We start from the raw sequence: 273,292 nt of genomic DNA, 5'->3' as shown, positions 1-273,292 counted from the left end.
TTTCTTTATAACTAACTTTTTCAAAAATGTGGGAGGGGGGGGGGCGAGCCCTGCCGTAGCGCGTGCCCTGATAAGTATATCATTGAACGAGCAATGCTCTTATCAGATTTAGATTATCAGATCAGACACACACATATGAATAGAAGATACAAAAAGAATACGTTTCAAGTTTTCACAGAAGGCTCAATATTCCATCTTACTGTATATCCATAGAACAGGTCGCTTCAAATAAAATAAAAAATGAGAGGCCTTTAATATTGTAAGTATGCCTACAAGAAATGTGAAATAGGCCTAACGTATTTTTTTTTCACTTAAAAAAAAAAAAAATATATATATAGACCTATAAGTCGCTGATTTGCCACAGAATGGAAAGAAGGATATAATTATAGATGGGCGAGTAAATTCTGTACACTGATGTCAGTGATGCTTCTTTGTCGAATAGTTTAGTCGCCCCTCAAACATAAATGTTGAAGTAAATAAATAGAACAATATAGATGACGATGCCTCTTTTCTCATTTTAGACCCACCGCTAACATGGGCACCTGAACACCCACCTTGCAACTAGAAACATTCAATCTTTTACTCGATGAATCTTCAAATGCTCACCGACCTCATCAAAATACATCAAGGAGTCAAGTAACCATGGCAACGGATGATACAGAGGTACGTTTCGGTAGAGGATCGTTAGTATGTTTGACACTTATCGTGCCCACACAAGGTGACCTTTGACCTTGGTATTTATTATCACCCCCAACCCCTCGTCTCCCCCACATGTTGACCCCATTTCGTCTCATCCGACTGCCACTGTTTGTTATCTTTTCGTGCGATGATCAAAAATAATCTTTAGCATCTTCATATTCTCGAAACATTTGAAATCAGACAACAAATAAAAGGCCCTTCACAAAGATATATATATATATATATATATATATTTGCACAAGCAGGGCGAGGACTCTCTGGCTAGGGCGTTCCTCTAAAAGTTTGTGAAAAATTGCAAAAAATAAAGACAAACATTATTTTATATCGCGAAGAATCCCTGTCACATGTTACTAAATAATAATAATACATAAGATTTATAAGGCGCCAAATCCACTTGACAGTCAAATGCTTAAAGGTAATACAAAGTTTTGGGATGTATTATAAGCACTAGAAAATTTAGCCCCTAAAACACTTCTGCTTTCGAGATAAATTGAATATAAAAATTTACCGGTGCTCCCAGTAAATTTTGAAGAATTTCAAAAAGCGCCTACAGCCGTACAAAATGGTAGCTACGACCATGAAAATCTCAGAATATGTAGTTGTGTTATATAATTACCAAACGGGAATAAGCTAATCGGTCGATTTTAATCGAGAAACATTGTTTTATTAATATCTTGACCTTGAGAGGGATCTATACAACATAAAGAGTTTATTATATTATTTTCATAACTTTAGACTCGATTTCAACCGCGACAACGATCACTGAATATTGTAGGATCGCATATGCTTCCAATATGTTCATTTGAACCAAATTCATGACTTCATACCAAAACTTTGTAATACCTTTAAGGCGCAGCTTGTGCAAAAGATGGAATACATGATACATATATACAAAGTGCAATAGGAAAGGTACAGACATGAAAGGTGATGATTAAAAAAAAAACCTCAATTTAAAAATGTTCATGGCCTAGAATTATATACTCGTCCCAATCCTTCCTTAGTCGAGAAAAGGGAGAGAGAGAGAGAGAGAGAGAGAGAGAGAGAGAGGGGGAGAGATTGGGGGGGGGGGGGGGTAGAGTCACTGTGAATTCTCGATTATGTGGTAAATACGCTTTATATCTTTAAAGGTAAAGACCAGTTATGGTCATGCGATTGCATTGTGAAAGAAACGTTGTGGAATCGATCAGAAAAGGTTGATCATCTAGCATCTAGCATCTGCAAGGTTCTGGAATCATCAAAATGATAAGAAATTTGGCCCATTCTTCGTAAAGTTACAAGCACTATACACAGAAAGATGTATATGGGACTACCCTATATCTCTCACAGACCATGAGAGAAACAAGTTTACCAAATATATGAATTAGTAGGCGGTTTCCCGGCAAATTTTTTATCATCATGTATTAGTCAAAACATATTCTTTCACATGATTGGTAATGAGAGCTTCCATTTCATTTTTTGAAATTGGGGCGTTTCCAATACTGGTCTTTACCTTTAAACATGATTAATATCACTTGATGAATTAGCAATTTCTTCTAAATTCTAAGCTGCAGGCAAAACTTTATTCCTAATAAAAAAATGAATAATAAATAAATCAAAGAGGAAAAATTATTACAAAAATGGATTATCAAGTAAACAAGACTCGGGATTTAAGTATTACACTCTAAAAACTGAAATGTTAAATCACCATTTAAAAGGGCCGAGGAGTGACCACTCTTTCAAAATGGTAGATTAACACTTTGAACATGCTGGATCCAACATTATAAAGGTTGAATCCACCATGTTAAAAGTATCAATCTGACATTTTGAAAGAGTGGTCACTCATCGGCCCTTTTAAATGGTGATTTAACATTTCAGTTTTTAGGGTGTACCTTTTAATTTTTGATTTTGAATAAAAAAAAAAAAATCACTTCTGTAATTTCTTTTATTCAATGGATTTCAAATATTTCTACATGTGATCATTATTTTGGACCCTGTTATATACAAAAGCAAAAGTGATATTCTTATCATTTATACTTTAGAATGTCTGTATATGACCTTTAAAAATCCCAGTCCCAGACAAGTGACGATAACTGTTGAGGTCACGTTCGGGGTCACCTCGATGTCCCCCTTCCATCCCCGGACGATATCAGAAATTGGAACAATTACAGGCGATGATGACAAGTGCAGGTGAGGTGATTAAGAAACAACGGGCTTCTTGTCATATCTGGTCGGAGCGAGGAAAAAGAAGACATGATTTTCAGAACATACTGCCTCTCTCTATAAATCGTCTCCGTGACATGGTTGGATTTGACAGAAGGCTGCGACTCCTGCGAGCATTCGAATAATAAAAATCCTTTGAATATCACACATGTCCTATCTACATGTTTTGCTTTCAATACTTTTCTCTTGGTAACAAAATGGAAGTTTGTCGATGGACATGGCTAATATTATTTTATCTAGATGTACCTAGCATGATGAAATAAATCAAAATAAGTTATTTGAAGAGATAAAATCATGAACTCCAATGCCTCATTAGAATTTTCTAATTTAATTTATTTGTTGTTGTTTTTTTGAAAGATTTTTGTTTTAAAATCGTCATACAAACAATGAATTCGACATAATTATAAAATGTTATGATGATACAAAACGAAAACTAAAGTTTAACAATAATTTTTATTTTCATAAGGATTTTCAAAGAGTTGAAAGACAACGTGTTGTGAACCTGTGAACATGATGGATATATCATTAATACATTCGAAGGGGGTATGTACCGCATTCATGAAAAATCAACATTAAAGGGAATGTTAGAAGAATATTGGACAACATAATTATTTGTACGCGATTCTCTCTATCTATACCTTTCTAGCCAGGGGATGTTTCATACGGGTTTCATAAAGCTGTTCGTAAAGTTACGCATGACTTTACGAACGACTTGTATATGAAAAGCCAAATGGGATGCTCAATCATTATTGATTATTATTTATTAAGTTGAACTGTGCAGATGTAGATTAGCATTCTTATTATAACAAACATTTTTAATGCAAAGTATATTTTTTGCCATAATTTAATTGAGGTTATTGAAAATTTCAGAAAAAAACTTTGGGCATCCTATCATATACAAGTCGTTCATAAAGTCATGCGTAACTTTACGAACTCTTTATGAAACACCCCCGGCCTTAATTGATCTCTCCTATTTTATGTATCATCTCTCTCTTACTTTTATTCCTCTTCTCCGCCCTGTCCCTACATTCTCGAAGCAGTCTCTTATCCGTTTATTTCCTTATTATATCTGATAAAAATAGTGTTGTATTCCAGTTTTTTGATCGATTATTATATTATCACTATGGTAACGGCATTTGAAGATGACCAAGCTCGAAATTATAATGAGTGGGAGACGATGCTTGTTGATGTCAATCAATTATTGTCATTAGACTGCGGTATACGACAAACAGTAATGCAATAATTGTTTTGAAAAAGTGCAGTCGAACCCTTGGGAATAATATAATAATAAAGAAACAAAAAGAGAATAAGAAGGGGGAAGTGAAGAGGAATAGGTCGAGGGAGATGAGAGAGAGAGAGAGAGAGAGAGAGAGAGAGAGAGAGAGAGAGAGGGGGGGGGTGGGGGAGAAGTATAGAGAAACTAAAATAAAATAGTGAGCAAAGAGATAGAGAGAAAGAGAGAGAGAGAGAGAGAGAGAGAGGGGTGGGGGAGACGTATAGAGAAACTAAAAAATAAAATAGTGAGCAAAGAGAGAGAGAGAGAGAGAGAGAGAGAGGGGGTGGGGGAGAAGTATAGAGAAACTAAAATAAAATAGTGAGCAAAGAGAGAGAGAAAGAGAGAGAGAGAGAGAGAGAGAGAGAGAGAGAGAGAGAGAGAGCGAGAGAGGGGGTGGGGGAGACGTATAGAGAAACTAAAAAATAAAATAGTGAGCAAAAAGAGAGAGAGAGAGAGAGAGAGAGAGAGAGGGGGGGTGGGAACGTATAGAGAAACAGAAATTAAAGGAAACCTCACCCCAAAAAATAAATTTATTTATTCTGATATATTTTAGTATTTTTAAATGAATTAGTTACAGTTGTTCCCCATTAATTGATTTAAAAAGTCTTTTCAATTAAAGCTTGGTGCATGGCACATGCACAACTTCAACTGGTACGTCACATTTTCAAGAAAATGGCTGCGCTCATGTCATGCTATATAAAAAGGCATCACGTCATGCCAAGAATATCTTCATTTATATAGATTTTGTACAATTTCGTACAGATATCAAAGGGCAGGAATACATCTAAATTATTTTACGTTCACTTATTATTTGGGATGAGCAGAGAGACAGAATGAGAGAAAGAGGGAATAAATGGGGTGGGGTGGATGAAGAAAGAGATTTCGGAGAAGAGACAAGGGAGACATAGACGCAGACAGAATGACTGAAATAAAATGAAGAGTGGGGAGAGAAGGGGTTGGGGGGGGGGGAGAGAACATTGAGACGACAGGTAAAACAGAAAGGGAAAGGGAAAGGGGGAGTGCGGGAGGGGGAGAAGGGGCAGCCAGTAGGTGACCGTGGATGTGAGGGGGTTTAAAGTGAGGCTTTACTACTTCAGCAAGAAGGGATTAGACCACCCAGTGAGCCATCGAGGTCACTGTGACAGGTGGCTATCTCATTAACTCAGCTCTCATTTAACATAAGAAAAAGAGGATCATGGGGGACCAACAGGCACCGATTTGGGAAGTTTTCTATATAGAGGGAGCAAGTAGCTACAAGTAGGACAGTGTGCCTTTAAGTCGAAGCTGAAAAAATAGCTCGGTATTCAGTAATAATGGTTTCATTTTATACAAAACGGGATGAAGAACTAAAAGATTATTTATAAAATTGACCTAAACGCATGCTGCAACAACCTAAAATCTATATTGAAAGAAACAAAAATCGGGCCGAATCTCTTTACGCAGTCACCTATCACTGTCATACATGAATGGGGGCAGATTGTACCCTGCCCGTGGGGAGCGAAAAACGAGTCATCTTGTCACCAACACGCGCCCCACCCTCCAAATACCTCCAAGGTATTTATGCAGGGAAATCTGATACACGATCGGTCATACTACAAGTAATTCGGACAGGTCAACCCCGAAAAAAAATATGAAAATTGGACAAGAAAACGTGTGTCAATGAAAGTATATATTTTATGGGGATGATGATCATTAAAAGGTTTGAATTTAAGGAATTCAAAAACTTGTGCCATGTTCTGCTTGAAAATACAGGCATGTTGTTGTATTGATATCCCTCTTTCTGCCCTTCTTCCCCCTTCTCTTTTCTTTATCCCATACAGCAGAATATATTGACACCACAAAACATAAATTGAATTATTTTGTCTGCATACACTTTAAAAAAATATATATATATTCACATGTTTCTATTTCTTATGATTTATTTTGCTCAAAAAAGAGGCTAGCCTAAACATTTCTGCATAAGTAGATTGAATGATTAGCGCACCGTGTATTGTCAAATATCATCCAATAGTCTATTTTTATTATTGTTATTATCATTTTTTTCTTCGGTTTCCTCCCTTCACATGTAAATGTTCCAAATTATGTCTTTGTATATCACGCAAATCACCAATCTTGTTTGTGAACGCACGCCCTCTATTTATTTTGTTTATACAGTAATAGCATGGACCTACTACAAATGGACACTGAACGGTACCATAATATATTCATGCACCTGACTCTGTCAAAAGTATCATAATGACATCCCGAACATACTTCCAAGCTTTGATCTCATCACGACCGCCGCCAGTCAGCCATAAAAAAGACAGAACTGTGACTTGAAGAATCTACAAAACCCCTGCGCAAAAGAAACTGAATCGCTTAAAATCAAGGAAATGCATGTGCAGTTGTGGCATAAATATGAATATTAACGTATATGAAGTTTTTAACAGAAAATTAGAAGTAGTTTACAAGTGAAACCTGTAAATTTGGCTATAACACAATGATTTTAAACTTCTTTTTAAAACTAATCCTATCAGTTTCCAAGGAATAGAAGGTGATAGGACAGTACAGAATATGTTTGTTTCAAAGTTTGGCAGGTCCAGATGTATGTCCACCAGTGTCCTCTTCTTTAATAATCAATCTAAAATCACACAAATTGTCATATTTTGGGGTTCACTGCTCCCCTAACTGGTCTTAAATTACGATACTTTTCCTGAAAACTACCCTCTGGGCCCTGGCCCAGCGAAAATAATCTGAAGAAATGTAAAAGGTCCCTTTGTCTGTGATGATGCGTGATTACATAATCAACATAGTCGCGTCAAATGAATGTCCTAATCAACATACACATTTTCAGGTGGCGGTGGTCATGATGTGATCAAAGTAAGACTCTTATTATTAGTCCATTCTGTAGTAGGGTCCATGGTAATAGCGAAGACCCATGTCGTTTTTAAAGTCCTCTATAAACAGTTCACAGTTCTGTGTGTCCAAATCGTATCCCAAGAAATATTATCTACAGAATGCGGAAACACAATTAAAGGCTTACAAAACACGTACAAGTAAAGAGCCTATGTCTGTGCAAGAAGTAACTTCTCGGTCTGTGTAATACATTTCTTTTGGAATAAGATAAATAATTTGGCAGCCAATTGAAATGTATACACCTCATAAATTATTTGAATGACACATCTGGCAAAATAATAACAATTTTACCTGTACTTTCATACATTCACATGTGTAATGCATTTTCAATATGCTCTCGCCTTGTGAATGTCAAATAATCAATAATTAATGAATAAATCAATGATGATAGGTCAAAAAAAGAAGCAACACGAACATTTGCTTTTCATTTTTTTTCTTCAGGACTCTAAAATTATCATGAAATTGTGAACTTACAGGCAACGGGTGTTCGATAATAAAAATAAAAATCGAACAATTAGATACATCTGTCAATTGTATGTTCCGTAAAACTCGAATCAATATTTCAATATTTCTTTGTCCGTCATCACCACAACGACTGGTATTCAAACATCATGCACAGCAAAAATCTAAGTCACACGCACTTTGACAATTTGAAATACATGAGGAAATTCAGTAGACATGATGGAACATGCGCGACATTTTTCTCCTTTCTTCCTCCTTCCGGCCATCATTCCGCAATTTTTTGCTCTCTCTTCCTCATTGTTTTGAATAAAATATCAATTTCTTGTTATAATTAATGAAAAATGCAGATGCATACATTTTTCACATGATTCGCCATAGACGTACATCTATATCGTTATTATATCCGATTGCATGCAGGTATCAATGTTACATTCATAATTCTGTGATAATAGTATTAATTATCGCTTCGAGGATACCTTCGTGTCGCAAATTTGCTTCTTTCTGTGATCCAAGTGAGCAAATTGATTAAATCTCCGTGAAATTTTGGTTAATTAGCCTTGAAATCAGAACGAGCATGCGTGAAACTGGAGCGGTACATGCTAATAATGGAAGATTCTCGGTACCGTTTTTCGTGTAAGATGTCATGTCGAATCTGTTTGCAAGGCATCAGTTATGAATTTGACGTCATAAATCAAGATTCTGATTTAATATTGCGGTGGTGGGGGTGGGGGGGGGGGGGAGGTTTGACTTGTATGATTACATTTACAACATCATGGAATACTTTAACATGCAGGATAACTCATGTTTTGTTGATAATCAGCTGTTTTTCAATGTTGCTTGGTTAGCAATATATTTATTAAAGTGCAATTATTGATGCATGCCCAAGAAACTGAAAATAGTATCAAAATATATAAGCCGTATTTTTAATGAGCTGTTGAAATGTATGCAGTGTTAACAGTTTACTCATTATAGTCCGTGCAAGGAATTAGTCATGTTAATAATTGAATATGCACCTCTTAATGTCAATCTCTCTTAGCCTACCTTCTAGGGCTATAGCTATTATTAAAGATTAGGGCTATATTCTATCCCTTTAAAGATAAGTATGAGTTCTGGTTAAAAAAGAAAGAAAACGAATTCTCACAGAATCAAACGAAATTTACACTGAATATTCAAGATTACAAATAAATGTAATTTGCCAAACAATTTTGGTAGAAAATGTAAACTGGCTGAGTAATGGGCATAGAAAGATTAGGAAATCAAGGTTAGTAGCCCCGACACCATTTGTGTAGTCCCATATACATCTTTCTATGTACAGTGCTTGTTACTTTACCAAGACTGAACCGAATTTAATATGATGTTGATGACTCAAGAACTTTGCAGTACACACCAATACTTACATGCTACATGATCAACTTTTTCTGATCCATTCCACAACGTTTCTTTCACAATGCAATCGGATGACCAGAATTCACCTTTATCTTTAACCTATCTCTTCCTCCGGATCCCCCTCTTTCACCTACAACCATGCACACCTTATCTGTTCCGTTCATGCTCATAATTATGCTATACTCGGATTTTCCCTTTCCTTTTTCTTTGACCCTTCTATCTAAAATCATTGATAAAAACCATCCTGGTCTTTCCAATCCCCCTCTCTCTCCGTCTCCCTCTCTCCTCCTCTCTCCATCTACCTTTCTCTCGCTATTTCTCTTGTTCCCATGGTATTTTGCCTTTCTCCCCTTTACCTTCATGAGACTTATTTTGTTCCCTCTTTCTTTCGCCATTTTATCTATTCTTTTCAACTCAATCTTCTAAGATATTTTTCTCACATCTAAGCCTGTCTGTTTCCTCTCTCTCTCTCTCTCTCTCTCTCTCTCTCTCTCTCTCTCTTTCTCTCTCTCTTTCCCTATCTCCTATAATATATTCGCAATCCTACTCCTACTCTCTCTTTCCCTCTTTATCCTTCTATCTCTCTTTCTATCCTAGACCTATTGAATATCCTTTTGTTTCTTCTTTTTCTCCCTTTCCCGTCTCTCCACCTATCTCAGCTCATTCCATCACATGCTATTTATACGAGGTACTTTTAACATTTAGGGGAATGAAAAATCACATCATACTCCGCGTTTAGATGCGATTACGAATACAGAATGGATCAACCAGGCTTTGCATGTGAAATACGTGGGTGGGCAGTACAGGGAAATATACGTGTATTCTGCGAACAATTATCTTTTTTTTATTCTGAGAAAATTATGAATGAAACAGAAAACACAATAATGCTCACGCGGTATATAGCTTACACTGGGTAATTACAAATATCGTTTTTTTAATGTTTTTGTCGGGCAAGTATGCAAATTTGAAGCTGACAAATTTTCCGAAAACTACACAAATTATTTTCACTTTATCTGTTATGTTTTTTGTGACGCATAGGGCATATTCATTGAAGGATTAACGTGAATGAGAATGACATCTTCGATAAAATTATTTTCACTAAACAAACTTAAATCATATTTTTTGTGTGTTGGCGTATATAGCCCACACTATATTTTCGATACAGAATTTTGAGTTCTTTTAATAGTTGCATCAAAGAAAAGTAGTTGAAAGTCATTTTCAAATTGTTTATCATTGCTTGCATAAGTTTGAACCAGTAGACTTACGACACCTTGACAGTACTACTACCAACACATATATTTATTGTACAGTCACATATAATGCAGAGTTATGTTATTTTTGTATGGACAAGGACCACAGCTATTATTTTCCTAATCCTTCTATGCTCACTGATACTTCGCCGTTTCACGTGCAGATTCAACACAAATTTCACAGCTATTTCACTTATTTAGCATTAGTTCATTTTTTCTTCTTCGGGATTCCGTGATGTTTGTATCGGGAGCCTTGATTGAATCGATGGAACGAGAGTCGTAAATACGAACGGCAGGTACGTTAAAAAAGAACACATTTTGTTATTTTAAATTCAATTCAATGTAATAAAAAAAAATCTTCCTATTTTTTCCCCCACAGGGATTTTATTGATTTTCATTTGAAACAAATTGACAAATATCTATTCAAGGTTATATACATGTGTATAACATAAATAAAATTGGCTTCTAAAGATACAAGTATAATTGAACTGTTGAGTTAAAATGCTCTTCAACAAAATTAAGGCGCAATGACTCAGCAGTATACCAAAAGTCTTCAAATCGAGAGTCCTGCAGCTCCGAAACCAATGCACAATCTGATTAGCTCTTCGGATAGGATGGAAAGTTGAAGGTGTGTAGATAAAAAATACCTACATATACATGTTCATGATGGTATGTCACATTATTCCCTGTTTGTTTTAACTACTGTAAACGTCAAAATCCTCTACCTATTGGAAGTGGGTGGTACCTGTGTTATAAGCCGAGGTCAATTTGGGAAGCCAACGGGTTTTAAATGATAAATGAGTTTGAGCAAACTGATCTATAGATTAAATAAAATATATCAGGTTAGACCTTCCCTATGGATATGGACTGATAAAGATAAAGATGACAGGTATACATGTCTAATAATAGCGGACATTAATCAACAGTATACGCCCATTAATGTTATCAACACATTATAATTTGGACTGCCTGGAAGCGTTAATCACGACTCATTAATGTCGTTTCCCGATTCGTTACGTAATTCATGATTTCTTTTGACATTGGCAATAATTGAGTTTGAATACGTATCCGGTGATCGCTTTGTTTGTTAGAGAGATAGATAGAGAGAGAGATAGAGAGAGAGAGAGAGAGAGAGAGAGAGAGATAAAGAGAGAGAGAGAGAGACATCGTAGACAATACCACTATACAAAATTGAGTTGAATATTACAACTTCGCAGGATTCGATTAGTTCGAATAGTGTCATCATCATCATTATCAACGCCTTTCTGGGGGTCATACCTGTCACATATTGTCATAAGACAAAAAACAAAAGTTATATTATGGGGGGGGGGGGGGGGGTGAAAATTCATAAGCGCATCTACCGTGGGGCGAGGAGGGGGTAGTCGCCCTAAAATGTGTTAATTAGCTGTGTATCCTTAGTAGAGGGTGTTTTATTAACTTAATGCATTGTCCATCATCATATGGATTAGACATCCCTACTACAATATGAATATAAATACACTGTGAATTTATCATGCTTTGTACATTCACTGCGTTGAAAGACGGTGATTTGTTTTACCGCTATTCTACTCGTCTCTGCGGTATATCATCATCATATTTTTAGAAAGACGGACAAACTTTAAAGGTGTTTGTGGTTTCTGCTTATCAAATGTGGCGAGAACAGTAGAAAATGATCATAAACCCTTTTTCATTTGATTCCTTTTAGTTTTACTTGTTTAAAGTTTACTTCAATATCGTGTGATATAATATTTGTGTATAGGCCTACTTAGAGCGCAGGCGCGGATCCACGGGCCGATTCTACCGGCCCGGCCCCCCTAGCCTCCCAAACCGGTAAAAAAATAGATAGTAACGTAAATTTTACCTTAAAAAAAACAACCAACCCCCCCCCCCCCTGACCTGCCAGTGACATAAATGCAGCATCAAAATATTTGTGCTTCTCTGACCGTAATTAAATGCCTAAAACCCCTGAGCTTGCTGGGGCTCCGCCCCCTGAAACCCCCCCCCCCACTTGGATAAACGTTCCGCGGGGCCTGTGTATATAATATATTCGCATACAACACTGATCTTTATGATGTCTTTAACGTGACTCCCTTGCAAACGAGAAAGAAAACAAGGTCATTAAAAGGGACTAAGCGACAAATAATAATTGATGTGAATATTTGTTTGGATAAGCACTGCTATTCACCAGAATCTTCTTTGGAAAAAACAACTTTTACAAATCTCAGCCATGCTTACTGAGTTGAGACGTTCCATTCAATTTAAAATACTCATTAAAGAATACACTTCTCCTAATCTGAAAATGATCTTACAACACAGTGGCAGAATTGCATGGCTGAGATTTGTAAAAGCCGTTTTTACAAAGAAGATTCTGGTGAAAAGCATTGCTTATTCAAAAAAATCCTTACATCAATTTGAATCACAATGATCATTTTGTCTCATGATCCTTTTATTAAATAACCTTGTTTTCTTTTTTATTTGCAGGGGGAGAAGAAGCTATGCCACGTTAAGAAATCATAAAGATCAGTTGTATTATGCGTATATACATATAATAACAGAACAAAATGTTGATTATCAGAATGTCATTTTGGAATACCTCTATACAAATACCCGATCTTACTGTGCCGATACCACATTGTCTTTAGCCCGTATCAGTATTAGTCTGAGCCAATATAAAGTTATTATTCTTTATTCAGTTCAGTATATATAATGCTTTTCCTCAAAAATAGTTTCGCTATTCTTTTAGGGTTGAGACGCTAAGAAATGGTTTCAAATTACACAAACCCTGAACCATTGCATAATGATGATGGTTCTCTCTCTCTCTCTCTCTCTCCCTCTGTATTATCAACTACATATCAAGCAGCAACAAAATATTTAGGGTTATCTGGGATAGGTGAAAGTGAGAGTTAAAAAGAAAGTCATGCTAAAACGGCGCTCACCTCCCCCCACCCCCTCGAAAAAAAAGAAGAAGAAATTAGTGGTCCTCCTCTCCAGCATCCCCCCGCTTTAACCCTAAAAAGGCCGGGCTATTTGAGGTCTTAGTACGGTCTTAGTACCTCCAAACAAAAGGAGGTTTGAGCTCAAACCTTGGTCTGAGCTCAAACCTTGCTTTGTGAATTCGGGCCAGAGTGTATATTACACCAAAATATGGTTACAAACGACATGATGCAGTGAAATGCAATTCATAACGAAATAAATTGTAAAGATAGCACGTATATTATATTCATGATCATCATTGATTCATGTTAACCGGAATGCAAATAAGAAATGTTAATGCTTATAGGAGAGCAACCAGGGGACCTACGGCTTGTATTAAACTCAGACTTGGTGCTTGCCAAAGACAAGACCTTTGGAATAATAAATTAAGAGGGGGCGAGAGAATGAATACAATAATTTCTAAAGGTCAATTAATTATGTCCAGATTTCTGTTGTTATAGATAGTATAGGCCTTTCGTGACGTTTCTACGTGCGTCATATTCATCTTGCTTTGAATTTAGCAACATAATATCTTTCAGCTAAACAACGGCACGCACACCTTATAAAAAATGGAAGAGTCGACGCAACTTTTCAGCGCATGCGCAACTCACGTCAAATCACGCACTACATTGAAAACCCACCCTTCTATATTTTGTCCACCCTTGTCCCTCTCCATCAAATTTAAATCTATTTATATTTAAATATATAATATTAAATGTATTTGACGTAACGACTTATTCTAGAAGGCATATGCTTAGAAACTGTCTGTGAGGGTTTTACTTAGGCTTTATACACCAAAGCTCAGTTAAAAATATATCAAGGAGTTCTTGGTTATACACAGAACCAGACGGGCGAACGGACGTTTGGCATCGCATGCACGCACCGCAACTCACTCGCAGACCGAAGGCGTGCGGCAACGAGAGAAGTCAGACAGGAATTTGTACCGCATTTCCCTCGCTTTGTTTTCGAAGTGTCCAGAGCGCAAGGACGCACAACTGTCACCATTTTCACCGCAACTTCCAGCCCATCATTATATCACCTCTCTTTAGAGTGTGAAAAGAAATCATTCATTTCCCTCAAAATATTTATCTCGCAACGGACCTCTTTTTATGTCACCTACATAGTTGCTAAGGACAATCTAAGATTGGAGTTTGTCTCTTGCAGCGCGCTGCGAAATCGTTCGAACTCGAACTTGGCCAAGTAAAATAAATTTTCTTCGCTGTGAAATCAACTTGAAACAGGTGCAACACGCCGGGCTACGCTGACACACAGTATTCGCTCATTTGTCACTGTCCGATCAACTTGTCGGCTTTCTTTACTGGATAACTCAAAAACTTTTTGTCTTGTCTTCGTTTGGACAACAGCAAATCAGAAGTCAGAGTAAATTTTAGGGAGTTTTTTTCACTTCAGGAGCTGAGCTGAGAAGCCTATGCAAGTCAACATGCAGATTATACTATGTATCGCCGTGTTTGTCGCCGTCATCTCTACCGTGGCGAGCAGGTAAGACACGTTCAATTTTGCTTCACATTTTGGAAATGATAGATATATTTTTTCGTTTGATACAAGTAATGTAATACGACGCGTTTGTCTGATCGCGTCAAGTTCGGATTTATTACGAAGCATTCACCCTGTACCTGAACGAGTATGTGAAAAAGAAATGGAAAATAAATTCGCTCTGTATTCGCTCTGTATAGGCCGATGATTTTTACGAGATCCGAAAGTATATTTATCTTTTGATTTTGGGCGATGCAATGGTTTATAACAAAGGAGAATATAGGGACCTATCTGGTGGCATTCGTTTTCCACTTGATAAGTGATTAAAGACACAAACCGCTTGAAATCGTTTATGTAACAATCGATATTCCATCGGTCGAGTCTTCCAGTCTACATAAGTAGGCTTACTGCTCCCATATAATTATGCAGTGATCTGTTATTTCACTTTGAATGTTGCACCAAACAAGACATTGATTTGAAAACATTTCAATGATTATGAACTTTTTAAGAATGCCCACTTTAAATGCTTAAATTAAGCAACAATAAATCGTTCACCAACATAATTACAAAGACCCCGTGAGATTTAGAGGGCGAAAAGGTTTGTAAGATATCTCTCTCCGTCTCTAAATAAAGACCCAGGGAATCGCGGAAGGTCATTCACAAAAAAAGTGCAACTAGACTTTGGCGACCTGAGTGCTTTTTCAAATTCGATTCCCTGAAAAATACAGTCGTTGAAATATTAATGTCCAGCTTCCTTGTTTTTCAGCTTTCCATTAAAGTAAGATAAGGAGAGGGAAAAAGGTAACTGGCAGATTTTCATCAGGTTAATTTTGTACTACAAGGGACTTGTTCAAACATCAATCGTGTATGCAGCTTTGCTAATGAAATATCACACGCTCAAATAGACGCATAACCGTCGTAATATGGTCATCGTCGTAGGAAAACTTGTTTAGAGACCGAGGGCAGTTTTACCAAGTAGTTATTAACTCCTCCGTCTCACGGCGTATTATACAGCTGCAAGCTGCGTGTCGTGTTTTTCGTACATATGTACGTGCCTTTCTTGACATCTTGTTATCTTGTAAACCACCATCATCAAAGGTGTGCTTTTTTCTTGACGGAAAAGACGGGAACTTAATAATAATCGGGGAAAACTTTTGTAATTGGGTAAGGAGCGTCATTTACTCTTTCAAAAGGGAAAAGGGCTATCAGACTTTTCAATTTGGCGATGCCGAATTTGAATTAAGTGGGTGTGGTGTATGTGTGTATTTGCGTGTGCGTGTGTGTGTGTGTGTGTGTAGACTAAATAATTATGGGAGGGGGGGGGGTCGGGGGATTAAGGCAAGTACACATTTAAATCGTGATTATCATCAACTAGTAACCGAGTTCAATTGGTCAAATAACCCAAAGGTACAAAGATGCAAAAAGAACGTTACATTTTTACCACCTTAAAATGTTTATTACTCTGCACCTGTTCCCAGTGTTACAGAACAACAGGCAGTGTTAGGAGAGAACTAATTGTGCTGAAAAGCCCAAACGGAGCTCCGCGTATCAGCTTCAAATGAGTAATGATATGCTGATCTCATCGTGAAGATCGAGGTACGGGAGTAACCGAATGTAGCAACAAATCCTTTTGTTAATTCTTCATGAAATTCATGGAGGAGACGTGTTGTGGGCGACTGAGTCACACCGCGAATCAAACGAGTTAACACGCGTTTATTACCATGATCTAGATTCAGACAACTTCTTTTTTTCGAGGACACAGTAACAAGAGTTGACGGGCAAACCTCAGTAGAGTGAGAGAGAGCCAATCCATACTGCGTTATGAGCCACATTAGTCTCACCTATTGATAATGTCGCGCAATGTCATGCACCGTAAACATGAGGTAAATCCGCGTCCCAAAGGGAACGATTGTCTTACGTCTCAAGAGGAATAAAACCACTTGGTTCAGGCGGTCCTTAAACGCAGAAGGTTGCTCTCCAGCATGTCTGTGGATGGGTGTTTCTAAGGAGGAGACGCTAGAGGATTTAAAAAGGGCATTGGATCAAGTGAGCTTGATTTTATACAAAGTTTAAAGAGATGGGACGGTATGTTGTTTTGAAGGGGGCAAACGAATAGGGCCTATTGTGATGTAGGACGCAAAACGAAACAATAGACCTAGGCTAGATCTTCAGAAGATGTTGAAGGATTGAAAGGATTATGGAAAAGGACATGCTTTCATAACACGTCATATGGGTGACGTTAGCTATGCAAAATGAAATACAAAAATGTATATGAAGGAGGAGGGGGGGGGGGGGGGGGCGGTTAAATGGTAAGTCATGTGGATTTTCAGTTTTTAAGATGGAGAGGCAAAGGGGTTATGGCATTTGACCCACTCGTTTAAGGTATACACTTCTAGGGAGCTAGGTTTTTGACATCTCCCTGGTTGTTCTTTGTTACATTTGGAATGGTTGCATTAAGCTTTTCAACAATTGTGTTAAAATTCTTTCTGTCATGTATGCACGCAGTTTCAAGGGAATATATGGGAATATGATTTGAGCTTTACGGGACATTTTTGGAAGTTTCTACCATCTATTACCAGTCTCCCAGCTTTGCACTGTATCGAAACACCGGTCGATTCGTGAACCGAGCTTGGCTTACGTTATCAATCATTTGAGAGGTCTCCAGAATTGTGGGTACGGTGTGATGGTGATGATGATGATGATGATGAATGAAATATGTGGCTATTCGTGGACTTCCCTCGCGACAAACCGCGCCTTGTCTTACGGGGTCATGTCAGCCCAAGGGTTGACTCGCTGCAGGCGGCGACCCTATTCTCTGAGATTAAAGGGAGTATGTCTACTGAAGATGAAGATGGGGACCGCTCTATTATACTCAAAAAGGAAAAAGAAAAACACCACCGGTATATACCGTGTCCGTACACCACATTTACACACGTGCTAAAGGGATACATCTACGTAAGATTGAAATGCTGAGGCGCTGCTGTATAAACACCGGTTACACATAAATAAACCAATGTTAAAATCTCGAATCGAACGTTTTCGCGAATTGTAATAATTTAAGGAATACGTCTACTGAATATTAATGGCAATCGCGGTTGCACAAACATCACAAACCCCACAAAAGTACATCAGTGTAGTCAAACCCATTTTCCCCTTAAATTGAAAGGATGTGTCTACTGAAGGTTAAAGCTGTGATCTTTTCTGTACAAACATTGGACTCACCACAGTCACCCCAATGTTTATAGTTAAACAAAGGGTTTGTTTCTATTTAAGATCATCAGTAAGATGGTACATGACCTCCAACACAGCTATAAGATGCCTGATAGTTCAGTGGTCTCGTGACCGGCAGGTTCTAGGTTCGAAACAAAGTTGTTTCGCCAATGTCCTTTGGCATGGCATTAATACTCAATTACTGAGCCCCTAGAGTAGGACATAAATAAATATTCTTTGTTGCGTATCTATTAGCAGTTACTTACTTCACAGGTCAACTGAATAAAGATGTAGATACTGACCTGTTTTCATTGGTTTCAGTTTTCAGACACTGGTTATATCAGTTATGCCAGTGTCTAGATTACACACCACACACCGGTATTCCACCTGTAATACTCCGGAAGTAAACCCATCTGATTACGATTAAACCTATAGCATGTATCCTGAAGATGCCTTACAAACAACGGACGCTATCAAGGGACGTAGACGAATGGCTATTCCCAAGCAACGCTGTGGCAAAGACTTTCGAAAAGTGAATCTAGGGTTGTTCTCAGTAGCCTTTTGCGTCTCCCTTGGGGATGTAGGAACGTGACAATGGCATATTACATAATCTGGCCCTAATTCATATAGATACAACACAATAGGATAATGAAATTACAGTTAGGTTGCTACTAAACTTGTGTGCTTGTTGTTTCCCTTTAAGTTCGAGGGAGAGGCACAGGAGTAAAGTGGACTGCAGGGGGAGGGCAATTTACGGAACCAGCGAGGGGGCATTTTCAAGAATTACAGCAAAAGGATGTGACTGGTTCATGGGAAATGTGTGGGGGTGACCTCCGAAAGTGGGGCTGAAGTAAAGGAAGAAAAACTGCTAACGCCACGGAATCTCGAATTGTCTCATATGATTATTGTATGAAAGAGTGCCGTAACTATGGTGGCACGGGATAGATTCACACACATGATATACTATAGGGATCATATTGTTTGCACGAATGTTTGGTTTGAGTATGAAGTACCTTTACACGTGCTGTCAGTCACCATTTAGACTCCTGAAAGTCAGTCATGAGAACCAAACTCTTACTTATCACATTTTATATCCTGAATCTTGAAATATTCATTTTCATTAGAGACGCGGGGTGAAACGATATGACTTGGAAATATAATATACGTATTAAAAGGTAATTCTCTGCCATCAATTGAGGACTGTATACTCTCCGTCTCTTTCACACATCTAAATTACAAAATAGCTAATTATAGCTAACATATTCTTTTCTTTGAGATCAATTTGATTCTAGCTTAGATGTCAAAGAACTGATAATACTGGAAAATTGGTAATTGATCTCGAACTAGAACATGATGAAATGAAATGCACCCAAACGATCAAAAGTAGATTGTTACAGTGAATATAGTGACAGAACAATAGAACACACCAAATACACCTGTACCGTGCTCAAGTAATAACTAGTTATGAACACAAAATGTGTTTTCACTTTCTCCTAAAGTAGGTTGACCATGACCCTACGTTGAAGTGAGAGTTATAAGCTCATGCAATTATTGTGGTCCTTAATTTTGTTTCTTTTTTAATTGGATGAAATGTCAGTAATTTACCTCTATTCGAGATGCTGTTTTGCTGAACATATTTAGAAATACGACCTGTAATTACAGAAAATCGTCTTCCAAATGATTCTAAAACAGTTCCGTTTCTTTTGCCATGGTTTTACCAATGGAGCATGGGTATAAGGGTGCTTACGGGTCCATGATAGTTTTATTAACGGACCCTTGCTGAGCTTTTCACCGTGCCAAATCTGACAGGCGAGACCCCATCGGCCCTGTCTTAAGTATTGCTTGGGGACTTCCCGTCGCTATTAGCACCCTTAATACGTCCCCGGAGACAGATAGGATTAAGGAGTGGCCCTTAGCAACTGTTCCGTGTTAAAGTCTCAACTTCCGTGCTAAAAACTTAACTCGGGAAAGAACAAGAGAAGGGGGGGGGGGGGGGGGGAGTAACATTATCATACATCATCCAATATTAGTTGGCAACACATGGGCCATGGTCATTTATGACAATGTGCGTGCATGACGAAGAATGATACGTTCACCTGTTGGGAATAATCTAATTGCGCGCGGAAGAAGGGGTAAAACAAGGAATACACACGCAACTCAAAATCATAAAAGATGAAATTCATTCTCCCACCACTTCGAGAAAAAAACACATCTATATTGAAAACATGACGTTAGTCACGAAGAAACATCGCTAGTCATAAAATATGCATGTCTTTCGTTTGGTCAGTTACTTATTTGAATTGAATTGTATTGGTATTTATTCAAGGAATTTCACATGGCAGCCTAGGGGCTGCATTACATGTATTTTACAAGCCTACATTTGTCAAACATTTCTTGTCACTTAAGGTAAAGTGACAAAAGACAACATGTTTTACAAATGTATACATATATACCAAAGTATTACAATAACATGATTACATGAAGTAGAGAAATAGAGAGAGGGAGAGAGAGAGAGAGATAAAAAAAAAGAGAGGAATTGAGAGATGAGACCATGAGAGAACGTGATACAATGATATAGAGACACAAGTATGGTAATCTCGAGGAAGAGATTAGAAATAACATAATAATTGAGAACATTGATTAACTAAATAATCATGTTAATTTGTACCTTCAAATCGTCGGCTGCCTGCAAGAAGGCTTTTCCTCCCATTGACACTTCATATAGCTATTATGACCTTCTTGCTGGCAGTCGACTCTATTGTCTATTCAGAGCGACACGAGTACAGTGAAGATGGGAAACGGTAATAACAGTTCATAATATGGAATAATCACCATGCAGCACGTTTCTATACCTCAACCTACCCCAACCCGTTTCTATTAAGCCAGGAGTCATCTTGAAATAACACAATTTCCATTCGACCTTACTCCATCCCAGTAGAGACTTCTCGTAACGAAGCAAACGACATGTGTTATCCACCTGAAATAATCTGACATATCCTTGTGAAAAAGGGCATTAACCCATAGAGGCTGGATACAGAGCCATGACTGTTCCTTGTTGTTTCCTCAACCGAACGCTCTTTCCTTGACTTTGAAGGCTAAATAGGACTTCAGGAAAACAATGAGTACTGACCTTGGAATTGTATTGTGAAAGAAACCATCTACAAGTTGTTCTGAATGCTTAATTGATCAGTAAATATAGGGATGTTTTTGTTTTGTGAGATTTTTGAAGTTTTTGAAACATCAAAATAATGACAAATTTATTAAAACCTGCTTAGAATCAACAACCATGTAGAGCAATACAATTTTGGTTTCCATGGTGAAGCTACAAGATGCTCAATTCCAAAAGATTCAAAAAATTCCATTAGAATGAGATATGTTGTTGTTTTGAATCAGGTGTCGGAGGAGAACTGAAGTCAAGGAATAAGCCACTTTCTGGCCTCTCGTCGCTCATCTGTATGGATGACTACATATACTTATTAGGCCTAATACATTGGTATACATTGAATATTGGGGCATTCAAACACGAATCCCTCTCATATGACATTGCTAATATATTGTTCCTACTCAGAATGAGAAAGCGCAAACATAATTGTTCTTTTTTTACCAGTACTCAAACTTAATCCTGAAGTGCGTTGGAGGGCACTAACCCACATACGCCTGGTATCGCTACTACTACTACTTTTACCCGAACGATCTGTTATTCGAAACATGAATAAGGCTCAACTGATTTTCTGCATACTAAAAGCGTAAACCACCATGTCCTGTCCTTTTGGTAACGTTCCCACTGCACAGCAAATTTTGGAATCTTGACAATTATGCAGTGAGTTGAGTCTACTCAGTGATCTGATTCTGAGCTTCGTTTTCCTTTGAAACCAAAGAAATTCTTCTTAATCAAGGAAGAACAAACACCTTGGAATACACACGCGTTTTCGATTTACCTTCCTTTATATATTTGTATATGTCACATGTCTTTTATTTTAACCGTAACTACAAATCGGCAGTGGGAACTCTTCATAGACCCGTCCGGAATTAGAAATCATATTTGTTTTTCTTCAATAATCTGGCGTGTTCCTTCTCGGATTATAACGAACTGCTGCTTGAACTCATTTTTCGTCTCTTTCCTGCCTGAGACTTCTGTCTGGTTCCTGATTCCAGAGCTTAGCTTCGTCTAGGTTCCACACTCACTTAGTCTGTGTTTGCGGATGCCAGACATTGCCCCACAAACTCTAAGCCTGGCTCTCAATCTAGAACTCCCAAACTAATCCTTATTTGCATTTGCATTTTTATGAAATAAAATGTCGTTATTTTTATGTTTGTCACTATTAATATATCGATGTTTTTATCAAGGAAAAGGAAATGGAATAAGCAATGTATGAATTCCTTACAATTAGTGTGTCATAATTTCTATCTTTGTTAAATTTATTTTAGTTTGAATGTCAAGAAAATGAAAATGAACAAAAACTCATCATGTCTTAAAAATTGACAATTCGGTTATTGAAGGGGCGGCTATGGTTTATTTTTAGCCATATAGGAAGAAGAAAAAGAAAAATACAGTGGAGGAGGCATAATTTTCATATTATTTTGTCCATCATCCTTGAATCAGGTAATTAGGAATACAATTATTCGCTATAGCAGGCTGTCCCAATTATATGTCGACTATCATTATGTCTATGACACATGCCTATGCAGCACCATCATGAAAATATAGATTTGGGAAAACGGGGTGTGGTAAAGGTTATATTAAACACCAATACAAGTAAAGGTACAAATTAGTAAACATTTTATAATTCACATCGGAATTCCTCTAGGCCTTTGTTAAAAAAGAGACTCAACACTGAATAAAAAAACTCCGTTGACAACGTTTGTATTGTGTTATTCAGGGCTTTATTGTGCAAACAATAATGTATAAAATAGAATAAAATCAATCAACCAATCCATCTAGGGAATATTATCGTGTCTCAATACCTCTATGTAATTTTTTTTCAAATTTCAATTCAGAGCCGAAAAACAAATTTAAAGCAAATCATATACTACTGTTATTCGGTAGCTTTGTCTTGAAATGGAATTCATCAGTATCAGTGGTAAGTTGAGGATATTATTATTCCATGATCTTTCACCTCTGCACTCCAAAAGCGTTCTAAATCTCAATTTTACTTTTTTAGAAAACGGTGAGCTACCATTTCTTGAACAAAGCACCTGTTGCCAGGGCTGTCTGTTCTCAATTAGAAGAAGTTCACCCCCTTTAGATACCAGAACAAAGAGATTATGATGAGTAAGCGTGTCTTAGCACCCATCCCCATGATCAAGTCTCATGCATACTTCACGCAGATGAATCAGTAATGAGATTAACAACATTTTCTCTGATGCATTGTCATGAAATTAAAAGAGGTCTCGACCGCAGACACAATGTTGCGCTGTTAAAAAAAGAAGTCTTACCAAAGTGCAACTCAAGTTCACATACCTGCGAACGGGTGGAATATAATCAATATTAATTTAAGAGGTATTGTTCTAATTTAATGGCAATCAGGTTTACCGTTAATATGTATGACCAAATACCATTAATCTGAGATATATAATATAATTAATATTAATTAAAGGGTAAAATTTAAATCAAAGGCTTAACGTTAATATTTAGGACCAAATATCATTAATCCGAGGTATATAATATAACCAATATTAATTAAAGGGGTAAAATCTAAATCAAAGGCTTAACGTTAATATTTAGGACCAACGATTATTAATCTGAGGTATATAATTTGAACGTTCTGGTGACTTGATGTTGCGGCTAATAATGGCAATACATTACACTTTGCTCTTGATTTACACTGATACAAGAAAAGTGTTTGGCATTTCAAAATATTTCTTCTATTTCAGTGAACATTCAGTCTGACTTTCAAGAGACAAAGGATATCTATATCCCACAATAATTGAAATGTATTATTGTGTTATTTGTTTGTATTGGGAGTCAAGAGGGATGACAGACGAAATAATATGTGAAGTTATAGGACAGACTACCAAAGCGAGTGCATTATGCGCTTCGATTACTTTATAACTGCACCCACATGCCACGATTGTCTAAAATACAACATTCTAAGTTTGAGCTTACAGCTAAATGAGATTAACATAATCAATGACAACTGAAAAAACACTTAATTTATCTATCACTTTTTGTTAGAATTGTTTTGCAAAAAATTGTTACAGATACTGATTGGATTCCGGTCATGTGATTACATTGTGAAATAAATTGTCTTGATGCAATGGGGAGAGGGTGAGGGTCTTTGGAGAGAAATGAGATTCCTTTATTGATACCATGATGTTCTTTCAAACTGACGTAGATAGAATAAGAAACCTTACAAATTGTTTTTTCAATTTGACCCGAACCCAACTTTTTATCTATATGCAGCAATCATCCCAGATTATCTGCAAATTAAAACCACCATGATCGTGCGAAAAACGATTATTATCTGTCATAATTTGGAGGCACAGATTTCTGACCTTCACTTTTTGTGTTGAAATTAGTGATGTTTAATACCTCGAATAACCGGTTGAAATTTACTTGAATCCCCTTATGCAATGCGAGCTCATTTATGTAAGACTTTGATTTTGAGCAGTCGAATTATACAAACAAACACGACATTGAGATCATTTCTTTGAAGTTCATATTTTGTCATCTTCAAATACCGTCTCTATGACCACGGCGTATGTATTTTCCGGAGGAATAGAGTGATTTTCGAACAGAATGAGGCTGCTTTCACCAGTGGCCATCTCTTGAACTTCCTACACCTCATTGGTTGGTGGTAGAGGGCTCTTGATAGAGATGGCGTCCATGGACTTTTCTGAGTGAGAGACGACGAATGTCATTTTAAGATGTTAAAGATAAACTTGAGTTCTGATAATGCGATTGCATTGTGAAAGAAAAGGTGTGGAATGGGTCAGAAAAGTTGATCATATAGCATGTAAGTAATGGTGTGTAATGCAAGGTTCTGGAGTCATCAAAATCATCATAAATTTGGCAGAGTCTTGGTAAAGTAACAATCACTTACACGGAAAGATGTATATGGGACAACACACATGATGTCGGGGCTAGTACTACCCTGATTTCCTTATTTTTCTATGCTCATTACTCAGCCAGTATACATTTTCTTCCAAAATTGTTTGGCACATGACATTTATTTGTAATCTTGAACATTCAGTGTAAGTTTTGTTAGATTCTGTGAGAATTCATTTTTTTTTTCTTTAAACGCTACAAGGTAAAGGGCAGCCACGTAATGACACATAACTAATCCTGAGCTACAATCTAGGCAGGAGACGTCTAATTACCGGGGAAAAATACCTCCCGCAAACAAAACGTGAGCAAATAAGTTGAGGCAGGATATAGAAAGATCTCAACCGTGCCAACCGTTATAATCCCACCAGACAAACATGTAACACTGGTCCAGGTTTGTTCTTATTAATGATATAGCCAAAATAAACTTCCCTTTAGATTTTCTTGATAAACCACTAATAAAGCATCAAAACAGAACCCAGCGAGCTATCAAGGCAATCCACCTTGGGTGTCATCTAGTTACCTTGGAATTACATGTAGTAGGAAACTGATAAATACCGCCCCCTTCTTGCGGATGCTTTTGCCAGGTATTCTTTGCATCCGTTAAAGATTCTTCTTATAAAATAATTTTGTTGGCTCATTGTGGACATTAAAATCCAATTCACAAACAGAATAAAGGAGACGTGACAAATATCAAATTATCAATAAACGACGTCCAATGGCATACACGTTCGCTCGTGAATTAAAGATGAGTTTAGGTCCATAGCAAGTTCATGTTAAGATACATGTAGTTTACTATAGTAAAACATGTGTCAGCCATGACATATGTTCATTCTCTTTTAACTGTCACCTTTTAACAGACACGTTTTGTGTGGGCGCTCATGGGTGCGTGCGTTTGCGTGTGTGCGTGTATGTGAAAAGATTGAGAGAGTGCGTGTGTGACAAAGAATGTGCGATGCGCTGGAGAGAGAGGCGTATAATTGAACATGCTCAATGATTTATATGTTTGATTATTTCACTATGTTGATATCCAGAGTAGATTCATTGTTCCAGTGTCTAAATAAAAGGTATTGACGTCATGAGTTTGGTTGGCATGCAGGGTGGCTACGGTTACCAGTCATCGAACACAACAAAAAGGAGTTGTCTCTTTGTTGTGCCCGATGTTATCTTTTGTTTCATGATGAGCTCGTTAGTCACAACCATGTGATCAGTTTAATTCATTTACACGAAGTGCACCGCGCCAAGGATGTAGCCACTAATTGAGTATTGTCACAGATGAGAGTCACCATTCACATGAAATTCAGCCGGCATAGACTAATAAGGGATAATCAACATTCGCCGAATGTGCATTCGAAGTACATTCTGGGCATTTCAACGTCTAAAAACGTATTTCAGGCGCGATTTTGACTTTTCTCTCTCACAGACGAGAATGCTGATTATATAAACCCCATTGACAAGCTAAAGGGAATGGGATAAGACGAATTGAAGTCGAAGGCGAGAAATGAGAGAAGAAGAAAAGGGAAAATAATGGCAAGCAATCACGCCAACCAAAACTCTGCAAAAGTTCATTCCAAGTCCGAGCATCATGTTTTAGGCGAGATTTTTTACATCTTGTATATGAAAAGAGAGAATGCCAAATGTTTGAGAAGCCCCCATTCACAAGATATGTTAGAGAGGGCAAGAAGAGTAGTTGATGGAGCCAAGAAGTAAATAATCATGTCCTTTTTCCCCTCGCGCTGACATGCCGAATTGGTTCCCCTATCAAATTTGGGGTGTCTGCGGGGGTGAAGATGTGCTTTTAATAGAAAAATGACAGCACTACTTAGTACCCTCGTCAGCGACCGACCACCTCCTTCAAATCAGAAATATAAAACTGTGTTGAAGGAATGAACTTTCTTTGAGATAGCGCTGGCAGAGCTTTTCAAAAACTCTTGTGCATTTAGTCGCGGGCCCCCTCATTCATGATACTTTGAAGTTCAGGGAAATTGCTGGGACTAATCGTGTATGGGTGGGGGAAGGAAATGATGTGCGCGGAGGTGGGTTTCGATGCATTCCCCACAACAGACAATTATCGTCGATCTGATCACGAATAAAAAGAATCATATCATCAAGAAAGATACATGTAGGTCGGAGATAGGTGTGTCGAAAGTCGAAACTGATGAAAGTAATTACAACAATCAGCGTGGGTTTTGTTTGTGGTATGTCAACTTATTCGAAAATCAATCCAATGAAAGCCATTAAGCATCTACCTTTGGGCATATTATTTGATGCTAAAGTCTCATTATTTGTAGAAATTGATACGTTTAGCCATATACAACATGTAGCTGTCCTCTTCATCGATTGTTTGGCCTCTCATAGTAACCCCTCCCAATCATCTCTCTCTCTCTTTCTCTTTCACCCCCTCTCTCTCACTATCTTGCTCTGTATTACTCTATGTGCATTCTCTCTCCTCTCTCTCCATCTCAATCTCCTCCTTTGCTCCCTTTCTATCCACCTATCTCACTACTTGTTCTTTCCCCCTCTCTCCACTCATTCTATCTTCTCTTTAATCCCCTCTCTCCCTTTTGTTAACGTTTAAATTTCAAATCTGAACAGATCGTTTCCACTCATGTTTGCTAGGATTGGGATCGAATCGATTGGATTCAATCGCCCAAAATCGTTTCGAGTTAACCGCTCGTTTGATTCAATTGAAGACACGTGTTTGGAAGTGAGTATGGAGTCCCCCGAGTCTGTAAACCAAGATCAAGAATGGCTAAACACAATCGGAAATTATATTGGCCTTGACAGAGTAGTAGGGCGTTGGAAGAGAAGAACTTTTGATTTTTAAAAAGGGCAAAAAGGAGGTGTTTTTCTCACTATAAATGAGATGCAATCCATGGATCCTCATTAAATCCATAGCAAATTATTTAAAAGGCAGAAATTGAAATTCGTTCGTGCTTAAAAACAAAGAAGAAGATCCGGACGTTTATATTCCAATTTGAATATCTCTTCGAAACCAAAGTCTTGAAGACGCATTTCAAGATGGACATTTTGCCATTGTATTTATTTATTTATTTATTTATGTATTTACTTGTTTATTAATGTACTATTCATTCGGCAACAATTTATAATATTAAACATAGGTACTTAAAGAATTCCAACCACAAATTTTTTTGTGTGCCAAATTTGATCTCATGGAGCGATGCCAATTTAATGTGTATCGAAAAATTGATATGTTGGCATTTTTATTTCCTTTTTCCTTATTCATCACATCATGGTAATTTCTCAGTGAGTAAACGTCTTTGAAACTGGGAAACTAGATTCTTGTAATAATGAGCAAATCTGTCTTAAATAGTAGACAGTGGTGATTGGATTATCAGTTTCCTGTTCCTTCTTTCGTCTAATAATACACAACTGCAAAACTATAAATACTCCCGATTTTCATTTAACTCAAACTCTGTAGTGAGTGGGAAAACATTCATTACTATTCATTTGACACCGTTTTCTCACATCAAGCCTTTTGCTTCGGGACAAATACCTAAATGTTATACGAAAAAAGGGGTTTTGAGATAAATCTTTATTTCCTGCAGTTCCTGAAACTCAGGATTGGGACTAAATCTATTTTTGTGGTAGCGCTGACATTTTGTTTTCAAGTAAGCTACTCTCCGGGTAAGAGAAATTGCTGATTATTTGATGGGAAACTGAGTTTCTCTCTCTTCCCCTCTCCCTCTCTCTAACTTTTCTGAAAGTGCGTATTCATATTTGGGGATAAAAATGGGAACCGGGAGCTTACCAGGGTTTAAGTGAGTCTTAAGTGTGTTTCTCCTAGCCGCAAGTCCAAGTTCTAGGGATTTTTCGCCGGGATCCAGATTTATCTCTAGTTCCTTGACTGTTCCCTGAGAAAACTAATTGACGTACATCCTCTCGGGTGGCTTCAGATTGTGTCACGTGATGATGGCTGCGCGCGCATCCACATGCCTGTGGATCTGTTTTGAAACTGTAAATTGAAGGATTTCGAGACTTTAAACTAACATTCTCGAGTATTTTTTCCACCATAAATTTAAAGGTTTCGTAGAACGGATAGAAATAGGGCGTAAGCCAAATTTGAAAAAGAAAGACCCTTCAATGTAAATCATATAGGCCTATGCTTAATATGCCTATTCGTTATGTATTCTTGGGTGTCGTTTTATTACACGTTATAATTATAGATTACTAATGGGAAATACCCTTCCTTAATGTTGGCATAGCTCATCAGTCTACGGAAATCTACCTTGTATATTATTTTATGATTCTAATCTACTAGCTTTTGAAACACTATAGTTTGTGCCATCTAAATAGTATCACTGATTAAGATATTTTAAAGACTAAAAGTAATCGCAAGAACAGAATGGATTATGACAGGTTACATATACCTGTCAGGAAATAGGTTAATCTTCTCCACCTTTAGTCATCAACACACAACTTGGATTATAGTCAATAATTAAACCTCTTAAACGTAAATACAAAAAGATTCATTTCCTGAGATATCTATCAGCTCCCTGGGGGTACTGATGAAGTCCACCTTGGCAGCATAACAGGTGCAGGGTGGGAGTATAACAACCACTGCCCACTGACCCCTGGGTCATGGTCTGTGTCATCGTAAAATTGTGCCTTGGTCAAGTCCAACAGAAAACTTCGGCGAAATTTGAGAGCGCGAGACAATCTCTGATTGTAAGTGGCGCAATTTTGCTCAGACGTGTCTTGCTGAGAAGGTTCAGACGTCTCGCGGAAAATGGTTGGTCCGACGAAATGGAACAATGGGATCTCTATTGAGCTCGTTAAGGCGAGCCATATGTGCAGTTAAATTGAAATGAAAATATACAGGACTATTTGAAAAGATGGAATATATACAAAGGCATAGTGTATCCATCGTATAGTGCAGAGACATATTCGTGTATAGACGAATATGTTAATGTTGATATAAAGGAGAGAAATTCAAAACCGTTTAAAAGACTTAACCATAAGATTGACGTTTTTCTGCAAATGAATGTTAAGATGTAAACCGTCGTTGGATATGAGATCGACGCACACTTCAACCTTATTTTTGTTTCAATCGAGAATATTAAATAGTACTTTTATAGGTTCACAGACTCATGTATCTCAAATCTGTTCAATTATAATGTATAAGCAAGGGGCAATGACCGATGTGAGCAGTAGTTTCAATTGAATCCGTCGACAACTATCTAATATATAATAATAATAATAATATTATCTTGGATATTGGATATTTATATAGCGAACATATCCACCATGCATGGTGCTCAAGGCGCTCCAGTCGGCCAGGTGCTCTAGTCCTGCATCTCTGACAAATCAGGATATAACGTGCAACAGTTACGAAACAATAGCATTATACATGCAGGGCATGTCCTCCCTGATACATGTATGATATGCCACATCGCACCATGCAAATAAGAGGGACGTAGTAATATAGGCATATACATTTTATAAAGTGACTTTTTATGAGATACAAAGCGCAGTGTGCTCAGCTACAATCCACGACTCACAAATGGACAGGTATAGATAGTGCTGCCCTAGGCATATACATGTATATTCAGCTAACGCACATCTTATTGAAATACGACAGCTATTGGGCGACGCAAAGTGCAATGACAAGCACGAACCTTGTTGGAGTTAATGTGCAGTCACACCAACATGACGGACGCCAGACCGTATAAAGATCGAACAACAACAACGACAACAATAACAACCATAACAGAAACAAACTACTTGTACATTAAAGGTATTACAAAGTTTTGGTAAATTTTGAAAATTGGCTGGATAGTGATTCTTTACAATTTTGATATATTTGGATGCCTCTATGGATGTATTATAAGCACTAAAAAATTTAGCCCCTAAAACTCTTCTGCTTTCGAGAAAAATTGAATATAAAAATTTACCGGTGCTCCCGGTAAATTTTGATAAATTTGAAATAGGGCCTACGGCCAGACGATGGTAGCTGCGACCATACAAATATCAAAATATGCAGATCTGATTAGATATTCCAAACGTTAATAGCAAATCGGTCGATTTTAGTCAAATAACATTGTTTTATAGCTAAATTAATATCTTGACCTTGAGAGGGCGCTTTACAATATAAAGAGTATATTATTTACAATTTCATCACTTTAGACTCGATTTCAACCGCGACAACGATCACTAAATATTGTAGGATTGCATATGCTTCCAATATGTTCATTTGAACCAAATTCATTACCCCATACCAAAACTTTGTATTACCTTTAAACCCAAATGGTTATAGATAGGTCGGTTTGCAGTCGGTGTGGGGTTGATGATGAAACCTCAGGCACACCGCTGAGACCGACACCGGAACGATTACAAACCGAATAATCAAGTACATAGTCCACACTAGCTAAATATCTATCGGTTAGGAGTCGGTCTGGAGTCCGTTTTGCCTTTGTCATTGAAACCTCAGTTACACCGATGAGACCGACATCAACCCGAACAAACAATATTGTATTACCCCGAATTGCCAATGATCGGTCGGTTTGGAGTCGGTGTGAAGTCAGTTTTGCCTGTGATTGAGGTATTATAAAGAGCTACTAGTACTACTTGCCTGACTGCACAGACTTGAAGTCCAGTGACAACGTCAAACACAAGGGCATAATGATATTGAATAAGAAAGTACAAGTTCATTCACTGTGTTTCCTGTGGCTGCATCTCAAGCCTTGTATGTCAAATTTGTGTCAGGATTTTTACGATCTTTTTACGATATTTGGTGCAAACACTTCGGCTATTTTTCATCATTTTATTTCGAAACTATGGGAACTTGATGAGAAATCCTCTTCCACTTTGATATCCTATCAAAATGCTATATACAGAACGCGAAAGCTTACAAATAATTTTTTCCCCTCTACCAGAACGAACTCAATTTTTTTAGGGGCTGTAATATCGCTAGCTTCAATGTTTGTCTCATGATTCCCCTACTCCCCCTGGTATACCTTCATGTTTCGAAGTGTGTGAGTAATCCACCAATACCGGATTCGGGGACTTCCGCTCGAAAGGAGACAACCTTTCTTGAGATACATTGCCAGCAGTGAAGAAGAGCCAACAATGATACATGGCAGAGTAACAGGAGGGATGGAGCGGTAGGCTTTGAAGAAAGAAAAAACGAAACAGAGATGTAGACAGACGGAGACAGACACAGATAGAGAGAGGGAGAGAGAAAGATCTGTCGATTCCATGATTACTCTTTCCTAGAAGGAAAACTCTTTCTTGAGATACGGAGGCAGGAGTGAAGACGAGACGGGATAGAGAGAGAACGAAGAAAGAGAGAGAGAGAGAGAGAGAGAGAGAATGAGTTTTGTAACAAAGAGTTGTAGATAGAAACAGAGAGGGTGGGAGGGAGAAAGATCTGTCGATTCCATCGTTACCTTCTTGATGTTTCACCCTCAGTTACTCATCTGATCACCTTCGCAGATCGGTTAAGCCCAAGACGGAAAAGAGGCGGAGAGACAGGGGAGGGATGTGGATGGGTAGATGAACAAAGCGACGATATAATGAGCTCCAGAAAGTGTGTTAATGAATCTATACAATGTAATGCCCTTCTGCCCCTCAGCTTACAAATAAGATGAAGCTGGAGATAAGATGATGAAAATGTTTATGACGATGATGCGGCTGCTGATGAAGATGATTGTGTGAAGAAGAGGAGAAAGAGAAAGAGGGGGAAAGAGAGAGGGATCTGAAAACGAAGTTGCTTTGGCGATCTTATATTTCTATAAATATTTAATAGGAATACATGTAATCGTGGGCAATTTTGCATTATATTGAAAAGGGAATATGACAAAACTTTCTTAACCATTAGTATTTACAATGTGCTTCCCTTTAGTTTCATAGTTTGTCACCTTATCCTTTTCCGACAAAGAATCGTCGAAAATGATTTACGAAAACATAATGAAAATATAAATACGTGCGATTGCTTAACTTGACTGCAAAAATAATTGTATTTCCTCAAGCTCCTTCAATCTGCTAAAGTAGTTTTTCAGAAAAAAGAAAATGCATGCCCGCGTGCTTCGCTGTCACAAAAGTATCACAAATTTGATGTGCACGAAAATAGGCGTCAGTATGAGACACGCACTATTATTCGAGATGAAAACTGTCTCATCCGGTAAAAATGGCAGACATAAGTATAGAAGCAGACGGAAATCCAATTTCCTAAATAAGTCATCGTTAAATCGTAATTTGTCTCTTTCGAGGAAACTCTTCAACCATACTCATTATGGAATTTTATAGATTTACCAGAATTAACACGAATGAGAGACACAGGGTTGCAACGTGTAGCAAATATAGTATCAGTTTTTTTCTCACCGGTATGAGAAAACAAAAACAATTGTGTGAAAGAAAAGCGAAATCATTGTTAAATATTTTATTTTATTTGACGCGTCCTTGAAACAAGAATATTTTTGATTTTATAAATACTGGTGGCTGATGCATCATACCCCTGTGACACTAATACACACTGGAAATAACGCCATGAAGAAAAGTTAGTTTTGTCTCATCTATATGCGCCTATGTCGACACCTCAATCCATGCAGTCAAGATATGCCACACACATGAAACTTGTGTATCCAAACTATACATTGTATTTGGTACTCTTCGTTTACTCTTCACAACCGCACCGTTGAAACTTCACAAGTTTCTCAGAAGTTTCAAAAATAAGATCGTTAAAACATCACACTTTTATCGAGGCGTTTGTTTTCGTTCACTCCCAAGAACATCGATTTGGACGTGTAGTTTTGTCACCGGTTGTCATTTTGCTGTCAAGAACTTCCCCACTGCTGCAACGACTGTCCCACATTGTGAGCCCCAAATGTCCATGTCGTGCGCACTCTTAACAAAGAGTGGCGCAATGGCCAATTTTGTGCTTAAATTTGGTTACCCCAAACTTAAGTAACCCTAAAGTGTGGCTGAACACTCCTTTGGTTGTGTGGATACCAATTGTGGTTTTCTCTATCTGTGGCGGGCCGGAGACATATTGCGTGCATGTTCAAGGTCATTTCTTCGTCTGTGAACACGCAAAACACGCTAACATAACTGTCCATTCATGACGTGCGAAAGTAAATGGCGGAACCAGGTTTCCTTTGTATGAAAAAAAAGAAAAATCTATGAATTAGGCGAATTCCTTATACCCTTATAAGTGAAGGTTTGTATACGGTCGTGTCCTACTTAATGTTACCACGTAAAGTGCTATAGGCCATGTGCTGTACGTTTAGGGCCATTCAAAATCTTACAACATGTATGTCCGGCCTGTATCATTATATAAACACCTTATGGGCAGGAGAGGAGGAAAAAAAATAATTTGACCTATTTTGTTCTTAAAATGTGTTTTAATTCTTACTACAGTGTAATTTGAAATGTGGTATTCAGTAGTCATTATTTTTACCAACTAGTTCTCTGCGATATTCGATCGCTTTCAAACGCCATCGTCTGTGACTGTATACTAGATTTTCATAGTTTCATACATATATTGAGCTTTCTTTAATATACAATCCTACTAATCTTTAACAAATAATGAGTTTTTAATCATATATTCCTTTTTACCAAAATGTACTAAAAAGTGTAGCGTTAGCAGAAATGTACGATTATATAATGTAGGATGAAAAGGGGGCATCTGCCTCTTTTAACATTTCAGTTAGCCAGCGGAAACGTTTCCCACTTCCCGTCTATGTTCCCATGTCCGGATTAGTACTTGTAGTTATAAATCTTACTTTAATTAGATTTAATCTCCTTACTGTCCACGCTGCCCTATTTTTACGTTGTCAAAAATGTTGGATTGAATATGCTTACCTGTCTAGAAAGAAATCATGCGAGCATTCGGGTTTTGTCTTTTTAAAAAGAGAGTTGAGAACATAATTTGCCAGTTTTGGCAGCTATATTTTTGTTTAAATATGGAAGGACACCATTATAATTGTAGAAATGAAACATTAAAGGGATTGCTGTCAAAATGCTGCCATAATATAGAAATGTGTAATTTCTTTTGTTCAAGATAATTAGTGAAGTCCCATTGGTTCATATCTGTGATCAGTTACCTATCAGCATTTAAAAAATCTCTTTATTTAGTTGATATTTAAATAAAAAACATTAATTTGTGATAATTCGGAAATGTCTCAATTATACAAAAAAAAATATTATTGGATACAGTTTGTTCGTGAGATAAGCATGAGATAAGTTATTTCAAAGATAAATTATATCGCCAGTCCTTCACACATCCTTTAACCTGCTAAATGTGACGTCATCACATTTAATGAGTTTGTGTTGCTTGGGTACGAACAGATGAAGACCGGGGAATACATCTTCTCTACACTGGAATGTTATTACAGTTACTATTTATCGTTTGAAATGACACGACGCGAGTCCAGAACGTCAAGCATGGACATATTGAAAGAAAACAAAAACGGAGTGAAGTGTTTCGCCAAGATATGACATTTGAGATCATAACCACGCCAAAACAGGTGTTTGCTACGTGCGTTTGGTGATGCAAAGAAGCAAGTAAAGTGTAACAGAAGTAGGGAATGTCCTTTTTCGACATGGAATGTCAATGATCATCTTTACTGCTTTGAGTTTGCAAATGGTTTTTTTAAATTGGATTTTTAGCACTAGCAGTTCCAAACCCAGAGAAAGATCTTGCGGGCTGCCAGGAGTCTAACAATGATGATCTAATAGTTTTGTCAATGTCACACACACAAAATAAACCCACACACGCAAGCGCGCTGACACGCACACAAATACGCACCCACAAGATTTCTCAGAGTGTTCAACGGAATTTATATTTAACTCCTTGTATTTTACAATTCAGGACGATTTTCATACTGTTAAAAAGTTCCCCAAATGTCAATGTCCTTTATAACTCGACACTTGTCCTTGAGGTTTCTGGTCAGTCAGAGGCCAAGAACTCATCTTCTTTGAGGACAGGTGACTTCAAGAACATTATTTTCTTGGAGTAAAAAAAACAAACTAAAACCCCAAAACAATGTCCCTTTTCTTTCTTTTTGATAGGGCAGTTGAAACGAACAGCCTTTTCTTGGATTACATACAGATTAAAAATCAAAGTACCCGTCTCTCTTTAATGACAGGTAACTTCCATGAACACATTTATCGTAGTCAGCACCAATCAAAACAATTTATACCTCTCTGTGGGAGCATGTGACTTAAGAAACATCTTTTCTTGGATAAAACACAGACCAAAGCAATCTCCACATCTTATGTGAAAAAACGGATAATTTGTGAAAACAACTATTAAATGACAAGTAATGAAATGATCTGTGTCAGGAATAGTGCATTCAAGGGATTTAAATTTTCTAATTTAATATGTAATTGGTGTGTAGGGTTAATTTTCTTTTACATTGGAAGACCCTGTTCTCCGAAAGCTTTGCCATGGTTTTTAAAATTGTCAGTGATGTTGCAGATATTTCATCTTGTCTCATACTGGCAGTCTGGAATTTAGGTATTTTAGGATTAGGGTGTCTTGACCACCGATCCGTTAAAATAGAATCGGAAATTTGGTCTTCCTCCTTTTGCATCATGATCCTGTCTTGTAATGTCTGACACCGGGTGTTTGTTTTTACAAGTGCTTGTTACCATGAGTCGATAAATGGGCTAAGGGTGATGTCAGACAGATTCCGCACTTAAGTGTGAAGGTTATTGCAATTAAAGTACTCTACTTCACTTAATATGAGAAGCATTTTTGAGAGACAAACAAATTATCGATAAAACTGAAAGTTTCACAAATTATCGATAAAACTGAAAGTTTCACGTCTAATCGACGTATCATTAATCAGCATGGTTAGAACTAAGTACGAAAGTACCGAGAAAGTAATCTATGCAGAAGCGGGCAAACGAAAAGACACGCATGAATATAATCAAGAATATGCAGTGAGGTATGAACGGAATCTGAGTCGGGGTTGACTCTGTAGAGATGTATCTATTGCCCAAACAAATTTCATATGTTTACGAGAAAGTCATGAATTTCAAATCAGTGACAGACGCCGACATGTGCAAGAAGCCATTATGTACGTGCTTTGGTTGATCACGGTAAAAGAGAAATATTGTACATCAGGCTCCTTTCTGCGTATAAACACGACTTTACCAAGAGTACATTCCAATCTTTGTTTGAAGTTAACACCGTCTCCTGGGGGGTGTTTCACAAAGATCCTAAGTAGAACTTAACTCTAAGTTGGACTTAAAAATTATGGACAGCCATTGGAGTCTTTAAATGAAATATATTCAAAAGCAGAAATTCAAGTATTTTAGACTTTTTATTAATTCCACATCCAGAACATGAAATCTCCTTGATGATAGAAAATATGAATGATTTCAATAAACAATGAATGCCTTTCAAAATAACTTTTACAAAATATTTTCAAAGATGCTAATGGCTTTCCATATTTTTTAAGTCCAACTTAGTGTTAAGTTCAACTTAGGATCTTAGTGAAACACCCCCTGGTCTTTTTTAAGTTCTTGATGGATTCGTGTTTTTATCGTAGCACGTAGGTGAACAATAATCTGATGACTTCGAACAGTCATAACTGTATCAGTTCATATTTCGTCATCAACATGCCGAAGTTTGGTGTCTGTTGAAAAAGTCACCATTGCATAGGTTGAAACAAAGGACACTGCAGGGGACTTTTAGTATGACATAAGAAATTGGGGCACCCCAGTGAGTCCAATGGCAGGAAAACCAAATATTGACGAGCAACCTGTCAACATTGTCTGGCAAAAGATAGGACGTCGCATCTCCTCAGCCAACAAACAGAATAGAGCGGAAATGAAGGACTTCCTATTGTTGTTTGAATCATTACAAAGGTCATCCCAAGGTCCGGTCTTATTAAACAGAGAGTGTTTCTTGTTTCCTAATTATCACGCTTTTTTAACATCTTTTAGATAATGCAAACAAAGCTAGTTTACTTTTACCATCCAAGTGTGATACCAAAATACGTTTCTGTACAGGTGGATTTCCTCTTCACCATGGACACTCCTAGATCTGTGCTTCCAGATATCAGGGGCTGTCCGTTGGCAGTATGAAACCACTCACCCCAGAGAAGTCTTCATTGATATCACCCCCTAGGAAATGTCTATAGAGGCCCCTACACCGGGAACTGGTTGTCTCTCTGACAATTAAGTTACTCACAAAATTCAATGCCGGACAGATGCCCAAACAAACAAATCCTGAAGACTCTTGTTACTCCTGGGCGGGCACCTAGACTTTGGAAATTTACCCTTGGACAGTTATCTGAAGAGAATTTTTTTAAAATCCCAGACAACAAACTATATGTCCCGGCCAAAATGAAAAGTACTCATGGACAACAACGTGTGGAAAACACGGACTCCTTCTTCCCAGATAATTACTAACTTTCTATACTTTCTCGAATAGCATCGTATTTTAATAGACGCGCGGATGAAAATACACTAAACGACATGAAGCAAATAATAAAAAGAATATACTAGGCAAGCAATTTCTCTATAGGATTTTAGGAAATGAGTATGCCATCAAATTCTTTGGCATCCAACACAGTACAAATCATTTTAAAGCAAGTTCTTTTGAAAGAAAATATTATAAATTTGATTCAAGAAAAAATGGGGGCAAATGGAGCCTTGGGGGAAGCCTTGGGGAAGATTTGTCATAAAAGTCAAGGTTCAGTCATTATGTTCCGTGCATAAACAGATGTACCTACGTGAGCAGTCCTGAAAATGGATATTTGACATGAATCTCGGACCTGATTCGTGACAGGTGAGGCAAGTTTAGGGTATTCTGTAAGCTTGGGATTGTAGGTTCGAACTTAGATACTTAAGATAAATCCTTCATAGATATCTCTGAATCTTAGCCTCATATTGGCGAATGTGGTCTTTGACCATGATGAGGTGAGGTATACCTGAACGGTCAAGTTCCTTAAGGGGACTTTGTTTGAATACTGGTCTTAATAATACAAACATGCATTAAAGTATAGTGCAAATGAAATTACAATCAGACCTAACTTTAAAAGTCATCCAAGGGAAACAGAAACAATGGTCAATGTAGACAAATTGTCTTTCAAGAGAGGTTGGTCTTTATAGACAGGTGGCCATCATGGCAGGTTTGGCAGTTCCATCACTCATATCGAATCGGTTAACCTTAGTTCTAGCGTACAAAGTTGACATGAAAGACCTTTTTGAAAATATTGAAGACGATGTAATCGAAAAAGTGTCAATGTCACTCTTGTTATTGATTGGGTAATTGTTTTCAGTCATTCAGAAGCATAGAAAACATCGATTGCCCTTTAACGGTCTCATTAATGTTAATCCTCATATCCGGATATGTCTTCAGCACCTGATACATTCTCAGCACATGTTCTCATCGTGTAAATGTGAAAAACAAAATGATTTTGACATTTTGGTTTCTTGTTTCTATAAAAAAACCAAGATGGTTACATGAATACAAGGAGCCTATTTTAATCCAACCTTGCATTTTGATATTTTATGACACGGTTATTCTTAGATGTACAACTCTCCGTCTCTGTATCTTCAAGGTGATGATTTCCTGCTGGCATTACAAAGTTTATCAATTTATTTTTTGCCGGTAAGTTACGGGTTTTAACCCTCTCCTAATTTGGGCCGTCTGGTCTCTGGCGTTTTTTTAAAAAATATTCTTGTTGTCTACTGACGTCGCAAGGTAAAACTGTCTGGAAAACCGCCTTGGTCAGTGACATTGTCGGCTTGAAGGTTGCAAGAACAGATGTTGATGGATTTTTATTGCTCATCGTAAAATGTTTTGATATAATTTTTTGAGTTTTTACAATAGTCTGTCGGTTCGAGTGCGCGTCTTGCCCGATTTATGTAAAACCTTTCTATAAAGGTTAGCCAAATGAAACAGCAACATTTGCCACTGTAGATAGTTGGGATTTCCAGATAGGTTCCAGACACATTTTCCTTGATGATAGACAGACGGATGACCTTTTAAGTTAGGTATACACTTTCTCGAGGTATAAATTCAGGGGATCTAAGAATTTAATTTCTTCCAGAGGGACTTGTACCATCTTCGCGTTGTATTTGGAAGTAAACTAGTATAGTAATAACAATATATTAAGCTACACTTCTGAACTGCAACACCTGCTTTTGATCGTGCGGGGGCAGGGTTAACACCCATGTGACACCTACACAAACATTAATACGATCAGGGTGTAGTCAGGAAAATGTTTTTCTTTTTCCATTCTTTGATACGCATATACATCAAGAAACCTGTTTAAATTGGGATGCGTTTTGTCAATCAAACAATCACGAAGTTTGGACAAGTTGATACGGGGTGGCATATTAATATCCAGACAGTACGAAAAATCAGCTCTGATGATGGTCATGTACTGTGGCGTAGCGTAAAAAGGACCCTGGTGTGAAGGGGAAGGGGGGCACCGGTCCTACTTGATGGATGTCATGCGAGAGAATCGAGTGAGGGAAAAGGGTTGACTGTTGATAAGGATACACGATTATTATTAGGCCTACATCTTTCCTTGTTGCCTCTTCCCTCTTTATCGTTCTCTCTTTCACTCATGATATTTCCCCATTCGATGGAGGGTGGGGGGGGGGGGGGGGGTGCCCCTATGGCCTGTATCGTCGCCATTGAACTTTGATGGTAAAATGTTATACTTGTCATCTTCCTTTTTTCTAAAGCACGTCGCACCATCCTGAGAGAAGAGACTTTCAAAGAAAAGGTAACATGATACAATTTCGATAGACATTGGCGAAGATTGTGACAGACGGCGGCTTTTTAGTGATTTGAGGGAAATGACTTCTTTCATAGGGTTAAACTGTGTTCCACCTTATTCTACATTTGAATACTGGAATTGAAAATATAACAACAGGTTCTCTTGCCTGAATTCTTCATAAATATTATCCTAAGGGAATCTGACACATAGTGCTGTGGAAGGACTCCGTTACCGTGAATTTAGGACATGATGAAAATGTCACATCTGATTTTCAAGTACATGTATGTATCCATTTTTGTGCAGTTTTTAGTCTGTGAGGGCACAGCATCCGAGGAAACATGTATGAATCATGCTAATCAAATCTGGCGGGGTTTCCTGAAACAAAACATGAATTCTCTTCCTACGACTCTATCTTCAAATCTTTCTTGTCAGAATCAGATTGATCAAGTTTTCCTTCTCCGTTATTTTCCGTGACGGTCCTTTTCGGGGGTGGGATAGAGTGATGTGGCACTTTGCATTACCAGGGATCAGATAGGTATTCGAAGTCGCGACCTTCGCACTGACACTATACAATAGAAGTTGTACTCTCCCCGATACATTTGTCTCATTCCATTTAGCATTATACCCGGCATTTTGACGTTGAGGTGTTTTTAAAAGCTTCCCATAAAGTGGTTCATATACTGAGCATGCACATGATGCATATTGTTCGAACTTTTGTAACAAACATTGGTGCTAGGAGTAATTATTCTACATAACTGTTCTTTTCAATTTCTATATCGGTTGGGTGAGGGGTGTCACTTGCCGCACCCCCATACATCTAATAAAGTTTAACTTTCAATTGGAATCGAGGAATGTATGATCATCTTGGAATCGAATGCATTCCTCCTATCATTGGAAGTTAATGTAAATTTAAACAAAAAGGAGTAATAATATCTAAAAGGCAAATTTCACGTCTAATGGCTGGGAGAAGGGACCCGGCGATGTCTATTATCGTCACCCACGCGCTCCGTCGCTGACGATCGCCCGCTAAGCGTGCGAAGCGGACGAGCTAGACGACGCGAGAAATCGCCTCTAATATTTCTACCTGACATCGTGACATGTCTGGCTTGTCACTCACTCCATGAGGAACATTAGAATACTCACTGTCTCACCATCCATTGTTGTCTGAGGGTATAGTAAGAGCGTACCTGGATAGACTAAGTGGCTCCCAGCGTGTTCCTTTCCGCCTTTCAAGCGTCTTGGAATTCGAAACGGGGGAAAATGCTCTCTTTTTGACAGTTGCTTGTCTTATCTGTATGTCAGTCTAGAATAAAACGTCTTCTTTTTTCTTGATACATGTATCTATGTCTGTTTTTCTTCTCGGAGACAGAGTGTTAGCCGAGGAGGGAAGGGAGGGGGGGGGGGGGGGTTTGGATAGTTCACCTTCGACGGAAAGAATGACTAACATTTTCTAATTTTACCGTTTCATTTCTTTTCCTTTTTTGCCATCCTCTTATAAATAAATATTTTTACCACCCTAGTTTCTTTCCCGGCCTTTTTTTCTTTCTCCATGTCATGATATCTTTAGAAAATTTCAGCCATGTCTAACAATTTTTGTCATACCCTTGACCCGCACTTTCTCCGTCCAGTTTCTAGTATTGTCTTTTGATCCATTCATAAAATTGGTTTGGCAGTTCTCGCGCCAGTAGAGCATAGAGCTTACTTGCACTTTTCTTCTCCCCTTTTTTTTCATCCTGGGTTTCGTTTATTTCTATTTTCAACTTTAATATATACGTCTCTATTTTGCTCTCTCCCTCTCCCGATCCTTCGTCCTTCCCCTTTACACTGCTCTACCTTTGTTTCGTATCCTCCCGCTTTCCGGGTATGTATAGGGAGAAGATACTGTCTCTCATTGTTTTCCTCTCTCATCCACTCATTCATAACTTTTTATCGCTCTTTGCCTACTTCACCGTTCCGCTTGAAATGTATACCTGCCTTCACCTTTTCTCTCAATGTCACATTTACTAGATCTAGTTTTCTGTTCGATTCATTATCGTTGGTCTACTTATTCTAATGTCGATTTCAAGAAGAGCTTTAAGAAGTCAATTACAATCAACGTTGCCTTGGGATAAAGTAATATTTGCTCTTATCATCGACCTTTCCCCATCAGCCATGCATATATCTGCTGAAATACCATAGCAGATTGATAGCTTACCTGCCAGCGTCAGAGCATTACCTAAGTATTTTTGCCTGACATCGTTAATCGTGTTGCTTTGGTTGTGATGAGATAATTACAAGGCTGCTGCACACGATGCGTCCTTTTCCTGACGTATGGCTACGTCAATAATAATCATTGTCTTCGACGCGTCATTTTGCACCCGTGGCGTTATTTTACGGACGTATGCGTGCGTCAATAAAAATAGTGATTTGACGCGCAATATGAGAAGTGAGAAAGATATCTTACACAAAGTGAATGCAACATGAACTAATTGCTTCCATAGACAAGATTAGCATCGGTACTGACGCAATCGAATTAACGTCTCGTGTGCAACAGGCTTCAGAAAAAAATTGAAATTTATTTTACGTCGCGGAGCCGAAGGTCTTTGCAATCAGTAATTATATAGATAATAGATATTCACAACAGCATTGCCCACCTATATTAATCGAATCATATCTCTGACTAACGTGACCCAAATTTGCCCATTGTCCTTAGCAGACGTGTTCCAAATCTATTTTCGTGTAACCTTGAAACATCTTTACCGACACGATTTGCTCCATTTATTCGTGAGATCAAGCAGAACACATTTAAAGTGCAAATTGGATATAAATTAGAATCGATAGCTGCATCATCGGGTTGAAGAAGAGGTTTATCTCTGGGTCTAGATGCAATTACAATGATTTATTTTCCATCAGGTTCATTTCAATGACAGATAGTAAAGTAAAAGATAATGAAAGATTGATCTGTTTTTCTTAATATTTGATTATATTTCTGCTTCTTGCTTTTGACAAACTTCCCTTATGGTCCAAATTTAATTAAAGCACAAAGCATTTTGTTGAAAATTCTGTTTTTCTGTAATTTCAGGAGGGTACCGTTGTTTTTTCGTTAACTTTTCTGCTTGAACTGACTCGGCAAAGAACTTCTAGACATCACACACACCCATACGCACACGCGTACATGCACACGCACACGCGCACACTCTCCGAGGGAAGTGCGCCTAGACCGTCACAAAGCATTCCAATAATCTTTTCAAATATTTGGATAAAGCCAACCCGATGATAGCTGTTCTTCGGTTAAAGCACGATGGAGCAAAACAAAAAATCATTGCCCCATCGCTGCCCAGGAACCTTTTAGCGGACTTCATCCACCGAAAGCCCACCATAGCCTCCTAAATATGTATTTCTTCTGCGTGGACGGACATACATGCAACTGATTCAGCCTACCACGTTCCAATCAATATATACTTCAATGTTTTTCAAAATATTACATAGGCAAATGACTTTGAAACGGAAATCAAAATTAATGCACGTCATAATTACGTTTCGGTTGAGAACCTTATCGGAATGGGAAAGGACTGAATAATGCTCGGTCAGCTGCCGGTCAGCCAAGTTGAGAGTACTTTGGAAAACAGGTGCATTTCTATCAGAAAGAAAGGAAATGAAAACTTTCTTCCATGGTAGATAATTAGTACTGTCTTTGTTGATGGTCATCACTAAAAAAAAAATTGTCTTTAAAAAGGTTAAAATGGTAACAAATGGTGGCCAGGAAGGAAGGTAATGTAGTTCTATCAAATTTGGCTATCTATTGCCCAACTGGCTAATACTTGGTGAATTGTCCATGTTTTGGGAATACTTATTGAAATAAGAATTGGACACAAAATGTCAAATATATTTTGTTTACAACAGGACACTTTCCAATAATGTTATACCGAACACTGCTAGGAATGTATTGGTATTTTCGTTTTTAAAGGAACATCAACGTCTGAACTTGATCGAGCATCAATTCACGGATGATGACGTAATCAACCTCGTGACTCCTGGTTACAATTAGGAACTGTTACGATTCGGGAAGAAGCAAGACAAGGATTGTTTTTAGTGAAAGCAATGAACAAATTAAACGCACTCCGATCGGACAAGAGAATAGATCTTACTCATTCACAGAAGCGCAATCAATGGAAATGATTTAAAAACAGTAGATTTTCAACAAAAAGCCCTTCGGATTTGAAACTGTTTACATGAAGTACTCTATCAGTCAAGTAAGAGTTCAGGAATAGAATTGAAACGGCAGGAAAATAACTAAAAACATTCTGTTCGGTGTTTCCTGCTTTGCTTTTTCTGTTGATCGACAGGACCGAGAAACCATGTTTGCTTTTATATGGGAGCCTAGCCCGTTTGATAACAAACACAAATTTCGCGAAAAAATCATGCTCTGCTCTGTTCTTTCAAGTATCATGAGATCATGAAATTGCCGACATGATCCAAATTATCCGGCCATGTCACGGAAGAAGAAGCAAAATTAAGAGACATAAAATTGATCAAAGCATACATTTTGACCGAAAAACTTGCCCACTTGGCAGGCGGTGTATTTGCCCAATAATTATACGCGATCGATTTGACGAAGTCATTGGGGCTACATAAACTGAGGGCCCTTTCAATGTTAATAGAGCGTTCGACGTCTAATTCTTGGTGCAAATTTATGTACACTTTTAAGCTTCCTCCTATCCATTTTGGCGCGGAAACATGAACAAAATGGCGGGGTATCTTGAGACAGCACGCGCCCCCATAGATATCTGTCTTTGGTGTGTAAATTTACTCATCCTGCCGTGAGAGGTTGTAATGATGTTAGCAAAAACCGTAAATAGTAGCGGCACATCCCATTCCTGATATTTCTTGCGCGACTGCCAGGCTGGGAGAAGAGCGAGAGTCAGAGGGATGACTGATGGGGTATGTCATCGTTTTGTCTGGGTTTAGGTGATGCGGAGGGAGAGGGGATTGGGGGGGGGGGGTGGATGAGAAGAGCCAGACATCAAACGAGAGAGAAAAAGAGAAAGGTTGACAGAGATCTTGGGAGAGTGAAAAAATTGGGTTACAGGAAGAAACAGAGAGATAGAGAGAGAGACAAAAATACAGAAAACAGTGATATATGAGAGAGAGAGAGAGAGAGAGAGAGAGAGAGAGAGAGAGACGACAGGGGGGGGGGGGTTGGGTTGAGGAGAGGGATGATAAGGAGAAATATGTTATCATGGTGCGATATGATATCACAGTCTATCATTATTTAGGTGATAGCTGTGACCTGTAAACACCCCGAAGCGAGGAGTCTTGGTGAGTGATATATCATGACAGGCCCTACATGGCCATAATGCGATATGTCTAATATCAGAAAAAAAAATCCAAAGGTCCATATTATGCTTTATGCAATGCACTACAGATACCAAGAAGCATCTCCAGCACATCCGTTATTAAATTTAAATAGATTCTTCCGAACTTGCATTAGTCTGATATAGGGCAGTATAAAAACTACCAACTTAGTATTTTATATGGGTTACAACTGTAGACTGTGTTCATGATAATGTGGAAAGGCCAGTTCATTTTATTGCTTTGAGTGATCTCAAATTCTTCATAGAGAAATATAGAAAATATTTATGCAGACTGAGAGAGAGAGAGAGAGAGAGAGAGAGAGAGAGGGAAAGAAAGAAAGATCAGGGGGTGTAAAACTGTAAATTACACCGTATCTCTGAAACAGGATGAAATAATATTCATATTTGGTAAAGATCCGATTAATAAGCACGGTAATAGCCATGAGCTTTAAATGATGTGTGGATATACCTATCCAGTTCTATTCCCCAAGAGTTTGTATGAGTCATGCATATTAAGTTTTTTCCATGAGCTCAAAAGCATGCAAACTAAAATTGATAGTATCTCATTTGAGACCGGTTAAAGTACCAATTTCGAAGAAGATTGCACTTGATCCAATGTCTTCAAGTCATTATGTGTGGTGGTATTATTTCATCAATTTTTGTTTATATCTTGAATGATATGAATGGCTTTGATATGGAATTTTAAGCATGATTCAATGAAAGGGATATCAGAAATGACGTCATAGTGTGATGAACCCAACGATCTCTACCATTGTTACGTATTCACTGAGAACGTTGCGTCACAGCTATCGTCTTATTACAAAACGAGAGAAATGTAAATTGGACAGCAATAGAAGATTCGGGGAAAGAAGATGATCTGGCTCGGTATCGAAGTATTATTTATTGATGAGAAGAATAGATGAACTTTCCAATTCTTTGGAAATGATGATGACAAATGGTGAGGTCGGGGAGGTCGGGGAGGGAGGGGGAGGGGTAGACGTGAATGTATACTGTACCTCTTTTAATTTTTAAGCAATATTAAACAACAACAGTCACTAAATCCACTGGAATAGAATGTATGGGGGGGGGGGGCATTACGAGAACAAATTAAAGGCATTCTGAATAAAGGTCATACAAACCTCAGCTACACAGCAAAAGATTGCGGAGAAATGCAACAATTTTCCTTCACATGAAAGATCCATCGAAGAGGAAAGAAACGAGAAGAAATCCACGAGAGTAAATAAAAGCATGGATGAGCAGTCAAGAGTGAGTTTTGTAGACTTGATACAGAAATTGACATTTGAAGCAAACGGCTGAATTTTGATTTGGATTGTGTTAAACGTCTTGGGGATGATTGAGCATAGCTAATAGACATTAACTGCAATTTGGAATGGGTACTTACGGTATCTTGCAAGCGCTAATAATTATTACTCAAGGTGAAGTAAGGTGCCTAAAGTGTATTTTGGGGAATTTACTGATTTTAAATTGGTGCCTTGCATTTAAATATTTAAATGGACTTGTAATAAGAGTTCGACGAGATACAGTACTGAAAACATTTTCTTGTTATCATCTCTAATCCATGATAATGTAGATTTTCTATTTGCTTTTAAACTATGAATGATACAGGGTAACACGAATCAAATGTAAACTCGACTGAACTTGGAATGGAGTACTTTTGTTTAAATTTTGTCTATAAACAAATATATCAATGACAAATATGAGTAGCAAGATGACCGAAAATAACAACCACTGAGAAGTACAGTCTATAAGTAGATTTTTGATATGTTTCCTCAAAACACAATGTATTGAGGATGATAAAAAACCAAATTAACCACGGATGCCCACAGGGAATATCGGGGAAGACCCAACGTCATCAAAATGATCTTTTCTTCATCATCCACTCATTTAGATATTCAATAGAGAGAGAGAGAGAGAACGAGAGAGAGTAAGAGCTGAATCGAAGTGGACACGTTCCTTGAACCCAACCTTCTGATATGGCAAGGATTCACGTCAAAAAAAATCTTGTCAGTAGATAGAATTGACTTATAAACAGAAATGATGTTTTGTTTGTAATTTTGTACTGTCCATTCAATTTTTCCTCGTAGCCTATCTCCCTTACCGTGGACGTTACGTTGACTAAATGATCAGATCTGCCGTCATTTCTTGTTACCGGACGAGAAGAGTAAGGAGATTATGGCATTTAATGTTTTTTTTCCATGAATTATAGGGCAATTTCTGGCCATGCCAAGAGCAGATTACAGACTGATGAATGGCGAGTGTAGGAGGAATGTCTCGTTGTAGGGGAGGAAGAAATAGAATGAAGCCGTAGAAAGTGCGGCGGCCTCAAATTATCGTAGAGGAGTTTGGTTTGTAAATGGTCTTCATCCTAGAACAATTTTTCTTACTCATTCTTAAAGAGTTTGTTTATCAAAATTCAGCAACAGGTTATTATGAGAAATGCATGCTTGAATATCAAATGCAATCTGGGAAGCCTTAACCATTCACAATCGCTTTCTGTAAAGACCAGTGACCTAGTCGTTGGAAATAATGATAATCAGGGCCGGATGTGAACTTATCAGCTCATCCAGGCGTTGCCTTCCCGATACTGGCCCTGATGTGAACCGTCTGTATCTAACTTTCAATGATCATACATGTACATGACTTATTGCACAAGATCGGGGTATGGTATTCTGCCCATTACCCATGAAGTGTCATTGTGCTGACGTAGTTCTGCGTCAACGACTGACACAGCGTTTGACGCACCATGCCAGAGTGACACTCGAAGGGAATGCAAAATGAATAGTGTAAACAGTGACGCAGTGTCAATGAAAGATTTACGGATGTCAATATACAACTCTACCTTCATTATGCTCGATTGGCGTGCATAATAACGCAATGAGATTGACGCTATGTGTAATTTTAGTGCCAGTGACGCAGTGTCAATGAAAAAGTTACGGATGTTAAGATATGATTGATTGATTGATTTTATTCGTCAAGTATAGTACATTGAATGCTTACATACAGCAAAATGAAACGAGAAGATACATTGACAGGATGACCCATGAAAGCCGGAAAAGGCTTATTTCCAACGGGGTCCTAAAAAGTACGTGTACAGTACGGCATGAGAATAAAATATCACAACTAATAACTACTACGAATATTACGAATAAATAATATAACATAAACAACAACAAAAATTTCTAGAACTTATAGCAAACAATGATCTACGGTATATTATGCAAGATTAAACTTAAAAACATGCGCTACACATAATGAACTGTGATTTAAGATAACTGATATTACTGTTCTTGAAGGGATTCATGCTTTAGGTATTGTTTTAATACACTTTTAAAGTGTGAAAAATTCTGAACTATTTTGAAGATACAACTTACGAATGAGTAGGGGCTCATTTCTGCCTTCCGGTTTATGTTCTATAATTATGTTTTATAAGAAACAATAGTATTTGAAATGTCCTTCCGTACGCTAACCGATGGTTACATTTGCCTCAAGATTAGATGCATTTTATATATTCACAATTCTTAACACATTACTTTCACTCCAAAAATATGAAAGGGTTTCTTTGAATATAGCGTTTAGGGGCGTGTGGTAATTCTTTTGATTTTTCCTTGGACAAGGTACGTGTTAAGGTAAACTTAATTTACTCTTATTATGCAGAATGGCTTTAGCCATTTATTTTGTTTGATTGTAAATTTATTTTCAAACGTGTGTTTCAACACATTGATGTGTGGTAGAATCATTTTTCTTTAATTGAGAAAAATTGTTACATGCCTAGACCATAAATATATTTGTTCTGTGTTTTTATTATCAAGCCTTGTGCATTATTTTGTGGTAATGAAATATTTAAACATCAGTAGATTCTAATGAACCGGCTCTAAATTTTCCATTATAAATCTATTTCTACAATAAATCATTGAAGCTCAATCGAATGGCATGCAGACGGTGTCTTCGAAACGACAAAGATCTCATGAAATTGATTATTGGCATTTCTCTAACGTACCCACTGACTGGAAGTAATATGGTAAAAGGGCATTGTGACGTCATACGGGAACTAATCATGAAGATGATGTGTTCTTTTTCCTCTTTGCACCACTAAGGACACTGTTTTGTTTATATGGGAAATGGGATTTGATTGATATGACAGTTTGTGCTTGTTCCTTTGCGCAACCATGCATGTATAACGATATTGATAAACGAGAGAGCGAGATAGAGGAAGAGAGAAAGGGGGAGGGATAGAGAGAGAGAGAGAGAGAGAAAGAGAGAGAGAGAGAGAGAGAGAGAGAGAAAGAAGGGGGGATAATGAAGAAACAAATAAGGGTAAAATGGAGCCTTACACAAGTTTTCTACAAAATATGGGAGGCATAATTATTGAAATGCGTACAAGATGGAGTAATTTTGTGCGACGGTGTGTGTGTGTGTGTGTGTGTTTCAAAGCGGCTATATCCACCTCTATAGTGTAGTTGAATGATGGCAGAGGGGTGGAGTGGAGGGGATGGGACGAGGGAAAGGGTACGCCAACAACATCGTATCTTTTTTACCCTATGCAGCTTACGAAAGTGCATTTTATCAGCAAGTACGTATATTTTATGAGCGTAATTTGTTGTATTTGTATGTGATGTGACTTAGCAGTGTGTCCTTCAACTTCGGCAGCGTCGGCAGGTATCTAGCCAACACGAAAATTGTGTTTATTGGTGAAGATGTCTCTCCCATCACCGAAATTATGTTCGATTCGAGTCAGAATTTGACGATGAGAAGAAGCGCTCTTTTCTGTTATTTCCCTTTTCGTTACAAATATTAAGGTTATTTTGATACAAATGTTAATGTTATTGTTAAAACATTCTGCTGTCCAATTATAAATTTGCCTGATATTTTCCGATAATGACCATGATAATGTAAAATACTTTGAGATAAATAGACAAATAGGTACAAACATATGGTTTTCAATTGAAAACTGTTTTATCATATTCGGCTAATTAAAAATTAGGGATATGAACCTACATTGTACTTTTTTCGTTATTATGAAACCAGTGATTGTTAAAAAGAAAGTTTAACAATCACATGAAATTAAAGACACAACATGTTTATACATTTATACATTTATGCAACAATCTAAAAGGAAGAGGAAAACATATTTTTGCCAATGACATTAACAGGATCACGGGGAACTGTACTGGGCCGGCGAAACCTTTTGTCTCTTTTCCACCGGTATCCATTTTCATTTGAAATATTAATGTACAAAACGTAGGCCTACTGATGCTAGATGGCATTTTTATTTTTCGTCGAAAGAGCTTTTATTTTGAGCGATCGTATGCGTGTTGTTTTGAAAGGACTTTAGCCAACGTTCAGGAATTCTAAATATAATTCTGTTATTGTACAAGCACGTCTCGTGATCAATTATTTAGTTGTAACTTGTTTTCAATGATTCATTGTTTAATGACTTTTAAAATGGTCGGCTGTGAAGGAAGTAGTTGCGAAGGATAGTGAGTTTAGGCATGAACGAAATGATTCACATAAATCGAGACTATGTGCCTCCCGACGACCAAATGTGTTCTAAATGTATTAATTGAATTACGAGTAGTAATTTGATTAAAATCGGTAAGAGATATTTCTGAATACGAGCCAGAATCATTGTGCGGGAAGACGAGGGAAGCATGGTGATTATTTATTCTATCTCTTCCTCATGATAATCATGTTCCCTCTTTGACCTTGTCGTTTTAAGGACACTATACTTCTGATGCCTCTAATTGCTCACGTAATGGATTCAGAGCCAAGATGCAAAGGAACCTCGATAGATCACCTCGTTTTCCCCCTTACATTGAAGTCATTAATGCCTAATCCTAAATGCTGATTGGCTGTGAGAAGTTCCTAAGTTTGAGGAAAGACTGTGTGGGCTACATATAGGCAACAACAAAAGCTACATAAATCGGTTTGTAACATTGCGATACCTCATCGCGCGTTATTAGAACTCAGTATTCTCGATATAGATATCTTACTTGGAGATGCATTTTTGGAATATGGAAGCACCCCATTTGGCAATCTTCCCACCAAAACGCCGCTAATTAGTCTCCTTCCGTCTAATACAAATAAGGAAAACAATTTTCTCTTGGTGTTGCTGTTTCTTGTTAATATTTGGCAAGTAGTCAGATTATTTTGAATTAATCTACATGTATGTCGCCCCCGTCTTAAGCTTGGCCTTTTTCTTCAGGTTATACATCTCGGTGCTGCGGTAGGCTTGTAAAAAGAAGATATTGCAAGTCAGGGCCCCGTTTCATACAACTTGTTATCAATAACAAGTTACAATAACAGTGTTATACGCTACTGAAATCGCGGCATTCGATTGGCTGAGAGCAAATATGGCATAGAAAATTAGATTTAATTTTGTTAAATGTTGTTAAATGTTAATATTGATAACAAGTTTTATGAAACGGGCCAAGAGATACGGAAAAACTGCGACGCCATATAATCATGAGGTCTAAACCCATTTGGACGATCATTTAATGATGTAGATAACACCGAACAGAATAATAGATGAGGCAACATCTTTGACCAAACGTGATCACACCTGTTGTGGAACGTGGTCATTTGCCATCTTTGATATAAAGAAGGTTTAACTAACTTTACTTGACCACTCCCTAAATACAAATGTAGGTTAAAGCATGGACCTAGGTCCATGGTTAAAGATAAGCCTGTGTTCTGGTAATGATAGAAAATAAATTCTCACAGAATCCAATAAAACGTACACTGAATGGTCAGGTTCACAAATAAATGACATTTGCCAAGCGATTTCGGTAGAATATATATATAAGGGCTGAGTAATGATCATAGCAAGATAAGGAAACCAATGTAAGTAGGCCCGACAACCTGTGCTTAACACATGTAACTATGTGCAAATGAAAGTTTTGGTTTGTATTGACAATGATTTTCAGCAAGTTTTTGTGAGTTTTTTTTCTTCATTTTACTGGTTCACCCAATCAATCTACACTACTTTTGGATAAACAAATTCAGAATAAATCATAGCAATTTCTCTAAAAATTCGATTCCCACACCAGAGCTCAAAATTGGCTTATTTTATGCCATTTAAATGCAAGGGGTGCATTTGAAGAAGCCGCCAAAACGCTTATACAGATCTTTAGCCGTAGATCCACTCTGATGAGTACGACGGAAATGATCTGATTAAGATAATATACCAAATATTCAAGGACAAGAGATGACTTTAAACGGTCCATTAACCTGCCAAAGGAAGGGAGTGTTGTCCTTCCAACTCTCCCACATACACACGCACCAGCGCACGCACACATACACACACACACGCACGCTGCTACCATTAATCAGTAGCGACCCTTATCTTGACTGTTCGGTGATCCTTGTCTCTCAAGTTCAACTTGAACGCTTGATTGGCGTGAAGCTTCCTCTTGAGGGTCGGAACAACCTCCCACATGACACACATGTTCACCACCAGTGACAAGTAGAGATCTGGTTGAACTCACGAAAGCTTCGTGACGTGTTATCGGGGCTAACACATGTGTGGCTCAGTTTGACTCTACATCAATTCTGAAAACCCCAGTCACATCTGGAAAAGTATCCGACACAGCCGATTACAGACAAAACCTTGGCTATTCGGGATAATTCTCTTTTTCTGTTCTGTCTACTGTCGACCTGGTGTCGGTCCTACCGGTGCGACTGGGCCATGTGCGTGCTCGGGACTCCATGAACTTGTCTTGGAAACAGTTTTGTTTAGTCTTGCAGTGAAACTATTACGTTTCAATTGTGTAGTGCCCTTGCCCTTCAACATGGCTCCCATTTCCATTCATTTTGCCATGGGTAGTTTTTAAGGCAAAGACAAACCTAAAAGACGTATCATAACCCTCTAGTACCGGCCAATTGGATGAAGGGCAACCACCTCAAGGAACTTTCCCGAAGAGAACTCCGGGTCCTACTTTGAACTTCAGAGATTGATACGTAACCACCTTGCTATTTTCAGGGTGACTCTCGCAATAACAATGAACAAACGATCCCGAGGATCGTTCACAGAGTAAAGAAACAGAACAGCATGAATCAGGTGCCACAAAATAAAAATAGTTTTGACTATTCGTCAGTGTCGTAAAAAATTTGGACATCTTTGCATCTGATGGAATAGTATTTCAAATGTATATTTGGGTTGAGGTGACACATGTCAGATAAAATCTGGCATTTACGAGGAGATAGTTTAAACATTTTAGATAGCTTAAAATCTGAAAGCACAACATAAAATAGTGAGAAGCTAAGATTTATTGGTTAAAGCGTATCACTGCATTGTATCCATGGTGACGATTTTGATGGATTCGATAGTTCGGTCAAATAGGCATGACCTACCTTTTATTATTCATGTCATCATATTTTAGTGATACATGTTCTTCCATTCCATTTCATGAGTAAACTAAAAACCTAAAGAATGCAGTCTTTGAGACTCATCTCGAATCTTGTCTGCAACTGTCCATTGCCCTCTATTTTCCCGTATATACATATCTTCATTATTCGTGTATCTTCCGATTCTTGGATACCCACTCATGATGTGTATTCCTATTTAATTAATATCGGGGGGGGGGGGGGCAGAAGAACTGCAGCTCAATGGATTACTACTAGTTTGCATATACTGTCCACCTACACATATAGGCTACATTTTGCAAAGGCACAATACGCTATCATGCCCAAACGGATGAAGTGTTGACTCTAGCTAGTATCATAAATCACAAATAGTTCCCAAAATGTGTACAAAAGGGAGTGTGAATTCTCGCTGACTCGCGCAACAAGAACGGTATCCAGGAAACCGCTTAAATCTGTAGAGGTTTTCCTAAGTGAAGCCCTTGGAAATCCCTATCCTGTAGGGTGTGGCAACAGGACCTGACTTAATCAGAAGCCCTGTCCACCCTTTCCCGTTCTCTTTCGAATAGCAAACATGAAACCACAAACATGACTGGATGGCAACCTGAAGCCTATAATACCGCACTGTACGCGGTCCGACTACGATCCGATTTTGAAAGAAAATGCAATAGTATTTGATACAAAAATTCAACCATGTAAAATCCTTATGACCGAGGATCTGAATTGTCAAATGATTAATAACAAAATACAAATTTCAAGGGATTTCATGTTTCCTTGGAAGAAGAAAAGCCAAATCAGCTCAGGATAGTAGTGATCCGTCTGACTTGAATTCGATTGTCGATGATTTGAAGCTGACTCGGAATTTATTCCGACTAGAAGAGTTCAATGCACTCGAATCCAGTTCTTAGTACTCTTACCAATATTTAGAAGCTAAATCAGGAAGAGAGTGTTGATCTGAATTCCATTTCTAACACGATTGTTATTTCTTTGAAAATGGGACCGCAGGATGATCTTGTAGAGTAGCCCGAAATTGGTAGCTCAACATGCCTAATACTTGTGTCACGTCAGTGAGTGTTAAATGAGTTTAACTGATTTTTTGAGCTCATGCGAAATTAAAAGTCAGTGTTCGTTTTTATCAAAAGCAACACAGTTTGCAATGGTGAAATGATTATGAAAGCTTTTGCGATAATACTTGGAAGAACATTAACTGCATGATCGTCATGTTTACAAGAATGGACAGCTGATATGTGTGACGATTCCCCCACAAAAATACGTTATTATCCACACCTTTAATTCTACATCTACATTTACAATTACACTGTCCTAATAATCTCTCTCACTCGTATACACAAGCACATAGGCCTGCACAGTCTCTCTTTCTCTACCACGTGTCCCAATGTTGGCCTACATTACTTTTTGTTTATACAAGAAAAAAATACAGCTGGTGATGCACATCAACTTTGTCCTTTATTTTTCAAGTTCATCCCTTACAAATGACAGGCTTATCAAAACAGTCCCTGGGGAAAATAAGCGGGTTTTGACCGTTTCATTAGCAAGAAAGGTAATCCTTTAGCGTGGTCGATATCTATGAAAAAGCTGAATTAAAATCGCAATACTTTTGTCATTCAATGTTATGTATGCACATCTCCACTCTAGTGAGTACTACCATCGAAGAGAATGATGTGCATCAGAACTTGTTTTAATCACGTATTAAAATATCATAGAATTAGACTATTTTGTTAATGTTATTTTTACTGGTTAGAATTCTTTACCGCCTTAATATTTCAGTTCTTTTGGTCCGATAAAGTCACTCATATGACTCATATGAATAATGAACATATTAATTAACCGGGAGTTATACTTTTCTGTCTTCATTGGCAAAACCCACGGCGTGAGAGCTCCATATGCCTTCTTGACCGGAATTAAAAAAAGCCTCGCTGAATTAATTTGGATAGGATTGTACTTTTCCCAGAGACTTTAGATAATAGAGATTCTTGTTTGAGCTCTTGTTTGTTATCTTTATTGTGTCGGAGTACTATTTCTACCTTAATGGTCAAGCTTGAAAGTTAATGCATTTGCTCTCTTGTCTCGTCCTAAAGTCAGGAAGAATGGTTGAGTGTTGTTTCGGTTGACTCTCTCTCAGGTTTAATGATTTAAAGATAACCGTTCATGCAGGGCCTGAAAGCTCTACCGGTTGTGCTTTTTAAGAATAACTGCATGTCGTGTTTGATAAGCTACGTAGTTTTGTATGTTGCTGTGTACATTTGCATTTTGATTTCCTTCCTTCCTGTAATAAATAAAGCCCCCCCCCCCCAAAAAAAAAAAGATGAAAAAAGGAGGAGACTAAGAGAGAGAGAGAGTGCGAGAGAGAGAATATCTTACCATATCATATCAAATACAGTGAACAGATAGATGAGAGGCCGGAGAAACGAGACGAAAGACTGACAGAGCAGAATTGTGAGATTATTTGTTCATGTTTGTATTAAAAAGAAAAGAAACGTACTCAAGACATTTGCTGTTACAGGAGAAAGGTTTCACTTCACAACATCTTTGGAGTGAGTTTGGACCTTCGCAGTTGTCTAATAAAGCACCATGTTCTATAACATACATCACCTCAATAGGGCATGACCCACTTTAATAATAACAACATCACTGTTATTCGTCTGAGGTGCGTGCTATATTAGGACGAGGTGAAAACATCAGATTATATTTGGGTCGCCAGTAGTGATTACTCGCTTATTGCATGTATGCTTTGGGATGACTGCATATCTAGGCCCTTTGCGCTCAAAGTGGCAATGCGTAGAATATATGGGCGTGGGGGTTATTTCTACCCCCCTTAGGGAGCACACGCCCTTCCTGAACCCTGAGGTACACCAAGAAAGAAACAAGTAATAGTCATAGGCTGAGACACGGCAGCGTTAATTGGTTAAAAAGCTCACCATTTAGAGCGAGTCGTTGAAAAACGGAACATAGTCCAAAGGTTTCTTGTAATTCAGCTGAGTTTTGAAGTTAGCCCTCCTGTATCGTTCTCATTTTGTTTCTTTGACAAGACCAAGGTTCACGGTGTAACGGTATTCATTTTCGAATACAATGTTTTCATTACTTGAGGGAATGCTAATCCCCCGCGGATAGAAAATCGTGCCTTTTCTCTGTTTTATGTACGTGCTATTAACAACACACGCGTTCATGCGCCTCTGCCATAGTAATTACAAAAGCCTAATCATGTTGATGGATTTTAAAACATTTGTAATAATATAAGGAATGGAAAGAAGACAAAGGGAAGCAAAGCTTTCCATCACACTATAGCACGTCAAAAGGTCAGAAGGAAATTGTATGTTGCTGTAATGAGTGACCATTGTATTTTGAGATTGATTCGCTTTTGATCGAACATTTCTTATCGGTTTCACTGGTAGTCGACGGGAAAAGCGTTGCATCATTGATGATGTAACCTGAACAATTTGTATAAATCGAAACAATAAAAGGAAATTAGAAAATTTGATTGAGTCGCAAAAGAGGATTTGTCGTTTCCCTTCTTCTCAATTTATAATCCACCATGTCCTTAAAGGTTGATTATAAGATCTAATAAATTTAAGTGTTTTTGTTTGTGCAGAATTTGAAGCCATATCAATCCGAGCCTTCCATAATATCCGAAACTTTCCCTCAAAGTTTTTCTTCAGCTTTGAAACATTTGATCTTCAGAGCCTTCCTCAAGCTTTAAACAAAATGTTCGCAAAGCTTTCCTAAAGCTTTGAAACGAAATGTTCCCAAAGCCTTTTTTGAACTTCAGAGGAACCCTTCCTCAAGTTGAACAATGAGGCTTTATTCTAACATAATGGCCCAAACTTTAGAAAAGGCAGATCCAGCATGCCAGATTGTCAGCCAACAATGTCTCAATCAAACCAAACGAAGGCACGTCCACCAACTATTACTGGATAATTCAAATCCAATTGGATTTCAAACGATAACACAAGACACCGCGATTGAGTGGATTCGTGTTATATATCAAGGCAAAGAATACACTGACTGTCATACGATTGGTATGTCCGTAATGTTCCTGACTGAATCCGATTTACCTCTATTGCCAATTTTCCGAAGAATCCATCGGTGGCATATACAGCAAAGGAATTTGCAGGGGGTACGCCCCTACGGTTGCGTCAGGCCTATCTTCTTTCGTGTCCATCTTCGTTCGTGTTCCTTATCTGAGCTCAAATATTCCTTCAGGCTCTTGCGCACTGAAGAGCCTTCTCATTGGCTGCCACTAGGTCTTCCAGGCAGCATTGGTCATCTAGGAGTGGGCATCTTAATAGACGTGACATTATACTCCACGGATGTTCCACACTCACAGTTAAGCCTATAGATGTATACTTCCAAACTAAAAACTAATAACTAAGAACAAGAAAGGTTTAGTAGGAGTATATTATGTCGGACAGTTACATTGGATTTGCAGAAATGACAACAATATTCCAGTATTGTCTTTCGAAGAAGGCAGCCCAGATACGTACCCCTCTTTTTATTATTTCTTTCTGAATACGCCTCTGCCGATTCCTCTCACTCCGTTCCGATGAACTTAGTTCGTATCTAGTTCATGGTGGACATATCATTCTGTAAAACACTTTGAAGATATTCACATCCAGAGAAGATTCGATTTACATTCTTTCAATCTGATCATTGGCATGTTTGAGGAAGAGGTTACAGAATCTCCGTCTTGTAAAGATTTGAGCTGTTATTGAGAGAGCAAAGTACATGCTTTCTACTTCAGGGCCCTGTTTCATAAAACTTGTTATCAATACCAACTGCTAAAATACTGTGACAAATATCCTCTCAGCCAATCAAATGTCACTATTTCAGTAGCTTATAACAGTGATTGTAACTTTTTGTTGATAACATGTTTCGTGAAACAGGGCCAAGGTTCATTGTATTCACAGTGTTAACGTATGAATGAAATAGAAATGATCTGGACAAAATATGACACAAAATACACCCAGGCTGCAAAAGGAAGTTAATTTGGACAAAAGGAGCTCTTTTATTAAATCATATTCGCCCCTCCAATGCGAAAGTTAAATTTGTAACTGTAGAAATCACCACAATGTAGACGGCTTGGAGAAAAATTCCCCTCCGTCATGCATATGTATCTGGTGAACTAATTTGATCGCCTTCATTCAAAAATGCATGAAGACGCTGTGAATATTTAAGAAATGTGAATGCATACCGTGAGTGAGATGGAGAGAAAAAAGTTAATTGCTAAACAGGCCTTTAGCAGTCTTTGTTTCCATTCATTACAGATATAGATCAGTCCTGCCTCTTCAACTGATCTTTCCCCCAGGTTTATTAATCAGAGAAGTTATTTTTCAATTCCTCATCTTCATACGCATGCAGTCATTAAAAGGACATTTCTGCTTTTGTTGCGAAGCCTCGAAGAACGCTTGAAGCGTATGGGGTGCGTTCGGTGTCATTGTCAGTTTCGGCGTAAGGAAGCAACCATGATTCATTTTAAAGTTCGATGGTGTTGACATCGATCTTGTTCCATGCAAATGATGTCATAAAAGTGCGATGAAATGAAGAAATATTGATCATTTTGAAGTTTGATGGTAAAAACACCGATTGTTTTTCCATTGATACGTTCGTTAACTAATCAAAGCACGATATTCACATTATCGTCCATTTAAATACTCGTTTAATATGGATGGATACATTGAATGCCGAATTTCATGTTCTAATTGGTCAACAAAAACATGGGCAACTGTACTTCCATCAAAACTCAATGCCACTAAACGCATGTAAAAGATAGATGTTTTTTTTATTATGGAACTCCGAAAAGGATCAATCTTTCTTGAGCCTTAATGACAGCAACTGCTAGCCATACATAGGAGGAGCGTTGTAGTCGTCATCAATGGAAGATGACACACAGCGACCCTGGTTAATTAGCCGGCATCCGGTATGTTGCCAAGAAATTTATGGTTTGCGGATCGCGTGCCATGTTCAGCCTACTTTTGGACAAGCGATGTCTCTCCACACGCGCGTTCACATCGCCATACCAAAACGTTTTCTTTTCGCATGACGGTATTCTTCCTTTGTTAATGTGACTTTCAGTTCCTTGTGTGAAGAAACCTCATTCAGGTTTCAATTTCTGATTCGGTAACGGCAAGTGAAATTAAATATTCGTTCTTACATCGGCCAAATCACCCCCGACATACCGATCCCGGTAACATTGCAATAAATATTCGTGGAAGACAGGTCCGATTCTAATTGAAAAATCAGATTTAATTGAATATCTATTCGTGACAGATAATGACTAAGAGAGAGAGAGAGAGAGAGAGAGAGAGGGAAATAATTTGGGATAAGGAAAGATAAGACATCGCTATCGGATTAAAGATTGGAAGTTAGGTCAAGTATCTGTTACCCTCTGACAACATAAACTAATGTAAGAGAACTGTTGCTATGTAAAACACGTATTCTCTTATATCTATCTTATCGAATATTTGTTGATAATACATAATGTAACTCTTAATATGTAATAATTCTTCTTAATCATGTACTTGTATGGTTATCGCTCCTTTTAAAGTATACCTTGAATCCTCTTAATTGTATTGCTCCGGTAGTTATGTAACAACCAGCACCGCTCGCTTTTTTTTTTACCGCTGACATCTTCGACATCTACCTAAGATCATTGTCTTTCTTTAACATGTTTAATGAGACAGTTCCATTATAATGGATACTCAAGCATTGTATTTTTCTTGAGCTGATATATTCGATGCAAATGTCTTTGTTAATCCTTTAAAAAAAAACTATATAAATGCATTTACCCATTTACTCGTACACGATAAATAACCGAGCTGTAATCTTGTTGATTTTCTTGGTATGAAACAGAACGTTTTTGATGATTGATACATTTTAAAGATCAAAAAGACGATACGTGATCTTATTCACATCAAAATAAAGTTCAGAAACCTCCAAATAAAGCAATATTTTTACTTGCTTATTACCACGTTAGCTGAACTTGGATATGGGTCAATGGTATTATTAAAGCTAGTCCAGTCACTAGAGTGTCATGGAGAGGAAAATGTTAAAACCATGAAAATTGTAGAAAATAGTGTTCACATTTGCTACGATCGTTAACCAGACGAACGTACACAACAGAGAAAAGAGAGAGTGCATCTTCTTCAGAATAAATCAAAATTCTTATCTTCAATCTTCAAATGCATTTCTTAAAATACTTGAAAATATATCTAAGCCACTTTCGACCTTTAATCTTTCACCCGAAAATATTGAACAGAACCTTTAAATCCCATCATTGCTATGATTTCCTGGTGTGGTGACTTGTTGGTCTCTCCATGATTTATAGTACTGATAAACTCGTCGCGTTAGAACGCGTCCTTTCCAATTTAGGTTGAAGTGCGCCTGGCGAAATATAGTTCGACAGGTTCACCGTATCTTTCGCGTGAGGGCACGGTTTTTATATGCCCTCTGATTTCCTCGCCAACGAATCGGCGATCGTTTCACGAGCAGATTACATATTATCACAGTCGACTCAGATTTACGATCTGTTATTCTTGATAGAAAAATTGAATCGCGTGGATGGAATAGCTATGTAGCTAATATGTCTCAATCTTAAAGCGAAGCATCAAGCAGAGTTTAAGAGTACCCTTTGAGATGGAATTCATTTCATGTTTCATAGAGCACTACAATTACCCAGTGGGTTTAGTAAGTTTCTGTTAACATGTTGAGAAGTTAAAGTATTTTTGTTATGAATCTGCTTTGTAAAAGAATTTTAAATCAGAATAAACCAGTTTTATACATCAAAGGGAAATACTTGTGCCACAAGGATTGCATTATTGTAACAATTTAGATTTAAGCTTGATTTAATTGTGGAATTGTGATCCTGAAATCGAGAAACTCCTACGAATGAAAATTCGTGAATCACACTAAAAGAACAGCGAGATTGGAAGTTTCTGAATCGAAAACAAAAAAATCCTCAATATTTCATAAGTATGATTACGTATTTAAAGGCTGAATTACAGTGCGACGTTTTTTATGACCCGGCGAATCCATCAATGTCTAAATTCGTCTGTTCATAAAATCGCGATGAACTTCTAAACTTTGATAAAGCTTTCCTGACAAGAATCATATTGCATGAAGATGCTTTAACTCATGTATATACATCCATTACAATCCGTGAAGATACTCACTGAAAGAGAGTGCAACAGATACACTGTATTGGATAAGCTGAACCAGATATTAAACGAATAAACCTTTCATTCGGCATCGCTATTGCATATTTTCCCCTGATGTACTTCACTAGGGGTTCCAATCGAAGCTGATAAGTAATCTCAACAACGTAATAATTATTGTTAATGGGTAACCTATTGCGATTTGCATGTTGATAGACTGGTGTATTATTATGTAATACATCTTGCAACTAGAATTTAATGTGTGCGTTTTAAATATGTAAAAAGTGTATTACAATGCTGCGGCTACTCCTTGATTTGAGAAATGTTATATATTGGCGATAAAAAAAAACACTAGCTACAAGACGAGGCAAGGACGTCTTTTATGGGATTGAAAATATTATCATTACCATGGTTTCCACGTTTCCTAATGCGATTAAGAGTTTAATGTGAAATGAAAGCATATTTATGATTATGATTTCAAACGGGAAGGTCGTGGGCTGATATTTGCACTAATAGCCACCATCCTCATTCTTCACAAGATGCAACTGTAAACAATGATACACGGTTCATTTCCCGGTTAATAGTAGGAGGAAAGAACATGAAAGAGAAAGAAAGATAAAGAGGGAGAGGGGAAGAGAGACAGAGAGCGACAGAGAGTCGGCCAGAGTTAGAAAGATAGAGATAGAGAGAGAGAGAGAGAGAGATAGAGAGAGGAAGGGGTTAGTGAGGAGAAAATACTAATATTTTATTTATCTAGGGTATACCGTAAACAATAACTACACCTTGCATTTTAAGAGTATACAAATGCAATATATATCGCCTCAAGAATGAAAAAGATCCAAAAATTATATACTCAATTCGCGCTCCATGCATGATTATAAGAATGATGGTGATGCTGCCGCTGCTGATAATAATACTAATATAGATTTTCTTTTTAAAGTATAACTGTACTTTGTACTTTTGTTTGTGTATGGTTTCAAATTATCCATATGGCATTGATTAGTAATGAGTCTAACCATGTATGAAATTGTGCGTTTCAGCAAAAACAGTCGGTTAAAAACCACATTACTGTAATAAAAGACATGTGATGATCATAAAAATACATTGGTTTCCGTAGTATCACGCCCACAATCGTTTTGCGTGAACAGCAGACTTCAGTTTCCATATTGTCTTATCGAAATCCTGTTTTGAACGAATTTAGGAGAATTCAGGCAATTTCAAGGCTATTATCAGTGATTTTGAGGCCAAATATAAAAATTCGAGTTTTAATGACTGACGCATGTTCTGTTTCGTCTCGTGTTTGCAGGACATTGTGATTTTTTAAAGGTTGGACGTTCTCTACTTCATTCTCGAATGTTATGCTCAGTTGTTACAGCCCCCGATGTTGGTGTTTATTATGGTAGCCTTCGATATGGTTGTAACAACATAATGCATGTGCCAACGATAGCTTTATCCAATGAAATGTTTTAACTTCGATTCTTCATGCTGTAACACTACAAAGTTGATTTCATTCTGTTATTTAGGGCTAATTCCATTAAAAAAATATAACAAGTGTTTAGGTGTGTAAGGTGCATATTGGTATATTTTTCGAACAGCACACCGTCACTTGATCTTTACTAACCTCAAAGAATCAGTAAGTCCAACAAAAGGTATCGTTAGACAGAATATTAGTTAATTTTTAACATTAAATATAATCCAATGTCACAAAGGTTATTACTTTTAAAAAGAAATCTGCCACAATTGAGGTATATTTTTCTTGATACGCACAGTAGAAGCAATGCCTCCGGGGGTAACAAAAAATGACATTGACTAATGATGGTTAAACAAGGGTTAATCGTGCTCTCGGTGAACAACGGTGAAAGATGAGTGACAACGTTGTAAAGATACGGGTGACCCTTACACCCCTGAGGAACACCCCTGCACCCAAGAGGCGCACCACTAAATTCACCCTAAGATCAAGACAGGCAGGCTGGGCAGGCAGTTACCGTGCCTCATAGCCTCTTGTCGATGCCCTCGCGCTGTTGGAGTCTCTAAATTCTGACGAGCGAAGCGAGTCAGAGAAACCGAGGCGCTTGCGCGGAGGGCCTCTTGACAAGTGATCTGAATTTCTTATGTTTTACTTTGTTTGGCGAATATTCCGACCCAGCAGAGTTCGGTGAAAGTCATCCAATCAGAGAGAGCTACTATGACGTAATATCTACCGCTCTGTGCGAATTCCTTCCGTGAGAGCGAGACTGGCCGCCTAGTTGTAGTCTGCAAGCACAAACCCTGGTCAGTCGTAAAAGAGAGTGTGCACTATAAGACTACCATATGCCACGTACTATAGCTGCTCCTGACCTATATTGGTACAACCAGTAGGTACCAGTAGATAGCTGGGCTAGGCTTCTCTCAAGGCACAATGATTTTTTGTTAAAGTGTCAAATTAGGGTCTGTGCTTGCAGACTAGCCTAGTTGGGCAATCCCGAACACACACGTACACACACACAATCGCTGCGGTCTAGACATGCATAATTCAGTAGGAAATCGGGTCTCATGAATATATAATTCAGATCACTTGTCAAGAGGCCCTCCGCGCAAGCGCCTCGGTTTCTCTGACTCGCTTCGCTCGTCAGAATTTAGAGACTCCAACAGCGCGAGGGCATCGACAAGAGGCTACGTGCCTCATGACTAATGGGCCACGGAGGAGACATTCCTGCGAGTCTGTAGTCGTGTCTACACAGATATTTTTGTCACTTTATAAGACCCCATTGCCCCCCCCCCCAACAGAATTACGGACGTCGTTCGTATGGACAGCGGAATGCCGTCTGGTTTTGAGTTGATCGTGTGAGAGAAGAGTCCGATGATTTGAATTTGGAATGATTTTTGTAGAGAAAAAAATAGGAATATGGACATTTTAAAGAGTGAGGGACACATGGGAGAGGAATTAGGGAAGAGAAGGGTGAGGTGGGGTAGGAGAATGGTAAGAACCAATAATGTACATACATGTACACCTTTAACTAGAATGGAACAAGCTTCATCTTATTTACCTTTCACTGACCATGGACCCTACTACGAAGTAGGGTCCATGCACTGACCAAACGGTTTATACCGCGTTTACGCCGATGTTTAAAACCAGTGACTAACAGAAAATTAAACTGACACTTTGCTGTCCATACGATGTAAGATATCTCGGATTCCTATGACCAGTGACTTAGGATCCGACATATTCGTAGCAAAGGCACAGCATCCAAGGGGCATAAAACCTGTCTGTATAAACACGGTCCAAATAATGACGATGAATGACGACAGATTCGTGTGTGAATTGGGTCGGATTGGCCATCTATTTCGATTGATACCACAAATCTTGGCTCTGATGAGGATGGTGAATGAGTACGATCGGTATCAATGAGTAGGGAGGGGTCTCCTGCGTTAAAGCCTAACGAGCTGCTTCCCCCTCTCGCTAACGGCTGCCTGACATGGAGGTTATCCATGGTGACGCCATCTTAGAGGCTGCAACAGATTTCTTAACGACCCGCACTCACAACCAATCTCCGTCGTTCAGCAAACGTGTTGTAGGGCACCCCCTCTAGCCGCTAAACACAAAAACGGTTCATAATAAAATAAGGGCCTCTGAAGGGTGTAATAGCAACAACCTTGTTCTCTTGGATCCGAATTGCCCATCTCACCCTCTGTATGATAAAAAGTATTTCTTGTAGCCTGTACTGTGAGTCACTGTCACAAATAATGTATTGGCTATACATGAAGTCGTGTGATACATTAAGTCGTGTGATTCCGACAGATTGTTTTTGTTGTGTTTACCATGTTTATAAGGTTTACGAATCCATCTTTATCGTTGTGATTATCATTATATTTTGACAAACATTTCCTTATCTTTTCTCTTTCTGACATCACAGAAGCGCAGTGCACTCATCGCCTCGTTACGGTGGTGCTTTCTTCTCGAGACCACGGAACAATGCCATTTCAGCCATGCGGCCATCGGGGGGACGAAACAGCATCTGCACGTATGGAGCCTTCAAGAGGGACTGCTGCTACGGATGGAAGAGGAACGAACGTGGAATTTGCCAACGTAAGTAGAATGCAATTTGAGTAACCAGGGCCCCGTCGGACACAGAGCTCCAATTGGTCGGAATTAATCGCCGTTTAACTTGAGATATGTATAATTATAAAATCCCCGGCTAAAATCGCAACTCTGTACAAAGAAGATTGCAAGGAGGTAGTATGTTCACTAGATCATACTTTTGATCAGATCGATTAGATCTACTCTCTTTATTAAATAAAGGGTAAATGGGGTTCCTATGAAATGCCAGGTTGTGGCTTCGACTCCCTGAATCAGTACTTGTCCCATGCGTCTTGATTTTACCCTTTGTGACCTTCAATACATGAGTACTGTAACACTCAGGCAATTAACAGCATTAGGGCTTATGTTCTGGGACATAGCAAGTCTATGTGCGTATAGCGAAATGTCACTTTCCATCTAGCAAGGCGTTCCCGCCAACTTCTAAAGAGTCTTTGGCAAACTGAAACATCTCAAAGACAACCATGAAAGTCATGGAATTAGATGTTCCCTTCAAACATTCGCCATGTGTTTTCGATCAAGGAAGACACAGGCATCTGGAACTTCCGGAGTGGGAGGCACTCCAGGCACTCACTCCAGGTATACTTCTGCATGTACTCGACTCAAGGTGTGCACAAACAGCCTTGGTAAATCGTGATTGTCGAAGAGATCTTTTTGTAGGTGAGGATTTCACAGCTTCCTCCCTGCGAGTTTCCATTGATCTGGTTCTACTCTGAGTAATGGGCAGTCGTGCAAATAAAACAATAAAACAATAATTTCATGTTGAAGTATATACAAAGTATTATAAATTCTCTAATTACATACATATGGTTACACTTCGACCTCTTTTCTTCGTTACAAATAACGCCCATTAGTTGGTTTCGATTTCTTTAGGAAATTATGACTTTATGGTCTAGTAATATTTAGACCTCCCCAAATAGATGGACAGAACTTGCTTACAACTTTTAAAGGTCTTTAACCTTCTCCAGGATTATGTGTATACACCTTGGTCGAAATCTTATATAATGTTAATACTATAATAACTTGAAAGACACAATATGGCATGTAAAGACCGGTTCCTTTTTAGTATACCCCTGGATTTTTCTGATTGGTCTTGACCTATAAAATGGACTACTAGTATTCAATGAGCATAAAGCACAACACCCCTCTCCTTCCTACGATGCAAGCCCTCTACAATAACCCTCGTGGCTCTTTATATCTGAAACAAGCATTCATAATTGTATACCTGCCTCTAAATTGCAAATTGTGAGTGATCATGGTGAAAGGTGGAACAGTCGGAAAACGATACATAAGTTACACTTTCACGAAAAAGAGGTCGATCTCCTGTTGTACGTATCTTCCAAGCACTAGGCCTATGGTCACAACGGGAACCTGTCTACCAGTTTTGTCAGTAAAAGAAATCAGTTTTCTGAATATTTTGGCGATTTTTTTTCCCCACCTGCTGTGGAATGGGGAGACCTCTCAATGTATCTCATCGGCCGGCGCGTCTGATTTAATTTGGACAAATTTTCGATGTCGAGACTTTGCCATTATTCGTGCCAAGTTCGCCACGTGGCACGGGGAACCAGACAAGATTAAACGCGTGTACGACAGGTATGCTGCCGTCTGAGGAATGGCGGGATAAAGAAGAAAAAATAGGACGCACTTTGACTGTTCGCCTTTTTTTGTTGTATTATTTCTTGTCTTCCAAACTGTCGCAACAAATCCAGATGAAGGTGAAATCAGTATGGAATGAAAACATGTAGTTTTTGTTAAGTCATCCTGAGATATCAAATTTCAGACAATGAATTTGGAAGAGTGTCTCGTACAACTCAAATGGCTCACAGCTTGAAGATATGGGTAAAGTCGTTCTGGTCTTGGTCTTTGATATTCGTTAGAGAGGACACCATGGACCCCCTTCATATTGTAGATCTTCTTTTGTATTATACACGTTTTGTCGCGTATTAAATGCAAACTCTACATTGTTGTTTTGAAATCCATTGCAAATTGATTTTACTTTTGCATGTGTATTATGTGTGACACAGGGATTGGTCGGATAGGGACGGGTATATGAATGAGTGGGTGGGGGGGGGGGGGGGGTTAGTTATCCTGAAAGCTAATATTCATTTGACCCATTTGTGTCAGGTCATTGAATAATTTCAGTGCTCAACAGGTTGGAGAGATGGTTATAACGAATAGAGAAATGCAATTTTCGAATAGAAAAATTTAGGGACTCAGTTTTTTTCTTCTTCGTAAACAATATTTAGAGTACTTCCGGGCCTCATGGAACTGATTCCTCACTGTGCGTTAAGTATGTATTCCAGCATCTTTTAATATGAGCGAAAAATATTTCGTTTAAGATTTCGCCTTTAAAATGGACTGCGAGGGAAACTGCCATTATGCCGAATGTATGATTTTACACAAAATAGGGTATTCAAAGGTAGATCAACGACAGATGAGTCTTTCGCCTGTTTGACTTTCCACGAATGCAGTCTTCGATTAATGTTCATAATTTTTTCATAAATGTTATCAACACCTCAGGAGAGGACAGAAGATTTAATGAAAAGCCGTTTCCTTTGCGTATAATTCCTTAATCTATAATTCATATTCATATACCAAACCATTAATGAGCCGATCGTTTCTACGTATATTTGTCGTCTCAGGTGGAAGTGGCAATCGCTCTATGAATTAATCATCCGTAATCGTGAATAAATCATTTTAAAACCGTGTGGTGTACGTCAGCCTTGAATCGACATACCTGGTCACAAATAATAGCCGTCCACAAGGTGCCAATTACTAATTAGAATTTGGACCGCTCCTTTCTTCCTCATATGTGTCACTTTTCATTTACCTGTCTATAGCATGTAGCACGCAGTACAAGTTTGTACTGCCGGTTTATCATGATATCATTGTCGAATATAATGTTCGACTCAATACCCTACAGATTGTTGATGAAAGTTACTTTTGAAATTATATTAGTTGTTACCATCTTATTCGAGTATAATATCCTATTTTAGATTAAGAGTCACGAAGTTGTAAGGACATTGGGCCACAATACCGAGAAACTAGTGGCGCAACTTTTCGGAGAGATTACCAAAGTTATCCAATACCTGAGTTTTGCATTCGTAGAGTCGATATGCCCTCTCAGTCACCTAAATTTACTTAAAACGATGGATAGGGGGAGAGACGAGTAACAATATTTTCCCTATAACAACCTTCCGGTGTATCTTCATTTTGCACATTTTGAGCACATTACCACCCCTTCTCAAGCAGACGATCAGAAGTCAATGAACGATCGAGTGTATACCGCCAAGGGTATCGATAGCAATTTCGCAGTACTTATTAAAGTACCCCTTCTAGATGTCAAATATTTTTATTTGCGTGTTTTATCACGTTTCATCTGTATTTGTTTCCCGCTCAATTTACACAATATTCCACCCAGCTAAAGGCATGATATGAAGGGTATATTCGGCGGAATATGTTTCTTTTCTCTAATGAACCGTGTGGGCTATAGGTTAATCATAAACTATTGCACCTGACACGGAGAGAATGAGAGAGAGAGAGAGAGAGAGAGAGAGAGAGAGAGAGAGAGAGAGAGAGAGATAAAGAGTGTCACTACTGAAAAACCTACCAGCATTATGGTGCTTCGACTTCTGCTTTGGCGTCAATTGATCCGGGCTTATTCATAGATATAAAAACAGAATTAGGAGTGTAACTAGGCTTTAGGTTAGGTTTAAGATTAATTTTAGTGTTAGATAGGGCTAGATAGCGAATTATATTCTAAGATGAATACTTCATTAGAGTAGAGGATTGGCCGGAGAGCAATTATTGTCGACGGAGCATGTGTGTCGTTAATTCCAATTTGTAGCAGTTGAAACATTATTATTTTTAACCACCCCCGCCCTTTCGCACACTCACGCACACTCGATCACACTCATGCACACTCCCGCACACTCCCGCACGCTCCCACTCACTGTCGCACACACGCCCGCACACCCTGCACACATGTCGAACGCTAAAAGGGATCCTTGACTCCCTTTAATTTCAAGGGAAATTTGCTGATAGGAGGAAACTCAAATTTTGATTTAGTGTCAGTGTCCGATAAGAGAGATAGATCGGGGGAGAAGTCGATGACATTTCAGATGCAACGTTTCTTTCGGTGATTGATAAACACGGTTGTAATCTTAATTAGGAAGGATGTCGATTCGGAAATGTTGAATACAGGGTTGGAATATACTGGTGAGGGCAATTTATTTCGGGAGTGAAAGATTTTAAAGCTATTCTCAATTGTTATTTATCCATGTATTGACCATAGTAATTATGCCAGTAGATCTTGGACGTAATTATGCCAGTAGAGCTTGGACGTAATTATGCCAGTAGATCTTATACGTAATTATGCCAGTAGATCGTGTACGTAATTATGCCAGTAGCACTTGCCCCAGTAAGGAAATTATTTTTCATTCCAGTCTAACTTCTTACAATAACAACAGCAACAACAACAAAAACAGAAATAAGAAAAGTGATTAAATGAAGTAAAATAAGAAAGAGAAGATATACTTGCTTGCAGTTGATTAATTCATTTGGTAACGTGCTGTGGTCAATAATTGAGGATCATGAAGCGTATTAATTTAGCATATATTCGAATTGGAAGATTCGTAATAGAATCAAAATAAGCAAGGGCGAGGGTATCATATGACGTACACGTGCTCTAATCGATGTATGAAACATCACAGAATATACATTGTAGTCCTGCTGGTTGAAAAAAAAAGTTATTTTATTGCTGACCATTCGAGTTTAATTTCAACTGGTAAATTATGTATTTCCTCCTGTCTATTTACATGCATTTACCATTCTCTAAATTATCTTTAGAGCAAAATATTTATCATTGCTAACATGGTTAACAAATGTTGAAGAAATTGCCCATCTTCTTTTGGTCCAAAAAGGGCATCCAAGACATGGAGCTTTTAACGATTATGTAGTCCGTTATTTCACGTACTACAATATAAATACTCAAATTTCTTATCATTTTGAGGATTCCATAACCTTGCAATGCACACCAATACTTATATGCTAGATGATCAATCTTTTCTGATCGATTCCACAACGTTTCATTCATAATGCAATCACATGACCAGAACTCATCTTTATCTTTACTTTTGTAGTTTGCATATTCCTGTATGACTGCATATGATTGTGAATAACACACATACCTTTTTATATCCAAGATGAAAACATAACACAGGTGTACACATACAAAATTGAGAACTCATACAGGTCTTACCCGCTCCTAGGCTAGCACAGGAAATATTTAATCAGTGTTTCGGGTCCAGGAATAGATTCCTTTTCCCGGGACGGCGGAAGTTTCTGGATTAGATCTCTTCGATGAACTCATGGGTTTGATAACTTTCGCGCTTGTTTAGACCTTCAAAGCTACCATATCTTTGAGATCAGACGTTTATGACTTTTGACACGACAGGAACAAATTGTAACAAGGCCTTCCCCGGTATCTACCGCCTTTGATGATATCAACATTTATGGATTTGAACTCAATATCTTTATGACATTAAAGTAGAGAATCAAAATAAGGTCACGAACTTTGGGTTTGTAAAATAGCTTTTAACCATACATCGACAAAATGAGAATGCAATTTCGTTGCGATAAAAAGTTTTATTCAGAATCAAAGGGAAATCGAACTTCTCAAACAAATTACTTCGTTAAAAACGACCCCCAAAAGGAACACTTAGGAAAGACAAACTGACAAAACAAACAAAATATGGGACGAAAAATGACGAATTTTGGCCGTTAACCATTTTAGTATTGTGACAAATTATTTTCATATTGCAATCAGATATGTTTTCATCGGCATTGCTACAAAACTCAATGATTTGGTATAAATATTTTCACCAAAACAAATCAATAACGCCTAACAGTTTATGGCAATCATCCTTAGTATTTTCCGCGTTGACTGTTAATCGTATGAAATTGAAGTAGCCGGCGTGTACATGTGTGCATCGTGGGGGGCTAATTGCGTCACAATCGGACAAGAAGCACACCAACAATCATTGCCCAGGGGGGTAAGCCCTGTCACGCCCTTTTCACCCCAGCAACCGTGCATTCGACCAGCTGGCTGATTGAGGCGCCAAACCCGACGCCGTCAAGCAAGATTTTTGTATCGGAATTCTACTGAATTTCACCCAAGAATAGGGGTTTTTGCTCATTGACTTGACATATTAATCATTAGCATCGTGACAGCCATGACTTCAGATGATGAAAGAAACATGAGAAAAGCATGCGTGAAAAGTATTAAAATATGTATTTCTCAGAAAAGGCGTCATTGAAAATACCCCAAAACAAGGACAACAAGTTTCAAATTTCTTTTTGTCATTGTATATGGGTCTGTCGGAAATTGAATAATATTGTCCAATACATAGAATGTTCAATAATGCTTACAGAAAAGGAAGAGAATTCAATTTGAGAGGAGACCATAAAACTTACTGGACGAACAAAAATATATGAAGGCGTCTCTTTTTTCAAAACCATCTTCTTAACTCATATTCGCTCTCATAAATAAAAGAGTATCTATAAAACGCATATATATATATATATATATATATACATATACATTAATGAAAACGAAATGAACGACAGTTTTATACCCTTTCCGAATTGGAGACACAGGAATGTAGTTAGAAGGCGATCATACTTAACAGTGGAGAAAATGTTTAATGGCCTACGACATGCACAGTACTTGTACGTTGCAATTTTGAGACGATATATTATTATTATATTATCATGATTTTATGACAAATTTCCAGACTCTCATTTCCTCGTTAATGGCTGGAAATTTACCAAACCAACTTCCTTACTCAAGACATGGAGATCTGATCGAAATAACCGTGGAAGGAAACGGTAAATTTGATTTATGAGGAAGAGAAGCAATATATTTCTAAGTAAATAGAAACAAAAAAATGGGGATATTTGTTGGAAGGCAACACGTACTTTGGTGCTTCGTGACGCGTAATATAGCGAGGGTGGGTGAACTGTGAATCTTTACGCTTTGATGGGAAAGAGCTTGTAGCATCTGTTACTAAGACAAACTTAACTTGCTTGAGGCCATGATAATTAATCGAAAGGACAAACACATGAGTAAAATTGATGAAGTGTTATGGGTTTGTGAGACAAAAGAGACGCTTGAGTTTGCCCATGGTGTGTGATACCGCCCTTTTTTTCTTTGCGAGCGCCGAATCAATTACGCGCTCCGTTTGTTTCCAGTGACCTGGTAGAAGTGTACGGACGTTTTGCAACTACAAGTTCGCCACAAATTGGTTAACTAATCACGTCATGATCGAGTAAATAGAAGGTCATCAGACACCCACGTGGACTCGATGACACAAAAAAAATAAGGAGAGAAAAACACCATATATGGATGACATTTTAGTCTCCAATGGCTACTGGGCGTTAGTAATAAAGTGTTGAAGATATTAACAGAGATGGGAGAGAGAGGGAGAGAGAGAGAGAAAGAAAGAGAGAGAGAGAGAGAGAGAGAAAGAAGAGGGAACTATTACAGGAGGTAAAGAGTAATACAAGAAGAAGATAGTGTGTAAGAGAGAGAGAGAGAGAGAGGAGAGGGGGGGGGGGTGGGGGACTGCCAGTCAGACCCGAATACAGAAAGAAAAACAGATAGCGACAACGAAAAGAAAAGTGAGGGAGGTGTAGAGAAAAAAACACACACACGAATAGTTGGAAATCCACGCTAAATATATTCCCCACCTCAAACTGCTCGATTAAACATTTATACATGAGTAAGGGACAAGATGGCTCCCTTAATTCTCAACGTTTCGTCATCTGAGGTTTCACGGGGATCGCTTGCCGGGTCAAAATAAGATCATTTACAAGACACTTAAGAGTCTGTTTAGGATATAACCATCAATCTTAAATGACCTACCTGGAAACCGCTCGTTATTGGAATGAATTTATTAAATGCATGTTCTCCAACAACAACAAAACGTACACGCAGATACAAGATGTACAAAGTGGTCTCTAAAAGGAAATGGTGCATTCCAGATAAACACGTTAAACGCACTCGTAGTTTGGAAATTATCTTATGCCCGTTGCCCACAATGCACCATTTGCCTAACGCAGGAGTGCGACAGCGATTGGCGCAGCTTCTGACACATGTGAAAATGAACTTTAGTACCTTGAACTACTGGCGTATGCGCTAATCGCCTCCGTAGGCTTTATTAGGGCACGTAATGACGCAATCGAAATGACACCTTGTGTACAACGGGCATGGCAGACGACAATCCCCTTGATGACTTCTTAAAAGATAAAGTTGAGTTCTGGTCATGCGATTGCATTGTGCAAGAAACGTTGTGGAATCTATCAGAAAAGGTTGATCATCTAGCATATTGGTGTGTACTGCAAGGTTCTGGAATCATCAAGATGATGAAAAATTTAGCCCAGTCTTGGTAAAGATACAAGCACTGTACACAGAAAGTTGTATATGGGACTACACAAACATAAATATATGGCATAAAAATCTGTCCCGATGTTTTATGATGTTACATGTCATATTTAGAATATTAAGGAATTTGAAGAGCCATGCTTTTCAGGGAAAATTTGTTATCCAATGTTTTTCCACACTTGCATAACACAATGATAACGCTCACAAATTATTGTTCGCCTCTTCCCAGAACTCAACCTTCTCTTTAAGTATGAAATACACCTGTAGTGAAGCCCGCATTCACCATTTAAATATATTTTTCATTATGTATGATATATCCGGCTCCTGGCTTTATTCCAATTTTTTATATATATTTTGGAAGTGGTAAATAAGTGAAATTTAATCTTGTAATCATTGTTTGTGGCGCCGAAAGAAACCTTCAACCACAGCCGTCGCGACAGCCGGGAACTTCCAGTTCCTTCAAATTGTGTTTTGTTGTTGTGAATAAACATCTCGCCAAGAACCAGAAAAGAAAGGACGACCTATGGAAGGGAATTGTTAGGGGAATTAAAAATCGATGCAAGGGAAACGTCATTCATTTAGTTTAAATGTCAAATCATGTTTCCAATAACAGCATACAACCGCAAGCGAGGACAAGACTGAACAGCGACTGTGAACAAAACAAAAATGAAAAGACGGTGGGAAAGGAGAGGACAGAAAGTCAACGTTTTTACCACATTCCCTGAAGACTGGAAGTGATTATTTGATTCTAATGACTATGATCATATCATGTCGTGCTCATCAACAAATAGAGCACCAGTCTAACACTCCCTCGCGAAACGGTAATTATTATTTCCAAGTAGACTAGAAAGATATATCCCCTAGTTTGTAAAAGAGTAAAGGAAAACATCTGTGTTAGTAATCATAAGGACGATTATTTCGGTCATCGAAAGAGAACTCGACTGTACTTTCACCATGCGAAGTTAAAGTGGAGGCTTGGAGATTTTTTACACTCACGACCGACCGATTCTCTACTTAACCAGCCAATCAGATTCGGGCGTTATCACTTCCAATCTCTTCTTTGATACAAAAGAACTTCGTTTGATATTCATGACACTTTGTAGTTGTTAACAGAGATTAGAAGGAATGTTTTGATGATTAAGTTTATTCTTATTTTTTTTAACGTGGGCAGGGTGGGGAAGAGATTTCAGAGCAGCTTGGTTTCCTTCGGTTATCATTTCAGTTTTCCTTTATTCGACTTTATCGCTCCTTCTTTCTAATTTATCTGTCCTGCTCCTCATTCTGAAGAATGCCATACGTGGGATCATCTTTTCCCCCTCAAAATCTAGTATGTAAACCTTGGTACTTAAAAAAAAAACGCATTGTTATCATTGGATGCTACACTTTTCACTCAATAAGAGCCAAATTGTCCAAGAAACATTTTGACTTTATAGGAAGTTAATCTTTCTGCATACACATGCAATCAAAAGGATATCGACGCTCGATATTTTTACGTATCGAGGGCGGCCCCAAGATAGATGAGTAATTACATCAAATTCTGACTTTTTATTGACCGTGTTAACTATCATGAGAAGAGAACGGTTTTGAGTGTTTTTGTTTAATTCTACAAAAAATTGCATCGGATGATACGATATACGACAGCTGCATTATTTTTGCTACGTTTTAAATATCAATGATAATATAATAGATATGCGTAGGAGAACACAGTAATTGACAGCGATGGCAACCAAAAAACAAATAACCTCTTTTTTAGTGTATATTAAATATAATTATTAAATTCGTGAGCACTTGCAATTATTTCGGTCATTGCACTTGACAGAAATAGATAATATAACAAAATCGTGTCTTTACTATTGTTATTGAGTATGTACGATATTTTTTCGTGATGCAATGCATTCATAATTACAACCGACACGTTTGTTTGATACTTTATTATTAAACTATTATCTGTAATTTTCATTCTTTTGTCCGCTCTGCCAGAATAGGTGACATTTCTGTTTTTACAGCGGTAGGCCGTATCAAAACACGTTTCGTAAATTGTATCGTACATATATCCCATCCGTTTTCATCAGATTCGCGGATATTAAAATCAGTTTACAAAAATCTGATTAATAATAGCATGTAGGCGTTGTACAATCACGTTGGGTTGGATTCAGACACGCATTAGATTCGCAAAAGGGGAGGAAATGAAAAATGAAGGGTAATGTTTTATCAGCCGATCTCCCGGCCCCCACGTCAAAGCGTACTTGTAGTAGAATCAAATGAAACAATCTCATACCCGCTTCAGCGCGATGGGAGAAAACGAGAGGAACTCTTGTTCAGATAATGACCCCAGTCCCACAGCTTCACCAACTCTCAACCTACCAATAACCGATAAAATATAGGCCAATCAGGGTGACATAACCTTTTATTCGGTCTCTCATCGGTCGGGCGTTGTTCTCGTTATGTGTGACGGGGGTATAAGCAATAATATTTCAATCAAGAGGCGGTATAAATAGCAACTGGTCCATTGTGGGGATCATTTACATCAAAATGGAATCGGGTCCACCAGATGTAAAATATAAGAGATTGGCAAGGGATAGAAATATTGTCAGATGTATAAATGTATAAATATATATAGAAGACGTTATGTATGGTCATAAAAAAGCCAAATATAGAAGAGGTATTATCATGAAACATTCCCAAATATAAAAGAGGTATGATCATAAATACTGCCAAATATAGAACGAATGTGATCATACTTGCTAAGAAATTCGGGTGTAGCGTTTTACCATTCACTAGGCCCACACTTTTTCACATTTTAAAAGAACAGATTGATCGTACAATGGACCATTGTCGTACTCTGCAGAGGAAATTTGATAGAATGAAAGAAAGTAAAAGAGATAGAGGTAGATAGATAGAGAGAGAAATGCGAACGAGAGATAAACTACATTCACCATGATATCTTAGGAGATTATAGGGTGTAATGTTGGAACATTTACTACTTTTAACATTATGTTAGAACAGATCGGTGGTAATTTCCAGAGGAGATTTGTGTGAAATCTATAAGGTATTCTAATTTAACTCCCAAAGGACAAGACACAAAGCAACACAAAAAAGATATAGGAATCTCCGTTATATTAATCAGAATAAACAAATGTTGTTAATGAGCAATTCAAATTCTACTACTTTGACATTACACATAAGTTATTCATACTTCCCTGAAGTAAAGGCGCAAAAATCTATGTCAAGTGCATGTGTACTCGTCGCATTACTCGTTTTAACGACGCACGTATCTGTCCCTCTGCTCCTCTCCTAAATTCGATCTGATTAAGAAGCATCCTCTTTGTTATCCCATCGGTCTGCTCTGCCGGATCCCAGGTTACATTAATGTCATTCATCACCGTCTTTCTGGTGTCATTACGGTAGAGGAACATTTTCAAAAATATATTTTGTCGGTTGATTGCGAGAGGAAAAAGACGTTTATACTCCAGCCACACCAACGAGACCGACAGTTGGACCCGTTTCACAAAGCCCCTTTTCTGTGACAAAAGACAAAAACATTGACAAATCTGCTGATAACCAATCAGAAGCAAGGATTTTAGTAGCTTATAACAAAAATTGTCATTTATCACTGATGACAAGTTTTGTGAAACGTCCCGAATGAAAATTACATTATCGCCTATGGGGTTTAGGAGAGGTAGAGGTGTTGGGGTCTAGTGGTTACGTCTCTGGACTGTGAACTACAAGGGACGAGGTTCGAATCCCTACCGCAACAACAAGACCTTGATTACTGTCAGAGTAAAATGGGAAATTTGTTCTTATTTTATTTGTTTTCCTATTTTCAAGGTCATCTAGACATTAGAGGGCGTTAGTGATAGAAAATATTTCGCTTGTCTGAATATATGCAAATTAGGGTGTGGTGCCGAGAATGCTTAAAGGTGTGTACGTGTGGACTTAAATCAGTGCAGTTGACTAGAAGACGAGGTTGGAGCTGGACGTGTGAGAGGTCTTGAACATGTACCCTTATGTGTGTTGTGGAAGTTGCTACCAGAGCCTTGATTTTGTATTCGGCGCAAGCAGTCCTTTTCCTCAGGCGACACCGGTACGAGAGGTATCCTCCATGTAGCCCAGAACCTCGATTTTCCTGCCATTGGCACAATTTTGTCAACATAACTGTAAGTAGCTTTCTATACATAACGTATGTGTGATAATGAGATTCAGATAATTTACATATTTACAGTGTGCAAGAAGCACCACGTTAGAGCAAATTAGCTCGTATGTGTATCAAAAGTAATTATTCACGAACACGTGACGAAAGAGCCGGTCATGAACTATCGTTCTCCTGAGCGTCGTTCGATAGGGATAATTATATACGTTTATTGATATAAATGCTTTAACGCTTCATGCATACATTTTGAAATTATATGTAAAAGAACATTTTATTTTGTGTTAATGAATTAACGCAGTACAACCTAGTAGTAATGATGAGAAACAAGTTATTATTGAAATTATTGTGCTAGAAATGACTCAATTTCTCTAACGAATTTTTATTGACATAACGAAATTCTTATAATGATTGATTAAGTTTGTGGGTCATCATCCTTCCGACACAAGTCTCCAGGGATCTATTCCTCGTAGAAACCATGTCGGTTTTGGATCTTCTGATATAGCAATTAAATCTATTTTTGCCCGGGTCAGTTAGATTGGTGACCCTAGTTAATAATGAAATGAAAGTGTAGTGGAAGGAAACCATGTTGGTTTTGTTATAACCGGATAAAGAAAGTCTGGTGAAATAACCTTTATTATTTCATCGTTTGCTTTATTCGAAAATGAGTATTAGAAATAAGTGTTGAAACCGTAGAAATTAAATATCATGTATTTTGAAGGATATATTGATAATTTCATTTATAGCCGTAAGAGCGGACAAGAACGTTCTTCACTACTAACTAGTAGCACGCTGAGCGTCATCGAAATAGCATCCAAGCATCGAATCGTCGAATTAGCATCCAAGCATCGAATCGTCGAATTAGCATCCGAGAATCGCCGAGTCAGTATATCCGGGATCTTGAAGCACGTGACCGATTGCCGTAACAAGCGATTACGGGACAGCAACCTTCACAAGTCTTCAAGCATCGAATCTTCGTAGGAACCATGTCGGTATTTGATCTTTTGATATAGCAAATACCAAGCAAAAGGCTTTCGCCTTATTTCGGACAATTGTCTTAATTTCGGACACTTTAAAAACTGGGAAGTTAACTTGTACGAATTACACTTTTGGGTATTGGAGTAATTAAATGACCGTACGTATATGTAATATTTCTGTAACAGCAGATGTCTATGAATTTAGATGTTGGTGTAGTTGTCAAATAAAAGTCTGTAAAACTCATTTATGAGAGTCGTTGTGGCTATTTTGTATATCTTGACAATAATTGGCGACCTTGCCAGGACTGGCGAAAAAAAATTAAAATTGTTAGGATTACAATAGGGTTGTTATTATAGCTGGGATTTCTAATATTTGAACGACTATAGGATATTTCTGGAACTTGCATTTAATATTTATAGTGTGCATATGTTTATGTATAATATTTTCTTTGTATGTTACCTACTGTATAAAACAGGTTAGAGTTAATCAACTGGAGGTACATGCAGGATACCTGGTGACTGGTGCACGTTCGCCTTCCACATCGTCGCTCTCCACGCGCTGCTAAATTGTTTCTGGCTCTGGTGGTAAGTTCTCATTTGAATGACTGTGAGTGTTTGACATGGATGTCGAAAAGTTAGTAACAATTGGGGAATCTTTGGGTCTCACAGGTTTAGAATTAAGGGATTTCTTAAAGGTAGAACAGGACAGAGAGAGGGATAAGAGAGCAGAAGAGCGTGAGCGATTGAAGGAGGAAAAAGAATTGGCAGAAATTAGGTTGAAAATAGAAAGTGTAAAGCTTGAGCAACGAGGTAACCAGGATAGTAGTAACAGTACTCATAATATTCGTCCCCCTAAACTTCCCTCATTTGTTTGTGGTAAAGACAAATTAGATGTTTATTTACTTAGATTTGAACGTTATGCGGTTGCGCAAAAGTGGCCGTCAAATGTTTGGGCTGTAAATTTAAGTGCTCTGTTAACGGGAAAAGCCTTGGACACTTACTCCCGGTTGAGTGAAGACGATGCTCAAGATTATAATGTAGTGAAGACAGCGATATTGCAGCGGTACTCGCTTACTAGTGACGGTTTCAGAAAGAAATTTCGGAGTTCGAAACCTGATTCGGGTGAGACAGCCGAGCAATTCATCATCAGGCTCAGGAGTTATGTTGATAAATGGATTGAGATGTCGGGACGCCAGAAGACGTTCACCGATGTGGTGGAGCTGTTCCTTATAGAGCAGTTTTACACTACCTGCTCGAAAGATATGGAGACTTTCATAAAGGAACGAAAGCCGAAGGGACTCAAGGAAGTCATAGAGATTGCCGACTGCTTTGTAGAAGCAAGATCGGGATGGCAGGGTGGGACTGGTAGGTCACACACCAATAAACCCACTTCTCCTCCTCTGCATGCAGGTTCGAAACCAGCAGGCTCGAAACCATCAGACAGGTCGCAAAGCCGTCCTGGTGGTTGTTATATCTGTGGGAAACTAGGGCATCAGGCAAGGCATTGCACGCAACGGAAGAGGAAAGAGGTTGCAGCTGCGGGAGCTGAGATTCAGAGTGAATCGGACAGGACATCGAGCATGCCAAAGCAACCTCAGAGAGAGGTCCATGACAGAGATACAGATTCACTCCCGGAGTCGACTGGTCGGGATAAAAGAAGGGTGAATCGTCATGAGTCGGAAATGTACGATGTTAATGCATGTTTGGTAATAATGTCTTGTTTCTCATGTACAGATGTAGAAGGAGAAGTCACTGAGATACAATCGGAGTTGGCATTGCCGATAGTTAGTGTTGCTGCTGGAGCTAAACCCCTCCAGCTTATGCCAGTCAAAGAAGGGATCATCAACGGCACGCGTGTCAAAGTCTTGAGGGATAGCGGATGTTCCACAACATTTGTGAAGATGGGACTAATCAAGCCAGACCAATTCGCTGGGGAAGAAAGGAGGTGCCTCATGATAGATCGTACTATGAGGACGTTCCCCGTTGCTAAGGTAACGCTTGACTCACCCTTCTTCATTGGTGAGGTGGAAGCATTGTGTGTGGATAATCCTATCTATGATGTAGTGCTTGGGAATATTCCAGGTGTTCGAGAACCGAAGGATCCGGACGAAGACTGGAATGGTGATACATGTCTAGCTGTAGAGACAAGAAATCAGCGGAAGAAAGAAAGCAAACCTATCCAAAAGTTGAAGGTACCAAAGCAGACTGACGTTGCTACCGCTGAAGAATTCCGGAAAGAGCAAGCTAATGACGCAACGTTGGGGCGTATACGAGAGCAAGCCGAATCGGGAGTAGTCAAGACGACTAGAAATGGGAACCGGTCACTCTTTCGAAGAAAACAAGGATTGTTATATCGCGAGTTCCAATCCGCATCAGGTGATGTCACCCATCAGCTAGTTGTTCCTTGTAAATTCAGAGGACAGATTCTGCGGCTTGCACATGAGTGTCTATTGGGTGGGCACCTAGGATCACATAAAACCGCAGAAAGAATCTTACAGAATTTCTTCTGGGGTGGTGTAAGAGCGGACACATCTCGATTTTGTAGGTCGTGTGATGTGTGCCAGCGCTCAGTGTACAAGGGTACGGTAAGGAAAGTACCATTGGGGGTTACTCCCTTAATTGATGAGCCATTTCACCGTGTAGCTGTTGACATTGTTGGCCCTATCGCTCCTATGACGTCACGAGGTTGTCGGTATATACTGACGCTCATGGACTACGCGACAAGGTATCCTGAAGCTGTTCCACTTAAGAACATAGATACAGTGTCCGTAGCGGAAGCTCTTTTCAGCATCTTCACTAGAGTTGGATTTCCCCGTGAGATGTTAACCGACCGTGGGACACAGTTCGTGTCAGATGTGATGCAAGAAGTGAATAGGTTAATGTCAGTACGCCACCTTACTACAACTCCCTATCATCCGGCCTGTAATGGTCTCGTTGAGAAGTTTAACGGGACGCTTAAACAGATGCTTAAGAAGATGGCGGAGGAGAGACCCACTGACTGGGATCGATATATAGATGCACTCCTCTTCGCATATCGCGAAGCACCTCACGACAGCACAGGATTCTCTCCATTCGAGCTTCTCTATGGACGAGAGGTGAGGGGCCCCTTGATGATCCTGCGGGAACTTTGGGCAAATGATGAAAGCACGGATGCTGAGACAAAAACCACATACCAGTATGTGATGGACCTGCGTGAGAAGTTGGAAAATACAGTCCAGCTGGTGAAAGAGCAACTGACGAAATCGCAGTCTGCATATCGAGCGCAGTACAACAAGAAAGCCAAGGCTAGGTCTTTCAAGGTTGGAGATGAGGTGTTACTACTACTTCCTACAGACAGGAATAAGTTACTGATGCACTGGAAAGGCCCTTTCAAGGTAGTAGGTAGAGTTGGTAAACTCGACTACAGAGTTGACCTTGGGTCAAGGATAACTACTTTCCATGCGAATCTTCTCAAGACTTATTATCGTCGAGACGATAATAATTCAGATGCTGGAATACAATATCCAGCAGTAGCAGGTGTATCTGTCATTGAAGAAATTGACGAGGTCAATGATGACGAAGATGCACAGACGACAACCAAGATGAGGGTAAACGAGCAACTCATCGAAGTTCCCAGCCTGAGACAGACTCAGACAGTTGCTGATGTCTGCATTGGAGACACACTTTCTGAGGAGCAGAATAATCAGCTGAGGCGACTTATCGGTAATTATTCGGACGTTTTTACAGATGTTCCTAGCGTGACCAGTTTGGGTCACCACGACATCAAGTTGACAGATCCTCGACCGGTAAAGTCCAAGCCCTATCCTCTTCCTCACGCTCTCCGACAGGTGGTTGGTGACGAAGTCAAAGAGATGCTCGAGCTTGGGGTGATTGAGCCATCATCATCCCCATATGCCTCTCCGGTGGTTTTAGTCAAGAAGCCGGACGGGTCTAACCGATTTTGCTGTGATTACCGTAAGCTGAATATGAACACAGTATCAGACGCAGAGCCCATACCTGACCAAGAGGAAATCTTCACTGCGTTAGCGAAGGATCACTACTTCAGCAAACTGGATCTCACTAAAGGATACTGGCAAATTCCCCTTACTGAGAATGCCAAACCCCGTACAGCCTTTATCACCCCTAATGGCCTTTTCCAATTCAAGACAATGCCATTTGGTTTGATTAATGCCCCGGCCACCTTTAGTAGAGTTATGCGAACTCTACTTCGTGATCTGGATGGAGTTCATAACTTCATTGATGATATCTTGGTACACACAGTTTCTTGGGAGAAACATCTTGAGGTTCTGAAAGAACTCCTAAGTCGCTTACGCACAGCCAATATGAAGGCAAAGCCGAGTAAGTGTAGTCTTGCTCAAGAGTCTCTAGATTTCTTGGGACATAGGGTTGGTGGTGGAAAGCTCCAACCGATGACGAATAAGATTCAGGCGGTACAAGAAGCACCAAGGCCCGAAACGAAACGACAGCTGAGGTCATTTCTCGGCCTAGCGAGTTACTATCGGAAGTTCGTACCTTGTTTCGCAGAAATAGCCGTACCCCTGACGAATCTGACAAAGAAAGGCAAATCAAACACCGTAGAGTGGGGAGAGACTGAAGAGAGAGCTTTTCGATGTCTCAAGAGCAAGATCTCAAATGCTCCAATCTTGCATCTGCCCGATGTCGACCGCCCATTCATACTTCGAACTGACGCCTCCGAGACTGGTATAGGTGCAGTCTTATTACAGGAGTTCGACGATGAAAAGTTTCCGGTGGCGTTTGCAAGTAGAAAGTTGTTGGATCGAGAAACGAGATACTCTACTATCGAGCGAGAGTGTCTTGCTGTAGTCTGGGCAGTACAAAAATTCGAAGCCTATCTCTACGGTAGGGAATTCGTACTCGAGGTTGACCACGAACCTCTTCGCGCTCTTCGTCGAGGGAAGCTCGCGAACGGACGTGTGCTCAGATGGGCGCTTGCCTTACAGTCTTACAGATATCGCGTACAAGCGATAAAGGGTAAAGAAAACGTAGGAGCAGATTATATGAGTCGTATTTGCTGAATATAAAGGGAATGTAGAAGTACACATTTTGAGTTGGTTAATGTTAGAGTCCCAAAATATTTTCTGAAAAGGGGGGTAAATTGTCAGAGTAAAATGGGAAATTTGTTCTTATTTTATTTGTTTTCCTATTTTCAAGGTCATCTAGACATTAGAGGGCGTTAGTGATAGAAAATATTTCGCTTGTCTGAATATATGCAAATTAGGGTGTGGTGCCGAGAATGCTTAAAGGTGTGTACGTGTGGACTTAAATCAGTGCAGTTGACTAGAAGACGAGGTTGGAGCTGGACGTGTGAGAGGTCTTGAACATGTACCCTTATGTGTGTTGTGGAAGTTGCTACCAGAGCCTTGATTTTGTATTCGGCGCAAGCAGTCCTTTTCCTCAGGCGACACCGGTACGAGAGGTATCCTCCATGTAGCCCAGAACCTCGATTTTCCTGCCATTGGCACAATTTTGTCAACATAACTGTAAGTAGCTTTCTATACATAACGTATGTGTGATAATGAGATTCAGATAATTTACATATTTACAGTGTGCAAGAAGCACCACGTTAGAGCAAATTAGCTCGTATGTGTATCAAAAGTAATTATTCACGAACACGTGACGAAAGAGCCGGTCATGAACTATCGTTCTCCTGAGCGTCGTTCGATAGGGATAATTATATACGTTTATTGATATAAATGCTTTAACGCTTCATGCATACATTTTGAAATTATATGTAAAAGAACATTTTATTTTGTGTTAATGAATTAACGCAGTACAACCTAGTAGTAATGATGAGAAACAAGTTATTATTGAAATTATTGTGCTAGAAATGACTCAATTTCTCTAACGAATTTTTATTGACATAACGAAATTCTTATAATGATTGATTAAGTTTGTGGGTCATCATCCTTCCGACACAAGTCTCCAGGGATCTATTCCTCGTAGAAACCATGTCGGTTTTGGATCTTCTGATATAGCAATTAAATCTATTTTTGCCCGGGTCAGTTAGATTGGTGACCCTAGTTAATAATGAAATGAAAGTGTAGTGGAAGGAAACCATGTTGGTTTTGTTATAACCGGATAAAGAAAGTCTGGTGAAATAACCTTTATTATTTCATCGTTTGCTTTATTCGAAAATGAGTATTAGAAATAAGTGTTGAAACCGTAGAAATTAAATATCATGTATTTTGAAGGATATATTGATAATTTCATTTATAGCCGTAAGAGCGGACAAGAACGTTCTTCACTACTAACTAGTAGCACGCTGAGCGTCATCGAAATAGCATCCAAGCATCGAATCGTCGAATTAGCATCCAAGCATCGAATCGTCGAATTAGCATCCGAGAATCGCCGAGTCAGTATATCCGGGATCTTGAAGCACGTGACCGATTGCCGTAACAAGCGATTACGGGACAGCAACCTTCACAAGTCTTCAAGCATCGAATCTTCGTAGGAACCATGTCGGTATTTGATCTTTTGATATAGCAAATACCAAGCAAAAGGCTTTCGCCTTATTTCGGACAATTGTCTTAATTTCGGACACTTTAAAAACTGGGAAGTTAACTTGTACGAATTACACTTTTGGGTATTGGAGTAATTAAATGACCGTACGTATATGTAATATTTCTGTAACAGCAGATGTCTATGAATTTAGATGTTGGTGTAGTTGTCAAATAAAAGTCTGTAAAACTCATTTATGAGAGTCGTTGTGGCTATTTTGTATATCTTGACAATTACTCGATCCAGGTGTAGTAGTCTGTGGGTACCTGGTATGATTTATTGCTGGAGCTAAAGCCAGGGAAATACTTTCCGAAGTCGTTTGGAAACGCATAGAGACATTATGCGCTGAACAAGAATGGCATATTTACTATCATTTATGGCAAACGAATCGGTCGGTTTTGAGTCGGTTTAGAGTCGGTTGGCGGTGTGACTGAGGTACGACTATGTCCCCCCTTACCCCGATAGCATCATCTCGGGATATCCGTGTAGATGAAATTATCCTATTTTATAGACTAGCCTCCGGCGCCAGCTGTAAGGAGTCAAGAGGTTTCTCTCAAAGAACATCATCACTGGTTTAAAGGCATTCTTGAGTAATGGTCGTTGCTGGTAATAAGTGTCACGGTTTCAAATGAAATTCACAGCGAATGTTCAGAACTTCAATGGAACTACATCTGACAAACGAAATTATTAACAATCTTCTTTTTATGATAGATGAGTAACGAGCACAAGATAGGAAAAGCGAGCTAGTTGTCCCGGCCGGTTGGTGTCAGTACAACATCTAGTTTCGAACAAGGTCTTGGTAAATAATTGTTCACATTTTGCAGATCCGAATAGCCGATCTATGCATTCAGAAACCTGAAAGGTTAATGATCCAAACTTTTCAGCTTTTCACGTTGTATTTCGAATTATTACGAGGGTATTTGAAGATCAATTCTTAGCATATGGGACATTCTTTCAAACTGATATAATTATTCAGAATGACATCAGTGCCGCGGTGGGACTCGAACCGCGAACCATTGTGATCCAAAGTCCGGTGAGGTAGACCATACATTAATTAAAAACTCAACCATCTCTTTATGAAGCCTGTTTCGCGCGAATTGCAGTTCCATTTTCAAAACCAAGGATGAAATTCAAATCTTGAACAAGGAAACAAGTTCTATAAGCATAATGAAAACGTTTCTCTTGTTAACTTAACCAAAGAAAGATGAAATGCCTTAACAAGCAAGAAGTCTAATTTTACAAATTCTTAAGGGGAAAATAAATTTTGGCAAACATTTCACCTCATTTATTTTGGCGCGATGTTTTTTTCGTCAGAGCAAAACCGAGGTTTTAAGCTGCACACGTTAGTGGATAAACATTACTAACAAGGAACACTCGTGGTCGTAAAAGAGTAGGAGGCGGCGGCCAAATTTAAAATCACTTTGCTAGTAACGACATGACTTCCTTCTTCCTTTTCTATATACTGCACATTGCATTTGTTTTATGGGTAGAGATCTACATTGGTGTCAAGACAACTTACCGGGAGGACTATGGCTGCGTTCATGCTTAAATTTTGAAGGCAGAATGAGCGATCTGAAACGCTCATCGTAAACGCTCATCGTGATCGCAGTTCCACGATGCACTGTTCATGCTTACTTCTCTGGCTCCCCCAGGCAATTCTCAGTGTGTGGCCTTAATTGGTCTTCCAGCTGGATTCGCAAACCTTCACTGTGCATGCTACGTAGACCCACTAGAGGTCAGTGCGTTGACCCCATTTAAACGCGTTTACAAATTGTAAACGCATCTTTTTGTGAGTTTACGATCGGCGATCGTGATCGCCGTTTTTCGGTGATTCTACAAAAGTGAGCTAAGACGCAACCGTGTTTTAAACTAAACGCGTAACAGATGCCTGATTCTGGCCGTCAAAATCAAGCATGAACGCGCCCTATGTGTACTCAACATTGGGCGTGTTTATGCTTTATTTTTGAAGGCACTGTGTACTGTTTATGCTCACTTCTCAGGCTCCTCCAGGCAATTCTCCCTGTGTGGCCTTAATTGGTCTTCCAGCTGGATTCGCAAACCTTCACTGTGCATGCTACGTAGACCCACTAGAGGTCAGTGCGTTGACCCCATTGAAACGCGTTTACAAATTGTAAACGCATCTTTTTGTGATTTTACGATCGGCGATCGTGATCGCCGTTTTTCGGTGATTCTACAAAAGTGAGCATGGACGCAACCGTGTTTTAAACTAACCGCGTAACAGATGCCTGATTCTGGCCAGAAAAAGTGATGCATAAACACGCCCTATGTCTATTAGGATGTTTAGAACCTTGAGCCACGAAAATGTCTGTAGAAGAAAACATGTCATGGTATAAACTTGATACGCGATTACACAACATGCCGACGCTTCCGCATCCTCTACCAACATTTACATTTCTCAATAATATTTTTTGTTGAAGTCTGCATACGACACTAAACGAATGTCTATGTGTTCGTGACAAATCGTCACTGTCATTGATAATCTCATGCAAGTATCTTGTATGCGATTTATATTAGTGGGAATCTGTAAAAGAGGTCACGCTTGACACCCGATTTCAGCCTGTTATTATGACAAAAGCTCGTTTACCATGTTAACTTAATTTTTCAATTTAGTAGCGACACATAGTCCACAGATGAATATTCATGCCCCGCTGGGTGGGGGCTGGCAAAATAAGGACACCACCTTTCGATGTCGGAGTTAAAGCAGTGTGGAGTATACACGGCGTTAAGGGGAGGGGGGGGGGGGGGGGGGGGGTATTACCTCCCCTATTGTTTACTAAACATGCCCTCCTAAAAGTAATGGCCTTTTATTGCAGATATTTTAAAGTCATTCAAGAAAGGCATTAAACACATGGGAGAGAACTTTCTTTTTAAAACATGTCAGCATTTGTAAACATCCCCCCTTTCCGAACAAATACTCACACTGGCTCCTTCCCAACGGAGGAGGGCCAACTCTGGCTCTCTTCTTAAGGTCAGCTTTAATCATGACGTTTATTTGTTCACTGGGGAACTTCTTACAGTGGTTAGTAAAATGTTGATCTTTAGAACCATGACACGCCTCTCAACCTCGGTAAAAAAAGTGATGACTTCCCTCTGATAATGTCACTGCCAAAAACTATAATTCTCCCGAGGCTACTGTCCCATGTCAATATCCCTTTACTTTGTAGATCTGTACCGTAAGATACTGAGTCTCAAATTGGTTACAACCTACTAGCAGTGCTACTGCAACGCAAAAATAAGTGATATGAATACAAAATGAAAGACGATTGCTCAATTGCTCAATTATTACCTCTACAGTAGATATGAAGTAAGCCTAACTAAAAAACCAAGACAACAACGAATTACAACAAAGACAAAATCCCAAGATATTATCTATATATTCACGAAAATGAAGACAAAAAGAGAAATATTTTAATCGTCATGCAAATTTTGTTGAGAAAAACAAACAACGTTTGATGAAACACCTCACTATCAAATTAGGCTTTTATATGAAATGTTTTCGAAAAGGGGTTAATGTCAACTTTTTTCTTCAACTTTTTCTGTCAAATATATAATATTGATTTACCTATTTCTTTATAGATATATTCCCAAGAAATCATGCAAGTATTGTGGAAGCGCAATTAAAATGATCTGATTTTGTAAAGTGTGATTTCAAATTTGAAATATTGGTTTTGAATAATTCCTGGCGTTCAAAATATATTTAGTAAAGAACATATGAAACAAAGAAGACCCCGGGCTTATTCCAATGTTCATTGTAGTCGGAGGCTTTCTGTAGATGGTTCAAACTTTCACCGAACACCTAAAAAGTACTCTCTTACTGTATTTTGCTTAAAGTAAGAAATAAAATTGATCGTGCATGAATCTAAAATACTGCTAAAGGCTTCAGGAACAGAGACTGTCGTTAACTATCAAAATACATACATTTTTCTGTGTTTCTTCATTTTCGGAATAACGAGAAGAGAGAAAAGTGCGAAAATTCTCATATAACATTCCAGTAGTGAGATATTTTTCCAGGTATGTGTTTTGCATTCGTAATCTCGATGTACCAAACGTTTACAATCGTCATCAGAGCCTCTGAATATTAAATATTCCCTTTAAATGTGGCTCGGTTCATAATATGCGAGAGGAACTCGCCCATTTAATAGCCTGAAGACTGACAGACAGGCGGAAGAAAAGCAATTTAGACGGTATCTGTTACACCACCTCCTCGGGGCGCAATTCGAGCGATTTCCAACGCTTACGACAAGCAAAGCAGAATGGTATTTAACGCCTCGACGGAGACTAGCATATTCTACGCACATGTCATTTTCAAGACGATTGGAAGTCGTGTGGTTTGTTCGTTGTTTTTCCTTCATTGCTCTTTAATTCCGCCTGTGAAAGTTTGTGACGCCGAAAAAGCCAATGAACGGCGAATGTCTTCACAGGGGGAGAGAGAGAGGGAGAGAGAGAGAGAGAGAGAGAGAGAGAGAGAGAGAATGAAAGAGGGAAAGAAAAGAGTACTCTGTGCTTTTGAACTCCTCCATTTGCACACCTGAAAGAAGAAAGCTGCTGGTTTGTTCTCTTGTTTGCATTTAAATCCTCGATTCCGAATGAAATTGGCATGAAAGTGGTATAAAACAATTACCAGTCAAGCGGGAGCACACGTTTAACAGTACATTAAAAGTCAAAAGAGCATTGCCGCTGGTCAGGTGATTTGTAGTGAATAAAATGCACTTATACCTTAGGGGTACAGAAGTTTGTATCTTTGAAAACGTAATGTGTTCAACCTTTGAATGAGTAGAACGTGTACATCTGAGTAAAAACAAACGAACAGACAACCAAATGATAGAGACAAAAACAAAACAATCAAACAAAACAAAACAAAAAGCAAAACAGGTTACCAATCAACAAATAGCTAACAACTATACAACTAAAAGCAAATCGGGGCAATTTACAGCCAATAACTCGACTAATATTATTCTTGGCCTTTGGCTTTTCAAAAGATATCGTACAATCATTATAGCTTTTCTCTATGCTGTTCTTCTGATCAACCTACTTTTAAAGATCAATGGTCTAACCCAAATTGCTAATCCTGCATAATGAATCCAATATTCTCGAAATAATTAGAAAAACCAACACGTACATGTAGCTAAATATATATGCTGCGGGCTACAGAATATTACCAGAAACTATGTTTCGTTTCAACAAGATTGTGTGACACTATTCCCATTCTGTATCCCAATGTCACACCCTATCGTCGCTTGATTTAGTTCTTGATAGCTCAAAGTTATGATTTATGAATCGTTTTAATTGCGCCCTAAGGCGTGCCAATATTGAGTTGTTCAATCGGAACAACTTTTGACGCGTAATACGGGGGCTCTGTTTTGCGTCTTTTCTGGAGAGTATAACGGTCGCAAAATGAATGTCGAGGTTCAAGTTGGTATGTGCTCGGATTAAGAAGATAATTCTTTGTAATTCTCACGGTCTTTGAAAAAAAAAATCATCCACTGGCGTTTAAAGCTGTAGTAACCTGGTAATCACACCCGTTGAAATGCGGATAAAGAACTGTAGTACGATTATGTTCAATTGGTATTGCCGGAAGCCAGTTACAAGCTATTTGCCCAATTTAGGCTCTGACGTCTCTCTGTTTTAGATTTGTCCAGGTCTTGTACATGGCGTCATCCAGGGTTACAAGTAACATTTCTGGGTTTCTTTTGTAGGTAAATCAAGCAAAAAAAAAAGACTTTCATCGATGTAACTAATTGCCTGCTCTTGTTCCCCCTTTCCTATTCTACTTTGATTTAATGTATTTCTGTATTTCAGAAAGATGAATGACTAGACTCATGTAATCATTGACGATTTCAAAAAGTAAATTCATGATTGAAGTTGTGACATACCCGAAGATAATATAATATTTATTAAGTAAATAGGAAGCTTTTCGTAGCAAGTTTCTCTTAAACCACTTTTAAGGTTTAAGGAAGAATCCGCCCAAGATGTCTTTTTCTGTGTTAAGACCATTTTGCCTCCCATCAATTTCTTTCGTGTTTCATTTCTATCTAGCAGGTGAATATTGCGCGGTTAAGCTAAACCAGATCATCCCATTTTCTATTTTAATAATGTGTAATCACCACCAAATAAGACTTGTATTCCAGGTTTCTAACAGGTTAAACATGGAAGACAAATTATGTATTTTCCCAAGACAAGTCCACGGGGCACAGGGGCAAGTGGTCCCCCTCCCGGGAAAATAATTGGACCTACAATTTTGTGTGTCCTCACTAAAATTAATGTAAAATATTCTTATCATAACGAAGTTCCTTTTTTAAATATAAAGTTTGAACAATCTTTAGCAGCAATACATGTATGTCATGTTTACCTACCTTGACTGAGTTAGAGAATTTGGACGAAATGTTTGTACACAAATAATAATTATTTGTTTGTTTGTTGTTATTCCTTACAGCTATATGTGAGAGATCTTGCGGAAAACATGGAACTTGTGTATCATATAACCGCTGTAAATGTCATCCAGGATGGTTAGGAGAATATTGTGAAGCAGGTAAGCACCCACCATTTTCTTTCATTTCATTTTCCATTTTTTAAAAATTTATGACAAGATCACAAAGGTTTTCGAGAAATGGACGTAAGAAACTTTCAATTGCCATTCGAAATCATGTTCTAATTATGTCATGTGTACATGTAATTGGCATGTTCGCACATTTTTCAAGTCTTTTTACGACTCAAGAGTTGATTCTAATTGCCCGTTGTTGATTTTCCCAGAAGTCTTTATGATCGTGCTTTCTGTTTAATTTCTTCAGAATTTTCATTAGATTTCTATATTATCTATTATATTCAATAGGCCAGTGAGACCCGTTGTCACTACATTTGCCCTGTTTCTAAATCATCATAATTATCTTCATTAAATTACGTCATAATTCATTTTTTAATCGTTTTAATTTGTTTTCTTTCATTCGTTAAAACCGCCCACCTCCAAAACAGTGTCCGTATTATCTGTTTTTTCAGGTGGGAATTATATTTTGATCGCTAAATCACTATAATTTAACTGAAAACATTGAATATCTGTGTATGCTTTGAGATACACAATTTGTCAACACTAGTTTAGCATGTATATCAGTTTAATCTCAACTAAACACTGTACTTGTAAGACCCAATTCGCTCAATGATCACCAAAACATTTTTTGTAAAGGAAATCTATTTACAACATCGGGTGCTAAGTAAAATGTCCGCCTCATCTGTAACCAATATTCCTGTAACCACGGTAACTACCAAGAGAAGAAGAAGTGGCAGTTTGAATATCTGGATGTTTTATCGTAACGAGGGAAACATACATTTCCTGAGCCTGCCATCTCAATCTGTGATCTCTTCTGATTTGACGAAATAATTTATTAGTCACGATTCTCTCTCATCCCTATGAGATTTTGATGACCTCTATTAACGTGTTCAGACTACAGAATATGTATACGAACTCGTATACAGAAAGGGGTGTAAACGTCGTATAAAGAATCATCGTATACCGAAAGGGATGTAAACGTCGTATAACGAAGAAAAAAAGGGCTCGAACAACATTTGAAGAAGGAACATCGTATAAAGAATCATATACCGAAAGGAGTTTAAACGTCGTTTAAACAATTATTGCATAACGAAAAAAACGGCGAACAACATCGTATAAGGGAACGTCGTATAAAGAAGAACCGTATACGAAAAGAGGTGTAAACGTCGTATAAAGAATAATTGTATACGAGAAAAAAAGGAGGGAGGGGCAACAACATCGTATATAATATAGGATCGTCGTTTAAAGAAACAAGTTTTGAAGAAGTCATGAGTGCGAGCTCATGACCAGTCACGTCCAGTTATACAGTTTTGGTATACGTATACGGCGTTCAAACGAGAAGAGGAAGAGGACCCTGATTCTTTCTCGAGCTTTCTTTCGAAATGATGCTTTTCGCCATAATACACGTTCTGCTATACGACATTCATACCATAGAAAAAAGGCAATTACTTACGTACAGCGATGCGATGAATTTGAGTAGTCTAAGTGGGGGTCAGGATCATCATCGAGTTGTCACTGTAGAAGGACAACGTGATTCCCGATAGAACATTCAGTCATTAAGAAGGTATCCTCTTCCTGGGAGACGTTAAAGATAAACTTGAGTTATGGTAACAAAAAGAAAATGAATTCTCACAGAATCTAACGAAACTTACACTGAATGTTCAAGATTACAAATAAATGTCATGTGTCAAATAATTTTGGAAGAAAATGTATACTGGCTGAGTAATGAGCATAGAAAGATAAGGAAATCAGGGTAGTACTAGCCCCGACACCACGTGTGTTGTCCCATATACATCTATCTGTGTAAGTGATTGTTACTTTACCAAGACTCTGCCAAATTTATGATGATTTTGATGACTCTAGAACCTTGCATTACACACCATTACTTACATGCTATATGATCAACTTTTCTGATCCATTCCACACCTTTTCTTTCACAATGCAATCGCATTACCAGAACTCAAGTTTATCTTTAAAGATGAGGGCAGAAATGTGGACTGGTAGATGTGATAGGTGATTTTGAGTCCAGGGAATGACAGTGGATGTTTCAAAGATTGTTATAACACATTGGCGATGTATATAGGAACACATTCGTCGTGAATTTTAGAGAGCTGTGTGAACGGTGCTAAATGTCAACACCTTTCAAACAGTAGGAAAAACTTATTCAAGTTTTACATGGACACCTTAACAAAAATTTATTTAAATACATGTAGTAAGAAAGAACATTATAAACATGGTATCACAATATGGTTAAACGGAGTTCCAGTTTACTATACAATTAAGAAAAATTAGAGCTGTTTCACATTAATATTGGGGTGGGGGTGCTAAGACATGCTCACACCTATCTACATGTAGCAACGAGACCTAGGAACCCGATATCACACCGGGAAGAAGAGTGTTTATTACATCCATTTAGCATTAGGTCTCTTAGTCTAGACCAGGACTAAGATGAATACAAATATTTAAAAAAAAAATAGGAACTGGCCTGGCTACATTACGAATGAATATATACATCGAACAAAAAAACATTTTGGAGATGGAAATGCTGCAAAGGTCGTTACTTTAGAGGAATACCATACATCTATATACGTGTTCCTCACTGTAATGAAGTCTCGGTCCAGTACTAGTCCAAGATCGAGACATCGAAAACGCGAGACCGTGAATCCTCTCGCTACATCATATCAATAATAGAAGTGTACATCAAAAACATACAGCCCAAGGAGAGACCACTTAACTAAGGTTCGTAAGTTCAGAGGAATACCTAATTCTTGTAATGCTTGTCCCCCACTTTCGAGGTTTGAGATGAGATCAAATTGGCCCAGTATGATTTCCTCGTGAATGAAAGATGTAAGCTCAGCACGGAAATCAGTGTGTATCCTAAAACAAGATGCCCAGCAGGCTTGCTGTCAAGACTGTAAGGACCGAATCATCGGTTATGTACAGGAGCTTAAAGGACAAAATCGGCATTTATAAAGATAAATATCTGAATATTTATACACTCATTTTTCAATATAGTGACGAGAAAAGCTTGAGTTTTCATTTTGTAAACAAAGGACGGGGTTGGTGTAACGCTTAAACGATAAAAGAGAAAAAACTATTTTGGATTCTTAACAGAAAAAAAGAAATGATATGGAGAAAAAATATCGTCAAAAAAGCACAATGTAATCATTGATCAACATAAACCATAAGCTATCAGATAAAGGAGCGAGTTTCATGAAATCCCAAACGAATCGCAATAATTGATAACTCACAAAATCGCTTTCGATAAGACCTGAATTTGAGGGTTCTTTTTTGTCCTTCGTATCCAATTTCAAACCCCCGATGTGTTGACCCTAGTTTGGTTGTACAGGTATATCACGTCTGACAATAACTCTGTCACCTGGACACCAGATGGCGCAACTTAAACGATTCCCTGTCCCCGAAAATTTACCCAGAATCTAGCTTTGGTTATATCCAAGAAAGGATTCCGTTCAGCCAGAAAAATCATTGTTCTGGTAACAAAGGTAGATTTCGTGAGCATTAACGGGACGCCGGCAATTAATTAGCTTTTAAGAAAGAAAACATGTTTTACATTCGACTACGCCGGAGGGCATTTAGACCAAGCAACAACAAAAATCACATGTAAGAACATATAAGAACATAATCATTTCCGTAACGTCAGATCACATGAATCGGAATTGATTGACGTTTGGTACAATGCAGTTCATGTTCTGCCATATTTATTGTTAACAATTATAATTATATTTAGCCGTTGCCACTGCCACTGGTTAACAGGTAATCTCTTCCTCGACACTCTCATAAATTAAAGATCAAACTTCAAACGGCAAGCTCTGATTTAATATTTCTATTAATCTTTAAATAAAAATAAAAAAATCAGTAGGGAAACACGCATGCGTTCTGTCCCAGAATGACGCGAAGACTTTTTAAGGTGACCAAGTTGCATCGTTTACAAGCTCATTTGCATATTCATGAGTAGCTCTTATTGAGCTGTATGAAACTTCATGTAACTTGACGTGATTGTATATGTCAGGAATGCACCTATGATGGATATTGAATCTATGGTAAAGGCCGTGCTTGTCAATTGGTGGTAATTGTTGTTTGCGGATATACTAAAAATTCTTTGGATTCGAGACAGCGCTTAATGATTTCCGGAGACATCTACGTATACATTTAAAACCCATCTTCATCACGTGTCCTTGGTATACAAACATCATCATCATGCCATTCCAAAGTATTTATAGTCTGGCGTGATGCAGAATAAATTGATGATCGGTTGGTACTGACACCTGCACGAACAGAGGTATGTCAAGACTGTCTTCTTCTTCAACTGATGAAGAACGCAGTTATGTATTCTCAAGAGGGAAACAGGGGAGGGGGGGGGGAAAGGAGGGTGGCTTCGCATAAGCATTGCCCGATTGAGAAGACACGCAAGGGTTGAAATTGTGCCCCCCCCCCACTACCCCCACAACTCATACTTTATTGCGATGTTTGTATGTCGGCACAATAAAAGACTCGGTTGGGCTAATGTTAAATGGTTGGGTAAATTTATCTTGACTCTCGCTTATAATGACTGTTTCGGCACCCAAGGAGGCGGGCAAGGAGGATAACGATTAGCTGTATAAACGATATTTGAAAATCAATTTGGTTTTATATTATTAACTACCCTATTAAAAAGGTATCCCCCGACCAGTTGACCTGATGGTATCGCCAATGACATTGATGCGGACTCCCCAAAGCAATGTTCCTTGACCGGAGACATCATCTGTCCAACCATCTAGATAGATGCCTCATCAACAAATTGGACATGTGCGTAGCTTTGTAGGGGCTGGGAGGAGGGGCAAGGGTTCGAAAACAGATTTATCTTCCTCTAAAACAGCTTCCAGAAATACCACGTGCATTTATATGGTGGCATCATCAGTCCGCTTCCGACCATCATCCACTGTATAGAACTTGACATCCTAGCGTCTTTGGTATCCGAGGAATGTCTCCCGTTGTCACACCGGTAGCCGGCCGGTGCCATGCTGGCTCCTTCACTCATCAAGATGCCTAGCAACAACTACTGACAAGTTGCATCACAAAAGTGAGAGGACGCAAACAAGGCATATTTTTATTTCTAGGAAGTCTGTTATCCCATTTAAATAAATTATGGTTACCTGTGAAATATGAGGATTTGGAATCATCATGCCACAAATAGACTAACAAATTTGCCCAAATTTGCAATAAATGAAAAACACTAGAGAGTCGAGTATATGAAACTGCACAAGCGCGTGGAATCTGAATTTGGTCCGAACTTTAAAAAAAAAAAACGTTTTTCGTCATATTCGCAATTTCTGGACATGTCCGAAATAAGAGCACTCCACAATACTTATTTTTGAGTGACTTTGCTACTAAGATACACGTTTTTACAAAAGGTCATACATTATTGACTTTACCAGGACTCAAAGGGGGCAGCTGACATATTTACAAAGGAAAACACCCCTCAGTGGGCATCAATTTCCGAAGCCGAACCTAGGAAGCAGGCACTCTGATGAATATGATTTCCTATATAAGACATCAAATGGGGGTCCATGTACCATTTGGGAGCCATGGCGAAACTGCTGTTCAAAGTGTATACAACCGAGAACAGCAAAAGCTTATATCTCTGTGGACAACAAAAACTATTAAAAAAAATAAAAAAAAATAAACAAAACAAAACAAAGCAAACAAACAGAAACCCTGAGCGCAATAAAAATAAAAACGCAAATCAGCCTAAGGCTCTCCCAAAAGCCTTGTGCTTTTCCATTTGAAACATTCGATCAGTAACATTATAATCAGGACGTGATTCTAAATGCAAAACAATAGTTCATTTCACGAAAGTCTTTATGAACCTGTTAAAAGTAGATTTCTACTTTAACATGTAAACAGATTCCATTCCACACCCAAAACAATCCACTCTATTCTCCATCTAACCATGTCGGGCAGAAATCATCATAGCGCCTCTCACAAAATCTAGAATTCAAAGAACTCGACACAATATTTATCGGGCACTATCCATGTGATGAGGGCAGGGGGAAAACGGCTCGGTAATCAGCCTCCCGATTTGATATTTCCCTTGCTCCCTGAACAGCGCCAGAAATAGCACATGCATCCGATCCCCCACCTGTATTTTCTTGGGGAAGTGGAACCCATGTGTGGAAGGCGCCATCCGATGTATATTGAAACCAGGGGATGTATGTGCATAGTACATTTTGTATCTATACAAGGGGGAAGGAAGAGGTTCAACCCCCTTTAGGGGTACGTGGCAGCACCCCTCCAGCCCCTGTTTGCATTCAATGAGGAGCGCATGCAGGTTAAGAATGTCAAGGGTAAATCTAATTATATTTCCTTCCTTAAATAAGTGTTATCAGCAGCTCTTTCGATGAAAATTGATCAATATCAACAGAGAATGGGTAGTGACAAAATGCATGCACGTGAGTTTCACACCGACAATCGGTTAAGAATACAATACGTACAGAAACACTAAATGAAAACAAAAAACGAAGTACTTGTTAGAATGCATACTGAGAGTAAACTAAGATTCACAAATGGAACATGAACAAGCTCACATTTCCATATCAAATATGATATAATATTCTTTATATCAACGAAAACACTGAACAGCTCACCAAAGCTTTGTCTCATCCCTCTCTTCCTTAGCCTCAGTATTACATGTATTCATCTCAATAATATAAACACTTTCTTGTCTAATGTTGTCTCCACGACAGAATAATCGCATCACGCATCTATCATACCTCGTAATTTGCATTACCAGACAGCATAATGTTTACAAAATCTCGGTTATATGTTTCTTCCCAATTGCTGTATTATGTGTCTACAAATCTGTCCTAGATTGTTTTAGTTTAACCATTTTTACTACACAAAAATGAAATTAATATGTTCGATTTCTGTCAAAAAGATTGACCACATTGACCCGGTTGGAGGGAAGTATCTGTGGAACGCCTTTCTTATAACTCAAGATGTTTGATTTTAATCTATGAAATATGATTATTTTAGCACTTCTTCTTCGTCGAAGATTGAGTACGGTTGTAATTTCGAAACTTCTTACAAGCGCCGCGGCTGCCGGAGAGTGAACGTTTAATATGTTTGAATACAGTCCATCCTGCTACATTCACGGACTAATAAACCCCGTAATAAACTAGGCATAAGTTTAGTTCATAAGTCCATGCTACTTTGATCTCCTGCATAATCATCAAGACTACCAGTCCAATTAAAGTATTTTGAGGTTATCTCCAACAGTGTTTTCAAACAAGACTGTACATGATAGAAAAACCAACTGCCATAAAGATCTTTCATTAGTTTGCAATCCTCATGAAAAATAACTCCATTAGAACCTTGCACACAAGACCCCTGCGCTTATTCTTCTGATTAACTTATCATCACCGTTTACAAATGGAGTCTTAAATCGGAAAATGAACTTTTGAATGAAGAATTGTTATTTAATGTGAACGATTTTGTTTGTTTTTCCTACAGATATGAACGAGTGTGCTGTACACCCCTGTGAGCATCGCTGTATGAACACTGACGGTTCTTATAAATGCTATTGCGAACACGGATACATCATCATGGCCGACGGACGGTCGTGCAGTCGTGAGTATTATACAAAATGAACCATAAAAACAAGATATATTGAATGTGTTGTCCCACGTATTCATAATCAAGTGATCCATCAGTCGCAATAGAAAATGCTAATTAATAATATGTGCGCTGTTGAGTGCAATTTCAAGGGGGTTAAGTAATTAAAAAGTCTGTCCGGGGAATACAAACGCTCTTGGGTTGGGGCATTACTAATCGTTTAGGAACATTTGGGGCATCTTGAGAACGATAAGTGTTTGTTGGGTTTCCTTGATCCATTGATCTGTTTTTTTTGCAAGGAAAAATTATAAATAATCTGCGCTCTTGTGTATTTCAACCCTTCTACTACTACTTCTACTACTACTTCTACTACTACTACTACTACTACTACTACTACTACTACTACTACTACTACTACTACTACATGTATACTACTACTACTGCTGCTGCTGCTGCTACTACTACTTCTACTACTACTACTACTACTACTACTACTACTACTACTACTACTACCATCATTACTACTACTACTATTATTACTAGTGCTACTACTATTATCAGTACTACTACTACTACTACTACTACTACTACTACTATTACTACTACTTGTATTAATACTACCATCCGTAATACTAATACTACTACTGCTACTACTACTTAGACTTCTACCCCTACCACCACAACTACTACTACTGCTACTAACAACTAACACCACCACCGCTACCACCACCACTTCTTCTTATGACAATAATGCGAATGATAATTATACGAATAGACTTGACTCGAGCTTTAGCGACATGTTATGATACAAACAAAGTGACGTCTCGTGTGTATCACTTGTTGTTGTATCAAGACAACGGCAAGGTACGTGCTGTATGTGCTTGATGATGTCTCCTGGAGTTACCTGGGGGTCCAGGTTCCTGGGATCGCTAAGATTAGATGTAGGCGTGATTGCATGTGAAGTTAAGAGACAAGTAGGTGGACAGATAAACCTGTTGCATTTGTCAACCAAAACAAAAAAGTATAACAGAATTATCTGCTGAACTCGCAGTTTTTTCTCAATCTCCCCTCTTACTCACAAATCACACACGCATATTATGTGTGCCCGTATGCAGCCGACGATAAGGCAGACATAATTTCATGTCGAAATTGAATTGAATATTTTGGCCAAGATCTATCGGATTTAACAATTTCTAGAATAAACATGCATCTAATTGCCCGTAGGCGTGAGAAGTGGGGGATGTGTTTTCGGAAAAAATATTAAAACGTGATGTACATTGCCAGAGGGAGTTTAATCAGATCTTTCCATTCTCCTGGCAAGTATGTAACATGTTACAGAAGCTTTTGAAGCCATTTACATTTCCTGATCTGTTTTTTCATATTTTTAGTTTTGTCTTTAAACTAGGTTTAGAGCCTGCCTTTAGCATGGAATATTTAATGTTTAGGTCTAATACCCCGATGTGAGCGAAGCAGAATAGGGGTTGATAGGTATTTTGAAAACGTATATCCTTCCGATCTATGTGTTTCATTCAGTAACTAGCCTTCAACCCACCTTAAGCATGGAACACTTAGATGTAACTAAAATAGAATAAAGGTTAATTGGTATAACTTGAAAACTTTCCTGATTTTTGTATTTATTTTCTGATTACATTTTACATCCCGCCTTTAAGCAGCATGGAATACTTAATATTTAGGTACGTTACTTTGGTGTAAGAAAGGTTTGATACGTTTTTATAGAATGGTGTTGCGGAATCGTGCAGATTAGGAGGAACGTTTGACAGTTGGTTTGTTTTTATTTCCATGACAATAATGAAACCAAAATTAAAATATACATGTTAATTCATGAATATGTATGGATGCGGGTAGTCCATTTCAGCAATGCAACTGTTCTTCCATGGGGTTTATCGACTACTCAAGGTACATGAAGTAACACAAATAAAAAGGAATGTTCCAGCATCCGTTCAATTCACTTTGGCCACTATTACATGTTACACCAATAGAAAACAAATTTCTGTATTTTATATGAACAATAAAATCTTGAATCTTGAATCTTGATTATGTCAAAAGAATTTCATCATGCCCTTGATACGATCGCAAAGACTTCCAATACATCAAATAGAGGGCGATTCCACTTTCGTATTGTTTACCCCATGAAAGTCATGCTCGAATTACGTAATACGTAACGGTTATGTTCAGAAATTTTAGGAGGTGACAGGCAAGGCTACTGACATTTTCTAACGTTGATTTTTCGAGAGTCTTTTCCATTGTGGTTATTGGTGACATATAAATTGAAAATATTGAATATTAATGTTTCCTTTCTCCGTTTTTTCTTCAATTACCAGGTGACGACAGGTGTTATTCCTCACGGTGCCAGTTTGGCTGCATCCAGTACAACGATGGCTTCAACTGTTTCTGTCCAGAAGGTCTCAAGCTCACAGAAGATGGCCTTGGATGTGAAGGTAATATCAATGTTATTGACCATGCAGCTAGGGCCCTCCTCTTGCATAAAGAGTTGCGTTGAAATATAAACAAAATAACTAAACACAAGTCCGATATACGCGATTCCGATTGGTTAAAAATCAAGTTGCGTTTTTTATTTTAGTTGAGTTTGAATACGACCTGTTTTATGCGTTAACACCTGGGTGGAGAGTGGCAAACGTAGATCAATGTCTTGCCAAGGTCATTAGTGCCGCGGTGGGACTTGAACCGCAGACCTTGTGATCCACTCGACCACGACTAGCTTCATGAATAGCTTTTGTTTCCCGTTTGAAGAACAAAAATACAACCACCTGTATTTCATGAAATGTATTGCTGGTGCAAACAAAAACAAGGATTAGTTACCTTTGAGATGCAAGTATCTATTGGTCTGTTTTAATGGGTTTCACAATTTGCTACAAATGAGCTTTATCCCCTCAAGGCCTCAACTACAGACTACTAGTATCTTACTGGTATGATCGAGGCCAAGATTTAAACGTATAGCCTGAGTGCAGCACGACATGTTTACATAATATCATTATGACGTACGAAATACATGACTTATTTAATATCAGCTGTAAAGTACCCGTGTAATGCATCTAGCAAATCTATTCGGATGCACTTATTACCATTGTCTTCGCTCAAGCAGTGGTGCCATAATGTATGTTCAGTTCAATAATTCAAGGTATTCATCAGTCATACTCTTGCGTGTGTTGAAAGAGGAAACATGAGATACCATGTGTCTTTGGGCCCCTAGCTTTGCATCCATTAAGGAACAATGGCAAATACGCAAAAACAAATGATTCATCAGGTTAACTTCACGAGATGTGATAACTGTATCATTACTGACTTGTGAAATCTGATTAAACACGTCAGGTGTTTAACAATCGTCTTGCGTCATATGGAATCATCTAGTTAGTTGGGAGCGACAGGTGAACAAATTATTGCAAGGATACATTCTTTGTCACATGTGATGTACTTCAATGATTCAAGGCAGGTTCATTCTGGAGGAAACAAGTGACGTTCGGGGAGGGCGCCCTATTCAAATTCCTTGTCACTTAATTGCGATTTGGTTACCTATAGGTTTTTGTCGGTAATCTATTAAATTGATCGTCCTTATAGAGTACGTAAAATGATAAGTGCCTGCATAGTGCACGTCCCCTCCATCATCAAGTAGTTCAAAACGATCAGTTTATTTCCTGCTTTCATTCATATCCATTTCGTTTTTTTAAAGACCCATTTTTAGAAAGGATGCCCTCCTAATGATGCACGTAATCAATGATAAAAATAACGCTTTAAAAGTTGGTGAAGGAAGTGGCGTTTTGAGTGATACGTATCTTTGGGAGGTCAGGGCCACCTCAGTCATGTCAATGGGTGTCTTCTACTACGGAGTGGCGTGGCGCGGAAGCCAGTGGGTGGGGGCTAAAAGGGGCCGCCGATCGAATGCCAAGAAAAGACGAAGAAAATGGAACAGAAAGATTGAAATCATAAATAACTTAAAGATCAGCGGCCCTGTAACTAACAAATCTTTGTCGTATTTCGTCTCATGAATTGCGCACTATCAAATACTAGACCCACATCCATACGCCATTGCATGTAATAGTTCAGAATAATTATTATTTGGTGTGGATTTGTCAAGATACGTGGGGAAAAAATAACACTATAATGCTATAATTCACAGCACTCATAACGAACCTTCTTCGCTCGTTATCTGAGTGAGGAATATCATAAAGGGGATTTTAGTTTGGATAGCACATGAACTAGTAAGTCGGCAACACAGTGAATCCAGTTATTCAAAGTAGAAATAAAAACATGTCACTATTGCACAAGGATGTTTCCTATTTGTCTCGTAACAAATCGAATCCTCAAATAAACAACTTTTTACGAACATCGAGCTGACTAATGAGCACGTTCATCGATCCATTCTTTATACGGTTGTACTTTCGGAAAAGGCATCATGCCTATTTCGAAACACATCCGAACCATGTTTGTGATCAACAGCCTAATGAGTTTTGAACTGTGTTTAAAACCGATTAGGCATGCTCACTTCTTTCCACCACAAACCATGCGAGCTAAACTTAACTTCTTGGTTTGGCGGACATGGAAGTCCCTCAGGTGAGGTCGGGAAATGTTCATAGTAACTCTAGGACTGAACTTTCAAAGACCCTCTCCCTGGTTCAAGTCTAGCGGCACATTTCGTCGAGTCGCCTTGCCCGGAAGGATGCGATTAAAGAAGTTGGGCGGAACGGGTATTTTAGGGGTTGGCGGGTCCTGTACTTGAGGCAGTCAGTCTGCGGGTCTGTCTGTTACTTGAACTCTGAGGGTCTCTCAAAGACCTCACCAATTCCCCAGGTCCGTTCGGTTTGTTACACGGAAGTGCGTCGAGGAGATTTGTCTGGTGGTGGGTGTATCGAGTTGCGGCCAAGCAGTTACCCGAGGACTCGCCAACGTGATGACAGCCAGCAGCTTCCCAGACAATCCCCTAGAAGCAACAACCCTAAACCGCTGGGAATCCATAGAAGCATTAGAACAGAATAGAGCAGACGTTCTGTGATGATGGTTGGAAATAACGGATCATTGTTTTCAGTCTCATGACGTTATAAGTCGTGAACATTCGTGTCAGTGACATGATTCATCATCCTAGAACAGGGACGGTTTCAAAACTGGGAGAGGTGGGGGGGGGGCGGGGATAGAAGAAGATTTGTTGTAATGGGTGTATGAGATCTGATGCACAAGCACGATCTGGATTCCATATGTCTCTGGATTAAAGAGTGGTTACTAAATCCGTATTTGTGTATTGAAACAAAAAATACCTTTATGAGAGCTATACAAAAATATTTGAAAAGGATAATGTTTATCATTGTGATATATGCGTACCTACGTGTATTTACATTCCACATCGCATAGGGATCAATTGTTAAAAGCCGATACTACCGTTTTAGTTACTTCTGAAAGATTAACGGAGATTCATGGCAGAAAGTTCCAGCTGTCCCATCTTGTATCTATTAAAAATCTATACTTATTATTTACATTTTTAATCACATAGATCATAATGTAAAATGGGGTTCTTTGAAATATCACAATAGTGCCTCCCTTGCAAGCCCCCCCCCCCACCATTGAATGCTTAATAAAAAATTGACTGACTTTAAAAACTTGAGTAATAACGTTAATGTATTCATCATCATAGAAACAAAGATGGGCTGCTATATTTTCATGTGCTTGGAAAAAAATCAAATCATTAGCACTACACCCCTCACATCTATACCACGTACCAACATTATAATTATCTTGTGATTTCATTTCCCATTTCATGTGACATCTCGTGACAACTCGAGAGAGAGGAAATGTTTGAGTCATGGCATTAAAAACATGATGTACAGAAACAGAGCCACATTCAATCATTATGTTGCACAAACAAGATAGCTCGGAAGGCTGTTGATAGATGTCAATGAGATATATGGTTGAACTCTTTACATAAAATGCACTTTTCAATTCCTGTTTATAAAAAGATAAACATGTACTGTAGCGTTATTTTCTTGAAATAATTAGCCCTCTTTTATGGCAAAAATTTGAATGTTATTCCCTGATTTATGTTGCAACTACATTGACCATTATAAAATGAACACTTACTAGCTATAAAATATTAATATAATGATAGGTTATAATGGCTGGTATTTCATTTCAAATCTAGAGGCATCGTGGTCTATGATCACCGGACTGTTGATCACAATGTACGGAGTTCAAATCCCTGTTACAAACTATCATGACTCTCCATTCGCCACTCTCCAGTAGTTTACGCACAAGTCGCACATAGATCATATAGATGGGGCCAATATACGTGCTTGACGTATGTCTATGATTACTCATCATTATGTAATTCATCTAGTTATCTTTTATATATATATATATATATATATATATATATATATCTAAATCTTTTGTTTATCTCTTTCTTCTTCTCCAAAGATGTTAACGAATGCGAGGAAGGTTTAGCGAAATGCCCACGCGGTCGCCGATGCGCCAACACATACGGAAACTACCTTTGCCTGTGCCCCGAAGGATATAAATATCAATATGTCAGTGGAAAACTAACGTGTGTAGGTGAGTAACTATCAGACCCTTTTATTCTTAAACGTTTCAAATGGGAATCAGAACATTTTGCATCTTTCGGCTTTTGGAAGGGTATTTCCCTTTGCGAAAGATCGACCCAGGTGTGAGTGGTAAGTAGGATAGAGGCTTGCATGCTGTTGGGACATGGAGCGGTAACCGTGGACCGAGTGTGGTAATTGTTTGAATGGCTGTACTCTTGTGTTTTGCTATCTTGCTGTCCATATTATATGAGGTCTCACCCTCCATATCTTGGCTCGATGAAATATCGGGCATCGTTTCGAGAGCAAAAATCGCATCTCCGTACCTTGTCCTAAACGGTCGTAATATCCCGGAGTGCTGCGAAATATTACATGATAGAGAATTAATACCGTATGGACAGAAGAAATATGTCAGTACAAATCTGGTGCAAAATCAACGGCATCGACATATTTTATATACGGAGAGAACGTAATAGAGAGAAAGAGAGAGAGAGAGAGAGAGAGAGAGAGAGAGAGAAAGGTGAGAGAGGATGATGCTGTAGTGGTTGCAACAGTTTTGATTAAGGAAGGGGGAAACCTGAATATATCCCAAGGAGAACTGGAGGGAGGTAACCATTTTTAAGTGATGGATCCCCTAATCCTTGCACTGAGTGAGATTGTTGAGAAAGTTTTCATGCATTTTCCAATGTCTGTGGTTCCCCTCGATGGTCTTGACATGTCACTGTCACAAACATGAGACCGAAAATATTTTCATCCATTTACATCAATACTATTCACATCTACCTTGTTTTTGCGGGTGTTGTTGTACCGATATATGGGCAACAGTATCAGACTATTTCGCTGTTTTGTGTGTGATTGTTTTACGTAAGTGTGGTGGGTGTGTCGAAAACTTGTCGAAATAGTTGAAGACCGTGTGGTAATGGATTCATATTGGGTGCTAGAGTGAAAGAGTGATGTTCATGCATTCTGCTGTGCCTTGCTCAGCATACATGTAGGTGCAGTTCTCCAAGTGATAGTTTTTTTGTTCACTTTCCATATTACCTTGATATGGAATCGACACCTTCAACATTGCATTATTTGACCAGAAGAATCTCAATTATTGCATATTTCACAATTGTATATGTCTTTTTTCATTACTTTCTCTTAATGCCATCACCTGATTTTGGATAAACCAGTCGGTCAAAGTGAAAACGAGGCTGACTACGACGGTAGGTCCGATATTGATGTTGAACTAATAGCAGCAGCTACTGGCGAACGCCGTTGATCTAAACTTGAATTAGCACGCTTTGAAATAACAGCTATAATTATTATGACCCTCCAGCTTTTGACCGAAACCATGGATAATGAAACAAGAACTGTAGTTAAATAAAAATAGATTGCAATCTTGTCAACTTATGATTTAAAGTTTAAATTTGACTAAGCGATATGCTCCTGTTCTTTTGTTTTGAAAAAAGAATGTCGATTTAATTCTTTATATTTTTTCTTGTTTCAACCTGTCTTTGTATCAACATTTTCACGATGATTTCAACGATTTATACAAAGGGTAGATTTGGGGAGAATTTAATATTTGCACCAAATCTACAGATTTGGAATTGTTGTTCAATTAATTTGATTTTTATAATTGATTGTAAATATATAGAAATACAATATTGTATAATCTATTAACCAACTTACCATGAAATAACAGTGCATGTCGTAGGTTTTGTAGTCGGTTTATGCGTGTCAAACAGTAACTAATGTCAAGATCTTTGCATATATTTGTTGCAGTGATTTATCTTATTATTTCCAATAATATATGTGGCTCTATATGACCCTATTTATTTTAGGTATAGGGCTATTATTAGTCCATATTCCAGCTTTATAGGCTTCTTCAAATACTCCTATTAACGCCAGATTCTTAAACAAAAAATCTTTAAAAAAAATAAATATTTAAACAGAAATGTATATATTCTCTTTATTTTGCTGCTGTAATTAAAAACACTGCTTTAGATGTACTCCATAGCCAGGCTGAAATGAATTTTATGAATCGAAAACATAGCGAAGTAGTTTATAACCCTTTTTGTGACTCGCAGGCATTTTAACTTAATTTTGAGATGTTGCCGGTATGATGAATGCTCATCGCATTTTATTTTCAATATTGGAAGCTCCAGCATATATTACTCTTTAAAATCTAAATAGCTTCTTTCTAAAGGACTGAACAAAAATCAGCAAGCTGGTTACAGGAGGCGCAATCATTGACAAGGCAGTTTTTTTCAATAATTCTAATGACCCCTGATCAGGAGGCGACATTTTGATTGCGTTTTCAACTGCGCTAATCAACCCGCGCGAGCGGTTCAACGCAACGGTTGCATTGTGTACTTTGGTTCAAATGTTGTATGGAATCACACTCGCTTGGGGCGTCAAATACCGAGCAAGTTGTTGACGCAGTCTTCCGTCAACCAATATGACGTCTCACGTGCAACGGGCACAGCTAGACACACTGGATTCGAAAACATCTGCGTTTGACGCACGTGGGTGAATCCATTGCGTCAATACTATCTTGAATCCATTGCGTCAGTAACAGTAATGCGACTCGGAATTAGTATATTCATCGAGGTCAGGCCGGAAGTTAACTATCAACATCTATCAAACATTTAACCTTCTATTCGTCAATATTTGTGATATTCACGTGGATCTCGTATTTCTTGCAACTGTTTTCCTCTCTCAATCCCCTTTGTTTGTTTTTGTTCAATATGCTTTATGCATGATGCATATATCCCTTTAAAAAAAAACTAGTTATTTCGTAACCATTCGATGTTCTGTACATCCACATACTCTTTTTTGTGTTCGTATTGTTGCTGGTCTGCACAAACTTACAAACTACAATTTTTCTGATCAATTTGACGTCCATTAAATTTACCATTCTCTTTGTTAATTAATTTTGTTAAGCGTGAGTGTACGGTATTTGTACGTTCTAATGTAGTCCAATTTCAGATTCGAGTCGATGATATTCTTAACCTTAGTTTTGGTGTATGACAAAAGAAAAAAGAAAGACACAAATGGAGCAAATATGGGTTTAGAGGCAAACGAGGGTAGTTTTCCTCAATGCATATGTATTTCATTCTTTAAACAATACCAAGCTTCATATCAGTTGTTATTTACTTTGCTGTCGATGTAGTGAATTATAATTTTTTTATTTCGTGACGTTTAAAAAAGGGTATTGGGCATCAAACTAATGTTGCATATTATGTTGGGGAATGGAGTTAAACCGAATCAGATGTCCACGGATCTCGAATTTTACCATCATTTTAACATAACCTTTTACTTTAAAAGTTGGTTTGGGCTGTTTAAAAACAATTCAACGCTTCGTGTATATTTCCCTTTCTGGCGGGTAAAGAAAATCCGAAAGCAGATCTAGTGTAGGCCTACGACAAAACAGCCGCTTTCGGATTTCAACTTCCTTCATAATTATGTAAGAGAGCAGAGAAGTAGAAAATGATTGCTCATGAGAACAACCGTTCGTGGTTTCCTGAAATCCCGGTAATAGAGTTTGAAGTACTCCTGCTGCTGTATGAAGTATGTTCAATTTATTTTCTTGTTCAATTTATACATTCATGTATATCCAGCCATCTAGGTGCTGAAAATAGCTACTTTTCTGCTCAAATCTCACGATGCTCTTACTAGAATGTATCTAGAGCTGGGTCAATTTGCAAATCGAAATTCAAAATTGGTTGCAGGCTCTGTGTCGTTTCGAATTCTTAACTATTTAAGCTATCCCATTTTCTAAATTTGCACTGCCCTTGTACGTACAATGTATATTGTTCATTTGACGAAATTCCCTGCCTTAAACCAAGGCCTCGTTGCACAAAACTTACCATTGATGGTAACTTTGCCATCAATGGTAAATACCATGGCAACCTTGATTTCGATTGGCTGTTGAGCCCTGTTACCATAGTAGTTGCCATTGATGGAAAATTTACCAGTGGTAAGTTTTATGCAACGGGCCCAAAAGGTCTAATTTTCGAGCAACTGACTTTGCTTTATCATACAATGCTGAGTGAATACATTTACGTTTGTTGTAAACATTGTATAATACCACATAATTGTACTTGGAATAGAAAATGCTGTAGTGTATATTGATATGTGTAGTGCACACTGTATGATATCAATGAGTATTTAAGGTACATAATTAAAGGCAACTTTGCCGAGAACTATATTTGCTTACAAATTCGTTCTGCTTTGGCATTTGTTCAAGTTTATTGATGCTTGAAATGTCTTACTCGGTTGAATTCTCTTTAATACGCTGATGAAATAAGTAAACGTAAATATATCTTTTATTTGAATTGTAACAAGTTCTTCCCTCTTTTCTCTTAAATAAATTTGTAGAAATAGTTCTCTCATGAAAACGTATTGAGCAATTAAAATAAAAACAATACGAGTTTGATGTGTTGATGTACATGTATACACTTAATGCGATCATGTATAGAGTGAATACATATGCATGTGTTCATATTTGACATATGTTATTATGGACACAATTAAACTATAGAGATTAAAAAAGTAAACAGCTAAATAACAAAACAAATAAACAAACAGAAGTGTTCGACTGAAACTTTATGCACTGTAAGTTACGGCACGGCTTAAACCGTTTAAGAAACACATATTCATGGATGGGTATGTTAGGCAAAATCCAACGAATTATATTCAAGCTATAGACGCTTAATTAAACAATAGGGTGGTATATAACACAGAGTCGTTTACCTCAACCTTGTCATGTACTTCGTGCCAGGCAGGAAAAGAACAATAACCGCAACATCATACAATGACGTCATCATCCAGGTAAGCCATGGAGCAAAAAAAGAAAAAAAGAAGAACTTGTAACGATTTTCTTTTTTCGTAACAACTTCTCTTCCTATCCCCCGCCCTTACGTCCAGACGTTGGAAAAACAAACGCAGACAGGCTTGAAACGATCACGACGGTAAGCAATCAAGCCCGAATAACAAGTGCTCAAAACTTGGGCCTGCTTTCAAACATTCGGCATGAAAGTTTTTTTTTTTTTTAATTTGACTGAGAAAAACGAATATGAAGGAGTTTTAATTGTGCATTTGTGCAAAAATCTGCTTGTTTTAATAGAAACATTATGTTACTAGATGTTAAAGTAGACTCGTTTTCTTTTACTTTCTTGATGTTAATAACGAAATTTTCTAAAAATGTCATATTGGAGAAATATTTCACTCGGCAGCTCCGTGTTTTGTAACATTCATGAATGAAAACAACTTAGCCAAAAATCATTTCAATATTATCCCAAAGTGAGTGACTATTTACTTTAAAAAATAATTGCTACGAAATAATTATTATTAGAACGATTTAAGCAAAATAGTAATCATCTTGTCTGTACTGAAGCCAGGTAGTAGAATTGGAGATAACAAGAGAGAGAGAGAGAGAGAGAGAGAGAGAGAGAAAGAGACGGGGGGGGGGGGGGGTATAGAGACCACTTCCCCGAATTTTCTGCAGTTAATTTTCTGCATGATTTGCACATCGATTTTCGTGATAGTTTGAAGAAAAAACTTTGAACATTCAGCAACTGTCCTTGATACACTTATAAATACCGTTCATTGTGGAATTATCAATCAAGACAACTGCTGAGGTTTCTCCCGATACATGCCAAACAAGCGGTGACCTTGGCTCTGTGATAATAAGACACAAGGCTCACCTGTTAGGTTCGAAAGAGAGTTCTGCCTCTCTGTTGTCAAATTCCCGTTAAAAGCCTTTCTGTCTAAAATAGGTATGTGTTAAAATGTAAAAGAACTAACGAGAAACACCAACCGCCCCAAACAACAGTTGTTTGGTGTAGAAAATTGGGTAACCTGTAACGGAAAACTCAAAACAATAGTTTTTTCCCTTCTTCCTTATCGGACACCCCACTTCAAAATGTCCAATCGACATTCCTCCAATTCTAAACAGTGTACTCGAGATTATGTCTTGATGAATATGCATTTTTCGTTTCCGGGATACACCCAAGGAGAGAAATACAGTATAAATAAAGTCCCTATAAGATATCACACTCACTACATTCAAGAAAATGGTTATGCTACTTATAGAAAAACTCGAAATTGGTCATTCTCTTTCTATAGTTAATAATGAAGAAAGTATGCGGGTGCTTTCTTTTATGAAAGAAACGTATCACAAAATTCAATATGATAGAGGCCTTTTGGGTTTCCATTCTTTTCCACAATTACCAAATCTTCATCTTCGGGTGTCAGATTACACGTTTTCCATTCCGTTAAAGGTGTTATGACAATTGGATACCCTGGAGCGATTTATTCGCTTGGAAAGAAATGGCGTTAGCGATACTCCTCCAAATTGCAACCTTGTCTTACGTCATAGTAAAATCGTGATCAATATTTCATTTAAGCCACTTTCCCTTGTCCATTCCACATACTAAAATCATGTAAATAGTGCGTATTTATTTCTTCGCGAGCCTGCTGAATATTTTGACGCCCCTTGTAAAAGCATCGGTTGTGTATTTCTGTGGTTGTGCGGTGCAGATAAATATTGACGCCATGTCTACATTTTAGATACGGTAAACAAGGATGGATTTAAAAATTGGACAGGATGATAATATCAATAAATTAGTGACGAGTACAGATTTGATGGCTTATGGGTATGTAGTGGTATACCATGGCGAATGTAACTTCTATTCACGTCATTTGTAGGATCTAAGAAAAGGAAACCAATCAAAAGAAAATAAGGGTGTATGTGTAAAACGAGAGAGGAAAAGTAAATGGATGAGAGAAAAAGAGTAAGAGAAAGAGGGAAGATAGAAAAACCGAAACGAAAGAGGAAAGGAAAGCGGAGGAAATGAAAGCGGATATATAGAGAGTGTATGTGTGTATGTGTGGGTGTGAGGATGGATGGAGAGAGAGAAGAGAGAGAGAGAGAGAGAGAGAGAGAGAGAGAGAGAGAGAGAGAGAGAGAGATTAAAGAGAGAAAGTAAAATAAGAGAAGAAAATCGACATGACATATGAGTAGAAAACAAAGCGTAGGGTATAAAATGGAAATGACTTATTCATAAACCAAACTTCTAAATGTCTCTCGGTAATAATGCATCGGCCTTTTATCAAATGCTGATAATGAACAGTATTGTCATGATCATGATAATTGTTAATGTCACTTAATTATACTGCATCAGAGTGAATTTGTGCTCCTTTTTCTTCTTTTGGTTTACCACAATCTTTGAATAGATTGTTTTTGAAGGTCAAGGATGAAATTGCGGAGAGCTATACAGTAATTAAAATCGCGTTGTCTGTTTTTTGTCGCTATTGACGAACAGAGAGAGAAGGAGGGAGAGAGGGAGAGGGAGAGAGAGAGAGAGAGAAAGAGAGAGATAGGGAGAGAGAGAGAGAGAGAGAGAGAGAGAGAGAATTACTTAGTGTAGTTTTTGCTTTTAAACAATTTCATTTGTAAATGATTATTTGAAAGTTTTTTTTTTTTTGAGAAAAATAAATAAATCAGAATTTGATTTCATGGCGGAATCAAGAATGATGCTGAAATTGGCAAACGTCCAAACAAAAGAAAACAGAAAACATGTTGGCGTTATTGTGTGGGTGTGCGTGCTTGTGTGCGTGCATGTTAAGTATTTTGTGTTTGTGTGTGTATGTTGTGTTTGAAATTACAGTATGTATTACCGTATGCTGACATTGATCAAAACAGTGACTAAGTAAGATATATGCATGCAGTTTCTTTTCCCAATTCACAAGCTTACACGGAGCTCCCTTATAACAGGTATGTATACATACAACATCGAATGTGCCAATTCTCGGTATCCACCCCAAACAAATCTTGCGACATTCGATAATTTACTTTTAATAATGTCCATCAATCTTTCGGGCATAATATGATACCATATGATGGAATTGTATTTTTTTTCTACGAATTTTTTTCTGGCGGTTGATGCGTATTACCCGAAAGCTTATTACTTAATTATCTTTTCTGTCTGGAAAAAAAGCCTTTCAAAAATTACGTTAGTACCATTCTTATTTCTTAAAAGACCGCACCTAATTTATATGACGTAACCGGAATATTCTTTTATAGAGTACTGTCTATAGAAACATCTCTAATTAATTAATTTTCTAATGTAAGACCGGCCTTCCATATGAATTACGTAATTGTGATTTTTTATCTCTATGATTTAGTTATGATTAATTTTCTCCTGCATTTTCCTTCCATTAATTTCCAAAATTAAAATATTTGAATCCCATGTTTAAATCCAGATTCTTTATCCCAGAATAACAGAAAACTTAAGACCAATGGTTTTTTTTCTCCAGAAACAAACTGTTAAAGATGTTGTTGAATGACGTGAACATGGTTCATTTAATTGGTTATAACGAAAATTAATAAATCAATTGATAACTTCTACGACCGTCTGTGACACAATTTTGTGATTATGATCCCCAGATGATAATGAGTGCCAATCGAACAGGGATAGGTGCAATGTCAACGCTAGATGTGAGAATCAACCGGGCGGCTTCGCGTGTGTCTGTAATGCTGGCTACATAGGAACGGGAGAGCAGTGTCTCACGCTTGGTAAGTCTACTTGATGGCGTAGCCCAACTTTTTCTTGGTTGGGGGGGGGGGGGGGCAAGGCAGGGGGTGGGGGATGGGCAGCCCAAGTAAATGTGCCGATATATTTACAATACTGATTTATCTATTTTTTGCCAACAAAGTTTGCATGTTTTTTAGAAAATAAATCTAGTATATTCATTTTTTGGGGGGATGGGGGCGATATTATCCTCAGCGCCCCCATATTTGTGTACCTTAATGTGCTTTCTGACATAACATCGTTCTTACTACGAGCGCAAATTGGAGCTTATGGCCCATATACAATATGAATCTCCCAAAGTCCCCCTCCAACAGATTTGATTAGATTCCTTTGATTGTTAAACAACAACATTATGGGCCCCATCTTACAAAGAGTTGCGATTGATCCAAATCAATCGCAAGCCCTCCAATCAATCGCAGGGTTGCAGTCTTATGTACATAGTTGCGATTGATATCAACACTTTATAAGACGGGGTCCTGGTAATTATTTTCTACAGTATTATGTGAAAGAGAAGATGAAAAAAAATGTGCATTCTTTGAAACGTTTCGTTACTGTTCTTGTTCATTTATGTTCGGTCAGGTCGTGACACCTGTGCGCAGAACCCCTGTTTCGAAGGCGTCAGGTGCAACGACCTCAGGATCAATGTAAACACGCTTGACTACACCAGCCAGGAGGAGGCCAAGAGGTATGAATGCGGTCCCTGTCCGCCAGGACATGTCGGTGATGGCGTCACCTGCGTAGGTAAGGCTTCCAATCCACCTGTTCAATTACTACACATTAAACTGCACTGCCTCCCTCAGTATTATCTTATTCTTCTCATGCAACATACTTAAAATTGTGATGATTGATGATTGTTAAATGTTTTGTAAAAATGTGATTATTCTGTATAGGAATTCTGTATGTAATTATATATCTATTAACATGTATGCACCTTCAAATGTCCGAAAAAAATATTTATGTAGTTTTTACATGACAATAAATTATCTTGAACCTTGAATATGTAGCTTAAAGCTTTTTAATTGCAGTTGTCACTTGAAGAAAGTACACAAATACGTGTTAATCTTATTCACAATTGACAAATAGTTACATAATTACAATTCAGTAACGAAATCAATACTATTGTGAAATAATTTGTTTAAGATTTAACATTTTTAGTAAGTTTATTTTCTATTTTCAGATAACGTCCCCCTCATAATATACAGTGCAATACATAAAGCTAGAAACATCATGAATTTACCAAAAAGATGTGTACATATAATTATCTGAGCAACTGTGACATGATGAATTAATAACTAAATTGAAAATGAGAAAAAGAAAACTTTAAAAATGCTAAATAAAAATAACAGTTATAGTAATGTGAATATTATTATTCGGTGTAATCGCTATCATTATCACCATTGGTCTAATTGTTTTTGTCATGATTTTATCACCTCATTAATCTCTCTCTCACTCTCTCTCTCTCTCACTCTCTCTCTCTCTCTCACTCTCTCTTTCTCACTCTCTCTCTCTCTCTTCAGCTTCGAACGTTGACGTCACGATCCTTGTCCTGGAACAGATGGGGGGCACACCCGTGGCCGACGTCAAGGTCCGATCCCTGGACGTCACCAACGGCGGAACCGAGTTCGCTCAGGCCTTCACCGGAGCCAACGGCATCGCCAAGCTCCCCGTCCCCAACGACGCCAACATCGTGGTGGTGGCCAGCAAGACGGGACACCCGACCGCATCGACCACCTTCAACGTCCGCAACAACGAAAGTAAGTACATCACGGAACACGGAAAAGGGAGGGTAATTGTCTTGCTCTTGCATGAAATGCTATTTATAATGGAAGGAATCTGATTACCATCACAAAAAAAATTCATTACCCCTCCATTTCCTTCTCTTTTTCTCAACGCTCTCCTCTTTCACCATTTGATTGGAGGAGGAAGGGGGAGGGGGAATTGCACCCCTTCCCCATCCCTTCCTTAACTATGCCACTGGTCAACGCTTTTCCTGAGTTGTGCTAAAAGAAACCCATTTCAAATGGACCTGCTCAAATTACTGGGTGTTACCAGTGAAATAGGATCAAAGTAATGGTTTTGGAATCATCCAAAGAAAAACAAATCATGGAATCACTCTTGGTGCAATTACCTTCACAGCGCACATAGGTAGGGGTATTGGACTTATGGACTACACCTATTACATGGAATTTTGGTCCAACTTTGCTTCTATTTTTCATCATAATTATGAGGGTCATGAAAGGGCATTTTTCAGGGGGACATTCCTACTATAATACGTTTCCAAAGTGACACTCGAAGAAAGAGACACCTCACCAAATTACTTTTCCTTTTTTGACCAGAACTCAACCTTCTCTTTAAGAGTGAAGGTTATTAAAACTCAATTTTCTCCTCCAGAGGTTATTATTCCGCCCACATGTATGGCGGCGATCTCTTTTTAATAAGCTGACGTAAATGCAAGAAGAAAACAATTAGGACACAGTAAGCTGATTATTGTACCAGATGACCACTGGCATCGCCAATTAACAACAACAAAATCATTGTCATAATGAGTTTTCATATCAAACGAAACAAAAAAATAATGCGTTATGTGGATTCGAGAAGGAAACATGCAATAGATTGCCATGTTATAGAATAAACTAATGACAGGGGTTGATGGAAGGCGTCAATATTCAATAAAAAATAGCTGTTAATTTTGTTTTGCTTGTGTGCGTGTGTTGCAAAACAGTATACTGACTAATCATCTTCACATCATTGTTTTCCCTTATAAAATGATTTAATGCAAGGCCACTCAAATCGCTGGGAGGAAACATCTTGATGTTACTAATGTTATGTTGGTGCCATTATGGTTGCAACTGGTATGGCAGGGGAAAAGCTAATCGGATTTCCAGAATATATATGCCATGTATTATACAGACGCTTATGATTGTTTGAAGGAAGCTTCGCATTATTTGGGTTATTACGTAATGTTAACTTACATGTTATGGACAACAGGGTCATTACCAAAGCAGAAACAACGAACAAACATGTACTCAGTGCTTTTGTCAAAAATGAATATTTAAGGTAATTACATGTATTTTTTTTTTACAAATAAGGAGTCCATTTTATCTATTTTAAAGGAATTAACTTCAATTTGCTTGTTCAAATTTTACTTTTCTCAAGCAGGTGCTATTTTGGCACAAAGTAATGAGACCATTTTATGTCACCTTGAAAATGTTGAATTGTCTCTTTTTCATGATAATAACAAAAAAGAATGTCCACTTCTTAAAAGCTATCTTTGAGTTTTCGAATGTGAAGTTCTCTTTCTTGTAAGAAACAAATGTCAAACGCCTTCAGAAATACCCTACGTCTGTACGGCACTCCATCATCTTCTGTGCTTCTGTGTTTTGCACCAAGTGTCTTTAAACGATATGCAAGGCCCATCGGAAGTTAGTACGCACCTATACACATTAATTATTTACCTCCTTCGTAATGTTTATATGACGTGGTATTAAAATACTACTACGGAAGGTACTCATTGTTAAGTTCATTAAAAAGAAGAGATAACGGATACTCGGAGAAAGCATGAGTCATTTTTCTTCTTCTTAAATTGATGAAAGTGACTCACATGAACGTGGAAAGTTTTGGGGTTCATTTTAATGGGGTTCATTAAAAATGTGTGTACCAAACGAGGATCACGTTTTTAACATAATCATGACAGTGCATATTTTATCTATTCATTCATGATTGCTTATTAGATCGGCTAGGTCACTGTTCGCATTAAGAACAGCGAGAAAAGTCATGGAGGGGTGATAATAGATATCGCATGCTCACAATTGACACCTAGACCACTGAGCAGCTTTTCACGTAACCGCCATGAGTATAAATATTAAGTATTAAATTCGCCGACAACCCATTGCAACGCATGTATGAAATTACATTTAACACGCGCTTCAATAACATGTCGGTGAACTCGTAATTACGACGGCTTGTTTGTTCGTTCGAATTTATTTATGAGCTAAATAACGTAAAAATACAAAATAATTGAATATTACAGAAAAAATGTACATGTATTGATACATTTTCAGACATTTGATTAAATCATCACTTTCAAGCACACGAAGAAAATACACAAATATGAGAAATTAGGATTTTTCAATGAACAGAATTGGTGAAGACAGAACACCGCCATCTTGGGCGAGATGCCTGATGTCGATGGCAGACTCGTGAAACGATGCCCTGAAACGAACCTGGGTCTTTTGTTTTCATAAAACATGTTATCAAAAGAAAATTACCGCTATCAGAGCCTATATATTCTTTAATCGCTTTCATTTCATTAACAAAGAATTAAAAATGCAGTAAGAGAGGGAAAGGTCATGACCTCTCTCATTAATGATAATCTTAATCTCGCAACCATTCATTTCCGATGATACGAACCGGTCTGCATTTAAATAAAAAATGCCAGTTATGACACCTGCATGGTATAACATTGCATAATTCATCGAACAGATATCCCCTAGAACGAGATTTTCAAAGACTCAATAGTCATTAAATTATAGTTTAATACGCTTAGAGATGAGGTTGAGTTCTGTAACTTCTGTTAAAGGTGTTGCATAATTTGGGAGCTACGCAATCGTTATATGTCAGTTTGAAAGAATAATGTTTGTCCTCTGAGAAAGATTTTTTTCAGCTGCCCTCAATCTCGAAATATGAAGATGGATATCTGGAAGAAGAAAAAAAAAAATCCCCCGACAAAACGTCCATGCCATACGCATGTAGTCCTATATATATATATTTCTGTGTGCAGTGTTTGTGACATCTAGCAAGACTGAGTCCTCTTCTTATCAATATGATAATTCCAAAACCGCTCAGTGCGCACCAGATATTATTTACGAAGCAACCTTTCCAAGACACTCTCAATTTCATTTCACGATGGAATCGCAGGCTCAGATCCCAATTTCATCTTTAAAATAATGAACATACTTTCTACAGGGGTCCTTTATACTTTGGAGTTCACGAACCTCGCATTCACGTCATGCGTGGTTCATACTAAGCACCTAACTTTTCTTAGGTCGCTCCGAAATTGAACGAAAATCCTATAAAATCTTCATATTAGAATGAAGACAATCATAATAATAATAATTTATAATGACGATATGGATTTATAAATCTCATAATACTAACGTCTGTCTACAAGTATGCCTACTTTTGCCAAGATCAATGGTTTAGAGTTGGGCTAGATATTGAGAGGGCACCGACCTCATTTTTATCATCTGGGGGGGGGGGGGCACCGGCATTCCTTTGAGGGTGAAATGCAAACGAACAAAGTCTTTGTTTGTGGGGGGTATGGGGGACGATCTTAACACCCTCACCTTTCCTTTCCTGTGCCAATTTCCCCTTTTCCCTCTGTTTCCCCTCCCTGTTGTCATTATTTGACTGGAGGGGGGGGGGGGGGGCGTGCCTCCGTGATCTCTTTGGAGCTATACGCCTCTGATCATGGATGGGGCATTAATGAACACATGCTATGTGCACTTGAACGCGGTACCTACGGAGTCAAGTCGTGTGGGTGCAGGTCCCTGTGGCAAATGAAAGCACTACAGTTAGGATATTTCGGCATCCTACCTGGTCTTCATTTCTCCCATGGGTAGAGAGGGGCTAAGTTATACTAGATGCCTTGCCAAAGGATATTTGGGCCGCCCAAGGGCTCTAACCCACAACCTTTGCATGTCCATCCACGGTTCTTAAACCACTCTATACCACTATGACACACCTCTAACCAATTTTCCCTGTCCTCTGCCCCCCCTCCCCCATTTTACGAAATCCTGGTTCCGCCTCAAACTTTATATACCAGGGTTGTTTTCGTTTTTTTTTCACAAGGGTGAACGACCGCTAAAGACGAAACACCTCCACAATCACCGAGGGCGTCTTTAATACGTACTTCGTCTAAATCTTGCAGATATTTAATCACATTCCTTTTACCAGATACCAATGGATTTATTCCCCAGTATCGAAACAGATTTATTTATCTGCATTTGAACCACTTGATGTGAACCCTTGCTGCCCTAGAATTGTGTGCTGTGTCGGGAACGCAATTGTCCACAATCAGTGTCAAATGATGAAAATGAAGACACACCCTGCCATGAAGCCCGGAGAAAAATAAGTCGCATCTGACAATATGAAAAAACAAGTCACGTTTTAAACTTTTATTAGTTGTATTTCAAAGTTGTTCCCTTTTTGTAGTGCTCAATGTGATGTCTGATTTTCTGAAGCTTTTTTCTACCTCGCCTTGTCGATTCGATATTTGTCATCATGTAAATCTCATTAAAAATATAGACAATTAAATCACTTTCTGTTCATTATTTCCCGAACAGATAACCTAGTAACCTTGACACTGACCAGGCACAACGATGGAGCAGAATTTCCCTACCCTCAACCTCGACCCCGAACCTTCACTTTCACAGACCCTAACACACCCGATGGACAACTCCAGGTCGAAATACCAGCACGTGAGTATATAGTTTCGTTTGCTTTGTTATGTAATATTTATAAGATGATGAAGCGGATCCTAATCAAATGATTGGTTGAGAGCGTACACGTGACCAGGCATTTATTTAGCCTAACATGTAATTTTACCAATAACCGGTCATTAGCCAATACTAATGACAGGTCATGATATAAAACATCATTTTATGAAACAAATAAACGTCATCTTATAAAACAAATAATACACATCATTTTGGTCGGGCATTAGTAAAATCACCCACACTCGGTACCTTTGAAACAGTCTAACACGCCCGAGGCGATAATTTTAACTAATGCCCTCACAGCTGTGTATTATTTGTATAATAATGCATGGCCCTTGGGAAGAAAAGCATTAATGTTGATGAGGCTTCTCTTGGTAAACAAAATTATAATGATATTATTAATTACATAAAATATATGCTTTTTTAAGTCATGCACTGTGTTAGTGGAAAACTTTGCGACACCCAACAGACATGAATTTTCAGTTTCTGCCTTACACTGTTTCTCGAGGGTCATAAGTCAACCTGAATGTACGAACCGTTGCTGTGAGAAATATAAAGGATGTTTCTCAGCTGGCATGCCCCCTTGAATTGCTGCCCTTTTGCCAGAATCCCTTTTTTCGGGGGAGGGGGGAGAATTGCAGTATAGTATGAAAATGCTAAGAATCGAGAACCTGAACGTAACTAACCAATACCATATCTTCTGCTCTTTAGGTGGTCTGAATGTTTCTGAAGGATCCACGATCAGCCTGAGTGTAAGAACCGTTGATGTGAGCAACCCTCAGGATGTACGAAACGTTCCCGAGCTTGCAACTCAAGGTTTGTCCCTATTGTGCTGTCTTTCTTATTATCGTTTGTTAATAAGTTTTTCGTTAAAACAATGCACTTCATGATGAATTTATATATGATACCTGGGTAACAGTTGAGGTCAAACCAAGGTAAATTGAAGGTGTTGTATTATTCAGTATCAGTTTCAGTTTTATCTTCATTTCCAATAGAACGATCAATATAAACAGTTATGACAGGAATTCAATCACAGAAATCAATGTACATTAATTTTAATGCATGTTTGAAAATCATTAATTGAATTACAAAAGAGAATGTATACATTTGCTGTAAGTTATCAAAGTTATGTTTCATTTTAAAAAAAGAAGGAAAAACTGTGGAAATGAAGGGAACCACTGTCAATTAATATCCCTTTCAAATCAGGGGTAGGAGAGGGTTGAGTCCGGACACTGCCCGCTTTCTCTGGACTTTTTGACCCGCTTCCAAACATGTCTAATGAATTTTGACGTTCGGACTGTTATCAAAACCTTCTCAAACCATTGGCATGTGATCTGCCATTTATAAACCAACACCGCCAATCCTATTTTGAAACGAATAAGATGATAAAGTCCGTATTATGGTTGTCATATTTTTGGGGTACATCTCCGAAAAGTTATGCACATTACAACAAATCGACTTGGGTACTATAAGGAGCTTATTTCATCATGGCAAAATATTGTCTTCCGTCTTCTCAATCAAGTCTTTGTTGAGTTCGTTTCGTGTGTATAAAATAGTGACAGTCATATCATTTTTTCCTAATCGTTCATTCGATTTCTATCCATATAACAGGTTCCGGTCCGGCTAGACTAGAGGCTTTGGCTGTTGCAGAAATCGAGCTTACCGATTCAAAAACCGGGGAGAAAGTTGATCTGACCGAATCAGCTACGATACGTATTCCTCTGTCAGACCGATTTGAACCACGAATGGTTGGCTCAACCGTTCCCGCTTGGTACTTCAATGAAGCTATCGGTAAGTTATGGTGCTTAAATTCTCGGGATATAAACTAGAGGACAATGAGCTCTGGGGATGTTTCACAAAGATCCTATACGTTGAACTTATCTCTAAGTTGGACTTAAAAATTATGGAAAGCCATTAGCATCCTTGAAAATATCTTGTAAAAGGTATTTCAAATGGCATAAAATGTTGATTCAAATCATTTATATTTTTAGGATTTATCATGGGAGATTTCATGTTCTTGATGTGGAATTTATGAAAAGTCTAAAATACTTGAATTTTTGTTTTTGAATATATAATATTTTAAGGCTACAAATAGCTCTCCATAATTTTTAAGTCCAATTTAGAGTAAAGTTTGACTTAGAATCTTTGTGAAACACCCCCCTGGATCCTTTATAAAGTTGAAGCAAAACAAGGCTTCATCTTTCAAAGAGTTGTGATTGATCGTGACTGACCCCAAATCCTTCAATCAAGTCGTAACTGACCACATCTACAGATTTTCTCGAATCTGTAGAAAAGATAGGGTTCAATTAAAAAATAAAATAAGTGCATGAATATATTCCCAAATACACACATGTTATCATGACTCTAATATACACTGTTGCTCATAAAGTTGGAATATTTTTTTTGTTACCCCAATTTATGGAATTATTTTGACAATGATTTATTCCTATTAGATCTAGATAATATATTATAAAAAATCCTCTGTAGGGCCATGCATTATGGCTCAAGGCCTGGACACACAGAATAATTTTTTTCTGTTGGGGACCGGGTGGGGAGGGGGGGAATTCAATCAATTATTGATAATTTATTGCATTTTATTTTTTATTTTTTTTATTTGTGGGAGCTGCCCCCTACCCTAGCCCCCGCTGCGTACAGTCATGGTTCAGTGGCAAAGCAATGTCCTCGTAACTGTGAGGCCCCAGGATCAAAATCGTGTCGATGTGCTATATTAATGCCCTTTTGTGGGGCATTAATCCTCATTACTGTCATTTATGACTTAAGGGCGTAGGTCCCCTAGTTGATAAGCATAGTAGCATACACATGCTTTAGCAGTCACGCAAATCAAACACTGGCAAATTATTATTCAATCAAATCTGAGAATGTATACTATTATTACCCGTATCAGACATCTGAGCTGGTCATTTACAAAACCGTATTGCCCTAGTTTTCACTAGCAGTGGGAACGGAGGGGTATATTCTTTGTATTTTCCTTGGTCTCCCTGCGCGTATTGACTTTGCGTGTAGAGACGAGTGAAAATATACCTTGGTATTTTCCACGGTCTCGCATTCGGGCATCTTGTATTGACCGCGCCGTATTTTGTCATTTTCATTGCGCATCTATTATGCGTACGAGAACCTGTGCACTTTGCGCGCACTCTATTGTGACGTAATAATCACACGAAAATTGTGTCAAGCCGCGGGATGCACAGTGCTGGTTTGACAAAGTTTGTTCAGTTCTTGAGATTGTCATGGTGGATTTCTGTATTTGCTCTAGATGTCTGATTTGGATAACAATACAAATATTGACTGGCTTTACTTTCGGGGGATATCAGAAATATTGATCGCGCTAAGACCATATTGCCCTCGTCTTTCGACTCGGGGCAATATGATCTGAGCTTGGTCAATATTTCTGATATACCCCTCAAGGCCAGTCAATATTATATAATTATCTTGATCTATTAGGAATAAATCATTGTCAAAATAATTCCATAAATTGGGGTCAAAAAAACACATTCAAATTTTATGAGCAACAGTGTATTTGTAAGATTCATCTGTTGATCCTGCACACGGACTTAATAAGGACATCTGTCTGTAACGTATATATACATATACATACTGTATATGGGCAGAAGTCAATAATTATTTTCAGTGGATATTGTGTTTTTATCAGCCATATGAATCACATCATTCATGTAGCTCCAATAACATCTCCATGAAAGAAGGAAGGAATAGAAAGAGGAAGAGCCCGGGATTGCGGTAATTACCGGATGAATTGGCGGAAAAACACAATTGTTCTGCCGAGGAATCATTCAAAGTGTACACTGATATGAAACATCTGATTGCGGCTTGCTTGCTTCGCTATTTTAAACTCTTTTGTTTGTTCCGATGCCATTCAACTCTGTTTTAAATTAACTGGCGGAAATTGTTTGGTAGATAATTAAAATGAGAGGCACGTTTATGAAATGTGCTTTAAAGACCGTAGTCGTAGTTGCAATACAAGATTAACAAGAACTGTTATAAGTTGGAATGGCAGCGTGATGACTTTGAATTATGAAATTAATTAATTTCCATCTCTAGTTCTATAGGTACGTGGTGGGAATCACACATAGTTTAGGTTGCTTTATGTGATGGTGACGATGATGATGATGGTACAAATAATAATGTTGAAAGAAGATTTTGTATTTCATTTACTTTTAATTGCAGTTTTATTTTGAAATGGAATCTGTTATCCTCTTTAGTTTTAAAGGTACAACATGGAAAACCATGCTGTTTAGGATTTTATATGTGACAGAGGACTCTGTAATCTATCCAATGAATCTTTTAAAGTTTTTAAAACTTGTATTCTCTTCCTCTCCAGGTCTATGGGTACAGGATGGCATCGGCACCGTTGAAGAGGACGGCCAGGGGGGCCTTGTGTGGGTCTACCAGACGGAACATTTCACCTGGTGGGCCGTGGGTGACATCTGGCCTGGCATGCAGCTCGTCACCATCAAAACCTGCTTCACCGAGGACTGCTCCGTCGTCGCACCCAACACCGGCATTCAGTAAGGAGAATTTCACAAACCGTCAACAAAATCTGTACACTCCTAGAAAAAACGAATGGGTACAATTAAGCAAGGGCAGCTCTGGTTTTATTTTGTAAAAGGGAGTCAAAACCGTCCAACATTTTTGCAGGATCGACAACAAAAAGGCCATCTTTTGATGTTTACACTCACACTCCCCTATAATCACTTAAAGGCAACAAACAAAAAGCAAACAAGTAATAAATTATAAATTTGCAACCGCATCATTTCAACCGGATTAAGGAGTTCTAACGATCATTGTTTGGAATTAGGATATGTTTTGAATTTAGTTTCGCAAATTTAGTTTAATGAGGTGTTAACTTCCTCAGAAGCAAGCAGGGTAACAGTCGAGTCTGGTACTATATTTATATGTATAGGAAGATGATGTGGATACAAAAAAATATTCCGTATTTATATCACAATCATGTATGTTAACAATTTAAAACTGAGTCACTAACTACCGGGATATCGTGGTTATGCTGTGTTGACCATTTGTATGAAGTTTATATTTTGCCACAACCAAGCCTGGTGCTATCGGCGCTTACATGACTATTGAAAGGACAACAATAATGATTAAAAATAATAATGAAAAAATGAATATAACAATTTTATAATGCCCATTCAGTGATTATGAAATTTCATCTGTTCAGATTATCCATATGTTTGAAAATTAGCCGAAGGTTGTAGATGAACAGCTGACAATTTCAGTGGTTCAAATTTTGTACTGAGATCAAAAGTATAACTTTCAAAGAAACATATACCCGTTCTTACAAACCTAATCCTGACCCGTACTCCCAAGTTCATTTTCTCAACAAATGGCAAAGAATTTTTATTTAGTAGTAGAAGCCATGTTGAGTCTCAAAATAATCTTAAATCCAGACCTCCACATCAAACATTATTCACCTCACACCCGTGCTATGTTTAAAATTTTAAAATTAAGTATATTGTATTCAATCATTTTCCTTCAGATTGTGGGGCGTAGACTACCTCTATGAAGCCAACTTGATCACCACCAAGACCGGTACTATTGTAACATTCGTGAAGACAAATGCTGCCATCAGACTCATCCACAACTGCGGCAGCGAAGAGTCCGAGGAATATATCATCGTTCCCGAGACCGTCGAAATAGTTTACAAGGTTTCAGGTAACTATTACGGGTCCTGCATGGTGTGGGAGGGGGTTGGTTAGGGGTCCCAAACACCTCCTCCGGTTTGACCGACATGTAGGTCCAATGAAATGTATAAAGTGGGAGAGGGGCCTCAGGGGTCTTGAGCTGTACCCGGGATAGTTGTCCGGGGAGTAGTCCCAGAGGATGGTTGTCGTCGGGATTAGTTGACTGGGGGGGTAGTTGTCAGGGGGTTAGTTGTCAGGGGGTAGTTGTCGTAGGGGGTAGTTGTCCGGGGGAAGTTGTGTGGGGGATAGTTGTCTTAGGGGGTAGTTGTCGTAGGGGTATTGTCTGGGGGTAGTTGTCCAGGGGGGGGGGGGGGTAGTCGTCCTAGAGGGTGCTTGTCCTAGGGGGTAGTTGTCTTAGGGGTGGTTGTCCTAGAGGATGGTTATCCTAGGGGTGGTTATCCTAGGTTAGTTGTCCAGGGGGTAGTTGACCGGTAGTAGTCGTCCTAGAGGTCGGTTGCCCTAGGGGTTAGTTGTCCTAGGGGGTAGTTGTCCTAGAAGGTGGTCGCCCTAGGGAGTGGTTGTCCTAGAGGGTGGTTGCCCTAGGGGGTAGTTGTCCTAGGGGGTGGTTGTCCTAGAGGGTAGTTTTCCTAGGGGGTAGTTGTACTAGAGGGTGGTTATCCTAGGGGTGGTTGTCCAGGGGGGTAGGTGTCCTAGAACCAATAGCAATACTTATAGCTATTATGACTATTATTTGATCCCATTTACGATTTTTTTTTCCCCCTACTCTTTAATTTCCCCGCTCAGAAACGGTCAACTACGCCTGTAAGGACCCCGGTCAAGTCACGGAAGGAGTCCGTCAGGGCGACGACTTCTCCTTCGGCGCCGAAGTCACCTACTTCTGCAACCCCGAGTACATGCTGCACGGAAGCTCGCGTCGGGTCTGTACCCCGTGCGGCGAATGGAGCGGATTCCAACCTTTTTGTGAGACCGATGTGACCATATCGTCCATTTCATCGCTCGACAGCAGTAGCACCAGCACCAGCAGCAGCCCGGCAGAGCTGTACACCAGCGAGCCTGAACTGTCGGGAGACGGCCCATTATAATTCTTCCGATGAATAAACTATCATTATTCAGACATAAAGCAGTAATTAGATAAGATAAAATGAAGCAGAATGCTTTGAATTCATCACTCTATATGGAAGCATTTTTAATGATCAAATAAACATGAATTATTAGTTTCACCAAAACAAAAAATTAACACAGAAATACCATGAAACAGGGGAGTTGGTACAAAGATTATGCTCTCAGAAAGTTATGGGAATTATTTTATTGTAAAAGGCATATAAAAGTTTGTTGTAGATAGTATTCTCTTTTTATTTAGAATGACTTTTTGTCTTTATTGTGCTGTCTTTCTTCTTATCGATTGTTAATATGTATTTTGTTAAAACCATGCACTTCATGATGATTTCATATATGATACCATGGTTACAGTTGATGCGAGGTGAAATTGTTTCCCATATTCAAAACAAATGTGATTACAAGAACTCGAGCATTAAGCGAACACAATACGTGGAGGGTGATGCACTTTCATTTTGACAGACTTCAAGGATTGTTTGAATATTTATGTTTCAAAACTGCTCATATATTCAATGGCATATCAATTAATGCCCTCCAATATTGTAAGTTGGGGGAGACCCGACAAGTTATCTTAGAAATGTTGACAAAAGTACCATGCAATATCTGAATTTATTTGAATTTTGGGGGAAATATAGGAAAGAAAAGTACCCATGATAAAAGAGGAGTATGATACCAACTTTGGCTAGTGTTACCAAACGGGACGCGGGCACATCGTAAAATGCGGGGGTGAATAATATATTCAGTTGTTGCTTATATTGTTTTAAATTCATCTGAATAATTATCATCATGCTGCATCTGGTGACTGTTGTTGCAAGGGCTTTCGAAACATCACCACAAGGCAATAGACAGTTTTCGTAATGTAATCAATTGTAATGCATGAATCTTTCTTAAGAGCCTCGTTACAAGTGATTTCAATCACCTGTTACGAATAATTTAATTTCAACAGTCAGAATGCGAATGGCATACATTACGTGTTGTTAGGTAGGCCAAGCCATAATTTTGGTCCCACCTAGCAACAATTAATGTATCCAAATCACATTCTGACTATTGAACTAAAATTATTCGTAATAGCATTGTACATCATTTCTTGAAAGTCGCAATCGTGTTAAAAAAACTTGTAAAATCTTCGTTGTTGTAGTTGTCATTGTAACGAAACGAAAAGATTGTATCATCTTGACTACGCTATATCTCGACCGATTTTTTCCTTTTTATTGAAATGTTCGTAATACATATAATGAAGTGTATATATCAATGGTGCTAGACGGTGCTAAACATGACGCTAATAATTATACCCTCTCCGAACTTGCAATTTCATAGATTTTCTGGAGGTTATTCCTACCATGACAATAATGTGATGATAGTGTGTTAAAATGTTCCCAATCGTGCATTCTCCTATGCAATTTGTTTTCGGCGCTTTCTCAATTTCTACAAATGTAAGCCTCTTCCAGCAAGAACTTCCTATCTAAATGGGCCGAAATTACTCTCGCTTTAACAATGTGCCTTATAATATGAATATAATTACTGAGCTTTAGTCAGTTGGAGAGAGCAAGCTCAACTCATGTAATTTGTTGATTCTGATATTCTCTTTATGTAAATAATTATGTTTATTCTAAGAATATGACCTTTGAGGGTCGGTCGATGACCACCTCAATGAATTTCAAATTAGCTCATGTATATACTTTTCTTTCCTTCCTATTTATTAGGTTACAAATTTATGACTAAAACATCTATAGGAGCACCATTCAAAAAAGTGCTTCGGCCGCATTCCGCTAGAGGGCAGTATATAGTCATATTTTGTTTCACAATCCCGCGTGTTAATCCGAATGGCGGTATGGCGGTTGATCCCTATAAAGTGTGCTCGCGGACCGGCGGCCGAGTGAATACGAAATGTATGAAGCCGAAACACGTTCGAAAGCAGTGCCCTCTATCAGCTAATGATGTCACGTATCACTACATTTTAAGGGAAGTGCATGATGTATACCTAATTATAAATTTAAATTTTGTTGGACTTTACATGTAGATAGAATGTTCATTTGTTTGTATAGCATGGCAGAAAGCAGTATGTAGTCTTGGGATGAGGTTGAGGTAATGTACAAAATGATTTGCTTCAGACAAGTAAAAAAATTAAAGATAGAAAGCTAAATGTAATTATGTGAATCCTAACGATCGTTTTAATGTAATAAAAAGAAATAGACCAAATCTTTCAAATGAATTCTGATTTGTGTTGTTTTGTCAAATGTTAAAAAACAACAAATTATCCTATTTTCTGTGAAAATTTCCATTCACTATCTGGACAAATACCACGGACTTAACACATCGCCCGGTGTGTTAATTAATATACAGACCCCTATCACCTATAAAAGGATAATAATATCATCCCGGACATTTTCATTTTGTCACTTCTGAATACATGATAAAATCAGTATTCATTCAAACATACATAGATAAATAAAAACTTATTTTAAACAGAACTAGCCAGGGCTCTATGATAAGGAAAGCTTGATGCCCTTTGAGCCCTGACAGTTTATTAAGTACATGTTAAATGTATAAATTAGGGAGTACCTGGTGATGCAGCAAAGTACAGCAAAGAGAAGAGAAGAATAGGTAGAGATCCAAGAATAATTGGGAAAGAGAGAGAGAGAGAGAGAGAGAGAGAGAGAGAAAAAGAGAGAGAGAGAGAGAGAGAGAGAGAGAGGGGGGGGGGGTGCTGAAATGAGAAGGAGTTACAGGTGATTGCAAATAACTGTCGTTGCTAATCAACGTGTCGGGCGAATCGGGGAAATTAATATGAAATTAAATCTTTGGCCATTCTAAATTACACCATGGACAATGTCCATTTGCACACCTACTTGTGCCGTGGTCCCATCCAGGGGGTAGTCGAACATTTGAAAAACTTGGGAGGAAGAACGTGGTATATTGGTTCATTCACTTTACTCTAAAACCTAGTGTTCGGGGTTCGAATCCCAGCCTGCAGCAATAAACTCCATTGGTAAGACATTAATCATCATTTGCCGCGCTCCACCCAGGTGTAAATGGATACCTGGCAATTACTGGGGTAATGATAAGTGCGGGGCCCTCAGGAAGAACAGCATTGATGCTGATGAGCCCTGGGCCAATACAATTATTACTATTTTATTATTCTTATTATCATTAGGACATAGCCATACCCCTTCCCTCACGGTGAACACATACGCGTGTGTGTTTGTGTGTAATTGGGTTTTTACAGACGTGTTTCAATCAGATATGATTATTTAAGTCTAATGAACGACTTTTAACGTCTCCATCCGAAAGACGTGACTCAGTTTCGAACCTGTGTTCTCGGCTGAATCATTTTGTAACTTCCATTATTAGCTGGATTACAGGCACACGCCACAACGCCCCGTTGATTATTTGCCATTTTATACAACTATTCCCATTTTAATGCAGTCCCTAATCAGGCACGTAGCCACGGTGGGGCACGGGAGGGTAGGGGGGGGGGCACGTGCCCCCCCAAATTTCCAAGATAGGTTGAACTTTTTTAGACCCCTCCCCAGGACGTCGATCAAGTATGTGCCCCCCCCCCCAAACATCAAACTCTGGCTACGGGCCTGTCCCTAATATACACTCATTCTCACTTCTAATGACAGGTAATGCTCTTTATCAACAAGCGAGCAGAGGGGGGGGGGGGGGGGGGAACAACGAGTCTATCCATGATAAATATTTACGGGGGCAATAGGTATTCATTATGCATTTCTAATTTTGCAGCTAGTGTCAGTATAATATGTTTTTATTCATGCGATGAAAATATAAGTTGCATAAAAACATTACAAAAATTAAGACTTTTCACATGTGTCATGGTCATGCTCTCTGCGGTTCGTAACCTATAAACTGGTTCAACTCGTATGCTAGCCAATGCCATTGATCACGACGTGTCTTGATGGTTTTGATGATATTTATGGAAGAGCGCCATCATAGGCCCAATTGATATATAAAATTAAAATATGAAACACACACACGCAAACATACACTCATACACGCAATCTCAACAATCTCTAGACGCAAGATATATTGGAGGGGGGGGGGGCACTGGCATTTTAAGGTGAATTGAAAATGTAGGGTGATGTCAGGGTGTAGGAGGGCGTCTTTTATTTATCTTTTTCTTCATGTTTTCTTCCTCTCCCCCGTCCTTTTGTAATCTTACCGGTTCATTTTATTCTTTCTTGCCAGCAATCGATTTGGGGCGTATGTCCCCGGCGCGCCCCCCAAAAGCTAATCAACTGATTGTTTTCGTTTCTAACTAAGACATCATATATTTCTAGCTTCAGCAGTTAGATCATAAGTGTTGAACAAACGAAATAAAGGAAAGAAACAATAATTAAAAGAAAAGTTAACAAAAATATAGATACCACGTCGAGTATATATCACTCGACGCAGGTAGTCATGTGACTTTCAAGTAATCCATGTACTTGAACTTTAACCCCATGTAGTCGGTAAGCGGTCGTCATCAAACAAAATAATATGCTCATGGTATTCAACATACCAATTATAATTTAATAACATGATTCCTCGTAATTCTCGTCGAACAGATGTCTAATTTTTTTGCACAGGTAAAAAACGAAATCATCAGTATTCTTGTATTTATTACGATGCAAGGGCAGGGTTTTAAAGCAATGCACGTCTCATAACCCCAAAATAATAGATACAGAATGATGTTGAACACAAAATTAGTGTTGGTCTTATTGATGTTTTTTTCTTCTTCATAATCCATTATCTTAAAACAATGAGGACTAAGACATATCAAATGTAATAGAGGGAAAGAAAGAAAGAGAGAGAGAGAGAGAGAGAGAGAGAGAGAGAGAGAGAGAGAGAGAGAGAGAGAGAGAGAGGGAGAGAGAGAGAGAGAGAGAGAGAGAGAGAGAGTGAAATAGAAAGGGGTGGGGTGATATAGGCAGAGTAGAAGCAAAGAGGACAACAAAATGTAGAAAGAGGACTGTGAGAGGGTTAGAGAGAGGAGAACATTTATAAAAACACAATTTCTTTTGATTTCTTTATCTCCGGTTATTTACATGTTGTAACTAGGACAAGGTTATGCACAATACGATAATATACAACCCCTAGAATGGACTGAGAATGAAATTCAAAATACATCCGGCAAATCGTTCAGGAGATTTGGACCGACTCAGCTGGATTTCACAAATATGTGTTTTACACTGAATTTCTGACATTTTTAGACCTTTCACCTGGTCCGAGACTTGTCCCTCTATCACGATGATCACTAGAGAGAGACTGAGAGAGAGAGAGAGAAAGAGAGAGAGAGGAGAGAGAGGGAGAGGGAGAGGAAAAAAAAAAGGGGGGGGGGGTCTGAAGGAAGAAGAAAACTAATCTAATTGATTTGACTTTTCAAGAAAATGACTTTGATTTCTATTGAAAACTTCATCCTTTAAAGGGGCCAGGAATGTGTGATCTTAGCCGTAAACATGGTATAGGCCTACTTTTTACGTCGGGTACGGGCTTTCCTAGTTTATACTTTATAGCATGTACAGTATAGCGGTGCTTTAAGTTTAATGAACATGATGAAAGTGGACATCAGAAGTGAACCATTTACCTTGCATTAAACCAGGTTAACCCTGTTCAGTCTCTTTAAAACTTTCTGATGGAGCACCGGGTCTGCAAGGGCTTCATTTCGACCTCTCTCACATTTATCAATTTTTGAGTACACCACTCGATCATCGGACCTATTTCCCCGGTCACACCGATGTGAGCTAGAACAGACCGAGAGGGGACCAAGAAGAGACCGAGAGTAGACCGAGAAGAGACCGATAGTAGACCGAGAGGAGACCAAGTGGAGACCGAGAGGAGACGAAGAGGAGACCGAGTGGAGACCGAGAGGAGACGAAGAGGAGACCGAGAGGAGACCGAGAGTTGACCGAGTGGAGAACGAGAGGAGACCGAGAGGAGACCGAGAGGAGACCGAGTGGAGAACGAGAGGAGAACGAGAGGAGACCGAGAGGAGACAGAGAGGAGACCGAGTGGAGACCGAGAGGAGACGAAGAGGAGAACGAGAGGAGACCGAGAGGAGAGAGAGAGGAGAACGAGTGGAGACCAAGAGGAGACCAAGTGGAGACCAAGAGGAGACGAAGAGGAGACCGAGTGGAGACCGAGAGGAGACCGAGAGGAGAACGAGTGGAGACCGAGAGGAGACCGAGAGGAGAACGAGTGGAGACCGAGAGGAGAATGAAAGGATACCGAGAGGAGACCGATTAGAGAGCGAGAGGAGACCGAGAGGAGATCGAGTGGAAACGGAGTGGAAACCGAGTGGAGAGCGAGAGGAGAACGAGAGGAGACCGAGAGGAGAGAGAGAGGAGAACGAGTGGAGACCAAGAGGAGACCAAGTGGAGACCAAGAGGAGACGAAGAGGAGACCGAGAGGAGACCGAGAGGAGACGAAGAGGAGACCGAGAGGAGACCGAGTGGAGATCGAGAGGAGACGAAGAGGAGAACGAGAGGAGACCGAGAGGAGAGAGAGAGGAGAACGAGTGGAGACCAAGAGGAGACAAAGTGGAGACCAAGAGGAGACGAAGAGGAGACCGAGAGGAGACGAAGAGGAGACCGAGAGGAGAGCGAGTGGAGACCGAGAGGAGACCGAGAGGAGAACGAGTGGAGACCGAGAGGAGAAGGAGAATAAAAAAAAAAAATCTTTGCATTGTACTTGTGTATTATCCAGTCATCATGGCTATTTAAACTTGCTAATATAGATCACGGACGAAGAGGAGACCGAGAGGAGACCGAGTGGAGACCGAGAGGAGACCGAGAGGAGAACGAGTGGAGACCGAGAGGAGAATGAAAGGATACCGAGAGGAGACCGATTGGAGAGCGAGAGGAGACCGAGAGGAGATCGAGGGGAAACGGAGTGGAAACCGAGTGGAGAGCGAGAGGAGAGCGAGAGGAGACCGAGTGGGAACCGAGAGGAGTTGGTTTGGTGGTGTGACTGAGTTGTAAGTAAAAAAATAATAGTTCAACAATTTGTTTGACCGTTTGAACTTTTAACCCTCATTCAAACAACCTGTTGATGCAGAAAATTAAATGGAATTATGAAAGTACCGTGTTTCTACTTGTATGGAAGTGAAGCGAAACAGTAACATATTGAATAGAAAAACGAGAATGGGCGAGAAAAAAAGAGACCGAGAGGAGACGAAGAGGAGACCGAGAGGAGACCGAGTGGAGAACGAGTGTAGACCGAGAGGAGACCGAGCGGAGAGCAAGCGGAGAGCGAGAGGAGACCGAGAGGAGACCGAGTGGAGATCAAGAGAAGACCGAGAGGAAACCGAGTGGAGAACGAGAGGAGACGAAGAGGAGACCGAGAGGAGACCGAGTGGAGAACGAGTGGAGACCGAGAGGAGAACGAGTGGAGACCGATAGAAGACCGAGAGGAGACCGAGAGGAGACCGAGTGGAGAGCGAGAGGAGACCAAGAGGAGACCGAGTGGAGAGCGAGAGGAGACCGAGAGAAGACCGAGTGGGAACCGAGAGGAGTTGGTTTGGTGGTGTGACTGAGTTATAAGTAAAAAAATAATAGCCCAACAATTTGTTTGACCGTTTGAACTTTTAACCCTCATTCAAACAACCTGTTGATGCAGAAAATTAAAAGGAATTATGAAAGTACCTTGTTTCTTCTTTTATGGAAGTGAGGCGAACAATCATAACAGTAACAGTAAAAAACGAGAATGGGCGAGAGAAATGAAAACAGTTACAAATTCGACAACCTTTATTAAAAAAAAAGGTCTTTGCATTGTACTTGTGTATTATCCAGTCATCATGGCTATTTAAACTTGCTAATATAGATCACGGACTACTCATTTGGTACGAGGAACTTTCAATAAGTTATTATTTGTTAACATTACTTTTTTAAATATGATTTTCAAAATGTGTATATTTCAAATACGAATTTTCACAGTGGTCCTTATGTAGTTCAAATCCATATTGTATATACACTGTAGAGCATTGTTTTATGATAACTTCTAGATATGATCAATTACAGTAATTATTGTAATAATAATAATTGAAAATAAAAATACTGATAATCTTGATTTTGATAATAATAATACAAGTAATATATGACATTTGTAAGGCGCCCAATCTTTTTGAAATAAAATGCTCAAGGCGCACTTGTACAAACAAATTAATGACATCTCGTAAAGCATCTGCATTTATATATTTAAGAAGAGGAGTAAGATAGAACATACGAAAATGAAAGAGAACCATTAACCGAATCAAACAGGATAATAATGCCGAATCAAACAAATTAATACCTTCACCTGCCTTGAATTAAAACGGGTCGTAGTAAAAAGGCGTAAATATTTACAAATGTATGATAGACGCCTAAAAACTAAAACGACAACAACAACAAACTGGTACGGAATTAATTAGAACCAGCCGTGAACGGGTCATGGGGTTGATAGACTTGGGAAAATTACACCAGTTACTAATATCCAGACATTAGTTAATGATATCATCAGGTGGTTTGACAAGAGGGATAATTGGCATAATTTCTGGGTCAAAATGTCATCGATATGATACGAAAAGAATTCATGTAATCGCATTACACCCGGGGTCCCCATGTGGCCTTCCATAATTGCTCAGAACGAGCGACACAGTCGTCAACTCGAAATTAGTTGTAATTTCTACGATCACGTACTTTTATATTCTTCTATCATGACTATAATATTCACATAAGAATTAATAATATCTGGTAAAAATCGTGTTAAATGAAGGTTACGTGTGCGTAGAAGAACATAATGTTGATCTATTTCTAGAACAACTACATAATAGAACTAACTTGATCTATGACTAAATTCGGACCTAGCATATATTTCATCACGGATTAACTTATATTTTCTCTAACAAAAAACAGGATAGAAACAGAACGTGTAACAGTCGTTTGCATCCTTAAATGTTTGAAGGGTCATCACCCAAATATGCATTTATTGGTACATTTTTTTCCTTCTTAATATAGTTATTTGAACATGAACATTATTGTATTTAAAGTTGTAGCGCTTTGGTTGGAATCTATACCATGGTATTTTTAACATAATAATTATTATCTTCGTAATTTTTAATATTTTTTTCCCAGATCCTAAACACAGATAATCCATACAGTATCGAAAATTTTTAAAAAATACAAAATTCAGATACGGCATTCTATCATACTCCTACCTTTAGAAATGACAAAATTGACTCAAACTCTCAAAAAGAGTTATTATGTTGATATAAACTGCAAAATATAGAATGAGTGGAACGTACATGTACAAAGTCTAACATTTCATGTATTGTAAATTTCACATAAAACATGACCGCTTTTCAATTGTGCGCGTTCCACATCGCATTCTATACCACTTTGTGCGAAGGACCGAAAATGTATGTTTATCATAAAACATGTTTTTCATTCATTACAAACTAATACCTTTGGAATGCCTCATCATTCAGCATTACTGACAAATTCCGAAACGAGACAAATTATGTCAATGAGCTACATATTTCCCATGAAAAGTTGACAATAACATACGATTTTCTGTGATGCATATGAAACAAATGGAATTTATCAACGCTCTTCTTCATAATAAGCAACGGGTCATACTTATGTGAGAAAAGAATGCAATCGAAAGATAGATTTGATGCACCTTTTTTCTTTACTGAACACCTTACCTTGATTTCGTTGGGCTACAAAGTACTAACAAGTTTTGAATTTGCTTTTTTTTAGTAAACAGAGCGAATGGGAGGGGAGCTCGCAAGATACGTCACAGACTTGCCAACTTGTGTTTAATTGATCTCAACTTCCCAAAATCATAATTTTCTTATTTTTAATCGGAATTTGCTCAAACTTTCATTACCCTATTCTTCATTCTTCTCGTATTTCTGCATCTATTAAACTTAATATCAGTGTGGACTTCCCCTTTAATGCCGAACTTGATATGAGAGGGAAATCCGGTCCAAGGATTTTAAAGACAAAATGGACAGTGCCAGACACGGGCTATAAATCATATTAAAGTATACTTGTCATTTATGGAATGTAAGTTTTAACGACATTGCTCGGATATTAAATATTACACGGGCAACTGGAAGTTTTGGCATGCGAGGACTTTGTGTCCAAACAGAACCAGTTATTAAACAAGCTGTACGAAAATAGACCGACAATATGGTGCATGTACTTCTACAGAAGAGGAAGAAGAATAACACAAATCGTCATAAAAGATTCTGCCAAAAGGGCATTGAAACATTTTTGTTTCTGTTGAGAAGGATCCTATATCTCTAATGTGTTGACAGTTGTATAATGATCCTCAGTTAGCAGTCTTTGACGTAGTTAGGATTGAAATATAGATGCCACTGGCGTACTGATAGAGAGGGGGGGGGGGGGGGGGTAGGGGGAGTTGCCCCCAACAAAATAATTCAAACGTGGTTTATTTTTAATTCGATACAATTGATTTACAAATGTTGCTATAAAGAAATGCCAGTGATTTTCCGTTTTTTTTGTCTTCTCACTTTTGTGTAAATTATACTTGTTTTTTTCTGCCCTCAAAAAGTGTTTTGCTCATTACGCCACTGATAGAAGCGACTGTAATACAGATTGATCGCTCACTAAAATAAACAAAGACAGAAGATAAGAAACAAAGCATGTATAATGCATGTCGTTTAAAGATTTATCAATAGTACCATAAGATGGGGGATAATTCAGCAGTATTACGACAATAAAGCGAAATTATTTTTGGCTCCATACCGTTAAAAATGTAACTGTTCCATGTGAGACTTTAATAAAGCAGCATACAGTGTGTAGTGTGTATGGGGGAAATAAATATAATTTTTACTCGGAATTGACCCGTTTCTTTATGAACCCCTCGATAAATGCCCCTTAATAGGGGCCATGCATGTTCGGACTATTTAGGTTCCACGTGGATTTGGGGGAAAAACAACATTGTGGTCGTTCCATATCCCTTGGTTATTTACATTTTTCTATTCTTCATGCACGACTTGCATTAACTGAGGAGAATTGTAAACTCGATGACCGTAAAGAAAGTCTCTTGCTGACGCCGATACTGTAACGAAGTGCCGAAATATGGAGAAACCGAGAAATGAAGGCATGCACCCCTTCATTCACTGGCGTAGCGAAGCAGGAGGTCTCGTGGGGCACGTGCCCTCAAAATAAATGGTGAAAAGGGAGATAGGGAGACAGAGAGAGAGAGAGAGAGAGAAAAAAGAGAGAGGTAAGGGGGGGGGAGGAGGAATAGGGAGGAAGATCATAATACTCCCACCCATACACCCCCTCCCCTTGATTCCTTTTTTTTAAATTAGCATTTTCATCAATCTCGTCGACCGGCGACCTAGAATCAAAGCCATCCATACACAGAGTTTGGCCAACTTGGTTTCACTGGGTCACAACACGGCGTATATTCTTTTGTTTTGTGTTGGCTTACAGAGCAGTAGTCGGGATAATGTGTCCAACTCGAACCGGGTTGGTCAAACTATGTGTAATGATGGCTCTGCCTAGAATGATAGAAGTGCCCCCTCAATGAACAGATCTAGGCTACGCCACTGTATTATGCTTATCCCACCCTAACTTCTTCCTGGTCTTCTCTGACTGGCGTACCCACAAACCAACAAACAGCGGGGATGGCGGGGAGGGGGGGGGGGTGGTACCCAAATACGAACAGCTTCTAAAAAACACTCTTCTCTCCAATCCTTCGCAACTCTCCCCCTTCTTTTCATTTCCCCATCATCTTCTTGGTATCAAATGACCTTTGCCATTGACCTGCATATCCAAAATCCCTCTTCAGGTCTTTTTCATGATGTCAACAGAAAAAAAAGAAAAGAAATCCTTTCCCTTTTCACTCTGGTCATCTAAACATGGCCGATGGCAGTTCTTGAAAAGGAAAGAAAATCAAACGAAATCACAGCTGCGACAAAGTCAAGTCCCCCCCCCCCCCCGTAAATCCTTTCATGGCTACAAAACGGTCCCTTTCGTTACCTACCCGTTAAATGAGGATTACTTTTAAAAACGCCAGATTTTCGCGGCTAAATCCGGTCTGGATAATTGATTTAATTCCTGATTGATAGCTGACCGTGTTCCGTATTCAGACAACTATTTCCTCGTTTCTATTCTTTGATTCTGTTTTCCACTTCGTCTTACTCTAAATCCAAATTTAGCTGATTTGAAATCGAATAACAAGTCTGTGTTGACCATGACTTACCTCTTTTATTCCTTTGTGTAGCTGTCACAAAGAAATGTATGGAGGAATTCCTGACGGCCATTGTAGTTCATTGGTCAGTTGAAAACATTTTACCTGTCTGGAATTTCGTCTCTAAAGATGGACGTTTTCCTGACATTTATGATTGAAAATGCAACGGGTTATTTATTTCAAAGTATGATTTTGAAGTTGAGGATTCTTTGACAGATATTTAAGGTAAAATATCAAGCAAGTATGAATTCATGTCATATGAAATTTGATATTGTAAATTCTATATGATAGTGAATCAAATTAATCATAATTATGGTTTAAATTTGTAACTTATGGTTTCTGACTCTACAAAATTTCGTTCAGATAAGGCATGCAATAGTATTCCAGCTATAGCTATTAAAACGAGAGGGGTGTGTGGGGGGGGGGGGGGGGGGGGGCTGCTCCTGTGTGTGAATTGCCATTCAATCTACAACCAGTTCGTCTACCACCCAATTACTCTATTCCCATAATGGTCTACACTCAGCCCAATGGCATACTCCCAACATGGTCTAATTATCAATTGATAATCATTATTATGTATGATTAAATGATTATTATACCATATGGATAGCAGACTACATTAGCATAAGTCAAACTGGGAATAAGATGGTCAGGGCATGGTGGCTCAGTGGTTAGAGCGCCGGCTCATGAACGGGAGGTCGTGGGTTCGAACCTCGGCCGAGTCATACCAAAGACTTATAACAATGGGACCTTCTGCCTTCTAGCTAGGCGCTCAGCATATTAGATTGGAGAAGGGTAGTAATAACATAATGTTGAGCAGGGCCCGCTGGAAGAGCAGTTTCATAACTGAAGTGGCTACCCTGGGTAAATAAAACTTTATTATTATTATTAGGACTGGAAATTCGGCTAATTGGCCAATAGACCAAATGGGTACTAGACTCATTGGAAATTAGACCAAATGCCTATTAGCCTAAATGATCATTACACCAAATGTTAAGTAGGCGACATGGATATGAGACAATTTGGACAGTAGACGGGATGTGTGTAGACCATATGGGAATAAATTAATTGGGTAGTTTAACTGGTTGTAGACCAAACGGCAATAAACCCCCCTGTACTCCATAAATCCTCCTCACGAGGTAGCACCTGATTCATACAGGGTGATATTGCTACCACAATCACTAGAGTTTAACAAATAATTTCATCAATACCATAACTTTTCGGTTACACTCTTCGCCTCTCTGTACGGTCGATCGTTTGTCACACGCGCACTTTTGCACAAAATGATCGGCATCAATATCCGGAAGGATTGCTTTGTGCAACACAATGGCTTGGCGTGGCAAAATTACCCATCTCCGAACTCGATTATCTCCACTTCAACCCCCTTATCACCAGTATAGATCAATCATGTAAAAAGTCAAATAATCATAAATAAGTCTGAGGTTTATCTATACAATGTGGCATAGGAATATTATTCGTGTGGCATTTACTGATTTAATCTACTTTTTCAGATTATGTTGATATTAGGCACCCTTAACGTGTGTGTCTCGGATTATCGCCTCTTTTCTAACACATATTAATGCAAATGTCTCAAAATGTAATACAGTTCTTTTTAAATAATTTGTTTCTAAAATTCAAATAAAAATCCCAATCTACTCTTTAAAGGGGGCTTAACATTTTTTCCCGACTCCCCCAAAGTACAAAAGCCTAGATATAGTTGAACTCCTGTCCATGTCCGGGTTAAATTTCCATCAAATGTTCGCTGTAGACATGATAGAGTACACTGTGTTTTCTTTTTTGTTTGTTTCTTCTTTATTATATAGAGACCACCCTGTTTGCAATGATTGAGAACATACTCTGATTGACAAAAAATGCTAAATAGAAGTTATATCGTCTTTCGTTACCCTTTGCATTTTCCATTTTGTTCATTATACTATAGTGCGGCAATATCAAGACGTTGCACGTGACTTTGATAAAGCTATGGATACAAGTCCTTTAAATTGAAATGAACACAAAGGAATAATGATTAATATATAACATGAAAGGAAAGAGAAAGGAAAAGAGTGTGTGAGAGAGAGAGAGAGAGAGAGAGAATGTAAGAAAGGGAAAGGGTCGCATTTAGATAGTATCAAGTGGATTATTTAAAGTCTGTGGATACCAAAAACCTTTAACAATTTCCTGGCAGCTGAGATTTTCATATTGGAAGGTAGAATAATACATGCTATAAAATGATAAATGTAGGTACATGTACATTTTCATGCATAAATACCAATGTTTGAGGTTAAGGCATTACTAATACAAATTCACAACGATGTCGCACATCGAATATACAACGTTAGATAGTGAACAAAAATAATGTGTATTTAGACAATTAAACGTTTTGAAAACAAATATTTTATGAATAGTCATTAAAAAACTACCTAAAAAGGAGCTTCAACAAACTAAACTTCTATTTTCTTTTTCTCCTTCATCCATATGGCAAGATATTTACGATGGACTGACATAAATCATATATGAATACCCTGATAAATCTATGGCTTACTATTTATGAACTATTTGTGACCTCCCTTGTAACGGAAGGGCAGGGAAAATTAGAGTTTGACGGTTTGGGAGTTCAAAGCTAAAAATTATTTAGGCCTAGGGGCTATTCTTCATATTGGGACTACTCCATCTTAGAATTGGACGGGTTGGAATATTACTCTCATTTTACTTGACTCGGTAATATTGTTGAAGGGTGATGAAAAAACTGCGTAATTTTGTAATGAAATGTTACTTATTATATTCCTTCTACTGTACTTACCCTCTAACATGCAACAAATCCTGAAGAAAAAAATCTCAAACCACAAAGATATTTTTGGTTTTCTTTGAAGGCGTCACTATGCAACACCCTCTAAAAGTGATTAAGAGTAAATTCTACCAACCATTTTTGTATTTTCCCAACCGTTTTGCATTAGAATGAGACATGTGACGATTTAAATATAGTTAGGAGAATTGAGAAATCGATCAGATCAGTTTTCCGAATTTTTATCATCAATAATGGTCTGTTTTCACTCAAAATTTCGTATTATCTTTTACTTGTACATTTAGAAACCTTAGCACCATTTTCTCTCATCTGAACAATGTTACTAAAACAACCAAGTCCCTTTAAGCCTATTTTCGTCGATCTTTCGAGTACATTTTCTGTGATTATTCTTTGCCCATTGTACCTGCATGCTAAACGATTCATGCTAAAACAAATCCTTAGTTTGCAGTGATCAAATATGAGAAGGTGGCAAAAGGCTTTCAAAGTACCTATCTGAAATGGCACAACCCATTTCAAATACACTTATTTAGTGTACTTCAATGCTTTGTCGGTTAAATGTTAAATGCGGAATAGGCCTACAATGTGTACATATTCCAAAATAAAGATTAAATCTAAAACATTTTTTTTGTAATTTTGTTATAGCTTGCCATAGACTGTATCGCTTGGTCCTAATAGTCCATTAGATATAAACAAATATACAAGCAGAATTACATGTATATTTACAAAAATAAAAACGGTGAAATCTACACACTCTAGCCTACAAATGTATAAATAAGCTTAATACAACTGTAGGGGCAATGCACTTTGCCAGCTCATCCGTATTATCTCACTGGTCCAATCTTGCAAATGTTCGAATCAAATTCTGATAATTATTGTGAAAGATTCGTCCGATGTGTGAATCGTGTCTTCCTGACCAATCTGACCAACTTGTCGATGCCATTACAAGATTACTCCACAAATTCGGCGAATCTTTCCCTCCTTGACCTCCCCAATGTCACCACAGAGGGCGTTGATCATAGGGAATCAATTTACTGGAAAAACAATTAGATATCATAGAATATGTGTGCTTAATTCCCGGACCGAAGTAATGGTATCCTTCCGAGTGGGCAAATTGTATCATTAGCGGATAATTTTTATGACCCTCGCCTTCCCGCCCATTCTCGACATTGATCGAAATTTGAACGGACTGTGCGATATAAACGGCAGATGCGCTGTACGATTTTTGAGCACTGGACCTCGTTGGAAACTAAAAATACAATGTATTGAATTAAATTAAATTTATTTTCTTCTGTAACATAAAAATCATATAACAAATTGTTTGAACATCTACACAATACGATAATAAAAGAGATGTTAACATGAAACAAAAATGTAACTGATAACATTACAACCAAGAATTATTCATTAAAGAATCTGCAGAAAAGGGCTATCACAGTAGGCGATTGGTTGATAGAGTGATAGGACGGGGTGGGGGGGGGGGGGGGGGGGGGGGGATTGGGATGACAACAAAAAATAATAAGTGGTGATGTTGAAAATGAAAATGAAATTATGTTGATGTAAATAAATAATGTCTGACACAGACAACTTATATATGTATACGGTTATAAAATATAGTGATAGACGTTTATAGAAATCTGGAAATAATAATGAATATTAATTCAGCACTGGGAAAAGGTCAAACAATGTACTCTGACAGAAATGCTTGCTTCGCATTGAATTGAATTGAATTTCGGGTTTTACATGCCAATGTGGATTGGCAAAGAAACTTTCATGTCAACTTTAGCAATCCGGGGGTTGGTTCCGTTGCACTTTAATCGTCCATGTTATTTACTTATCTTAAATCCGGGCAGCTTGTCTTCATATTGTTTGTTAAATTTTGCATGTAAAATGAAGATTGCATTGTCACCACAAAAAAGTGTTGAATTTATGCGAACTTCAGAAGCTAAATTTAGAAACTTGAAAGTTGATATTCGACTCTACTCCAGCCCCCTGGCGAAATGATTTGCCCGTACGCCTTTATGAACATCAGTTCCAATGAACGCGCGTTTAAATATCTGACCAGTGCAGTAATAGGGGCCTAGATCTTCGACCCATCTTGCAAGTCACGGCTACTCTTTTCATACCCTTTTAGCTCGTATCGCCCAAGAGAATAACCCCCTAGAAAGAAAAGACAATACTAAACGTTCAACTCTATCTCAAATCTCTTCTGCTGAGAGCTAAAACGGCGTTAAGTCATATTCTTTTACAAAGAGCCAACGTCTTTCTGGCTCTGAGCTGATGGCTTGTAAACCTAGCCCGACCAAAACGTGTGCCTAATCAATGTCGGAAAGGGGATCATGCGAGCATATCACCCCCTGCAAGCCCCAAAATCTGTGAATAATCGCAGCCCCCCAAAGATGGCTAGGTGGTTTTAAAGTAGTTCAATATAATTATGATGATTTTTTTTTCGGACAGTGTTGAGGGATAAGTGCGTGTGCCGAGGGGGGCTAGCTTAGCGCTTGAAGCAGTGATACGCATAGCTGGACCAACTTTGGAAACGGCGCCGCCGTATTTCCGGGCCTGAAACACCATGAACACAAAAATTGATGGTGACTATTTTGTGACAGGCTATAAGCCCCTGGCATCTGGGGGGTATGTCACTAATCAGTTGACACGATAAGACTATTGAGGAATACTACTGAATCAGTAATACTTTACATGACTATACCCAACGAGTTTGAAGTCTGACTTACCAAAGGCGACCTGTTCAAGTTTTATTTACTTTTACTGCAGCTGCACTCTGCTATTCCTGTTTTTAACCACATCTTATCAGTTTTTCATCTCGCAATTCCCTTTTTTCTGTCACGCCTAGATAGTTATGTGACAATGAAAATAATGTTTATTTCTTTAACGGCCCCTTCTGGGTCATGGAATAAATACAGTTGAATAGTACAAATATGATGATAATTATATTAAAAAAAACACTGAAAATCTTTAAAAACAAGAAACTCTTAGGCAGCGAACAACAAACAAATGAAGGCAAGCTTTACATGTATGTACGCTTTAATACTACAGATAATATGTACGGATGTATAATACAGCAGTTGTCATTAATTTAACATGTTTAGTGAGTAAGAATATCATGAATTATCATACTCATACCCCCCTTTTTTTAGGCGGGGGGGGGGGGGGAGGGGTGGTTCTGTTTATCTTCACATCATTTTTTTTTTCATTGCAGGGAACATCAATGAGATTCTTTAGAGGTTCACCTGGCCAGCCAAGCCAAACTCTAACCCTATTGGTGCCTCACGAACGTGTAGCACCACACGTTGAGAAATACGTTGGGAGGTCCGGTGAGTCTTTCATGGTCTAAACTACAATATCCAGCAGTGATTGTGATAGATTTTACAACGATGGTATGCGAGCCCCGCTGCTTGGAGATTGATGCCTCAGCCTGACATCATCATATTATCTTGTCAATCAATGGAAGGATAATGATGAGGCACCGAAAATGATTGTTTGGGTGTTCTCGCCAGGTAGTTCAAGAATAGAGATCGTAATACACGGAAATTGCTGCATCCACCCATTTTGTGGGCATACAGATACATGCATAACAAGGAACGTAATTTGCTCACCTTGCTTCGCTTCCCTAGTGATTCAAAAGAGAGTATTAGAAGAAGAAAAAAATCCCTCTAAAATTATGTATGGCAATGGAAGAGCCTTTCACAACTTTATAACCCAAACAACGGCATATTCAGAATGATTTTACCGGGCATGCCAGTTAGGGGGAGGGGGGGGGGGCGGCTGCGCATGTCACAAAATATCTGTCGACAAAAAAAAAAGGTTAGGAAACGGCAATCAACTAAGAATTTTAAAAATTAAAATTAAACAAATGAAAGAAAGCGAATGAACCAAAGCAAACATTTCATTAAAAAAGGGTATAACATCCACACTAATTGAAAGCATAATCACTCAAGCCGTGATCGTCTAGTGGTTAGGACATTGCGTTGTGGTCGCAATAACCCAGGTTCGAATCCTGGTCACGGCATTTGTTGTTTTTATTTTTTTTGTTTTATCATTTCTTTTCTGCCCCTACATCTGCACTTTGAAAGTCATCATCCATAATTTCCTACTCAAAGAGTCCTCCCTCAGAAAAAATACTGAAAACGTTGCAGGAAGCCAGTTCGACATAGCTGGAACCAATGTTTGCCAAGAAAATTCAACTTATAAAGTGTATAGACAAAATGTTTTCTGTGCAAAAGGGTTCGTCACCTGGATTTTTGGGATGAAACATTTTTGAAACGCGCTATGATTGCAACAAACAACGCAACACCAACACAATCCACAACGGAAATAGAGAGAGGGAGGGAGAGAGAGAGAGAGAGGGGGGGGGGGGGGGGGGGGGAAGGGAGATAGAGACAGGTATAACATACAAATAAATGATTGCACAGCCACTCAAGCCGTGATCGTCTAGTGGTTAGGACATTGCGTTGTGGCCGCAATAACCCAGGTTCGAATCCTGGTCACGGCATTTTTTTTAAATTTATTTATTTATTTATTTATTTATTTATTTATTTATTTATTTATTTATTTATTTATTTATTTATTTATTTATTTATTATTTTTTTTTTTTGGGGGGGGGGGGGGGGGGGTTCATAAGTCTATAGTTTTTGAGCAGTGATGTTCCTGAAGTTATGCATCCAACATTTGCATTTTAAAAGTCATAACGCATAATTTCCTACACACTGAGTCCTGCTTGGTGAAAACGTTGACAACTTTGCCAGAACCTGTCCTAAATAGCTGAAACTAATGTCTGCCAAAAAGACAGATGATTTCGTGCATAATATATGTACCAAAGTTTTCGTCACCTGCAGTGTTGTGATGAAATATTCTTACATTTGTACCTGATGTGCAATATAGTGGACTATTTTGTCATGTCTGTGATAAACCCAAGACAATAGCCGAGTTGTGAGAGTTAACACTATGAACATGATGGACAAAGAAAGAGGACAAAATATACAGTTTCTCAGGTACACAAAGGAACATCCCTTCACTGCTATTATGCACAAATGAGTAAAACAGGTAAATATGCATGTGACACCTGTTCTACATATTTTTACATAATAGCAGTGAAGGGATGTTCTTTTGTCTACCTGAGGAACTGTATATTTTGTCCGCTTTCTTTGTCCGTCATGTTCATAGTGTAAGAAGGGGGGAATGAGGAAAATAAATAGATTTCGTATTAGTATTTGGGTCACAAATAGAAAATCCAAATTTGTCACAAACAGATTTCACTTTTTTTTTAATTAAAGATAAAATGAGAGTGTCACAATGAAGATGAATATAAGAGAGAACGATGTATAGAGTGAGAAAGAGAGAGAGAGAGAGAGAGAGAGAGAGAGAGAGAGAGAGAGAGAGAGAGAGAGAGAGGAGGGGGGGGGGGGGGCGGGAGGGGGAAGGAGAGAGACACAGAGACAGGTATTACATACATACGTACAAAATGATAACATGACCACGCAAGTCATGACCGTCTAGTGGTTAGGACATTGCGTTGTGGCGGCAATAACCCAGGTTCGAATCCTGGTCACGGCATTTTTTGTTTTATTTTTTATTTTCCTTTAGAGAGAGAGAGATTGTATAACAAACACACAAATATCAACATAATCAGGCAAGCCGTGATCGTCTAGTGGTTAGGACATTGCGTTGTGGTCGCAATAACCCAGGTTCGAATCCTGGTCACGGCATTTTTTATTAATTTTTTATTTTCCTTTAGAGAGACAGAGAGAGATGGTATAACAAACACTCAAATATCAACATAATCATGCAAGCCGTGATCGTCTAGTGGTTAGGACATTGCGTTGTGGTCGCAATAACCCAGGTTCGAATCCTGGTCACGGCATTTTATATTATTTTTTTAATTTTCCTTTAGAGAGGGAGAGAGAGATGGTATAAGAAACACTCAAATATCAACATAATCATGCAAGCCGTGATCGTCTAGTGGTTAGGACATTGCGTTGTGGTCGCAATAACCCAGGTTCGAATCCTGGTCACGGCATTTTATATTATTTTTTTAATTTTCCTTTAGAGAGGGAGAGAGAGATGGTATAAGAAACACTCAAATATCAACATAATCATGCAAGCCGTGATCGTCTAGTGGTTAGGACATTGCGTTGTGGTCGCAATAACCCAGGTTCGAATCCTGGTCACGGCATTTTTTATTATTTTTTATATTTTCCTTTAGAGAGGGAGAGAGAGATGGTATAACAAACACTGAAATATCAACATAATCATGCAAGCCGTGATCGTCTTGTGGTTAGGACATTGCGTTGTGGTCGCAATAACCCAGGTTCGAATCCTGGTCACGGCATTTTTTGTGTGCATTATCATTTCAAATATTTTTACGATTCTTGCTTGTAAATTCATCAGTCACTCTGTTTTCGATCTGATTGTGCAATTATTTTAATGTCTGATCCTTCCTGCTTCAGCATTTTCATGATAGTCCGAAACTGTGCATTTATCACTAGACTGATTTCATTTGATTTTATTTAATTGAATTTGATGATTACAATTATGTTTCAATTATATCACTCTTAGCACCACTTTACACCATTTCATCACCATTTTCTTTCCCTTTTGCCCTTTCTTGTAAGAAAATTGTTTACTGGGGAAAGCATGGTCAACCTTCCCCTTCTGAACATTACCTTTAAAACCTTATCTCGTGATAGAATTCAGCTCATATCGTATGGTATATTAGTGGCATGTACTATCTTATCTGATAAATGTTGATAAGATATATACAGTCAAACCTGTCTATAGCGACCGCCCAAGGGAAACACAAAAAGTGGCCTTTGTAGACAGGTGGTCTTTGTAGACAAGTTCCTTTAGTACATGATTCAACGAGAAACCATTTTCAAGGGAAACAACAAATGTGGCCTTTGTAGACAGGTGGTCTGTGTAGACAGGTGGTCACTAAAGCAGGTTTGACTGTATAACCCCACTTATACCACTTGATATGACGAATGAAATTTCGCATGGATGTAAATCCCACAATAAATTGAGAACAATTCAAGTATAAATAAAATAAATTAAGATCTTGTGACAATTAATTGAAGCCGTTAATTTCAAAAGTCGATTGTAACTGTTTAATGTAAATATACGATGGATGAGAAGGGGAAAGGATACGACATATTTGGAGGAGATTACAATGATATCAATATTTCTTAGGCATTCGTATCTATCTCGAGGGATACTCAAACCGCACAAAAAAATACTTTTGTAACTCAAAGTTTGGAAATTTACATAAGGCAAACTTGAATACATACAATATTGAATGCACTACAATTAAAAAGAATGGAAATCAAGAAAACTATTTTGACGTAAGATAGATTTTGAAATAAGATGCAAGCGATTGCAACTATTCGAGTCGCAGCACCTGATTTTCCCCTTTAACATTACCTCCTACTTGACATGATAAGATCCGACTCATATCATACAGTATACAATATCATATTTATTTAATGACTGATGAATTTCGCATGGACGGAAGCCCCCTTGGGAGAAACCCCAAACCCCTGGGGTTAATCCTCCTACCAGACGGAGCACGTATGTAAGGTGATGCGGGACGGGTGGACAAGGGGTGAGAGCCGCTGGGGTACGGTAGGAAGACAGACGGGGTTGCTATGGTAACCCCTCCAGTGTATCATTATCCTTCAAAAGCGACATGGTCTATCGAAGATTACTACCAACAACAGAGATTTATATTAATATTGAAAGGGCTGAAGAGCAAATGCATGATGTACTGACATTTTGTGCAACCCATATGGCATGTTCAGGTTCGATCTAGACTTCGACTTCCAGCGTTTAAACCAACTTTACACAACAAATTTATTGAGTTTCTTCGATAAAATTTGCATATAGATTCTGTAAGCAGGGCATCCCTGTCGTGTATCTTTAATCAAAACGTCAGTAAGAAATAGCAGGATCTTATCGACAATAACTGATATACATTTAAGTGTAATTCGCTCTTTTCAGCTTCTCGGTCTAGGCCATCATCTCTACATTTTAAGTCAGACAATGGTGCGCTTAGAAACCCCTGTATTAAGCGCCTAATAAATGTTATGTATTATTATTATTATTATTACATTGTAATAATCCAAGTTAACGAACATTATTCATACATAAAGAACTTGTTAATAATTGATAAGTATCTTTAAATCGAAAATGTTTAAATATGTCACTGATTTCTCAATTTGCATGTCATCAGATTTATCATTTATTTCATATCATCCTGAATCTATCTGTACAGACTTTTTTTTTAATTAATTGGAAGGGGTAGACACGAGACAAAACTGAACGAGACATGACGTATATCGTCTTGAGCTAGATGTGGTCAAGGTTTATTCTACCGTCAATTTGACGTCACAAAATCTCGATACAAAATTATAAAAAACACTATTGCTCCTTTCCAATTGTCTGTAAAATTAATGCCTGCTTAATGGGTGAGGAGTTCAGGTGACTGGAGGGGGAGGGGGGGGGGGGGTTGAAGAAGGTCAACGTTGGATTAACGAGGAGGGCGGAGCGAGACATGCTTTCCCGAAACCTTTTAGATTTCATGATCTTCGCGGTTGTTCATGTCCCCTCTATGCCCTCCTTCCCATAGGCTGTCAAGGCTGATAGCTCATACGTGCCGATTTTATCAAACCATTCCTTGAAAACTCTGTCATCTTTTACGCGTATGTGTCCTATTTTCCTGTTGCTATCGTGTTTGATTCTCGTAGATAAAGAACTGCCAGCAGCTGCATTTTAATAAGACAACACATAAATTCAGTAGCTTTAAAGGTAGTCTCAAGTTCGGGAAAAAGAGAAAAACATATATTAAAATTGACAACAAATGTTGAAAACGTTAGTCACATGACACCTCTCCCCGTAACTTCAAAAAAAAATTTTTTTTTGCAAAAGCATATTCATTTTTGCGCTTTTCAATATTTTGAGCTTTTCATCTTTTAAAACTGCATCTCAAAGTAGAATTTTTCGTTTTTAAGAGTAGTATTTCGTTAATAGTTTGGAAATACATTATGTATACAAGTTCAATTACTTGTATAGACATGTAACTGACAAAATAACCGTGAGACATTAATGCATATCCATCACGAAAACATTCTACTTTCAATTTCCCTTTTTATCCCACACCATGTGTGTGATTTATCCATTCGTTGTAAGAGCGAGCTAAATATATATTTAGTATTGGGTGTGGGAATACACCAATAAGCCTCTGATTTTGTCTCAAAGTTAAAACTGAATACATGCCATAATCATTTCTGCCTTATGATGAGAATATTATGGAGTAGACTTTAATTCACACGTGTATAGATGACAAGCAGGGGAGAAGGATAATACTAGTTTTGTTATGGGTTTACTTTTCATTTTAAAATATTTTTTTTTGCGTACATAGTTCCATTTTTAATGTGATAATAAATACAATTACCTCTCCCCGAATGCATTGCACATCTGATTCAGTTATAAGCCATTTTTGTAATTTAATCAGATTTAATGCACGCAAGTAGCTACAAGTAGTGCAGTGGGCCTTTAAGAATAATTGTATTTCAACAGTCAGAATGCCAATTGAATAGATCAATTGATCCTAGGTAGGATAAACATTTTGGTTTGTCCCACCTATTAAACAACACTAGCATATATGCAATTCACATGAATGAAACAAGTTGTAACGAGGCACTTAACAAAGATTTGTGCATTAAATTTGATTTCATTAAGAAAATGGCCTTTTTTGCTCAATCGACCGTCACTTAACACCTGTGTATCCCGACGAGACACTGCATGGTCCCAAAATACGCCACTGCACACCTCCAGTATGAAGTCATTGCCCTTTCTGAGCAAGTTTGTTTCCAAGGGGCTTATAACTACACCCCTGATCTAGGTAAAAGGTGCCTTATCTACACCCCTTCACTATTTTGAGTCAGACGCTTACATCCCGTGTCTGCCTGTATTGCACCAAAGGGAATGCTTTGTTTGATTAAGGTCTGCGCGGTGTCTGCAATCTTTCTTATCATCAATACGCTGGCGTAGCTACAGGGGAAACAAGAGTGCCCTCCAGAAGAGTGGGGGGGGGGGGGGACATTTTAAAAAGTAAGAAACAGCAAGATGAAAGAGAAGGGAAAGGGGGAGGGGAAAGACGAAGGGATAAAATAAAACGCATGGACCACGTCACGCACCCTCTCCCTAATCAGAAGCCTTGTAAATTCAAATTTCCAAGCAAAGCCCCCCCCCTCCCCCATCCACGACTGGACTCACGATACGCCACTGTGTATGTTAGCCTGACAATGACGTCATCATTGCTACATGTAGTTGCGATCACTAACGCCCGCTGCACACGATGCGTCAGTTTGCTGACGTAGGGCTCCGTCAGAGACTAGTACGGACTTTGACGCACGATGTGAAGTGACATTGTACACCAACAAGTGAACGCAAAATTAACAGTGCACATGGTGTATAATGCTGCTTTGAATTACTGACATATGGCCTAATTTCCTTTCTTTTTTTTAATAAATATAGCGCAGGTATAATGACGTAATCTAAGTGACGTCTCGTGTGCAATAGCGCTTTAACAAATGTTGAATTGGTATGTCGGACAATATTTGTCAACAAGCTATGCGAAGGGTACTCAGTGTTTGAACGGAAAACAGAAATCGTCAATTTTTCGGTCACAAAAAAAAGCCCAATTTTGTCACAAACAGATGTCACATTTTCTAAAAGACAAAATGAGAGAGTAACAATAAAGATGAACAGAATACCGGGAACGAGAGAGAGAGAGAGAGAGATAAAGAGAGAGAGAGAGAGAGAGAGAGAGAGAGAGAGAGAGAGAGAGAGAGAGGAGGGGGGGGGGGTATAAAACACACACAAAACGATTACGTAATCTGGTAAGCCATGATCGTCTAGTGGTTAGGACATTGCGTTGTGGTCGCAATAACCCAGGTTCGAATCCTGGTCACGGCATATTTTTTTTCGGGGGGGGGGGAGAAGTTTCCTTAAATGTATACTTGTTGACCGATGAAGTTATTATTTCTTTTTAAGTCACTTATTTTATTCACCCCATAGGGAGGGGAGAGTGAGAGAGAGAGAGAGAGAGAGAGAGAGAGAGAGAGAGACATATTATATACAGATACAGAAAGGTATAACACACACATAAAACGATCACATAATCAGGTAAGCCGTGATCGTCTAGTGGTTAGGACATTGCGTTGTGGTCGCAATAACCCAGGTTCGAATCCTGGTCACGGCATTTTTGTGTGCATCATCATTTCAAATATTTGTACGATATTTCAGGACGGCGAGTTGACACCCTAACAGCCCCCTATTTTAAAGACCCTGTCCGCGTTGCTATTAATAATTAAAGCCCGTTTAAGGATGATTTGTTTATTTTGTGGCCGAACCAATTTGTGACAAGCTTCTATTACAGTAATATCTCATCATAACTTCTACATAAAAAGTAATTAACAAAAAGCTCGAGGCACTAATCCACGAAAAAATATAGTGGCTTATAATTAGTTATGATACAGTGGGTCCTAGCTATAAAGTCTTGGACTTAGGTTATTTTCTTTGCAGATCTCATAGGATGACGCCCGCTTTATTCGCTATATTATTCGCCTACTAATTTAATCTCTTTAGGTGCTAGCATGTAAGCAGTGGCGAAAAATGAAGAAAATTAAAAAGGAAGAAGATGAAGGGTTGGGTTAGCGAAGAGAACGAATACAGAACGAAAACGTGAAAATGAGACGTGAGAAGAAGACGATGTGACCCCTCTCACCCCTCCCCCTAATCGATGGTATTGAAAAACCAAATTTAATCCACCTAGTAGGACCAGCTATGACAGTGCCCTTTCAAAGTTTGGACGCACCCTACGCCCCATGTGTGTGTTTGTATGGGGCGGGGGAGAAGGGGGGGGGGGGGTGGGTCATACAATTCGTCAAACGCATTCAAAGCTTACCTGCAATCGTTTATCTTGGATTTTGTTTTCACTTCTACATTTTAATTTTCCCTGACAGTGATGAAATGAAATCGAGACCGATCAGCTTCATTCAAAGGAAATTACGTGTGTCTGCTAGGTTTCAAAGCAGGTTTGACCCCTTTTCGGCCGGGCCACAAACACCGTGTCCGCTGTGTTGGGGGTGATAAGCGGTTCATGTCCGTTCCAAACGTTTATGGGTTTCTGATTTTAATTAGTACCCCGTGCACCTTGCGTGCAATTAAACTGATGCTGAAAACAAAGAGAGACTGGCTTTAAAAAAAGAGCAAGGGTGTTAATTAAGGTATCAAATACGATTTCGATATACACAACACGATGGACGAGCTTTATATAGCAATAGTAGTAATGTTGAACTGAGGTCAATGATTATTCATAAGCCAGGAAGGTCAACAAACTATGCGGATCTTTTTTGCTTAAATTTCACAGGCGGCAATGTGACTTTAATGTCAACAAAGAGTTCTGTTTTATTATTCATCTTGTATTTAAGACTCTTTTTAGAGAGGGGGTAGATAGACAAGCAGATACAGTGTATATATACATAAAGAGAGAAAAGGAGAGAGAGAGAGAGAGAGAGAGGTGGTATAATATACACATAAGTAACTGTTGTTGCACAACCATGCAAGCCGTGATCGTCTAGTGGTTAGGACATTGCGTTGTGGCCGCAATAACCCAGGTTCGAATCCTGGTCACGGCATTTTTATTTTATTTTTTCATTTCTCTTTAGAGACAGAGAAAGCGAGAGAGAGGGAAGCGAGATATATATAATAATATTCTGTTTTTTATATAGCGCTCAATACATCGATCCAATGATGTGCCTAAGCGCTTACAGATATATTATTATTAGATTATATTATATTATTATTATGGAAAAACATACAAACAAATAGTAGCACAATTATGCAAGCCGTGATTGTCTAGTGGTTAGGTAATTGCGTTGGGGCCGCAATACGGCGTTTTTTAAATATTTTTTTATTTTCATTTTGAGACAGAGAAAGGGAGAGAGAGAGAGAGGGTGGAAGTGAGAGAGAGAGAGAGAGAGAGAGAGAGAGAGAGAGAGAGAGAGAGAGAGAGAGAGAGAGAGAGAGAGACTGTATAAAGTACACACAAATGGTTCCACAGTCATGCAAGCCGTGATCGTCTAGTGGTTAGGACATTGCGTTGTGGCCGCAATAACCCAGGTTCGAATCCTGGTCACGGCATTTTTATTTATTTTTTTAAATTTTCCTTTAGAAACAGAGAAAGAGAGAAAAAGAGAGAGAGAGAGAGAGAGAGAGAGAGAGATGGTATAACATACTCACAAATGAATGCACAGTCATGCAAGCCGTGATCGTCTAGTGGTTAGGACATTGCGTTGTGGCCGCAATAACCCAGGTTCGAATCCTGGTCACGGCATTTTATTTTATTTTTTTTCATTTTTTTCATTTTCCTTTAGAGAGAGAGAGAGAGAGAGAGAGAGAGAGAGAGAGAGAGAGAGAGAGAAAGAGAGAGAATGAGAGAGAGAGAGAGAGGGAAGCGATATATATATATATATATATATATATATATATATATATATACACTGTGTATGGTAAAACATATGGTAACACATACAAGCAAATAGTTGCACAATAATTATTCAAGACGTGATCGTCTTGTAATAGGTAATTGCGTTGTGGCCGCAATACGGCTTTTAAAAAATAATTGTTTAGTTTCCTTTTGAGACAGAGAAAGAGAGAGAGAGAGGGAAAGGGGTGGCATAACATATACACAAATGAATGCACAGTCATGCAAGCCGTGATCGTCTAGTGGTTAGGACATTGCGTTGTGGCCGCAATAACCCAGGTTCGAATCCTGGTCACGGCATTTTTTTCCTTAATTTTCCTTTAGAGAGAGAGAGAGAGAGAGAGATAGGAGAGAGAAGCAAAAAGAGAAAGTTAGAGAGAGAGAGGGAGAGAAAGAGAGAAAGAGATAGAGGGAGAGGGAGAGGGAGGAAATAAATATAACGCGTAGTGACCACTCCTTACCGCTACGAGACGACTCAACTCACCGGGGCATTCAACTTTAACTACAGGTGACGGTAGTATTCACCTAGAAATCTCCAATTTATCATAAAAATACGAAATAAATCTTTTTCAATTCTTAGGGGCATTCTTGACCTCCTTGGACCATGCACCCTAAAAAACTGACCCCTATTCTCAGCGACTAAAGAGAAGATTGAGTTATCGCATTTAGAATCTCTGTATTTTCATGTTGGTTTGATGGTTTGTTTGACCTGACTGCTAAGAAAGAATTGTTATGCTTGTAAGTAAGCAACCTGGGGACCGACAGCTTTAAGTCCTCTCCGAGGGACCTGGTAATGAGGATTAATACCTTTCCAAAGGGCACTAGCGCATCGACTTGGTTTTGAACCCGGGACCTTTCGGTTACGAGACCACTGCTTTATCACTGAGCCATCGCGTCGTCATGTGAAAGAATATCACCTTCCTTAGACACCAAGTTTTAATGCCACGCATGAGCGTAGTCCCATATACGCCCGTTTTCAACCCTTTTTTTGTTTAGTCACGGCACCCTTTTAGGAAATAAAACGTTTCGCGTCACCCCCATCCCAAATACACCATAGAAGTTTAATTTTGCACCGTTCTGGCACTCCTGACGTCCAAGATACACACATACAGGCACATATCTTTCTAATTTGTTTCTATATTTTCTATAACATGAGCGGCAGGACTTTCTAGAATTCAACTAACGGATAATTTCAATAGCTAATTGTAATGGTCTATATAAAAATCACATTCGAATTATACACAATACGTCATTATCATGTGCACACGCTTCGTGAAGGTGATACACTAGGAACTATGCTATCGACATTACCACAGGTTGTTTTTCGAAAGTCTTTGTGATCGTGGTCCATACATTCAGTTTTGAAATTCAAAAATGCCATCTCTTCACCGTAACCCAACGTCCTCTTTAAAGATACTAAGTCCCTTTTGCAGCCAACATCAAATTTTGTAGAACTTTGCAGGAATTATGAATATGTCATGTATGTTCTATCTGTGAAATTTAAACGTTAGCACTGTCCAAATATTCAAACTATGCAAGGAAACCCGTTTACTTGCTAGACTTCACTGTCAGACACTATTGAGTGACTGACTGGCTTTTTTCTTCTTTGGTAATACAATACATAAAATGAGCTGTAAAGGGTACATGAGCATTCGTGTACATCAATAACCCACTTCTTGTAATGGCCAAAATTAAACTGATTGAATCTTTGCGCAGCATAAAACGTACAACCATGCGGTATAATGGTCTGAAAATCAAGACTATTACTTATTCGCTCTATAGCTCCTAAGTCGATTTGACTACTAATAGTCGTTATTTTCTCTCTTAAAGACATTTTCAAGCCCCCTTTTTAAGGGGAGTTCTAAATTAGTATTATCTTTAAAATACCATTGGGATTTAATCTTTTCATTTTGTTGGCCTGCAAATGGGACATAGTACCTTTAAAGCTCAGAAGAACCTGCGAGGTGGCTGAACTTTCCCTTGAACCTGTAGTCGGTCAGTGTGCACTCATCGCCTTGCTACTGCAAAGGTAATACATCATTAAATCAATGTGTGTGCAATAAAATAAAATAAACTTTCAAATGCTAAGGTGGTCGTGAACTTTTAACCTCTGACATGGATACCAAAAGTGCAGCCGGCGTTGACCTCGAAATCATCGTGAGCGGACGTGCATAACTCGGTTCTTTGTTTTAAGATTAATGGACCGTTCAAAATCATAGAATCGGTGATAATGGTAATAATTTTAGTTATTTGTCATTAATGATTAATGAAGTCATCTCATCGCAATTTATATAAATTAAAATTATGTTACACTAATTGAAGAGTCCTTTCCTGAAAGATGGAGTGTTCTATGTTAAAGGTACTATGTCCCATTTGCAGGCCAAACAAAATGAAAAGGTTAAATTCCAACGGCATCTGAAAGATAATACGAAATTTAGAACTTCCCTAAGAAAAAAAAAAGGGGGGGGGGGCTTTAAAATGTCTTTAAGTAGGAAAAGAACGACTATTAGTTGTCGAATCGACTTCAGAGCTATAGAACCAGTCAGTAATAGTCTGATTTTCAGACCATTGTACCGGATGACTGTACGTTTTATGCTGCACAAAGATTCAATCAGTTTAATTTTGGCCATTACAAGAAGTGGGTTATTGGTGTAGACAAATGCTCATGTACCCTTTACATCTCATTTTATGTATGTTATTACCAAAGAAGAAAAAGCCAGTCAGTCACTCAATAGTGTCTGACAGTGAAGTCTAGCAAGTAAGCGGGTTTCCTTGCATAATTTGAATATAAGGACACTGCTAACGTTTATATTTCACAGATAGGACATACATGACATATTCATAATTTCTGCAAAGTTCTACAGAATTTGATGTTGGCTGCAAAAGAGACATATTATCTTTAATAGAGGGACGAGGAGACACGGTCAAACAAAGATTATAAGTGTTGTGTATTTTATTTCAGACACTTCAAAACTTTGATTGAAACCCGTTCATCTGAAACATGTGATTAATTTTGTCCCATCATCATTACCAAATGTTACGACTGATTTTCCAAGAACTGCTATTACTTTTGAAATTAAACGATATTTTATAACTGCAGGTGTGAGGTAAGTTTAAAAGCTATTATGTCATTAGTATTTAATGGTGCAGTAAATGGCATCGTATCTACACTACAATCAGTTATTGTTATTTGAATTTAGGTAAGTCTTGTTATAAGTCTTGTAATATATATATATATTTGGTAGATGCATTCATTTAATTTCAGTTCAGTTTATATAAAAGTTAATTTGGAGTTTACGACTGGTGTAAGAGGTCTGTCTGTTACTATATCTTTCTCTCTCTCTCTCTTTCTATTTATCCCTAGGGATGGGGAGGGAGGGGGAAGGTAATTAATTCAGCACCCCGATACCCCTTCTCCACTCCTTACCTGAAAGATACTGTAAGAGAGACGATGAGACATGGTCAAACAAAGAGTATTATTAAACTTCACTTGTTTTGTAATTGTGAAGTTTTGACCCCAATTTGGCAAGTATGATTGCATGTAATTCACCGGAAACACAAACCTGATTTGATTTTGAACAAGTTTGAGAAGATGTTTGGAACCTCATCTAACAAATTCCTATCATTTTTGTTTTTATCCATCAAATATTTTATATACGTATACAACTTCAAATACATCAAACCGAGTTTTGAGGCTTTAAAGCCCCACTGCACTACTTGTAGCTACTTGCGCCCTCTATTTAGCAAACAAAGCCTTGGCGGTGACCGTTGGTTCCCTATTGTCCCCTTTTTCTTACGTTAATTGAGAGCTGATATGATTGCTGTCAGTGATCGTGCAGAGGTATAATCTCTCCTGGCCAAACTAGTGCAGACGGGATTTTAAGGTATACTTGGAATTACCAGGGAAAGAAAGTAAATATAATGTGACCAAAAAAGAGAGGGAAAATCCATCTTCACTTCGAGAGGTGGACATTTTTTATTATGATTAATAACTAGGTTTTCTAATTTTAATATGGAAACACTGTATCTATATAATTTCCATTTCAAACTTCAAATTCAAACTTTTTTATATATATTTCTGTGGTACTTTTAATTATATGTTATGAGTTTTGGTTATGCTCATCTGTTATTTTATTTTGATTTCTGCATGTTGAAATATTGATAATCAATAAATCAATAAATAACTATAATAAAAAAAAAAGATTATTAGCTTTAGATTTCATTTTATTTCAAACATTTCGAAACTTTGATTGAAACCTATTCAGCTTAAACATGAGTAAGTAAGGTGACCATGTTGACAAAAATGGATAATAATCTTATACTGTTAAAACAAACTTGGGGGGATTAAAAGATGCTGCCACTTGTCCCATTTCTCGCTCACATTTTACACCAAGAAAGCATTAAAGAATAAATCTTCGAAATCCATGACATTTCAAGGATATATTTAACCTCTTCCAGACTCAACATACATGTATCTCAATTTCATTGTCAGCATTTTACCGCGCTGCAACCTATCGGAAGTGGATGAATGTCTTCACTTTCCAAGATTATCAGAATGTTACCTTCAATAATGCTATTTTCGAGACGAAAGTCTTCCGTTTTCTGTAAGCCGAAAGCTGAGAAAAAGTATCGATGTGATAAACTGCGACAGCTGGTAGAATATTTGAGAGTGACCACAACCGATGCATGAAATAAAAACACTCAAAAGAGCATGAAACTGGTCAAAGCCAAGTCTAAACAATCATTCTTCATTTTGGAACAGGTGGATGTGACGTTTCAATGCCAAAACTTTCTTTATTTTCATATTGCACTGCTCGTTTCCTTAATTTATCGTAGTTTTGTTTTCTCGAGATTTCCATTGAACTTTGAATTTTCGGACGTAATAAAGGCAAGGGCATATCAACGGGAGTAAGGCATGCTATATTATACAAATAATACCCTTATTTTGCTACCATATTTCATGTATTGCAGTGTTATGACATTTGTGTTCTATGTTGTAATGGAACCGAATGAAAAGAGCATAAAACTGGCCAAAGCCAAGTCTAAACAGGTGGATGTAACGTTTCAATGCCAAATTTTTCTTTATTTTCATATTGCATTGCTCTTTTCCTCAATTGATCGTAGTTTTGTTTTCACGAGATTTCCATTTAACTTGATATGTTCGGACGCACATAAAGGCAAGGACAGTTCAACACAGGTGGAATTGAAGATGGATACAAATATAAAAACACGTGCCTGGATTGGAAACTGAAATTTATTATTTTGGTTAAACGATATTGCGTGCTTTATGATTCCATACCCTTGTTATGCTAACATGTTTCATGTATTGCAGTGTTATGCCATTTTTTTTCTATGTTGTAATGGAAACGAAAGCCCGAGGGCAACAGTTATTTGATTTAACTTCAATCTGTCATATACTGTGCATGTTATGTTTATCTTATGATTATATGGCGACTTTAAAACTAATAATGCTACTGCTATTACTACTACTATTACCAATTATATTCCACATACACTGTACTAAGAATCTTGCTCTACGATTGGTCAAAAGTAAATCACGTGATGAAATATAGTTCGCCCATCATAGATGGCATTATGATACTACTACTACTACTACTACTACTACTACTACTACTACTACTACTACTACTACTACTGCTACTGCTACTACTACTACCACTACTACTACTCCTACTACTACTACTACTTCAACTACTACTACTTCAACTACTACTACTACTACTACTACTACTACTACTACTACTACTAAAACTACTACTAATATTACTACTATTACTACTACTACTATTAATAATAATATACAATATATCATAATAATGATGATAAATGATAGTAATACTATTAATAACGATATTAATAATAATGATAATAGTAGGACTATCTACACAGTGTAACGAACTTTTCTTCTCCCATCAATGATGGGTTAACTATCTTTCATCACGTGATTTATCTTTGACCAATCGTCGAGCAAGATTCTTAGTACGTGGAATATAATAGTAGTTATTTTAGTTTTTATGGTTCTGTTTCCCAAATTGTATATCACAATCTGTTACTCTATTAAAATATGCTCTGTGGTTTTTCCGCTTATCATGATGTCATTACAGCTTCATGTAATTGAACTCTGCACACACTTTCTCAATAATCATATCTTTCGTTAAACGTGGAAGATAATATTCATCTCTCAAATTTGATGCGGCTGCCGTTTCCAGAATTTATGATTGTGATACGTTGATAGATATTTTTCTTTTGTTGTATTCAAGAGCATTGTTTCACAATGATGAGCCGCTGTCTTATCAAATCATGAAGTGATTGAATATCTCAGTATTTCTTGACACACAAAATTGAAGACAGACAGGTTATTAATTCCCCCTTTTTGCTCATTTGGACAGCATTCTTTAATTTTTGTTATTCCAATAACTTGTCAATTCTCACCTGTAATTTGACAGCTGAAATTGCATTTGAACGACGGAAGGGGGTAGCCACCAAACTACCGATTCGGAAACGGGATTAAGGAAATATTCCAGGTATCATATTAAGCGGTCAGCCAATTACAGGTAGCAGATGGATTGAAGCTATCCCACAGGTATTATAGTTCGGTATATGGTTCGCATTATCCGCGTGCTTGATTCTAATGTAAAGCGTGTGGTTACAGGCGAGAACACATTGCATCATTGGCCTTAGGTTAATTCAATCGGATTATAATAATAATCATATGAATATTCATATAGCGCCGGTATCCGCCGGGCTCTAACGCTCATGGCGCTTTTCACATATTATATTACCATGGTTAAAGCCGATCGAGCTGCCAAAGTAACTAGCGCTCAAGCACGTTAGATACCCATTTACACCTGGGTGGAGAGTGGAAAATAAAGATCGACGTATTGCCAAAGGACATTAGTACTGCGGCGGGTCTTGAATCCCGTACCGTGTGGATCTGCAGTCGGTTGACTTATCCACTAGACCACAGCATACAGTACCTTGAAGCGTGACAGATTCATAATTTCAGTGAAATTTTTATTTCGTGGTATACCTCAGTCACTCTGACGAGACAGGCAAACGACCAACGACAGACCGAATAAAATATTACATTACCCCGAATGGCCATGGCTCTGTCGATTTGGAGTATCATTGATGCAGTCGTACTTCCGAACTGACTCCAGAAACCGACCGTAACCGACTAAACCTTTTCCTTTCGGTTGTAATGTAATTGTACGGTCTGATGTCGGTCGGATGTCAGACTCGTTGATGTGCTGGGTTATGAGTGTCAAGTTTATTGTTGAGCAAGGAAATAAAAAGATATATAAGATTATAATGATACAACATATTGTTGCGTGGTTCATTGTTACAGTGTGCCATCATTTGCATATCATATTTTACCTTTACTATTACTAACCGGGTATGAAGCGGTCAATGACCGGTCATTAGTAAAAGGCATATTATAAAGCATCATTATATAAAAAAAATAAAACATAATCTTATAAAACAAAAAATACACATCATTTTGTTCGGGCATTAGTAAAATTACCCACACTCGGTCCCTTCGGTACATTCAAAACAGTCCAAACACATTTGGCTACCGCTTCGGGCGTGTTAGACTGTTCCAAAGGTACCTTGTGTGGGTAATTCTTACCAATGCTCTTACTCCTGTGTATTATTTGTATAATACCATGTCAACCCATTATTCTGACGGTTTAAATTGACCAATTGAAACAATGTGATGATTTAAAAAGTGAATTTAATTTTGAAGTTTTGGTGAGCTTCACTGGTGTCCATGTGGGGTTAGATCTTAAGGACACGTATTCGTGGGTCCTCGTGGGGAATTCGATTCAGTCCTGACATGATCCGGCTATTTGACCGATAATGGACTTCACTTTGACGGCCAACAGGCCTTGCTTACTGTACGTATCGCGCACAACCTGCCCTGCACCCTGCCGTAAAGGCCGTGAAGGAAAATCATCATCATCATTCTGTATCCGAAAGATGACAGAACCCTTTCCGAGTCTCTTGGCAGCGAGTTCCAGCGTAATTCCCTGGTAATTTTCAAGTCCAATGTATGCGAACTATGACGCAATTAATGCACATCATGGAAACAGAATCGGAGTGATGTATTTAACCCCGTTACGTTAAACATCCCTCATCTTCTAGAAGAAGTCATAAGTGGGAGTATAGAGATGGGATATGAGTAATGGGATCAGGGATCTAGGCTTGATTATTAAAGATTTCCGTCGTTGTAGAAAGTGTAAGGCACCTTTCCTGTCATATACATGATAAATGATGTAAATTAGAATCATTCCTCGCATTCACGGACAAAAACTAATTGGATTGATTAATGGTTATCATACCAAGGAAATTGCCAAGGTAAGTGTAGTTTATTTTTGTGGATGAATAAGAATGCCAAAGGGGTCGTACTTTGGCTTAAAATTGAGTTGAAGTGTGTGTTTTAGTGCGCACATTTCTACCCAAAAGGTGCTTACATATCATTTCAAACTTTGGGTATACAATTGACGTCAGAGAGAGAGAGAGAGAGAGAGAGGCAGAGAGAGAGAGAGAGAGAGAGATGGGGAGAGACATCAGTTTCAAGTGTGCTTATAACGAACAATTCATTAGTAAAACTATTTTAAATTGTTTAATGGCTGGTTGTTGATGTGTGCTTTGTCTCAATAGTGAAGAATTTTATTTAATTTGTTTCATTCTGTAAGGGTAAGAGAATATACCGGCATCTAATAAGTAGAATAGTCTGGTAGCCTCCAAATGTATTAACATGTACATGTACAAACAAAATGAAAAGGGTCTGGTTCACAAGACAAATGAGTGGGAGAAAGACGTACCGCCTACAGTACATTGTGATTGAAAATGACCAATAATTGAATAAATCGAATTTCTTTGGTTGATCTTGGCTCTTAAATGATATAATCTGGACGTGAAAATGTGGTTAGACACCATTTAACCCACGATTCGACATTTTCTCACTAACCGAACCGTAACGCAGGTATCTCATGCCAACTTCGTTTGGACACTACACCTAACGGAGAGAAACAAACTGGGAAAAAATGTTATATGCCTATACTGAGCAAAGGTATTATGCCACGTAAATTCTAATATCTGAATGCAGCGAGAAAGGTGAAAATTATCAAAAATTCTTCTATTTGATAGGAAAATGTTACCCGCAATCCGCCGAGTTTGACCGGAGGTACAATATAAAGGCAATAAGGGGCAATAGCGTATTAAATTGTCATTTTGATACTCAAGTCCAGCTTTTTTCTCACGTCGTCGATGAAACATCAGTTTGAAGTATCCGTCCTGTAATAGATGAAAAATACCCCAGTCGCGCCCCCCCCCGACTCCAACCCGACTCTCTTATCTACTCACTGTCTGTTATCGGTCTCGTGCCGGTCTCATTTTGGTCTCATTTTCTGTGACTGAGGCATGATGATAATTTCAACTTTAAAAGGAGGTATCAGCAAATAAGCACCCAACAATACGCTTTTTTGTGAAGAGATTCAGGACAGGGAGAAATTGGAAAAATGGTGGTATACAATCAGGGGTGGAGGAGGGGTGAAGGAGCGCACCCCTTACCATCATACCCTGACATTCATTAAATGAATAGACGACAAACAATATAAGGCTATATGTATATAGCTACAGGAGGAAAACAAGAGAGAGAGAGAGAGAGAGGGTGGAGGGAGGGAGAGAGAAAGGAAGAGAGAGAGAGAGAGAGAGGGAGAGAGAGAGAGGGGGAGGGAGGGAGGGAGAGAGAAAGGAAGAGATAGAGAGAAAGAAAGAGAGAGAGAGATTGAGAGAGAGGGGGGGGGGAGGGGTGGCGCGGTAAAGCAGGAGTAAAGTCGTGCACCCCTTTTCACCGTACCTTGAAAGTGAATAGACGCCGAACAACGTTACGCTGTCTACCAGGGATGCAAAGAGAGGGAAAAGGTGGGTGACGTTGTCTACCCCTAATTATACCTTATGAACGATTCATTAGAAATATACCATTCACATCAAAATGAAACCACCAAAAAAGGTCACCGAACGCTGTTTTGTTGATGATATTTCTGCCTGAATATCAATTTCGTCTCGAAGGTAGGAGTTGTTGTCCCACTCCACCACGCTCGTCAAAATATTGTTTACCCCTACGTCAAATGTAGGTACATTCTCAGTAATTGATTAGGTTCAGGTGCAACGACCGAATACACGCACGTTTTCTGATCCTTAACCCCAAATACCTTTTCCCCAAATAATACTTGATTTCCTTCATCTTCTGGCCTTGCAGTCTCTTAGTAATTTTCAACAATAAAGAAGTTTCTAAATTGCTCGGAGATTGGTTAGAGACCTTGTTGGTTTTCCCGTTAGAAAACCACAATTGAATTTTGATAACGTCTTCATAAAATATTGGACCAATGAATAATGTTAGCGCCCTACGTGTTCAGACCATGAACATGTCTGTCGGCAAATTAATTATGATTCAGTATAGTGGTCGAGGAAGAATAAAATGCGGTTTTCAATTGGCGCTAGATGTGCAATTTAATCTGGGAGACGGCCAAGTCAGGAAATGATCCTTTGTGCACTAAACAAATCTACATATGATTTGAGTGTGTTTCAGTCGAGTTTGCTGGAATGGTTATTTTTCGTGGAGGATGTAAAATGTTGCCGCAAGATGGAAGTTATTGGGCAATAGGGGCAATTTTGAAATGACTGGAGGGAATTGTTCTCTGTATGGAAGACATCAGCTCTTGAAATCCGATAACTCTTTCTTGTTTCATTTTTTATTCAAGTTTTTATAGATGGAAATGTTTTGAACTTATGCAAGATACCCATCGGTGTGATCAATGGGTCTAATCACGAGGGAAGGGGGGGGGGGGGGGGGTGGTGGGATTAAGGGCACAGATCTCTAGCTGTTGAGCGGAGTTTGGAGGTACACTGGCTTCATATTAAACAGAGAACTATTTGTTGTTGCGCCCTTCGACTGAACGTAATAATATCGGGCGGCCCCTGGGAAAAACGCCCCAAAACGCCCCATGGTGAGTCCGCCCCCTGAAGCCGGGAGGCGAAGGGGTTGTTTACAGGCGCCCCTCGTTCTACGCCTCTGCAGTCCAACACAAAAGAGAAGATTGAAGTCATGTCAAAATGTAATGGCAAACCCTCAGGGCAATGTTTGATTCGATTGCTATGGATTAGCCTCCAGGGGCCACTTGATCTTTGAATCAATCTTCGTAATTTTTAGGAGAAAAGCCGACTAGGTCATGTAAAATAGGGTTTGCAACTCCAAGTACCGCTGAAACATTAAACAGCCGATAGGAGATGTGTACCTTCATGTTCATGTATTCGCTTTCCAAAAAAGAAAAAAGAGAAAGAAGAAGAGAGAAAAAAAAGAACGGGGATTCCTTTACCATCTGTTGTGAAATGGTAAAACCATATTTGTTTTGTTTCTCTAGGAAACGAATTGCATGTGGCGCAGTGAAAGATTCACTTGAAATTAAATCGGGATGTTGATGGTTCGAATCGCACCTGGCACCGGGCACAAACGTCCTTTTGCAAGACAATAAATTGCATTTGCCGCTCGCCACCCATGTGTTAGGAGTGTCTGATATGCCGCAGTGCCACACTGGGGATCGCTGGGAGCATCGCGGAGTATTGGACATTGAGCGATGTCCAAGAAGTAATTATTATCATTATTGTCACAGTCATTATCATTGTTACTTCATACATTCGTTACCTTCAAATTTGTCAAAATTGAAACTGTAAATCTATTACGAACCACAATTCATTGCAAGGTTATATAAATAGTATTAACATAATACTACATGCACTTTCAGACAAGCTTTTATTTAAAGGTGAAATTCAAAGAAAATCACAAATAATATGTCAACTAATGTATCACTAAAATCTGGTAAGCTAACAGATGGCCATCGTACAAGTTTGAGGTCAGCTACATATCGGGTGATTTATAAAAATAAAAATACAACCACCTCCATAGCAGCTGGGCTATACGAGAGATTCGCCAGAAAAATAACGATGTTTTAATGACGTCACAACAGGGACCAATACTGCCCAAGCAGACGACATCCCATAAAGAATGAACATAATTGCAAAGCTATTATTTGTCAAATTATAATGAGTTTAGTGTATATAAATGTACTGGCACGTCAAACCGATCAAAAGGGGACATGACCCGATTCTGATAACTAAAATCTTTTGCTTGTAAATACACAGGATAGGGGTTAATTAACAATCAAAGAAACCAGACTTTCAAATTGAAAAGCCCCCGGATTGATATTAAGGACGGCATTTGTTCCCTCTTAAAACGCCGAACATACCGCGGTGTCTGCAGCTGAATATACAATGGCGTCTTATTTTGTTTACAAGCGACAGATTCCTTTATTTTTGTATCGCTGCATTTGTCATCAAAATAAAACCATGCGCGGGGTTTAGAGTGAGGCAATAGATTATACATTTAGCCTGACGATAGTGAAGTAAGAGAAAGAGCTCAAGAGAAGATGAAAACACAGGCACTGAAAATGTGTGATATGTCATGGGACATCGTCTGCTTGCGCAAATCATGTCCCTGTTGTGATCTCACACATCTCAGCAGCGTTCGGAGAGCTATTCAGGTGCTATGCCGGGGCTGTATTTAAGCGTTTTGTAATTTATAATAATAATTGCTTCCAAATGTTTCCAAGCATTAAATTTTGATAACCTTGTCGAATCAAAGTTTCAACTTTGCAATAATGAAAATAAAGCTAGATTTAAAATCAATGAATATCTACTTTAAGATTAAAAATGTTCATATCCGACCAAATGGACTGTAAAATTTGTAAGTCACGCTAAGCTTGCTTACTTGATGAAATCATCATGTGAAATTGGAAATGGCATTTAAACGTCTCCCTAGTGTAAACATGATGATTTTTATTATTTTCTTTTTGAATAAATATAACTAAAAGATTTTCATATTTCTTTGTAATCGAAAACCACTTAAAAAAACATACACAATTCAAGTCAACGTTGGAGGTCCAAATACTGGCACGTAATTCTTGATATACTTTTTCGACCCTAAACCAGTGCGTATTCGCTATCAATTTCAAATTTAGAATTAGTCATTTTAGTTGTCAAGATGTATTATTTGCTTGTTACTTAGTCAAGGTATGTTAACTCCTGCTGTTTTATATACTTAATGAAACAATTAAATACTAATTGATAATGCAGGCCTTAAAATTAGAAAATCTGCACATTATAGCTATTGATGTCAAGATGAAATAATCGATTCTGCCTTTTGTATCAGGCTTTTGTTTTATAGCTCGCACATGATCTAATGTACATCGACATATTCCTTGGACTTTAAATATGAGAATTAGTATAAGCTCTCTGAGCACAATCAACACCGCCTTTCATTTAATCACGTTCTGATTAGGCAGTACAAATAATTATACATTTTGGATTGATGTCATGTATTTCTGATCAGGTGTTCAAGAAACACGCATTTCTCAGCATCTGTGTATTAAAATGGCGGAAAGGAGAGGTGAATTTGTTTCTATTTTTGATCTAAAAATTAGCGGGCAATTGGCCGTGCTGTCCGGTGAGGTAAAATATTTCCCGCTCTTCAGCACGCCACTAGTTTCCTCGGTTGGATGGTGGGATGTCACAGGCGACTAGTATAGGACCGTGAAGGAGTTATTTCTGGGAAGTTGCAAGGAGGAGAGAGAGAGAGAGAGAGAGAGAAAGAGAGAGAGAGAGAGGAGGTGAAGAGAGGTGGGGAGAGGAGGTGAGGAGAGGTGAGAGAAAGGGAGAGATGCACCTAAGTCAAGAGAAGTATAAAAAATAAAATAGGAAAAGCAGAGGCAGCAAGGGAAGAAAGAGAAATGTAGAAGAAAAAGAGAGGGATAGGAGAGGAATCAAGATTTAGGGGGAAACTTAAGTGAGTAGAAGAGCACGGCTCCCCTCTCAGGTCATTCACCGTTTCGTAATGATGGTCAAATTTCATCTCCATTATTACAATTTCATTCACCAATACCGCCCATTGATAGCAACTACCGAAAAATAGAGAACCGACACTATTAAGTGTCAGAATGGAGTTTTCCCAAATAACGATGATATCAGTGCCATAATTAGTGTAATAATGATGATTATTAATGAGATCTGGGCCCCATCATACAAAGAGATGCGATTGATACAAATCAATCGCAAGTCCTCTAATCAATCGCAAGTTTGCAATCTCTTATCTCTTATGTACATAGTTGCGATTGATATCAACTCTTTGTAAGACGGGGTACAGGATGTTTCATACCGTCGCCACTACTGATCGGATAATTTGCCCTACTTGCCCTAAAACTTTGTCGGATTTGTTGTCGAGGCATTTACGAGACAACAAAGTGAAGTACATGTACATCTGTTATTGGTAATATTTACGAGTAGAATGCCCTTAAAAGAGCAAATCACGGCATTGGAGATAAAGTTGAGTACTATATGCAATATATAGATCGGTCACGACAAAGCGTCGTTTAACCTTACTTCCCTTTTTTTCTTTCCTCTCCTCACCTTACCCCTCGATGATATAAATCATATATAGGTATCGTAGTCTATTGGTGAGGGACCACAAAAATTGATCAGGTAATCGAGACCAAGTCACATCATCAATGTCCTTCCGTGAGACATCAATCTGCATGTGCCCCTCGCAACCCAGGTGTAGGTAATGGGTGGCTAGTCTTGCTAATATAACGTGTTTTTAACAATATTTTCTGGCGCTTTAAAGGTAAAGACCAGTTATGGTCATACGATTGCATTGTGAAAGAAACGTTGGGGAATCGATCAGAAAAGGTTGATCATCTAGCATAGATGTACTGCAAGGTTCTGGAATCATCAAAATGATAAGAAATTTGGCCCATTCTTCGTAAAGTTAAAAGCACTATACACATAAAGATGTATATGGGACTACCCTATATCTCTCCCAGACCATGAGAGAAACAAATTTACCAAATATATGAATTAGTAGGCGGTTTCCCGGCAAATTTTTTATCATCATGTATTAGTCAAAACATATTCTTTCACATGATTGGTAATGAGAGCTTCCATTTCATTTTTTGAAATTGGGGCGTTTCCAATACTGGTCTTTACCTTTAATGCCGGTTGGTCAAAGCGGAGTAATAGTTGTAAGCCAACTAGTTGACGCCTAGAGCATACATTTGGTTATCATAATTAATATTCACATTTTAAATGTAGCTGTATAATCTGATATTTTGTCATTCTTAACTGTGTCTGCTCTGCCCCCCCCCCCCTATGTGGAAACGTCATATAAAATTAAACATTACTTTAAAGGGGAAGTCCACCCTGAAATTAAGTTAGTTTTAATAGGAGTAGAAAAATGAGAGAAACAAGTCAGTGAAAGTTTGAGCAAATTCCGATTAAAAATAAGGAAGTTAGAATTTTTGAAGTTGTGATCAATCAAACACAAATTGGCAACTCTATGACGTATCATGCGAGCTCAACTTCCATTTGCTCAGTACTAAAAAAATCTAAAATTTTCATTTTCCCTCAAGAAAAATTTCAACCATACATGCACCCTAAATATAATAATTGCAAATATGTTTCTATACTCCCCCTGCAAGGAACAAATATATATTCCGTCATCAATAACGAAGAAAACATGATTTTATGGAATATTATGCACAAAGCAAATGAAGGAGAGCTCGTATAATAAGTCACAGAGTTGCCAATTTGTATTTGATTGATCACAACTTCAATAATTCATAACTTTCTTATTTTCATTCAGAATTTGCTCAAACTTTCACTCACCTGATTTTCTTATTATTCTGCTTCTATCGAAACAAACTTATTTTGGGGGTGGACTTTCCCTTTAACTGTGTGAGGTGCACGCATTTACACCTTAACTGCATTAATATGAAAGTCAAATGTTACAAGATTGACTTTTTTTGGCAAAGGGTCATATGGAGGGAAGGAGCTAAGGGGGGGGGGGGGGAGGTAGGGTGAAGGAAATCATGCCATCTGTCACGTCACGCCACATGGTTAATTTCTCCAGAGATTATACAGGTATTCCTGCGTTTGACGTGAAAGAGTTTCACTTACCTGCTCATATCTAACTTTCAATTGGAGTATAATTAAATGTCCTCGACTGTGGTTTCATAAGTATTGATGAGAGCGAATAATCTTTTTCTTTAATATGGGGGTATCTCTCAATATTCCATCTTGAATCTTTATTTTCTCTAACGAAGAAGTGATTATTCGAATCCCAAATATTTTCATGCTCCCGTGCTTTGGAATTCCTTTCTCTTAAGTATTTTGCAAAATGTAATCCATAATTTAACCTCGGAAGAGCATTCGACGTTGGAATAGTTTATCGCATTATTCATTAATAAATAACAGCGAGAACAAACTTAACAACCCTGCAGCTTTAGGTATGACATAGAGCATAAAATATATATTTTTCCCATTTTTCATAATATATCATGTGTTATTTTACGACATAAAAAGGCTTTGAATCACCCGGGATTTAAAGGCCCACTGCACTACTTGTAGCTACTTGCGCCCTCTATATAACAAATCATGCCTTTTAGGTGACCATTGGTCCCCATGATCCTCTTTTTCTTATGTTAACTGAGAGCTGAGTTGATGAGATAACCACCTGTCCAGTGACCTTGCAGGGCAGTCTAATCCCTCCTGTAAACTATGGCAGATACGCTTTAAATTTAGAACATTGAACATGGCAAAATATCAGGAAGAATATCTTTGTTCAAACACGTATTTCAAATGTGCCAGACATTATATATCCGTGTAGATTGGAAGGAAGAATAACACAAAAAAAATGTTTAAAAACATCTCAAAGGCGGGCTAGTCCGCTTTGAATCTATGTCCCGCTTTACAAGAGAGCCCTGTGGCATATATTTATTGCACTGTTATAATTGGGATAAAGAAAACGTGAAACGTGATGATAAACGTGATAAAAAAACACTACATGAAATGCAATGAGGAAAAGAACATTAAAGAGACTTGGTAACATTGTTCACATGAGAGAATATGGTGATAAGGTAGTGACTTCAATGCTAAATCTACAATTAAAGATAATCATAAAGTTTGATTGAAAACCATAAATATGTGTGTGGTTTGATAATTTTTTCAAGATTGTTTGCATGTTAGTGGGTTAGTACAGTAGAAGGAATTTAAAAAGTAACATTTCATACAGAAATTACGCATTTTTCCCCCGATTCACTTTAAGGTTGAATAAACTTTATGATGGTACAAGTGACAAATTGAAGTAGAGACTGATATTCCTTCAGGCGTTTCTCACAACTCATGAAAAGATGAGTTATCATAATTTGAGTTTAGCAAACCTTCAAAAGTTGAGGTAGAGGGATAAGATATCATGTCCTACGGCTCTGCAAACTTTTACATTCGGTGAATAATGTTTTAACGGCTTCCTCTGACCGTCTTGAACTCTAGGTTGTTTCGCCTCCAGACGCGGAAGAGGTCTAAATAATGATTTCTGCTCAGCCGATTTTAATCTGCCGACGTACACGGCTTATCACGCCCGGGATTAAAACGGAAAATGAAAATACATGTACGTGTACACCTTTGATTGCACAGGTACAATGCAGTGTGAGGTGGATTCCCCTGGGGTATTACATTTATTTCTTTATATAAACAACATCAGATAAGCTGCAGCAACTTTTGACGGTTTAGCACCTGGGTCTCCGGTTGTGTTTTCTATTCATGGAATATGACTAATGATCCCCGGAGAATAGAAGAAGAAGAAGAAGGAAAAAAATGCCTGAGGAATTAAAAAATGGTTTATAGTATTATTATTATTATCCGCGCATGTCACGAATACAATTGATGTGTTCGGTTTCATAATATTTTCAAATTTATGACACCACTTTTACAATGAAGAGCTAGAAAGCTTTAGATATATTTGCGTCTGTGCTTTTATTACAGCAAAACAGAGCGAGGGATGGAGGGAGGAGAGAGAGAGAGAGCGAGAAAGAGAGAGAGGGAGTTGGTGGAAGAGAGAGAGAGAGAGAGAGAGAGAGAGAAAGAGAGAGAGAGAGAAAAAAAAATATATATATTCACCGACTTGAATTCATGTCTACTGTAATCTGTGATGTTTTAAGGGGGCCAGTCAAATGAACCATGCAATCATGGTAGTGCAATGAAATGAAATAACATCTCAAATGATTCAAATGATTAAGAAAATAGCTGTACCGAAGTTATTTACAATCGAATCAAAACTTGTAAGTGTTACGTGTACGTCACTTGACCCCGAATCATGTTCTTCAGTTTACGTTTAATCCACATTTTACCTATCATTTATAAATCAAAATGAAGATATTTTATTTAAAGGGTCGTCTATAGCATAAGCCTCGGTCACAAATACCATTCGGACCTGCTACGAACGCCGTACGAACGATTTTCAGACCATTTCGTAAGATCTTCTTAAGAAGGCAGTACGAAACCAGCGTTCGTAGAGCGTTCGCAGGCCGTTCGTAAGTTCGCAGAATGGTTGATGGTCTTGTTCAAGATTTTGTTCAACCTCGTACGAAACCCTTTCTTCATAAGGCGACGGTAAACGAATGTCGTAATAACATCATATGAACCACGCAAGAATCTTGGTACATTTCGTAGGGTCGAGAGACAATTCAAGAACTCCCAACCAAATTCGTACGTTGATTGTAAGAACGCCTTAAGCTGTTCATAGAGGGCTCTTACGGCGTTCGTAAGAACGCCTTGCGAATGGAGTTTCGTATGGCCTTCGTACAAACGACTCCTGGCGTTCATAAGGCGTTCGTAAGTTGCTCGTAACATGTACGTACACAATTTATGGAATTAATGCAGCGCTTTTTTGTAACTCGACAAAATATACCCCCAACATCGTAAGATCTTCGTACGAAAGAATTGAGAATGCCGTCAGTTAAACGTATGACCACCTTGCGGGAACAAAAACTCGTAAGATGGCCGTAAGTCTGATGAAAGAAGAGCTTCAGGCATTCTTACGAGAGAAAAAACAAACGAACAATTAAATGGCGTTCGTACGAACTCCGTTAGAAGGACGTAAGAAACTATGTTCCATATACGAATTTCTACGAACTCTGGAATTCGTATACGAACAGGGTGGTTCGTACGAACTTTTGTGACTGTAGCTTATTCGATGATCATAATGAAGAAAAATTTGAAAATGGAGAATGATTATTTAAAGGTTCAGTAGCATTGCTGAATTAGTGACCTGTCACGTATTTAATTCCTGAATACTATTTATACATTTTCAACGAAAGTTTGACCCCCTTCCTTCATTCATCTCGTGACGAGAAACTCTTCCCACCTTCACGCTTCTTCTTTTGGGGATGGAGGTGAGTCATAAGAGCCAAAAATATCTTCAAAATGCCCTTGGAGGCCTGAAATATTTCCTCCCATAAAAATCCCCGAATTTCTCCCTTGGTGACCGATGGCTTACTTTTAGTAAGTTTGGTGTAAATTGGTTTCTTTATTAATAATCCTTTGATGAAGTTTATCGTGACAGAGGTTTCGATTCGATTTGAAATTATAAAAACCCTCCAGTGTTGACGCTCAATCGTAGATTTTAATGACGTCACAATGTTTCACATCTGCAAAAATAACTTACCAAAGTAATCATTACTTACATACCTTAAACTATTTGTAATTACCAATAAAGTATACCATTTGCTTCGGCGCTGTTGTCAAAGGAGTCGCTTGATATCTTTATATAGATAATGGAAGTTGTCGGACTTTGCATGAATCAATCTTAAACTACTTCAAAGGCATATTACGCAAATTAAGGCAATTTTCTTCTGGGTTAAAAGAGAAATCTGCCTTTTTGAATTTTTTTCCTTTCTGAGTGTTATTCGTACACGGATAATCAATAACCCTCCTGACAGAATCAGTTTTGAAAATACATATTTAACGATCTGATTGTTTTTGCTGGTAATATAGATGTTTCAAAAGTCATGATGATTTCTCGTGGCCATAGCCCTGAAATAGATGGAGTACTTTGAAAATGATGTTTTGCCTTATCTTATTCGATTGAATGATATTCTTTCTTTTATAATCAGGCCTAATGAACCAGTGAGTACAATAGGTCTATGAATGTATATAGGGAAATTTTAAGTGAAAATGTCATCGTCCAACTGCTCCTGTGAACTTCATAATCGACAATGCTGAGGAGGTCACAAACATTTCTGTCCTGTTTCAGTTGCATGACAAAATTATATCTGTCTGGCAGGTTTATGCATTACATATAGGATATTTTTGGTTAGAAAATGTGATTCATGGAAGTTGAAGGGCATTTGTCATTTTGGTGAAATATGTGTTTGATCCCTATACATAGGGAATGCATAAGGGATAAGTAACTTTTCTAATTATGCAAGGCATTCAATATCAATTGATGGGTAGACTATTAAGTAGGTCAAAATAGAAAACAGACTCCTGATTTTGTCATATTAAATCAGATGAGACATGGCCATGAGAGAGAAACAGCGAATAATAGTAGGAGAGAGAGAGGGAGAGAGAGAGAGAGAGAGAGAGAGAGAGAGAGAGAGCGGAAAAAGCAAAAGTCGGGGCGAAAAGGTAAAGGTAAAAAATAAAACAGAGATAGAGAAAGAAACAGAGAGAGACAGAGACAGCGAAAAGATAGAGAGAGAGAGAGAGAGAGAGAGAGAGAGAGAGATGAAGAAGAAGAAAACTGGGGTCATACACATGGGGAAAGGGCAATGATAATAAGCGAAAATTATTTGAGCTAAATTTATCATGTACCATTCACAAAATTTGTCATTTATTACCCATTACTTCTGTCAAACGCACTATTCAATACCTGGGTACAAGTTTAAGGTCAAAGCCTAATATTTGTCAATTATATTGTTCTATGTAAAGTCGCAACGTGCTGCAATTTGCAACACACACAGTTTCATTACAGCAAAGTGCATCCAGTGTATGTAGAAATATTTTTTGAGCTTCAAGTCGTCTTTTGAATCATGGCATGCGAATGATAACGATGGCAATTTCCTGCACACTTTAGCGTTTGATTTGCATATCAACATGTATCTACATGATTGATACCTCTGATTCGAATTATAACAATGTTATTCCACGTTTATATAGCGCTTAATACATGCACATGCTCCATTCCATGGGGAGCAATGCAGCCAAGCGCCATTTTACAGACGCTCACAAACTGAGCAAAATACATACAAATTCGCATCCTACCGGGTACCCATTTAACACCTGGGTGGAGAGCAGCAAATGTAGATTAACGACTTGCCAAAGGACGTTGGGATTCGAACCCCGTACCTTGTGATCTACAGTCCGGGGACTTATCCACTAGACCAAAACACTTCTACAAAGATCGTGATATATTTGCAAACGTACTATTTCTAACGAGTCACATGTATGGAATCAATTTATATATAATTATGAATGTTGCTATCATAATATATCTAGCTATCAATCTAGTTAACTAAGCAAATTTTTAACATCACTATGTATTCTATGTATTTAAAATGTTCTGAATTCCAACTTATATGATTGTAATAAATATAAGAATAAAGGACAATCTTTGAATTGTTGTCCTATGACATAACGTGAGAAAATTGACCTCTTCAGGAAATATTGACCATGCTCCCACGCATTTAAGAATTCGTGAAAAAAATAACCAAATACAATCATGTAGTGACCCACAAAACATATTTTGTTACCAAACTACAAGAGAATGGTTGAAACACTGCGTCATCTAACCTAAAAAATAATATTCCATTGCGTCCCAAGAAGTTCTCAGATCTCACAACAACAACATGAACATCCCAACAGTGACTTCCATTTTATTGAATTTTAATAGAGATATTATTTTTCTCTCAACCTCCGGCCGGATATTGTATCCCTTTGGAATTATCAGACATTGGTTGGTGTGCCAAAAATCCTATTGCCCGTCGGCACCAAATCTCGAGTACAGTGATCTATATACGAAAGTAGAAATGACCACTGTCGTTCTTGTTTTGGTCGGTGGAAGTTCCACAATTTTCCGAAATATGTGGCCGGGCGGGTCCGGGATTTATTGTTGTTGAGCTCTCTATCTTTTGGTACGTCACAGTGACGTCATTGTTGACTTGACCATGGACCAGGCCGAAGTATGGGGGTCGAAGTTCGCGGTCTTGACCGATCGTCTCGAAGAACTGGCCTATTTTCCCCGCTAGGGTGAAGTCGTTAATTAGCTTTGACCGCTTTCATTAATGCGATGCATATTTCATAAGAGTGATTGATGCCAACGTTATGAAGTGTCCCGGATGACATGACGTTTCGACGTTGTTACTTGAATATTTTCTTTGATTTTCTAAATCAAGTTTCGAACAAAAAACAACAACAAAAGATCGGTCAGGAAATCTGATACGACGGAATTTTTGGAAAAGAAAGGTGAGCGCTCTTTTGAGTGAAACTAAGATAATTAGGAAATAAAATAACGCGAATAATGAATATTTAACTAAAGTTGGAAAAAAAAAGAAGTTAAGGCTATCGGGAGCATATAAATTCAATATCAAAGGGATTAAGGAATAAGGAAAGGAAAGGAGAAAGGCAGAGAGAGAGAGAGAGAGAGAGAAAGTGTGTGTATGTGTGTGAAAGAAAGAAAGAGAGAGAGAGAGAGAGAGAGAGAGAGAGAGAGAGGTAGTCGCCGAACAAGTTGACAAAGTTGATATGTGTTTAAATAAGAATATATCGTGACGAAATACTTGTGTGATAAGACCTATGGTGATCGTAACATAAATTGAGAGATTTAGCTATGAAAGATGGCACATTTTCTAATTTTACCCTGCCTGTGATCATCATCATGACTACAATCATCGTTATCATCAGCCTGGGCGTCGTCATGCAGTGCCGCTGTCATCATGAAATATGTAGAGGTGCCGTAATCGGATGATTTGAGCACTTGACTGAAAATGAAAAGATCTTGGGTTCGATCCCCAACACGGCACTTATGTATTTTGGCAAGACGTTAATCTATATTTGCCACTCCATACCCGGGAGAGACATGAGTACCTGGTAGGATGACGACAGCCTTTGTGAGTGATATTGCATATGCCCTCATGGTGACTGTAATTGTAGGAGTTACTTCCTATAGGGCTCTTTCTACTACTACTACTACTACTACTACTACTACTACTATTACTACTTCTACTACTACTACTACTACTACTACTACTACTACTACTACTACTACTACTACTACTTCTACTACTACTACTACTACTACTACTACTACTATTACTACTTTTACTACTACTACTACTTCTACTACTACTTCTACTACTACTACTACTACTACTACTACTACTACTACTACTACTACTACTATTACTACTTTTACTACTACTACTACTACTTCTACTACTACTACTACTATTACTACTTCTACTACTACTACTACTTCTACTACTACTACTACTACTACTACTACTACTACTACTACTACTACTATTACTACTTCTACTACTACTACTACTACTACTACTACTACTACTACTACTACTACTACTACCACTTCTACTACTACTACTACTACTACTACTACTACTACTACTACTACTAGTATAATACTACTACTACTACTACTACTACTACTACTACTACTTCTACTACTTCTACTACTATACATCAACAACAACAACAACTCATACTACTACTGATCCTCCTCCTCCTACTACTAATACAAAACAAACCATAGCTTCATCTTATTAACTTTTATAATGTAATACAATGTCTATGATGTTGTTGATGGTTAGTTAGGTGTTCGTTTTAATCTACGGACACATATCAATCCAGTGCTATCTATGTCTGGATCTGCATCTTTTTTCATCAACTCATGATGATGATGATGCAATTATCAATTCAGAAATGCAGGTCAAGAAATGCCACACTAAAATCACAAGGACATCATTTTTGTAGCAAACCCTTCCCGCCAAATTTCCTCTTGCTAACCGCTGCATGGTCCAAGCCAAAAGGACGTTATATCCATGTCAACGTCTATGACTTAACGCCCTTCTGGCGGTCAGAGAACGATTTATTATCGGTGAGATGCTCTTCCCTCGACGTTTATACTGTCTCAATACTAAGCGACAAGGTTAATGGCCACATCAAATTGAGTGAAGGATCCTAACCGCTCATATGCCATCGGAAATATCCAGTAGTGTACCTCTGCGTGTAGCCAGTGCACGGTGAGTGTAGCTAAGTCTGAATGCGACTGAATGAATGTAAACTTGATAGCATGGATTTCAAAATCAAGAAACATTATGATATGTTAATGATGTGTGAAAGACTGTATGAAGAATGAATATAACAAATAATAATAAAGAAATCCATAAACATATTCTAATCGAGCAGTAATTTATACACGTAATTGACTTTAATTTCAACCTTTCATAACAAATAATACGAATAATGTTTAAGGAGATCATTATATTGAGATCTGGGGCCTCGTCTTATAAAGAGTTGCGATTAATCGCAAGTCCTCTAATCAATCGCAAGTTTGCAGTCCCAACTTTCTTATGTACATAGTTGCGATTGATATCAATCTCAAATAAGTTGCGATTAATATCAACTCCTGATGAGACGGGGATCAGGACTTCATCTTTAAGATCCATTATGAATAATTTGAGACAAATGTTACAGAATTACTGATATATCATATCGTATACAACTACGCAATGACATTTTTTTTTCCAAAGAGAAAATCCATGCAAAAACTGCATTAGTATCATAGAGGAGAAAAAAAAAATGCGATCAGTATTCTTTACATAGAGTATTCATGGACGTCACGACTAGATGTAACAAACTCGATGACGTTTAATATTCTCCTACCTCATCTTTTCCGCTTCCAATAATAAATACCCTTGAAAGTTTGACGAAGACAACCTGAACTTTGAAGACATTCTCGCAAATAACTACACAATCCCATTAACCTTTTCTGTGCTCCATAACAAAAACAGGTCAATCAATTCGAGTTTCAACCAAGAAATCCCTAATTTTTAATTCAGGTCATTCACTAATTGAATTTCCAAAACGTTGCAGAGAGACATATAGATATATGATGTTTTTCTCTGTTTTTTAGCTACGACCCAAGAAAACGGGGGAGAGCTACAACTTCTGGTAATTAAAAAAAGGGAGAGGAAGAGGAGGGGGAAAAGGGGTTGACAAGGAGGAACGTGGCAGACAATATTGTCCATAAAAACTTTGCCCACTCCACTTTTTTTCCTCTAATCGTTGTTTCCGCCGGATAAATGGCGCGATGAAAGAACTCAGAAAGAAGAAAAAGGAGGGGTGACCGGGTTCATGATCGAAACCTAAAACGCAAGGACTCTCGAATATCTGGTGTTTCTCAAGTATTGTCGTGCCAAAACAACCAATGTCCTTAAAATGTTGTACATTTTTAGATACATAGGAGGACATTATGAATAAATAAAAACTTACTAGAAATAGAAAAGGGAAATAAAATAAAAGAATAAGTAGACACAAAGGTGACAGAAAGAGAAAGATAGTATAACTAGATGATACCCGCATCGGTTTATTTAGGAAGAAATTCAGTACAATTGGCGAGTAGGAGAATGATATTAAAAAAAATTAAAGAAAGAAGACAAAAGGTGTGGAAGATATGCTTGTTGTTATATTTTTTCAATTATGGATTTATAATTATATTTTCATTCACCACAGATTAATCTATTAATTTTCCTTTAAAAAAAATTTATTACAGAACTTGATGATTATCAATATTTTTAGGGATCCACATTCGACAATGCTTGCTTCTCAGTGTATCCCTACATTTTCACAGTTTGTTTTACTGAATGTACACATTCTCTTTTGTATGATTTACAAAATGCATCATATTAATGACATTGATTGTTTTCTTGTCGTAATTGATACTGTTGATTGTTCTGTCGGACATGTAAGTAAAACTGAAACTGAAGCTGAAACATCAATAAAATACATTTGATAATAGATGACACAATGAATTTAATATATGAAAACGGCGACGTACGAGAAAAATAAAAGCAAAACAAAAATAAACAAAAGACGAACGGGAAATACGTTTGACAAACGCAATGTGTTTACTTATCCGTTTAGGAGATATATCTTACAGATACAAGTCATCTTTACGTGGTGTCTTTTTGACAATTTTGACTTTTACGAGGGCAAATATTTGTTTCCAAAGAAATTGCGTGACAATCTGTATTCCTAATCTTGCAATGCTATACGTTATATCAGCATCGATAGTCACGTAGTGGAAGTGGTAAATACTTAATAAAATATGACCTGGTTTGATATTTCATAAAATCCTCCACAACCGAAGGCGTAGCATGGAAGCAGACACTTAGGGGGCGGGGACTTAGCAGGTTGATGCAATGCTAGACAGAAAGGGGGTGGGTGGGTGAGTGTTGGAGGAGTTTTAGTTTTTCGTTTCCCCCTGTCTTTCCTTTTTCGCTCATTCGATTGGGGGAGGGGCACAATCCCTCATGCCCCTAAAACGGCGCCACTGTCCAAGACGAAGCAGCTTTGTGAATTTGATGGGTCAGGAATTTGAAAGCAGTCCAGTTTTGCTTAAATCTAAACTGTTTTCACCTTCTTTGGTTTTGCCTTTTGCCTTTTCATGAAAATCCCACTCTAACATGAATCATAACAACAGGCCAATCACAAACGGTTCATATTACACACGAACCATACCATATTTACCGGAGTTGACATCAAAATAATGCAAAAGTGCAGTATAAAGGCCGGTGTAATTGATATATAAATGGGTACATTAGTATAAAGTATACGTCTATATTTTCAGAAGCTCAAAAGCGCGGGGGGGGGGGGGGCTTAAGCATTTTGGAGATGCTATTTTGTTAACGCTGTTACGTCACACTATCGTGTTACCATGGAAACTATGCCTTCTCCTTTTTTGAGCTCATGATCGCCGACATCTCTGGCGAAAACTATTTGCTTGTAAAACGATTTTTCCTTAGGGGTTACAATGGCCATTTTCGTATTGTAATCTAATTTAATGCACAAATCCTTGTTAAGTGCATCGTTGGAACTTATTTCATTCACCTGTTACGAATGATTGTATTGCAATAGTAAGAATGTGCATTGGATACATTCCATGCTGTTATGTAGGACAAGCAATTATTTTTTCATCCTAAATTACAACAGTTAATGTATGTAGTTCGCATTCTTACTATTGGAATACAATCATTCGTAACAGGTGAAAGAAATCATGTATAACCAGGCACTTAACAAGGATTTGTGCATTACATTTGATTGGATTACGAGAATGATCTGTTGAATCTTATGTAAACGCCCTGGCCACTAACAAATAGCAATCCTGTTTCCAAAACCAAGCTATTGTGACGTCGGCACGTTGAGTCTCACTTGTTATTCTCACTAGCTTCATTTTATGATTTACTACCAAAATATCTATCTCTCTCTCTCTCTGTCCTCCTTTTCTGACACAAATTTCACGCAATTTTAAAAGGTAATTGTCCCAAATGATGATTCGAACACGAATTAGCAAATACTATAATCCAGATTTACGCCGTTTTGAATAAGCTTAACACTTTCTTACTATTACATGTAAACCTAATGCCGGATTTCCACTATATCATTTGTCTCTTTGTGAACCATTTTCTTCAAAGCCCTGCCGATTTCTTTAAATGACCACAGATCTGTTGTTGATGGCTAGTGCCCTGTGCTTTGATTGAAGCTATTAGAGACGTGTGGTATTTCTGGACTTTAGAAATACCAATGTCATTACGATTATCAGCTTCAAGCGGTTTTGAACAAAACAACCAATATTATTCTGGAGAAATACCGCGTTCCGTATTTTTTTCCAAGGTTGATGATATTAGTTTGCTAAATTTGCATTTTTCTTTATTTCCTTTTTTCTCCTGGCGCGTGTATCATCGATGACTATTTCCGCCTGTGGTATAGCCATTGTAGGTGATACCTAAATTCAACGAAATGGGTCACTGCTCGGGATTCGAACCAAGGACCTAGGTACTATAATAGGCAAACATATACGAACATGTGGTTAGCACTATTAACATATACTTTTTTCTGCAAGAGATAAAAGTATTCGGTGAAATGATAATAATAATTATAATGATAATGATAATGATAATGATAATAATAATAGTATTATTAATAATATTAATAACAAATAGGCTAGTGGTTCTTGTACAGCGCTCGTATCTGTCAGACTTGACTGTCCTGGCGCTCCACAATTATCAACCCGGCTTTAGCATGTTTTAGATGCATTTAATGACGGTGTTGATATTATAGACCAACTATAATCTAATTAATGGAATTTTCATTTGATTTTATTAATGCGATCAGACGGTCTTTCTTGTGCCCGAAACACGCCATGTAATATGGATCACTGTTATCATTACACTCTGAAGGGATAGTACACAAGAGCGTCTCGGGGCGCGTTCATGCTTGATTTTGACGGCCAGAATCAGGCATCTGTTACGCGTTTAGTTTAAAACACGATTGCGTTCATGCTCACTTTTGTAGAATCACCGAAAAACGGCGATCACGATCGCCGATCGTAAACTCACAAAAAGATGCGTTTACAATTTGTAAACGCGTTTAAATGGGGTCAACGCACTGACCTCTAGTGGGTCTACGTAGCATGCGCACACATGTTTGCGAATCCAGCTGAAGGCCACCCAAGGAGAATTGCCTGGAGAAGTGAGCATGAACAGTGCACCGTGGAACTGCGATTACGATGAGCGTTTACGATGAGCGTTACAAATCGCTCATTCTGCCTTCAAAATCAAGCATGAACGCGCCCTCGGTTAAACACACCATCCAAATCAGCTTGGAATAACATTGCAAAAATTCGTGCTTGTTCCTAAAAGTTTAATTCGCTGAAGAGGCGAATCAAACAACTAGCTTCGCCCGCGGTATTGTATAACAGTATTATGTTATTTTACAACAAATTATATCCTAATAATTGACCTAATATTGATGAGAAGGTGGTGCTTGAATTTTGATTGAATTGCGGTTAAAAATCTGTGGAATTTTAATAGACCTGGGTCGTCTACTGAACTTCATACTATCGCAGATTCTCACATGTGTCAACTTTTGGGAACCTCCCTGGGAAAAAATCGACCAGTGGTGTCGAACTATTTACACTAATTTCTATACATCTCTACCCATCCTTAAAATTACTTTTCACAACAAACCCAAAAGGATAGTCCATACCTCGGGCATCGTTTTCATTGTCAACACGGTCACGCTGGTTGGTTAGGGTGAAAAAAGGGTAGACAACAAAATTATTCCCTTTTCGGTGGTGGCGGCCTTTGTCTGGGCCGTGTTTGTTTGTGGTTGAGGGCATTGTGTGACCCTACACGCTCAAAGGGTCCCTGTGATACACTGCCTCCCGTATTGCAGATCAAGGGGGCTTCGACGAATAGTTATATTTGGGAAGCTATAAATTTGAAGAAAAGGGGGCTGTTGTTCTTCGTCTTGGCAAGCAAGTCTAAATTTTCTTATTTATGATCGCAAGACTCATAAACTTGCTTTACAGTGATATAACATATGATACTGACGGGGTTAAACTGAAGTGAGTATTGCCATTAAAACTTGTAGAAACAGCAATGATTATTGTCAACAAAAGACCTGTATCTTGCGATAATGTGGTGGAATGATCGCCAAATACCCGTTTGCCAAATTTAAACATTGAACAAAAATAAATGATAGTTTATAATTCAAACATTAATTGGATAGATTGATACATTCTAAATCAAGTATTATGCGAGATGCAAGACGCATAAACATACGATGATCTTATCCTCCCTAAAAATAGGACATATTAGACATGACCTTGTTTTCCATTCAACAAATTTTATACTATGCTTTTATTTAAAATCAAACGAGCTTCTATGGTTTATGTCTTTCAACCTTCTTCTTATTTTTACTCGCTTCCACCTATCTCCCTCTCTGCAATAAGCGAACTCGCTTCACTTGGAGGGCATACCTTCATAGCATCGAGAACAGTTCGGTATAAAGAAGTCGGTATAAAGAAGTTTACAGCGAGCGCCGTGATTGGCCCATTGTAGTGTGACGTATCAATTCTTCTCCTCACTAAGTCTCCGTCGCACGGCCCGCGACGCACGCACAAACTTTTTCTCTCACACCGAAAATACTACCAGTGTAGAATAGCAGAGTTGCGTGAACATAGCTCAGCTCCATACCTCTCTCATAAATTGATGAGCATCTTTCTTCACCACCGCTGGGATATTAGTATTATTCGCTGGACATTCATATTTTTTTTCTTCTTATTGCTGGCATACAAGTTCAGGAACACACGCTGTTATTGGAAAAACATCGTTGGCCTTGACTTTTGATAGAGACTCTATAACAGTTGCAAGGCTACGAAAATGTTTTTATTTATTCATGCCGTCTTTCATTCGGCATGAATGATTTTATGCTCCGGTTCTCTCCTGGATTTCAATGTGTTTTATGTAGAACGCTTCAAACGGGCTCATATTGTGGACTTATATCTATGGAATATTCATTTAGCGTTTCTGACATACCTGCATTTGTGAGGAGATTATAACAAGAGTAAACTTGGTGCTTACGTCACCGGCATCATCATTAGAGAATTGCAACTAATTTAGTTTGCTTTTTAGAATCTTGACGAAAAAATCGCATTGCTTTTTTCATCTCAAAGATCATAAAGATGCATAGCCGAGACGTTAAAATTGGTGGCTAGCTTCAGATCAAAACTTTTATTCAGACAGCCTCTTTTGCATCGTTTCTTCAAATATTGGACACCGGGTACTTTTGAAAGACATCCAGACACAAGCGCATTTAGCAGACGAAATTCTGCCATCACTGTGTATGCCAAACATTTTAAATATTACCTCAATAGATTGGCGTCATTGAAGACCAATTTGGAATCCGATAAACTTGCCCGATAGTAGTTATCTTTAGTCAAGTTCGGTTAGATCAAAGAGGAACCAAATTTCGTCTGGTTTGTGGAGGGAACAGGTTTTGTTTCAAAATGGAATTATCACTTATTCTACGGACATTGTGTAATATTTGTTGCATCGCCCTTGTGGCTGCGAGGTAAGTAACTGCTCGCGTATTTTTTTGTTATCCATACTTACATGTATGTACCACTACGTGAAATATAAAGGTTCTAATGTACCAGTTCACGACTGTGCAAATGTTATATGCTTCTTCAATAATTATTGATAGTACATAGTGGCTGTAAAATATGACAAACGTACTTGCCCGACATTGCGACATTTAATAAAAGCAGACGGCATTCTGATTATCATTACAAACCCGTACCAGAGGAATGCAACAGTTCTTTACCAAGTTATTGAGGAAGGATTAAGGAGCGTCTATAAACTGGAATAAGCTCGTCAGCTGGTTTGCTCCCATCTTAATTATGTTGACATTGTCTTCCATGAAACAATGAAGAAAAAACAACCAGTTTACTTAAGGACTGATATCATACTATTCATGTGTGCTATGGCCGTGAAATAGACCCGTGATGTCTGATAACATGACTCAAAATGACAAATGGTAGCCAAACTTGGTGACATCCCGACTTCTCGAAATACTTCGGGTACTGTAGAATTATTCAACTGTTTTCGTTAAAATAGTGTTTGCTGGGATGTCAAAAATTGTATTCTAATTTACATCTCCATATTTAAGCGTAACTTCCCGTCTATCATGATGTGTCTCCGTGTTCCTCCCCTCCTCCTTTACTTCCTCCCTCTAACCCCTTCCTTCTCCCTCCCTCATTCTCTCATCACCATCTCCCCCTTCTCTCTCCTCCTCTCCATCTCTCTCCATCTACCCCTCTATGTCTCTCTATCTCTTCCTGTCCCTCTTCATCTCCTCTTCTGTCTCTCTTGGCCCCCTCTTTCCTAGGCTATTCTCATTCTCTACAATCTCGCGGTGCACTGGTCTGTAAAAGCAATAATTGTGGTAGGGGGCTAAGGAGGGGGGGGGGGGTCTCATTCACTCCTCCCAGTTTTATGTCCTTCTCTTTTCTTCAAAAATATATTTTTCCTAGGGGGAGGGGTGCCTGCATGCGTAGCTACGTCACGAACTATGACCACATACAATGTTGGTAAACTTCTAGATTTATATGCATTGTAACGATTTACTCAATCGAATATTTCAGCCCGTCCTTGGTTACTTTATCTATCCTCCCTTTATGTTTGTCAAACACTTCGGCGCCATCACATTATCTATCCTTTATTAGTCGATTAGCTTCGATGTGTGCAGACTTGTCGTATACGTGTGGAGATATATGTATTTGATTTTAAATAACATGGACTGTGTTGATTTTGTCGTGCACACATCTAAAAGTTATAGGGCCTACTAAATCATTTTGAACTCGGTTTCAATCACCTCCTGAGAATAATTAAATAACCAGTTGCATATACTGACTTGTTGAACAGCTAGGTGGGGGGGGGGGGGGCGGGTGACACAATACAACAAACACAGGTAGGGGTAGGGATTACCTACGTTTTAAGCGGATGAAGGGTGGGGGGGGGGGTGATCCGAATCGTGCCCCTTCTCGGCTACGCCTTTGCTAATAATGAGATATACATTATCAGTTATAGTGATAAAATGATCCTTTAAGAATAAAAGATGAATGTAAATGAATTAAAAACAATTTAAATAACCCTTTTAAAACCGGTCGACAAACTGGTATCTATGTGATTAAGATGCATGCCTATATCAAACGTAATTTTCTTAGTTATTTGGCGGAACGCTAGATTTCATTTCTTGGCTTCGAGCCGACTTATCTTTACCTCGGTGAATTCCTTTCTTCCTCTTTGGGTCGTCCTCATATATTTCCAAACACGCGATGCAAAGGTATACGCTAGACAGTCTTTTCGTATCTCTAAAGGTAATCTTGAAATGGTGTAACTAGAAATATTTTTGAGACATACCGTCTCAATATGTCATGTCATACCATCACGTATGCCATTTAATAGTGCATATCTAAATACGAACATAACATATTTATGAAATGCTGAGACTCTTTTGGTACGTAGAAAAACATACGAAAACACGTACGAAAACATTCTGAATACTACATGAATATGCATTGTTGAGCCTAACCCGACCGAGTTCGGTACACATTCGACAAATACATGTAGCATAAAATGGAATGAAATTTGTTTAGTCTACGAGAGGGAGCTTTGGGAAGAAAATCCCGCTGTCATTTTTGTCTCTGATAGCTGTCATAAACTGGTGTGTTCACCCTAAAATCATGAAAATGTTCTCGGGATCAAAAGGTCCACCTCGTCGACCATTTCCGTCCCCGCTGCTGCCGTATTTGTGTATCTAGACGGGATAAAACAACGAGATCTTGATTGATGTGAGAGCAGCGAGATTCAAGTCCACGTCGATGCTGGCTGGCATCATGTGCTTTCATTTGTTTCCGCTTTAAAATTTGACAGCCTGAAAGGCAAAACAACGAATGACATTGAATAATATCAAGGTTTCATGATTGCCCAATGTTTTGCCCTCACAGTTTTTCCTCTTCTCCATCGAAACCCGGCGGTAAGGCCTCGACTATGTGCTCCAATTTCGACAACCATCTATGCACTCAAGATGTTGAGGGTCTTCAGTTGTTCCAACAACGATTACCCCCCCCCCCTCCTTATTATCATAGACGTGCACGTCGAATATTTTGAACTGAAAATAGCGATAGCGTTTTGAATAGTTAAAGTGCGTTATTTGATGAAATGTAACTGTGTGACCCATTTACACGGCAGTCCATCCATATTGGACTCAATGTTCATAAAATCGCGATGTATAGACTAGTGATGAAATGTAACTGTGCGACCCATTTACACGGCAGTCCATCCATATTGGACTCAATGTTCATAAAATCGCGATGTTTAGACTAGTGATGAAATGTAACTGTGCGACCCATTTACACGGCAGTCCATCCATATTGGACTCAATGTTCATAAAATCGCGATGTTTAGACTAGTGATGAAATGTAACTGTGTGACCCATTTACACGGCAGTCCATCCATATGGGACTCAATGTTGATAAAATCACGATGTTTTTAGACTAGTGTAAATAACTTTTAATATCAAAGTCCACTGCAGCAGCATACAGTCAGTGCCATGAATAATGAACGACATATGAACATTCAATCGAGATTTGACGATTCGAAGTGCACGCACCATTCATCACATATTTCATGACCGTGATCTTCCCCTTTTCATGCTCATTATATACATGTCCCTAATCGTTGAACAGACCCTCAATATTCTCATGATTTATACATGTACATGATATGGGTCCGAGGTGCCCTTGAATATTCTTTAGAACGACCAGATGAAAAAGTGGTGCAATATATTGGGTTTCAAACTGTTCTATATGTAATTTGCTAAGTTATATAAAAAAAAAAAATGGAAATTGTACTGAAATCTCCTTTCGGCAAATGGTGCGAATTCTCTTCAATATCGAATCAATTCATTGAGATGTCATCTTGCTGATACAAATCAGCACTCACGTGTCACAATCGGAACTTGTGAGATTGCGATCAGAGATAGCATTGATCGTAATCGAATTGACTGATTTGATTTCGGACCCCACAATCCATCTTATCAAATCGGTGATTGATGAATAATTTTGTGTGGGATAATGTTGCCCGGGGGCACCCCGCTAGCCGCTCCGTCAAAGTCGTTTTTTCCCTCTTCTGATTCGTGAACTGTCGGGAGTATTATCCTATTGACTTTATATGGCAGGATGTGCAACAAAATGATGTGATCCTGATTTGACTTGCAATATCCGATTAAAAGAGCGATAGCTTCTTTAACAGGAACATGTTTGAAATAGCTCTAAATTTTTAAAATACCGATCGCAAACCAGGAGCTGAAATAAATGCCATGTCGTATTTGCAAAACATCATCTTGGAGATGTAAACCTAATTAAAACATATCATAGATTTGCCAGGTCATTTCTAGATGCAATGTTCAATTTTGGCAGATTTTCACGCGTGAGGTCGCGGGTTCGAGCCTCTGCACCGCATTTTTTTTTTGCAAGACATTAATCTATTTGTATATGATTTGTCACTCCGTACCCAGGAGAGAAATTGCGGGATTATGATCGTATTTACTTTATGCCCTCACGTTGGATATTATATTCCAACTGGGAGAAGATGGTAGACACGTTATAAGCGTCCATGAATCCTATAATCAAGGTAGTAAAACAAAATTTCGAGCATTGGGTGGCATTCCAGTCGCATTCGCAGACTCCCCACACAGATTCAGTTAATTAAAAAACGCAATCGAAATGAGTAGACGCATCGTGTGTGAAGCCCATGACACGCGCTGCGTCACATATCTGACGTAGGAAGGAAGGGGTCAATGTACTAATGGCGGCATTGACGCAACTCGTGAGAGAAACATCTTACAAAAAGTGATCGTAAAATAAACAGTGCCATATGGCGTTGGCTAACTGGCGCATGAACTGATTGCCTTCAGATGTTTGATTAACGCAGGTAATACGTCAATCTAAATGAAGCCTCGAGCGCGCAACAGGCGTCACTACACACTATTGACGCATGAACCCTTTTGCATGCCTCGTATTAAAACGGAAGGGTGTCCGGTCAGACCCCTATCAGGGGTAACCATTCGCGGCTGGGTGTCAGCGTGGCGCCGTACAAGGCTCTATCCTTTGAGGACATTCTTCTGATCCAGGATCCTTCTAGAGAGGAGGGGTGTAAGGGTGTTCCCGGAGAAATGTCCACTCCTACTGGCATTCCTTGCTTTGAGAGCCCGCGGACAGCTGCATACTTTCTTGGGTGGACGCATTTATGCGGCCAAGATATTCTAGTCTCAAGAGTAGACCTCGCTTTCATGATCATGTACAATTGATGTAATGAACGGATAGAGGCATCTGATTATTCACCATGTACCGTTGGTCAGTAGTTTGCATTTTTTCAAATCCAAGAGGATTGAATACGGTTATAATGTCCTAAAATTTGAGCATTTCCTTAATTCGTGACGAGTATAATCAAGCATAAGCCAGTCGTTTAATATCCAGCTGGTCTATGATATTTTTCGATATTTTTTTTCGATATTGGAGTACTAAACAAGACAGTAAATAGGTTGAAATTGTGTAAAATAAATTACAGATTTCAAGAATGGGCAAACGTTAGCCTAATATTTTACCAATAAAGTTATGGTTGATATACATGTACACGTATATCGATGCACCATTCGGTCTACAATATTATTGCATGTTCACTGGAATAATTGAAATGGTGATCTATTCAAGATATTTAGAGTAGACCAAGATGGTTGGTAAAGGTCCTACTGCTCTCATGGATGCTCGAGAATACATTGTCACCAACTCCAACCTCTATATAAAACCTTAGGCCTGAATGACCAGACTAGACCAACTCCAATGGTCGTTGTGGTCATCAGACCCCAGCTCGTCATCGAGTACTTCCACAAATCATCAATCTCAATTCTGTTATCGTTATGGCCAAGTAGTCCTTCCTTCCGGTGGAGCCGTAACGCCTGTCACTTCTCGTCATGTTCTCTTCCGGGTCATCTTCTGTCCCCTTCTGTCACACTGCGTTACCATCTTATCAAGTTATCTCGACCAACATTGCGTGTCTGTTACATACTTGTTGTCAAACAGTATACAGGGTAATAAGGGTGAAAGCCATGCGGTCTGTTCGTCAAAGTGTGGTCGTGTCCAAGATTCGTTCGTCATCAAATCGTTGGCCTAAACTGTGATCGTCGTATACATGTACCATGTTTACTACAAAAGTCACCCTTCAAAATATGAAATGACGATTATACATTGCAAAATAATGTCCAAGAATGTTCATTACATCTAAAATAACATCTAAAATAAATTGATCAGTAATTTTAAAATCGAAAATTCACACACCAGGGGGGCGTTTCACAAAGCCTTTTTTCAATGACAAATTTACACAAATCTGTGACAAATCTGCTGATAACCAATATGAAGCAAGGATTTCAGTAGCTTATAACAATTTGTCACTGATTACAAGTTTTGTGAAACGCCCCCCCCCAGAGCTGTGTCATCAGATTACCAGTCCTCTAAAAAAAAGTAATTTGACATGAATGTACCGTCACCTTTATAGAATGATGGTGAACATTAATATGATCATGCCAGCGTTTCTGGTTATTTCCCCTCCTTTTTTCATTTTCATTGTTCTCTTTTCCATTTCGCCATTTTATTTGGGACACTTGCCACTAAAAATAAAGTCACTGTGCACTAAAACACGTAATTTACAGTGAGTTTGCATTCTATGGCATGCCTTTTCCATGTTAACCCTCTCATTATCAACATTTCGAACATTTTTATGACCTCCCGTCCAGACGGATAGGTATTTCAAGATCAACGTCATCAGTCTGTGTTTGTTTGTACAGCCAACATAAAATGTGTCAACTTCTTCGAAAGCACAATCACATCTAGCGCCGCGGGCAAAGAAATTACGCGGCTAAACGTTTCGGTACACACACAATCCCACGCATTTCAAACAGGTGGGAGCTATCGCAAGCAGGTATCATGGTCAAGTACCACAGACTTGTGGCTGCGGAAAGATAGGGATTCGCTATCATACCTCTTAATTTATGGGTGGAAATCCGTTGGATAACATTCGATGGCCCTTTTCCTTCTTATTCTTTCGATTTCATGGCATTTGCCCAGACGTCTGACGCGATTGACGCGAAATTACAATTTAGGGGGATAAAGGGTGAATTACAGGACTATACAGGTAGGTAATCGAGAGGAAAAAAAAAAGTCCATTGACCTTGGTGGCACATTTTGGCAAGTTTGATTTACTTTTCTGAATCAGAAATTATTGAAAAGTCTAAAATGAGGAGTAAATACAGGTAAATAAAAGGATAAAGGGAAGGCTGATTGCTGCACAGCGTGAAGGTAACACCACATGGAAAGAAAAACAGTTGCGTGTACTAGAGGAAGGAGTAAGAGAGAAAGAGAGAGAGAGAGAGAGAGGGAGGGAGGGAGGGAGAGAGAGAGAGAGAGAGAGAGAGAGAGAGAGAGGGGTGACAGATAGGGAGATAGAGAGAGATAAAGAATAGGGGGAAAGAAATTGATGTGACCATCAGAACTAGTACCAACAAGGCGTTGCTCCTTCAAACCTTTTTAAACGTACTTAAATATTCATTTTAATTAACAAAACCGATTTGAGAATTGCAGAAAGTTTTTTTTTGAATAACGTTAATCGTTTTTACCTTCGATTTGATTGTGCATACGACTTACACGCTCAGAATATTACGGAAAATTGATCGGAAAAATTCAAAGCTAGATAATAAAGACGAATTTGTCTACTTTGACGATTCGTTTCAGATCAATGACATTTATATACAATGTCGTACATGCCACGGGCAAATGAAACACCTTATCTAATAACTGATGTTAAGATAGTAGATGCCACTATTTCCATGTCACTTTTCATTGGATCTCATACATGCATCATTAGTTTTCGGACATTTGTCCACACCCCCCTCACTTGTAGGAAGAAAATTTTGTGACCAATGCATTAACCCCTCTTGCCCCCTCCACCTCCTTTTGAATATATGGCGTTCTTCTGTCTGTGGTCAAGCTATACATGTATATGTATTGGACGCTTGGGACAGTCCGTCGGTCGATGAACCATGTCTTCAGGTAAAATTGTCGAAAAGGTTTAGTTTTTCTCAGGGTTGTTGCATTCATAGGTTGTTTTATTCAAGTCCTGTCACATGTTATATTATGATCTATATTTAAATGAGATAAATAAAGATGTAGGAGAGAAAGAGAGGGAAATATAGGAGAGACGGTGTGAGACAGTGAGAGAGAGAAAAAGAAAGGGATATTTAGTCCACGCTGTTCAAATTCTATATACCCCCTACCCAGTATTGCGCCAAACTGTATGGTTATGTTTAAAGGTCTAGGAACAAAGCCCACCCCACCCCTACCCATTGAACTCTCCCCGTTTCCGGGTCCACATTCACCTTCCATGCTTCCTCTCTCCCTCCCTCTTTCTCCCTCTATCTTTATCTATATCTATATCTATCTATCTATCTACCTATCTCTCTCTTTCTCACTACATCTTTCACACATTTGTGCCGCAACCTCTTTCATGGTGAGGCGTAAATACAGAAGAAAGAATGTGTACATAAAGGGGTGTCAAATTGTCCTACTTCTGGCAAACATGAATGGTACACCTGTAGGTATTAAGATTGCAAGGTTGTTGGACCGAGGCATGAAAATCAAAATCCCATAATTGCTCGGCTCAGTAATCCATGTTTTCATTACACTTCACACGGACCTGAAAAGGACGTTTTTCTTAAAGATCTGCATAAAGCTGTCAGAAGCAAGCGTGTCAAAACGTTAATCGAGCTTAAAAAATAAACATTGTTCTTAGAAAGAAAGTCCACCCTGATATTAAATTGGTTTTTAATAAAAGCGGGAAAATGAGAGAAACGAATCAGTGGAAATTCGAGCAACATCTGCTTAGAACAAAATTAAAGTTATGAATTCATGAAGTTGTAATCAAAGGAACACAAATTGGCAACTCTATGATATATCTTTTGAGGTCCTTCCCCGTTTTACCCTGTACTGAAAGTTCATAAGCTTTAATTTCTTACTTATTTGAGAAATGGTTATGTCAAGGGGACATCAAAGATTGAAGATTTCCATTAGAGGACATACAAATAAGACTTCTTCTAGTACAGAGCAAATGGGAAAGTATCTCGCACGAACAATTAACACAGATACGCCAAATTGTGTTTGATCGATTTAAACCTCGATCATTCACAATTCTTATTTTTTTGGATTTAATTTTGCTCAGAATTTCACTCATCTGCCTCTCAATTTATTTAGCTTTCATCAAAACCACCATGTTATCAATTATCCCATTTTTTGGAGAAAGTATGGAAACAGATTTGGTTCGTTATTACTTATTGCGCTACAAATTCATTTGTCCCCCCCCCCTTGCGCGTTTCAAATTCATACATGTACGTTGTAGATAATGAATATATTAGATAATGAATATATTAGATAATGAATATATTAGATTAAATGAATATATTCGATGATAGAGATGTTAATTGTTTATAGCTAGTCTGACCATTTCCAGATATCCTGTTATTCACATTTTTGGGGGTTCAAGTTTAGTCTGCATAGCCGAAGGGATAATAAACGGAGGGACTACGTGTGTCATTGATAGGATAATCAGAAATAGATGAGAGAGAGAGAGAGAGACGGACAAAAACCGATGGATATATTGAAAATGAAAAACAGACAGACAGACAGATAGGGAGAGAGAGAAAGAGAGAGAGAGAGAGAGAGAGAGAGAGAGAGAGAAATGAGAGGGGCAGAGTGAGGGGGGGGGGGGGGGGGGGGGGGGAGTAAAACGGGATGGTTTGAATGAAGGTACCAACCGGCGTCTTGTAACTGAAACTCCCTAAGATGGCACGCCTTTGACCTACATTCTATTTTATATATTGCAAGCCTAATGAACGAAGTCCCCAACCGCCCCTTATTTAGAAATAGATAGATGAACTTGCACAGGTCATGGTGGAGAAGCATATCTTCATTTTGTGAGAGTTCTCAGGGCGTAGCGTCTGTTTGGACCAGAAGGTAGGGGCGGGTTGAGGGGGCATAATGAGCATGGGGTAGGGCAAGTCATCTGGATGTACTCTTTAACGAATAAGATTACGAATTAAGGTACGGATTGCAGTTATCTTTATTGCCTGTATGTCCCATCCCTCCCCATCGACCAATCATCTCTCTCTTTCTCTTTAAATTACAGACCCTTCTCTTTAACTCCCATGCCCCCTTCTTTGCACGTGTACTACATACGCTACTCGAGAGATTGAAGGAACTAGCATTGTGTCTGAGAAATGTCTAACATATGTGTACCAGATGTATTTTTTTTTAGAAATAAGAAAAGAGGTCTTACTTTTATTTGTTGTAAGCTCATGGGGGCCTAGCCTTCTGTATTGATCGTATAAGTTCTTAACATAGTAATATTATTCCAAGTGAAAATATTGTCGCGAACAGTCCTGCACTATGCACAAAACAAACATTGATGAATAGCAAAAAGAAAATCAAATACCATCCAAAGTACGAGTACACATATAGCATGTACATTGTGTATACTGATATTATGGAAAGTGACCTGCATTACCTCGCACAAAAAATGAGCACTGTAATAAATGTCTTGCGTTTTCAAACTTGGGTTATAACAAAATTGTAAAGGCATTGTGTGGCAAAAACGAGGGAAAACATAAAGTGATCATCATCATTCGAATAAAGACATCCTCTAGAAAAGCCTTTTACTTGACAGCCACTGTGCAAAGATTGAGAGGGCATTGAAAGTTTAAGAAAAACAAATGATATATTTCTATTTAAAGAAGTGTATGACGTATCCACCACTTGTTCTAGATTGCAGGTATTTAACATTGTTGCGTTTTGTTATGGACCTACAATCAAATGGAAAAAGATAATGAGAACTAAGTCAAACAAGCAAATCTATCAATGTCCTTTGTTGTTGTTGTTGTATGTTTCAGATATATACATGTACCAGTCAGCTGGCCATACCATTCCAAAGAAAAACGAATTTACAATATCCGTTTAAAGAATGTTTATTCGTTTGGTCCTGTGAGGGGTGCTTCACGAAGGATCGCCAGATATTGATAACAGCTTATTAAAAAATAATACCCTTTTGGGCCGGGTTATAATCCTGCGCTTACTTGAGATTTTCGTGCTAAATTGTAGAGGTGCAATGACTATACTCTGTTTTAAGCAACTCATTTTTATTGATCTCTCAACAGGGGAACTAAGGTCTATGTGCCATTGGACAGAAAGACAGGACAAGGTTCAAGTGGAACAGTTCAACTTGTACAAAGGGGTACTTTATCAAGAACTCCTACAAACGTTCCTGGGTCTAGGACGCATTATTTCCCATCGGGACAAGCACCTATTGTTGGACAACAAAGGCCAAGTAGGGTCGTACCGAGGCCTGTGGTTCAAAGACCTGTGGTTCAAAGACCTGTGGTTCAAAGACCTGTAGTGCAAAGACCATATGTCACGACGCATAGGATGCCAATCGTTCAACAGGGTCCAGTCAGGACCCGGCCGAGTGCACATATTCCAAGTAGGACCCAGTCAAGAACTCCCGTCAGGACATCACCGCTCGGTAGATTTCCCTCAAGGACACAAGGGAACGCGCGACCGACGATTCCTCGAAGGACACCAGTCCGGACACCAGTCAGAACCCCACCAAGGACACCTTCCAGGACTCCTGTCCGGACACCTGTCAGGACACCCTATGTCTCTGGGACGCAGTTGTATAGCCAGTCTAGGATCCACAGCACGCAGCAAGTCTTGACCTCGAGGCAGCTCCATGTTCAACACGGAGCCCTTCCGAAAACCCGCACCAACGGAGTTTGTAGGTACCATGGATACTACCCCATTGCCTGTTGCACCGGCTGGAAAAGGATAGTGAACCCCCTTAAACCTTGGACCTATTCCTGCCAACGTAAGTACAAACATTATCCTTATTATTATAACATGCTGTCAGTGTCTAACATGCTCTTTTTCATCAAGTCCGTTCAAAGGTGCCCAAGCAGGCGAAGAACGCATACGCGGTGTCTTCTTCACGGTCCATTTGATCGCATCTGTCACCACCAAGCATCTCATCGGAGTTTATTTTGTAAGGCTCTGCCCCCTTTTAGCTGGCCGATTCTCCACTGATTGACCTCCCAGACCCGGTGTCTAAATACGGACTCAGGAATGAACTTGACACAATTAGCCCATCTTTGATTATATAGGTCTTATACGTTCACGCCCCTCTTATGCGTTTCCCGGGTGGCGGGGGTACAGTCTCAAGTGATATCCCCACGCATAGTCTTACCGAAGACATCTTTCATTACTTGTATAGGCGGATCCAGGGAGAAGAAGGGGGCGAGGTGAGGTGACCCCCTATGGAGAAAAAGGACGGCGACCCCGTCCGGATCCATCGGAAGGGTAGTTAATGGTTTTAGAGGTGAAATCTTGAAAAGAGTCTAAAAATAAATCTAAAGATATTTTCCAGCCTCGTCAGGGATTAAAAGAAAAGTTATGTTCGATAAAATATTTTCGAGAAGAAAAATACTGAAAGGAAAAGGTCGTCCTCCCCACTTTTTGACAATCCTGGATCCACCCCTAAAGTGTACTGGAAATGAGCGATATAATTATGCAGACAAGAAATCCATATAAGCTTAATACGATGCCCGAAGGCTTATTAGTAGACAAGTGTAGACTGAAAGTAGGACAGGTTTTTTCCTGCAGATGTGTGTCTTTTAGTCTAGTTCATCTGGAAATTAAATTAAAATTGATGATGCAAGTCGTCTGATTGTCAAAGATGAACAGGACTTTTGATCACTCTCTGTTTTAAAAAAATGCGTGAAAAATATTCATCATTCTTAATGCACCCTTCGAACATAAGCGATTGTTGTTGTTATTATTGATGTGGTATGGATTATACGATATCGGGTCCAGGATATCCAGATAGGGGAAAAGGGGGAAACAATATGTTTTAAAACAGCGAAACTCCATGATCCGTAACTGGGATACCTATCGCATAGCGTAAATGGGGCGGTGACTGACTTTTCATTGGGAAAGGGGGGAGGGGGGGGGGGGGGAGATTTACCCCCACTTGGATCTACCTTTGTGTTTTGAAACCCTGAATGAAGATTTTACTGATTGTAACCCGAATTCGATAGTAAATTATCATTCTCATTTTACGAATGGAAGATAATGGATATAGGCCTAGCTAATTGGACGGATCGTTGTTACACGTTTGGTTGTTTGATATTTGTTGTTGTTTTTTTTTTTGGGGGGGGGGGGGTCTTCTCCTCGGAAGAGCTTGGCAAATATATGGTGGCCCTGAAGGGACATCGCGAATAGACTAAATCGTGAAAAGTATGCGATAAAATTCACGATATCGTCAATTTTATCGCATATTTTTCACGAAGAAATTCACGAAATTGACGATATCGTGAACTTTATCGTGAACTTTTCACGATGAAATTGACGATATCGTGAATTTTATCGTGAAAAGTTCACGATATAAAGTTCACGATATCGTCAATTTTATCGTGTACTCTATCGTGTACTCTATCGTGTACTCTCCTGACGGGCGCTTCGTAAACAAAACCAGCCCTAGCTGGGGGAGACAGAGAGAAGGAAAAAAGGGAAAGGGAAAGAGAAGATAAAAGGAAAGAAAGAATAATAAGAAGAAAAGAGGGAAGCGGGGGGGGGGGGCGAAGGGCTCTTGCCTCCTCCTCACTCCCCCCCCCTCCCCGCCAAAAAATAAATCAGAGAGAGAGAGAGAAGGGAAAGGGAAAGGGAAAGAGAAGATAAAAGGAAAGAAAGAAGAGGAAGAAGAAGAAAAGAGGAAAACGGGGGAAGGGCGAAGGACTCTTGCCCCCCCTCCCCCGCCAAAAAATAAATCAGAGAGAGAGAGAGAAGGGAAAGGGAAAGGGAAAGAGAAGATAAAAGGAAAGAAAGAAGAGGAAGAAGAAGAAAAGAGGGAAACGGGGGCAAAGGGCTTTTGCCTCGTCCCCCCGCCCCCCGCCAAAAAATAAATAAGAGAGAGAGAGAGAGAAGGAAAGGGAAAGAGAAGAAAGAAAGAGAAAAACGAAAAAGAGGGAGAATAGGAAAGAAAGGAAAAGAAAGAAAAGAAAGGAGGCAAGAGCCCTTCGCCCCTGTTTCCCTCTTTTCTTATTCTTTTTCCTCTTCTTTCTTTCCTTTTATATTTTCTTTCCCTCTCCCTTCTCTTTCCCTTTATGGCGGGAGGGGGGAGGGGGAGGTAAGAGCTTTTCGCCCTTCCCCCGTTTCCCTCTTTCCGTCTTCTTCTTCTTTCTTTCCTTTTATATTTTCTTTCCCTTTCCCTTTCCCTTCTCTCTATCTCTCTCTCTCTCTCTCCTATTTATTTGTTGGCGCGGGAGGGGGGAGGAGGCAAGAGCCCCTCTTTTCTTCTTATTCTTCTTCCTTTCCTTTTTTATTCTCTTTCCCTTTCCCTTCTCTCTCTCTCTCTCTCTCTCTCTTATTTATTTTTTGGGCGGGGGGATGCAAGAGCCCTTCGCCCCCGTTTCCCTCTTTCTTCTTCTTTTTCCTCTTCTTTCTTTCCTTTTATCTTCTCTTTCCCTTTCCCTTTCCCTTCTCTCTCTATCTCTTATTTATTTTTTTGGCGGGGGGTGGGGAGGGAGGAGGCAAGAGCCCTTCGCCCTTCCCCCGTTTCCCTCTTTCCTTCTTATTCCTCTTCTTTCTTTCCTTTTATATTTTCTTTCCCTTTCCCTTCTCTCTCTTATTTATTTTGGCGGGGGGGGGGGGGGAGGAGGCAAGAGCCCTTCGCCCTTCCCCTGTTTCCCTCTTATTCCTCTTCTTTCTTTCCCTTTCCCTTCTCTCTCTCTCTCTCTCTCTCTTATTTATTTTTTTGGCGGGGGGGGGGGGGGGGAGGTAAGAGCCTTTCGCCCTTCCCCCGTTTCCCTCTTTCCTTCTTCCTCTTCTTTCTTTCCTTTTATATTTTCTTTCCCTTTCCCTTTCCCTTCTCTCTCTCCTTATTTATTTTTTGGCGGGGGGGGGGGGGGGAGTGAGGAGGAGGCAAGAGCCCTTCGCCCCCCCCGTTTCCCTCTTTTCTTATTATTATTCTTTCTTTCCTTTTATCTTCTCTTTCCCTTTCCCTTTTTTCCTTCTCTCTGTCTCCCCCAGCTAGGGCTGGTTTTGTTTACGAAGCGCCCGTCAGGAGAGTACACGATAGAGTACACGATAAAATTGACGATATCGTGAACTTTATATCGTGAACTTTTCACGATAAAATTCACGATATCGTCAATTTTATCGTGAAAAATTCACGATAAAGTTCACGATATCGTCAATTTCGTGAATTTCTTCGTGAAAAATATGCGATAAAATTGACGATATCGTGAATTTTATCGCATATTTTTCACGATTTAGTCTATTCGCGATGTCCCTTCAGGGCCACCATACAAATACACCTCCTGTAATCGGGATATGTCACGTTAGCAATCACATGTAATTTGCCTGTGTAATAGAGACTCTGTAGTCATGGGCAAGTACTTAGGACTCTTTAGAACATATCTGTCACCTTATCAATGCTGTGATGATGATGATGATGATGATGATGATGATGATGATGATGATGATAATGATGATGATGATGATGATGATGATGATGATGATGAAGGCGGTCCGAAAACTTGATCAAGTGACAACCTTGGGTCGAATACAACCTGTATAAAAGACCATGTGGCAATGACAACGGTATATTTGCAATCAAGACAGTATGTGAAATCGCATGTGAAAAAAAAACGTTACAAGTGGCATTTTTATAGGACGATTTAAATAAAACTGTAATCGTGCTAATCATCACGTTGCCCTAATTGCAGGATAACAAGGAATTCATGAGGTCTTTTAGATGGAAAAGCTAGCTGGAAAGGCTACGTATCTTAATAGCATCGACATGATCAATGATAACGAGCTTACTCATTTTAATGAAATTAACTTGATTTCTGCATAATGCATAATTTGACATATGTCACATAATTGGATTAATGAAGGAAAATAGAAGCTATAACGCAGAAAATAAATGTTACAAATTTCAAAAAAAATCTGTCATCAATTTCACGATCATGTTTAAATAAAAAGAACCTCTTAAGAAACGCAATTTATGATAGGATTATCAGATTATGTATAATTAAACAAACAAAGTATTTCTTTTCATGGATAGGGTTTCCGATGGACAGTTTTAATGAATTAAATTGGATTTAATTGATTTATTGTCCGTACAAATGGAAATTCGTTGCTCACTGGTACAGGTGTGTTACAAACAATGTACACAATTATACAAGTTATAAAACATAATAACAACATAACATCAATGGCGTTACATCCAACAATACGAGCGACGTCCCACATCCAGGCACCTCGTAATTACACATACACTTGCTACACATGCATGAGCTTTAAAGTAAGGGGTTAATCATGTGGGAAGAGGGGGGGGGGGGTCTTTTCCATGACCAACCGAATGATGTTGATCATATTACCGTACTTGGCTGGACCTGTGATCACAGTGGGAATACATATCAACGGATTAGTGTTACATCTATTCATAGAAGAACGTGAATGAATTGGAGGTGGAATCCAGGTCAACGTGTATGGTAGTGGGGCTCATTGCAATCCGAAAGTATCTATATTTTTCCTTGAGAAGGAATATGGTAGAAATTCAAAGTGATAGAAAGACAGAGAGAGGGAGAGAGACAGAGAGAGAGAGAGAGAGAGAGATGGGTGACATTACTGTAGTGTATCATAATGTTTAGAAAAAAGACCTACAAAAAAAGAAACACTCTGAAAAGGTTCTTTTCTTCGAAAATCTTACAGCAATCCGAGAGAAAGTTTAGAATTAGTCAACACATATGGCCTGGCATCGCTGTTATAGGTACGAATGCAAGAAAAAGCAATCTAATGTAAAATAGGCAACGGACAATGAACATTTTAGTGCCTACCTACATGTATACCAGAACCAATTGCGTAATGAATCCAAATATTTAATTACGTTATCTCATCGTAACATTTTCTTTCAATTTATACACAATGACTCATTTTCTTCATGGTCGTATCAATTCAATAGAATTGATAGTAGGAAATCGAAGATTCATGTTAAAGGTACTATGTCCCATTTGCAGGCCAAAAAATGAAAAAGTTAAATTCCGACTGCATTTGAAAGATAATACTAATTTAGAACTTCCCTAAAAATGGTGGGGCTTGAAAATATCTTCAAGTGGGAAAATAACGACTATTAGTTGTCAAATCGACTTTAGGGCTATAGAGCCCAAAAGTAATAGTCTTGATTTTCAGACAATTGTACCGAATGGTCATACGTTTTATGCTGCGCAAAGATTCAATCAGTTTAATCTTGGCCATCACAAGAAGTGGGTTATTGATGTAGACAAATGCTTATGTACCCTTTACAACTCTTTTCATGTATGTTATTACCAAAGAAGAAAAAAGCCAGTCAGTCACTCAATAGTGTCTGACAGTGAAGTCTAGCAAGTAAACGGGTTTCCTTGCCTAATTCGAATATGAGGACACTGCTAACGTTTAAATTTCACAGATAGGACATACATGACACATTCATAATTCCTGCAAAGTTCTACAGAATTTGAGGTTGGCTGCAAAAGGGACATAGTATCTTTAAGGTATCGGATTGTATTAGACCAAACAGCGAGAGGTGTATTATTGTATTATTGTCCATGGAAAATATTATTGTTATTAAAAAAGAGAAATACAAGAAAAAAGAAAAGAAAAGAAAAAGAAAGGAAAAAAAAGAAGAAGAAGAGAGAAACACGTGATTGAATGTAAATGTAATACTATATATAACATGACTTAATGTTTCTCAGAGGGATTTCCTTTAGTGAGTGTTTGTTGCGAGAGCAAATAGATTATCTAGCTATTCGGTGATGACCCTTCGACACACATGCTTTCAAAAGAATCTTGCTCTAGGGTGTTGCACAGAGAATTAGTAATCGAAATGTAAAAGTATGTTAAGTGATCCCTTTGTAAATCTTGCACCGTCTCCGTGGTCATTCTTACAGATTACACCAATGTTCACTAGCTAGCCTTCCGATCTTTACATGGACATTGAATAATTTGAATTATAGAATATTAAAATAAGAGAAGTTAGGTTTTAAATTAAAAGAAAAGGCAAGAGATATGTTAATTTTTTTGCACAAATTTAGAGCCGTCATGTTGTCGGTAAGCGCATCATAAACGAATATTTTCTGATAAATGATTGACGTCGATCCCTCTAATTTCATTTTAAGACTGTATAAATACAACATGGCGAACAAATATACAAAATTAGACCATTCATGTTACAAATTCCCAAATAAAATCTAACGTGCCTTATTATACGATTACTGAACCAATATTTATTTTCCCTTTTTATTTCTTTTCTTCCTGTACGTCGTTTTATGAGCTTGTTTATCATTGGCCCATAATTTGTTCAATTTATCTCGGATTTGATCAATTAGCTTCAATATAAAATCAATAAACTCTGCTTTGTTGATTTTCTATTTTGAGTATTTGTAAAAGAGATCTTCCTTCCCCGGTCCTGAGGGAGGTAGGTCGGTTTTCAGATTTTAATTCGGTATTTCTGAAGATTCATCCAATGTTTCCGCTATGGGGGATGAGTAACAATCATACTTCTTGATCTTGGAGGAAACATCTGACAATTGATTATTGTCCTCGTCTGACAACCTGACCGAAAACTGACGCCATGTTTGGCCCAATTGTTCACCGTGAGGGGAAATTGCAGAGACAATTGGAACTGTCTTCGAGCGAGAGCGTCAGTTCGTTCGGATTCTGGGATGAAAATAGAAATATGTAACTGGACGTGGTGAAGAAAATGGAGAAATGGTATGGTGATTGATATGCGGATGAAGAAGCTCAAAGTTTATTTAGTTAGACAGATGGAGATGGAGGGAATGGAAAAGGGGAGAGAACGAGGGGGAAAAGAGGGTAGAAGAGGGAGAGAGGGAGAGAGGGAGAGAGAAAGATAGAGAGAGAGAGAGAGAGAGAGAGAGAGAGAGAGAGAACAGAGAGAGAAGGGGAGGGGTTGGTATAGGACTAAAATCTCATCAGAATTGGAGGGATGTTGAATTATATAAAGAATTAGTGAAATAGTGAATGACAGAGCTTCGGTTAAATCATTTGATAGTACCATGATTACTTGTGCATCAACTCTTTTATCTAGATATACTTTTAGTTAGAGTCACGTTCTTCTTAAAAGTGTGCGGAATCCTAATTATTTATAATGATTGTTTTTGAATAAACTATTCCATATATACTTAGATATTAGACATAACAAAGCTGTAGAGCCGTGCTCTAAGACTAATAGATAATTCAGACTATTTCCTCTTTTTAAAATATTGTGTGGTTATAGTATTTAGCTCATTTCATTAAATTTGTTTATTCTAGAGAATATTCTTGGGTTTAATAAGAGGTGACGGTTAATTTCATTACTCAATCAGAAACACCAAGTTCATCTCGACATTTTAAGGGGATTCATTACCTCACTCTGGCAATGTTCGTGTCAACAACTCATATTTCAGATCCAACCTGTTTTACCCCGGGGATGGACAAAAGCGGCTTCAAAGTGGGCAAGCATGACTTCCAATATATGCGTTTTGGTCTCAAGTTCGGAACAAAAAAAAAATAACCACCATATTCATATTTCTATGTTGACTAATGCCGACCACATGAACCAGAATGTCAAGAGCATAACGGAGACAAATCCCCGAAGTGCTCTCGATGGCATGCGAGGAGATGGGTATTGGTTTATTTGTATTCCTTTCGATAGATTTAACAAAAGTTTTGATTCTGGCAGACGTTCCCGCCTAGCTGGCGGCGTAAGTTGTGTTGAGTGATGGTGTTCTAAAATGCGCGCTCTTTTTTTCGGTGTCACCGATGGCCGAAGATGTTGCCTGCTCTGTTTAATGCGTCTCTTTGAAGAAAGACACAGCGTTGTTAAGTTTACGTGACTCGTAAGACTGATGGCGGAAAGGGGGGGGGGGGGGATGAGGAACAAGTAGGTGGCCATGGGGGCAGCATGAAAATGGTTTGTATGTTCTGGTGGTATTTTCGATGATTTATCTTTATAAGATTCGTAAACACGGCATTGGACCTACATCTTAGTCAAACATGTAATAAACAACAAGCATTAATTCAATTGATACAGCTGCTCTGAAACCAAAAGATTCATGAAGATTATCGTCTTCATTATTGTGAAATAAGAGCACAATGCACTTTTGTTGTTGTTTATTACATGAAATAATTTAAATGACCACGATTGATAACATGGACATCACCTTTTTGGCGAATTTGGTGCTCCATACACTTCCGAGGGGGCTTTCTTCTTCTTCTTCTTTACGCGCCATGTCCTGAGACGTTGGCGACCATGGAATGCCACAACTCTCTGTCCCATATTACAGTTATAATAAAAAGGAGAGAAGAGAAAACAAGGAAATCGGACGGAGAAAGAGAGACATTCATAGACAGATAGATAGTTAGAGAAATTGGGGAGGGGGGATTCAGGAGGGGGTCGTTTAAGAGAGATTTAAGATTCTGACCGAGGAATGCGAAAAATATAAATTGGTTGAAATGTTATTAACCCTTTTGCTTCACGTGAAACTGATTGATAACATTAACAATAAACAATTGTACCAACAAAAATGCATTGGTATGCTGCAGTCTTAAAGTGAAAGACGACAACCTTGACGTGAATTTTATTAATGAAAAACAGAGAAGGCACGGGTGACACTCCCATCATTCTGCTGTATTGCAGAGTGACCTGGGTGACGGGAGGACAATCGACTCTCATTAATCCAATTATTCAACCCAGTTTTTGATGAATTGCTCCCTTTTTAATCCTTTATGCTCCACCTGGTTTTGATACTTTTTCATACCTGACCTTGGCCGTTAAATCATTATAGGGTGCTATACATTTCAATCGTTCTAGATTTTGTAGAATACCTGTGATGGAATGGAATTTAGGATGGGCGTTTGATTACGGAACACAAGACTGTGACGAAATCTCGTGTCAAGGGTATATCTTGGCGAAAACTGTGCCATGCAGGACCTGATTGAATAATTGTCCTTATTATTCGTGATGACTTAAGTTCCAGAAAAGACTTCCCGAAAGTAGCGTCAAGGTTTATGCAAGAGAAATCTATATCCAACAACACGCGTAGGGTTAATCCTCATCCTCTTCCTAAGAAACAAAAGTTCTACTGGGTGATGGCTGGACTCACTTTATGAACGTGTACAATCTCTTACGATCCTGTGAAGATAACTATTTCTAAGATTGAACGTGTTGAAAGCATTTCAAGTGTAATCCTTTTTGTGTACAGTTTTGTTGCTGTGATAGTCTTCCACATTGGACCTATAATAAACACCCACAAGATGTATATAAAACCCCAAGAGAAAGCTCATCAACTTAACAAATACTCATCGTTCACTTTAAATCAACTTCGAACGAATATTTTTGACGCCGTGGTCTCTTGAAGGCGTCGTTTAACAATGTTAAATATGAGATACAGGGCCCTACGTGTTATCAGTGTCTGTGGTGTGGTGTTATATTGAAGCCCTAAAAAAAGTAAAAACCTTTGAGTGACCGGTTTTACCATACTCATTTTCCTCAGTGGACTGTAGTGTTATAAAAACCGTTAGGAGAACGAAAAATGAAATTTCGATTTCCAATCATAGGTATCTTGATAATCAGAAAGGCGATCGGCTTGTAAAAGTCATGAGCTACATCCAGGATTTTGTTTCAGAATCTGAGGCAATGTTACCGAGTCACTTTAATTTCAGTTCTGCACAGATGGGCAAAACGAACTCTTATTTGCTGTCATGTTCTGAACAACCCATGTAAGATAAATAGGCAAAGTGGGCTAGGTAAATAATGAGAGTACACATTGAGGTCGGCGAGGATGTAAAGCCTATGGCGAAACTGATGTAACCCTATCTGCACCTCTCGCTGCTTGGTCTATTCACAGTAGGTCCATGGTCTATTCATCAAAACTCGAATAACTTCTTCACACCTTCCTTCTTGATCCTCTGCCGCTCTCTGGTCCATTACCGATGAAATATTCTTTTCTCCTTCTACCTCAACGAAAAAAAAAAAAAAAAAAAAAAAAATTCGTCCTCTCCCTATGTCACGCACATTCCAAGAAATATAAGAAAAGCATTGATTTCGCCTAGATTGCATAAAATACTAAGCCGAGGTTGTCTTTTCGTATTTTTCTTCTTCTTTATTTTGTTGGTTTGGCGCTAGAGCGTCTGGCCATCATAATTCATTGGTAGATTGGGCATATTTCATTCTTTAATCCTTGAATGTGATTCATAAATCAATTGCAACATGTGAAGGATGAATGAACTTGGGAACTAACTTAAGTTCAATTCTTTTCGAAGTTGTTCACTTTTATTTGCAAAGTGAAATTGTGTTTTTTGGGGTGTAGCAAATGAATTGACAGCTTAAGGTGAATGTTAGGGATGAGGGATTATGAAAATTGATTTTTATTTACATACTGTAATGGCTTAGCGTAGGTGTGGCTAATGAGGGGGGCACTTGTGTCATGGAGGAAAGGGGGGGGGGAACGGTGATACCGATGAAAAAAAAAGTAAAGTGATCGAACGAGGTCATACTGTAAGGGTGGGGGAGGGGGGAACGGACAGAGGAGAGGACCTTATTTCTTATCGTTTTATAACGTTTCTTTCTCCCCCTTTCAAACTTTTGTTTTTATTTGTGTGGGCACTCGTTCCCATTGCTCCGCCACTACCACATAAGTATATCCTTTCAATTATTCAAGCGAAAGATTTATTGTTTTCAATTTTATACTAACTAATGTAGTGGTTCATGCCCTATAAGAAAAAAAATCACTTTACACGTGAGTAATACATAATCAAAATAATATTCTATTTATTTGAAAGAGATCAACTTTCCAGCATGCATAAACAAAGTATCATAAAGAGGAGATTTATTCGAAATACCAGCATAACAAGAGACGTAAAGAAATAAGTTGTAACATGAGAGGGGGAGTGGGCAGTGGGGAAGCGCGTGACCTGTCACTTGATGGATGATATGTACATGTAGTTCATGACCTTATATTGCTCTCTCCCCTTCCCCTCCTGTTTCCCCTAGTATCATTCATACTTTCAGCGGTCATTTGGCGGGGTGGGGGGGGGGGCGGGTACGGTGCCCTTCTGTAACCCTTTGTGCTACTCTACAACACCAGACGAGTTTCAAAATATAAAATCTAAATTTCAAACGGTATCTGATCCGAGAACTAAGTGCGAGTGCGTGTCTCCGAAACAGATGCGTGGGTGAAATTCTACACGCCAAAAAGCGCACCTGTCCGACCATCACAATTACCAGCAGAAAATCAAACTTTAATAGTTCATTGGTACTTTTTTCCAGGCTTTCCATCATGCCAAGGTTCAAAGGTGACAGCTATTGGCAAATATGACAGACCATTGGAAGAAATAATGCATCGGAAAGGTTCCAGCCGAGAGCTAAAAAAAAGTCGATGGCATTTTATTTTCCTTCTCAGGTCTCCTTTATGGCGAAGGTCCCAATAACAAGTTTCGCCACAAAAAAAAAAAGCATCAAGAAAGAAATGGAATGACGTCGAGGGAGAATCAAAGATAGCGTGACCTAGACATGGGAATATCATAGTGCCGGTCAATATAATTTCCTTTTCAAAACTGCTTTTTATAGACATGCTCGGGATATCATCTCACGGTTGACCATATTATTTCCAACAGGGGAATATAAAAACACGCTCTTAATAAACGTGTCTCATGGGAAACGGCGTTCGAATTTGCAAAGATTGCTTTCGAGTTGAAGGGAGTTGATAGCTCTGAAAGTCTAATGACAAAATATATTTTTGCACCAATTGTAAACACCTCGAAATACATTATATTATTCTATTTCCGGTGGAAAACAATCAATTGTATATAGAGGAGAATTTGTTGCTCTTTATCAGTTACTGCCAGCTTCTGAGTATGTATATATATATTTCTTTTTGTATTTCATGTATGTTAATTTTAAAGTGCTATTATATGGGGGATGCGGAAATTACCCTGAACTTCTATATCCCAGATTTTTACTTAATTTGGACAATTTTTCTTTGAATGTCCAGGAAAAAAATCAATGCGTCTACAGCTCACGGGGCTCCACAGACGCCCCCACCACTCGCCCCTATCAATCGATTCCTGGATACGCCACTGAACTTTAACTTTAAATAATAGGCCTACATGCATTACCTGCACATGCAGCCCGAAAAGGAGAGACAGGGATACAAAGCGAATAAAAAAACAGTCGTATATAAAGATGTGATGTGATCTATAAAGTGTTTATTCGTGTTCCCATTCCAAAGGTATTTTGTTAACTTTAGGTGGACTTAAATCTAAGTGCATAACAAGAACTGATACCCAACATGTTCCAGTGGCAGATCTAGGATTCACTGACAAGGGGGGGGGGGGGCACAATTGTTAAGAAATACTGTGGCAATAACAAAAAAGGGTCATTATGTTTTTGATGTGTTCTTTACGATAAAAACATGATTTGACACGCAAAAAAGGAAACAAATATAGAAAAGGCCACCGTCGTCTTCATCTTTCCCATTTTGGACGGGGAGGGGCACGGGCCCCGGTGCCCCCAGGATCCGTCACTTTGATCTACTTATATAACCGCAACAATGATACCTACGTATAGATTATGCTGACAAACATGAAAACACCCAGAGCATGGAATCCAATCTTGGATAGTTTATTTAAAGAGCAAAAGTTCGTCCGCTTGCTTAATCGAATATCTTGTATTTCATAGAAGGAAATAACAGTTCAGTCTAGTTTTATATGACGGGTAAACTTACGCTTTCGCATACCCCCACGTAGTTCTAACGACATTTAGTTTCCCACCCCATTTATACCACCATTATCGTGACTCTTTCCAAATTATTATAGGTACCAAACTTGAAAGACTGGTTAGCTCCTTTGATGAAGGACATGGCAGGTTTTGAAACTGAGAGAGCGCATTACGACTCTACTTGATGTATATCCTGTCGCAATTCTGTCGCAATTTCGCTATACTATCATCTCTTTTATCTTTATCATGTGAACGTGTTTTTGTTACACACTGAGATGTAACGTGAGCCGATGACTCATCATGTAGACAATATTTTATATTTGTTCCTTTGTTTGTTTGTATGTTTGATTGTATTTTGTGCATTTGTCAAAATAATGAAAATGAATATACAAACTAGGTACATATGTATCATTAACAAAAGTCAAAATACATATATAATCATATAATCATAATATGATATAATTTGACAAGAGGAAAGTGAATAATGTGTTAATACTTAATTTTGACGGAACAAAAACGCATAGAGGACATTACTCCACCATTACTACAATACCATTAATCTTTTAGAATAGCACATGTAACAAACTGTATATTTGTTAGCGCTTCCCGAGTGCACTAGAAATTCAAACCCAACGTATTCGACTTGACTGCTTTTTTGTATGGATCCATCTCCATTCGCTGCCAAAAGTGCGTTGGAAAATATTACCCCTATCACGAGTATTAAAGGTACTATGTCCCTTTTGCAGCCAACCTCAAATGCTGTAGATCTTTGCAGGAATTATGAATATGTCATGTATATCCTATCTGTGAAATTTAAACGTTAGCAGTGTCCTCATATTCAAATTATGCAAGGAAACCCGTTTACTTGCTAGACTTCACTGTCAGACACTATTGAGTGACTGACTGGCCTTTTTTCTTCTTTGGTAATAACATACATGAAAAGAGTTGTAAAGGGTACATGAGCATTTGTCTACATCAATAACCCACTTCTTGTGATGGCCAAGATTAAACTGATTGAATCTTTGCGCAGCATAAAACGTATGACCATTCGGTACAATTGTCTGAAAAATCAAGACTATTACTTTAGGGCTCTATAGCCCTAAAGTCGATTTGACAACTAATAGTCGTTATTTTCCCACTTGAAGACATTTTCAAGCCCCACCTTTTTTAGGGAAGTTCTAAATTAGTATTATCTTTCAAATGCAGTTGGAATTTAACTTTTTCATTTTTTTGGCTTGCAAACGGGACATAGTACCTTTAAACAGGTGAATGTTGAGGAGCGCTCCAGAAAATGGGTGTGACACGTTACCCCTGCAGTGTCGCATTCCTCACTCTTACACAATAGAAAAGAACCGTATTGAACTTGACCCCCTTCAGTACACAGTCGATACAGGTAGTGCAGAGATTGTATTGTTGAGGGCTATACTTTTTTAAGTATAAAGGAGCAGGAATCTGTTCGGAAGGTTGAGATCTTACATACCATGATTTTTTTTTGTTTATCCTACTTCCAGCATGTCCCGAGTAGACGTAGCCGTGTATAGTCGGTGCGAAGTCGGTTGGCGTTCTGTTAATCTGTGTATAAAACTTTTTCTTCAAAATTATATAATGACACTGCTAATTTTGGACTTGAATACTGTGTATCTGGTTTTAGTCTTTGGATCCATATCAAACAAATATCAGCACCAATTCGACAACTCCAGAGTCCAGACCCAAGAATAAGTATGTCTTGAAATTAAATACTTTCATGCTTTCGTTAGCAAAGTTTGGATTCATGTATTGTACAGCGACCATGTCCGCCACTTGGTGACGCAACTCCTTGAGATCTTGTGTTCATTAACCCGGTTAGAGCCTAAGGGCCAGAAATAAGTGCTTAGTCCCAACGGATAACCATTGGGACTAATCCGTTCGAATCGATTTGAAAACCCTCTTCTTGACACTCTACGGGTTAAACATGGGTGAAGAGGGACCAGTGAGGATGGGCGAGTTGAATAACTTGAATTCAAGCCCCAAACATTTCGACTGAATCTAATTGAATGAAAAACTGTATTTCATGACAAGTCCGTGACACAAAAAAGACATTATGCATCTTAGGCTGTTGTAGTTTTAGAATACAGTCAAACCTGACAATCAAGGTTATTCTAAGGAAAACAGAACAAGTGGCCATTGTAGACAGGTCTTTCCAGAGAATCTTGAAACTTGAACTTGAATTATATAGACCCCTTTCAGAGTATAACAAAAACACATATGATACACGGTTTTATAACTTAATATATCAATAATATATGAATATTAAAATATGGCAACAACGGGTTCTGAAACGCACATTTCTTCCTCGAGGGAGAAAAAAATACATGAACGCTTGACAGGTAACCTCTAAAGAGAGCTGGCCACTACCAACGGTTGGACTTAAACATAAACTGCATTAAACTACAATGGCTTAATTTTTAATGGTTAAATCGATCGGCTGAAATCAATCATGTTTATATTTCGTATACAACTATAATCAATCATGCGACATGTAGCTCTATCCTATACACAAAGTGTTCTTATTGAAAACCCCGATTGTAAAATTGCGTCAATCTTCAAGTCGAAATCGAACCGTACGGAGAGCATCCTTTGTTCAAACAATCAAACAAATACACCATAGACAGGCACTGTAAATATGGGTGTACGTTCTTCAAATAATTGATCGTGATATTTTGATAATTTTTGTGTCGATGCTTTGTCAAAACTATTTTCATTCATCGATCGTACGTTCAAAATCACAATTTGTCGTATGTATGTCAATATAACAAGTTTACTGTAAGGTCATTGAAAGACAACTTTGCTAAAACTAATATGCTATTGCAGTATCACGGAGGATCAATTGAATTTGTTATTTATAGTACGAAGATATAGGCCTTGTTACGGATGCACACATCTTTTTCGTTAAAACACCATGAAGACGCACTTTTTATAGCAGCACAACAAACCTGTTCGAAATCGAAACATTACACGTGAGTACCGGTCAAGCAGAATAGAAGTGGGTGCGACGATAAAAGCACGAATCGAATTAATCTTAATTGGAAATTTGGACAAGCTGTCACCGACCATTTGTAGGTGCATCTCTGGAAGTTCATTACCCTAAAAAGCAAGAACTGTGTAGTCATCACCGGCTACATGGCTTTGGCCGAATTGTTTCCTTTTCCCGTTCAGTTATTTCCCTTATTATCTCACCTTCCCTGCCGTTTCTCATCATCATCTGCAATAGAATGAAGGAACAACCACACTTATCTGTTAGACCAGTCCCCCTTCTAATCAGGTCCCTAAAGGTTGTCCTTGTTTAGGACTAAAAAAACAAGCGTCACCTTTTTCGTCCAGTCCCTTCCTCATCAACTCATCGCCTCCGCCGTTTCTCATACTGTATTCTGCAATAGAATAAAGGAAGAGGCTCACTAATCTGTTAGACCAGTCCACTTTCTAGCGAGGTCCCTAAAGGTTCTCCTTGTTTAGGACTAAAAAACCAAGCGCCATTTTTTCTGTCCAGTACCTTCCCCTATAATCTCATCACTTCTGCCGTTTCTCATCTTGTATTTTGCAAAAGAATGAAGGAAGAAACTCACTTATCTGTTAGTCCCCATGTCTAGCGAGGTCCCTAAATATAGTCCTCGTTTAGGACTACATGTAATTTGCACCGCGCCATCTGGAGCACGGTGACCCACATGGTCACTCGTCGGAAGTCTTTCGTTCGAAGACTGGGGATTGCACGTGGGTGAAATTTCATAGATTGATTTAGAGGGTTTTTATCTATTCAAACAAAACCTTGAATTCGTTTCTAGGTTACATTTTTGTTTGTTAAATTTTTTTCGAGAAATCATCAGGATTGTATTAACGAAATAGGGTTATAACTGATTTTTTTTTTCGTCTTCTAGATTGTTGATGGTGAAGAAGAACAGGGTCATTTGGGAAAGCAAACATATTGTTATCAATAGCATACATTGATCAGCACGAGAACCGATTCAATGTAATGACCGATCATGTGGTTTGACCCCATTCGTCCTGCTAATTCTCGTCTTTCAGAAAGGTGGCAAGATTCTTTGATGATTAAAAGCGGATAGACAAGTCATTTAGAAACAGTAAACAAAAATATCAAGGAATCAAAATACTATCAACCAGAAATTGTCATGGTTTTCTTGACGAATGTCGTTCTCGCGGCAAGAACTTTCGCTAGACTGGACGACTCATAATAGTTTCTAGCACGTGAAAGTACTTTGTTTTACAGTAACCTTAAATCTTCTCGATGAAGGAATCTCACTCATGTTCCAAAAACCAATTAAGTGTCATTCGTAAGTTCTTGTGATCTTCCCACTAAGTAAGGGCTTATCATCATCTCAAATTACATGCTCCTCTGCCCTCCAAATGTGATCAATAAACATTTTTATTTCTTAACACAGCTTACCCACCCAAGAAGTAGAAAGAAAAAAAATGCCTCGACGTTAATATGTAAGACACTAATTGCATCTCATGAATCTGTTTTGATGATAGGGTATGTGCTCAAACGGAGATGTTTCAAATATTCTCAATGTAATCTGGGAAACGTGCTGATCTTAAACATGAAGCAGCGACGAGGAAGCTATGTTTGTACGAGAGTCATCTCATGCAGTCTGTTTGCTGAATTATAAACATGGAGATAATGCCTATTCGGCATCCGAATGTGAGGTATTGGCAATGACGTAGCTACGGGGGGGGGGGGGGGGAGCGTGCCCCTCATAAATTGAGTGGTGAAAAAAGAGAGAAATATAGCTAGGGCAAGGGACAAGGGGAAAATGGACGATAACAAATAGACAACCCCCGCACCACCCTCTTAATCAGGAGCCTTGTACATTCGCATTTCATTTTCCCAGTTTGGCCGGTGCGCCCCCTCCCATCATTCAAGTGCCCCTCAATAGGTGAGCTCATGCTACGCCACTGTGGTTTAGGATTTTCAACAATCCTCTCCTTGTCCGTATGTTTGCATTGCATAAAAGAAGCAATCCCATCGGATTCCATCTAGTCATTCCTGTTGTGCCACCTCGTCTATGTCGCCTTTGTCGGAGGTTTGGATTATGTTAGGTTCCCTTGTAGTAGTAGTCCTAGGTCTTCTGCGGGTAACATAAGTTACCAATCTCAGAAAGATGACAGTAATTCAGAATGGGCATCGCTTTATCTAGCTCTTTGTCCAAAACACACAAAAGTGTCCGAATCCAGGAAATTTCCTGGTGTTTTCAATACTGGTTAATGCAACTGCTTCTTCATGAAATGCATTTTCTCTATGAGACAAGCGAAGACAGATGTTAAGATTTCTCCGTGGTTCTCGTACTATGCCTCCATTTATCGCATTGACAGTATATGAAAATAATGATAGCATTGAAATACCCGACTTTCGCTTATTCATGTTGTTCGATCTCTTTTTCTATCTTGACTCTGCTTAGGGTATGGGTTCCTTTGGTCGACGTGAAGCCAACGTAATGAATGCGTCGTTGTTTGGAGGTACAACATTAAGCTGCACTTTTATTGTTTCTTACATTGTTACACATTTGATGATTAATCCCATAAGGGCACGGTAATGCTCAATTATACAAGCTTAGTTCGAGGTTATTACAAATAAAAAGTATTTGTTGATACTAGAAGGAAATAATGATTGATTCACATGTTCTTGCTACCAGGGAGGACATCGCAGAATGACGTTTTCTCTTTTCTATAGGATTTATACACAACCTTCTCTGTTAATTTCTTCTGAGTTTCGCCCACAAGGCGGAACGTTCTTAATGTAATACCCCACTATTTTTCTTTTTAGATAATTGATGACACGACTTATGTGAAAATCAATAAGATAATACAAATCATGTCTAGGTTAAATTACATTAACTGAATATATAACAGCTAATGACCCCCAAAATAGTACTTTGTAGGCTCCTTTAACATGCCCTTGGGTGGATATGTGCGCGATATAAATGTAGTTATTATTATCATTGTTATAATAAGTATATATATGATTATGAAAGCAACTGAATCGAATATGAAAACTTATCAGTACGTATTCACACTGTTTAGCCTCAATATCCACGAATGCCACATAACACATCGTCATCTTCTTGTATGTATCTTCGGCCGGCTTATATATGTAACGACGTTGGAACGTAAATCCTGTCGAGCGCTTTTCTGTATGCTCGTGCATGTATTTACGATGGACCGATCCCAACTCCCTCATGTAATAATATGTACAATGTTCAGCCTGGCCTTGCCTTCAAGAACCCTCACTTGTTTCCCTATTCAGATTTCCCTCCAAATCCTCTTCAGATCCATCCCAATTCACATCTTCACATACCTGCTTTTATCCGCACTTACACCACGGACAAAACGTGCCAACAACAAGCACAATGCGCGTGAACATTATCCGCTCAAAATAACAGACGATGCAACCTTACAAAATGTGTGCATTCTTGTAGTGTTTGAATGTTTGGCTTCATACCGTCAAATAATAAGAAAACCTTGGTGGTGATGGTCATTTTCCACATTCTCCAGTATTTTCTCCAGCATTTTCCACATTCTTGCAGTAGTAGAATGGGTTAAGAAGATGGGAGAGATTGAATAAGGTGTGACGAGAATGATTATTATTGATTTTAATAAAACAATATTTGTATATGACGATAAATTTATCTTTCGACTTTGTAATTTTTTGTTTGATTCCGTCGTGTCTCTGAAAAGGGCCAACTATTTAGGACATTCTAAAAATTAAAAAAGAGAGTTGAGAACGAGCCTGTATATTATTAACTCTATGACTATCAATCATCATATCATTTGTAATATTTGTTCACACAACAAAAGTCATCTCTTTGTTCCGATAGATAACTATGGTTTAGAAGAGGATTTCGCTACACCCCAAGCATTTTTAACAACGGGAACAAGACATAATTATGACCTTAATTCAACTGGCATATCTATTAATAATTCGCCCATTCAAATGAATCATCTCAATACTAAAGCTTGATCAAACTTTATGGCATGATCATTATAATGTTAACAAAGAACTGTCTACTGTTCAAAGCGCCACCAACATAGGGGTCATGGAAAGGAGGTCACCCTCGAGCGTCCATTCCCCCAACCACAAATATTCAACCCTTGTGTCCAAACTTACTTCACGGCAATGTTATTTTAAGCAATAAATAATCATGCCCTTTTGTGGGTTAGAACTTCCATAAATCCAACCATAAATCGTGATCTTTTCGATTTTAGTTTGCCACTTCTGGAGGGAGCCGAAAGGTATCCCAAATGCAAACTAGGAACGTAAAGGGTAACATTCCGAAAAATATTGGTAGGGGTAATATAAATGATAACGCACGGTTATATTTGTTAAGTATCCCATAAACATCTGTTACATCTTATTTGTTTGGTTACACAAAGGTAAGCTGCTTAAAGCATAATAAGCAAACTGCACTCATAGGGCAATCGTTACAGACTAAGGCTGTATAAATCCACGCACATTCAGGTGTCCGTAGGTTTTACACATATCGCTCGCATGTGAGAGTGAAACATTCTGTCACTGGATCTAAATCATTTGTTCCATTCATTTTATTTAGTTATTTGTTTTATTTAATAAGTTGATAAATAAGGGGATAACAAATTCGTAGCCGCTTAATATCTTGTATTTTCAATTAGATTTATCACGACAACTTTTTGGATCATTTCCAAAACTAGTCACGATTTTTAACGGTCATTTATTATACTTTACACTCATTACTTTGGGAGTACATTGTTCTGCTACAAACAACTCTACAGATGGAAGGTGAAAACAACATAGATCGCCATGAAAAAAGTGGGAGGAGAAGAACTTGAAATCTCTCAAGTGCTGTTAACCTTTGATTTTCCTCCGTTCTTACGAGGAAACAAAGGGAGCAGAGTTGGTCTTTATGAAACCCTTGACGGGCATTAAACTTTACCAAACTGACTTGTGTTTATTGGTTTCCTTACGACACTGTAATATCATTGTTCGAACATAAATGTGTTTAGTGTCGTGCTGAAACACTATAATTAAAGATGACGTTTGTGACGAGGCATTGCGAGGGGAGGCTCTTGAAATGGCCATAGGCCCGGTGAGACCAAATTCTTCAAATGATACATAAAATCGGTCGAGATGATATTATTTCTCGGCAAACTTGCTAAAACTCTTCCAAGATAATTTACACACGAATATAAAGTTCAAATAGTTATGGTATTCATTCAATGTGGTATTCTTGTATGACCAGCACTGAATTTTCATTCTCTACTGCAAAGTTTCTATTTGAAGAAAACAGTTGTTATCGTCTGATACAGACGTCTTAAATAAACAAAATGTTCATGAATCACCGACGTAAATGCCATCCAAAACCAACATGCTAATTTATTTTTAAATAGTTTACTCAAACTGTGTATGTATATGTACACCGCTTCAAATAAATAATGTCATCACACTACGTAAACACAACTCAAAGAGTCGTTGACTTATAATGGTCTAGGTACCCCGGTTCATTGTGTTGAATTAACTAATATAGCAAGACAAATTTACACTTACAGTGTACAATCATTTTTGTTGGGAGACCTTCGATTGGTAAGACCCCCCCCCCCCCCCCACACACACACAAATACATGACGAAGAAAAGCGGCCACGGTTTAGGGTCTTTCATGATGGGTTCATGTTGCCGTGTTTAGTCTGATCATCATCAACTGATGTGTAATGCGTAATCTCGCCCTGACCCTTTCTTGATTGGGTGGGGTCCGTTCGGGTATGCGGTCATTCACTCTTTACCCTTCCCAAATCCCATTCCGTCTGCTAAAAGCAGCACCCACACGTGTCTTTTCCTGATACTCTTACACTACACGAAGTTCACGAATGCTCATTAAATATGAACACGAATCCTACACCGTCTATTAAGCAGAAAAGGGAGGAAATTTCTTAAAACCCATCATCCCCATAAGATAACATCTCGACTGACTTACATGGATTACCGGCGGTGCCATTCTCGGAGTTTTGTACCCCGACAGTTTCCCGTGGTTTTCCTGTGAGCGGAAACCCCCTTACCCGTGCAAAATGACCCGGAGTGAGAAGGGAACCACATTTCCAACATGGTCTCACGCCATTTTCTTTCAATTACCATTCCCCTCGAGATGCTGGAAAAAGCCATTGGTAAAATAGGATACACGGACAAATGATGTTCTGACGTGTCTCAGTTTGATAGATAAGTCACGGCATGTTTGGCAATTTTCACGGTTGTGTGCGTTTTCCTCTTAAATTGAGCCGATATTGTCACGTCGTATCATAATAAATAGCCATCGAATATTTGTATAAAATTACAGGCAGTTTTCAAACCCAATTTAAAGAGGTCACTTTTATTTTTTTTGTCCCCAAAAAAATCGCAACGACTCAGCCGACCGCTGAATAAAGGACACTTTTTTTTTTGGGGGGGGGGGGGGGGTATCGAAATTTGAAAATTTGACATTTGCTCCGTTTGGGGGGGGGGGGGGGGGTAAGGTCATCTTTCTGAGGTCAGCCATGGGAATATTTTATGAATTATTGTGATGGCCATTCAATTACACGTCTATATGTTAAATGTTTAGAGAGCCTTTAAATGAATAGCCCAATATTTAGTGGCATTGGCAAAGGTAGCATGCATGGGATTCATTTGAGAGAGCCTGTTGTATTTCGGTTAAGGAGAAAAATAGTTGTGAATTTTCTCATTTTCTTTATTCCGATGTGGACGAATATTATAGCAGCAAAGAATGCTTTTCTTCATTATATGGCAAAAAATGGATGAAAAATGTTCTAAGTAGTCCCATATACCAAATTATGCGTGCGGTGCATGTGATTTTTTCATCGCTTCTCATGTATGTTCATATTGATCAATTAAAATAATCTAGTACCTCACAGTATACATTAATTCTTTTGTACAACATAATCAGCCTTTTCCATTTACTTCCAGACGGTTTCTTTTAAGATGTTATCGCATCTTTAAGGGTTTCCCCAATGTAACATGTAATAGAGGAGTCATCCTCATCCAACCACAAGTCACTTCTTGAATGTCATTAATCCAATAGACAGAGACTTCTCAGGGATACCGAAGCCCAAATGAGTTGCCTTTCCGGACGTCTTCTTTTCTCTTTTTCTAGCCAAGTAACTCTTCGATAAGCCTTTTTCTTTTTAATTGAACTTCTTGGATTTCTCTGAATTATTAGCAGACTTCGTATCACTCTTAGTCATCTGTATACCCCCAACCGCTTTTTCTTCTCAGATATTTTCAATACCTTCTCCTTCTTCTTCTTTTTCTTCTTCCATTTCTTATATTTTTCATCTTCTCCTTCTTCTTACACCCCTTCATTTTTTCGCCTTTCATGTCTATTTTTCTTCTTCTTCCACTTCTTCTTCTTCTACTTCTTCTTTGTCTTCTTCTTTGTCCTTCTCCTTCTTCTCAAGTTATCCTATGGCGTCCTAGAAGTTGTCTTTATCCAAACTATGGAGAGAGTTCCATCGCATTACATCCCCTTGTTACTGTAACACCTGTCTTAACGTGCATAGACCTTAATACATATGAAGGGGTAAATTTCCTCTATTGCCTTCGTCTAGAAGATTAGGATAAAGGGTGTCAGGAGCGATTAGTTTACCCCCGTCATGATCCCTCTAAATTCACCCAAACCCCATTCCTGCGCATGATCGTTATTGGCTGTTCAAAGATCAAGATTTCCTCCGGTAATTATCGCAATTGCTCATAACTGAATCTTATACCAAGCGGAACGAAACAGATACCGCTTGTACTGGGTGTACAAAAAGTCACCCGACACTTTTCTTAAAAGCTTGGCAGTTGTTGTTCTTAGATATCAGCTAGATATCAAAATTTTAAAAAGTAGGCCACTAAATGTAAAATGGGATCTTATGGATGTATATATAACTTTGTTTGATATATTTATATTATACTGGCTATTATTATATTACATTCATTATCTCTTATTCGTTGCCAAAAATTAAATCTGTCAAGGTTAAATAACATAGAATTACATACTTTTGATGAGGTTTTGATTTCCTTGATTACTACCTAATTTATCCGTCGGATGTAAAGTTCACTCAATTTATCTCTTTTTGGACTTAACCTCGGCCTTCACAGAGGCCAACAACTTGGAATTCTTTTGATTTGCTTAAAGTCAGTTTGGAGTATACACAATTTTTTTAATATGTACTACATGTGCATTTCTTTGTGTTGTTTTATCTCTAAGGAGATGAGTTATCATCGAATCTTGTCTACCCCTTCGTGCACCCCTCTTTGTAAAAACGGAAATTCAGACGGACCAGTGGAACTCAGGCGTTTTGGACTTTTACCAAATGTCTTCCTTAATTTTGGACATGAATCCGCCATTTATTAAAGGGACTTTCGAAACAATGGACTGTAGGAAGGTGATGAGGAAGAAGATAAAAAAAGGGAATGACAAAGAGAAGGAAGAAGAAGAAGAAGAAGAAGAAGAACGAAAGGAAAACAAAGAAAGAAGAACAAGAAGAAAAAAAAAGAACAAGAAAAAGAAAAAAGAACGATGAGGAGGATGAGACGGAGGAGAAGGAGAAGACCCCACAAGCGTATTCATTTTTGGGTTTAAATTATTCCAGCAATTCAGTAATGTTTACTTTTTATATACTCTATTGAAGTCTAACAAATTGATGTTCATAATCGTGATAATAATGCAAAACTATCTCTTTCATGTAAACTAAAACATACATGCCACATAAAGCATATGCGAAACGTCGTGATTCTGTTGTAGAGTGTTTTAAACATTCCGACAAACCTCTTCCACGTACATGTTTTTCGAGAACGCAAACACAAATTGTAAAAACTTATATACTCTAATTTTTGTTTGAACCACGTAAGCACTCTTCGAGCACACCTGACGTGTTTATAGAGCTATCTGTCTAACATTTGTTTCCTTTTCTGAGCATGTTTGAGTTATTTCTGCGTTAATCCTCATTCTGAACCACTGTCCGAAATCACTTGTATTCCTCTTACCTCATGCTTTACAAGTACGCCCTACATCAGACGATTGTGTTCATCGTAAATGACGAACGTCGCCATTTCTCCTACGATCATCTCCGGAAGGGGCGATTGCTTTATTTTAGTTCTAAACATACGGAGACATTTCAAGTGTTTGCTTACCTACTTCGCTTTTAACGCGGCGAATTTAAATACACAATAAGTTTTCTTGTTCTCTGTGGAGTTGTTTTGTCCATAAGTAGAATGCTTACACTTTCTATTTTTGAAAACATCCTATTTTATTTGTTTATCATCTAAGACTATTGACATTAAAGTGCAGAAACCTTTAAGCTAAAATAACTGACTACCTTCGAAGCTTTAAAGAAACTGAATTGGAAACCATTAATTCTTTGTTATCCTGTCGTGAATTCCTCATTTGTTTTGATATCAGAAGAAGAAAAAAATATAAAGATGTTCTAAATTTTCGCAGCGGAAAATAAGCTGGACTGAATTTAGATACAATCTTATTATAGAATGACTCATTTATTACAGAGACAATTGTAAGTTTCACCTTAGCAGAATAATGCAATCAAACTAAATCATTCTTCTTCTGCTCCCATTCAAGTCCCTTCCTCATCCCCATTTCCTAATGTTTGGGATGGCAACTCATGGGGGAAAAAAAGTTTTACTCTTCTTCCTCGTTTGCCCCTAAGTGATACCAAGGGAATTTGACAAATTATCTTTCGAGTTTGATTTGGAAAGAATTCATCAGGGAATCGCGTGCTATGTTACCGAGCTAACAGTTCGATTGCAGGTAATATTCCTCAGAATACCTCTCTTTACGAGTACTAGCTCTTTATATATATATGTTTTGTATGAAAAAGAGAATAAGAAACACAATGCGATGAAATAATGAGACGATAGCGAGGTCACTGTCAGAATGAAATACAACAAATAATGGTTTAGATATTGCTTAGAGGTATGTTACAAATATTTCCAAGAGATGAAATCTGGCAATTCTGCAAACTTTGAGAAGATAAATCGTGTATTATTCATGGATCCCTTCAAAGATCTCTGATGACGTCACAATAAGATTTCGTTATCTAAGTCATCATACTCATCATCATAGTCGTCGTGTCTGGGACCCCAAATTTTGTCTCGATATGTATGTAAAGTGCTTATCATTGAGTCCAAACTTGTAACGAACATACAGAAATATCATGTATATAACGGAGCAGTGAAATATATAATAATCTTTTGTAAAAATGTTCATTTAATATCCGTATACGGTCAATTGAAACAACTTCAACTCATATGTAAGGAGGACTGACTACAGAATTTCTGATGTACATATCCAAAAGAGGGCTGAATTGACAATTTCTTATTCGCACATTTAGGAACTGAAAAACAAGGTCCCTTATAAATTGAAGAAAAAAAAAAGTGTCGGAAATAAGTTTGGCATCATTTCGGATGGTTCTGGATTCACCCAGTTACATGATCAGTAGTGTAAATGTTCGAGTGGTTTATTTTTTACCACTCTCCCGTTTGGTTTATTTTAGTCCAAAACCACAGACACGCTCTCGAAAATGCAACGTAGTTTGTTTAATATCTTATTTTATTAACGATCCAAGAGTGACTGGGAATCATTACAATGTTTGGAAGATAAAAATGTTGATAATGTATACTTTGCAGGACCTTCAGTTTTGTAGGTTAACGTCTGTAGCAACCATGAAGGTATGAGAAAATGTGACCATCGCAGACAATGTTTAGGGTCATCAAAAGTCATAAGGACGTGAAGTTTAAGGTGATTATGTTTATCCTTGTTTTAATAATGGGCCTGTTTCCTAAACTGTTTCTCTGAAATTAATGGTGTAAAGGTGTAAATGAATTCGCTTGCGTGGGAAATAAAAGCCACGTGGACCACATTGAAGTGAATGTTTAGCAGGATACGTATACATTGTCCAAACTGTCGCGATAAGACACTTATAAAATGGGTTTACGCTTAAGACGATTGCCAACAATGTTTTAAAAAAAAGGTAAACATCTGTTGATAAAAGTTAAACAAATGATAGATTTGGAAAAATAATTTTCGAAGGGGGAGAGATTAGCCCCCTCAGCGACGGCCCATAATGGCGTTTGGAACCTTGTGAGTTCTAAAACCTTTGCACCTTTCGATATGAAGTAAGCTTTTATGAGTGAGGATCCACAGTGGGATACATCATTAATGTTTCCTAGAATTGAGATCTAGATAGACAAAATAACGTTTATTTTGAAGTCTTCCTGTGACTTGCCTTTACAACTTCGGAACATTTAATCGCTATGAAGTGAAGATGGTAGGGAAGAAATGACGATCGCACTAGAAACATTTCCTTGCATTAACATCTCATTCGTTTTTTTTTGTGGTTCTACCTGTCATCAATTTGCTCCACATTGATCTCGAACATTATCCTCTCGTAAACTGGAAAGAAAAAGAATGTTTGATGATTGTAAATTGTTGTGACAAAGGGAGGGAACATTTTGATGAAATCATACATCTGGAAATAATCACCGTTTGGTTTTGATTAGGTCCTCTATGCGGAGAAGAATACCCTGGGAATGTATTATTTATAGGCTGCGTATGTTGGAGGGGAAAACATTGAATCACACTTCTGGGAGGTTGCCTCTCTTGGGCGTGATTTGGTTCTTGAAAATGGGTCGTGTTAATATAGGGATGAGATGAAGAGAACCCCATTGAATCATACCTCTTGGGTTTGTAACACCTTCCAGTTGTTATTTGGTCTTTCATCTGGAAAGATGTGCCCTGGGAGTGATTTACGTGTCAGGTGTGATTGGGTCCTTACGTGCAGATAAGTGCGCTAGGAGTAGCAGAAGGGTTAAAGGAAACATCGAAGCAAGCATCTTGGAGGAATGAATATTCTAAGTGTGAGTTGCTCCTTCATGTGTCAACGAGTTTTTTGGGCAGTGGTTCATGTTTCAGATGTGACTGGGTCCTTACGTGCAGATGAGTGCGCTAGGAGTAGCAGAAGGACGAAACAAAACATCGAATCAAGCATCTTGGAGGGATGAATATTCTAAGTGTGAGTTGTTCCTTCATGTGTCAATGTGTGTCTTGGGGGTGGTTTATATTTCAGATGTGATCAGGTCTTCAAAGTAGAGATGTGTGCAATGGGATCGGTTCACATCTATGGCAAGATAATGAGAAAAAAATCTCAGAATCACATGCCTACATACCCTACACTGTATGACTACTGAATTCTCTCATTCCTATATGTTTAATACAGGGACCATCCGGTTCTAGTAGGAAGCAAAGGGTTAAGACGTGACTGGAACCCGGACGAGTGTCCTCCGTGTTAATTTTTGTTTCAATATTTGGTTAGTCCACGATATCTAGATGACTACCCTGATGCAGCTTTTTTGTTAAAGGTGTGATTTGTTTCACCTTGTGACGTGTATGTACATGTAGATGAGTGCTGTTGGAGGGGATCGTAATTTAAATGTGATTGGACCCTCCTTATGTAGAGATGAATTCCCTGGGAGTGGTTTATTTCTAGCCGGGAGGAGGAGAGGAAAACATTGAAATGCCAGTATGTCAGACCTGATATTCCCCTGTCATCATAACGCACAGCTAGCGACGTCCGAAGCACATTAAAAAGTCAACCACGCAACTACGCATTACATCCGTCGGACAAGCAGTACATTTACTTTTTTGTTGTTACTGCTTCTCTTTACATCGAAAGTTGTGTCGAGTGTAGATGGGGACAAGGGAGAGAAAGAGAGAGAGAGAGAGAGAGAGAGAGAGTGAGAGAGAGGGGGGGGGGGGAGGGTACCAGAGAGAAGGAATGATCTACAGAATATAAAAGCAACAACAACATAAGGAGCAACCATGGAGTGAGGAAAGATAGAGTAGAGTAGAGTGAGAGAGAGAGAGAGAGAGAGAGAGAGAGAGAGAGAGAGAGAGAGAGAGAGAGAGAGAGAGAGAGAGAGAGAGAGAGAAAGAGGGGGGGGGGGGGGGGTCGTTCACAAGTCATAATCATTGACCCCACCTATTTAAAAACGAGACGGCGCCGTTGCGTGTTGTCAACAAAACATTAAAAAATGGGAGGACATGACCATGAACAAAATTAAACGCTTTCCAGGAACAATGTTCGCAGCTTGTAATAGTTATCTTGATTTTTGTCTATATTTTGTAATGTATACATTTTTACAAATGCTGTTTATTTTATTCAGACTGAAAATGACTGACATCGAAACACCTTTTCCTTGTTTATGTGCTTATAATTTTTCTTACTTTCAATATAAAAAATTGTCGTATCATCTGTGCTCGTGTTACTTTTTATATCTACATGACTTGACAGCTTGATCTAGAAATTATTTCGAAGAATTCTCTATACGTCATTGGAATTCTAAGCGCCGATTACACCTGCAGTGGGTATTAATATAACAAGATGCATTCCTGTCATAATGCGGTCCAAGATAAATCTTACAGGGGCCTAACAGGTTCTGCTAACGGATTTATCAAACAGATACAATAACTTCAGAGAATCTTCGACGTTATTTGTCAGACTGTGTTTATTCAAGTATTTGACAAGGCGCGTAAAAACCGAGAAGGGGATAAATATAGGGCCACCCAGCTCCTGGAAAACTTAACAAACCTGGAGTATTTCAACGCCAGCTCTTACGCCTGTATTGATGCCATCCGTAAATTATGAATGTTGGGTTAGAAAACTCGTTTGGGTTCAGCTCCAAAGTCAAAGGTAGCGGCGTTATTGTTTTCATGTCGGTGTGGTGTTTGGATGCGTGTAATGTTCCTGACATGCCGAAGACATCGAAAAGTGTCCAATTTATCACCAAGTTAGAATTTTCAAGACAGAAGAGGTTGGATGGGGGAGGGGGTGACTCATTCCTTAAGGAGGAGAACCTCATATACCTTTCCCTATTTTTTGTGCTATTTTCTTTTCTGCTCGGAGGAAATTTTGGATGACTGTTGACTCTCCAACTTTTCGACTTTGACTAATGAAATGACAACACCATCGTCAAATTCATAAAAAAAATCAATAAGGGACAATTGAAGATGCAAATTTCGCATGACTGTAAAGTAGGGATGTGGAATTATCTTCCCGATTTGGGGGAGGGGCGCAAATGTATTTATCTGAAATAATAGGATTCGTAAAGAAGGGCAATTGCCCCGCATGCCCTGCCTCGAGATCAACGTCGCTGTACATGCTGTATGAAAGCATCGACATCGAAATTCAACGGAGGTAGAATTTTCACCATCTTCACCTTCGCATTCGCGACTGCATGTGGTCTTCTTTTATCATTGCAGTTGAATACCGATGTGGTCAGATTAAATATATAGGACGTAGTAGGACCTGGGAGTTATGGTATCTCCTTGATAAGACCTTCCGTTGTAGCTTCACCAGTTTACGGGATGGATAGGTGGGCCGAACGGACATACCGTAGGTTAACTTGAACAGTTGCCAAAGCACGTCACCTCTCATGCGGCGTCTTTTCCTCAAGATGGTTATTGAAGCCTCATCGCATTCCCTCCAATTCGATTAATTAATCTCCTGCCGTTTACATTCACCATCTCATGTTACCGCTAATGAACGATCAAGGGTTATCCGTTTCAGTCCTCAGTGGCGTGCGGTGGTGGGGGCGACCACCACCTCCCCACTTCGGTCCTGCATACAGAGATCGCGGTGGGTTGGTGAGGTGGGCATGGAGCGATGGGGGCACTGCGGCCAGGAGGAGAGCGGGGAGCTCATAAGGTCGCGTGTCAAACCTTAAGGTATTCATTAAGTTACTTAAGTGATGCGATGATAATGTCAGCAGTCATTTGAAAGTAACCTCTCACGAATCAAGAGGCATCTCAAATATTTCGTTAAAAAATAGCCCGTTTTAATTGGAACCTCATGTTTTTATATGAAAAATTTCGTGCCTACCTTATATAAAATATGAATATCGTGAAAAGAAAAATAGAATACCTTTAATTTATAAAGATTTTTTTCTTCAAAATGAAACTGCATTGAATCGAGATATGAGGCTGGAATACTGGATATTTAGAAATTTACCGAACGGATACGTCCTTGTTTGCACTTCTCATCTGTAAATCGATCAATGTTTTCTTATTTTGGTGACTATACTGCCTCACTAGGTTACACATGGTTGATAGAAAATTGAAAAATTGCGAGAAAGAAAGAAAGAAGGAAGACAAAAATGAATGAATGAATGAAATAAAGAAAGAAGACAGAAAGAAAGAAAGGAGGAGAAAGAAATGGGAGAGGGGGAGGTTAACATATTTTTCTGACAGGTTTATTGAGAATATGAATGTCTTTTTGAATATCCCTTAATCTTAGTGCATGAACATGAAATGAAAAGGATAATTTCCTACGATATTTCCTTCAGGCACTCACCCATTGTTCCGCATAAATAGACAGTTTGAAACTAACCCTAAAAAAATGGCGGAAGCTATGGTTCCCCCGAGAGGCCTTGTTTCGGATGTTGCCAATAAAATACCCCAAAAATGATAAAAGAAAGAAGAGTGGAAATAAAATCGAATAAGAATGGGTGGGAGATGAGTAATATACGATATGAACAAAATTGTGCATCAATATCTTGTTGGGAAAATAGAGGATGCGGCCGCCAGCCAAAAAAATTGCGTCGGAAACAGATTAAGGGGGGGGGGGGGGTAAATGGATTTATTGAGTTTTTTGATGGACAGACATCAAGGGAAGAGAAACAGGACATTCATGGATAGTCAGGATATTCATATTGGAAACGATCATGGAAAAAAAGAGATGGAGAGAGAGAGAGAGAGAGAGAGAAAAAAAAAGGCGCGCGATTCATTGCCTTTCTATTTGCGTACATTTCCTAACAGTATTAAGCCGAATAAAATTATACTAACGTTATAAAGCCGAATTAGATCAAACAGTTGAAAATCTCTTTTCTGAATGATATAAATAATGTTTTAGGCGTACAATGTATGTAGAGGCCTTCTTCTTTATCTTGTCCTTTGAACCACGAGCATCTCGTGTAATAATCAAATTGCATTTTGACTCCTTGCAGTAATGAAAAATGTGTTCGTCTTATCATTACATAAGGCAGTGACGTATTGTGTGCCCAGCCAATGGGGGTCGAGGGGAGGGGGGGGGGGGGTGGAGGTCGCACGGATATATTGTTTCCCTCGGAGCACTGCATAGATGTTTACATCGTCAATATAATTTATAAACTACTAGTTTTCATGAAATTCATAGAAACATTCGAAATACTCTGGTCTGTATTCAACAAAGCATAATTAAAGTACATAATAATGGTGAAAGGCAAATTAATTAATAAATAAATTAATAAAAACAAGAACCATGGACTATACAAATATACATTTCTTGATTTTCACCTGGCCACCACAAGCCAAGTTGCTCCACGCAGTCACATTATCCACATGTATATTATGTCTGGATTAAGATGTCATAACCATGTTCCAGTACCCACAATAGCCATGGGTCACCTACTACATGTGTTTCGAGTTTGTTGCTTCTCTCCTCGTCTCGACACATGGTTATAATTCCGAGTTATGATATTGATATACTTTGATTTTTATCTTGGACAATTACAGTTTAGGGGGTAAGAAATGGGGCAACCTTCCCACAGTGCACCTGAAAGTGATACAGTTGCCAGGGTTGCTACATCTGGCAGGCGATTTAGGTATTGTCCTGTTGAACCTAGATATGTTTTCTTTTTATGTGCCCCTTTGAAAATTAACTTTTGTTGAAAGGTCTCATCCAACTCATAAGTCGGAAATAAATGAATGAAATAATATAAATGTATGGTAGTAAAACATATTGACTTCTTCATGTTCTTATTATGTTTATTATGCCGTTGTTATATTTCTTTTAAGTCAGTATATAAGGGAGCTGGTTACAAAACAGTATTGTATATACAAATAAATGTTTTAGAATTTGGTAAAAATGGTTTTAGAACCGGATAGAAAAGAAAAAGAAGGAAACTTAAACCAGAGACCTAAAAGGTGAACCACCCCCGTGTTAAATAAAAAACATGGGCGTGCTGTATATAAGGGCAAGGAATCGATAAAGCATAAACGACCGTCACACTTTGTCAATGCGTTAACATCATAAAGATTAGCAACGAATTTGATTCGCCGAATAACATTGATGTCTTTGGTTTAACAAAAAAAAGGTGGGTCCATCTTAACGACAAGTCGAAAATCATTCGGTCGAAGAGTTGCAGAGATCATGATCCGTGCATAACTTGTACAAAATTGTAATAAAAATGCGTTTTTTCGCCGTCTGGACCTGATAAGAATCAAGTCAAGTCAAGGGAGTTCGATACATGATATGACATTGACATCTATCGAGAGTTTACTACTTTGAAGAAAATAAGATGTTACCCTGTATTCTAATATAGGCTGCACATTATATACCGAGGCCCTGTCTTATACAACTACATGTATATGTCGATGCCAAGTTTAATACAGGTACAGTAAAGACTTATAAGCTACTGAAATTCTTGCATTTGATTGGTAGAGAGCAAATTTGGGTGATACAATTTCAGCATTTGTCGTTGATAAGAAATAAAACCACAGGGGCCAGAACAACAAATGCATCCTTTAGTGATCCCGGTACCTAATTCAAATTGAGAAAGTTCATTAAAAAAATTATGGAAGGGCGTGAAGATTAGTTTTAAAGTGACATGATGAAATTAAATGGACAGAAACACAATCGCTGGCGTATGACAAAGGGTCTCCTACGGAAGCGAAATGTTCCCTATTCCAAAGTTCGTCAGAGTGATTGACATACATTCGAACTAACCCTTCAAATAATTTGATTGGCGAATCTTATTCAATTTGAAGATTAGAAAAATAAATCACTTGGTGTAGAAAATAAGAATTTGAAGATCGAATAACCTCTCCATGTCCTGAAGTTCATGAACTACACAAAATGATATATCAGATTATTTCTGAGCCTGCGTCATTCAGATTTGAACATGAGAACAGCTGCGCCAAGTCAGTGTCCCCTAAACCAGCCGGTACTTCCACTTTTTAATCAAGTTCAGTCATTCTGCCTCTGAAATAGAATGCATCCAACTGGTACTCACGGACATCAGATAAGACATGATGCGCATCCTTTTTCGAGATATCCAGACAGATAACGCGCATTCGCTACTTTGTGACCTTAATGTTCCTAACATTTTGGTCGCGAATGTAGTGTGTTAATTATCCCTTGGAAGCCACGCCCAAATCATGTTCCAGGGAAAAGTGAGATGGCAGTGTAACTCTTTGAATGACAAATAATTGAATGAGATACTGTCGTACGGGATATGTACGTAGGGTCTATGGCATGATGAGGGTTAAAGTCAACTAGGTTTGTAGGAACCATCCAATTCATGCCTGCCGCAATTGCATTTTGGTTTGCATTTACAACTTTTTACTTATTTTAAATGAATTTCATGAGGGACTGAGGGAGGAGGAGAGATCTCGATAAAAGTCGTCTCTTAATCTAATGAGCTGTATATGAGTTTCAATATTGACGATCCTGCAAGTAGCGACGAAATAATGATTCCAGCCTCATTCTGAATACATCTTCTATATAAAGCTACTTACCCTTGACGTCTGTTTCAGAACAACTGGACACAGCTTACTTCAATGAATTGTACGATAGGTGATTTGTAATGTAACCATAATCATTTTACATATTCAGACCTTAATTTGGTTCCAAGATCCTTCAACCATGGCACTCAATGGCGAGAGGTCACTATGGTTCTGTCGTTCAAGGAAGACTGCTTAATTCCACCTTATCCCAGGTTCCCAAACTCATCCCGTGATAAAAACGTTAAACGTTTCGCGAAATTTGTTTCTTTAAATATTATTCCACTTAAGACATATTTTAAAACAAAGTACGCCATTACAACCACGTAGCATGTGATTTGAGAGTACCTAGCTACATGTATTAAAAAAAAACAAAATAATATGAAAGAGATCTCGCATTGATTTTCTAGGTAACAATAGTGAATACTTCGGCTTTAAACATGTGAACATGGTGGTGCAACCCAAACCGCGGGAAGTGACTCTTGAAATACAATTGTATCATCACTATTTTTATGTGCGTGAAATATGAATTCAATTAGGATTTAGGACCGCCTGAGACGGTGGGAATTTGCCGCACAGTGTGAGTGAAGCTGTTGATTGAAACGTAACCGTCGAATCCATACCGTCAATGTATATAATATTTGATAACCTAATCCGCGCCCTACGACGATGCGAAAGCGAGAAGGTGATTTTGTATTGATGGAGGCGGGGGGAGATAGGGGCAGTTGTAGGAAGCAGATGAGTGAAACAATGCAGGGAGGTATGTGAAATATTGATAATATGACAAGGGGCATTCGAACCGGGGACAGAGAGTGCGCAGTGCACCAACTGTTATCGATGACCACAAGTTCAACTCGTCGGGTTCCCTTGGCGATTGGCATTGCCATTGGCATATATTGTACAGTCTTCAGCAGGGCAGCCGTCTAACTGTACCATTCCTGGACAAGACGACCCCATTTCTTTTAGTACCGAGTGCTAGAAAGATTAAGCAAATAATAAATTCAGCTAATAGTGGTCTTTGGACATTTTGATTAAACCTTTAATACTGCAACATTCAGAAGATCCCGGATTATTACAGTTTGCATGGATATTTAACCAAAACGCTTTCCTTGAAACATCTTCGGTCCGAAAAATCATGTCTTACAGATTTAATCCATGTGCAGATGTTTTATCCTACAAGTACATTTTAGCGCGTACATTATTTATTACAATAAATCTGCATTTTGTTCACTTTCCTTCTCTGAAAAATATCAAAATACAGACCTGGATTTAAAAAAAAAACACGAAAAAGATTATGCCAAAAGTGATTGACATCTACGGAAATGATACTTTGTACTTTCGCGGATTCCAGACGAGGCAATGTTTCCATTTTAATAAACAATGTCACCTCTCTTTCCAACTTTCCAACGATCGTAGAGGGCAAATCCATGTCAATTCTGACCATGTGCCGAATGCTGACATAGGTGTTCCAGGAAATTTGGATCTCGTCCACGCCAGCCTGTATCCTACCAGGAGGGTGAGACTAACTATACTCGTCCCTGGTCATACAGAGGACAACCGTGCCTGACAATTTTAATGATTAAAAGAGATTAACATAATAATTCAAAGCGAATGACTGAAAAGTGCAGGTGTGTCGTAATGAATGTCGAGTGCCGGAAGTGTAAGTGACATCCTACTGGCTATGTACTTCCCTCCAGGTGTATGTCTCACCTGGATGTATCCCTTGAGAATAACTAGATCATTTTTTTTGAAGCGTTAAGAGCTTGGCATGATTATAGTTATTGTCGGGACATTATCAATTTACCCACATCCTTTTGAACTTTCGTTTCCTTAAACATTACATTAATTTGGCAAGGTTTTTATGGTATTTCAAAGCTAGGCTCTACAAATTTTCTTGCTCCGAACTGCGAAAAAAGATACGACGCGGACATTTTAAATGACGTAACTTTGTGACTTTTAAAGTTGATGCGGGTGGATACTTTTAGAAGTTGTGTCATAGGCCAAACAATATAATTCCTGAAAGAAACACCGAAATCACCGAGTTATACCTCGGTCACACACAGCCAAACCGACTATCTATCGACCCGAAACCGGTGGACTCTTGTCCATCACAGGTAACGCAATTCTATGTGCGGTCTGTTTTAGGTCCCGCTTTGGTCTCTCCGGTGTAACAAAGGTATTTTATCTGTCAGTCTTCAAAAAATATAATCATGATCGCGTATATTCAATTAAACGAATAATAACGGGGTGAAACTCATATTTATCCAGTATTAAATGGGTAGCCCATCAATACAAAATTGTTCTTCCTTCGGGCCGTGCACCTACACCTAGGTGTAAAGTGACAAAGATTAACGGCTTTTCAAAGGACGCCAATGCTAGACTGGGATTAGAACCCTCAACCCATCTACTGAGAGTCAAGTGAATGTACCACTATACCACAACACCACTATAAAATCCGAAAGTGAATATTCTTAGCAATTTTCTTATTTTCGTGCTTGAGAAGGACATTCAGGTTAACGGTCACGTGACGTGACTTTTTATGATGACGCACAGCGTTTGGCATCATTATTGGACAGATAGGCCAACTTTGGATGGACCGAAAGGAAACAAGGTGGTTCACGCTGGGCGAGATGGTATCTCCTAGATGAGAAGCATCCGAGACATGAACACACCATGGGTTTCCGTCGGAACATACATGCAACATTGTCACTGAAAAGCGACATCCTTTTGCCAATAATATTCACAGAATGTAAAGAAACTACCTGCTGCGAGAAATCATTCCTCGACAATCTACAGGTGTTTCTAAACAATTTTTAATGATATGAAGGGCTTTATCTCTTTGGCATCGCTTCTGTCATATTTGGGCCAAACTCCAGATCAGCTCTGAATGGACCGAAAGGAAACAAGGCGATTCATGCTGGGAGAGATGGTATCTCCTACAGTGTAGATGAGAAGCATCCGAGACATGAACACAAAATGGCGTATATTCTCATCCTTCATTACTCAGTTAATGACTCACAGATTACATCAATAACAATCTTTATGGAAAAGCCTGCCAGACCGACCAAGCCAGCTTTTATTCGAATTGTATCTTTTTGAACAATCATGAACAATCTTTGTTATTATATCATTTTGAACATCAAAATAATTCCAATTTTTTAAACTCATTCTTGATTTTGAAAATATCAAGTGTAAATATTGTTAACATTGCGTAATTTCAATCTCAATCGTCAACGTTCATTACCTCAATATATACTGACATTGTATAGAATAAAATATTAATTTTGATCCCTAACCTGCATGGGGCTTTGCTTTTTTCCCCACGCCCGGACCGATTCCCTAGGTTGAAAAAACCAGAGATAAACTAAATAAGGCAAATGCTCTGGAAAAACCTAATGGCAAATCGTTCCAATAAAAATAATCTATTTGAATCTCTAAACCTCCTACAAAAACAAACACCAAACTATTGTTCGTATTAAAATTTCCACTTGAAATTTGTGTCGTGTATCTAGTGTCTGACAAAGCTAGAATGGCTACCACGCCCATTTCCCTCTCTTATTATGCCTTTCTGAACATTCCTTTCCTTCTCAAAACAATAACTTACACCTGCCTAAGTTATTCAAACCATCCCGCTTCGCGGAATCGTGGCGTCTCGCCACTCCCATTACGTAATCATTAAACGGATCCGCATATACAACATTTTCCTGCTATACGTTGTACCGCAGGAAAATACAATTTCCGTCGGAACACAACATTGTCACTGAAAAGCGACATCCTTTCTCCAAGAAGGTTCACAGAATGTTAAGGAACTACCTGCTGCGAGAGAACATTCCTCAACAATCTACAGGTGTTTCCAAAAAATGTAATGATGTTGAGGAATTTGATATATTTGGCATCGGTTCTTTAGAATTTGGGCCCAGCTCCATGAATGAACCGAAAGGAAGCAAAGCGATTCATGCTGGGCGAGATGGTATCTTCTAAATGAGAAGCATCCGAGATTTGAACGTACATGTAACATAGCTTCCTATCGGAACATTAACAACAATGTTGTCAATGAAAAGGGACATCTGTGAGCCAAGAATGTATTAAGAATATCAAGGACCTGTAGCGCGAGATCATTCTTAACCTATCTACAGGTGCTTGACAAACATTCATAATTATGTAGAGGTCTGTTCCAATGAATTCATATCCTAATCGTTATAACACTTAAGATGAGATATCGCCTAGTCTTATCATTTACATCAATCATGATCCCGTTTTCCCTCATCGGCTGGCGACTTATCCGTCTTGACACTTGATGGACTTCCCCAACATGTCGCATATGAGTTCATTTTCAAGAGCAGAACTTACATGTAAAAAAATCCAATATGAAACAAAAAATAATGCATCACATGAAAATAGCTTTCCTAGATAGCCATTATAAGAGAAATAATAACAGTTTAGCAGCTTTGTTTGACGAATGACCACATGAAACATAAAACTGACTGAGTCGACTAGGGCAACCTATTTCGTTCCATTGCGATTTAAAATTTCATTCACGATTATTGTTGAACATTCGGTACCGTGATGGACCCCTACACATTTTGACTTGATTTGATTTAATCTGATTCTGTACATTTTCTTCTGCATTCCATATAAACCCAAATCTTCTGTCGAAACATCACAATTCAAACCGAAAATATTATATGGTGGTATAGCAAACGAAAGGTCCTCTCGCGTGAGTGGGATAATTTCATCTTTATCATGACTGACGTTTACCGTGATCAACATCGATTTCACACATATTTTGAGATCAACATAATACATGTAGTAGCATTCATTATCATAACGAAGAAATCCCAATAGCCTTTGGTGTTTAACGAATATCAAAATGTCATGGAAACCACTGAAACATAGCATTGTTCTCCAGCGTGTAACAAACAGTTCGTCGGAGCTGTGTGAGTCATGTAAATTCGGACATGCTTATCAACAAAACTTGAATTTTGTATTCACAAAAAATAAGGTACTGAGTCAAGTACATCTCTATGTCTACGCTAGATCACTGTTAAATGATCATTAAAATGTTGTACTTTTTAGAATAATTTGTTCACTGTTGAACAGCACGTTTTTACTTTTGAGTTCTCAGCCAAGACAGCTATTTTGGTTTGGTTTGATGGTTTATTTCACCTGACTGCTAATTACCAAGGGACCGACGGCTTTAATTTCTCTCTGATGAACTTGGTTATGAGGATTAATGGCTTACCATAGGGTACTAGCGCATCGACTTGGTTTCGAATCCGGGACTTTCCGGTTACGAGACCACTGCTATACCACTGAGCCATCGCGCCTCCTTTTACCCGAAATCAACTCGTCTCGTGCGTCGACTGAGTATGGTATACTACAATCCTTTTTCAATGTCAAATACGAGGTCGTTGCTCCGAGTCGGTCGAGAAACAGAAAACCTTATGACATATCTCATTTCAAAACTAGACCCCTCTCTTTCTTAATTATCTGGTTCATCGGAGAGGCAAAACCCGAAGTCGCCTGAAGGCTCGTCTTATCTTTGAGACACGGTTTGTGACTTTTAAAGACGCACCTGTGTATGTGTGCAGAGAATGATGTTACATACACCAGATAGGGTGTAATAAAAGTACAAAGGGAAACGACATAAGAAGTTTATCGAAAAATAAATAATGGTAACCATAAATAGCTCAATGTAAATAAACCACCTGTAATCGAGATATCAAATCATACAGAGAAGAAGAAGAAAGAGAGAGAGAGAGAGAGAGAGAGAGAGAGAGAGAGAGAGGAGATGAGATGGGAGGTAGATGACATAATTTGCCCGTGACGTAGTAGATCGCTCTTGCTCTAAAAAAGAATATCTGCTCATGCTCCGGGTAAAGGCATTTACTTCCAGTTCTTCTTCTTGCAAATTAAAAAAGGATGAAAAACCTTGAAAAGACACATCTGGTCAAGAGAAAATGAGTGCAAATTAGAGATATTTTGTAAAACATGCATTTTTAATTTAGAAACGAAACGTGGCAATTCACAGTCACGAACATGGATGTGAATTCCGTATCTTAAAATTTAACAGCTAACATGACTAAGGAGTATATCTCTCATATATATATACATAGAGAGAGAGAGAGAGAGAGAGAGAGAGAGAGAGAGAGAGAGAGAGAGAGAAAGAAGGGGGGGGGGGGGTCTTCATATGTATTCTTTGGACCAGAATCAATTCTGAGTCTCCTTCTGAAGCATTAATTGCTAAACTTGAATGGGAACGGTATGTTACGCCGCTGAAGTCCGACCATGGCTGCAACTTCCTATCATCCCTCCCACTCACCATCCCACATGCCCCTTCCTTTAATTACTAGACCTACTTGGAATCATCATTACGAATATTGCTCTAGTTCTTTAAGGTAAATCTTTAAAGGCACACTGTCCTACTTGTAGCTACTTGCTCCCTCTATATAGAAAACTTCCCCAATCGGTTCCTGTTGGTCCCCCATGATCCTCTTTTTTTTTGTTAACTGAGAGCTGAGTTAATGAGATAGCCACCTGTCACAGTGACCTCGCTGGCTCGCTGTGTGGTCTATTCCCTTCTGACTGAAGTAGTAAAGCCTCCCTTTAAGTCAATTTCCCTGTCGAGTGTCTGTCCTGATCAATAAGTGGAGGTGCAATGGCTCAGTGGGAGAGCAGTGGTCTCGTATCCGGGAGGTCCCGAGTTCGAAGCCGAGTGGATGCGCTAGTGCCCCTTGGATAAACTAGGTATTAATCCTCATGACCAAGTCTCTAGCAGAGGACTTAAAGACATCGGTCCCCTGGTCGCTTTCTTACATGCATTATACATGTTTTCTTAGCAGTCGGGTACAGTCAGGTAAAACAAACAATAATGCAGTTACTGATCCAAGAAGTTTGTTGCTACGTTATCATTAACGGAATGATCAGTGCAATAACCTCAAAAGTATCAAAATCATCTCATCCTCAAAACTAGAGAAACATTTTTGGAATGGATCCAAATTCATTCGGAATTTATTTCAATTGGAACAAGGTCGGAACTACACAAATACCGATGTATAACGATGTCTAAACGACACAGGTCTTCTCACCGCTTGACACCAATTACAATTTTATTGAAATACTCCAAACTTTTTCATTTCCAATAAAACGAGCATGGGGGGTGGCGATGTCGTTGAAATTCGAATGGTCAGTAACCGGATTGTTATATTCAGGAATTTTGTCTGATTCGTGATGTCGACAATGACGTCACAAAATGGGGGTGGGTGGGTGCATAACGCCCTTGTTGAGAAGATATTTGATACGACGACCATCCTTCCTTTGTCGGTAATTTATACGAACCGAGTTTGTGGTTATGACCTTGTCTGCAAATGAAGATATGTGAGTATTTTTCTATTTGATTAGTAAATATTGCTTTCCTGGGTGGGTGGGTGGGTGCATAACGCCCTTGTTGAGAAGATATTTGATACGACGACCTTCCTTTCTTTTCCTTTCTTTGTCGGTAATTTATATGAACAGAGTTTGTGGTAATGACCTTGTCTGCAAATGAAGATATGTGAGTATTTTTTTATTTGATTAGTAAATATTGCTTTCCTGTCTGAAAAGTTTTCGACAAATTTGGTCTGGCCATCTTCGATCTGACCACCTTTTTATTCATTGGTAATTTGTGTTTTACAACGTAGCCCTCTTTTTCACTGTCTGCATATTTTGAAATTTGAGGACTTTTTATTTGTTTAGTAAGTCTTGCTATCGTTTGCAAATTTGTAGACAGACATATTGGCCCGAATAACTTATAAAAAGTAACCTAGCATCTCAAAAATTTCGATTCAGAATTCGCGATAAAGTAGAAGAATCTTTTTATTTTAAAATTAAACGAATACTACTAGTTCTCTTAAAGAAATTAGATATAATTGAGCTTGCAATCTCGAAAATTGAAAGTGAACGCCTCAACTAAGGCAATGGGCTACAATCTAATGCCTCTAAGTGAAAGTGGTTTCAGAAAATAGAACGAATTTCAGTCCTCCGAGATCTACCCCTCTAGATGATGATGCTACATCGGACATAATAGTAACTAGTTTTGACAGTCATCGAAGATCTTCTGATATAAATTCGACATCTTCCTTCACTGCTCCGGACTGATATAAAGTGATAACACATTGAAATGTGTCGTTATGTTCTCTTTCATCGTTTGTATTTGGTTATGTCTTATCAGGAATATGGTATCTTTCGAATCTATCCATGCCAATGAAAAGTTCCCATTGATGGTTGATAGAGAAGTAAATATTGATTGCGGTTTTTATTTAAAGTCGACAATGATTTAGGACTGAACTAGATATTCAGACATGTCGATAAGAACTAAAATACATCATAATACGATCACTTTGCATTTGCGAGTTTACAAGGTAATTTTAATACACTGCATACCCAAAGTCGGTAGAATTAGCATACATCATCTACATGATAAGAGTGTATTGACAAACATAGATATAATTGTATTTCTGTACCGTACAGTATCATACAATATCTATAAGAATAGCGTTAAAAATATTTAATCCCCAGTTTTCCATCCTCAAATCACTCTACCATTCTGACAATTTATACGTGTCACTCAACAAACTGTATTTTCAATGTTTGAAAGTTCGAGGTGTTAACAAAATAGAAATGTTATCCGGCTTTAATTTCCCCAACCACAACCCCAAGAGAATCCCCTCTCCTTCGCCTCTGTCCATAATTTGTGATCCCTCAGATTATTATTGATTTCATGACGAGTAATCCTCTGCAGACTACAGTTTGACATTTCTCTTCAACTAACACCTGGAACACATGGCCCAAAGTAAAGTTCATCTTCCAAGATGGCCGCCGAAAGTAAAATTTTACCTTCTGTTTTCAAGGTTTCATTCTACCAATCTGATACTCAAATAACGTTTTTCCTTGACTTTGTAGAAATCAATACTCTATAGACCCATCTGACATTTCTTCCCCTCAACTGACATACAAATATTCAAGTCAAAACAGATCGGCAGAAGTATAAATCATAAACAAGGCCGTTTTAATCATGTAATTAGCGATGTTGGCACCTGTAGGGCCTGTAGGGGATGTTCTGGATGTTTGTCCGTCATGTTAATCATTCCTTGAAATTGATCCTCCACAGACTATTATTACATTTCTCCAAAACTGACTTTCAAATGTTCAACTGAAGTCAGAACATATTGAGAAATATTGAGACCGTCTAATATAACCATTGATGACTAAACTATCCGGAACACACTCTTCCACCTGAGATACATGTAGGTCTCTTTAGACCATTTTAATGCTTAGATAACCTTTACATAGATCATCTGCAGACCAGTTTGATATTTTCCTCTAATGACCTTCAAATTTTTAATTCAGAACATTCATTCATACCAGGAAGCTTATAATATCTAAATCATGCACATACCTTCGATGTTCAACAAGATGTTTATCCACGTTTTCATACCTCGGATAAAATTTGAAAAACTTGTAATAACTTACAAGAATTAACAACACCTGACTTAGCCTGAGTCATGTTAAACTATCAGGTGCTGCAAAAAAGTTCATCCATGAGTTTGTCGTCACGATGCTCTTAGCATTGCCTCCCAGTTACCCCCGGTGGGGTCACTCAATGTGACTTCCGGACCGCATGACCGTTACCGAAATCGCGGAAAAAGGGGTTAATTTCAAGCAATGTCCGCGGACAAAATATTCCTCGAAATAAAGAAAATAGGGGTGCACAGGTGTCCTCGAAATTGATAAATAGGGGTCAGGAAAAGGGAAAAGAGAAAACCGGGAAGGGAAAAGAGAAAACCAGGAAGAAAAATTCTCGGAGCCGAGTCTTGTCCTTGAAATATGGTAAAATAGGGGTAAATTTGCGAAAGTGTCCTTACAATCTTATAAATAGGGGTATTCCAAAGTACGATTTTGTCCTTGTTTTGACGTAAAAAAGGGGGTTAAATTTCACAAAATGTCCTTGAAATTGACCGCAAAAGGGGGTTATATGCATTTGTGGTAACGGTCATGCGGTCCGGAAGTCACATTGAGTGACCCCACCGGGCAGTTACCCCTCTGCCAATAAAAACGATCATTTATAAACAAACCTGCGTGCATAACGCAGTGGCCCAAAATGACGCTGCGAAAACCGGTCACAGTTGTCGTGCCCATCTCTGCCTGACTCTGATCAAATTGTATGAGGGCAATTTGTACGGTGTACACTAGATTGAGTTTGTTAGATCAAATTTAGCTTCATGTTGACAGGGCTTACATCGAATCAATTTGTTACCTTATGACAGAAAACGACATATTTGTCAATTTGTAATGTAAACTTCAGTATCTCAAGAGAGGAAAAGCAAATCTGCAAAGTCATTTGAACGCAGATGCGCATATCGGGTAGTGTAGGGGCTGTCGAATCGATAACGTAGTTTAGTGGTTTAGGCTATTCATACACAGTTTATGTGGTCAAAAGATGACAGTTTTGAAAGTCAATTTTGAGCAAGTCATATGAGGTTTTCAGTGGTTCTATGCAATTCATTAGGGTAACCGGAAAGGAGGGGGGGGGGGGGGGATGGGGCCATTGCTTTCAATGCGATTAGCCTAAAATAGATAGTTTTCGGTACGTTCTGTTGTGACTTGAGAAGTTATCATTTCTGTTCGCACTGTTGGTACACTCTTGTTGGTTCTGCTTAAAGGAGATAGTTTTGCTCATTCTTTGATAGTGTGTCGGTAATTTCCCATTCGCTGTGGAAAAAACGAAAGTATAGTGAGAAGAAAGATAACAATTATTGAATGAAAGAAAGGAAAAAGTTTCGTATTATTTGAAGTATATTCCAGATTCAGTAAAAACAGTTCAACTTACAAACTGCGTCAGTCGTTCGAAAAAAAAGGCCCATCCCAAAATTTGACAGATAGTCCTATCAAAATATTGCTCTATTGAAGATTTGTTTTCTCCAAATTGCACGACAATTGACTTCTGAGAGAGCAAACTTTCAGGAGAAAAGAGGAGTCCAAGCATGAATTCAAGAATTGAAAGAATAACATGATATGTTGATAGATGTTCGGGCTTGTGATAACAGTAAAGAACGAGGTGACATTTCCGAACACTCGGTAGCTTCCATGTTATTGTAGTAGAATCGTTTCACACAATATTCATTCGCATTATGTCCATGTTGATGCAATGCCTCCATGTGGGGGTGGGGGTGGTATAAGCCAAGATGAACGAATAATCTATTGATTTGTCGTGGGTGTACGTGAAATGTTCCGGTGTCGTACCCCAGTCGCAACGCCAAATCGACAGCAAACCGACCAAGTTGAGACAAGTTCTTGGCATGGCATTCGTGTTTTTGTTCAGTTTTATGTGGGTTCAGTCTCGTCTACTGGGGAATACGTTGACAGCTCTGCTTATCTTTTAAGTATGATGGTTTCGATTTACATGATTGCTTAAAATGGTATATTATTTATTTCTACATAAAAAATTCCAAGAATTTTGACGGATTATGATTTATGTACTAGTAAGTACAATAGAAAAGAAAGTTACTAGTCAAATTTCAGAATTAGATCGTTGAAACAAACATATACATGTATCTCACAGCGAGAGGTGAGGTGCAAAATACTATGGGACGAATAACACCAGATGGTGTTGCGTCTCCTACAAAAGGGTACTTTGACTTAAATTTGTCCATATACATTTAGTTTTTGGAGAGCCAGAAAGGCGTTAACCCTGTTTAAAAAAAGCAAGAATATACGAATTAATTCCCAGCTGGCTCAAAAGAGGCAGTTCGAGCAATGTTGGATTTTGAATCTGCAACCAGTCGACCACAAACAATGTCTTTCCACAGTACGAGCTGTAATCTTGCGTTATGCTCATACTAGATCACTATCACCACATTCATGCCACGACCTCTTAATGTGATCCTTCTCACTTTTCATCATCGTCTCCAATCCGAACTTTGACTTAAAACGAGATTATAGATTGCGATCTTGAACATACCGAGCGCAGAATGATGGCCCGGTGAAGTTTCTCTGAGAACCCATAGCCTCTACGTGCCTCGAGAATGATAGTGATCTCACGCCATATTGTATGATGTTCGTTAAAGGCAACCATGCCTCATTAAACTTCAATATGTCTGTGTCCAGACGGATATTCTTTATTTTACTAATTTTAACAAGAAATTTTTAAAGAAGCATGCACGTATTCGAGAAAATACATGATGGTAATATGACGTTAGAGATATACCTCGGTCACACCGCCAAACCAACTCTTAACCGAACGATTCTTTACCATAGGAGGTAGTGTAATTCTCCATTCGGTCTGTAGTCGGTCTAGTGTCGGTTTCCTTGGTGTAACTGAGGCATCAAGGGTTCTCATTTATAGCGGTCCTATTTTCCTACCACAGCAAGCTGTCCATACGGTTTCACTCAAAAGAGAGCGAATAGAACGGAGAGGGCGTTATTGACAAGGCCTACAATATCTATTTTACATCGCTCCTCATGGCATTGCCCCCTCAGATTGTGACTGAACCTTGATGAGTTAACTCAAATGTACAAAGAAAATTGAGATTTTGCCATAGAAAAAAGATGACGATGGAAATAATGATGAAACGAAAACATAAAAAGAAAAAGAAAGTTATTAAGTGAAATGAAACTGAGACGGAAAACGAAAGGGACAATCATTTTTTTATTTTAAAAATAAAAAAAGAAGGAGAAAATAATATGATGCAAGAGAAGCAGAAAGGGGAAAAATACCAGCCAATGATTCATTATTTCAAAATATAGAAAGAAATAAGGGATGATAATTATTTGACACATTTCTAGTCTGGCACTAAATAACAATTGCCTGGTTAGATAGCTCCGGGCAGGAGTCTGAAGTATTGTTCCCTGCTGACCAAAGCAAATTGAATACAAGGTGAAAACATTTAATAACATAATATTTTTGAGAGATAAGAGGTAATTAACAGGTATATCAGGTAGAGTGAGAAGGATTTGTTTTGGTATAAAGCGTCTAGACAATTTTGACTGTTCCTGATATAAAATTAGGCGGGAAGAACAAATTGCCATGTTTTGAGTCTATCCGAGTAGGTCCATGATCCGATTGGTCAGAAAAAAAATCATCTGGCGATCAGGAACGCATGGAGGAAGAAAGACAGAGAGAGAAAGAATGACGAGGGGGTGGGGGTGGGGTGGGGAAGTATATATATATATATATATGTATATATATATATACATACATACATATATATATATATATATATATATATATTGAGAGAGAGAGAGAGAGAGAGAGAGAGAGAGAGAGAGAGAGATGGGAGAGAGAGAGTTAGAGTGAGAGAGTTAGAGTGAGAGAGTGAGTGAAGAGAGATAACAAGACAGAGAATGGGGGGGGGGGGGAGGGTTGAAGAAGGGTAGAGACATTCGTGGATACATTGTTCAAAATACTATCCCTGTACATCACAATTATCATATACCCTGAATTCAAGGTTTTAAGGGGTCTACCCTCAGGGAAGGATATTGGATGAAGGAGCAGAAGAGAAATGATCTGCTCTATCCATTCCTGTCATTATAAATCGTCAGGAACGCGCTGCTTCCCTTAATTAGCGTGATTGCGTGCATCTCGAGTGGATGAAGTACGAACCGAGGGGGTAGGAGAGGCCGAGAACCTGAGCTACAGAAAGCCACGAGAAGAGCGCAGTGTATATTCATTCTTGAGACTGGGCTAAATTTGTTTTGAAAGCATTAAAGTAAAATCAGAGCAACACCAACTTAAAACAAAGGTAAAGTTCACCATGTTCAGGCTTCGCAGAAATTTGCAAATATTTATTCGGTTGGTTGGTTACGTTTATATACAGTGTATTACATTGGAAATGTATCATTCATTTCTTAATTGAACCAAGTTACAAGATACCACTTACCTTTTCAGGATTTGGGCATTACAATGGAATTACAAAATACATCTACATTCATCATGCAATATGATTTCACATGCCAACATAGCCGAATTTCATATTGCTCAATGAAATTTAGTTTCTCCTATTTTCTCTAGAGCATTGTCTTGTCTAGGGGGCACTTTTAGCCAGCGAGCGAGTGAAGCGATAGAGCCGTGGAGTATCTGAGACTGGGGGTACTTTGAGCATGATTATTCACTTTGCAATTTTTTTTTCTAGAAACGTAACTTTTATTTGCCCTTCAATTTAGGAGATTTGAATCATACAGCGAATATACCCTTCACATTGTTGACAGATTAATTTCCGAAGGCAGTCAAAAAGGCTAGAACTTTGAAGCTTGCATATTTTGGCTTCACCGAGTGCCACATCATCAGTCCTCAATGGCTATCGAAATTGATGAGACCTTCCAATTACTTTTTATGAAAGATTTAAAACAACTTCGGTTAAATGTGAGTCAATTCTGTGAAGTCAGGATGCAGTCGAATGGGGCCAAAACTTTGATTAGATCATGAAACTGCATCAGCTCGGTAGCCTCTTAGCGGCATGTGTCTGCATTCTCCCCTACGCATCACCAACAGACTAGACATCTTGCAGACGACAGGACCCCTGGATGATCGTGATGTCATCGTCCAATATCGTTTAGGATATCGTTGACGGTAGGCTGCAAAGAAAAGTGCAAAGTGAATTTTTATTTTCAGATTTTAGTCAACATTGCTAGCAGGGTGCTGAACAATGATTGTTGATCTATTTGACTCTAAATTACACATCCAGAAAACTACATGAAAAGTGGTTAGTGGTAATTATCCTCTATGATAGTTCATGAAAACCGTTGATTTATCGAAATCTTCAAATCTAAATCAACGATAACATCACCTACAAACAAGGAAACAAATAGAAATATGACCATCTTCTCTCCATTCTGCTTGTGCTGTGATAATTATCAACAATTAGTTGTAAACAATAAAATGCTTAAAATGTTGGGAAATTGTAGAAAAAAATGTACATCCAATATTTTGCCAAGGAATTTCGTCTGACATGTGTGGAATAATGGCTCTGACCTTATCGTTGATCCCTACAATATCGATAATGAATTGTCATTTCGAGTAAAATCATGCAGAAATGATGAGTGATTCTTCTTGCAATAGACACCGGATTTGAGCTTAATTACGTTAGGTGTCGAACTATTTCCGTACAAGTGGTGGTAGGATTGTGACTGTCCATATTCATTTCCGAGAGTTCAAGCTCTTAAGGTCATTTCAAGTTCTTCTTCATTAGAAACTGAAAATGCTTCTAATTCGATGATCATCGAAAAAATTCAGATTTCCCCCATTTACCAACTGTAATCAGATAAACCTATAAAAACGGTAAAGCAATTCGAGGTCAAGTAAATCAAATGAAATGTTTTGTATATTGTTATCACTAATTGTAGCATATAAAACGTTTGTGTTCTTCAGACCATAATTGTTTAAATGCACAATTCTTCACCAAATACAGAATATTTAACCGTTGCACTTTTGTATAATTTTTCCCCGGACCTTATATAAATTGACTCAGACTGTACAATACGTTGACCTATATCTCAGCTCCTCGCTGCGTGAATCAAAATTGTTACCAATTCATATATGGTTATTAACCTTCGTATTACCTAATTCCTCGAACAATTATCCGACATTAGGTAGAAAATGGCGACAAAGACCGTATCTAGAAGTGCCTTATTTGTCGCGATTATGATACAAGCCACGCGAGGTATGAAACATGATCTTTCGCTGTCCGTAAGTATGAATGGTTTAGCTGGTAAGAAACAGGGCGTAGTGTGCCGATGTAGGAGCAGCAAACAAAATGTTAGTTTTTAACCACATGATTCGAATAACGATTGTTGTATGTTTTGATGTGATTAGTGAAAAGGGGCTTGAAATCTCATTACGTATGAACGGCAAAATACTTAGTGTCTCAAATATTTTTGGTAGAACAATTTTGTGGGAAAGATGTCCATCTAGACACGACCTCCCGTAAAATTAGTATAGACATTGCCCTGGTGAGCGGGAGAAGAATAGGCCTCGGAGAAAACCCGGGTCAGAGGTTAACATAGCGTAACTCTCGCTCAAGGAGTAAAGAAGGGCTCAGTTTACCAGAAACAATTTCTATGATTTGATCTAATTTCCCAAAGGCACTTTGTAGTTCTTTGAACTGTCAGTCCACATTTGATTCGGTACATGCCAACTAGACATAATGCCAGCGGACAAGAATGTGAAAAGAAGAAAATTCGATATGGAACTTGGTTCATTCTGTAGCTTTAAAAAAATCCTATTGGCAATAAATTCAAGAGTTATTACCGATACATATATTTGAACTAGAGATACTTTCCATTTTCGATACATTTAGTTAAAAATTAATGCTCATATACTCATCAGTGAAAGCTGACATAGTTTTGTTGAATTCATGACTAAATTAGTTTGATATGCTACAATTTTAATAATACGTTTCTGGATATCAAATGAAAAGTGGTAGAAGTTACTTAAGAAAAATAATGAAAAAAAGACCAAACACTAATACAGTTTGCTGATTGTATGCGCAGTTTCCCTGAGATAGGAATTATATGATTTTTTTTAAATTCGCAAACTGATTGTCATGGTGTCAAGAAATGGCTTGGCTATGGAAGTTCTCCCCACCCCCGCCTCAAGTTCTCACGCCTAGACTTCATATAGACACGTGTGGCCTTCGAACAGCGTCAGTTCCACAACATACTTTGCTACTCCTCAAATCAACGACAATGGATTTCCCCAATCAAAATCATTATCAAGATGGATCCTGAACGATGGAGATCGGAAAGGGGGGACCTTGATATCGTGACTCAATGCTTCTTATCTCGCTGAAATCACCGCATCAAACACCCACTCGACGTGAAGACCTGGCTGAGATCCATCCTCTATGAGCCCGCGTGCTGCGAGACTATGGCAGGCGTATGGTGCCATACGATTCAACGGAAACATAGCGATGTTACTTAGATACTACACAAAATAACAATATTACTAAATGCGCGTTCCTTCAAGAAATTATAGATGACTTTATGGTATTTAAGTACAAATCATCGATCTTTTCTCAATGTGTTTGTTGTCATAAGGGAATGATAGAAGAAAGATCAAAAGTGCAGTGATAAAAATACGATCTGTTTCCAACGATTTTGTAGTTTTCGACCAATCAGACTACGAGAACCAGCATCCAAAATATTCCCATATTGGAAATATGACAATAAAGAGCTGACAAGTTTGGGCCAAATGGTCAGGCCATATACAAAAGTGATGTGTGTAGACACATAAACCCAACCATGTCTGTGTGTAATAAGTGTGATTTCCAGCAAGACAGAGCCCCTATTCTGTCATTTAGTTGGTTCCGCGACCGCGCAGTAAATATTAATCTTTATGTTGAACATAATCAACCCTTTTCAAGTTCTTCACGACAGTTCCTTTCACGATGTAATCGCGTGACCAGTACTCAACTCAACTTCATTATGTAATGGCACCGACCGCCTGCCATACAAGACTGGTCATGGCACACACCATGTCTGCGAGACGTCTTTATACATCAGCTGCAGCCGCTCTCTTATCTCGAACTTATCAGGTCCATCGCTTGCTAAAGATGGCTTCCCCTATCAATATTATAGACAAGACATTGAATCGGTCAAGACTGGGAGAGAGAAATTGAAACAAAATCCATCTATATTATATATTTAGAAGTTCTTTAAACCTATTTTAAGGTAATCGAGTGATAGATAGTGACATAGAGGGCGTTTGAACCTCCTTAAAAATGATATCTAGGTCTCACTATGGGTGTATAAAAATGTCGAATCTTTAAAGATGTCTGAGAAAGTAGCAATTGCCACCCTTTCTCAATGATTTTGTGTTGGACGTCGGAATGGGGGGGGGGGGGGGGGGGGGGGGGGTAAGCTCCCAGGACCCACTTCGAAGTATTTCATAGACGGCACTTCTTTATTCTGTTGCTAGATTGCTGTTGTTTCTGACATGTAAATAACATTTTCCTAAAAAGCATAACAAGTGGTAAAATCGAGGATTCCCGAGTATATATATAGAGAAGATGCCACGTTTGAAGTATGAGTGCAGCCCCCGGGATGGAGGGAAGAGAAGAAAAGGGGGTTAAAAGTTTGTAGGTCAGCCAGGAAAAAAAATGAGGAACGCCTTTGAGGATAAAGGGCATCGTGATGCATTTCGAAATTGATAAGATGACATCCAACATCTGAGGAGGAAAGGCCTCGTATAAGCAGCATTGTTTTGTCAGATAGACGATTTCTCACATACATTTGTTTCTGTAATTCGAATCACGCGTTACTTTAAACACGGATTTCCGTTATCTATTTACGCTAATCATATTTTGCCAATGTTCTGAAATAGAACATTACTGGCAGCATATTCCTGATTCGAATCATGCGTGATTTCAAACACGGAATTCAATCGTCTCTTTTTCGCTGTTCATACGATTCCTGACATTACCCAGCGTTCTCTATGACAACATTGGGGGCAGCGAAATTCATTATTATTATCTAACCAGATTTCGCTGCTCTCATTTCGTTGCCCCTGCACCATATACCTCTAGTAGCATTCCATCCACGTCGCGATACCTCAGATCGTGTTGACAGCGGAATACATGCTCCCAATGCTAGAATATAAACCATGGTCTGAACGTATCCGTAGTCACGTGGTATTAGTTATGATCGCTTCAACGCTCATGAAAACACGTGTTTGAAACAGTTCAGATGATTCCAAAAGTATCATTTTGCCAATGAACATTCTCAATGTCATTGTCAGTAATCATCTTGGTGATAGATATGACCTTTCGGTGACTAGCAATGACAATAATCATTCTTCTGCCTATTACGCGATTACACAACATCTGTTATCCGTAAAAAGTGACAAAATGAACCAGTAACCTTTGTTACGACAAGAGGAATTGGTGTCGAGAATTCGGAAATCTGAAATATAAATGTCAGGCTCCGACTGTCCTATCTCGAAAGTATTTGCATGGCAGTTTGATTTTCTGTCATTATTTGTTTGGAAATTTGCTGTATTATTTTCACAATAACAGTTATAGATTCGATATATTTATTCTTTCCTTAGAAATCCTTCTCACTTATTTAGGATATTTAGGAACATTGTGATTACATCTAATTGTATCTCTTGCACCTACATTGCATAAATTTAATGTTATCAAAATCTCTGTCACATTAATATGATTTAGTGAGTATGTTAACATTTTTGTTCCTTCTTTTGAGTATTTCTGAAGTGCATATGTAAATCATTTTTCTATTGTAAAAAAAGAAAAAAAGTATCGCAGTTCTCATTAGCTTTTTATTTTCGATACAATAACTCTTTGTATTTCATTACCATGGTGATTTGTTAATGTCATTATTCTTTGTATCTCTTTCATGCAGCACTCTGTAAGAAAACATGTAAGCATGGAAAATGTGTATCTCCTGGTAAATGCGAATGCGATACTGGATACAGAGGAGAGTTCTGCGATAAAGGTAAGAATATGACATCATTCATTTTGGCAACCATCAAACCGAAATAGGGAATGGTAGCTTACCAGTAGTAGAATTATATTAGTAATATAAACAGTAAATGCATTAGAAATAGTAGTAGTAGTAATATTAGTAATAGTAATAGTAGTGAGTAGTAGTAGTAGTAGGGTGGTAGAAGTAAAAATAGTACAAGTAATAGTAGACTTAGTAGTAGTAGTAGTAGTAGTAGTAGAAGTAGTAGTAGTAGTAGTAGTAGTAGTAGTAGTAGTAGTAGTAGAAGTAGTAGTACATGTAGTAGTAGTAGTAGTAGTAGTAGTAGTAGTAGTAGTAATAACTAGCAATAGTAGTAGTAGTAGTAGTAGTAATAGTAGTAGTAGTAGTAGTAGTAAGTAGTAGTAGTAGTAGTAGTAGTAGTAGTAGTAGTAGTAATAGTAGTAGTAGTAGTAGTAATAGTAGTAGTAGTAATTGTAGTAGTAGTAGTAGTAGTAGTAGTAGTAGTAGTATAGTAATAGTAGTAGTAGTAGTAGAAGCAGTAGTAGTAGTAGTTGTTGATGTTTTACTAGTATCTAAAATAGTAGTATGATACTCATATAAAAGGGGAAGAAGGAAGACGGTTAAAAGAAGCAGCAGAAATAATTATATTATTATTTATATACATGTACACGTATAGTTGCAAGTGAAGGGCAATTGAAAGACCAACACCATACAAGACAACACCATTTTCGTCGGGCAGACAAAGTATGATAATCACAAACAATCTATCGACAGCTATGAAATATGAAAACAATAACAGTGACGCCGTTTCCGTCACTTTCGCTCCAAGACACAACCAACAAAGTTTGCATGATTGACAACGATATGACTGAGAAGGGGAAAATAAAACAACAGGGAATGCATGTCAGTAAAACAAAAAGTATTTAAAGAAACAAAGAGCACAACGTTTTGTCAGTATGTTGTCAAAGTGCCATACCTACACGTACTAAACGACAAATGTTTACCCAGACTGTCGACCAACGTCAAATTGTTGTGGGATAAGAACGACTCTCTGGATAGCATCGCCGAACCTCTGGGACAATTGTTAGCGATGGCAGAGCATAATAAATCACGGAGAGGAGAAGAAGATGAGGATGGTGGGTTTTTTTGTCTGCTCGGGGTATCGTAAACGTGCAATATGACAAATATGAAGTGACAAAGATGACCCGTTAGTTAGCAGGAATACTGGGTCAATTCCATTCCAAACATTCTTCTCCTTTCCATGATTAAACTCGCTTGTGTCATCTAACGAGACTTCACAGTTTATGACATGAGGACATCATATTAACTCTCTCTGTACTTGGAAAAACGTGGGTGTATTTAAAATATAGAATATAAAATATTTCTATTACATGTTGTTTGTAAAAGAAAGAACAATTTACAACTTGTGATGAAAGGTCGCTTTTTAGGAGGAAAAACAAAAATCCATCATCACCAATTGTAATAGTTCAAACATCCGATATGAGACCTCAACATTATTTACCAGTGAGCATGAGCAAAGGACTATGTATTTGAAACAATTCTGAGAAAAACTTTAAATGAATGCCAGATTATACTCTGTGTATGAAATGAATGCAGAATTCATATTTATATATTTAAATCAATGTGTTATCAATAATCCGTTTCGTCAAATGAACCTACAAATGTATGTACTGTCTGTTTCAATTCTTTCTTGTCGACGCTTTGCCAAATCATTAAAAGTCGGTGGATCTGCATTTAATGTGACCTCTAAATTTTGGTGATAAAGCCACTTACAGATAATTACACCTTCACAATATTAAAGTTTGATATAAAACTTCAAAGGAATGTACAAAGTGTTTAAGCCGGTGGATCTACTTTCCGTAAATGCAGATATAACTGAATTGGAATGTATTGTGCCTTTAAGGTTTTTCATCGCTTAATGCACGGATTCTAGATTCCATATCCGTCATGGATTCTTATGTTGTTGGCATCGCGAACAAAGCAACCGTGGTGTATCTCAAAGTAAAATGTTACCCCCGGGCACAATCAGACCATGTTCATATTATCATGATGACAGTTATTATGCTATGTACGTCATATTATAAGAATAAAATGTATTGTCACAGATCTCATTCACCCGTCCATAGGTGCAGGGACATCATTAGGCCATTGCGGATGGGAGCGGGAACGGTTTTATCGGACCAGACACCCGAACTCAATATTTAACGGGTATTCAGAGTTTAATGATAATTGATAATAATTGGGTCTTACTTACCAAGGATAACCACATCATTATTGATACAGCTCTTCCTCCTACCGTGCAATCATTATTCCCCCAGCAATTATTGCCAGGTACCTTTTACACCTGGATGGAAAGTGACAAATGTGGATTAATTCCTTGCCAAATGACATTATTTCCGGGCTGGAATTCGAACCCCAACCCTTGGATTCTGAGTCAAGTGAATACCACAATACCATGACACCTTTTTAATGTGCTTACTTTTTCACAATAAGAAGATGTCCTCGATTCCTGCAATGTATTCAGAAAGGCTAAATGTTCAAATTTCCCTTTAGGTAAACTTGGAATAGGGGCAGGGGAGAGGTTTCACAATTCGTCCCACTACACCCCCTGCATATATGCAGGTGCACTAGAAAATCCTGCGCGTTTACATTAAAAAAATGGGTCTGCTTTCGAATGCTTCACCAGTAAGCGCAGCAGCACACCGATTCTTATTCGTGTGAACACGGTACGAAACGATGCGAAGAGGAAGCCTGCCTTACTGGAGCTATTGAAAGATGGGAGCAATGGATCTATACAGATAGATGGGATACAGAGATAATCCCATGCTCCTATCAAAGCGATGAGAATGGAGCTTCCCATCTGGATCGTTACGTGATGGAATTTGATTTTTTTTCTTTCTCTCTCTCTTTAAAGTTTTGGGGTGAATCCTTTCTTTTCTTTCGCCATCCTTGCCATGCTCATGCCATTTTGTTGTGGTCCATGGGATGGATCATGAGTTCAGAGAGCACGTTATTCCAAAGCAGACTTTTCATCTTTCTATGTGGTCCTATTGAGGGGTTCTTTGATGGGTATCTTACAAATACAATGTAGGTACAGATATACTGCTGCCCGTTAAGTTGGAATACATTTTCGTTTACCTATTTTCCTGAAGTGATTGTGAGACTAGGATTTACTATTGATGGATACGGTTCTTCCCAGAACTTTTTCAATCAATATAAAGATGCACAAAGATTGATAAACGGAAGTCATATTATCACAGTCATTTCATGACAAAAAAAAAATCATACGAACTTCATGGGCAACAGATTATTGTATTCATTAATGGACCATTCCACACATACAATTTTGCGTAGTAACAGGGTGAGATATGGGGCAAACACTCATATATTTTTCAGAGCTTCTGCAGGCACATTTAGGTTACTGTTCAACGTGTCATAACATTCGATTGGGTACCCTTTATTACCAGGGATAAGCAGGCATAGCAAGGCAATTAGTACATGCGCCAACAATCCAATACAATGATTGCACGGTACATATTGGAATCACTGTTTACACGATGCCAATTTCACACGATGCGTCAAAGATCGCGCCAACTCCTGAACGCAGTCCTGCATTAAAAATTATTGACGCCACATGTGCAACATATGCTAATAAACGCGTCAGTTGATTAACGCAGTTCTACGTCAACAGACGATGCCTCATGTGCATTGTCACCATCTGACCAAGGATTGGGATCCAGGCCAACCTCTGACAATTTTCTGCACGGTTTTTTCTTCTTCTCCTACAAGAAAGAGGAAATGAGGAGCGACCATGCAAGCTGGGAGTAGATTATCATATCCTTCTCCAAAAGTAATGTCTCTCAAGGACCGCGGAGAGAGAGAGAGAGAGAGAGAGAGAGAGAGAGAGAGAGAGAGAGAGAGAGAGAGAGAGAGAGAGAGAGAGAGAGAGGAATGAGGGAGGGAGAGGGAGAGATGAGAGAGGGACACATGTACACTTCTCATCTGAACTTCAGCCAGCTTGAGAACAGTTTTTATATCTTAAAGACAACCTCGATAAGAGTTTAGTATTTTTTGTCTCACTTTAAAAATACACAGGTTCATGATCAAAAGAAGAACAGGTTCATGATCAAAAGAAGAACATGTTCATGTGCGTGTATCTTTATTTTGCATGTCTACGTTATCATGATCACTTAAAAGACAAGGTCAATGATGAAGAAAAGAAGGTAAACAATAATTGTTTGAAGTATAGCACTCCGAGACACATTTCGATGTAATAGCCTACGATCAAACCGGTTCTCGTCCGATCATATGAAAAATATCATTATCATTGTTATCAAAGAGTGGGTAGGCGTTTATGTTTTCACAGAACATCAAAGCCTGCCTGTGTTGAATACTTCAAAAGTTATTTGCATTGGACTGTTTGAGGGGGCCTTACTATAGGCATATTAGTCAGGTTTCAAAGGGAGTGGAAATAATTTTATGTCAAGAAAGAAATCGAGGAAACAGTATCGGGAATTCTCCAGTTGTGTTTCCCTCTCTAAAAACGTCCTCGAAATGACACAAGATCTCATACCCATAACGACTATTGATAGCATCTGAGGAGAACACATTTTGAGGTCAACAAACAAATCGAGAAAAGTGCGAACCGATCACGATTCGAACTCTGCGGCCGAAACCGCCGGACGCTTCACGTCTCGACATTCTCAACTCTCTCTTTGGGTCGAGACGTCCTTTTCAATCATGGTGACTTCTTGGGCGGGTCCACTCCTCTGTCTTGAAGTTCTAAGGAATTGCTCCAAAATCTGATCCTAGTTTGAAGGTCTTCGGAGGATGTCTGGATGTCATCTTGGTGATGCTGGCTTTCCGCTCTCACGAGTGACGAGTTGGACGAAGATTAGCGCAGTACGAAATAAGACGCAATCAGAGGTCAGAGGAAAAACCGTTATCACACCCCTCTTATGATGTTATATATTGGGGTTTTCCTATTTTTGTTATTAAAGGAGAGCATTAAGCTAATGCGTTACTCTTGTCATAGTCACTTAAAGGTCATGTTCCTATGAATAACAGGGGGGGGGGGAGAGAGAGAGAGAGAACAAAAGAGGGGAGGAGAACAAGAAAGGGGCCGAAGTGAATTAAGAACCACCATCGTAATAACGTAATAACGAATTATCATCGTTATGACGAGAAGCAACCGTTATTCCTCTTCCTATTATTCGTAAAACCAATCACACGGCTCAGCACGTCATTAAAATTGAACAATACCCTTTACCATAGATTGACTGATTTTTACATTTTTTCTTAAGTTTTTTCCTTACTCTTTTATATAGTAATCTCGTCTGTCCTCGTCCGCCTCATCCTATCCTTCCATAGTTTCAGAAGTTAAGCCATCACGTATTGCGCTCTTTCTGTTCCAAAATAACTATTATTTCTAAAGCTCGAAGATACGGGAAGAACTGATTTTAAGATTTGACCCAGATTCCATTGTAGCTACTAAGAAATAATAAAAGTACTCGGAGAATTGTATCACAGGCAAATTTAATGGGGAGTGGGGGGGGGGGGGGCGGCGCAGCCGCCCCCCTTGAAACCCATTTGCCACAACATTCTTTCCGAAAATCGAGTTATCCCCTCCCTCTTATTTTTGTTGTTGCTTGTCAGAGAATTTCATGTTAAACGGCACCGACAATTTCTGATATTTTTCATTTCAACACATTGTACAAACCTTATCACTGCTTGGTCTCCCATTCCCCCGGCTGTCGTTTGATTTAACATGCTTCACACATTCATACTTTTGGGGCGGGTAGGTATTAACAATGTAACAATGTCTTCCGCTAAGAACCCAGTGACATTTTCTTTAGGTTTTAGTCATGTCTCCTCTCCCAATAACTTTCAACGCGTCTCAGACTAACACAAATAGCTTGTCTGACATTGCCCTGGGACACAGACAATCAAAATAACAAAAGATGATGTAATCAAGTGCGTGTTTTGTTCTGTTTTTCGGTCAAATTGATTATGCTGGAAAGTTCATTTTTGAGTCATTTTCGATTGCAAAATTAAATCAGAAAGAAGTTATCGAATCTTCATTATGCATAATGTTTTAGGAGAGCAATATGAAAATGAAATTTATTTGGTAATTCAATAGAAAATGTAATCTATTTATTAATCAGAAAAAGAGAATGAAGTGAAAAACATGTTTTCAAACTTCCCAATGCACTTCACATCCCATATTAAAGCACTTTAAATATTTCAGAGAAGCATGCATGTACGAGTGATGTTTTCTGGAATTGACGGGAAGCCTGCTCAGTAGATGGCGCTCTTCAATGAATGTTGGCACAGTAGTTTTTATTTCTTTAAGGTAACGATATTTTATGAGGTTTCATCAGAGTAACGTTTCATGAGGTAACAACAAGATGTTCTTCATGCACATAATAATATTTTGCGTTTACTTTAACGGTCTCCAATGTTGTGAAATGATAATGTGCATGGTACCAAAACAAACTGGCCCTTAATATAAGTCGTAGTGACGTATAGGCCCTATGGAATTGATTAATATATTATCACGAACTGTACGAACCAAAAAAGAAAAGAAAAACAGGAGCAGCAACGCGTTACTAATTTACATGTAAAGGTGAATATGACATAGATTTATCATCCCATATGATTTATCATTCCACCATCACGTGCGTCATTTTTTAAAAACAAAGTCATTCAAATTGATTAATGCGTTTTGATAAAATAGCTTTCTCTTTTAACCATTTTCCTATACTCCAGGAAATCGACATGACAACATGAGAAACGTGGGCCAATGGCACAAAAAATTCCCCGGTGTAGATAATCAAGTTCTTGCCGGTATAACGTTACGTACCAAATATCATGTACCGAACATTTGTCATCATAAAACGAGTTTATGGATGTCAGAGGGTGAATTCAACCCTGATTTCGAGTTTTGGCACGATATCCCTCCCTTCCGTCCTCCAATCAACATTTGTAAACAAGCCCTCTGAGAATACTTTCACGTAGCCATCCATGACTGTGGCCTATCTCATCTGGAATTCCATCCCATTATTTACCGATTGTCATCCTGTAAAGAGAGACAGAGATGATACGCCTTCTTGGCCCGAGTGTCAATTCTCGTAGATCGCGAGAGCCTTGAGATCTCGTCACAGGTTCAAGGTTTTAAAGTGGGCGTGACCGACATATTTCTCGGAGAAGCTGAAGTTGCGGAAGGATTTTGGCGCGCGATGAGGGACATGACACCTCCATTCTATCTTATTCAGTTGAAATCACGATTTCATCATCTTGCGTTGATCAAAGTTTTGATTTTAAATAAAGAGAGAAAAAGAAAAGGGGAAAGAAAGAATGAACAAACAAAAAAGATGTTACGACCTCTTCCACACATAATTGAATTCCATTGTTATCAGCAGAGATGATTTGATCTCATCCAGATACCATTTGTTTGATTTTACTGGTAAATCTAACATTCAACCTAAAGAATGGGAGAATTATTAAAAGGGAATAGATATATATCAACTATCATTTAATATAAAGACCATTTTGAAGATGTGTACATGAAATTGCATCCTGTCCTTTTTCTATTGAAGCGAGTTGCATACTCCAAAACCCACGCAGATAAAGACAACTGTTTTTTTCTTTTCTACGGTTTGTTGATACCTTATCCAACTATTTTGACAGGTTTATTGTGGTTGAAGGATCGCTTCTCGTGGTTATGGATCTTCATTGGTATCGTCATAGAACAAGAATGCGAATATTATTCCTCGGCTTAAAAAAGAAAAAATTGCGACAGAGGACAAAGACATATTGTAGCCTACTTTACGAAGAGTGGAATCATGTTGAGTAAAAGTAGAATGCCCATCGTAACCTTGTTGAATAAAAGTGGTTTGAACCATATTATTAAGCATCTTTTAATCGGTTCCAGTAATTTCCTAGCGACTATAAGTTTAATTTAACTAATAGTTCCCAGAGTGAGAATTTAAAAAGGAAGGAATCGAAATTAATGAATACAACAACAAAAAACTAACCAACCAACCAACCAAACAAACAACAATTGCTAAAAACAACACGCCTGAATTTTTTTTAGAGCTATGTATTGTATTTTTCGAGGCAAAAATAATCACTAATGAGACAACATTGACCCAACAGAATCCGTGTGAACATCAACATCAGGTGAACAATCTGTAAAAAAAAATCAGGAAAAAACCCTTGATGGATTTGGCACATTTGTAGATTTATTTGAAACGTTTGAGTTCAAATGACGTGTCAATGAAGGAAATTACAGAACGATGATGGTGTGAGAAAGTAGTTGATTTTAAGAGAATTGAGAGAAAGAAGGCAGAACAGAAGATTGTTTTGATGCTCATTATCATGATTGTCAGCTCACTGCTGATTGTAAATTATTTATCTTAGTGATTTCGGATGCCATCGTGAAAACGAAATGTTCTCTCGGCGTTATGTGAATAATCAACGAATTGTTAAGAAACTGTATCGACATATCTTTCTTTTACAATATAAACGGACCTGTCTCTGCACAGAAAAAAATTGTCGCCAGCGTCGAAATCGCATCGCCAAATTCGAATAATCAAACGGTAAGCGTATACATTACTTTTTAAAATACAATTATCGACTTTCAACTATGTCCTTGTGAATTTTTTTTTCTTTATCTATCATTTAATTTTCAATTCCAGATGTAAACGAGTGTGCCCAACGACCTTGCCAGCATCGGTGCATGAACGTCCCCGGTAGTTACCGCTGCTATTGTGAGGCTGGTAACACCTTACTCGCGGATAACAGAACGTGTATAGGTAGGTGGTCTCTGCTCTTTATTCAATGAAAAAGGTGTAAATATGAACATGAATGAACATAAGCAACACTTTAGAGACATCTGTGAATAACCAATAGTGTTTAAAGATCTTAAAATTGATACATGTATAACTCGGCAAATTATTCCGTAATTTAGATACATTTTCCCCTCCTAATGTGCAGTCAAATACTATTCCGTCAAATTCGTAGCATCATCCCATTTTTAAATACTAATTTTTAATGTTTATTCATAAGTATTCAAGTCGGTTACATAACCTAATTTACATCTGATACCTAGGTTAGGTAAACATGTCAAGAGTTTTGCCAAGTACAAGTTTGTAAGAATTAATTTTGTCATGGGTGTTATAATAGACCATTTTCGTAATGTAATACAATTTTAATAATGCATATGCCTTTATGAAGTACCTCCGCGATACGAAGTATTTCATTAACCTGTTACGAACAATCATATTTAAATAGTCAGCATGCAAATCGCGTACATTGATTATTTTGAGGTATGACAGGTCATAATGTTTGTCTGACCTAGCAACGACTGATGTATGTAATTTGCATTCTGACTATTGCGACACAATCAAATGGATCAGGTGAATGTAATAGATAGTGAAACACGTATAAATTTGAATACATTTTGAAAATGGATACATTCAAGTTTTTAGTAAAAGAAAATTCATTTCGCGTTACATGATTGGGGAGTATGAGACGAATCTGCCCAAACGCATTGCACGATTGTCATGTCTGTATATAAGGAATTTATCGAATTTCAGATGGTCATTTACCTTAAAAGGGCTTTCGTTTTGGACATTCTTTTTGAAGTATACTGTACAACCTGTTTGTTTATATCATTGTACAGCTGATCATTCCTGCAGTGCAAGTCGTTGTGTATATGGATGTCAGCGTTACGATCACTACAAAACTAGGTGTCTCTGTCCAGCCGGCATGCGAGTTGCAGCAGATGGCTACAACTGCGAAGGTACGTTTGTATTCACAGCAAATACTTGTAATAACCTAGGAATAACCAAGAGAATATAAGAACTAATTAGTAAAGAAATCTGAAGAGAAAGTTAGTCGTAAAGGAAATCGCTATGTTTATTTTTTTTATTACAATATTGGTACATTGAATTTCACATGTACATAATTATGTAATTCTCATGTTGGCGTATTCGATGAAGAAAATTATCAAGGTAGTAAATTTATAAAAAAAAAATTTAATGCTAGCGTATTTGCTTCACATGTTCCGATTTTTTTTATGTTGAAATATTAACTAGCATTTGATAAAGCTGAATTTGAATTATACAACTGCTATCTTCTAGGAAGCTATCAAAATATAATATGCAACTATATGTGTCTGTATTTCCGTTCACTGATCATTTAGATTTCACCACTGAGTTTAAGAGAATTGAAATTATCGTACTTATCATTATACTAAGATGTTTTTTTATTTCATCAAGAGTAAAGGGACTTTTCTCGGAGCTTTGGAGAGAAAAACCATTTATGAATGCCTCAGATTTAAAAAGAAGAACAAGATTCTTACATTGTCTAAGTAGATTGCGCCCTGGGTGCAGAAACCTCTGGCTACTTACGTTCGAAGGTTTTATTAATATATTCTGCTTTCTTTCAGATATCAACGAATGCACAGAGGGCCTGGTTTCATGCGGGAGAGACAGACGATGTAAAAACACATACGGGGATTTTATGTGTATCTGTCGCCATGGATACCGATTCAACTATGTCAATGGAAAGTTAAAATGCGTGGGTAAGTATTTGTTATAACAGAAGTAGAAATATAGTTACCTTGTTATTTTTAATAGTCATAGTGAGATGTTGGTTTTATATTGTTCATTTAGGTGTTGATATTACCAACTTGTTACTGCTTTGGCACATTTTAGGCTGGCATCAAATATAAGTAGAGGGTACAGAGTAGTTTGTCGTTAATAACAACATGATTTTACAGCGATTATAATGCAGTAGCTTCACGTAATTAATGTGTCCTCAGGGTGCAATGAAGGAAATTAAGAAAATGAAAATGTACAAACAATGGAACAACTTACAACATTAAATTTCTTTGGAAATTATAAACAAAAGAGTTTCAGTGAAATTTAAATATATTATCTACCCCTTGATATCTTGAAAATTTTGTTGCAATAGACTTTTACATTTAAAAAAGGTTGAGGTTTTGAAGAGTATTCCGGATCTTGTCATACTTGAATAATGAAATCGTTTAGTTAATTATTGAACAGATCAGAGATGAGATAAGTATTAAAGGTTGTCATTCGATATAATGGCAGAGCCTATACATATAAATACATCTTATCTTAATGCAACATTCAAAACATTTTGTCTCTTCTCAGGCAAACTAAGCAATGATTTCAATGGCCCTATACTATCCCCTATTTTGTTCATCATTATTTGTATCCATTGCCCCTTCCCCAGCTGAAGATATTTGTAACAGTGGAGACCATGAGTGTCACCGGCACGCCACCTGCGCCCTGACGAACTCCAAGGACGGAGGCTACAAGTGTACCTGTAAAATGGGTTTCATCGGTGATGGCAATAACTGCATCCGGTTACGTAAGTTTCCTTATATCAAGATCTTTTGAGTCCGTATCCTACTAACATTCAAAATCAACGTTGACTTTTAGCTTGATCTACACTCTAGTTTAACCAAGGATAGTTGACCGACTTCTCGCGTCGAGTTTAAGTGAATTCGTAAATTATGGGAAATTGAGTTCTGAAGTTTGATTACACATTTTGTACGTTGTCAAGCTTGATGATTTAAAAAAAATAGACCCGTTTTCAAATGTATTTTAAAGTATGGTTGCTTCTTTCCCCAAGTGCCTCTGGTAAAGAACTAGTGCAATCATACAAGTATGTAAAAAAAAAAAAAAAGATTATGCACCAGTAGTTTATGTTGATGCAGAATGGATACAATATATCGTCGCTGTTTTCACGAAGTGACGGTAGTGAAAAAAAATTGCATTCGCTTTGCGTGACGATTTTCCTCACTACCGTCACTTCGTGAAAACAAGGACGATATGTTGCTATGTCCCCCAAAACCTCGGACAAACCTTTGTGTCATCATGAAAGACCATTGTAGAAATTATATTTGTGAGGTTTGAATCTATTTTTGAATTGGTTATTACCGCGTCCATCGAGTTTAAAATCATGATCAGTTCGTTGTCGACTGAAAGCATTTGGACTAATGTTTGATTGTGACGTCATTTCGTCACCACGTCGGTAAACAATGTAACGCTAACAGTCATTCTTCATATTAGAGATCCAATAGAAAGACTTGTGTACCAAGGTGTGTGCAAAGTTTCAACGCTTCTCTTTCTCGCATTACTTCCGTCACAACAACTGAACATTGTGCATCAGTGCTACTTCCTAAACAATAAATTATTTTATCAGCCACAAAGCAAACTGTCATTTTTTAAAAGTAATTTCCTTGCCAAAAAGGGGGCACTTAAAATATTAATAACAATAATACCACTTGAGATGTTGGTGCGGTTCGTATCTAATATGTCTATAGTAGAAGACACTCCTATCTTTATATGATGATGTCACTGTCTCCTCTTCGTTAATTATTTCGTCTTTAGCAACATTAACACAGATTGTATGAAACTGGTCGACATTATACACACGTTTCATTGCCATAGAAACGAAGTGGTGTGCATGTATATACATTTTCGCATCTTATTCGTTCTTTACTTTTAACTATGATATTCTAATGTTCATTTTGGCAGATCCACACACATGTGAGAACCATCCCTGTTTCGAGGGAGTGGCATGTACAGATCTCAACATCCTTCCCAGCACGCAGCTTATGGTGTTCCCCGAGAGTGGAGTGATCTACAAGTATGAATGCGGCCGGTGCCCACCTACACATTACGGCAATGGAGAATCATGTACACGTAAGTCTTCAGTATGAATGCAGCACGAGTAATTAATATGAACATGCGTGGTTGTGTATGACAGATTGGATATTTTCTTGATATTCTACTACATAACACCAGAAGAAGAAAAAAAGAACAAAATTATCTTCGATATATGGTAAGTTTTCACAGGAACAGTATCCATAGGTCTGTAGGAGTGTGCTGGTTAGCATTATGGTTAGAATTGTGGATCACAAGGTCCGCGGTTCAAGTCCCGCCGCGGCATTAATGTCCTTTGGCAAGACATTGATCTACATTTGCCACTCTCCACCCAGGTGTGAAATGGGTACCCGGTAGGATGCGAAAGCTAATGTGGTTAGATTAGCAAGTGTGCGCTTGTAAGAATGACGCCTGGCTGGAATGCTCCCCAGGGAGTGGAGAATGTGCATACATTGTGTGCGGGTAAGCATGAATCCAATGACCGGGGTAATAATATACTTATCTGTAAAGCGCTTTGAGAGGGCCTCCGGTCCTGAAAAGCGCTATATAAGAACGAGCTATTATTATTATTATTAGTTCACTATCTAATTAAAAAAAAAGTGATTTGATTTGGTTTGGAGTCCGAGACATCCATCTATGTCATCTACCCTATCATGCTTGTTTGATGTGTATAAGATTTTTCTTCCTTATTTAAAGGATGTAATTTTGTTTGCATTGATGATTTTTTGTCATGGACCCACGTGGGTCATGTTGGTGTTCATTGAAAGTTTCATTCACCTTTAATTTTTGGTTTTTCCCCGAACAGCGTTCCCAACATCGCCACCACCTACCACAACAATACCCACAACAACGCCACCTCCGACAACGACAGTCGCAACAACAACTCCCGAGCCAACCACTACACCTGAACCAACGACGACACATGCACCCACGACCACACCGGAACCTACAACAACACCGGAACCGACAACGACTCCCGCGCCAACCACTACACCCGAACCTACAACAACACCAGAGCCTACAACTACACCAGAACCGACAACGACTCCCACGCCTACAACTACACCAGAACCTACCACAACACCAGAACCGACCACAACACCAGAGCCTACAACTACACCAGAACCAACGACAAAACCAGCGCCAACCACAACACCAGAGCCAACCACAACGCCAGAGCCAACCACAACGCCAGAGCCAACAACAACACCTCAACCTACCACAATCATACCCACATCTCCTCCTACCACCCCGGTGCCAACCGGTCTTACCGTGTTGACCATGGACGGTTCGGCCCAGCAGGCTCTGCTCCCTGACGTCCAGGTTCGAATAATCAGACCGACTGTCCAGGACTGGCCGGTGACGACGTCAAACTCGTCGACCACCGATGACGGTCTCGTGTGGATGGACATCCCCGAAGGAGAACCCATCATCGTGGTCGCTTCCAAGAAAGGATACATGGAGACGTCCTCAACATACCGCTTCCAACCAGGAGAGAGTGAGTGACATTGGTTATTACTACGGTATTGCAGCATGAATTTGCAGCGACCGCATGTCTAGTTATTACTGTACATGGTGCCTCTGGCATAAATAGCCGTGATTAAATGAAACATCTAGGAATTAAACACACTTCATAAAGACGAAAATATGATGGGTTCAAGATCAAGAACTTTGCATCTTTTAGCGTCCCTTATGACTACAACGTATCTCTTGCGTCAATCACCTGCCATGATGTCATCGTGGGACCTAATACAAGAAGAATATAAAATATTAATTCCAAGGACATAGCTATTGAAAGCAAGAACCTGAACAGCTGTAGGTGAATGTGATGAATATAATGCAGTTGACGAGAATATCCCCGAATAATAAAGTCAGTATTTTCTTGTAGATTAATCCTGAAGAACTCTCCATTATCTTTATGTTTCAGAAAACGTTTTGCCGATGCTGGTTCACAGGCACCCACTGAGGAAGGAGTTTGTCTGGATGTCTGGGATGGATCGCCTTGTAGAGTTCAGACCTAACAACGTTGGAATACCATACAGTGTCGAGATTCCAGCAGGTAAAACAAACAAAAGGCAACCTGGAATCCGTTTCACAAAGCCTTTTTTTTCAATGACAAATGACAAAAATCAGTGACAAAACTGCTGATAACCAATTAAAAGCAAGGATTTCATTAGCTTATAACAAAAACTTGTCATTTGTCACTGATGACAATTGTGGTTAAACGCCCCTTGATTTCATTAATAATGGTCATAAGGATACAAAAACACGATCGAAGAGACTCTCTTAAACAAACTCAAGGCGTTTCCAGCAACCTTGTGCATCTCATATTTAATTCTGCTTACATGGAAATGACATTACGTAATCTGAACATGAAGTCTATATAAAATGCAATAGGATATAAATGAAATCGCACTGCAGTTTATTTTTGAGAGCCTTGCGTTCATGTTCAAGGTAGATGAGCGATGAACAACATTATTTTAGTTGTTGAGATGATTATATGTAAACTTGGACTTCTGACTTGAAGTCTTATCCCAGGAAAATGCCTTACAAAAGAATGCTACGGTGCACTGACCTGGGCCCCGTTTCACAAAACTTGTCATCAGTGAAAAATGACAGTTTTTGTTATAAGCTACTGAAATACTTGCTTCTGATTGGTTATCAGCAGATTTGTCACCGACTTTTTTTGTTGTCATTTTCATTGGAAAAAGGCTTTGTGAAACGGGTCCCTGGGCCCTGTCTACAAAGAATTGATTTGCTCCAGATTTATCACAGGCCCTCCAAACATTGTAATATTACAAACTCATATCTCTTTACTACAGAGTTGCGATTGATATCCAACAAGTCGCGACCAGTCGCAGAAATAATAGGACGGAACCCAGGTCTCCTCAAAACCGAGTTAACCTGTTTTAAGCACTATCGCTTGATCATTTCAATTGAAGCCATACATAATGAAAAGACACGCAGTACATTCGTGGCAGGGTCAAATGTTAAAACTTTAAACAAAATGACTCGATAACACTCACATAATGCTTGCTAGATCTTGATTGAAGATATGTATGATAAATAAAGTAAACTGATTAAAGAATACTCGTTTCAGATCCAAACCATGCCGAATCTTTGTCCGGTACTATGACTAAGTTGAGTGATTATGCCGGTCATGTGTTTCAGGCAATCATGTTTCCAGGTCCTTCCTGCGGACGTTATAACTAGTTTACACTCGAGTCGAAGTTGCTACTTGTGCGATTTCTGTCTCTACCTTAACCAGCAATCAAGACCGACTTTAATAGAAAAGATTGGAGCCAGAAATCAGATCCGGTCTAACCTCATATCAACCACACTAAACATGTCTCAAGACCCACGTAGTAACGTATAGGGTTCATCTCAAATGTTTTCGTTCGTAGCTTCCTCATTAATGTTCCCGATGTCACTCATATGCAAGCCAAAATGACTGGTCAGCTGTCAGCACATTGGCAAATTGACAGTTTAACCATTTTCAAACTTTGAAACATAATTGATCAATACACTGACTATACCAATTTTTGTGTTCATTCCAATTTTAGGTAGTCTGGATATCCCTGAGGAAAGTATCTTTGAGGTGAGGTTTTCGGGTGTGAACACGAGTAATCCATTGGAATTAAAAGAGGTGCCTGAGCTGATTGGTGCAGTAGAATCTGCAGATGGTAAGTACAATTTTCAATAAATTATTACATAACGTTCTTACGACGTGATATTCGTGTAACGATACCTTGGCGTAGATGGATTTAGCTGTAGAATAACAGCACGGCTATCACATTAATATTTACAACTACAATTATAGGAGCTTGACGAATTCCCTTCTTTAGTTCTCAAATATTGATCACATATTGTAAAGATAAGATACCAATCTGCAATTGTTGCACTGTTAAAGTGGTTTATGTCTAGAGGCCTTTTCGATGGCCGAAGTGACGGTGGTCAACACGGAGACCAATGATCTTGTCGACGTCATGCTGCCATTCGAAGCCGAATTCCCCCTAAATAGAAAACCTTGAAAATATCGATCACATATTGTAAAGATAAGATACTAATTTGCAATTCTTGCAAAACTATGTTTTTCATGCCACGGGAACTAAATTGTTTATGTCAGAGAATTCAGAAGATGATGGGTTAAGGAATACGTGTTAATGTTCCATAAGCAACACATATTTTCGATTTTGTTTTACAGGAATTAAATTGACCGGACTAGAGGCCTTTTCGATGGCCGAAGTGACGGTAGTCAACACGGAGACCAATGATCTTGTCGACGTCATGCTGCCATTTGAAGCCGAGTTCCCTCTCAATAGAAAACCACGAGGTGCTCGTCATGGAACTCGAATCCCCGCCTGGTACTTCGATAAGGCGACAGGTAAAGATTGAGAAAAAAATCTTCCTCTAGCATGACCAAAAATGCATACGAATACTAGCTCTTCTGAATATGTATCAGGTTTGTTTATTTTGTGGTACCTTTTTTGCTTGATCAAATGCATTTCTAGGCCCCTTTTAACCGGTCCCATGGGCCACGTACAGCAAAGGGGCAACAACAGACGTCCATATTTAGATATATTAGGTTTCTTCCCGAATGTTCCAATAGTTCGTTTGACCAAAGTGCAATGGGATACCGAGCTATTCCGACAAATAAAGCACAATCCCTTTAGAGCTTTTAGTATTTGGTTTGGAATCATCAACGGCTTTCCTCAAAAGCACTGTAAAAAAAATTGTAATGTATTTGTATGTCTTCTACTTACTCTGCAGGCGTGTGGAAAAAAAGTGGTATTGGTAAAGTGAAACGGAATCAACACGGGGAGCTTGTGTGGAGCTTTCAGGCAAGACATTTCACTTGGTGGAGTGCCATGCAGCCCTGGCCAGAGACATCCTGTATTATCATCAGAACGTGCTACGACAAGAAATGCAAACGGATCGCCAGTTACGTCCCTGTTGAGTAAGTCAACTCTCCAGCTTGTTTAGACAGTTCAAACACCAAGATCCCCCTTCTTACAGAAATACACAAACCATGAGCAATTGCTAGGTACATTCTTCAACAATTGCTCTGGGGGAATTTGGAACGAGTGACGGTTACCTAGTCCAGAGGTTTCCACGCTCGAATGTTTTCATCTTCCAAACTAACTTGAGCCAGAGGCCTTCGAGGTTGTATTATAATGGTCCTTCCGACAACTAGTCAGTAGGTATACAAGAACGAAAATCTTCAATCTTGAGGACACTTGGTCTCACGAACCTTCGAAACCGTGTACCTTGATTAATATTTGGTTCCTTCAACTATCCGATTTCCTAGCCTACCATCCCAAAACGATATCTACCCCGACAATTGTTCTTTTGAAATGTTTATCTTCCCGATAAAAAAAATGTTCTTTGTAGTTTATAGTTCATTTTGTGTACACAAGTTTTATTATTACCAGCTCTTTTAAACGAAGGATTCGCTTTTTCTTATTTCCAGAGTGAACGGTCTTGATTTCTCCTTTTCGTCCTCGAGTGTGACCAGTGCCGAAGGACGGACGTGCGCCCAGTTTAAGATGGGCGGTCAGGTCAGGGTTTCGTCGCCCTGCTCCAAGAAGCCCAAATTTAGGACAGGCACCCCCGGTGGCCCCTCGTATTGCCCAGCCGAGTATGATACGCAGGTCCTGAGACCGTCCGAAGGGACCGTGACACAGGAGTGTGAAGAGGTCACTATTGTAGTCAGAGGTAAGCTAATCCTCTGCTTCTTATGATTCCGCATCCATAGGATGATACAGCTTCTTATCAGGAGGGTGTGCTTCAGGCCTATCATACCTATACCATATTTCAAGGTTTAAAGTAATGTTATTTCATCGTTATTTCATCGTTATTTTTCCATGTGGCATTGAACATGCTGAAGATAGAGAAATATTTTACGTATTAATAACCAGATATATTGGTCATCTGGCTTTAAGATGACTCCTCTTATTTGACTCCTCTAAAATATGCCCAGTAGTCAGTTTAGTTGGAAGATAGTCATGCTAACGCTCCATCCTTCCGTCCTCCCAAACAGATGTAAGGTTGACACACTGTAACGAGCCGGACATCCCTCGCTTCGCGAAGACGTATTCCTCAGACTACAGGATCGGTGGTATGGTATCCT

The 273,292-nt window shown here is 38.5% G+C and overlaps 4 protein-coding genes, 1 long non-coding RNA gene and 13 other non-coding genes across 18 annotated transcripts; all 18 read left to right on the top strand.

Annotated features, from left to right (window-relative positions):
• Positions 1-66,347: 66,347 nt before the first annotated feature.
• LOC115918503 lies at positions 66,348-130,682 on the top strand. The gene is made up of 14 exons (XM_030980886.1): positions 66,348-66,542; positions 93,092-93,187; positions 100,709-100,825; positions 103,153-103,269; positions 107,252-107,386; positions 115,811-115,939; positions 116,535-116,696; positions 117,473-117,709; positions 122,300-122,434; positions 123,164-123,268; positions 124,064-124,243; positions 126,810-126,996; positions 127,983-128,158; positions 128,932-130,682. Exons 1-14 carry the CDS (start codon positions 66,443-66,445, stop codon positions 129,228-129,230), a joined length of 2,175 nt encoding a protein of 724 aa, XP_030836746.1. The 5' UTR covers positions 66,348-66,442; the 3' UTR covers positions 129,231-130,682.
• Positions 85,233-86,830, top strand: LOC115922277. Its single transcript, XR_004063402.1, has 2 exons — positions 85,233-85,619; positions 86,356-86,830. It is a non-coding gene; the product is annotated as an uncharacterized LOC115922277 (long non-coding RNA).
• A 405-nt stretch (positions 130,683-131,087) lies between the features above and the next one.
• LOC105436689 (translation initiation factor IF-2-like) lies at positions 131,088-136,791 on the top strand. Its single transcript, XM_011662510.2, has 4 exons — positions 131,088-131,093; positions 135,048-135,899; positions 135,998-136,196; positions 136,403-136,791. The coding sequence occupies exons 1-4, from the start codon at positions 131,088-131,090 to the stop codon at positions 136,789-136,791; spliced, it is 1,446 nt and encodes a 481-aa protein (XP_011660812.2).
• An 11,435-nt stretch (positions 136,792-148,226) lies between these two features.
• TRNAH-GUG lies at positions 148,227-148,298 on the top strand. The gene has a single exon. It is a non-coding gene; the product is annotated as a tRNA-His (tRNA).
• Positions 148,299-148,709: 411 nt separating this feature from the next.
• TRNAH-GUG lies at positions 148,710-148,781 on the top strand. The gene has a single exon. It is a non-coding gene; the product is annotated as a tRNA-His (tRNA).
• Positions 148,782-149,922: 1,141 nt separating this feature from the next.
• On the top strand, positions 149,923-149,994 carry TRNAH-GUG. The gene has a single exon. It is a non-coding gene; the product is annotated as a tRNA-His (tRNA).
• An 83-nt stretch (positions 149,995-150,077) lies between these two features.
• TRNAH-GUG lies at positions 150,078-150,149 on the top strand. The gene has a single exon. It is a non-coding gene; the product is annotated as a tRNA-His (tRNA).
• Positions 150,150-150,233: 84 nt separating this feature from the next.
• TRNAH-GUG lies at positions 150,234-150,305 on the top strand. The gene has a single exon. It is a non-coding gene; the product is annotated as a tRNA-His (tRNA).
• An 84-nt stretch (positions 150,306-150,389) lies between these two features.
• Positions 150,390-150,461, top strand: TRNAH-GUG. The gene has a single exon. It is a non-coding gene; the product is annotated as a tRNA-His (tRNA).
• Positions 150,462-150,545: 84 nt separating this feature from the next.
• TRNAH-GUG lies at positions 150,546-150,617 on the top strand. The gene has a single exon. It is a non-coding gene; the product is annotated as a tRNA-His (tRNA).
• Positions 150,618-155,188: 4,571 nt separating this feature from the next.
• TRNAH-GUG lies at positions 155,189-155,260 on the top strand. Its single transcript has one exon. It is a non-coding gene; the product is annotated as a tRNA-His (tRNA).
• Positions 155,261-155,474: 214 nt separating this feature from the next.
• Positions 155,475-155,546, top strand: TRNAH-GUG. Its single transcript has one exon. It is a non-coding gene; the product is annotated as a tRNA-His (tRNA).
• A 1,366-nt stretch (positions 155,547-156,912) lies between these two features.
• TRNAH-GUG lies at positions 156,913-156,984 on the top strand. The gene has a single exon. It is a non-coding gene; the product is annotated as a tRNA-His (tRNA).
• Positions 156,985-157,417: 433 nt separating this feature from the next.
• On the top strand, positions 157,418-157,489 carry TRNAH-GUG. The gene has a single exon. It is a non-coding gene; the product is annotated as a tRNA-His (tRNA).
• A 121-nt stretch (positions 157,490-157,610) lies between these two features.
• On the top strand, positions 157,611-157,682 carry TRNAH-GUG. The gene has a single exon. It is a non-coding gene; the product is annotated as a tRNA-His (tRNA).
• Positions 157,683-158,060: 378 nt separating this feature from the next.
• TRNAH-GUG lies at positions 158,061-158,132 on the top strand. The gene has a single exon. It is a non-coding gene; the product is annotated as a tRNA-His (tRNA).
• Positions 158,133-188,062: 29,930 nt separating this feature from the next.
• LOC115922111 lies at positions 188,063-262,239 on the top strand. The gene is made up of 4 exons (XM_030980190.1): positions 188,063-188,957; positions 199,704-200,410; positions 254,354-254,446; positions 262,148-262,239. Exons 1-4 carry the CDS (start codon positions 188,893-188,895, stop codon positions 262,237-262,239), a joined length of 957 nt encoding a protein of 318 aa, XP_030836050.1. The 5' UTR covers positions 188,063-188,892.
• On the top strand, positions 254,351-272,123 carry LOC115922110 (abnormal pharyngeal pumping eat-20-like). Its single transcript, XM_030980189.1, has 11 exons — positions 254,351-254,446; positions 263,158-263,274; positions 264,144-264,263; positions 264,912-265,046; positions 265,724-265,861; positions 267,034-267,201; positions 267,968-268,660; positions 269,090-269,221; positions 270,726-270,845; positions 271,367-271,546; positions 271,933-272,123. The coding sequence occupies exons 2-11, from the start codon at positions 263,199-263,201 to the stop codon at positions 272,121-272,123; spliced, it is 1,953 nt and encodes a 650-aa protein (XP_030836049.1). The 5' UTR covers positions 254,351-254,446; positions 263,158-263,198.
• The last annotated feature ends 1,169 nt before the right edge of the window (positions 272,124-273,292 follow it).

Source organism: Strongylocentrotus purpuratus, unplaced genomic scaffold (assembly GCF_000002235.5).
Source record: "Strongylocentrotus purpuratus isolate Spur 01 unplaced genomic scaffold, Spur_5.0 spur5_scaffold_11, whole genome shotgun sequence".
NCBI classification, from domain to species: Eukaryota; Metazoa; Echinodermata; class Echinoidea; order Camarodonta; family Strongylocentrotidae; genus Strongylocentrotus; species Strongylocentrotus purpuratus.
The sequence above is the reverse complement of the archived record's forward strand: the minus strand, read 5'-3'. Positions and strand labels throughout refer to the sequence as shown.

Bases quoted from the DNA above. Each gene is read 5' to 3' on its own strand.
- LOC115922111 (XM_030980190.1), top strand. From the start codon at position 188,893: ATGGAATTATCACTTATTCTACGGACATTGTGTAATATTTGTTGCATC. The intron at 188,958-199,703 runs GTAAGTAACTGC...ATCTCTCAACAG, and splicing joins ATCGCCCTTGTGGCTGCGAG to GGGAACTAAGGTCTATGTGC. The intron at 200,411-254,353 runs GTAAGTACAAAC...TCTTTCATGCAG, and splicing joins TTGGACCTATTCCTGCCAAC to CACTCTGTAAGAAAACATGT.
- LOC105436689 (XM_011662510.2), top strand. The intron at 135,900-135,997 runs GTGGAGACCGAG...TTGCTAATATAG, and splicing joins GGAGACCGAGAGGAGAACGA to ATCACGGACGAAGAGGAGAC. The intron at 136,197-136,402 runs GTGGGAACCGAG...TAGAAAAACGAG, and splicing joins GGAGAGCGAGAGGAGACCGA to AATGGGCGAGAAAAAAAGAG.
- LOC115918503 (XM_030980886.1), top strand. From the start codon at position 66,443: ATGCGGCCATCGGGGGGACGAAACAGCATCTGCACGTATGGAGCCTTC. The intron at 117,710-122,299 runs GTAAGTACATCA...TTTCCCGAACAG, and splicing joins CAACGTCCGCAACAACGAAA to ATAACCTAGTAACCTTGACA. The intron at 124,244-126,809 runs GTAAGTTATGGT...CTTCCTCTCCAG, and splicing joins GTACTTCAATGAAGCTATCG to GTCTATGGGTACAGGATGGC.
- LOC115922110 (XM_030980189.1), top strand. From the start codon at position 263,199: ATGAACGTCCCCGGTAGTTACCGCTGCTATTGTGAGGCTGGTAACACC. The intron at 265,862-267,033 runs GTAAGTTTCCTT...TCATTTTGGCAG, and splicing joins CAATAACTGCATCCGGTTAC to ATCCACACACATGTGAGAAC. The intron at 271,547-271,932 runs GTAAAGATTGAG...CTTACTCTGCAG, and splicing joins GTACTTCGATAAGGCGACAG to GCGTGTGGAAAAAAAGTGGT.